Source organism: Microcaecilia unicolor, chromosome 14, assembly GCF_901765095.1.
Source record: "Microcaecilia unicolor chromosome 14, aMicUni1.1, whole genome shotgun sequence".
Classification (NCBI taxonomy): Eukaryota; Metazoa; Chordata; class Amphibia; order Gymnophiona; family Siphonopidae; genus Microcaecilia; species Microcaecilia unicolor.
The window spans coordinates 9959560-10180606 of record NC_044044.1 but is presented as its reverse complement, the minus strand read 5'-3'; the positions used below and the strand labels follow the sequence as shown (position 1 = coordinate 10180606).

Below are 221047 nucleotides of genomic sequence, written 5' to 3'. Positions count from 1 at the left end.
GGTTAGTGACCACTGGAGGAGTAAGGGGAGATCATCCCAGATTCTCTCCGGTGGTCATCTGGTCTCTGGTCATTTCGGGCACCTTTTTGTGCCTTGGTCGTAAGAAAAACACGACCAGGTAAAGTCATCCAAGTGTTTATTTATTTGTTGCATGGGCTAGATGGACCTTTGGTCTTTCCCAGTATGGCACTACTTATGTACTTATGTCCCACATTTTCCCACCTATTTGCAGGCTCAATGTGGCTTACAATGTTCTGTCATGGCAATCACCATTCCAGAGTAAAAGATACAATTGGTATTACATAAAGAACATGGAAGACATAATAGAATTAAGCAATCAGGTATAGAGAGATCACATTCAGAATATCAGGGCCATCCTTGTTTCTTTTGATTATGGGTCAAGGACGTCCTAGTATTAGGCACGCCCAAGTCCCGCCTTCACTATGCCTCCAATACGCCCCCTTGAAATTTGGCCGTCCCTGCGACAGAAAGCAGTTGGGGATGTCCAAAATCGGCTTTCAATTATACCGATTTGGACGACCCTGTGAGAAGGATGTCCATCTTCCAATTTATGTTGAAAGATGGGCATCCTTCTCTTTCGAAAATGAGCCCAATAGTATAAGGTATGATGTGATACTACAGATATACAATTGATCTTGATTTGTCAGGCACAGACCTTAGAAGTCTGCCCGGCACTGGCCTTGTTCTCCAGCTACTGAAGCTGAATCTGTCCAGGCATGATCAGGGCGTAGAACGTAGAAGTCTGCCCAGTACTGGCTTTGCTTTCCAATTACTACTGTTGTCATCTATTCACTGCTAAGCTTGTTTGGTTCCATGTCTTCTGTACAGGATTCCTTTGAGTTTCTCCCAATACTTTTTGAATTCCATTACCGTTTTCATCACCACTTTCCGTGGGAGGGCATTCTAGATTATCTACCACCCCAAAGTATTTCCTGACATTATTGAGTCCACCCCCCTCTCATTATGGCAGGAAAATATCCACATTTTGGGAATGCCCAGTCCCCCCCTCCCAACACCCCCTTGTGATTTGCACACGCTGCAGATGAAAACATCTCAAATCCGAGTTCCAAAAATCACGATTTGGATGTTTTTCACTTTATGCTATTTTTGAGATGTTTTTCTCTTTTGAAAATGAACCCCAAAGTCTGCCTTTAGTTACTGGTCCCCTTTATACATATCACAACTGTTTCCCCCAGTACCTATGCTATACCAGATTTAGGCTGACCAGGGTCTCCAGGCTGCCTCTCATCTACACATAATTTAGTTAGCTGAAAACAAAGTCCCAACGTGGGGTTACCGCTTGCTAAACGGGAAGTACCGGCGGGCTACCGCAGTAGCCTGGTGGTAGTTCCCTCCTCCAGCACATGCCATCTCCGGTGCTGCAAAACTTTTTCAATTTTTGTAGTGCCGATGTGTACCCGCCAGTACTGTGCACTGCCCGGTTACTGCCGGGTTAGCGTGGGAGCCCGTACCACCACCTCAATGGATGGTGGTAAGTGCTCCACCCCCCATGAAATGGTGGTAAGTGCCTCCTGCCGCATGGGCATGCAGTAAGGGTTGTCTTACCACATGGCTTTATTTTGGAGCTTTTTACCCGCTGTGGTGAAAAGAGCCCTGGAACACAGAAAAAACGGCCCTCACCGCTACCGCTGGGCCCTTTTTCCTGCAGCTTAGTAAAAAGACCCCTAAAACAGCCTTAACAATCATTAAGCAGCCTTAAATGATTGAGTGTAATCCACCTTGAACATTTACTTACGGTATGACATATTAGATCAGATTAACCAGCAAACTGGAGGGAAACAACACAAATAAACGTGGGGCGATGTCAGTGTAAAGGACCTTAGATGGAACAAACGAGCAGAGCCAAACTGCCGAGGAAGCAATTTTATTGAAGGATCTGACAGGGCCCGTGTTTCGGCAGGTGCCTGTGTCAGGAGTCAGAACTAAATTAAGGTGTGCAATATCCTCCTTTTTCGAAAGCTATGGTTACAATTGCAAGGAATCTTACCGAAGCAATCAGGAAAAGCAAATGCTAAACTATACTCTAAAACAGCTTTTATATGAAACTCTTAACAAAGATTTTAAACGGTACCACATTAAATCAGATTGCCATGAATACTGGGCATTGCGGGGTTAGCAGTTGCTGTTTAGGATCTGCACCTTCCCATGCTGGCAAAATGATTACTGGCGGCAATCTTTTAATGGGGAAGTGGTTACCTATTGCTCCGCATTATGTTCAAAGAGTGATGAGGCTGTTATTATACGGGCCAGTTGTATATTGTTTGTAACAAAGGCTCACTTAGTTTTTTCACATTATTTTTGAACTTTAATAAACTATGGGATGCGCTTTTGAGACTAGGTCTGGTTTTCTTGCAAATCACATACATCCACCTTCCCCAGTGCAGGGAGGAAGAGGAGGAACTTGACACTCTTGAAATTCAAATCCCACAATTGGTTGTTGTAGATGAACATGACTGGGGCCATTTTAGACACTTGACTGTGCTTTAAATCAAATTAAAAGTCTTGTGCAGTAGGAATCAAACCCTTTTCTTACAAATGAAGATGTTCAATTGTTTGTGCACTATCTTGTTTGTTTGCTAATGATTATTGTATGTTTTACACTGTGGTTTACCTGTAGCCATGTTTTGAACCTTACAGACAATAGAGAACGCAGCTTTAAGGCTTATCTTGGGGACAACTTTTCATGAGCATATTATTCCAGCTTTATTATCTTTACACTGGCTTCCAGCGGCTGCTAGAGTGAAGTTTAATGTATTGTCATTAAGATTTTACACCTTGCATACACATCGCCGTTAGTGATTCTGTTAAAGATCTATCATCTCTCTCAAAACTTTGGTTCACAGGACAGAAATCTCTTCTTTGCAATATGTCAAATGAACATGAAAGAAATTATGCTGGTCAGTTGCAGGTCCAAGGCTCTAAAATCATTGCCCACTGAATAGAGGATGTTGACTAATGTGAAGGATTTTAAAAAGTGTTTGAAAACCTCTCGCTTTAAAAATGCTTGTGATGTCTAGATTTTCAGTTGTTTTCAACCCACTGGCTTGCTGATTCTGATGTATTTTGTTTGTGCCTTTTATATTTATGTGTCAGTGAAGTTTGAGTGATTTGAATTGTGTATGTTGTAATGTACACTGCTCAGAGTTTTATATGTGGTATAGAAAAATGATTATAAAACTTTTCACATTACTACCAGGCTGACGTTCTAAAAAGAGATTCTTGTTTATTGGATATATAGGTATGTTTGCTGCAGCTTTTCCTCTTTTTATTACAGGGAGAAAAGTTTTATAAGATCCCATTCTCAAGGTATCTAAGCTACCTGGAAGAGGAAAGTAAATAGCCACCACTGCGTATTGGTTACAAATACTTTATTCAACCAGAAACAAGATTCTGCATGCGGGAAAGAAACATACTGACAAAAATAAATCCCACTAACTTGAACAAAAAAAGAAAAAGGGAAATAAACAAAGGTTAAAATTATGTGATATTAAACTTGAGCTGCTTGGTCAGTTCCCTGTCACCAATGAATAGCTTGGAGTTTCCAAGGCCTTTGCCTTCCCAACCCCCATTGCTCGTCAGCTTGTAAGTAATCATGTTTCGTGCATATCAAGTATCAGCAAAACTTCAGTAAACAGTTTTCAAATGTCATGTAGATCCCTGGAAACACGGAAGATATTGTATAAAAAGAGCTTATCTTCCTATGTTTTGGGGTCTTATGGCTCCTCTTACTTTCCTTCTTCATAGGAAGCAGAAGTTGGAAGACAAGCCACAGTGACTCGCAGCACAACAGGCTCCTCTGCCTGATCTTTAAGAAGTGCCCCATCAGTACTCTGCTTCCTCCCCCCCCCCCCCCCCAATAAAATCAAGGTCTCTTTGGCCATCAGACTCCCCATTCTGCTTTGTCCTCAGCTGATGGACAAGTTAGGAGACTCAAACAAAGAAACATGATCATCATATACAGTACTAGATACTGGGCACCTGCACACATGAACATGTGCAAACACTAACCATGAACAAAAGTACACTCATCCTAGGGACCAAAATATTGCTTACCTGCAAATGATTGTTCTCCACAGAATGCAGAGGAATGGGAGCCTGACCTTTAGGCAACGTGAACCAGCATTACCGTGTGCCAAAGCATTTGGCTCTCTTATTAAAAAGCTCAGGAGCAGCTGCATGAGCTCTCCTGAGCATACGCATATGGCTTCATTCCCCTGACGTCCAAGGAGAACACCTATTACAGGTAAACAATCTCACGTTCACCGTGGACAAGAAGGCTGGAATGGCACCTGACTGTTGAGCGATTCCAAAAATGAGGCCATTGCTTTATGTCCTCAAGTGGCCTGAGGGAGAAAAGGTGGGTGGAGGTAGCTAGGCAAAAAGAATCTATAAGATGGATTGTCCAAAAACAGTGTCTCTACATGAAGAAAGATCCAAGGAGTAAAGCCTCATAAATGTATGGATAGATGACCAGATTGCTGCCTTACAAACATCTACTACTGGAGTAGATATGAGATGAGCCACTGTACCGGCCCACGATCTACAAATAGTGATCCCATCTGGCAAAAGTTGTCCCATTTGAAAGGGAAAGGGTCTTGATATATTGCCTTTCTGCATTTACAATCAAAGCGGTTTATGTATTATGTACAGGTACTTATTTTGTACCTCGGGCAATGAAGTGACTTACGCAGTCAGAAGGAGCTGCAGAGGGAACAGAAGCCAGTTCCTCAGCTTCTCAGGCTGCTGCACTAACTAGGCTATTCCTCCACGCCACCTGATAGTAACAGAAGTCAATACAATCTGCTACCCTACAGGAAAGTGTTTGTTTGGATACTGTTCTACCTGAGTTGTTTTGTGTTCTAGGAGCTACAACAGTTGAGGATATTTAAAGTACTCTATGTGGCTTTCAAATAATAGAGTACGTTTACAATCTGGTGTGCGTAGAGTTGATTCTAACAGTTAAGAGTGTGGCTTTGGAAAGAAGACTGGAAGGAATTTAAAGTGATGCATGTGGGAAAGAGGAACCCAAACTATAACTACATTATGCAAGGTTCAGCGTTGGGAGTCACAGACCGAGAAAGGGATCTAGGTGTCATCATTGATGTTACGTTGAAATCCTCTGCTCAATGTACTGCTGCGGCTAGGAAAGCAAATAGAATGTTAGGTATTATTAGGAAAGGGATGGAAAACAAAAATGAGGATATTACTATGCCATTGTATCGCTCCATGGTGCGACCGCACCTCGAGTATTGTGTTCAATTCTGGTCACTGCACCTCAAAAAAGATATAGTGGAATTGGAAAAGGTGCAGAGAAGGCTGACAAAGATGATTCAGGGGATGGGAGGACTTCCCTATGAGGAAAGGCTGAAGAGGCTGCGGCTCTTCAGCTTGGAGAAAAGGCGGCTGAGGGGAGATATGATAGAGGTCTATAAGACAATGAGTGGAATGGAAAGGGTTGATGTGGAGCGTCTGTTTACGCTTTCCAAAAATACTAGGACAAAGGGGCACGCGATGAAGCTGCAGTGTAGTAAATTTAAAACAAATCGGAGGAAGTTTTTCTTCACTCAATGCATGGTTAGACTCTGGAATTCATTGCCGGATAAGGTGGTTGGGGCGGTTGGCTTAGCAGAGTTTAAAAAAAGGTTAGACGGCTTCCTGGAGGAAAAGGACATAGAATGTTATTGAATGGATGTAGGAATAATCCACTATTTCTGGGATGGGCGGGACGAAATGCTTGTCCTTTTGGCCGCTGTCGGAGACAGGGTGCTGGACTCAATGGACCCTTGGTCTGTCCCAGCATGGCGATGCTTATGTTTTATGTCTAAGGAATAGGGATAGGGCTTGCTTAAGGTGAAATGCCAACACTACCTTAGGTATGGATAATGGTAGACGATAGTTTGTAATTCACCCATCCTTCTTGGTGTGATAACAGGTATGAAGAATACTTTCCAGGACAGATATTTAAAAATTACTAGGCTTAATGGTTCAAATAGCAAAGTAAATTGGGTAAGGATGATACTGAGGTCCCACAAGGGTGGAGAATTACAAATAGGAGGTTTACCCCTGGATTCTATATACTGCAACTTGAGCTGCATGCGCTAATCCGATCGTATTCTGGATTTGCAAGTGCAACTTAATTATCTTAACATGCCGATCAGCGCCAATAATTGAACTTAAGCAATTATTGACACTAATTGGATTAATTATAATTTACAAACACTAATGTCTACGCGTATTCTATAAAGCAATGTGTGTAAATTCTAAGATTTGGATCTGAAACGGGTGTGTGGCTATGGGATGGGTGGGTCATGGGCATTCCTAAAATTTATGCATACTATTAAAGAATATGCCTGTTCTGTGTGTAATTTAGGCATAGGCAGTTACACCTGGTTTTCATTGGTGTAAATGGACGCAACTAAACATAGTCACAGAAAACAGGTGTTGGGCATATTCTGTAAACTATGCCTAGATTTAGGTGTATCTTATAAACCGTACCTAAATTTAGCTGAGATTTTTAGAATATGACTAGGCGTATTTTCTTTCAGTGCCAATTTTTTAAGCGTGATATATAGAATCTAGCCCTTAATGTGTAACAGTCCTTTCATGAATCTGGAAAGTAATGGATGGGCAGAGATTGGTCTGCCATTCATGGGAAGGTGGTAGGCCACAAATGCAGATAAGTGGATGTGGACTGACATGGTTTGTATTGAAAAGGAACAGGAGGTAGGCCAGCAGCGAAGCAAGTGGACAGGTAGCCAGGCTGTAAACTCAATCATCACACCAGGTGGCAAAGCATTGCTATTTGTCATGGTAGGGCAAGCCCGATATGATATCTATTGATATCTACATCTCCACCCCTGAGATCTCAATCCAGGACAAAATCTCAGCCTGCTTGTCCGACATTGCCGCTTGGCTGTCTCAACGCCATCTAAAGCTAAACCTGACCAAAACTGAACTTCTCGTTTTCCACCTAAACCCACCTCCCCTCTTCCTCCTTTTTCTATCTCTGTTAATGGCTCTCACACATCCTCCCTGTCTCCTTGGCTCGTAACCTTGGAGTCATCTTTGATTCCTCTCTCTACTTCTCTGCACATATTCAACAGATCGCCAAAACCTGTAATTTCTTTATCTACAACATTAGCAAAATTCGCCCCTTCCTTTCCGAATACGCTACCAGAATCCTTATCCACACCCTTGTCACCTCTCGCTTGGACTATCAATTTACTTCTCACTGGTCTTCCACTCAGCCATCTCTCTCCTCTCCAATCTATTCAAAATTCTGCGGCACATCTTATTTTTCGGCAAAACCGTTATACCCACACTAGCCCACTCCTCAAGTCACTTCACTGGCTCCCTGTCCGCCTCCGCATACAGTTTAAACTTCTCGTACTGACCTTTAAATGCATCCACTCTGCAGCCCTCCATTACCTCTCCACTCTCATCTCTCCCTACATTCCTCCCCGTGAACTCCGCTCACTGGACAAATCTCTCGTCATCCCCCTTCTCCTCCACTGCTAACTCCAGGCTTCGTTCCTTTTCTCTCGTGGCACCTTATGCATGGAATAGACTTCCTGGACCTATACGTCTAGCTCCATCTCTACCTGTTTTCAAATCTATGCTGAAAACCCACCTTTTCACTGCTGCTTTTAGCTCCTAGCCACTACTCAATTGTCCCTTCCTTCCTTCTCACCCATTACTTCCTTCACCCGTAACTGTCTTGTCTGTATTATTTAGATTGTAAGCTCTTTAGAGCAGGGACTGTCTCTTTGTGTCATGTGTCAGCGCTGCGTGCGTCTGGTAGCGCTATACAAATGCTAATAATAATAATCATCATCTATTTATTTGTTACATTTATATCCCACATTTTCCCACCTATTTGTAGGCTCAATGTGGCTTACATAGTACCAGAGAGGTGTTACCATCATTTTTTATGTTTCTATGTTTTGGGTAGATGGTTTACTGAAGATCAACAACACTTCTAGAAACTGGTATGGAGGAGATTACGCCACCTTCAATATCCATGCTGTGAGCAACAGGGAACTCAAGTTGGGAAAGAGCACAATTCCCTTCTGAAGGGCTGGATGGGCCCCTAGGCATAAGGGCTGATATTGAGCTAGGGGAAACCATAGTTGATGAGGCCTGAACAGAGCTACAAGTATGACTTACGCTTTGTCCTGTATGATTTTCTGGATGACTCAGGAAAAAAAGAGAAATGGTAGAAAGGGAATTGCAAAAGTCTGCCCTTGGCTGGTCTTCTGGAGCAAAACAGAGGACATTTCCGATTCTGAGTTGATGCAAAAACATTGATTGAGGGTGTCCATAAGGCATGGCACATCAGCTAAATGATCATGCAAAACCTAAGACCATATCAAGTCCCATTTCCCAACCATGCTGTTTTTCATGCACCTAAAGCAGCAGCTGCTGTTCTGGAGGCTACAGTGGTGGAAATAAGTATTTGATCCCTTGCTGATTTTGTAAGTTTGCCCACTGACAAAGACATGAGCAGCCCATAATTGAAGGGTAGGTTATTGGTAACAGTGAGAGATAGCACATCACAAATTAAATCCGGAAAATCACATTGTGGAAAGTATATGAATTTATTTGCATTCTGCAGAGGGAAATAAGTATTTGATCCCCCACCAACCAGTAAGAGATCTGGCCCCTACAGACCAGGTAGATGCTCCAAATCAACTCATTACCTGCATGACAGACAGCTGTCGGCAATGGTCACCTGTATGAAAGACACCTGTCCACAGACTCAGTGAATCAGTCAGACTCTAACCTCTACAAAATGGCCAAGAGCAAGGAGCTGTCTAAGGAAGTCAGGGACAAGATCATACACCTGCACAAGGCTGGAATGGGCTACAAAACCATCAGTAAGACGCTGGGCGAGAAGGAGACAACTGTTGGTGCCATAGTAAGAAAATGGAAGAAGTACAAAATGACTGTCAATCGACAAAGATCTGGGGCTCCACGCAAAATCTCACCTCGTGGGGTATCCTTGATCATGAGGAAGGTTAGAAATCAGCCTACAACTACAAGGGGGGAACTTGTCAATGATCTCAAGGCAGCTGGGACCACTGTCACCACGAAAACCATTGGTAACACATTACGACATAACGGATTGCAATCCTGCAGTGCCCGCAAGGTCCCCCTGCTCCGGAAGGCACATGTGACGGCCCGTCTGAAGTTTGCCAGTGAACACCTGGATGATGCCGAGAGTGATTGGGAGAAGGTGCTGTGGTCAGATGAGACAAAAATTGAGCTCTTTGGCATGAACTCAACTCGCCGTGTTTGGAGGAAGAGAAATGCTGCCTATGACCCAAAGAACACCGTCCCCACTGTCAAGCATGGAGGTGGAAATGTTATGTTTTGGGGGTGTTTCTCTGCTAAGGGCACAGGACTACTTCACCGCATCAATGGGAGAATGGATGGGGCCATGTACCGTACAATTCTGAGTGACAACCTCCTTCCCTCCACCAGGGCCTTAAAAATGGGTCGTGGCTGGGTCTTCCAGCACGACAATGACCCAAAACATACAGCCAAGGCAACAAAGGAGTGGCTCAGGAAGAAGCACATTAGGGTCATGGAGTGGCCTAGCCAGTCACCAGACCTTAATCCCATTGAAAACTTATGGAGGGAGCTGAAGCTGCGAGTTGCCAAGCGACAGCCCAGAACTCTTAATGATTTAGAGATGATCTGCAAAGAGGAGTGGACCAAAATTCCTCCTGACATGTGTGCAAACCTCATCATCAACTACAGAAGACGTCTGACCGCTGTGCTTGCCAACAAGGGTTTTGCCACCAAGTATTAGGTCTTGTTTGCCAGAGGGATTAAATACTTATTTCCCTCTGCAGAATGCAAATAAATTCATATACTTTCCACAATGTGATTTTCCGGATTTAATTTGTGATGTGCTATCTCTCACTGTTACCAATAACCTACCCTTCAATTATGGGCTGCTCATGTCTTTGTCAGTGGGCAAACTTACAAAATCAGCAAGGGATCAAATACTTATTTCCACCACTGTATATCATAAGTGGAATGGGTAAGTTGATATTGGCATTCTCTCAGGTCAGATAGCAGGAGAAAAAAAGAGTAGAGATGAGATCCTCTGACATTGATTAAGCAGCAGCTTCCACTATGTGCCATAAGAGGGTATGGGGATAGTGTAGTATTTGAATCTGATAAGAAGTAATGCAGGGGCTCTGCATAACACTTTGGAAGACCTTTTTGGCTGTCCATAACCACAGATCTAGACAGTTTACCTGGTAGCGCATTAGAGAACATTTTTGTGTTTTAGATCTCTTTAAGGCAGGCTCTGCTAAAACCGAGTGGTGAGAGAGCTGTGAAAATGTATGCCCTGAAGCCAGTTTAACTTATACTTGATGAACTGGAGGAGCAAGAGGCTCCCGCACCATGCCTAAAGACTGAGTGATAGCATTGAAATTCTGTGTGTTGAGCTGATGGGAAGATTAGCAAGAGAACAATGGTTAGGCTCTATAGAAATTTATGATAGGAATTCTTCTCCGACTGTTCTTCAGCTTGAAGCCCTATGGTGCTTCCCTCTTTTCCAGGTTCTTTAAAATTTAAGTACTTAAGTATTGCCATACTGGGGCAGACTGAAGGTCCAACAGTGGCCAATCCAGGTCACATGTACCTGGCAAGATCCCAAAAAAGTACAATACATTTCCTGCTCATGTAGTTTTAGCTCACCAGACTTTGTACAGGGGTTGATAGAGGAGTCTCAGAGAATTTATCAGGGGGAGTCTTATCCCAATTGGGAGGGTGCTGAAGAATGCAGGTAAGTCCAGAGGGTAGAGATCTGGTATGTGTTGGATCTCTGGCAGTGCTGGTAAGGCAGAGACTGCTGCAGAAGATATTTGCAGCAATTTTGCTGTCTGAAGTAAAACTTTTGCATAAGCTGAAGCTGTGTGGAGGAGCAATTGCTAGTTAACTGAGCAGAAGCTAGTGATTGCTCCTTTTGGGGAGTGGGCCTTGCCTTTGCAAACATGTCATGAGAGGTGATGATGTTACAGGCAGCTTGCAAATTTGCCTATCCTTAAGCTTTGTCAGCAGGCCTCTTTAAAACTGAGATTTAGTACCACTGGCAGTCTGCAGGGGCTTTTTTTCTTTTGGCATGGCTTTATCTTCTGGGCTTTCTTTTTGTGCTATTCCTTCCCTGAAAAGTCTCTAGAACCTCTACTATCAGGTCTTACCTTCCATACTCCATGTAGTGTTTGAAGAAAATTTTGCAGACTTTTAAAGAATCTGGAGGGTCCTTGGAATGCAAAGCAATTTGTCACTCTAGTGCATAACAAGGAAGAAAGCAATAGGGTCAGCATTTTTGTTTTCAGCTGCTGCTATAGCTCACTGAGGTTTTAAGATCAGTTGAAAAATGTTCCCCCATTAGCTTCTACAATCTGTAAGAAGAGCTATGAGTAATATCTGGCAGATCTGCGAAGCACTGGCAAGAGAGCAGGATCATAAGAGGCATAGGAACCCCCACATGGCCATCCCTTGAGAGCTAAATTTTCCAGTACAGGCCAATGCTGGCTTTGTGTCATCCCAGAGTCAGCTCCATTCCAGCCTGTTTGTCCATGGAGAAGGCAATGATATTTTGATAACTCAAGTTCCTCTGTGTGTGGGATGTGTGGTTTCTTAAATTTGCAGTCTATGTATGGCATTTACAAAATGATTCCTAAGTCACTGGTTCATAGAGCAAATTCAGCTTAAAGTTTAGGACGGGACGTGCTCTCTTGTAACCAATGCAAAGACACACCCCCCCACCCCAAAAAAAACAAAAACAAAAAGAGGGCAGTTGTTTTCCTAGTGCACGCAATACCCACTCAGAAAAGTACAACCTTATGCTCTGCAATCCACTGCCATCCATAATTTGAGTCCTTCAGGATGTACACTGACAAAGGCTGCCTGAAGGCTCCAAGCCTTTCTCAAGTATTTTATCAACCTGTCCATATCAGTATTAGTGCTTCCCAACTCTCCCACTGTGCCTTGCAAGGTAGATATCCATTAGCAGCTTTCATAGCAAGGCAGCACCGTGAGCATGGGCAGCACGAGGTGTCTTTATTTCACACTAAAGAAAGAAACTTTACTAAAATCATTCCTAAAACTGCTATAAAGGTCCATTACACAGAATCAGTAGATTGTCTTGTATACCCCCAGTGTCCAAGAAATCCCTTCAAAACCCACAAAAGAAAGGGCATAATTAAACCACAATAAGAGAAAACCAAAACCCAAAACATTAAGATATTTTGGATAAAGTCACAATGCTTCAATTCCTTTCCTTTAAAAACAAATACACAAAGCACAGGAATCTGCAGGCATGATCCTGACACCATTGCACTAACTCCAAAAAGCCCAGTCAAAATGGGTTCTAGCCACAGGGCTATGGCGCCAAGGTTTTGGGAGAGGAATATACAATTCTGATTTAAGTGTCAGCAAGCATAAAGCACTGTACTGCATCAGAAGTTTCCTTAAGTGTTAGCAAATTAAACAGAGAAAGGACAAGGGAAGGAGAGGACAAGATCAAGCAGCATCTGTGACAACCAGGTAGGCCACAATGCCCTTATTTGCCAATAAATAACTACTGTTTTACTATGGCAGAACAGCTTTCCAACAGTAATTTAAGATGTCCCAGTATCTTTCCCAAAGTATTTTCGGAAAGTGAATTAGTTCAAACAACTAATCAGGCAGCTGCTGACATCATGGCCCACTTCTTTGGGTTTGCTTGCAGTGTACTGATAATGTCAACAGTGTAGAAAGAAGGGGAGGGATGTGATGCTGCAGCAGCTCTGTTTTCAAAACAAAAGAACAATTTTGGAATCATATACAGGGCAATTTTCACACCGCCTGCACTGTTGCAAAGCTATGGGTATTTTTTTTTCTTTTACCTGTGTACTGTCATTCTAAAAATTGCCTCAGGAAAAAAGTACCTGCAGACTGCACCTACATTTTCTGTGCGTACTTTTAAACTTGGACAATACATGTAGCTTGTTTTGTTTCCACAACTACATGCACTGCTGTAATCCCTAACATTACCCTCACTATGCTGCTGCTCAATTTAGCTAAAAGCAATTTTCAAATAGGAAAACTTAACATTGGGAGAAAAAAAAAAATAATGATAAAAAAAAGAACTAACCTCATCAGAATAACCGATAGAACTGTCTATGAATTTATAGTGGAGGAGTGGCCTAGTGGTTAGGGTGGTGGACTTTGGTCCTGGGGAACTGAGTTCAATTCCCACTTCAGGCACAGGCAGCTCCTTGTGACTCTGGGCAAGTCACTTAACCCTCCATTGCCCCATGTAAGCCGCATTGAGCCTGCCATGAGTGGGAAAGCGCAGGGTACAAATGTAACAAAAATAAAATAGATACTATTGGAGGTTCTACATGGAATATTGCTACTATTGGAGATTCTACGTGGAATGTTGCTACTATTTGAGATTCTACATGGAATGTAGCTATTCCACTAGCAACATTCCATGTAGAAAGCTGCGCAGGCTTCTGTTTCTGTGAGTCTGACGTCCTGCACGTACGTGCAGGACGTCAGACTCACAGAAACAGAAGCCTGCGCGGCCACATTGGTGATCTGCAAGGGCCGACTTCTACATGAAATGTTGCTAGTGGAATAGCAACATTCCATGTAGAATCTCCAATAGTAGCAACAGTGGAGGAGTGGCCTAGTGGTTAGGGTGGTGGACTTTGGTCCTGAGGAACTGAGTTCGATTCCCACTTCAGGCACAGGCAGCTCCTTGTGACTCTGGGCAAGTCACTTAACCCTCCATTGCCCCATGTAAGCCGCATTGAGCCTGCCATGAGTGGGAAAGCGCGGGGTACAAATGTAACAAAAATAAATAAAAATAAAATAATCTGAGGAATACTCTACAATTTTGATTTTATAATGCAATACTCAATTCTCAATATCATACAATTAAAAAATATGTGAGGGAAGCATGCTCAGAAAAATATTGGTATGACTGTGAAACTTGAATATAAAGGTTTACTTCTCCATCATTGCACATCAATGTCCGTATTTTTAAGTTTTATACGGTGTAAAAATCAGTATCCCTAATGTTTTTTCTAATATATTTAAAATAATGCATGCAAAATTCACTTATCTCACTGCAGCTTCTTGTGACCCTGGGCAAGTCACTTAACCCTCCATTGCCCCAGGTACAAACTTAGATTGTGAGCCCACTAGGGACGGAAAAAGTGCCTGCATATATAGTATATGTAAACTGCTTTGGTTGTACCTACAGAAGGGCGGTATGTCAAATCCTTTACCTTTTTATTTCAACCAATTGAAACATTCAGCATAAATAATTGCTAGAGACCCCCTGCTATTCTCTTCAATTGAATGAGGTCACGAACAGCTCTTTCCCAACAAGGATCCAAATACTGCTGGCAGCTCGGCTTCTTCAGGAGAATAATGCAACATTACAGCACTTCCTCCCCAATGTGGTAACCAAGGCATGCTTCCCTCCATATTTTTTTATTGTGTGACGCTGAGAAATTGATATTAAATATGAGTATTAGACTCTAAGATTATGATTGTAAAGCGTTCCTCAGATTATAAATTCATAGACCATAGAAATGATCTATAGTAGTAGTAGTAGCAGCAGTAATACGCCATAAACCTGGATAAACAGCTATTTATCTGGGTAAATGGCTTCTGGAAGTTGCCTTCATAAAGATTGTAATGAGCATAAGAGCCCTTCCTTCTGCATCTGACAGTGGCTCCAAAGAGGATCAAATTTTAAAAGGGAGGGAAAGAGGGCAGGGACACAAATGAAAAGGAAAGGAAAATGGGACTTGATATACCGCCTTTCTGTGGTTTTTGCAAGCGGTTTACATAGTATATACAGGTACTTATTTGTACCTGGGGCAATGGAGGGTTAAATGACTTGCCCAGAGTCACAAGAAGCTGCCTGTGCCTGCAGTGGGAATCAAACCCACTTTCCCAGGATCAAAGTCCACTGCACTAACCACTAGGCTACTCCAGTTTGCACTTGAAACATAAAACAACTCATAGGTATTCTGGATCATTAGTACACAGGGACAGATGGCTATAGGTCAGGCCAGTTTTTGTGTATAATCACAGAAACCAGGCATCCACTGACAACAGGCAGGGTGTATGTTGGTGGCTTCTGAATAAGTGTCCTTCACTTCAGCAGGTAAAATGGAGGAGAAGGTCGCTGGAGAACAGTGACGTACTGTCAAAGCAGTTTTAGCTACTTTTTGCTCCAGTGGCTGGGCCACTTTCTAGCTAAGGGATCACTGACCACAGTGTTTCAGCAATACAAAGGAAAAGATGTGTGGTGGGGGAATGGGGGCAGGGAGGTGGGAGAAATACTGGCAGAATATATACATTTATCCAGAAAGCAGTGACAAAAGAAAAAAAACAAAAAACAATATGTGAAAGCTAGTGGAAGATATATGAGGCCTACATTTTGCCTCTGATAAGCTGGGGGAGGAAGGCATAAGAAGAAAAGGGCCTGCGAGCATGCTAAAATGGTTTAGCTTGACAGATTTCTGACAAGAGCCTGCACAGTGCTACTGTTTGTTACAGCTCATCAGGAGGCAGCAATATATCAATACTCACACAAGGTGTAGCACGGGAAGAAGTGCAATTAAAACTCGCTTCTCATGCAGAGTTAGAGAAGCTCTACCAGGACTGCAGATACCATTTTCTGTGCTAAGAGTCCAACTGCCATCTTGTGGCTGCACAAGGACAAAAAGCACAATGGAAAGGAGAACAGCAGGCCTAAGGCAAGAATAAACCCTTTATGGGAACAGGTCCTGAAGGGTTTATTTCAGCTTCTGGGCTCTTGATGCCTGGCACACTCTCTCCTTCTGCCTTGAGGCACACACTAGAAGAAAGAGCAAGAGAAAAACAAACAAAAAAAACCTAAACAAGCAAAGGTGGCCTAATTGAGTCTTAAAATGTCAGAGAGAGAGCAAAGGTGGACAATGTGAGAGAGTGAGATTTACCACTCATAAGAGTGAGATTGAATTTAAAAGTGTGAGATTTTTCAGACAGTGTAATAATTAAGTGTTGTACTGCTTTACAAATTAAAGAAGCAATACAAAATTATATTTAGCCCTTAGTGCCTCTGAAAGGATATAGACAGAGCCAAGCCATAAGCCTCACCCAAAGGAGATGATTGTGGGCAGCAGAGCCAAGCTCCACACTCAACCAAGCCCAGTCTGTAGAGTTGGCCATTAGGATCAATCAAGCTGTGCAGCAAAGGCCTACACTGCTTTGAGCTAGGCCAGGGACCAGGTGCACTAGCCTGCTGGAGGTAGAGAAATACTGAAACTTTCCACTGAGCGCCAGCAGGTTATATGGGTGATATCACTGAGAAAGATCGTTTTGTTTTGTTTTTCTCCCTTTCTTTGCTACCAGGAAGGGATAAAATCCATCAGTCGGGATGATGCAGCCTGGACGAAAAGGAAGGCCAATTTTCAAAAGGAATTTGCCCAAGTAAAGTTTACTTGGATGAATTTCCTCCACTTAGAGGCTAAATGTGTGTATATAGATTTCCCAGCACATACACTTTTAGCTGTCAAGAAAAAATGCAGGGACAAGCGAAGTACACACGAGATTTGATTTTAAAATCCCTTCTTGTACTTTACACCTGCTGATGCAGAGTCCACAACTACTACTGTAGTTGTGAGTTTTAATACTGTCCTCACCACAAAAGCTACAGAAACATACACAAAATGGAGGTAGAGAGAGAAAGAAGCAGAGAGACATGGATGGACCGAGACAGATGGAGAGCCAAACAAAGATGTAGGGGTACACAAAAGCTTCCTCTTCCCCTCCTCACCATCTGTGCCTTTGAAAAGTCTCTCTCAGCAGTTACATAATTCCCATCCCTCAGGGCTTATTGGCTCACTTAGGGCCTTCTTTTACCCAACTGTGCTAGTGATTCCTGCACGGCAATGCCGACAAAGCCCATTCACTTTGAATGGTCATCGTCATTGCCGCACGGTTTGGTAAAAGGGGCCCTTAAGCTCCTAAGAACCAACTAGTCACCAGAGGCAAGAAGGTGTGCACACATTTCTTCCTACAGACCTGGATCAGTGGGGGAAGCGTTAGGCTGGCTTGGTGAAGTGATTCCTGTGTAACCCTCACCCAGGAGAGGGAGTTCACTTATGAAGTTTCTTAAAACTTTCCTTTCTGGCATTTCTGCCCACTAGGTTTTGTTGAGAAAGATTTGTGATTTTATTTATATATTACATATATAATATATATATATTAATCAGATGACATATATATGTATATATGTGTATATATATTGGTCATCTGATTAATACATATATATTATATGTAATATATACATAAATTGGTCATCTGTGTGAACAGATTAATCTAACAGAAAGAGTTACTTTTCATTTTGGCAGGCTAAAGGTGACCAGCACATTTAAACTTTTTCTTCTCCTCCCCTCCATCCTGAGCTTCACAATTACTGAATGGCGTTACTGGATTTTCTGATGTTCAGCAAGTACTAGGGCACAGCAGCAATTAGCCACACTGTGCCAAATACATAATTTCCAATAGGACATAGTCTCTCGTTTCATATCATAATTGGGAAGAAAAAAATTTTCTCAAAGAAGACAAGAGCTGATCCTTGTAAGACATCCCTCATCTCTTCTGGCCATGATTCAAACTGTCAATTCTCCTTCTGCATCTGGGGGTTCAGTTCCTCATTTTAGGAAGAAAAGCTGGACATTTTTAATATGTTGCAAATCAAATACGAATCATCTGTACATTTCAGTGTCTCTCATTGCCCACCTGCCAACCCTTAAAACCTTTCATAAAGGATTTTAAAAAGTGCCACTCTAATACCTTTTACAACCGCGGATCACCTCATCTCATTCCATCTTTATAAAGAGTTCCCTTTGTGTTATCCTATCCCTGCTCCTCATCCCTCCATTCAATCTCTGCACTTCCTCATCTCCAACTTCAACATGCTCTAGTTCATTCACATCACCTACATGTCTCTTTAGTTTTGTATCTTTTTCTCCATCAACCCATGAGTTAAATAGAAATTTGGCTCTCTTTAAGATCAGGAGCTGAATTCTGCCTTTGCATGCGTGGGGGAGGCGTGTATGGGTGATACTTATAGGCTTTGTCCTGGTGGGTGCTGCGGGCATCTGTCTCTCCGGTGTAGTAGTGGCGATGACTGAGATTGTTATTGTAGTTGTATTGGCTCCAGTGGTGGTTTGGTCGATGCTGATGGTTGTGCTTGCGTGGCTGAATGTGTTCCTGGTTGGGGTGCTCCTTGTCCTGAGGACTGAAGTATTGCCGGGCACGCCTGGGCTTTCTGCTACCCCCATCCAGTGAGTTTCGGCGGTATTGCTGTTGGTAGTGATTTTCCTGGCGCTGTCGGTTCCCCTGCTGCTGTTGGTTTTGCTTGCGGTAAGGCTTAGGGCTATAACTGTACCAGTTCCTTTGCGGACTCTGTATTTGGCCAGCTGGTGGCACTACCTCCTCATCTGCTGGCTCCACGGGAGGATCTCTGCTTTCTATCAACTTTATTGCCGGCACTTGGTTGTCTTCTATGGGGAGAGTGGGGTCTGTGGCATCCCCAATTCCAAGCATGAAGGCGGAGTTGGGTCCCCAAGAATAGCGGTGTTGGGGGTTGCTCTTGAAGGGGAAGCGCAACTTGCACTCCAGGGGGGGCACGAAGCGCCCAGGACCTGTGTGCTTGCGCAGACATTTGGCAATTTGCTGCTGTTGAAGGTTATGCAGCTTCACCTGCTCCTGCTTCAGCCATCGCATCCGGCCTCGGCGGAAGGATGGGTCCTCTTCCATCAGCTGGGCCACCCGCTCATCGTTAGAAGGTTCCTTTTCATAATCCAGGCTCTCCTTGCTGCCCGAGCCATCTCGTTCCATCTCCTCCAAGCGCTCTGTATACCATTGCATGATCCGCTCAGTATCTGCATTTTCCTCACTGTAGTCTTCCTGCTGACAGAAAAACAAAAGTATTTGTGATCAGTGTCCTAGAATTATTAAGTACAGGAAACAGGAGGATATTCATCTTTGTTAGTTACTACAGGCAGAGATGGACTGACCGTGATCTGGGCCCCCCCAATCCCATCCCACTCAGATCACTGGTTCTGCATCTGTTCTTTTAGTTACTACATGCTTGTAACTCATGCTATACTTGAGTTTACATTTAGGAAACTACATAGTAAAATCCAACTGAAACCCTCAACACCCGGAGAAAAGACATTTTCCCAAGATGCATCATTATGGGGTTTGCACGTGTAAACAATTGCTTACATATCTGTAAACAGTGGATGCTGCAAATGTGCACATCTGTGGGCAGCTAATTAAGGATCTGAGGTCCATAACTCAAACTTTTGGAAAAAGGAGATGATTTTCAATGCCAAACAGGAAAAGGGTAAGTTAGCTAGGTGATATAAGTGACATGCAGTTGCTGTAAATTTTCCAAACTATATCAAATCAATTCTTGTATACCACTAATATCCCCTTTCCAGGGTTCAGTGCGGTTTACGTTCTAGGTGAGACAAAAGCCGATAATGTAAGTGTGAGGTGTGAGAACAATTAGAGACCATTCGTGTAATGCACGAGACCAAAAACATTATAGGAAAGGATAATGGATGATACTAGGAGGAAGAAGTCAATGATTGTTATGTTTACAGTCATTTTAAAATACAGAAAATCTATATATCTCTATCTCTATCTATATATAGAAGGGTGCCCAAAACTCACCTACTTTGAATCACAGCATGTTTTTGCTCATATACATATGTAGCACCTGTTCTAAAATTGCTCTTTATATGTATAGGCCAATTTACAAGTGGCAAATGGAATCCCAAGATTTCTATCTTCCATTCACATTTTTCAGTATTATATAAAAGGGCCAGTCCTGGCAGCTTTAGGAGTGGCCTAGTGGTTAGGGTGGTGGACTTTGGTCCTGGGGAACTGAGGAACTGAGTTTGATTCCCACTTCAGGCACAGGCAGATCCTTGTGACTCTGGGCAAGTCACTTAACCCTCCATTGCCCCATGTAAGCCGCATTGAGCCTGCCATGAGTGGGAAAGCGCGGGGTACAAATGTAACAAAAATAAAATAGATACTAGGAGATTCTACATGGAATGTTGCTACTATTGGACATTCTACATGGAATGTTGCTACTATTGGAGATTCTACATGGAATGTTGCTATTCCACTAGCAACATTCCATGTAGAAGGCTGCGCAGGCTTCTGGTTCTGTGAGTCTGACGTCCTGCACGTCAGACTCACAGAAGCAGAAGCCTGCGCGGCCACATTGGTGATCTGCAAGGGTCGACTTCTAGTGGAATAGCAACATTCCATGTAGAATCTCAAATAGTAGCAACAGTGGAGGAGTGGCCTAGAGGTTAGGGTGGTGGACTTTGGTCCTGAGGAAGTGACTTCAATTCCCACTTCAGGCACAGGCAGCTCCTTGTGACTCTGGGCAAGTCACTTAACCCTCCATTGCCCCATGTAAGCCGCATTGAGCCTGCCATGAGTGGGAAAGCGCAGGGTACAAATGTAACAAAAATAAAATAGATACTATTGGAGATTCTACATGGAATGTTGCTATTCCACTAGCAACATTCCATGTAGAAGGCTGCGCAGGCTTCTGTTTCTGTGAGTCTGACGTCCTGCACGTCAGACTCACAGAAGCAGAAGCCTGCGCGGCCACATTGGTGATCTGCAAGGGTCGACTTCTAGTGGAATAGCAACATTCCATAGCAACAGTGGAGGAGTGGCCTAGTGGTTAGGGTGGTGGACTTTGGTCCTGAGGAACTGAGTTCGATTCCCACTTCAGGCACAGGCAGCTCCTTGTGACTCTGGGCAAGTCACTTAACCCTCCATTGCCCCATGTAAGCCGCATTGAGCCTGCCATGAGTGGGAAAGCGCGGGGTTCAAATGTAACAAAAAAAAAAAAAAATCTTGGTGCGTGTGCTCCACTGACTAAACTTCCTACAAGGGTTTTTTTTTTTTTTTTAACAGTTGCCTACCCTCATCACCTTTCCGAACCTGTCCTTTTTTTTTCACTGGCAGCACAAAGTGAGTTATAAGTAGGTATGGTGGGCATTTTCCTGCCCTCGGAGGACTTCTTACCAACCGAGGGCTAAGGTGCATATAAAGTATCTATTTCCAACATTTGATTTCAAGTACCACCAGTAAAATGGTGTGGTAGCCATTGTTAGTCAACTTTTAAAACTAATCTATAGAAATTAAAGAAAATAAGACGATACCTTAATTGAAGGCATGTTCTAATACAATTACTATTTGCGATATAATTTAAAAATCCCCCATTCCTCTCAACCCACTTTCCCCTTAGGTTTGGGAAAAGGCTACTCCTCTCCAAGTTTGTATTGAAGCATACCGTAGATAAATGTGATTTTAAACATTAAGGCAAGCACCATTATTTTCCAGAGTATTTACTATTAACATGCATTAAATGCTAATTAAGAGATGCAGATTGGCAAATCTAGCCCCAAATTTGTACCTGAGGGCAGCAACATGTGTAATCAGTTGGCCTCCAGATTCTTTGACTAAAGAGAATCCACATACAGTGGAGAACTCAATAGATCCCACGGGTAGTGAAAGGAAAAATAAAAAAGGTGGGAAAAAGGTCAGGCTATCCAAAGGATGGAACCAAATGTTTTGGCCGAAACACAATGTTTGTGTCGAGTCAATTTTAATGTGTTATTATTATATCATTCATTCGTTTAAGGATTAATAAACTTTGTTTTTTTATAAAAAACATTTGGTTCCATCCTTTGGATAGCCTGACCTTTTTCCCACCTTTTTTATTTTTCCCTCCAGATTCTTTGGACACCTTCCAGACCCAGAGATCAGAATTATTAAAAATTAACTATCTATCTCCAATCTGTGCTGCAAGCACCGCAGTAAGAAGGAGGAGCCAAGTCCCTCTCTCCCAAGATCCAGGACTGGGACAAGCCGCCTCTCTCCCACTAACACTCGTCTGGTACAATTCTATAAGAAGAAGAAACAGAGTCCTTTACTCTCCTGAAGCCTGATCCTCTGTGCTGACACTGGAACATCCCTTTGCAGCAGCCCGCCCATGAGGAAGAAGGAAGTTACATCAGAAGGGGGGCAGGCTGCCGCAGAGAGACGTTCTGGCATCAGTGCAGCAGATAAGGCCTCAGGGTAGTAACTGCACCGTGCAGACTCGGTTTCGTCTTCTTAAAGAACTGCAGCAGAGTGTTAGTAGGAGAGAGAGGGAGCGTCCTGGTCCTGGGGAGTACGGAGGGGAAAGAGGGATGTTGGGCACGTCACATGGGAGGGAAGTACTGGGCCCCCCCCACTGCCTTGGGCCCTCGGGCACTGCCCGGTTGCCCGTACGGTCAGTCCGCCCCTGTCTACAGGGAACAGTTTATGGCCAGACTTCATCTATGTAGGGATAACTCTCTGTTAGTTTAAGGAACAGCTTATGGTCTGTTATTACCTGGGACTGGAAAATGGCCCTCCTGAGCAGTTACTACAGGGAGAGAACTTTAGAGGACAAGGATACTAGAGTATTATTTAGACATTAGGTAAGGACTTATATCCTCTTTTTGAAGAACTATTATACATTTTTCTCTGCAGTTAAGAGGGAAAGAAAGTTGATTTTATATCACAAGTTATGTCACATATTTTGTCTGTCCCATCATTAAAGAGATTCTCTGTTAGATTTCTTTTATAGTATTTGTGATATCTAAAATTAATTGTAGAAAGCAAATTTAAATGAACTAACATGCAGCCTACAGTCTGTTCTCACCTGGGACAGTAGAATTCCCCTCTGATAATACACGGGAACAACTTACAGTCCACTGTCACCTTGGGTACAGAGATTTGCTTCACTATTATTATGACAGTTCTCACCTGGGGCACAGGAATGACTTTCTCCATCTTCAGCATTCGGTCCCTCAGGGAGCGTATCTCCTCATCCTTCATGTTGTTTTGCAGCTTTACCTCCTGCAGGACACCCGTTAGCTTGTCAATGTGTGCCCGCAGGTCATCTACACCTCTAGACTCTCCTCCTCCTCCTCCACTGGTACTGTCCTCCCCTCGGTCCTCACCCACACCCACAGTGTCCCAAACATCACGGGCCACTGCCCGCCACGTGTCTTTCTCATTGGGATCCTTCTTGCTGTACATGCGGCACAGTTCCTTCATTTTGACAATGGCCATGGCTTCGATCTCCTGCCGGGTGTGCTTGAAGTCATTGAGTGCCACCTCATAGCAGATCTCCTTCACCGCCTGCATCTTTAAATCTGCCATGGTCACCCATTTTGGGTCCTTGCTGATGCGTCGGCGCTGTGGGATCTGGTAGACACGGATAGGTTCCCGCCTTTTGCCACTACTAGGTAGCCCACATTTCTTCACAATGGTCTGCACTTTGTTGGCAGGGAGCTTCTCCCGCAGGGAGGAAATCAGCTTCCAGCTCTCCTCACATGAGCGTTTGTCTGAGTCATCCCCACTGTCTGAGTCGGCATACTTCAAGAAGACAAAAACAAAAACAGATTTTGCAATCAGTTTTAGTTTTGTGTGTACTTTGCCTTACCTCTGTTAATTCCTGGTTTCTCAGCTTTCCAATCCTGTATTTTTTATCATAGCAGAAAGATTAACAAAATTTCTCCCATGATTCCCGTAAAGAGATATTTTCAGAGCACTATGATAAGAAACAATGAATAAACTCAAACTACCAATACAAAATATATATATACACATACACACGCGCGCACACACGCAGGGAGGGTTGTTTCAGGCTGGTGTGGAGAACTAACAGAACATGAACTGATCAAGCCAAAATTCCTATTCTGTAGTATTCTTCTCACTTGTTTGAAACCCTTCGACAGTGGTAATTTTCTTTAAGAGGAATCAGGCTAGGTCCCCCCAGCAGTTTTTATTTTTTGGTCCACTGCAACAGGGAAAAGGAAATTCAAAAGGATTCAGGTCAACAGCCTGGCGAAAATATTGCCACTGCCTTGGGATGCATCAGAGCAATAGCTTTCTAGGCAGCAAACTGTGCAGCTTGAATCACTCAAATACTGCATCATTCAAAGATCATTTACTGATCTTGCAGCATAGAGAACTCCAGGCTGCTGCTCTACAGATCTGTTCAGCAATGCACAGAAACAGAAAAAATGATGACTAATAAATACCATATGGTCTATCCAGTCTGCCCACCAATACCATCTACTAATCTCAATTATCTCTTCCTTAGAAAGCCTATGTACTTGTCCCTTGAGTTCAGATAGTCTTCATCTCCACCACCTCAACCATGAAGCTGTTCCACACATCCACCACTCTTTCCATAAAGAAGTATTTCCTTAGGATCCTCCTGAGTATATTCCCCTTTCACTTTCATCCTATGTCCCCTCATTCCAGAGCTTGCTTTCAAATTGCAAGAGGCCCACCTTTTATATAAGACCTTGTTTTCATGGAGATTATTTAAGCTGCATATTCATACTGGTACATTGAGATCAGTTATAATATCTGACTGAACCTACAATGACTGTTTTCTAATAGCTCTGATATTTATTCTGGCTAATATTCGTGATTGTTTTTGTTTTTAGATTTAGTCTGCCTGTTTAAATACTAATACTCAAGCTCTGTACGTGAACTCACATTTGCTTTTTCATTCGAAATACTGATTCACCTTATTTCTTATACTTACAAAATGTTTGTGGATTTATATGCAATGCTATTTTAAGGTTTCATTCTTTGTTTACTTTTCAGTTAGTGTTTTTACTAACTATACATTTCTTATTTGATATTTATTTTGAATGATGTTTTCTTTATACGCGATATCAAATGACAAAGTTTTATACTTTATATATATATATACCATTTGATGTATTAGCCTATTGACATTATTATATATGTCCTCCTTTTTAAAAATTGAACTTAGTTGATTTCTATGGTGCTTATTTTCAAAGGAGAAAAACGCCTCAAAAGCAGCACAAAGTGGCAGATGGACTTTTTCCTCATAAAAAACATCCAAGTCACGATTTTCAAAACTCGGACTTTTTATTCATTAGTTTGTCTAAATCACAAGGGGGCGTGTTAAAGGCATGTTTTGGGCTGGACTTAAAATCTGGATGTTTTCAGCGATAATGAAACAGAAAAAATGGTCCTGGGCAAAAAGGAAGTATGTTTTTTATCTAGACATTTTCAGTCACGACTAAGGGCTTCTTTTACAATGGCAAATGAGAGAAAGCCCATTCAATTCCAGTGGTCTTCCTCTCATTTGCTGTGCAAGAATCACTAGTGTGGCTTTGTAAAAGAAGCCCTAAGTTAGAAAAAGGTGTCCTAACTGACCATTGGAGGGATTAAACATAACCCCTCTTAATTCTCTAGTGACCCCCTTCCCTTCCCCCCCCCCCAAATATGTGACAGTAGATACCAGGCTCTATGACAGCATCAGATATTATGGCAGCAAGCAAGTGGATGGAGTAGCCTAGTGGTCAGTGCACTGGACAGCTGAAACATAGTCAAGTCAGGGCCCTGTTCTTGGTGAATAAACCCTTTTTGTTACCATACTGGCAGTCCTTTCCTTCTTTGGATAATTTCTGGTCGCTCCTGACCAGGCCTGCGTTAATCTACCACTAACAGTACTGTAAAATACTGTTGCATAATTGCAGTCAGATCAAGGATGTTGTGGAAAACCTGGAGTGGCCATCTGTGATTTCCTGGTTTTGTGGAAAACATTTGAACCATTTGAACCAAGTGTTGAGCTCTGATTTTGTCTTTTGTAAAAGGCTACTTCTATCTCAGGTTTATTCATCTGGATGGAGGGTGCTCAGTAAAAGAACCTTTTTGTTTGCACTCTCGCCGAGTGTCAAGGAAAGGTAGTGTCCATGTTTCATCACCATGGTGTCACAGAGATTCACTCTCTTTGTGTACTGTTCCCAAAATTTATTTATTTATTTATTTTTATTTATTTGTGACTTATATCCCACATTTTCCCACACATGCAGGCGCAATGTGGCTTACAGAGAATTAAATAAGAGTACAGACTTAACAGTTTAGGCAAGCATAAAGAAGTAAGTAGGAGGGAAGAAACTTACAAAGTGAACTAGATAGGGTAAGGAACAAGGGATGCTTTAATCAACATGGTAAATTGAGGGGTAAGTCTTAGCAAAGAGGAATGTCTTTAACAACTTCTTAAAAAGGGCATGGTCCACTTGAGTTTTAAGGTGACGAGGTAACGTGTTCCAGTATTTGGGACTCCAATAACGGAAAGACGAGGCAAAGATTTTCTTATATTTAACTCCCTTACAATTCGGAAAATGGAGGTGGAGATAGGACCGAGCAGCAGGGTTGGCATTTCTAGGCGGAAGATCGATCAAGGGGAGCATGTATTCCGGAGCAGCCCCATAGATGATTTTATGTGTTAGGGAGCAGATCTTAAAAGCAATGCGCTCCTGTACCGGCAGCCAATGAAGTTTAAATCGCAGGGGGTCGGCGTGTGCGAATCTCCTTTCGTTTAGGATGAGCCTCGCCGCAGTGTTCTGAGCCGTTTGGAAAGTTTTCAATAAGGAGGCCTGGCAGCCCACATAAATACCACTACAATAATCCAGGTGGGATAGGGCGAGCCAATGGACAAGGGTACGAAACAAGTCTCTGGGAAGGAGGTATCTGATGCGTCGAATCCTCCACATGGCCTGGAACATTTTTTTGGAGACCAAGTGTACATGATCAACCAGCTGGAGATGTGAATCCAGATGCACTCCTAAAAGTCTCAGGCTGTTTGCAATCGGGAGAGCAGAGCCCAGGACTGGAAGCATTGTATCAGTTACATGAGCGTGCGTGGACGAGAGAATGAGACAATGTGTTTTTTCCCTGTTCAGCCTGAAGCGGAACACCCTGGCCCATTGTTCTAAAGTGGAGAAACAGGCATCTATGAGGTTGGCAACTTCTGATACTGTGGATTGAAAAGGGATGTAGACTGTAATATCATCCGCATAGATGAAAGGGTTAAGGTCCAGATTTGCAAGTGCTGTGGCTAGAGGCAACATCATTATGTTGAATAGGGTAGGTGAGAGGGGAGAGCCCTGAGGGACCCCACTGGAAGCATTCCACGGTTCAGAAGTGTGGGTATTCACCATGACCTTGTAAGACCTTGATGTCAAGAAACCCTTGAACCAATGCAAAACTGGCCCTCCTATTCCAAAAGAATCCAGTAGATGGAGCAGGATTTCATGATCCACCATGTCAAAAGCACTAGACATGTCAAATTGTAGCAAGAGAATCTTCCGTCCTACAGATAATTCTTGTCGAAAGTTGGATAAGAGGGTAACCAGGACAGTCTCCGTGCTGTAATGGACTCGAAAACCTGATTGCGAATGATGGAGGATATCAAAATTAGTCAAAAAGTCATTGAGCTGAACATTGACCAGACTCTCCATCAGCTTGATAACTAGAGGTATCGAAGCCACTGGGCGATAGTTAGAGATGACATCTGGCTTGATCTTTAAATTTTTTGGGATTGGGGTGAGAAGGATGTTTCCATGATCTGACGGGAAAAATCCTGCGCTTAACATATAGTTAAGGTAACAAGTCAGTTCCTCAATGTAACATTTTGGTGCGACTTTTAGGAGATGGGTCGGACATACATCTAATCTGCAACTTTTATTTGTGAATTTACGTAGAGCAGCAGTTACTTTGTCGGGTATCAGGCGATTGAATTTGATCCAAAAGCGGTCAGCAGGGCAAGCACCCGAAGGCACATCCAAGGATGCCAGAAAGTCATCCACATCAGAGAGGCAGCTGACTGTTGAAGACCGCAGGGTAAGAATTTTCTCCTTGAAGTAAGATCCAAGTTGTGTAGCTGAGGGAGGATGAACACTGGAGCGTTCTAGCTTGCGAGTATCTAAGAAGGTGTTTAGTAGTTGATATATCTGTCGGATGTCCCGGCCAGCCGCCTGCATCTTAGTTGAAAAGTAGGTGCGCTTTGCACATCGGATGGCGTGTTTATATTTGCGGTGACTATTTTTCCAGGCCTCCCGAGCCTGATCAGATTTGCCTTTTCGCCAAGTTCTTTCCATACGTCGTACCTCACGTTTCAAAGCTCTCAGGTCTGTTGAGTACCAAGGTGATAATCTACGAATGTACGAGGATTTGAGACACAGGGGAGCAATTGTGTTCAGCACTGCATTGCAAGTGTGATCCCAGTCAGTGAGATAAGTGGGCGAGGATGGTTGCAGATCCAAGCCGTGACTATAAAGAGACCTCCAGAACAAGCTGGGATCAATGACACCTCTGGTGTAATGTTGGTGAGACTGACGAGGCCGGAGGGGATCTGAGGTTTGCCATCGCAGTGTGAACTGTAATTTAAAGTGATCCGACCAAGCCGTTTCCAGCCAGCTAATATCATGAACAGAAAAGTTCTGATCGTCTAAAAATTTAAATGAGAGGAGGTCAAGTGAGTGACCCTTACAGTGGGTTGGACCAGAGATAGGACATTCAAGGTCACAAAGGTGGAGAAAATCCAGGAACTGGGATACATCTGGGGATGTGGGATTATCCAAATGGAGGTTGAGATCACCCAATAAAAGTATGTTCGAGTTGTTCATGCAGGTATTAGAGATGAAATCCAGAAGCACGGAATGACTGCTTGACCAGGTAACTGGAGGCCTATAAAACAGCACGCAGGCCAGCTGGCCATGAAGAGAGGAGTGGTGAACCTTGACAGCAGCAACTTCCAGCGACGGGGAGATCAAAACCGAACTTTCTTCTACTGTGAGGTGGGAGCGGTAAATAAGCGCCAACCCGCCCCCTCGCTTGTCTAATCTGTCCCAGTGGATGATCTTGTAGCCTGCTGGGCAGAGATCCAGCACAATGGGGTCTTTAGGTGTTCTTATCCAGGTTTCCGTGATGAACAACATGTCTAGAGCATCGGAGGAGATCCAGTCAGATATCAGTTCGGGATTACTCACTACTGATCTCGCATTTATATAGCCCACATGAAATGATTGGCATTGCACTTGATTTGCATGCACAATGGGAACCAAAGTGTGATGATATTGCTTGCGGGGATGGGGATGGGGCTTTGGGGCAACAGAGGCAGATAATTGAGCAACTTGTGACGGGTTGCGAAATGGCATGCGGGATGAGAGCCTCCTGTGTCCAGAGATGATGGGAATATGAGCGTAAGAGGGGTCAGTAGCAGTTAGGGCAGAATGCAACAGGGCTGACAGGTAGAGAATTTGAATTGTGGAAGATGAGAGCATGATTATTCCAAGGGGTAACAGGAGGTGAGGTGGACGAAGACTGTAGACCAGCAATTGAAGGTGAGAGAAGGTTGAAATTAAATCCCCAGTAAGGTTAGGACACCTGGAGTTTGCCGTTATCGTGATGTTTAGTCGGTGGTCATCTTGATAATAATAACTGTAACTGATACTTTGTAAAGCAAATAAACTTCTTTTGTGGAGTAGTTATGTCCCTTATTTGCTGGTTTAAGTTTAAGTTTAAATTGAAAAGTACCACCCTCCTTGAACAGCTGGTATGTGGAGTGTGAGGGGGAGCGGTTCAGATCTAATTAGTCTCCCCACAGTAAGTGCCTTAGAGAACCGGCAATTGAGTCGCAAACGCGATGGCAACAAACGCCTCCCAAACACCTCCAGTCAGAGTAAATAGAGCTCAGATTGCTCTCCACAGACCCGCCCTTAGGGCAATCAGTAACAGGAGGAGGGAAGATGAACAGGACAGCTGATTAGTTGCAAGAAGACGGGCTCCTCCTTCACCAAGCAGCTTAGGCAGTTTAGGCAGATGACGGGGCTCCACCTCTTCCGGAGCAGTGAAAAGCGGCAACAGCTTACAGCACACAATATCGACAGCAGACCTGGAGAGATGCCGGCACATGGAAGGAAGGCCACATCACTCGAACAGCTGAAACAGGATCCGCAGGAGGCCGTTAAATGGCGGCCTTAATGCTGTTGCTGGAGCACGACTTCTTCACCCCCGTCCTAGGTAGAAACTGTTTGGATGACAGCTGATCGACGATAGCAGCGGCAGTGAACGCTGGGAACCGCTCTCTAGCAATGAGGTTTTAATAGCGATCAGCTGGGAGGAGGAGGTATATGTCTCGGGGAGGCCCGTTAGGAGAAGTTACAGGCAGTCATCTAGCTAGGAAAAGTTAATGAAAATTGAGAGCAGTCAGGGACCAGGGAAGGCTGTCAAAATCAAAACTGGCAAAATAGAATAAAAATAGTCAAGATGCTTGTACTCTTGGTCTTTGCCTTCTCAGTTTCACTTTTATCGGTAATATTTCTTCCCTTGTTTAAGAAGAGGTCTAGCAGCTGGAGGACGTTATGTTCTGAACAAGACTGCTCAACAGGTCCATGATCGTCTTTATCCAAGCATGGGAAGACATTCAAAAGGTACTTCGTTTTGGCATCTGCTGCACGCCACAATTTTATTCCAAATTTATCAGAGTTGCTCACCATGTACTGGCTAAATGGACCAAAAATGTTTCGAGATATCTTCATCAGGTTATGCCAATAGTAAAACGATGGAATGCTTAATCAACCCACCAACAGAAGACAATAGAAAAAAGGGAAAAAAGACTAAACGTCAGCCGGCGTGGCTAAACAGTAAGATAAAGGAAATCATTAGAGCCAAAAAACAATCCTTCAGAAAGTGGAGAAGAGAACCAACTGAAAGTAACAGGATAGATCATAAGGAATGCCAAGCCAAATGCAAAGCGGAGATAAGGAGGGCAAAAAAGGACTTTGAGAAGAAATTAGCGTTGGAAGCAAAAATACATAGTAAAATTTTTTTAGATACATTAAAAGCAGGAAACCGGCCAAAGAGTCGGTTGGGCCGCTGGACGAAAATGGTGTTAAAGGGGCGATCAAGGAGGACAAAGCCGTAGCGGAGAAATTAAATGAATTCTTTGCTTCGGTCTTCACCGAGGAGGATTTGGGGGGGACACCGGTGCCGGAAAGAATATTTGAAGCGGGGGAGTCGGAGAAACTAAACAAATTCTCTGTAACCTTGGAGGATGTAATGGGTCAGTTCAGCAAGCTGAAGAGTAGTAAATCACCGGGACCTGATGGTATTCATCCCAGAGTATTAATAGAACTAAAAAATGAACTTGCGGAGCTACTGTTAGAAATATGCAATCTGTCCCTAAAATCGAGTGTAGTACCGGAAGACTGGAGGGTAGCCAATGTTACTCCGATTTTTAAGAAGGGTTCCAGAGGAGATCCGGGAAATTATAGACCGGTGAGTCTGACGTCGGTGCCGGGCAAGATGGTGGAGGCTATTATTAAGAAAAAAATTGCAGAGCATATACAAAAACATGGACTGATGAGACAAAGTCAGCACGGATTTAGTGAAGGGAAGTCTTGCCTCACCAATCTAATGCATTTTTTTGAGGGGGTAAGCAAACATGTGGACAATGGGGAGCCGGTTGATATTGTATATCTGGATTTTCAGAAGGCGTTTGACAAAGTGCCGCACGAAAGACTCCTGAAGAAATTGCTGAGTCATGGAATCGGAGGTAGGGTATTATTATGGATTAAGAACTGGTTGAAAGATAGGAAGCAGAGAGTAGGATTGCGTGGCCAGTATTCTCAGTGGAGGAGGGTAGTTAGTGGGGTCCCGCAGGGGTCTGTGCTGGGTCCGTTGCTTTTTAATGTATTTATAAATGACCTAGAGATGGGAATAACTAGTGAGGTAATTAAATTCGCCGATGACACAAAATTATTCAGGGTCGTCAAGTCGCAGGAGGAATGTGAACGATTACAGGAGGACCTTGCGAGACTGGGAGAATGGGCGTGCAAGTGGCAGATGAAGTTCAATGTTGACAAGTGCAAAGTGATGCATGTGGGTAAGAGGAACCCGAATTATAGCTACGTCTTGCAAGGTTCCGCGTTAGGAGTTACGGATCAAGAAAGGGATCTGGGTGTCGTCGTCGATGATACGCTGAAACCTTCTGCTCAGTGTGCTGCTGCGGCTAGGAAAGCGAATAGAATGTTGGGTGTTATTAGGAAGGGTATGGAGTCCAGGTGTGCGGATGTTATAATGCCGTTGTATCGCTCCATGGTGCGACCGCACCTGGAGTATTGTGTTCAGTACTGGTCTTCGTATCTCAAAAAAGATATAGTAGAATTGGAAAAGGTACAGCGAAGGGCGACGAAAATGATAGTGGGGATGGGACGACTTTCCTATGAAGAGAGGCTGAGAAGGCTAGGGCTTTTCAGCTTGGAGAAGAGACGGCTGAGGGGAGATATGATAGAAGTGTATAAAATAATGAGTGGAATGGATCGGGTGGATGTGAAGCGACTGTTCACGCTATCCAAAAATACTAGGACTAGAGGGCATGAGTTGAAGCTACAGTGTGGTAAATTTAAAACGAATCGGAGAAAATTTTTCTTCACCCAACGTGTAATTAGACTCTGGAATTCGTTGCCGGAGAACGTGGTATGGGCGGTTAGCTTGACGGAGTTTAAAAAGGGGTTAGATAGATTCCTAAAGGACAAGTCCATAGACCGCTATTAAATGGACTTGGAAAAATTCCGCATTTTTAGGTATAACTTGTCTGGAATGTTTTTACGTTTGGGGAGCGTGCCAGGTGCCCTTGACCTGGATTGGCCACTGTCGGTGACAGGATGCTGGGCTAGATGGACCTTTGGTCTTTCCCAGTATGGCACTACTTATGTACTTATGATCAGGGCATATCAAGGTTCCCAAAAGGAACATGTACAGGAGACTGGATGTCAGTCCTGGTCCTACCATGACATCCAACCCCCCCCCCCCCCCCCCCCCCCCCCCACACACACACTTTTTTTTCTTTGAATGAAGAACTTGCTTGTCTTGGGAATTTCGTCAAGCTAATAGAAGGTCCACTTGCAGGACTGCCACACTTGACCACTAGTAGAGCCATTGCTGCTTCTTCCAGTCCTTAAAACCTCAGGGTCCTAAATCTGGTTGGCATACAAAATTCATCTGACCAATATTGGTGTCAGTCATTTGTGCTGCTGCTGCCAGATCCTGAAGGAACTCCATCCCAGACCAAATCTGACACACTTACTAGGGCATCTGAGGGTTACTATTCTCTCTCTGATTTGCTTCTATCATCAAATTGTATCATTTATGATTGTTCCACACTTGATATACCGCCTTTCTGTAGATACAGTCAAAGTGATTTACATATACTATTTTTGCAAGTACATTTCTGTCTCTAATGGGCTCGCAATCTATTTTGTACCTGGGGCAATAGAGGGTTGAGTGACTTGCCCAAGGTCACAAGGAGCTGCAATGGGAACTGAATCTGGTGCCCCAGGATTTCAACCCACAGCACTAATCATTAGGTTGCAGCAGGATTCAAACTCAGTTCCCCAGGTTCTCAACCCACTACACTAACCGTTAGGCTACTCCTTGTCTTGCTTGCAACCACATGGACTGTCTTCTCTCAAGCTAGAAGCCAGAATTGCTGAAATGCTAGATTACTGGCTCAAGGCTTGGACTTGATGATACTTCACCAGGACCACTGTCATCACTTCGGCTACCGCAGACCACAACTCCCCTCTCAGTCTATCAGGTTCACCTGTATGGTGCAAAATAACCAAGAAGGAGACTTCCAATCTGTGGGAGCAAAAGAGGCCCTGCAGGAGGCACTATTTAGCAGTATAAACCTGACTTTAAAGATACAGACTCAGGCCAACATCATCTCTCATGATAATGTTTGCTGCTTCAATAGGCCTCAAGCCTACATGCAGTGAAAAGGACACTGCTGAATGGCCAAAGCTATAAGGCGGCAAAAATAACTTCAACAACAACCTTGTTTACAAAAACTGGGTGGGTCCTCATGGTCAGAACAAGTCTGCTCCTGGCGTGGCCCTGTGATTTGGCCCTCCAAGTCACAATATTGGAAAACCTCAGATCTGTTGCTCCAGGCTGCAAAGGCTCGCTTTACCCAAAAAAGGGTATAAGAAGCCTTTAAAAAAAAACAAACATGAAGTTATCCGAGTGCTACCTGGAGCAGTTTGCATGGGAGCTGCCATCAGTGAAGCAGATGACAGCCCCGATCTGAACCAGCCACATCATGGAAACATCTAAGGCTCATTAAATGTGGTCTTACCATCTACCTGCTCCTGCCTGCCTGCCGGGGACTCCAGCCAGAGAGAGAGAAAAGGCACCTGCCTGCTGTCTGACCATTCCTACTGCGGCTTCTGTGTCCTCCAGAGAGATTCAACAGCTCCCCTGACTGCCTTTGTCTCTGTGAGAGTGGGAGAGCGTTCTTCATCTGTCAGGTCGTAACTGTTTATTAATTTAGCATACGAGTATCATTTACTTTGTTTCTTCTGCTGTCAATAAATTAGCATTTTTAATATATCTGAGCCTTGTGTCAGTTTTTATCGCCATTTTAGGCTATAAGAATTCAGGCCTGCACTTAGTGGGACTTCTCATATACTTTATCTAAACACCAGAGTGCTACCTTTTATATTTTTCCATCTTTGTACTAAGACTAGTTGTCCCCTAACTGCCTGTCCTCTACCTGAGGTTAGCTAATTGTAGAAATAGCCCTACAATTCCATTCCTTGCCAGAAACAACCGTGAAAGTCATCTTCCAGACTCCCTAGAAAAGAGAAAGTAGCCTTGTGACACTGAGCTAATGGAAGGCATCCTGAACGGAGTTTTACCTGGGAAACACACATATGGTCTGAGCCCAAAGTACTCCACTGTCCTGGAGCCTAAAACCCTGAAGAAAAGATCATTCTCAGGGAGGACATGGAAACAGGTGATCTGTGCACTGGGAATGAGATTTTGAGCCCTGATGCCCAAGATCACACGGCCTTGGACAAAATTGTTTTTCATGATAATCATCAGCACAGGTGTTCCAATTCTGCAGAATCCTAGCTACTGTCAAACTCTCGTGTGCTCAGTTGCCAGATATCTGATTTTACTACCCATCTACAGACATATAACTGCAGTCAGTTAGACCAAGGTGAGCCTGAAGATGTTGGTAAGGGATTGAGGATACAGAATCTAGAACCATGTGGAGGAAATGTCCCTTTGTTACCTTGTGGGGAACTACTTGAGAAGAGGTCTACTATTCTGCATGGGGACCCCAAGAACAGGTAAACTCAGAGCTCTCTTTTGAACTCAAAATCCTGTGGCTCATCACCAGCCTAAAATTGCTCCCAAAGTCTATAGTGATGCTGTAGGGGGCTTAATGATGGGGGGAGGGTGGGGGAGAGATTTGAGTAACGGCAAACTCCTCAAAGTGAACTAAAAACTATACATTCATGGGCTTACCCTCTACACCAGTGTTTCCCAAGTCCATTCCTGGAGTACCCCCTTGCCAATCGGGTTTTCAGGATACCCACAACGAATATAATGGAGGCACTGTATGCAAATCAAGTTCATACAAAACCTGACTGTCAAGGGGTACTCCAGGACTGGATTTGGGAAACACTGCTCTACATAAGCTCCAATTGCACTGAAGTGGACCCTTACAGAGTTGGTCGAGACGAGACTCAGAGAGGTGCAGAAGGTATTCAAGCAGTATTTGTCTGGGACATAATCCACTCATCTGGCATGGATGAATATTGGAATAGGCTACCATAGCCACTTCGCCACCATACTTCTCTTCAAAGTTTCAAAACGGAACAAGACCTTTTTATTTTTGGACGCGTTCTCCTAAACCTCCATTTACTCATACTTCCCTCTACTTAACGACCATGGAGGATGAGCCTGAATGACTGCAGAGTTGTTGTTGTTTTTTTTTTTAATACTCCTTCCTTTTTTACCTCCCCCTCTTGACTATCTGAATACTGTAGTCCTACCCCCTCCCCCTGTGTCCTGTTTTGTCTATGCATACGCGTTAAATTGTTTCGATGTAACTCAGTATTTAAGCTGCCTAGACATTTGCTCTGACAGGCGGGATAGTAAACTTTTAATAAAACTGGAAAAACTTGATAAAGAAATTGAGTTTTCATTCTTGCAACAACAGATGACTTATAGTAACGGTGTGATTCATCCAACAGAAGAGGTTTGTTGGACACTCACTATTAAAACCTCAAGCTGTTTCTGCTAACATGCTTCCAGCTTTTTAATTATAGTCATCTGTTATATGCTGTGAATATTTATTTCTTACATTTGTACCCCACATTTTCCCACCTATTTGCAGGCTCAATGTGGCTTACATAGTACTGTAAAGGCGTTCGCCAAGTCCAGTTGAGAAACAAATACAAGGTTATGTTGTGGTCAAATGAGGAGGGAGGGAATGAAGATTGTATATTGTCCAGCACAATCATTGGTATTGCTGTGTTGCCTGGTGTGGAGGTTTACGTTGGATCAGTGGGGTAAGCCTTTTTGAAGAGGTTGGTTTTTAGTGATTTCCTGAAGTTTAGGTGGTCATGGATTGTTTTCATAGTTTTGGGGAGTGCGTTCTATAGTTGTGCGCTTATATCTGACTGTAACTTGCCTCGAACTGTGGAGATTTGGCAACTAATAAATGTCTTAAATAGATATATCAGCATCGTCTCTCAGTCTCCACGTGCAGTCAGAAAGTCTCCTTGCCTTAGAAGAGACAACTTCCAAGCCTTTGTTTCCTGTCTTACTGAGTTCTGATAATATTTCTGTCTTGCAACCTCCACCAGGAGGCTGTTGGTTCATTATGTGTCATTCTCTCTGTCAGCCTAATACTGGATACACCTGGAAGGCTTTATTTATTTATTTACCAGTCTCTGCTGTTCCAGTAACAGGTCAGCCTCCTCTTTTTCCCTCTTGTACTGATACTCCAAGTCTTGTAGTCTGCAAGAGATGGAGAGAAGTTAGTGATATGGATTGATGTGCTGTTTCTACCACATCGGTAAAGATGGACTGAGACTATATTTTAAAAAACTGTTATGGCTTATTGTGTTTAAAAAAAACCCCATTGTGTAAAATTGTAACCTGCCTTGTTATACACAGTAAGCATCATAATATGTATTAAGACAGCAGCACTGAAGGGTTTTGCTTTGGCAAAGGTTTGCCTGTCCAGTCTCAACCAGGCTAAGAAAGAGGATACAGTGTCAAGGATGAACCACCAACCCCTCTTCAAAAGAGGACAAGAATTTGAGAAGGTAAGGGCTAACAATGATAAACTAAACCAACATGTACCACCAAACATTCAAATCTGTGCATATCACAGCTCCTAGATTATTCCACATATTCAGGAACTCTTAGCTCTGCCAGATGGGAATACGAAGACATGTCGCCCCCTGCGACATACATTAGTATCGTAGCAATGTTATTTGAATGTTCTAATTGTGTGCTTATTAGATATTCAATCACTATTATATTACATCGTATTATATCTCTGTTGTTTGAATTTCAGTGCTGTTAAATGTATATATTTTTGATCCTGTTGCATGGTAGTCCTATTAGGTTTCAATTTGCTGTTTTCAGGTTTTCCTCTTTCACTGTATGTTTACCCTTGTACAGTTTACTATTGTTATGCTATTAAGAAAATTGTAAGTGTGATGTTCAACTATACCTACTGTACACCGCCTTGGGTGAATCTCTTCATAAAGACGATTAATAAATCCCAATAAACAAATAAACAAACAAATAAATATGTGCGCGTATTTATCAATGTACAAAGACCTCTTCTCCATCTCTAGTTTGATATCAATGCCTTGCTTTTCCAGCAGCTCCTTCTGAGCAAAGTTCCAATCCATGGGCTCCAGCTGTGTCTCTGCACTGGTACTGCTCCTCTCTCGCTCTAGCCGTGCCTGCTCAGGATGGTTGAAGCGGAAAACATGATTCTTGCCCATCACAATCCGATTACCTATGAAGAGGGGACATATAACAAAACAACCATCAGTGGGCACTGGAAGGTAGGTAACCCCTAATCACAATACTCTTTGCCCCCGTTTTTCTGCTGCAGCTCAGCTCTCTTCCACTCCACTGCAGAGAAGCGTTAGAGCCTCTCTATAATCGTAAAACAAACCCTCCCATCAAAGATATCAATTGTATGGCTGCAGGGCTCTGAAAGTTATTTATAGGGGTATAAAAGTATATGCATTTATCATCATCTCATCAATTTTAAATTAGTCTGTATCTCAAAAAAGACAGCTCTGATTTGATTTATAGATTTTACATTTCCTTATTGGCATTAAAGCAGATACAATCATTTTACATATTAATAAACATACACAAAATAACTATCTCACATAAAAACACCATGACAAAAATTTATTCTACAGCTCTTTTAACCATACTCTTTGAAATCCTATTTGTTCCCTAAAGGAAATACTCGATGAAAATTATTTTATTATTGTTTTATTGATTTTATGTTCCAACGTTTTTTATTGATAGTAAATAAGCACACATTTCCAACTAACAGGCAAATTTATAATACAAAATGCAGATGTGTGATCTTCCTAAACAGAAAGAAACTGTCTACCATCAAACTTTTCTTCCATTTTCTCCCCCTCCCCATCTTCCCTCTTACAGATCACAACTTCTTATATATATATAACTCAGTTTATGAAATGCAGAAACCAGAACTGCAATTACAGTGTTACATCATGAAAACATACCGAAAATAACCATCAACTAGCACTGCAATATCTAACCATTGAGTACATTCCTCCTATGATTGCTCCCCTCCCCTCCCCTCCCATGCTTGTCCTCCCCTCCCCCTCCCAATAGCCCCTATACCTTCCTATACCCTCTTCTGACTTATGTCTATTTCAAATAAATTGCCGCCCGAGGGTTCCGGTTTACACCATATTACATGAAAGCCCTATACCACTGTCTTAACACATACTTTGGTTATTGACCAACCTTGTATGCCCCTCTATGTCCCTCCTCCCCATTTATTGATTTTATATTTGTAAACCATATTGAAGAAGAGGATATATAAAGATGTATAAATAAATACAATAAAATAAATACCCTAGTATGTGTTAGATTATGAGCAGTCTCCTTTATTTTACTGCTGACATGTGATATATAGTCATGGCAGCTTTAGTTACACTTTCATCCTACCTCTGAGGAATTAATTTACAGTGACAATCAGGAAAGGCTGACAGCTGCACTATGATTTTACTGAAGGGAAATAGAAGATTGCAGGAAATACTAGAGAAAACTGGCACTTTGGATAAGTTAATACTACTACTACTACTTAACATTTCTAGAGCGCTACTAGGGTTACGCAGCGCTGTACAATTTAACAAAGAGAGACAGTCCCTGCTCAAAGAGCTTACAATCTAATAAACAAGTGAACAGTCGGTCCGATAGGGGCAGTCAAATTGGGGCAGTCTGGATTCACTGAACGGTAAGGGTTAAGCAAAGACTTGAAGAGGGGCAGGGAGGGGGCTTGGCCTAAGGGCTCAGGAAGGTTGTTCCAAGCATAGGGTGAGGCGAGGCAGAATGAGCGGAGCCTGGAGTTGGCGGTGGTGGAGAAGGGTACTGAGAGGAGGGATTTATCCTGTGAACGGAGGTTACGGGCGGGAACATAAGGGGAGATGAGGGTAGAGAGGTAGTGAGGGGCAGCAGACTGAGTGCATTTGTAGGTAAGAAGGAGAAGCTTGAATTGAATGCGGTATCTGATCGGAAGCCAGTGAAGTGACCTGAGGAGAGGGGTGATATGAGTATATCGGTTCTGGCGGAATATGAGACGTGCAGCAGAGTTCTGAACAGACTGAAGGGGGGATAGATGGCTAAGTGGGAGGCCGGTGAGGAGTCCAGGCGAGAGGTAATGAGAGCGTGGGCGAGAGTTCGGGTGGTGTGGACGAGAGTTCGGGTGGTGTGTTCAGAGAGGAAAGGGCGAATGTTGCTGATGTTAAAGAGGAAGAAGCGACAGGTCTTGGCTTTCTGCTGGATATGCGCAGAGAAGGAGAGAGAGGAGTCAAAGATGAAGTTAGAACAGTGAGGTTTTCTTCCTAATAAAATGTCACATTCAGTTTAGAAAATGATAGTGACTATGGTGAAGACTTGCTATTGGTTTAAAGTACTATAATAATAGTTTATTTCATTTTATATACCACCATTCTATATTAGTCAGAGTGGTGTACAATAAACGTTATAAAAACAAAAACAGCACCATTAAAAGATAGGAAAGACCTAATTATTCTTCCAGCAACCCTTGAACACACCATCACCTTCCTGCAGGTTTAGAGCAACCTCTGACCAAAACAGTAGTCCCGCCCAAATGCTTTCAAAAAGAAAAACAAATTTCAATTTCTGCTTAAAAAGTTTAAAATATACTTCTCCCCTCAAATTTAGGGGAAGCTGGTTCCATAATAAAGGGGCTTGCCCCAAAAAATGCACTTTTCCGGGTCACCTGCAGATGGGTCTGGCTAGTCTCGGTCAGTAATTGCCCCGTGGATGATCGCAAGGTACAACCTAGAACATGCGGGCAGATAAGGAGTTCCAAATAATAGTTACTTTTGTGGAGTTTTCTAGTTTGAATTTATTTACTTAAAAAATTAGATTTTGCCATACTTTTCCATGGTGGGTTCCACCACAATGACATAATACATAAAACCTTCAAATCATCTCCCCCTAAATTAGATTAAAAATTAAACCTAAAATTGAAATAACAAGTAGCTATCAATTTGCCAAATCTCTAATGGTACACTATTCTAGAGTTTAGGCAGTGATGGAGAGGGACCTTGAATGGGTCCTCAGTTAAATGTGATCACCGACAACCTAGAATCTTACATAACCATAATCAACAGTATATTCCATTTCATACTGAAACCCCTTACACGCAGACATTTCTCACAACATAAACCCAACACCCTCCTCCTCCTCCTCCTGAAAAGCCATAGAGAAGAAATGGATCAATTGCTGCATGACCACATAATCTGAACAGAAGCACATGTTCCATGCCAATGGATTCTATTATTGTGGCACTACCACTGGAAAAAAAAAAAACCCTTGCCCACATTTGTGAATCTCATTTCTAATTTTAAGCAAATTACCTTGAGACAATTAAAGGGGTCTAATTGTCATTTTTTTTTTTTTGTTACATTTGTACCCCGCGCTTTCCCACTCATGGCAGGCTCAATGCGGCTTACATGGGGCAATGGAGGGTTAAGTGACTTGCCCAGAGTCACAAGGAGCTGCCTGTGCCTGAAGTGGGAATTGAACTCAGTTCCCCAGGACCAAAGTCCACCACCCTAACCACTAGGCCACTCCTCCACTTGAGGTTCTACATGGAATGTTGCTACTATTGGAGATTCTACATATTGGAGTCGGCCCTTGCAGATCACCAATGTGGCCGCGCAGGCTTCTGCTTCTGTGAGTCTGACATCCTGCACGTACATGCAGGACGTCAGACCCACAGAAACAGAAGCCTGCACAGCCTTCTACATGGAATGTTGCTAGTGGAATAGCAACATTCCATGTAGAATCTCCAATAGTATCTATTTTATTTTTGTTACATTTGTACCCCGCGCTTTCCCACTCATGGCAGGCTCAATGCGGCTTACATGGGGCAATGGACGTGCAGGACGTCAGACTCACAGAAACAGAAGCCTGCGCAGCCTTCTACATGGAATGTTGCTAGTGGAATAGAATCTCCAATAGTAGCAACATTCCATGTAGAATCTCCAATAGTAGCAACATTCCATGTAGAATCTCCAATAGTATCTATTTTATTTTTGTTACATTTGTACCCCGCACTTTCCCACTCATGGCAGGCTCAATGCGGCTTACATGGGGCAATGGAGGGTTAAGTGACTTGCCCAGAGTCACAAGGAGCTGCCTGTGCCTGAAGTGGGAATCGAACTCAGTTCCCCAGGACCAAAGTCCACCACCCTAACCACTAGGCCACTCCTCCACTCCAATATTAAGACACAGTCTGTTCCTAAGATCAACAGTAAACATCAAATGTGATTTTAAACACTTCGTGTCACACACAATCTATATACAAGTGAAAAAGAAGAAAAAAAAAATCTAATGGAGAAAAAAGCGGTACTCACTTCTCCAATCCTATTAACCAGCAGAACTTCATTCATCATCGGCTCCAAAAACCTCCATCCCCTTTAGTTTCTTCTCTTCAGCTTCAATTCACTTTTATTTTCAATAAATATCTTTATAATATTTTATATTTTATGTAAAACATCCATTGCTTATAGTGTTTTTTCACGGAGAGAGTAGTGGATGCTTGGAATGCCCTCCCGCGGGAGGTGGTGGAAATGAAAACAGTAACGGAATTCAAACATGCGTGGGATAAGCATAAAGGAAGCCTGTGCAGAAGGAATGGATCCTCAGGAGCTTAGTCAAGATCGGGAGGCGGGGCTGTTGGTTGGGAGGCGGGGATAGTGCTGGGCAGACTTATACGGTCTGTGCCAGAGCCGGTGGTTGGGAGGCGGGGATAGTGCTGGGCAGACTTATACGGTCTGTGCCCTGAAGAGCACAGGTACAAATCAAAATAGGGTATACACAAAAAGTAGCACATATGAGTTGCCTTGTTGGGCAGACTGGATGGACTGTGCAGGTCTTTTTCTGCCGTCATCTACTATGTTACTATGTGTGCTATATCTTAGTTGCACACGCAATGGATGGGGAGGAATACATTTAGCATGCATTAGCATGCTACTTGCGCTAAGAGCCCTGTTTTGCATGCATTTGCATGCTAGTTGTGTTCAGAGCCCGCAAGCGCGTTGTTTCACGCGCTCAGGGGCTCTGATCATAGGGCGGTAGCAAACTCAGGCGCTAGTATGGCACTAACAGCCTCTAGCGCCTGCGTTTGCTTCTGATCATCGGCCCATATGTTAGGTTTGTTTAAATGTCTTTGGGGACAGGGGAGGAGAAAAATAAACAACATTTTATACACTAGAAGTTGTGTGTTTTATTTTCTTTCAGAAATGGCTTTGACTGATATTTAACAATGCTTATTGGCTGTGGTTTTTCGATCTGTATTACTTGTTTTTACTATGTGCTATTGTTATACAGTGCTTGTTCTTTCCCCCCCCCCCCCCCCCCCCATCTCTGTTATGCCATACTTTCCTAAATTAAAAAAAAGACACAATCAAGAAGTTTGTTCAATTATTAGGGAGTGCTCAAACACTCACAGAACTGGCTCCTAGGCCTCTGGAGATAAGAAAATACCTAGTGCACCTGAATGGAAGCTACTACTGAAAAAAGTGTGAGCAAAATCTAAATAAATATAGTCTCCCAGTCCATAAGGATTCAGGGGGTCTTTTACTAAGGCGTGCTCATGTTTTTGGAACACGCTAAAATTGGGCGCTCACTAAACGTTAGAGACGCCTATGCATTCCTATGGGCGTCTCTAACGTTTGGCGTGCCAAACACGAGAATGTGCCTACATAAAAGACCCCCATATTTTCTCCAAGCCTTCCATAGTAGGATGCAGTGTGTTCTTTTGTCACACTGCCACTTCGCCTCCTCTTACTTCCCTACATCCCTTCCCGTGCACTCCGCTCCATGGATAAATCCTTCTTATCTGTTCCCTTCTCCACTACTGCCAACTCCAGACTTCGCGCCTTCTGTCTCGCCTGGAATAAACTTCCTGAGCCCCTATGTCTTGCCTCATCCTTGGCCACCTTTAAATCTAGACTGAAAGCCCACCTCTTTAACATTACTTTTGACTCGTAACCACTTGTAACCACTCGCCTCCACCTACCCTCCTCTCCTCCTTCCTGTACACATTAATTGATTTGATTTGCTTACTTTATTTTTTGTCTATTAGACTGTAAGCTCTTTGAGCATGGACTGTCTTTCTTCTATGTTTGTGCAGCGCTGCGTACGCCTTGTAGCGCTATAGAAATGCTAAATAGTAGTAGTAGTAGTCTTACTATGTAGACCAGGGCTTCTCAATCCAGTCCTCAGGGCACACTTAGCCAGTCAAGTTTTCAGGATACCCACAATGAATATGTAGGACATAGATTTACATAGAATGGACGCAGAACATGCAAAATTTATCTCATGTATATTTATTGTGGGTATTGTCAAAACCCGACTGGTTGGATGTGTCCAGAGTACTGGGTTAAGAACCAATGTTGTAGACAAAGAAAGGTAGAATTACCATCTTTGCTGGTGGAAACGTTCAATGAAGGAGAAGAGGAATGAAAGAAAACTCTACATACCAGACTTTAGTACAAATGGTTCAGTGACTTCTTTCCCATTGATGTAGGTTTCAGCTCCTTCAAAAGGCTCTAGAGTCACGATCACTGCACGGAAAGTAAAAGGACAGCAGTCACACATCGTGTATGTTAAAGAGCTCCTTGCTTTTAACTTGTTAGCACCATACAAAGAAAACACTTTTTTTTTCCACTTCATTACTTGCAATATGTGTTTATATGAAATTTAGTACCTTGAATGCGTTCTCCTCAGCTACAATGACTTCTCCATTGCAAGCATAGGACAGGAAAATCAAAGGTTAGTTATAGTCTAAAATCCCTGTTCATTATTGACTCTACATGAATCGTTAATCATTTGCTAATCATTTTCTGAAGAAAACTGGCAGTAACGTCTTGTACCAAGTGCACAGCTTCGACATTTCAGGGTTCCAGCTGGGAGGGGAAGTCAGTGGCACTGACATGGTTTCAGTCTTTCAGGACCTATTCCAGGATTTGGGTCAAATTGATTTTTCCCTGGTCATTCAGTTGACAGATGGAGTACCACAGGATTCTCCTCTATCACTGACACTACATTTGGCTATTGGTGGATGTTATCCCAGCATTTGGGTTTTCCCATTTATGCTGCTAATGTTCAGTTTTTTTGTCCCACTGGTTGCTTCTTTAGTAGATTTGAACCTTGCAATGCAGGAGTCTTTATCAGCGGTAAACATCTAGTTGGTGTATAACTTGGCCTGTCTGAATTGCAAAAAAACAAACATTTTATGGATCGGTATTCATGATCCCCTGAAAGATCACTCCTTGATTTTCTGTTTCTCTGACGATCTGTAGGTTGTGTCAGAACATTGGGAGCATTATTTAACTAATCTTTAACCCTAGAATCTCAGGTTGATCAAGTGGGTATTGTGCAGCCTGTCTGAAGTTGAAAAATGGCAAGACAGTTACAGTATGTTATTTGCACCCTCAAGATTCTCATAAAATCATACAAGCGACAGCGTTATTGTGACTGGGTGGGAGGGAGGGGAGAATAGGGTTGGTTAGCATTTGAGGGGGGACTGGGGAAAGATTTGAGGGGTCCTTTTACTAATCAAATTGGCACTATCACCCGGCTACTGCGTGCCCTGGGTGGTAATTCTATTTTTGTTCTACTGCGTGGTGCTCACCCAGCAGTAATCGGCAGTTTACGTGTGCAGAACACTTACCACCCGGTTAGAACATTAAAACCTTACCGCTAAGTGAATGGGTGGCGGTTAGGTCTCAGGCCAAAAATGGACATGCACTGATTTTAATCTTTCCAGGCGTGCTGAGGAAATTGACCAGAACGCGTCCAAAACACGCGCCAACACCAGCACAGGCCACTTTTAGGCACGTCTTATTAAAAGGGCCCCTTAATTTGTTATTTGTTGATTTATGTTTGTACCCCATCCTGTACAGCCTTTTGACTGAAAGTTGAGGGTTATAACCCTATATTAAATTACATTATTAGCAAATGAGACCTGTGGTAAATAACGTGTATTAATGTGTGTTAGCATGCTGTAGTACACCTTTTAGTACATGTAGCCTTCTGTGTATAGACAAAGATAAGTCACTATCCCCTTGGGTCTCAGTTTACTCACTGAAGATAACATTATTTCCAACCCCCTTGTTATCTAGCAATGTTCAGAAGGATGTTAACTTATACCATTGCTTTACCTTCTCCATTCTGGTTGGTGCAGGAACGGAACAAGCAGTGCTGTTCTTTAATGAACTGTCCACTCAGCTTAATGTCCACGTCTACACGGCCAACTCTATAAGAAGCACAGAACGCACAAAAATAGAGGGAGGGTTACTTTTGCGAAGCAACGTCAAGAGTTCAGAAGAGTTAGAAAATAAGAAGAGAAACTGACGGATAGATGACATGGAACAGTACTTCTGTGGTTCTGAAGGTCCAACTCTAGTCTAAAGGATTTAAAAGTGCAGTCTTTTCACAGAATTATAACCATTTGGAAGATATCAATTTCTGTTCCAATTAATAAAGCACACCACTAGTTTAGATGTGAACCTCAAAATATCCCAATTCATAGAAATCTGTTCTTATCCCGATTCTGTTTCCCTGTATGCTTCAAGTCTATTAGATACACATTTATTACTATATAAGGAAGAACTCTGAAAAGGTAAAACAGAGCAATACAAATGATCTTGCCTCTCATTCCCTTGTGAAGTAGAGAATCTTTTCTTTACCTGCTGGTATAGAGTGGTCTGCTTCTTGATGAACTGTTAACATTTGTAAGCCCAAATTTCCAATTTTATGACAAGGATTTACCAAAGCATACTCTACAACGTGGATACCACATAGTAGTAGTAGTCTACAGCACCCTTCCTTTTAAAGCCAGTTTCCTGGAAGTCTTTGGGACTCATTTTCTTACACTGGCCCTGACCACTCCTCAGTCAACCAATAATAACAAGGGTGAAATCTATTTGCAATCAATCAGGTATATTGAACATTAAAAAAAAAAATCCTCTTTAAACTTTTGACATCTTTGAGTGATATCTATAACAAAGGCAGGGTTCACATTCCTCTGCTTTCTTGCCTTTAAAACACTTATTGCACTTGGCAGGTTTCACAGACTTCTACCTCACTGGGAGTTCTGGAAAGTTTTTCCTCCATTTCTGACCTAAGATTTGCTGAACCTTTCTTCACTCTGATTTACAAATATTTACCTACTGACATAGGTTTCTTGTTTTTTTTTTGTCCTTTAAGGTGTTGTCATTAATTCAATTTGAGGAGGGTCACAAATAAACCAACCGTGCAAACTACTGCAATGAAGGGAAGGAATAAGAAGAAAAAAAAGGAACAAACAAAAATCAAAGGAAAGAATAAACAGACAAAAAGGAAGAGAAAAAAAAGGAAGGAAAGTGGAGAAGGAAGTGAGAAAGAAAAACATAGTTTTTGCTCAAGAGTTCAAGTATTAGCATTACCTGGTGATACCATCCTTAATATGATACAACAAGCATTCAGACATCAGGGGATCTTCATTTAAATTCACTAAATGGGGAGTCTGCAAGTAAGCAAAAGCAAGAGTGTCAACAGCTCCATTCTGATGAAAAGGGTAGGTGAGCAAACCGAAGCTATTTACTTGGAGCAAGTACTCTGAGGACAAAATGGTTATCAGTCCTCATACATTGGTGATGTCATTCAACAGAACCCAGGCTGGGGCAAATTAAAGTTCTAAGAGCTTTCTAGAGCAATGTATTGCCCATGTTCTAGGCTATCACTACTATGTAGGGCTATCTCAGTTCCACATATATCTATTATTTGGAGAGGCCAACACCTAGAGGAGGAAAGAGGGTTCCATAAGGAGTTGGACTAATATCCTGGTGTCCTCAGAGAACACCTGTTACAGGTAAGCAACTTTGCTTTCTCCGAGGATAATCATGATATATAGTTCTCACACATGAGAATCCATAGCTACATGCTGCCTTTAACAAAAAAACAGGAAACAAGCAGAGTGCCAGTGGCCATCAAACAGCATGTTTTTGCTAGTTATATGTATTTTATATGCTTTTGGCAACCTGAAATAAAAGAATAGGGCCCTAGGAAGGATGGATTATATAAAGCTTAACAAGATTCTGAATGGCAGCTTGACCAACCTGTTACACTGAGAATCTCTCTTCCAAAGATGTAAATGTGTGAACAGAAGTTCATGTTTTAACCTTGTATATCTTTTCTATAGAAATTAACTTCAGGCAAGACCACCAACACTGTCACAGTTCTGAGATTATGAGCCTTTGCATGCCCTTCCAAGCTCAAGGCTGCCTGAGTCAAGTGAATTATGCAATGTTACTGACAAGAGTGCACTTGGTTATGGTAGCCTATTTTACTGGGGTCAAAAGAAAAATCTGGATGGACCTTCTGAGCGTAATTTTAGAAGAGAGTGCTGTAGGGCTATTTCCCTGTGAGCCTCACTCTGCTGCTCTCAGCCTGTGTATATATCCAAAAAACAAAAAGGTGCCAATGTTATACCTATTATACAAAGACAAAACCAACCCAAATAGCACACAAGCTTTTACCTATCCCAAAGATGATGTAAATGTGCACATACTTATGAATGTACTGTTATATTTTATAAAATACTAGTAAAAAAGGCCCGTTTCTGACACAAATGAAATGGGCGCTAGCAAGGTTTTCATCGGAGTGTGTATGTTTGAGAGAGTGTATGTGAGAGTGACTGTGTGTGAGAGAGAGAGAGAGAGAGTGAGTCTGGGTGCGAGTGTGTCTGTGAGAGAGTGTGTGTGTGCGAGAGAGTGTATTTCACACAGATACAGTGTGTGCGAGAGAGAGAGTGTGTGTGAGACACAGACTCTTTTGGAGACTCAGTGTATGAGACCAAGAGAGTGTGTGAGTGACTGTGTGACACATAGAGAATGAATGTGATACAATGTGAGACATAGAGTGTGTGAGAGACAGTGTGTGTGTGTGAGAGAAAGACATTGACTGTGTGTGAGGGAGAGTGTGTGTGTGTGTGAGAGAAAGAAAGACATTGACTGTGTGTGAGGGAGAGTGTGTGTGTGTGAGAGAAAGAAAGAAAGACATTGACTGTGTGTGAGGGAGAGTGTGTGTGTGTGAGAGAGAAAGAAAGACATTGACTGTGTGTGAGGGAGAGTGTGTGTGTGTGAGAGAGAAAGAAAGAAAGACATTGACTGTGTGTGAGGGAGAGTGTGTGTGTGTGAGAGAAAGAAAGACATTGACTGTGTGTGAGGGAGAGTGTGTGTGTGTGAGAGAAAGAAAGAAAGACATTGACTGTGTGTGAGGGAGAGTGTGTGTGTGTGTGAGAGAGAGAGTGTGTGTGTGTGACAGAGATACCTCCCCCCCCCTCTCTCTGGTGTCAGCCCCCCCCCCCCCTCCTCTCTCTCTGGTGTCTGAGCGTTACTGTGCAGGACGCTGAGCTCTGGCTGTGCTTCAAGGAACTGATCAATCCTATTTAATAGAATGCACCTCCAACATTCTGAAGCCAAGAAACCTCGTGTGGTTGGTCAGTTCTGCTTGTGACGAACCTGGAAGTACGTGATGTCAATTCAGGAGATGGATACAGAGAGCAGGAATGCCTCAGCCATGCAGTCAGCTTCAGAATGTTGGAGGTGCGTTTTATTATATAGAATGTGTTTTTAATTAGGTGCAATCTTTCTGCATGCTTACTTATACAGATGTATTATATCCATACAATTTTACAAAAGTCCTTTTCTCCATGTGGCTCAACACACAAAAGCAGCTTTATAAAATTACCCCCTCTAATGGATTTAGTCTTAGAGAAGAATGCAGGCAAGGCTAATCTGCAAGTCAAGCTAGGCAAGGAACATTCACCTACATGGATATGGAGCCTTGGGAAAAATGTTAGGTGACTAGTTAAGATAAGATGGGGGGGGGGGGGGGTAAGGGAGTGGGGAGGAAAATATTCAAACTGTTGATGGTGAGCCCAGTATATTGCGCACATTAAGTTGAAATGTGTTTAATTTGATGTAAACTGAGCGTGTCGGTTGTATTAGTGGTTGTATCATCAATAAAAATTGTTGAAACATAAAATGTCATGTAGAATACAGCAGGTATAGAGCTATTTTTTAAAATATCTCTGGATAGCCCTCAACATTGAAATTAAGAATCACTGAAACTTCCTATTAGGTTCCATAGACATGTAGCCACTTACCTTCTTGGGGGAGAAGACTCCCACTGTCCCACCATCTTCCCTTAAAGCCACACCCATCTCAGCCAGTAGTGACTCTCTGAAAGACAAGAAGTCATAACTATTTCAGAGCAGGGTGTCTCCAGATAGGGCAAAAAAGGTGGTAGTGAAGATCAGAAAAGACAAATACTATGAAAGATGTTAATGTTAACATTTTGAAGTAAAAATAAAATAAAAATAACAGAACAAAGACAATTATCCTTTCAAACAAGCATGAAAGACTAAAACCTCATACGCAGAAGTTTAACATAAGACCACATATGAACTAGCTTAAATTTGGAAATATCTGGAACACACTATAGAAATCATGTTAACAATAACATTAAACTTGAAGTCCCAACAACTGTGTTTTGACATTGAATATCTGCCTCAGAAGAAAATCTTTTTTTTTAGCAGAGATTAAATACATGTCACTATTTTAAATCCTTCAAAACTGTCAGTTCCTTAAACAGAAGAATCCTCCAAAATAACTTCAAGAAAGGTGGTGTCCAAGAATCTCAGAGATGTTTTACATATCTGTAAGGGCCTGCCGACATAAAGGTTTGGCTCCCTTATATATACTGAGGAACACTTTCAACTTGATTGGATAAAATTTATAATAGAGAATCCCAAAGATAGAAGCTATGTCACAGTTGCTGTTGGAAACAGAGTCCGATCAAGACGCAGTCTGTGGCCCTATCGGTTTATAAAGTATCAATTAATCTGTGGATATTTACATTGCAGACAAAAACCCATTCCTATTCTGAATTCCTGAATGGAGCTTCAGTCGTCCGTGGCCATTTTGGCAAACTCTAGCATACGAAGGACAGTGGCTTTTTAAAAGAAAATAAACTCTCTCTTTCTCAAACTATTTCTCTTGTATATAACTAGTAATCTAAGTTTACAAACTCCTATTCCATTAGCAATTCAATTAACAACTCACCAATACTAAGATGCAGGTAGCAGTCCAGCAGCAAGATGGCGTCTACCCAGTCAAGATGGCGATGGAGCAGGATGCATTGTGACGAGGACTCCTGCTGTTTCCTTACCTGAGGATGTTGTTCCACAAAACTAATGCCTAAGCTTCAGGGCAAGACTAGGGTCTCCTCCCCCAGTCTCTCTGCTTCCTTCTTCACGCCAGACCACGAATATAGTGTAAAGTCGAGATCTCCACTTAGCTAAAAGTGGGACTCCTGGTGTCTTCCAAGCAGCCGCTAAGGTGAGCTTAGCAACATGAAGCAATTAGCAAACCAACAAAGTCTGATAATTTTGAAGTCCTGGGATCGCTCTAATTCGGGTTTTACATAAGAACAACCCCCTAGGTGAGCCAATATTTTATCCTTCTCTTGACCTTTAAGAATAGAATCGGGTGTCACAGCCGGAGGAGATCCCATCTCCAGCTAACAGTTGTATCAGGAAGCACTTGGGGAAAGCGTTTGGGGGGGTGGGGGGGAATGACCACCCAGAAATGATCTACCTAGAGATTGACCCTCAGAAATTAAGGGTCACCAGCTTTTCTCTTCCAAACAGCCTCCAATGAGTTTACTATCCCTGGGCCCTGGGGACTGGCATGTGCCAATTCTAGCCCTCTAGACACCACGATTATTAAGTGTGCCTACAGCAGACAATTTCATAAAACAAAGAACAGTGGAGATGGTTCAACTACTGCCAGATACATACTCTGTCTCAATAGTGTTGTATCATAATCAATGATGTTTTTCTTACCTTCTTGTGATCAAAAACATTTGCAGTTCAGCAAGCTTCACAAATCATACATCCATAAACCCAAACATAGGCCAGATGCAAAGTTACTTCTCTCCCGCTGCACAGTAGGACTCACCTATCCATGCGAATCGCTTCTGTTTTGCGTAGTTTTTCCTCCCATGTCTCATTCAACTCAGCAATGATCTTCTCCGTTTCCTGCAAAACCAATGGAATGGTGAAATTAGATCTTACCTGCTAATTTTCTTTCCTCTAGACCCTCCAGACCGGTCAAGACCGGTCAAGTATTTTCTCAGTCTCCCTCTGCTGGTAGGAGTACATAACCCACGCGTCTTGACCGGTCTGGAGGGTCGCTGAGGAAACCCGCATTTTCATTTTGTGGTGCATAGGGCCCTTAATGCCTTCTTCTTGGGGAGTGGAGGTGGAAGGGAAGCCCCTTCTCCCCCAAGAATTGTTCCCTATCACCCACATACCCCAACCCTTCCTAATTTATACACAGATATCCTTTACTTCTATTTCTAAACTCTTCTGGGTCAATATTCAGCTGGCAGTGATGATAGTTCTTTTCAGCACTGACCACCACTAGCTAGATGAGACTCGGATATTCAGAGCCAAGGCGCTGGCATTGAATATTTGGGTGGTCAGGGGCGCCTCAAACTCATGCAGGTATTTTTGATATTCAGTGCCGTACCTGCATAGCTAACTGGGCAAAGTTAGGACTACTATGTAGAGCTGTACCGAACAGCATATTTTACTATTTGGCCGAATATGAATCGTGAAAAATATTATTCGGCTAAATGCAAATACATTGAACTTTAACATAAATAATAAAAGAAACAACATGAAATCAAGTGTTTATTTCAGTAGGATTTAGCACAATAGAGCCCTGGTTTATTCATATTCAAATTTAAATCACTATTTAGCCAAATACAGATAATGTATTTGGGGCATTATTTGGGGTCAAACTGAATAGAATACAAATATTTGGTACAACCTATGACTATGTAATATCGCTGGTGCCTGCATAACTTCTGGTCCACCCCACTCTGCCCTTGGACTGCCCCTGCACTACCCAGATTATGCCAGGGTGATCTGCCTAGTGCCGCTGGATAACAGTGGACTGCCAGCTGACCATAATTTAACCAGGCAAAAGCCTCTCCTGAATATTAGGCCCTATGTATTTTGCCCACTTAGGCACTAATTAGGCACTCCCCCTTGATAAAGTCAATACGAAACGGGGACCTGTCGGGGTTTTTTTTTTTTAATTTATTTGTAATTTTAATGAATTTTACAAGATACACTTGTACAGAAAAGGAGTATTATCATACCATACAAGAAAATATTTTATAAAGAAAATCTATTAAATGATAATTACTGCTAAAGTCCACAATTATAGGCAAGGCACAATTCAAAAATTGGTTAACCTAGGAAAAAATGAATAGAACATGTTCCCACTTATCCTATCACGGAGTAGATACTAATGGAGGAAGCACAAGAGAGTTTACGGCTGGTTCTTGTCTGGAGTCTAGGAATTTTGCTAACTGATCACTCTCAAAGAAAACATATTTAATTGATTGAAATTTAACAACACATTTGCAAGGAAAATTAAGCCAGAAAATTCCCCCCTGTAACAATACACGATCACGAAGTTTCAAAAAAGACTGACGTCTTTTCTGAGTTTGTCTAGCAATATCAGGAAATACTTTGACTTTGCAATTCAGAAAGACTTCATGTCTATGTTTAAAGAAAGTTTTCAAGATCCAGTCCCGATCCGGCTGTAGAACAAAGTCTATAATTAATGTAGCAGGTTGTACTCCACATAGTTCATAAAGTCAATACGAAACGGGGACCTGTCGGGGTTTTAAGAGCGCACCAACTTGCCTAAGATAAGTGCAGTGTGCATTATTGAGAAGCATATTTAAAAAGTTGTGCAAGTCATTTTTTTGCCAGTATAATTAGGATGGTGGAGGCTGAGTCAATGATTAAGACATGAACACGTGCAATTGATTCACCTGTTGAGTGAAAGAAATATCATCGTGTATTATATATGAGACTCTTCCTCACTTTAGTCTAACAGCCCTTAAGACTATTATATTTGCATTTATACATTCTGTGTATATTTTTTGATATTTTGTTTCATGGGACAGAGTGAAGACCCCTAGCCGCTTTAGCCTTTCCTCATAGAGAAGTCGTCCCACCCATTTTATCATTTTCGACGCCCTTCTTTGCACCTTTTCTAATTCCAGTATATCTTTTTTGAGATGTGGCGACCAGAATTGAACATGATATTCGAGGTGCGGTCGCACCATGGAGCGATACAAGGGCATTATAATGTCCTCATTTTTTTTTTCCATTCCTTTCCTAATAATACTTAACATTCTATTTGCTTTCTTCATTGCAGTAGCACACTGAGCGGAAGGTTTGAACGTATTATCAACGACGACACCTAGATCCCTTGATGGACCTATAGCCTGATCCAGCAAGACACATCATATATAATCTAATTTTATTTCTTTTTGCAATTGTTCAAAAACTTAAGACTCTTCTAGACCTACCTCCATCTTTTTGAAGCCCACATGTATTGGAAGTCATCTATGATATCAGTCCGTAAAGATCAATAAGATCCTATGAACAAGATAACTGCAGTGTGACCAGTTTTACTGATGGCGTAATTATAATACATGCCTTGTGTACTTGAAAGTAATTAAGCTTAAGTTACTACTGAAAAAGGTGTGAGCTAAATTTAAATAAAAGAAAAACAAATGTTAACGTGCTTTACAATAGTCCAAAAGCATGAAAACATGTTCAGGGAAAATACAGGTTTTACTGTGATGTACGGACCCTTGTGGCACTGTGTCCAAAAACAACCCCTCTGCAAATACCTGTAGTCTTTCCATAGCTTCTTCTGTGCAGATCTCCTGCTCATCTAGGTCTGTGTATGCTTCCAGCTGTCCATTAAAGGTTGGCGAAGGTGGGGTCTGGTCCATTTTAGCCGAGGTGGAATGGAAAGGTAACGCTGGCAACTCTGCTCCATCACCAACACTGCTGTGTTCAATCTTCAGATCTTTCTCATATGAAAGAAACAGACAAAGGAGAGAAAAAACACAGTGTAAAGCAAAGTTGCTCACCTGTAAGGTGTTGTTCGAAGAGAACAGTCATACATGTTTGTAAACAAACTAGATTCTTGATGTGTGTGGTTCTGTCATTCCAATGGTACCAGTAAGAATACAATTTCCCAAGCTTTCTAGGAAAAGTTCTTAAGCTCTACTGAGCATGTTGTGGCTCTTGAGCATAAAATACAGCATGTCTTAGTTCTACAATTAAACTAATAAACTTAAATATAGAAGGGGATGAGGAAGGGTATTTACTTCCTCTTTTCTTGTACAAGTGTGGAAAAGTCCTGAAAAATCAAAATATTTCTATTATTGTATTTCAACGAGTCGCACTTGAGCTTAAAACCTTTGAGGATTTCCACTTTGTGGCGATAATTTAAGATTTTGGCAATGACTACACGTGGGTGATTGCGATCTTCCAGCCGATGGCCCACGCGGTGCGCCCTTTCTATCACTACTGGGCCCATCGTATCTGTAAGTGCCAGTTCTTTGGACAGCCAATTTTCTAGCCAAGTTTCCAGGTTTCTCTCAGGGAATACTTCATCCGGTCCAACAATTCATATGTTATTCATGCGTGCCCTGTTTTCAGTCATCGAGCAGGTTTCTCTGCTCTGTGAGTTGGCGGCGCATGTTAACTATGTCTGGGCCGAAACCGCGCGAGTCATCCTCCACCACCGAGACTCGCGTCTCCAAGTCTCCCACGCGGATTCCCATTCCATCCAACGCGGTCTGGTATGATTCCAATTTATTGGTAAGCGCTAACCACTTGGGTTCCCATGCCTTTTCGACTGCTAGGGTAAGCTGGGTTAGTTGAGCTTCTATGAACGCGGGTCCGGGAGCCACAGCTTCTTCCGCCATTTTACCACTCACTTTGCTCTTTTCTTTCTTCGCAGATTTTTGAGCCATGTCTGCCTGAAGCACTTTTAGGTATTTTTCCATATAATGGAGCGATTCCGTAGGTTCCACCTCAATATTTATTACTTTAGTGGAGGTCGGGGTCTTGGAGCTTCGACAGCACGCTGTTCTCTAGCTCATGACGTCACCGGAAGTCCTGAGAAAGGGTATTTAATAAAGGAAGAAAAAGAACAGCCAACACCAAAAGGGAAGGGATGTTAAAGAGAAAAAATTTATAAATTGGAGGTTAACAAGATACTAATCTGTCTGTAATTTGTGGGAACAAGTACTTGGAACACCCTTTGGAAGAAGAAACGTTCTTTGTGTTACACCTGGCTGCCTCATCAATTGGTTTTTGCAGTTTATGAGGTCTTGATACAGAAACGTTAACTGAATCAAAAAACTTCATCTGCGTCGGGGGTTTTCTAATTTGGGGTTCTTGTTAACCTGCTTTCCAAATCTTATTGCTACTTTAGGCCATTCCACAAATTTCATGTTTGTTTTTTTCCAAATTCTCCAATACGATGGGTAGCCATTCTGCTTCTTGGTTGTGCTCTGCAGGTGGTCTTTGCTGTGGTATTTTTACCATACTAATGCTTTTTCCCAGTTCCATAACTGCATTCTCTCTAAATAGCTTATTTTGATGTCTCTCTCTCTCTCTCTGTTTTATTTATATCTCTGCAGATTTTGTGCTTCTGCTACTTTCAATATTACTGGAACATACGAATTTAGGGTTGTCTGCTGTTAATGAAGTTTTAGGTTTTTGATCTTAATCCTTTGAAATACCAGGGATACCTCTGCACGCAGCGATTTATTTTCACATTTATTTTATTTGTATCCCACATTTTCCCACCTATTTGTAGGCTCAATGTGGCTTACATAGTACCGGAGATGTGTGAACAAATACAAAGTGATGTTGTGGTAAGATAAAGTTCATGTGGCACAGCCACATTAGGGAATTGTACAGCGGAAGGGTTGTGTTATGTCCATTACATACTTTAGTTTGGTTGTGTTACAGAGATCGGGCATTTAAGTTGGATCGGTAGGGTATGCCTTTTTGAACAGGTTACTTTTTAGTGTTTTCCGGAAGTTTAGGTGGTCGTACGTCGTTTTCAGGGCTTTTGGTAATGCGTTCCACAGTTGTGTACTTAAGTAGGAAAAACTGGATGCGTAAGATGATTTGTATTTAAGTCCTTTACAGCTTGGGTAGCGCAGATTTAGGTATGTTCTCTTTTAGTTATCTTTCTCTTTTTCTTCTGGCCCTGTATCCTTGTTCGTGGGATTCCCTCAGTAATTTTATTTATTGGAATTTATTAACGGCATTTACAAAGAGATTCACCCAAGGCAACGTACAACAATAATTTCTGCTGCAGAATATTGTATCTGATTTATTACCATTATTACCGATGGCTGGTCCTTTTCTACTGTATTCTTCATCTTATCATATTCTGATCCTCTGCATTAGGTGTTAAGTTCAACCTGGGTCATTCTCTCTCCTGGAACCCACCCAGCATATGATCTATTTCCACGTAGGTTAGGCACTCAACCGTCAAATTCTCCACCTCCAGGTCCTTCCCCTGCCTGTCTTCTTCCTCGTTATTTGACTTCTTGGCTTGTCCTACCTTTGTCTCATTCTCTTGTTTTTGCATCGTCCCAGTATTCTGTTCTAAGCCGCCTATTGTTCTACAATGACTTTTCTGTTGTGTTTCTTTCTAGATCCCTTCTTTGTCACTGTGTACTAGCCATTTTCTGGTGCTCCTTTTTAGACCCTCTTTTTTCTCTCTACACCAGCTTTACTTTTTATGTTCTTTTCTGATGCTTCCCTTAAAATTGCTAGATACACTTTTCTTCTGATGCTCTTGCCTAGGTCTCCTTATTCTCTGCTTCTTTTCCTACAAAAGTCCTCAATTGTTTTAAGATGTTATCACATATATTCTTCTTTACTTTCATCTTTAAAATTAGAGATCTTAAATTTGCACTGGTTGCTTTGTGCAGCTTTTTTCTGTGGCAATATTCCTCTTTCTTCCAGTTTTTGGCAGACCCCCTTTCTATACCCTCTTGATTTATATACATGGTTTGTAGTGTTATCTACGGGGATCTAATTAATTGTAATTAATCCTCCTAACATTTTCTTATCTGCTGTGGTTTCCAACATGTTGCAGTGGGTACAAAATTGCAAAGGTGATTTCAGTCTGTTGGATATTGATTAGGACATCCTGGCTTTGGTGTCACCGAGAAGCAGGATTCCTGGATTCTCTTCCTGAATAATTGTTACAGCAACTAGTAACAGAACACACAGGAGAGGAGACAACACTGAATGTGGTGCTTACCCATAGGGAGTGTGTTTCTGATGTTCAGCAGGTGATCACCTGGGATCCAAGAATTACTGAATGGGGTGTGGTTCAGAAATAGAACATAGGCTGTGGAGGGAGGAAGTGACATCACCCAGGTAATGGATGCTTAGTTGGTAGGCTCCTCCACACCCACAACAGCTAGTAAAAAGAAGTACTTGTAACCACAAGGCAACTGATGGCAAGCAAGAAATCCAAACTGGACCTGACAATTTACGTATATTGGCCAGCAGAGTAGCCAGAGCAGGCGAGCTCCAAGATGGTACTAGGGCACGTGGAACCAGAGTTGACCAAGGAGCATCTTGTGGCATTGCCTGATCAAGAAAGTGAATCTCAGCCTTTAAGCCATGAAGAACTACAGGGCTGGTTGGCAGAGCTGAGTACGGAAATAATAAGCATAAAGCAGAATATACACACCGATATGGACAGTTGCATAAAAAAATCAACGTTACTCCTTTGCTTATAGAAAAACATTGGTTACCTATAGAACAAAGAATCACTTACAAGATATTGCTACTCACCTTTAAGACGTTTAAAGTGGGTTTCCTGGATTACTTGATCACCCTTACAATCCCCTACACTCCATTATGAGTCCTTTGTTCTATAAACGATTATTGATTGCTTCTTCCTGGCCCAAAACAGGCACACCTTGAATCTACGAGGCATAGTGCTTTTTATTTTACTGCCTCTGCTTTTTGAAACAAGTTACCACTTCCTGTCTGCGGCATTTCCTCTATTAAGGAGTTTAAGACAACTATAAAAACATGGCTATTTGAGCGAATGTTTCATCCTTGAATTTCCAGAGTACAGTTTCACTCTCTCTCTCTCGGAGAGTCTTAAGACTCTTTTTTATTTGCTGAATTTAGCAATTATTATTTGGTTGTCGATTGGACCTGTTTTTCTTGTGTGGATGTTTTTCCACACAAGATGGTGAAAATCAGGTCCACTGAAACAACTTAAAAGTCCAAGGGGTCTCTGAGGTGGAGAAGGAACAGAACATAGCGGAGCTGATACAGAGTATTTGTCACTAATTCCTTCTCACTGCAGATCAGGCAACTGAATTGCCCTCCATAGATTCTGAGTGTGTACACCAGGCATTGGGCCTCAAATCCTCGGGCAACCCAAGAGACATAGTAGCCTGCTTCTTGAAATTTCCAATTAAGGAAGCTTAGCTGAAATTGGGTGGCGGAGCAGTTGGGGGGAAGAGGGGGTGGTGGTTGGGAGGTGAGGATAGGGGAGGGCAGACTTATACGGTCTGTACCAGAGCCGGTGATGGGAGGCGGGACTGGTGGTTGGGAGGCGGGAAATACTGCAGGGCAGACTTATATGGTCTGTGCCCTGAAAAGGACAGGTACAAATTCAAGGTACGGTATACACATATGAGTTTATCTTGGGCAGACTGGATGGACCATGCAGGTCTTTTTCTGCCGTCATCTACTATGTTACTATGTTACTATGTTGCATGGCAAACAAGGTGGGCCATATACTGTGGGAAGAAGTGGAACTTTTTACAGACATTTCAGCTATAATGCTCTGTGAGCAAAGAGATTTTGGATATCACTGGCAATATCCATTTGGCCTGACTTTCCCTCTGCTTAATCAACTGCATAAAGTTTCCACACTACAAGAAACTCAACAATTGCTATGGTAAGCTAAGCTACTTAAAGAACCCTTAAGAGACTGGTACCGCAGCACAAGATCCATCACGTACAGTGCTGGCGGAGGGTTGATCAAAAGAGCCGTCAGCTGCAGTATAATTCAGACACTCCAAGAGGGGACACTGAACAACCAGACTGATTAATTTCTGAAGCGGTATGACCAGGCTAATAATAAGATGCGCTCTTATGTTTACGTAAGGAATACACAAGTGAGATTTATACTATGATGAGCTATTTCTTATCTAAGATATGAAATGTTGTACTATTGAAGGGCTTATTTCCAAAACCCTCTAAGACCAATGCAACTAATATGGACTTAGCGGGTTCTGGAAATAAGCCCTTTAGTAGTTGACTGCTGTTCATCAAATATTAAGCTGCTACAGTTTGGTATGGCTCATTATCACAGTGGAAATTAGGGATGGGATTGTAGGGGTGAACATTTCCTTCTTTGACTTACAGGGGCCTATCAAGCTATGGGAGGGGCTGGGATGGGGAGGGGGTGCGGAAGGATGTAGAATTTCAAGAACGGGGATTAGTCGGGCCGAAGCTGAGCTCTCCCTGCACACAAAAGGCATGGTTGCGGATATCTCTGTCATCTCTATCAGCGGTGCCAGGCCAGATGAGGCGATTACTTAACTGCAGGAGCAGGGAGCAAAATCAGATCTAGCTCCCTTAGGAGAATCGGTGGTGACCCTGGAAAGAATGTGGAGGACCCTACAGGCACTCTCTGTGACTGTGCTGCGAACACTGCTCAACATATAGTGACAATGGTGAGCAAAGTAGGTGTCCCTGGTCCCCATAGCAGCCTGACTGTGCTTAACTTTACACTGGAAGCAGCAGGACATGTCCACCAAGAAACAGCTTATATTGAAAATAGATCACATCTATCTGATGACAAAACTGACAACTCTTCACAAAGGTTGATTGGTTCTATCTGAGCATTTAAACACCTTATGGATTGTGGAGGCGCCTTTCACCTTAGATGAAGTTCATGGATAAGAATGGGGGAGGGGTTCTTTTTTGATGGCTCCTACCACTGCCTGTTCCCTCACTGAGTTCTTCATAGCGTTGGGGGGGGGGGGGGGGGGGGGGGCAGGGAGCCTCTAAATGTATATACTAGAGTGAATTGTCCTGTTCATTAGTTCCTATACCCTTAACTTTGTTTCACTTGGACTTGCTGATTGTAATTGTCCAGCTTGTTATTCATGGCTTCCATTATTTAAAAAAAAAAAAAAAGTAATTTATTCTGTCAAACCTTCTCCGATAACTATGGACACTTTCTGGGACACTTTGGTGAAGTCAGAGACATTTTTGGAACAGAAATTTCTTCTTCCGTCTACTCAGATATAAACTTCAGCTGTGTGCAGCCACATAAATCCCAACTCTCTATACTTGACTACCAAAGTCTACTCTACCACGAAGGAACTCTAACGCAACACCACTCTCTCTCTAATTCCGAATATGAACTCTTTTTACTTCACTGTTTAATCTACTATGCCAATCATGATCTCTAATGTAATACCACTTGTATCTCTCACTCCGGAAATGGCAATTGCCATGATGGAACAATGTAAGCCACCTTGAGCCTGCAAATAGGTGGGAAAATGTGGGATACAAATGCAACAAATAAATAAATATATTCCCTCCTTGTACTTGCACGCTACAGCATTTATGAATGCCCTTACTGAATAGCTCTTAGGACGCCTACATGTGTACATGATACTTTCTGGCTCATATATGCAAAGGGGCGCCTAAACCCAGGTGCCTAATTACAGAATTACTCTTTACATGAGTTCCTTATCTTTTGCAACCCCCTACCCCAGGTAAGTAGGAAAACTAGATTTATGTCCTTTGTGTTTGTAAAGAAACCACAGGTAGAAAGAAGGATGGAACAGGGAAGCAGAACAAATATGATAACTTTTGGGGTAATTTTGTAAAGCTTTTTTACAAGTAAAACCTGTTTTACATGAGAAAAAGGCTTTTATAAAACTGTGTGACTGCATACAAGTGTAAAAAGTAGTACATACACAGAAAGAATGTGCCTACTCTTACACCATCTGCATGTAGGAGTTCCCTGGAATCTGGATGGAGCAGAAGGGGAGTGTGATGTATAAACACATTTCATACCTCCTACTTTGAAGCAGAAATAAATATATGCATCTACACTTGTGCTCTATTGGGGCTAGATCATGGTTCCTATTTTTTTTAAAGGCACACAGGCACCTATCTAGCTTTTTAAAATAGGCCTGAATTACGTGACAAGTCCCCCCCCCCCCCCCCCAAAAAAAAAAAAAGTGCTTGGGGGAGGGGAGTTATCAACTTGGGCAACCATTAAGATGAGTTATTTTACCACAAGTCGTGCCATTTTAGCACAGGGTCTCATTGCATAAAATGGGACCCTCTGCAATTTGTGGTAAAATAACTGGTTTTAATGGTAGCCCTTGTTGATAACTTCTCCCCAAGTGTCTTGTTATAAAATTACCCCCTTAAAGACTCAACAGCTAGACACTCTTCCCCCTGCCTGTCTCTTCTCTCACAGTGAACGAGCGACTATTACCTCCTAATGCAACAGCAGACAGTCCCTGGGCAAAGAGCAGCTCTCGCAGCCGCGCCACCTCCTCCTTTAGCTCCCGGATCAATCGGGCATTTGGATCCTCATTGATCACTGCATTGCATTTGATCTGCTTGGCCCGATCAGCATACCTTAAAAATCAAAGTACATTTCATCAAAGGCTTCAATTCACTTAGGACCAAAATCATGCGTCATGATAATAGAGCAATTTTACACAGGCCATGGATGTGCTGCAGGAATGGGAGCAGGGAGGAGGAAAACTTGTAAATGCACTTATTACTCAAACAAAAGTCATACTACATCATACCTTCTTTCCCACAAAAACAGAAATAGCAAAGACACAGGCTCACCAATTCATATGAGGAAGGGTGTGTAGTGGAAGTGAATTTTAAAGATTGATTTTCAACTCTGCCTTGACCGACAAGTGCACTCGGGGTCTGTATTTTTGATTAAAAGTAATTCTGTTTAAAAATGATTGTTTAACTTTGTGTGAAAATAAGTTGGAATGTAGAAGATAAGACACCGCTCTAATTAATTTGGTATGTGAAGGGAGAGGTGAAGCCTGTTTCGAGTTCACACTGGCCACGTGGACTGAGAAACATGTGATCACATTCCCACAGTATGGCTTATTTACCAAAACAGAGAAATTCTCAAGCATTCTGTAATTTTCCTTAGCTCTGAACATGAGTTCTAAGCCTAACAAAAAAGGGGGGGGGTTTTTACAGTGAAGCTGGAAGCTCATCTATGGGTAGACGCATTGCATAGAACCAGACTCCTGGTCAAACTCCAGCTTCGCTGAAAGAGAGGCTTCTCTCAGCTGATGTAAAAAGCCTGGATGATGTAAGGACCAATGATGGATGTATGTATAATATAGTGTATTATTGCTTCTTTTCCTGGTCTAGAAACTCCTAGCATTGCTTGGATGTAGGGACCAGTGATGTAACATACATATATATATATATCATTGTGCATCTTAGATCTTAGAACCTCTAATAAAAGTCTCATTTACCTAATACGAATCCAAAAGAATTCACAGTATTTACAGAGTAGTCTGTGTCAGTAAAGCAGGCTGTAAAACCAGGGCAGAACAGGGTGCCTCTTCTGCAGCCTTTTTCCTCACCTTTTCCCCAAATCTACTTGATTTAAAAATATTAAGATGTGTCATGCAGAATCAGGTCCGTGAAGGCCAGCATCTAATCTAAAAGCCAATTTAGAACAATAGAAAACACCTGGTAGGTCCCAAAGAATAGGTCCATTCCCTGTTGCTCACCCTCAGGAGTAAATAGTGGCTTTTCCAAGGCTACGGAGATAATGGTTTATGAACTTATCCTCCACAAAGTTGTCCAACCAGCTTTTAAACCTAGCTATGACAGATACCTTTTCACCACATCTTCCAGCAATAAATTCCTGAGGGGAAAAAAATCTTTTCCCAATTTGTTTTCAATCTGCTGAAAACTAGTTTTGGGGAGTGTACCCCCTATTGTTAAATGTAAATAACTATTCCCCATTTACACTATCCCTTTCACAGTTGCCTTTTTCACGTTGAAGAAAGCTAACAGTGTTTCTTCATAAGGGAACTATTCTATCCATTTTATCATTTGTTTCCCATCTATAATCCTCTTCTAGTTTCCTTATATCTTTTTAAGATTGAGGGAACAGAACAGTAAAAATACTGAGTGTACAGTCACAAGATGGATTAAGATATTCTTCATTTTCTTCTCCATTTCTTTTGGAATATTTCCTAGCATTCTATTTGTGGATTTTTTTTTTTGTCTACCACTGCTCTCACACAGCAATCTGTCCCAAGCTTTGTGATACATAAAATCCATTTTATGTATCACTTACCCTGCCGCCCACAGAGAAACCTCATTACAGGTAAGCAACTTCACTTTCACTACTACAAGCAGGATGAATCAGCCACACAATTGTGCTATTCCTAGAGCTACTAATAATTACTAAGTTGTTAATTGAATCCTTATATAGCATGTACAGGGTTCTCTCTTTTTTTTTTTTTTTTGTGGGAGAGTTAACATCTGAATCAAATCAACTGTGCATTGCTTAACCAAAACACACTGTCCTAATGGGAATTTTGATTGAGACAGTAATTCAAGTAAAGGTATGCACTGATGACCTTGCTACAACTTTGTATACTCTATTGATAAAGATGAGCTGAGGTGGAGATACTTCAAAATTTAATGTACTTTAATTTAAAAGTTATGAGCCAGCATTTTTATAACAGAAAGAAATACAAGTTGATAATTAGTTTGGCAGAGTTTAAAAAAAGGTTAGACGGTTTTCTAAAGGACAAGTCCATAAACCGCTACTAAATGGACTTGGGAAAAATCCACAATTCCAGGAATAACATGTATAGAATGTTTGTACGTTTGGGAAGCTCGCCAGGTGCCCTTGGCCTGGATTGGCCGCTGTCGTGGACAGGATGCTGGGCTCAATGGACCCTTGGTCTTTTCCCAGTATGGCATTACTTATCAGCTGAATAATGTTCTCTTTAAGAACGGGCAACACAATCTTGTTGTTGGGAAGCTTTTGAGCACATAGCCTGTCAAAAATTAGAGGAAACATTGCTCAGAACCCAGGAATCTTTTGTGATCTGTTTTCACTACTGAAGAAAGAATTGTATCTGACCCTCAGGATTCAGGAGGGACACTGGCTGTGATGATAGGGGACAGTCCAAAAGTAGTAGTTTGTTTCAACTACACAGGTGTGGGCTGCTATAGTTGCGCTCTCTCCCAGCAATGGGGCTTGGTAATTTGAGATTTAGATAAAGAATTGGAGAATATTTAGCACAAACATGGTTCCCGCGCAGCCTCTACGTCTCAATCTACACTGGCTCCCAGTAAGAGAGCGAATCGCTTTCAAGCTCTGCACCTTAACGCATTAAAATAATTTACGGTCTAGCTCCGGAATACATGATTCCTTTAATAGACCTCCCACCTAGAAATGCCATCAACACAGCCCGCACCTATCTCCAACTTCATTATCCGTCTTGCCGGGGTGTCAAATACAAGCTTCTTTTTGCCTCTACTTTTCACTATTCCAGCCCGAAGACTTGGAATGCTTTACCTCTGAACCTAAAATCTCAATCTGACCATCACCTTTTCAAGATGATGTTGAAAACGTTCCTTTTTGAAAAAACTTACTCCATTAGTAATTCTGCTGTTTAGTCACCCTAATTGCTGTTAGTGTTCTCTCCTTATTCTGCTGTAAAATTCATGTGTTGTACTTCTCTACTTTTGTAATTCATGAAAGCCACATTGTGCCTGCATTTGTGGGAAGATGTGGGGTATAAATGAACCATAAATAAATAATAAATAAATAAATCAAAGGTGATATTGTTCCTTGGTCAGATCGCGTTTTCCTATCAACAAAATGAAGTTGGGACAGGGAAAAATCGAGAGACTGGCATGTAGAGACTGGAGAACTATCACTAGTGAAAAGTTGAAGAGGGCTGTTAATATAAATGAATCTGATCTATAAGGACAAGATGTGGCACTAGCACTAGAAAATGGAACTGGAGTGGAGGAGTGGCCTAGTGTTAGTGCAGTGGACTTTGAACCAAGGGACCCAGATTCAAGTCCCATTTTAATCCTTTTATTTTATAATTGTAATCCCTCCAGAAACAGAAAAATACCTACTGTACTTGAATGCACGCCACTTCAATACTGGTGTGGAGGAGTGGCCTAGTGGTTAGGGTGGTGGATTTTGGTCCTGGGGAACTGAGGAACTGAGTTCGATTCCCACTTCAGGCACAGGCAGCTCCTTGTGACTCTGGGCAAGTCACTTAACCCTCCATTGCCCCATGTAAGCCGCATTGAGCCTGCCATGAGTGGGAAAGCACAGGGTACAAATGTAACAAAAATAAAATAGATACTATTGGAGATTCTACATGGAATGTTGCTATTCCACTAGCAACATTCCATGTAGAAGGCTGCGCAGGCTTCTGTTTCTGTGAGTCTGACGTCCTGCACGTATGTGCAGGACGTCAGATTCACAGAAGCAGAAGCCTGCGCGGCCACATTGGTGATCTGCAAGGGCCGACTTCTAGTGGAATAGCAACATTCCATGTAGAATCTCAAATAGTAGCAACAGTGGAGGAGTGGCCTAGCGGTTAGGGTGGTGGACTTTGGTCCTGGGGACCTGAGGAACTGAGTTGGATTCCCACTTCAGGCACAGGCAGCTCCTTGTGACTCTGGCCAAGTCACTTAACCCTCCATTGCCCCATGTAAGCCGCATTGAGCCTGTCATGAGTGGGAAAACGCGGGATACAAATGTAACAAAAAAAATAAAAAATAAACTCTTGCTTTATGACAGTAGCAGAAAACAGTTAAGGAATTTAGGAGAAAAAGGCCGGCTTGGATTCATCCTGGTCTGACACTTTAAAAACAATCTAGACCAGCGTTTCCCAAAAGTGCGCCACAGCAAACTCTCAGGGGTGCTGCGGCATATTTTCCCCATCTCCCTCCCATCGCCACCCAAGCCACTACTGCTGCTTCTGTCTATGAGCGGCAGTAGCAGCAAAACAAGCTGCAGCCACTGTGGGGCCAGATTCTCCATACACGTGGCTGACGGTCCCGCCCTCTAGGACATCACTTCCTGTTATGGGGCACATCCGGCAGCCATGTGAATAAAGAGTTCTGCCTTGTGCTGGCTGTAACTTGCTTTGTCTAGAGAAGCAGCAGCGGCAAGGATGGGTATGTATGGGGAAGGGGGGACAGAGAGGAGGCAGACGCTGAATTGGGGGGAGAAACAGAAAGGGACTCAGGCTGGATGGAAGGGGAGAAAGAGAGCAGAGAGTGGGTAGAAGTGGGGAATGAGGGAGGGCAGAGGCTGGATGAAATTAGGGACAGAAGAAGGGCAGAAGCTGGATGGAAGGGAGGATAGAAGGAAGGCAGAGACACTGGATGGAAAGGAGGAAGGGGGGGCATGTGTAGGAATGCAGGCATCAGTGGCTGAAGCATGCTATCAATTTGTTCGCTGCACAAGCAGCATGGAGCTCGGGCCTCAGTTAGCAGACCTCTTTGACTGGCAGGGCTTGGGCATCCCTGCCAGCAAAGGAGGACTCAACATTATTGGGGGGGGGGGGGAGACCTGAGAGGAAATGTGTAGCCTAGGGGTGGCGGAGCAGGTGGGGGGAAGAGGGGTGGGTGGTTGGGAGGGAGGGAGGCGAGGATAGTGGAGGGCAGACTTATACGGTCTGTGCCAGAGCCGGTTATGGGAGGCGGGAAGTACTGAATAAGGCAGGTACAAATCAAGGTAAGGTATACACATATGTTTGTCTTGTTGGGCAGACTGGATGGACCGTGCAGGTCTTTTTCTGCCGTCATCTACTATGTTATGTTACTATGACCCAGGAAAGTTTGGAAACCGCTGATCTAGACAATTTGAAAGGAAGTGGGGAAAAAGTTAGAGATGATGAAACACTGACAAAATATAAAGAACCAATTAGCAATCTATATAGAGGATATCTGGAAAGCAAAAAAGTGTTTATTACTAATCAATTAAATATGGAAGAGGATAGAACTAGACATTTGTTTGAAATCTTAAAGAAATGTACTAATGCTTCAAGATCAAATTTAAAAACTAAATCAGGCATGACAGCAAATCACTTTTCTCAGGTTGTTTTTTTAAGATAGGATTGAAATTATCAGACAGAAAATGGAATGGAATATAGATTTGGATCATCTGAGAGAGAACCTTTATAGTAACTACTCTGATCACTTAGAACAGAGTGGAAACAGAGACAAATCCCCAAATTTCTTGATACCTACTCAAAATTTTATCACATCTTCTGGAAAAACAAATTGACAAATACTTTGCATCAGTTCAGTGTGGTCACAGTGAAAGAGGAAGAAGAGATGCTTGCTAAAATTAAGGCTCTGTCATGTCAATTGGACCCCATTCCTGCAGGTTTGCTAAAAGAAGGTAAAGACTGGGTGGCACCTCTTGTCTTATATTGTTAATAGCTCTCTAAACACAGGGTATTGCACTGAAACCCCTGAAACTTGATATTGTACAACCAATTTTTAAAGGTGGCAAGTTGGATAAAGGATCCTCCTCTTCCTACAGACTGGTTTCACAATTACTATAAGTAAGTTTTCTAAAAAATTTGTTTACTTTCAACTCTCTGACATGTTGATACTGTGGTGTTCTTAGTAACAGACCATTAGGCTTTCGAAAAAAAACATGGAACAGAAACAGTACTAATTTCTCTTGCTAATGACATTAGTCTGGATAAACGAAGGGATGTGTTACTTCTCTTACTAGATTTAACAGCGACCTTTGATACTATAAATCAACATTTACTCATGAAAAGATTATTTGAGTTAGGGTTTCATGGAAGCGTTAGCAACTGAATTACATCCTTTCCCTTCAGATAGATCTCAACATTTGGAACGGGTGAAATTCAGATAGTATCTCTTTCTTGCGGTCGCCCACAGTATAAGCCTATTAGACAACTCAGGTCATCTCAAAACAAGTTCCCTTGAAGGAAAAATAATGTTAAACTACAAAGTACCAGGCCTTGTGAAAGGCATTTGGGGGCAATGTCTCTTTTGCAGAAATGGACAGGAGCAACTTGGATCACTCCTGCCTACTCATCTCTCCCTACATTCCTCCCCGTGAACTCCGCTCTCTGAACAAATCTCTCTTGTTGTCCCCCTTCTCCTCCACCGCTAACTCCAGACTTCGTTCCTTTTGTCTTGCTGCACCTTATGCCTGGAACAGTCTTCCCGAACCCATACGTCTAGCTCCTTCTTTACCTGTTTTTAAATCTATGCTGAAAGCTCACCTTTTCACTACTGCCTTTGGCTCCTAACCACTGCTCATTTGCTCTCCTCCTCCCTGTTCCTCTCTACCCTAATTCCCTTGCCTGTAATGTCTTGTCTGTCTGTTTTACCTAGATTGTAAGCTCTTTGAGCAGGGACTGTCTCTCTATGTCAAGTGTTCAGCGCTGCGTGCGTCTGGTAGCGCTATATAAATGCTATTAGTAGTAGTAATAGTACTCCAGATCCAATTTCAAAATGGTTCAATGGGATGTCATGGCAGCCATTTTGACTGCAGAGCCGGCTTGGACAGGAGTGACTTGGAATCACTCCTGTCCCGATGAGGTCACTGGACTACCAGGGTTTATAAAGTAGGCCCTAGGAGAGCCTACCAGGTTGGAGGCTGGCAGCAGGGTCCACTTTTGGTCAAGGAGGCAACGTGGGGCCCACTTTTGGCTAGGAGGAGAGGGTATTCAGTTTCAGCCAAAAATACACCGACATTTTCAGCCAAAACCAAAACAAGGCCAAATTCTAATTTCAGGCCAGTTTTGGCGCCGATAACAAAATTCTAATTCAGTCAGCCACTACAATGGACCTCAATTCTAAGCCAGGGTATTGTGGAGTATGATCTCAATGTCTTAAATTTACTGCTAGCACTCTCTGTAGTACTTGCATTGGGCCAAAGAGAACTTCCTTCTGCAGTTCATACGATGTAATGTGGAAATGGGAAAAATGAGTATTTGAAAGTTGCAAGTTTCAATGATAGGGCCACCACCTCACTGAAAGCTACATCGACCAGTGGTTGAGGGTTGGAAGACGGCTGAAGGCAGCACAGGTCTTTAACTAAGCTGCCAGCGATTTTGTCCTAATTAGGATTTGCTCTATTTCTTCACATCTTAGTGACAGGTTTAAGTACTGTGCACACTGAACAGCACCACAGCTTACCTGAGTGTGCTGAGGGTTTCTTCATAGTTAATATCAGCTGGACTAAGGGCTGCAATCATGGCTGTGCGCGAGTTTCCACCTATGAGAAAGGTAAAATTACTTTAGGTCAGCTTTATAATGCCAAAATGTCATAGAAGCTGAAAGTAAAAGTTACAACAGTGGAGGAGCAGCAGTGGGCTGAGAATCTAGGGAACTGATTTGATTCTCACTGTGGTTCCGTATGCTCCTAGGCAAGTCCATTGCCCCAGGTTCAAAAGCTTAGATTGTCTATAATAAATGTTAACTGCTTTGGTTGTACCACAGAAAGGCAGTATATCATATATCAAATCCTTGACTCTTGACAATATCTGAACAGTACAAGGAGTTAAAAGAATCAGAGAGAAGAATAAAATAAACAGAGATCTCAGCAAAATACAGTAATGCTAACAACATAGCAAAGTTATCATAGAACAAATACAACACAGAATCAAGCTAAAACCAAGCTGTGGTCCTTGACAAATCACAGCGGACAGCCAGGTCTGAAAATTTCTGCCTATATATATATATATATAAATTTAAATCTGGCTTAAAATCATTATATATTTTTTTTCCTTACATTTGTACCCCGCGCTTTCCCACTCACAGCAGGTTCAATGCGGCTTACATATTATATGCAGGTACCTGGGGCAATGGAGGGTTAAGTGACTTGCCCAGAGTCACAAGGAGCTGCCTGTGCCTGAAGTGGGAATCGAACTCAGTTCCTCAGTTCCCCAGGACCAAAGTCCACCACCCTAACCACTAGGCCACTCCTCCACTTGAGGTTCTACATGGAATGTTGCTATTCCACTAGCAACATTCCATGTAGAAGTCGGCCCTTGCAGATCACCAATGTGGCCGCGCAGGCTTCTGCTTCTGTGAGTCTGACGTCCTGCACGTATGTGCAGGACGTCAGACTCACAGAAACAGAAGCCTGTACAGCCTTCTACATGGAATGTTGCTAGTAGAATAGCAACATTCCATGTAGAATCTCCAATAGTAGCAACATTCCATGTAGAATCTCCAATAGTATCTATTTTATTTTTGTTACATTTGTACCCTGCGTTTTCCCACTCATGGCAGGCTCAATGCGGCTTACATGGGGCAATGGAGGGTTAAGTGACTTGCCCAGAGTCACAAGGAGCTGCCTGTGCCTGCAGTGGGAATCGAACCCAGTTCCCCAGGACCAAAGTCCACCACTCTAACCAGTAGTCCACTCCTCTCAGATTTAAATTTGGTAACTCTGGTCAAAGTTCCAGTACTAAGGACACATGGATGCAAAGCAAGTCTGTCTGCCTTCAAGGCAAGGGTAAAAACTGAGGAAATAGCTAACTGGTGCACACAACAAATGCATCGTGTGCAGAGGAGAAGGGAGTAAGCATATTATAAAGATTAAGCAGAATGCCTGTGCAGACAGAGTTATGAACCAATCACAGGACTTTGAACTGAAGGCAATAAAACAAAGCTACTCACCTGTAACAAGTGTTCTCCGAGGACAGCTACTTTTTAAACCACTATGATGGTGAATCCGTATAGCGGTATATCAAATTCTAACTAAACTGTACACTGTAAAATGGATCCACCAACCACGGACAAAATGGCAGCTCAAGATCATGATCCTCCAGTGATCGAGTGATGGCAGAGATACATACATTAAATGTGAGCAAGTGCAAGGTGATGTATGTGGGGAAAAAAGAACCTGAATTATAGCTACTCATGCAAGGTTCCACGTTAGGAGTTACAGACCAAGAAAGGGATCTGGGTGTCGTCGTCGATAATACATTGAAACCTTCTGTCAGTGTGCTGCTGCAGCTAGGAAAGCGAATAGAATGTTGTGTATTATTAGGAAAGGTATGGAAAACAGGTGTGAGGATGTTATAATGCTGTTGTATCGTTCCATGGTGTGACCGCACCTTGAGTATTGTGTTCAATTCTGGTCGCCGCATCTCAAGAAAGATATATTAGAATTGGAAAAGGTGCAGCGAAGGGCGACTAAAATGATAGCGGGGATGGGACGACTTCCCTATGAAGAAAGACTAAGGAGGCTAGGGCTTTTCAGCTTGGAGAAGAGACGGCTGAGGGGAGACATGATAGAGGTATATAAAATAATGAGTAGAGTGGAACAGGTGGATGTGAAGCATCTGTTCACGCTTTCCAAAAATATTAAGACTAGGGGGCATGCAATGAAACTACAGTGTAGTAAATTTAAAACAAATCAGAGAAAACCTTTCTTCACCCAAAGCGTAATTAAACTCTGGAATTCGTTGCCGGAGAACGTGGTGAAGGCGGTTAGCTTGGCAGAGCTTAAAAAGGGGTTAGACGGTTTCCTAAAGGACAAGTCCATAAACCACTACTAAATGGACTTGGGAAAAATCCACAATTCCAGGAACAACATGTATAGAATGTTTGTACGTTTGGGAAGCTTGCCAGGTGCCCTTGGCCTGGATTGGCCGCTGTCGTGGACAGGATGCTGGGCTCGATGGACCCTTGGTCTTTTCCCAGTGTGGCATTACTTATGTACTTATGTAAATTAATGCAAACTAGTGCTGCATTTTGAAAAAAAAATGTTTATTGTGATTAATCACACAATTAAAGTATTTTATTTATTTCCCACTGCAATTCCTTGTGAGTCTGGGCAAGTCACTTAACCCTCCATTGCCCCAGATTCAAAAGCTTAGATTGTCTATAATAAATGTTAACTGCTTTGACTGTAACCACAATAGCACCCTGGGCGAGAGCACGCATCTTCCAAAGGAAAGAGCCCTGAATTGAAAGTGTCTGCTCAGGAAACTACAATAGCACAGGAAACATATGTGCAACTTGTGGAACAGAATGGGAAGATATGCCTCTGCCTGGCCCACGCAGGCTGGAACTTGCCCAACTGCACTGAAGCAATTACCAAGCACAGAGTCTCAACCTGAAAGCGTGGAACTCAGAGGGAAGAACTGACTCTCTTGAGATCCAGTATGAGCCTGTACAAAACCATCACTCCAAAGCAGGAGGTCCTTACAGCGTCCAAATGGATTTGGCAGAAATTTGGAATAATCAACAAAAGTTGCAAAGCAGAGCAAAGAAATCGCTGAGTTGACTATGCTATAAGAAGATTTGACAGAAAGGAAGGGAGGCCAGGAGACGGGATATGGTGAGAAAGGAGAATTTTATAAGGAATCCGGTAGGCAACAGGAAGCCACAGTTCAGATAAGAAAAGGAGAGTGTCACGGTCATGTTTCCTCCCTACTACTACTACTACTATTTAGCATTTCTATAGCGCTGCAAGGCGTACGCAGCGCTGCACAAACATAGAAGAAAGACAGTCCCTGCTCAAAGAGCTTACAATCTAATAGACAAAAAAAAGTAATCAAATCAATTAATGTGTACAGGAAGGTGGAGGCGAGTGGTTACGAGTCAAAAGCAATGTTAAAGAGGTGGGCTTTCAGTCTAGATTTAAAGGTGGCCAAGGATGGGGCAAGACGTAGGGGCTCAGGAAGTTTATTCCAGGTGTAGGGTGCAGCGAGACAGAAGGCGCGAAGTCTGGAGTTGGCAGTAGTAGAGAAGGGAACAGATAAGAAGGATTTATCCATGGAGCAGAGTGCACGGGAAGGGGTGTAGGGAAGGACGAGTGTGGAGAGAGTGTTTCCTCCCTCCATGAAGGAGCTGAATGGCAGTATTCTGTACTACTTGCAATCTTAATATAGGGTAGTTTGGAACTCCTATTAGCAGAGAGTTACTAAAAGCTGCTGAAGTTTGCCAAGTACAAAAACAAAAAAAAATGAACGCCTGCAGATAGCTTTCGTGTCCCATACAGGTACAGTGGGGGAAATAAGTATTTGATCCCTTGCTGATTTTGTAAGTTTGCCCACTGACAAAGACATGAGCAGCCCATAATGGAAGGGTAGGTTATTGGTAACAGTGAGAGATAGCACATCACAAATTAAATCCGGAAAATCACATTGTGGAAAGTATATGAATTTATTTGCATTCTGCAGAGGGAAATAAGTATTTAATCCCTCTGGCAAACAAGACCTAATACTTGGTGGCAAAACCCTTGTTGGCAAGCACAGCGGTCAGACGTCTTCTGTAGTTGATGATGAGGTTTGCACACATGTCAGGAGGAATTTTGGTCCACTCCTCTTTGCAGATCATCTCTAAATCATTAAGAGTTCTGGGCTGTCGCTTGGCAACTCGCAGCTTCAGCTCCCTCCATAAGTTTTCAATGGGATTAAGGTCTGGTGACTGGCTAGGCCACTCCATGACCCTAATGTGCTTCTTCCTGAGCCACTCCTTTGTTGCCTTGGCTGTATGTTTTGGGTCATTGTCGTGCTGGAAGACCCAGCCACGACCCATTTTTAAGGCCCTGGCGGAGGGAAGGAGGTTGTCACTCAGAATTGTACGGTACATGGCCCCATCCATTCTCCCATTGATGCGGTGAAGTAGTCCTGTGCCCTTAGCAGAGAAACACCCCCAAAACATAACATTTCCACCTCCATGCTTGACAGTGGGGACGGTGTTCTTTGGGTCATAGACAGCATTTCTCTTCCTCCAAACACGGCGAGTTGAGTTCATGCCAAAGAGCTCAATTTTTGTCTCATCTGACCACAGCACCTTCTCCCAATCACTCTCGGCATCATCCAGGTGTTCACTGGCAAACTTCAGACGGGCCGTCACATGTGCCTTCCGGAGCAGGGGGACCTTGCGGGCACTGCAGGATTGCAATCCGTTATGTCGTAATGTGTTACCAATGGTTTTCGTGGTGACAGTGGTCCCAGCTGCCTTGAGATCATTGACAAGTTCCCCCCTTGTAGTTGTAGGCTGATTTCTAACCTTCCTCATGATCAAGGATACCCCACGAGGTGAGATTTTGCGTGGAGCCCCAGATCTTTGTCGATTGACAGTCATTTTGTACTTCTTCCATTTTCTTACTATGGCACCAACAGTTGTCTCCTTCTCGCCCAGCGTCTTACTGATGGTTTTGTAGCCCATTCCAGCCTTGTGCAGGTGTATGATCTTGTCCGTGACATCCTTAGACAGCTCCTTGCTCTTGGCCATTTTGTAGAGGTTAGAGTCTGACTGATTCACTGAGTCTGTGGACAGGTGTCTTTCATACAGGTGACCATTGCCGACAGCTGTCTGTCATGCAGGTAACGAGTTGATTTGGAGCATCTACCTGGTCTGTAGGGGCCAGATCTCTTACTGGTTGGTGGGGGATCAAATACTTATTTCCCTCTGCAGAATGCAAATAAATTCATATACTTTCCACAATGTGATTTTCCGGATTTAATTTGTGATGTGCTATCTCTCACTGTTACCAATAACCTACCCTTCAATTATGGGCTGCTCATGTCTTTGTCAGTGGGCAAACTTACAAAATCAGCAAGGGATCAAATACTTATTTCCCCCACTGTATCTGTATTACTTATATGTAGTAGTAGTTAGCTACTATGATTTGTTCAGAGGTTAACCTTGTGTCACCGAATGTCAGGGGCACTGCATCTTTCCTACCCAACATAAGAAACAAATTACCCATAACGTGTCAAGAAGGCAAAACAACCATTTGAAAATTTAACAAAACAGGATCAAACATGGCATGAGAAAACCACAGAAAAGACACATCAAGTTCGATGCACTTGAGGAGCAGAAATTCTAGGGAACTGTATGTAACACAGATGACCGCAGATAAAGATCTGTATGGTCCATCCAGATTGCCCAACAAGACAAACTCATAACATAAGGTATGATGTGATACTGCATATGCAGACTTCATCTTGATTTGTCCTTGCCATTTTCATGGCACAAACCATAGAAATCTGAGAGGAATTGATATGCATAGACAGGAAGAGGGACCCTGGGGTGTAGTGCCTGAAGATCTCAAGGCAATGAAGCACTGTGACAAGATGATTGTCACAGCCAGAAGGACGATAGGCTACACAGATAGCATAACCAGCAAAACAAAGGAGGTGATGATGCATCTGTACAATTCTTTGATGAGGCCTCACTTGGAGTATTGTGTTCAATTTTGGAGGCCATATCTCACTAAGGATGTAAAAAGACTTGAAGCAGTTCAGAGGAAGGTGACGAAAATGGTATGGTTCTGTGGCAAAAGACATACGAAAAGAGACTGGAAGACCTAAATACATATATAACCTAGAGGAAAGGAGAGATAAGGTATAAATGATATAGACGTTTAAATACTTGAAAGGAATAAGCATACAAACATATGTTTTCCAGAGATGGGACAACAATAAAACTAGAGGACATGAACTGAGGTTGTGGGGTAACTCAAAAGTAGTATCAGGAAATACTTTTTCACAGAGAGGTGATCAATGCATGGAATGCCCTCCCATGAGCAGAAACAAAAACGATGAAGGAATTCAGAAAGGTGTGGGGTGAACACAGAGTATCTCTAATTAGAAAGAGGATGGTATGAAAATAAAACTTAAATGGTTGCATGCTTGTTGATGGGTTGAACGGTGCTTAGTTGGCGTTTTCTGCTGGAAGGAACTATACCCAGTGCCAGGCCAGTGCCAGGCAGACTTCTATGGGCTACGTCCCATGTATGGCAAGAGAGATTAGGATGTGTTGGAAAGGGCTTTGACAGCAAAACAACTCCAGAAGTTGGGACATAAGGACAGTGCCGGGCAGACTTCTGTGGTCTGTGTCCCGAAAATGACAAAGAAAGATAAAGATCAGTATATGGATGTTTAATTGTGAATTGATAGAGTGTGATGGTTGGGCAGACAGATGGACCATTTAGGTCTTTATCTGCCATCATCTACTATGCTACTAGGAAAACGCAACAGATCAGACCAGGGGTTCCAAATAAAACTCCCAAAAGTGTTCCAATGCATTTCTGGGGGAGAAGAAGTTCCTTCCTTCTGCAGCATTGAAACTTTGATACAATGAAACACAGAAGTTATGGAATTGCTCTTTTTAAACTGCCTCTCCCCTCTTCTCAAATTTCCCAGTCAAAGACACCCACGTACACCCCCCCCCCCCTACCACACACACACTCACTTAACCCTCCATTGCCCCATGTAAGCTGCATTGAGCCTGCCATGAGTTGGAAAGCGCGGGGTACAAATGTAAGAAAAAAAAAAAAGCTGTCTCCATCATGGAATAAAGGTCTTTTGGTCGTCATTAGGGGCATAGATAGAAGCTACATTGTATATCTTTCCTTGATTATCAAAATGGAGAGCCAAGTAACAGCCTGTGGGTCAGATATACTATGTAACAGCATCGCTTGTATATCTTTAGATAAGAAAATACCTTCCCCCCACCTAGCTTTCTTACTAGATAGAGGGGAGAACCAACCGTGAGAAGAATTCCTATGGTATAGAAGTCTCTTGCTCCATTCCTTTAAATGAGTTTCTTGAATAAAGCATATAGAAACAGACAGCTTAGATGCTTCATTATATGGAGAATTCAAGCCCTTGTCATTGTAATAACCTTAATCTCTCCCATTACCATGGTAAATATTACAGTCATAGCAAAACTAACATGCTCTCATCATCCAGAGTAAGGAATTAGTTGTCACCAAACAGATAATCTGAGGACCTCACCATCCACCCCCAACCCCCTCTGACAAGAAAACTCCCCTTCCACCCTGCCTCATTCCCTAACAAAACTCCCATCCATCTGGAAATACAATGGATGAAAGTATGAGGAAGGACCACACCCCCTATGGGCAGCTTTTATTAGCTCTGCATAGAGAATTTGTTCTGTCAAGACCATCCTGACTGCTTCATCTCTGCGTATGCTGAGTCTTTCTTTAGTCAATTCCCACCTAGATTACAGTAACACTCTTTAATCTGGTCTCCCGCTTTCAAAAGGATGCAGCTCATCCAATCAACTTTGGTTAAGTTCCTACACAATGCACAGTCTTTTGATCAAGTGATTCCACTCTTAGTTTTGAACATTGGCTACTAATCTTGACCCACATCCATTCAAGATCCTGACTCTGGTATACAAAGGCCTCTCCCCCGGGCTCTCTCTTTGTGCTTTTGTCTCCTTATGTCCCTTTTCACGCCCTTCGGTCCCCTCAGTTATCTCTCCTAAGTCTACCTTCCAACACTCAGATACGCCTGGAAACAGCGAAAAATGTAGGCAGATAACTATTCAATCTGCCCATCCATGCTATCTACTCTCCCTATCACTTCCTTAGAGATCCTATTTATTTATTGGGATTTATTGCGCTTGTCCCACTTACTCTTGAATTCAGGTACTATTTTTGTCTGTATCACTTCCACCGGGAGGCCATTCCACAAATTCAGCACCCTTTTTGTGAAGAAGTATTTCCTCCAGTTACTTCTTATTCTATCCCCTTTCACCTTCATCCTATGCCCCCTCGTTCCAGAGCTTCCTTTCAATTGAAAGAGATTTGCCACCTCTGCATTTATACCGCATAGCTATTTAAATTTCTCTATCTTCCCTCTCATGCCTTTTTTCCCCCCGAAATATAGATGTTACCAGATGCTCTGCTTTCTCCTACATAGGCCCTCTGTTGTGGAACTTCCTCCCCTTGCACATGTAGCAGGAACAATCATTCCCAGGCTTCAAGAAATTGCTTACCTGGCTTTTTCATGCCAACTTTGGCTCCTAGGTTGCTTCCTGGTCACTGTTACAACTTCCCAGACCCTCCCCCACAATAAACAGCAGTTTTCCTCTTTTCCTTTCCAACCTCTTCACCTGGCTCCTCTTTCCTTCCCCTTTTTGCTTCCTTTACCTACCTAGTAGGCTTGTTGTAACCCACCTAGCAATACCTATAATGCAATGGGCGGTATATCAAGTTCACGTAAATACATAAAGAAATACTCTGAAGTATTTTGAATTGTACTTTTTAGGCACCAAAATATGAAAAATGTTCAAGAATGTCAAGACCTTTCGATCATTTTTCAAAAACAGAGTGGGAAAAAGTCGACCCTTCAAAACATTCCAAAATGTTGTATCTAAATTCTCTCAAAGCAGTGCTCTTATGTGCTGGGCAACAGCTATTTAAAATACTATTAAATACTTGTTAAAGAACAATCAGGAATGACTTTGAAACATACATTTTTCCCTTCTTTCCTTGCTTCTGATATGCTGTATGCTTGTGACAGTTTCCAACCTCTTTCATCTCCTACAGCCCACATTAAATTTTGACCACTTGTAAAATCATATGTTGATTTGGGAAACTGGATGTAAAAATCCTGAAGAGATAAAGCATCTCTTGCTGTGGGTATCACTGAATGGAAGCCAAAAACCAAACCCTGAAGTTGGCCATTTCATTACCCATAAGAAGAGTTTCTGCCAAAAAAAAAAAGCGTGAACTGTTAAGAGTCTTACCTAGGTTTTCCTTCAGCAACCAAGTGAGCACAGAGTCACGGTAAGGGATAAATTCAGACTTTTTCTTCTTGTTTTGCTACAAACAAAACCAGATACACAAAATGTTATTATTATGCACACCTCAATAGTTTCTAGTGTTGCACAATGTCAAAGTAGAGCTGACATCTACAGACCAAACTTCGAATTCCACCACTAAAAACAATCACACTGGATAACCTAATGTAACCTGCAGACCCAGGATTCAATCTTGTTGCTGAAAGTAAAACGTGTGGTTGCTCAAAGTGCTAAGCAGTGGCAATACTGTATTAAGAGAGCATAGGAAGAAGCCATTAAACAAGCCATCTTTTAAATTTAAGAATATATTTAGATAAGGGTACAGAGGTATTGATGGTATATTTAGATAAGGGTATAGAGCAGCATTTGATGTGGTAGCATATGACTTTCTTTCTATTGGGTTGTTTGAATATGGTGAGTGCTACAGGGATGGTATGGAATTGGTTTAGGGACTTTTTTTTTTTAATTGAGTATTAAACATTAATTGGAATAGTGATATTTCAGAACCATGGGTTGGTTCCACAGGGTTCCTCTCTCTCCCCCATTTTATTCAATTATATACAAGTTCTTTTTATATTCCATATTTTTGATATACCTGTATTATTCTGGTTTTCACAGATCTCTATCTCCCCTCAGCCGTCTCCTCTCCAAGCTGAAGCGCCCCAGCCTCTTTAACCTTTCCTCACAGGGAAGTCATCCCATCCCCTTTATCATTTTCGTCGCCCTTCTCTGTACTTTATTAAATTCCACTATACCTTTTTTGAGATGCGGTGACCAGAACTGCACACAATATTAGAGGTGTGGCTGGACCATGGAGCCATACAAAGGCACTGTAACATTCTCTTTTTTCTTTTTCCATTCCTTTCCTAATAATACCTAACATTCTATTTGCTTTCTTAGTCACCACTGCACACTGAGCAGAGGAGTTCAAAGTATCATCAACGATGACACCTAGATCTTCTTCCTGGTCGGTGACTCCTAAAGCGGAACCTTGCATCACGTAACTATGGTTTGGGTTCCTCTTTCCCACATGTATCACTTTGCACTTGCTCATATTAAATGTCATCTGCCATTTGGATACCCAGAGGGGCATAATCAAACAGGGACGACCATCTCTAAGGGCGTCCATCTCTAAGGACGTTTCAGGCGAAGGGGCAGGGCAACGCGTATTATCGAAACAAGATGGACGTCCATCTTTCTTTTCGATAATACAGTCGGGGACGCCCAAATCTTGACATTTAGGTCGACCTTAGAGATGGTCGTCCTCGGTTTTCGGTGATAATGGAAACCAAAGACGTCTATCTCCAAAACATCCAAATCCAAGCCCTTTGGTTGTGGGAGGAGCCAGCATTTGTAGTGCACTGGTCCCCCTCACATGCCAGGACACGAACAGGGCACCCTAGGGGGCACTGCAGTGGACTTCACAAATTGCTCCCAGGTGCATAGCTCCCTTACCTTAGGTGCTGAGACCCCTCCCACCTCCCCCCCAGGTCCGCCTGCCTGAAGTATACTGCACCCACTACAACTGCTCCAGGGACCTGTATACTGCTGCGATGGACCTGAGTATGGCACCTGAGGCTGGCAAAAAAGTATTTTTAAACTTGTTTTTTTATGGTGGGAGGGGGTTAGTGACCACTGGGGGAGTAAGGGGAGGTCATCCCCGATTCCCTCCGGTGGTCATCTGGTCAGTTGGGGCACCTTTTTGAGACTTGGTCGTGAAAAAAAATGGACCAAGTAAAGTCGGCCAAGTGCTTGTCAGGGGCGCCCTTCTTTTTTCTATTATCGGCCGAAGACGACCATCTCCTAATCACACCCCAGTCCCGCCTTCGCTACCCTGCCGACACGCCCCTGCAAACTTTGGTCGTCCCCACGACGGAAAGCAGTTGAGGACGCAAAAAAAATCAGCTTTCGATTATGCCTATTTGGGCGACCTTGCGAGAAGGACGCCCATCTCCAGATTTGTGTCGAAAGATGGGCGTCCTTCTCTTTCGAAAATAAGCGTGCCAGTCTCCCAATCTCGTAAGGTCCACTTGCAATTTTTCACAATCTTCTTGCGATTTGACAACTTTGAATAACTTTGTGTCATCAGCAAATTTAAATTACCTCACTAGTTATTCCCATCTCTAGATCATCTATAAATATGTTAAAAAGCAGCATCCCAGCACAAACCCCTAGGGAACCCCATTATCTACTCTTCTCCATTGAGAATACTGACCATTTAACCCTACTCTCTGTTTTCTATATTTTAACCAGTTCTTAATCCACAATAGGACATCACCTCCTATCCCATGACTTTCTGATTTCCTCAGGAGTCTTTTAGGAGATACTTTGTCAAATACCTTTTAAAAATCCAGATACACAATATTGACTGATCCACCTTTATCTACATGTTTACTCATCCCTTCAAAGAAATGTAATATAGATTGGCGAGTCAAAATTTCCCTTGTCTAAATCCATGTTGGCTTTATATTCTTAATCCATGCTTATGTATAGTCTCTGTAATTTTGTTCTTTATAATAGTCTGTACTTTTTGCCTGGCACCGATGTCAGGTTCACTCTGCCTTTATCTAAATTTAAACCTTTCGGTGGGGCTGCGCTCCCCAGCTATGGGTAGCTTTCAGCAAAATTTTCCTTCAGGGCCCCAAATTTGAACTTATGCCACTGTCACATCTATATGGAAAAGTTAGAGTTACAAAGTTAAAGGGAAATTAAAAATTGCTGTGGTCCTGAGGCCTACCTGTGAGAGAAAATCCGCCAACAAGCGGAGAACTCAAACGCCCCACGGTAAAAACAGTAGTGTACAGAAAGTGGGAGAGCGACCAAGGATACCAGAAACTGGAGGATGTTCGTTAATAAACAATTTTATTGAAATTTTCAATAAAATTGTTTATTAACGAACAGTTTCTGGTATCCTTGGTCGCTCTCCCACTTCCTGAGGCCTACCTTACAGAATCTTCTGTTCTCCTGGGAAACCATGTATCAAGGCTGCAGCAGTGCCCCCAGCTGGATTCAGATACACACTGAAGAAATTAATTTTGAAGAACTACCAGTCTCCCAGTTCAGTAAGAGGGTTTTAGAGGTGGTGGAGTGTAAACTAATAACAGGGAAGAGCAAGTTCTCCAAATAATGTGGACTTCTTTAAGTGTTCTATGTTAAACTATTCCCTAATACTTCAATTCCTGCCAACAGAGCATAAAGAAACTTGCAAACAGACAAGTGCTAAAACTAAATGCAGGCATTAAAGACACAACTACAGCTGTATAGATGCATTTGAGAACCAAGAGTAATGGGAAGAAAGTTTGAGCAGAAGAAATATGATCAGTTACAGTCTGTCAGCAGTACAAAAGAAAGGCAACACTTACCACCTCAGCCAAAGCAGAGATAACCTTCCCCAAGGTTGTTAGGGACTTATTGATATTTGCACCCTCCTAAAAAAAGAGAGAAGTGTTGGGTAGAAATTAAAATCTATTGCTCCCAAACAACAACTTCATGTATTACCATGTGCAGGACACAGCCAAACTCACCATATCACTCCTCTCCCCAGTTTGCACATTAATTCTAAAAAGAGACACCTCCCAGAAACATTCCCAGTTTAAACACAGCAGAACCTTGTCAGAAGAGCCATGACTTATACATCTATTACAGAGACATCTCTAGATCATCACCCTTGGCTTACATATATCAGCACCTTATTGGAGCATCCCCAGTTTAATGATTCTAATGGGGTCTAACATCCAAATCAATTTGGTTTCTACTCGCACCATGATACCAAAACTCTACTGTTATCATTATTTGATGTGGTTCGTACTGGTTTTAGTAATGGCCAACGTTTTTTATTGGCGATTTTAGATGTTCCAGCTGCATTTGATAACATAAATCAAACCATTTTGATAAATAGATTACAACCAATTGGAATAAATAGTAAAGTTTTAAAATGGTTTAGCTCATACTTAAGGTTTCTGTGTCTAAACTAAACATAACTAAGACTGAGCTTCTTATCCTTCCTCCTAAACCCACCTCTCCTCTTCTCCCATTCTCTGTCTCTGTAGATAACACTCTCATCCTCCCTGTCTCATCAGCTCGTAACCCTGGGGTCATCTTTGACTCCTCTCTCTCTTTTTCTGCACATATTCAACAGACTGCTAAAATCTGTCGTTTCTCTCTCTATATCATCACCAAAATTCGTCCTTTCCTTTCCGAGCACACTACCAAAACCCTTAACCACACTCTTATCACCTCTCTCTTAGACTACTGCAACTTGCTTCTCACAGGTCTCCTAATAAGCCATCTCTCTCCCTTTCAATCAGCTCAAAATTCTGCTGCACAACTTATATTCCGTCAGTGTCTCTATGTTCATATTGACCCTCTCCTCAAGTCACTTCATTGGCTCTCTATTCTTACTGACTTACAAGTGCATTCACTCTGCAGCTCCTCAGTACCTCTTCACCAACAACTTTTCATTTTAATGATGAATTTATCCCTATTGTGTGAGATTTGAGAAATATTTGGTGTCATGTTGGATGGGGGTTTGACAATGAAAGTGCATGTTCAAAAGATCATTAGAGATATTTATTTTAAATTATGATTAGTGAGAAGATTGAACAGTTCTAAAATTCTGTTGCTTCAATAAAGAGTTTATTGAAGCAACAGACTTTTAGAACAGTGGTACAAAGTTTAATAGCTCCCTGTTTTGCTTATGGTAACACACTGTTGCTGGGACTCTCAGATTAAGGAATTACGAATGGCTCAGAATTCAGTGGCCCAGGTTCTAACAGGAACCACTCGCTTTGAACCTATTACTCCTGTATTAAGGAGTTTGCACTGGTTACCTATCGAGTATAGGATTCAGTTTAAATTTCTTTGTTTCATTTTTTAAATATTGATACAACAAGTCTCAAAATATTTTGGCAGCAAGACTTCATATTTATCAGCCAATTCATTTATTAAGATCAGGAACAGCTGCTTGATGTTCCATCACATCATGTAATAAGGTCTGATGAATAAAGAAATAAAATATTTTATACTGCAGGACCAGCATACTGGAATAAGCTGCCTCGACTTTAAAGAATATAAAAGCAAGCTTAAAACATTGCTGTTTATGCAAGCATTTAGCTGGGTTAAAGAATGATTTCTCAGCATTTATTCTTCCAAAGGTCTGATTTGTCTTAGTTGTTTAACTGTTCGTAGAGATATAATGCGAGTTTGGTCTGGTTTTTTTTTTTTTTTTTTTAAATACTTTAAACGTATATATATCCAATAACACCTTGTTCTAACTTTCCTGACTTATGTCACCATGGGCAGAACTTCATTACATGCCAATTGCTTACCTTTAACCTCATGCCTTTGGCTCCAGAAGAGTCTGCTCTTTCACTTCCAGCTAAATCAACCAGACTTATCTTGCTGACCTGATCAAGAGGAGAGTCAAAAAAGGAAGATCAGAATACACATCTGGACTAAGAACCCCAAGCAAAACATAAGGAGAAAGACTAGCAATGTGCATGCTCCCCACAGAAAAAGGGTACTTAAAGAACTGACGACAGATTACCTGCATAATAAATAAAAATGGTCTTGCAAAAGGTTATTCTTAGAAGAGAAATTAATTCCAGAGAAGAGTCAAACTATGAGCTATAAAGAGAAAGTTGCTTACCTGTAATAGTTATTCTTCAATGACAGCACAAAAACCAGCCACATATGTGGGTAGTATCATCCGAACGTGCCAGTACTGATAAACAGTTCTTTAAAAGCCTTTCCCTGCTTTTCTAAGCGTGTGTGAAATTTCCTACATATACGCTGCTTTGTGGAGCCCCAGGATTCTATAATATAGCTAAGGCTTCTGATTTTAGGTTTTAACTGATAAACCACCTCCAATACAAAAAAAAATAATTTTAAATAGGTGTTTCCTAGACAAACACCAGAAAACCACAACTTTAGTCCTTTCTAACCCTCCCCTGGCTTTCCTTATATACACTCCCCACTCAGTTTTTATTCTTTTTCTGCATGGACAACTTCAAATTGAGTCCACTGGAAAAGTTACCCAGCAATAGTACCTATGGCTCAAACCTCTGATAAACACCAATATTTTGTACCCTCAACCAACCCCGAATTAGCTGGAAAATAAACACCCAAATTTACAAGTCATAAACACCTAAAACAGAAGCTCTAAATATAACTTACTTGTGCAATCTTATTACTTGACTAATTAACCTAGAGAAGGTGACTACCTTTGCGTACAAAAGCACACAGCTATGGAACGCACTACCCAAGACCCTGAAAACCACGGACAACTTAACCAACTTTCGCAAATCTTTGAAGACATTTCTCTTCAACAAAGCCTATAAAAATAATCCTTGATGAATCAAACTACAAATCTTTGAAGACATTTCTCTTCAACATAGCCTACAAAACAATCCTTGTTGAATCACACTACTCCGTACATCACCCAAACGCTCTAAAACACTTCGACACGACCTTACCCATTACCTTCTAATTAATTCCTCTTCTACTTCCAACTTATTACCGATTATATCTAACACTATGTAACGATCATACCAAATTAACACCCTGTAAGCCACATTGAGCCTGCAAAAAGGTGGGATAATGTGGGGTACAAATGCAATAAATAATAAATAATTATTCCTATCCGTTTCCCTTCCTTGAGTCTTGCTAGATCAGTCCAAACCAGTGGGTTGTGCTCCCATACTGGTCTAGCAGAATAAGGAGGAACAAACATTACAGGTCATCAAATATGCTTTTTCTATGAACAAGCAGGATATATCAGCCACTGGAGAGTTAGGAATTCCTGAGAACCACAACCTTCATGTTTTGCAGCACTGCATGCCTGAAAGCTAAGCTTTTCTGAATTCATATAGTTTCAGATTTTTGTATTTGGATTGATTCATAGATTCTCATCTGATCTCTCACTTTGGTGATTGAAGGGGGGGCAGACTCAAGAAAAATGTCAGGAAGTATTTTTTCACAGAGAGAGTGGTGGATACTTGGAATGCCCTCCCACGGGAGGTGGTGGAGATGAAAACGGTAACAGAATTCAAACATGCGTGGGATATACATAAAGGAATCCTGTGCGGAAGGAATGGATCCTCAGAAGCTTAGCCGAAATTCGGTGGCGGAGCCGGTGGGGGGAGGAAGGGCTAGAGCTGGGCAGACTTCTACGGTCTGTGCCCTGAAAATGACAGATGCAAATCAAGGTAAGGTATACAGAAAAAGTAGCACATATAATTTTATCTTGTTGGGCAGACTGGATGGACCGTGCAGGTCTTTTTCTGCCGTCATCTACTATGTTACTCTCTCCATTTTATCCTAGAAAATCTGCGGACCTTACCTCTATCTATCCTATACAGGAGATTAAAAAAAAGGGGGGGGGGGGGCTTCCTTTCCTCTCACTTCCACAGTTACTTGCTCCTATAATTTGCTATATTTCTGTCCCCTTCCTGAATTTACAACTTTCTTTGGTCTTGTGTTTTTTTTGTGCTGAAACTGACTGTTCAAAAAGGGCGCTTTATTTCAAAATCTGTGTTTTGAATCTTCTTTCTACTGCAGAGGCAACTGAGGTATAATTTAATGAATTTGGCTCCCATTGTACCCCTGGTGCCTAATAAAGTCTGTCTTTTCAAGAGAGAGACTGCTTCCTGGAGAGTTGAGAATTCCGAAGTACATACTCTGTGTTTTGGAGCACTGCACGACAAAGCTAAGCTTTTCTGAATTTATATATTTTCAGATTTGTGTTTGAAATGATTCATAGATTCTAAACTGCTCTCTTACCGGTGTGTCCCTCTCTCAATTTCTTCCTAGAAAATCAGCTGACTTTACCTCTACCTATCCTAGATAGGAGAAAAAAAGGAAAAAGAAAGCGCTTCCTTTACTCTCACTTGCAGAGCTACTTGCTGTCCTCCTGCTGACTTTATAGCCCCTCCCTTCCCACCCACCCCTAGGCTAGTTCCCCCTAATATAGGAAAGCCAAAAGATAAATTATCTTCAATAGACCCTCTATTGGTCAATCCTGCTCAATGATATCCCTTAACATACTGCACCTTCTCACACTTGCTAACCATATCAATGACTTTCATTCAATGTAATACATGTTTGTGACTTAGTCCTAAGACAAACCATCTGGAACCATATAGCATGCACCATCTGTCTGAAAATCCCAGATAAGAAAGATGAAATCAACAAACTCAAGAAGGAGTTGGCTGAAATTAAGCAAGCGTCCAGGACTATCCAATTCCCAGCCAATTTACCACCAACGCTGCAACAGAGAATAAAGCAATAGAGGAATAGATGGGTCACAGTAAGCTCAGCTAGATTATGACCTGTGTCACAGAGGCATTCACTCCCATAACCTTTGCCCCTATACAATTCCTTTGCTGCAATGGAGCATTATGATGCTCAGAAAAGAAGTACTTTAACTTTTTTTTTTTTTTTACTGAGGTAATGCCAGAAGCAAGGAAAGGGTGAGCAAACAAGTTGCTAAAGGTAAAGGCAAGGGAATTCAGAAAGTCACCCCCAGGAAAAACATGATAGCAGTGGGGAAGGTAATGTTAATATAGAGGAGTGACCAGCAGAAGAAAGGAGGTTTTAATGCCCCTGTATAAGACATTGGTGAGGCCCCACCTGGAGTATTGTGTTCAGTTTTGGAGGCCGTATCTTGCGAAGGATGTTAAAAAAATGGAAGCGGTGCAAAGAAAAGCTACGAGGATGGTATGGGATTTACGTTCCAAGACGTATGAAGAGAGGCTTGCTGACCTGAACATGTACACCCTGGAGGAAAGGAGGAACAGGGGTGATATGATACAGACGTTCAAATATTTGAAAGGTATTAATCCGCAAACGAATCTTTTCCAGAGATGGGAAGGCGGTAGAACGAGAGGACATGAAATGAGATTGAAGGGGGGCAGACTTAGGAAAGATGTCAGGAAGTATTTTTTCACGGAGAGAGTGGTGGATGCTTGGAATGCCCTCCCGCGGGAGGTGGTGGAGATGAAAACGGTAACGGAGTTCAAACATGCGTGGGATATGCATAGAGGAATCCTGTGCAGAAGGAATGGATCCTCAGAAGCTTAGCTGAAATTGGGTGGCGGAGCAGGTGGGGGGAAGAGGGGGTGGTGGTTGGGAGGCGAGGATAGGGGAGGGCAGACTTGTACGGTCTGTACCAGAGCCGGTGATGGGAGGCGGGACTGGTGGTTGGGAGGCGGGAAATACTGCTGGGCAGACTTATATGGTCTGTACCCTGAAAAGGACAGGTACAAATTCAAGGTAAGGTATACACATATGAGTTTGTCTTGGGCAGACTGGATGGACCATGCAGGTCTTTTTCTGCCGTCATCTACTATGTTACTATGTAAAACCATCTAAACTCACTTAAAACATGGAAAGCAATGAGCACAAATGATTGTAGTCTAAGTAAAAGGGTTCAAGGCTTGCAAGCTGTGATGTTTGAGGAAGACTTAGATATCTTCCCTATTACAGAGACATGGTTCAATTGCTGAGGGTATATCTCGGAATTGAGAGGATATTGCACAGTTCACAGAAGAAAGCATTTATAAACAACTTGAAAATCTGAATGTGGACAAAGTTAGGGGGCCGGATGGGATACATACCAGTATAACGAGGGAGCTCAGAGAAATCCTGGTGGGACCTCTTAAGGATTTATTTAATAGATCTTTAGAGACAAGAAAGGTTCTGCGGGATTGAGGCAAGTGGGCGTGATCCCTCTTCACAAAGCGAGGACAAGGAAGAAGTGGAAGACTACAGACCAGTAAGTCTTACGTCGGTCGTAGGAAAAATAATGGAGTTGCTACTGAAGGAAAAGAGTTAACTTTCTAGAATCCAAGGAGTTGCAGGATCCAAAGCAACATGGTTTTACCAAAGGAAAATCCTGTCAAACAAATCTTATTGATTTCTTTGACTGGGTTACCGAAGAACTGATGTAATCTACTTAGATTTCAGCAAAGCCTTTGATCCAGTTCCTCACAGAAGACTCATGAATAAGCTAAGAGGGCTGAACTTAGGACCCAAAGTGGTGAACTGGATTGGAAACTGGTTGAGCAATAGGCAACAAAGGGTGGTGGTAAATAGAATTCGCTTGAAGGAAAGGAAGATAAGTAGCAGAGTGCCTCAGTGGTTGGTAATGGGGCCAGTGTTGTTTAATATATTTGTGAGACACATTGCTAAAGGGTTTGAAGGAAAAATCTGATTTTTGCAGATGGCACAAAGGTAGCTAACAGACTGGATATTCTGGAGGGAGTATAAACTAGGAGAAAAGATCTCCAAAAATTAGAAGAATATTCAAAGGCCTGCAGTTAAAATTTAATGCGAAGAAATGCAGAGTTATGCCCTTGGGGTGCAGAAATCCAAAGGAAATGTACCAGATAGGAAGAGAGAGACTGATAAGCACAGGTCTGGAGCGGAACCTTGGGGTGATGGGTGTCTCAGAATCACAAGATGATTAAACAATGCAACAACGCGGTGGCCACGGGCAGAAGGATGCTGGGGTGCATAGAGAGGGATATAACCAACAGAAGGAAGGAGGCGTTGATGCCCCTGTACAAGTCGTTAGTGAGGCCCAACTTAGAGTGATGAGTTCAGTTTTGGAGGCCGTATCTTGCTAGGACATAAAAAGATTTGAAGCGGTTCAGAGAAAGGCGATGAAAACGGTATGGGGTTTGCGCCACAAGACATATGAGAGAGACTTGAGGATCTGGAAGGAAAGGAGAGACAGTGGTGATATGTATAATATTTGAAAGGTATTAATCTACAAACAACCCTTTTCCAAAGATGGGAAGGTGGTAGAATTAGAGGACATGAATTTAGATTGCATGGAGGCTGACTCAGGAATAATGTCAGAAAGTACTTTTTCATAAAGAGGGTGGTAGATAGCTGGAATGCCCTCCAGTGGGAGGTGGTGGAGATGAAAACAGTAACGGAATTCAAAAATGCGTGTGACAAACACAAAGGAATCCTATATGAAAGGAATGGAACCATATAAGCTTAGCAGTGATTAGATGGCAACACCAGTAATTGAGAAGCAAAGCCAGTGCTGGGCAGACTTCTATAGTTTGTGCTCTGTTCGTGGTTGGACAGATAGGCTGGTGTTGGGCAGACTTCTATGGTCTGTGCAGATTTGGATGGGCTGGAGTGTGGCTTCGATGACAACTTCAGTTGTTGGAAAACAAGGCCAGTGCTGTGGCAGCCTGGAGGAACCTTGAGCTTCCATGTTCTGCCCTACCTCTTGCTAACTCTCTCCATGCCCGTCCCCTCCGCAGTTGCAAAGCAAAATGAAAAATGTGCCACGGGGCCATAGTCCTGCATGCGCTGCTGCTGGCTTCCCTCCTCCTCACTGTCCAGAAACAGGAACTAATATCATGAGGTGGGGAAGGGAGAAGGAGGGAATCTGGCAGCGATGCGTGCAGGATTACGGCCCCACGCACATTTTCATTTTGCTTTGCAGCTGCGGCAGTGTGGGGAGAGTGTGAGTGAGAGGTACAGAATGGAAGGGCAAGGCAGAGCACGGACGCTTGTGATTCCTCCAGGCTACCATAGCAGCGGCTTGGAGAAGCTAGTGGTTGGGCACCTATGTCCCTACCTCTGCCCAGGTGGAGTGGAGGAGTAGCCTAGTGGTTAGTGCAGAGGACTTTGATCCTGAAGAACTGGGTTCGATTCCCACTGCAGCTCCTTGTGACTGTGGGCAAGTCACCTAACCGTCCATTGCCCCACGTACAAAATAAGTACCTGTATATATGTAAACCGCTTTGAATGTAGTTGCAAAATACCACAGAAAGGCGGTATATCAAGTCTCATTTCCTTTTCCCTTTCTCAGGTAGGGGCAGCTCGTTTGAGGGGTGTGAAATGCCCCCCTCACCCCCCCAATCTACACTCATGGGTAAGTGACAACTTGAGGTTGAAGCAGGGGCTTCACTTAAGGCTGCAACTAGTCTTTCCTGACATAGTGAGAAAAAGGGCAGACATGAAATCAAAAACCAAAATTTCACTTGTTGAAAAGCATCTGCTGAGGCCACTGTATACAGTCATCAATAAAGACAAAACTCAGGCCCAAGTGGCCTCATCAATAAGAGACAACAGAATTAAATATACTACCAAGTGTTAATAGAGGAGGAAAATTCAAGGGATCTAAAACAGAAGTAGTTCTCTGAACAAAAAATATTCAATTGCCATAGTGGACAAAACTTATAGAGTAGGTCCTGTCAGGCAACCTGTGCATAGAATTCCACATGAACTCAGAAAAAACCATCCTTGCCAGGGCCATCTGAGGATATCAGAAACCTATGTAATGGATATTCTGCTTGTCCACGAAAGATTTATTTTTAATAATAGGAACAATTTCTATAGAAGCATATTTACTGGGATTATTTCAAACTACAAACACTCAAACATTAGCTTGGTATGTCCAACATGCACCTCTGCAGTGTCATGCTCACACAGTTTGCCATCATTTGCTCCACACCCTTTTAGCTTGTTTGACAAGTAGAAACGTTTAGTATACTTCCCTTGCTGTGGGGAAAAAGGGTGTAAAATTAGGACCAGAAATAACTAAGTTAAAAGAAATACTGAAGTCATTTTTGAGCAGACTGTGTTTCCTTGGGTTTGACATCCAGAATCCCACACCTCCATCCTACCTTTTCCGTGTCAAGGCTGGTCATCTCATCATGCCGTTTCTGCGTAAAGACGATAGTGAAGACTGCATGTGAGCGGCTACTTGTCTCATTCATGTTGGTGGCTGCCACCGTCCTTGTAGGGGAAGAGAAGTGCAGAGACCCTCAGAGCCTTGAAGCTAGGAACAAATGCCAAGAAAAACAGCTTCCCCACATTATCTTTAAATAGAATATTAAAAATAGGCCAACAACCTAATATTTAACTTTTTCCTGAGTTGAGCACTTAAATTTAGGGACCTCAAAAGTGGGAGTGGCCAAAAGCACAGATAAGGGTAAGCAAAACAAAAAAGTGAGGCAGACTCAAAGAGGATATCAAAATATAAGAGTTTTTATTGCAAAAGTCATGAAGCCGACCAGACACGGCCGTGTTTCGGGACAAAAGGCCTTCCTCAGGGGTCAAACAAATCTGTTATATTGTGGTGAAAAATCTTGACTTGATACCAAAATCCTGGCTGCCAGAACGCCGTGTGGTCCCAAATAGAAAATTTGCATTTATCACATCACCGGTTTATCGGCAAGGCATTGTTCACATTGCAGCGATTTTTCTATTTGGGATCACACAGCCTTCTAGCAGCCAGGATTTTGACATCTTCTTTAAGTCAAGTTTTTTCACCACAATGTAACAGATATATTTGATCCCTGAGGAAGGCCTTTTGTGCCGAAACACGGTCGTATTGGGTTGGCTTTATGACTTTTACAATAAAGACCCTTATATTTTGATATCCTCTTTGAGTCCGCCTCACTTTTTTGTTTTGCTGCTCACGTTTGCGTTAGGCACCTTTCCTCCTTTTTTTTTTCCCTAGGTCCAGGGTAAAGCCATATTTTATGCTTTAGAAGGGCAATTTTATATACTTCTTGTGCTTATAAAATTACAGATTACTGGCACTTATGCATGTTAAGTATACACTTACCTTACAGTACTAGTAAAGCATTATTATGAAAGGGTGCACATAAGTGACACAGAGCATAAATGCAATGGGGAGCATACACATTTGCATATCACAGGCGGGAAATGGGTGGGACTACTACTGACACATATAGGGCTAGATTCAACATATGGAACCTAAAAATTTGGCACTGACCCCCCCCCCCCCCACACACACACACACACTTAAGCGGTATTCGTTATGCTGTACCTAAGATTTGGTGCAGTTAATACAATTAACACTTAAGCAGAAAGGTTGCACATAAGTTTAGGCACTGCCATTTCCACCAAGAAAAACATGGTGCAAATGTCCATGCCTAAATTTACACACGAAGCACCGTTATCCTACAATTATGCACCTAACTCAAAACCACACACCCCAATCCACCCCGAAATGCTGATGACCCTCCCAATTCCACGCCTGCTTTTTCGGGTGGTGCATAAATTTTAGGCACAGAGCCCATAACCTGAAATTACTGAAATAGAAATTTGTGGGTAGGCTAATGCATACAAATCCCAATATCTATGCTGCAAAGTAATATAAAATTAAAAACAAATACCCCGCACAAATAACATCTTAACCTCAATTTACAACAAATCTTATACCTTCCATCTAGAAAGTCTCAAGAAGGGGCTCACAAAGGGGCATGCCCCTTTGCTGATCTGACTGTGGTAGCATGTATACATAGTTCAAACATTTCTGGGCAGCGCTTAATGATGTCATTAAGTAGGCAGAACCTTCTCCCACACTCAAAGTACAACCTTGGCACACTCACAGGTAAAGCACAGTTCTTCCAGTTGAACTTTACAGCATCAGAAGACCACAGGTATCAGATAGGTGGAGATAGAGGAACACAATATTTTTGCAACATTACTGAACTAAAGAAGTAATGCAGGTGAGGCATTTGCCAGTAATCTAATGTCAAAGCAATCAGATGGAGTCAACTCCCTTAAAACTGTAAATCCTTAAACTCTTCTACCTGTTTGGTGAGACTGCCCAGTCACTGTAGCGTTCTGGGCCAATGGTAAATCTGAGCTTGCTACTATTGCTGGAATAGATATTGAGCTTACTAAAGAAATATGTCTCCTGAACTTAATACCAGAGGCTCTGGACTTAGAACGTCACATTCTGCTGAAATGCTGCGTTTATGCAGCTCACACAGTTATTGTGGCAGCTTGGATCACCCCATATTCATGATTTGTTTCCACCGGAGTCTGCAAACACTTCTCCGGTACTAAGTAAGCCACACTGAGCCTACAAATAGGTGGGAAAATGTGGGATACAAACGTAACCAACAAAAAAATAAATAAATCCACCACTAAATGGCACCAAAGACTAAAACAAGTGTTGCTTATGGAACATTTGACAGGTCTTAGGTGACAGAGACTAAAGGAGGTTTCTTTTATTTGGGCTAGGGTACAGACATATCTGGATCGTTTCATTCTTTAAGTCTTAAATAGTGGTCTGAGAAGGAGAAGGGGGCTCAGGGGTGGTTTTTCTAGGGAGTTTTACAGTAAGAGATTTGTGTTAAGCTGGAAATTTTATATGGTTAAATTGTAATTGTTAAAATTTTCAATAAAACATTGATAAAACAAACTGTAAAACCTTAAACAGAAGAACACGATACAACACTCCTCTACTTCCAAATTTCACCACAAATGAGATAAGAAATAGCAGAAGTTGGCAGGAAGCATTGGCGTAGCAAGGGGGGGGGAGGGCGGAGGGGCGGTCCGCCCCGGGTGTCAGCTCGGGGTGGGGGGTGCTCCCTGCCAACTCCCCCCCCTTGGCGCATCGACACCCCCCGACCAGCTCCCGCACCCTACCTTTAAAAAGAATATCGGAATCCGAGGCCTAAGTGAATATTCCATCACTATTTCATTATTGACATCAAGTATTACATATTAAGGGCATTTGCTGTAAACTTTGTTTTGATTTGTTTATCCATTCCTTACATGCACGTAGTTTTGCTTTTTAAACCCAAATGTGAATCCTAAGGGTGGCTGAACAATTAAGTATAAACTGTGTTGTTGTTTGTTTGTTTTACTTGTTTTGGACTCTTTTGGGTCCTGGTGATCTGTACATCTACTGTCTGGAATTTTGGAAGATGGAAATGAGAAAATAAAAGTTAAATTTTGGATGTACTCTGTAGAAGCTGTTGTTTACTTTTGCAATGTATGTATGGGAATGCCTGTTCTGGTATATGCATGTGATAAACACTTTCTCATGGAACACTATCACACACTAAGGAGATGAAATGAGGTAATCTAACATACTAAAAATAGTCTCTAAGACCTAAGTACAGTCCATGACAAATGAAGCCAAAATCCAAAAAATGAAGGTCACACTGTACAACCACCAGACATGTTGTTAAAACCTAATCACCAAAAAATATAAACACACCTTTATAATGCAACAACCAACATTTGAAAAATCTATTCAATGCTTAACCGGTTAGCCACAATATTCAGTCCACTAATCAGTTAAGTAATCGCATAAAAAAAGGCTTTCCTATCTTTATCCGCCAAGCTAACAAGGCACCAATCTGAACATGAAATATGAAAGCGCCAAACCCCTTAGAGAAAAATTACATTGGCTTCCATTAAAAGATCAAATTACATTCAAAATCTGCACCTTGGCTCATAAAATTATTCATGGAGAGGCCCCATCATACATGTCAGACCTAATAGACTTACCAACACGAAATACTAAAAGTTCATCACGTACTTTCCTAAACCTTCACTACCCCATTTGCAGAGGACTTAAATACAAATCAATACATGCATCCAGCTTCTCCTACCTCTGCACATTGTTATGGAATAAACTACCGAATACCATAAAAACAATGCACGATTTGACAACCTTCCGGAGGTTACTGAAGACGAACCTGTTCAAAGAGACTTACAAAAAGAATCCTCCATAATGACTTGTTTCCTAATCTACACCAGAACCAACCAATACTGATCTCTTCTATTTGATTATTTTAATCACATTATCATTATTGAACATTATATCTTATCCTGCTCTCACTTATATGTATTATCTTTTTACTTACCCTAATTTACCTAATATTCTTCGCACCTTAATTGTAACAATATGTTGGGCTTCTTATTCTGTTAATGTGATTGCCATTGCGACATAATGTAAGCCACATTGAGCCTGCAAATAGGTGGGAAGGAAGAAAGGAAGAAAGGAAGAAAGGAAGAAAGAAAGAAAGAAAGAAAGAAAAAGAAAGAAAGAAAGAAAAAGAAAGAAAAGAAAGAAAGAAAGAAAGAAAGAAAGAAAGAAAGAAAGAAAGAAAGAAAGAAAGAAAGGATTGCCGGTACCCACTTAATTTCCGGGTCACCTCACTTAACATGGATATTGAATGCTGGAGCCAGGATAGGCCTGGAATTTTATATTGGGCCCTATATGTTCGACTTTTTTTACTACTACTACTACTATTTAGCATTTCTATAGCGCTACAAGGCATATGCAGCGCTGCACAAACATAGAAGAAAGACAGTCCCTGCTCAAAGAGCTTACAATCTAATAGACAAAAAATAAATGAAGTAAGCAAATCAAATCAATTAATGTGAACGGGAAGGAAGAGAGGAGGGTAGGTGGAGGCGAGTGGTTACAAGTGGTTACGAGTCAAAAGCAATGTTAAAGAGGTGGGCTTTCAGTCTAGATTTAAAGGTGGCCAAGGATGGGGCAAGACGTAGGGGCTCAGGAAGTTTATTCCAGGCGTAGGGTGCAGCGAGACAGAAGGCGCGAAGTCTGGAGTTGGCAGTAGTGGAGAAGGGAACAGATAAGAAGGATTTATCCATGGAGCAGAGTGCACGGGAAGGGGTGTAGCTCTGTGATGTAGACAATTTAGCATTTGATCTAATTTAAGATCTTGTGACCTTTAAGGCAATCAAAATAATTATTTATCAGCATGAATGGTGAGCCAGTTTTCATTTATGGAGCCATGGTCATTACAGTTTGCTGCATAAAGCTCACAGCCATGAGATGGTTCAGTTTTATCGTTAATACAGCTTTTAATTCAAGAATTGTGATAGTTGAGGTAGCCAAGTATTTCTGACTATAATGGTATATGAAATGTGATAAGAAATGGATGTTTACTTTTCCCACCATGTCAGCCTACCGAGGTCCCTCATGCTTAATGAATCTGATTGACCTCTTTGCCTGGGAGACTAAAGAATTGGATCAAGGACACATGCTAGATATATTCGATCTGGATTTCAGCAAAGCCTTGGCCAAGGTTCCTCATAATGAGTAAACTCTGTAGGACTGAAGTTAGGACCCAAAGTGGTGAACTGGATTATCAACTGGTTGACTGACAGACCACAAAGGGTACTGATAAATGGAATTTACTCAGAGAAAAGAAAGGTGAGTAGTGGGGTGCCTCAAAGGTTATTACTGTGGCCAATTCTGTTCGTGAGCAGCATTGCTGAAGGTTTAGAAGAAAAAGTTTGTCTTTTGTTGATACCACAAAGATTTGCAACGGAGTGCAGACCCCAGAAAAAGTGACAATAGGAGAAATGATCTACAAAAATTAGAATGATAATGCTTGGCAGTTAAAATTTAATGAAGAAGTGGCAGAGTGATGCATTTGGGGAGTAGAAATCCAAAGCAGCTAGGGAGTGAGAGGCTGATGTGCATGAACTAGGGGAAGGACCTCGGGGTGATCGTGTCTGAGGAACTCAAGGTGATGAAACAATAGGATAAGGTTGTTGCCATAGCCAGAAAGATTTTAGGTTGCATAGAGAGAGGAATAACAAACAGAAGAAAGGAAATGTTAATACCCCTGTATAATTATTTGGTGAGACCCCACAGAGTATTATGATCTGTTTTGGATGCTATACCTTGCTAAGGACATATAAAGAACTTGAAGCAATTCAGAGGACGGCAACAAAAATAGTAGAGTTTGCGCCAAAAGACATACGAGAAGAAACTTGGAAGACCTTAGAAGAGGGATAAGGGAGATATGAAAGTGGTGGAGATAAAAACACTGACGAACCCAGCTTCTGGATTTGGAGAAATCAATTACACCAACAAATGATGTGAGAGGCTAAGGGCTCTCCTAAACGTAAGAAACTGTTTTTACAGATTTGGGAACATTTGAAAACATTGTCAGCTCAAGGACGAAGCCTGGTTTTGAATACCTTGTAATTATTAGTGGTAACTGCAATGACATGGATTTGCTCAACTTGTACTAGTGAAGGGGGGGTAGGGAGGAAGGGGAGATTGGAGTCAGCTCTATTGCTATTGCTGTAGTTTGCTGGAGCCTCAGGAGCCATAAGAGCACAGGCCTCCAACGCTATCATTTTATAATAAAGTAAAGCGCTCTCATTGATGGGGGTGGGATGGATGTGGGGGGAATTATGAATCATTCTGACGTTTGTCAATGTTAAATTGTTGTGTTGGTATTCTTTGAAAATTTTAATAAAATTGGTTAAACATTTAAAAAAAAAAAACCCACAGTGATGAAATTCAAAATTGCGTGGGATAGACACAGAGGATTCCTATATGGAAAGAGGACAGTATCAAAACAAAACTTAAATGATCACATGGCTGTCGATATGTTAGGAGAGGAAGGAGTTGTGCTTGAATGGCAACCATAGCAGTGGGGAAGTAAGGCCAGTGCCAGACAAAATTCTATAGTCTGTGCCCTGTATATGAACAGTTATAGATCGGCTGGAGTGGACTTCAACAGCAACTCCAGAGGTTTAAATTGCTTTGATGGTCAACCCCAGTTGCTGTGGTCAATGCCAGGCTGACTTCTACAGTCTATTTCCTGAAAACAGCAAAAAACTGATCAGGATCAAGTACATATATTCTATGTCGCTGTGTATATCTCAATGGGGGAGGGGAAGACATCTTAAAGTTGAATTTAGCAAGTAAAATATTATTACTTTGTAATACTATTGGATTATTGGTTTATTCATGAATTGATAATAAATGTGACTGTTAGGCAAACTGGATGGACTTGCAGGTCTTTATTTGCCGTCACTTACTATGTTACTATGAAAGTGACATATTAGAACAATGTTTGTAAAATTTCTAAGAGTGATTTAGAGTGAGAGAATAAAATACTCAATAGTGAATTTCCTTTTAAAGTTATATATCCCATTCCCATTTTTAAAAGCGGTTTGTTCTTAAAATCCATGGTTAATATAAGGATGCTGGTGGCGTGGTCAAAGGGCAGTTATAAAAACTTTAATTAAACTTTAAAAAGGTAATGAAACTGTATGTTTCTTACAATAATTTTATAATTGAGGAGCTGTATATATGGATTCTAACTATTGTATTTATGTTTAAAGCTTCTGTAACACAGGTAGAGCATTCTGTAAGTTTTTAATAAGATTCCCTGAGGAATTTGTATATGGTGATTTTATTAGATTTATGCACATGCTCCAAAAAAGACAGTATAGCATTTGATTGCTACTTTTGTTGGTTTCTTTTCTTCAGTTCTATGCCTTTGATACAGCAATTTAAGTGAAATATGGCAATATTGGGTGTTTTATAATATTGATGCTTTTATGCTATTTCTTATAAATAGGCTGTGATCTTAATAACCTTTCATTTGAATTTACTTATATATTATTTCCACTTTTGTGCTGCATGAAATATTAGCATTTCAGCAGACTATTGTTTATCTTTTGAAGTGAGCTAAATGACTGGATTTACTTTTCAGAATCTGCCAGCTACTTGTGACCTAGACTGGCCACTGAACAAGTGGGCTTGACGGACCTTGATTTGACTCAGCATGGTTTTTCTTATGTTATGTTCTTAAGTGCTGGCAAATGCTTCATTAGCACAGTTCTTTTAGTATTGTGTGGTCACAAAAAAACTGTAGTCCTCTGTCTACATCTGCTGGCAGGGTGGCATACATGTATGTATCTGAGCTGATCCAGGACGATAAAAGAGCTTTTCATTTGTGCTGTGAAGCAGGAGTGATGCCGGGGACTCAATTTAGAACTCTCTGGCAATTTTCAATCTAATTTTAGGTATTTTCAGCAAAACTTAGGTGTCTATATTTTGAGCTAAAAAGAAGCTTCCAAAAGAGCTCCTAAAATCAAATGCTCAGCATTTCAGAATAGCAAGCTTCAATAAATTACCACTACTTAACTACAGTTCAGTTGTATTACCCCTCTTCCTGTTCTCCTTCCAGTCTTATTACAGATATTCCTTTTACAGATGGGTATAATAAGTTCCATAGAAACCTATGGAACATTGGAAGGCTAAGTGCTTTGAAAATATGCCTCTATGTGGAAGACGAGAATGGGTCAAGAGCCTTGGGGGGGCCTTTTACTAAGCCACAGTAGCGCTTTTAGTGCACGCTAATGATTAGCACATGCTACACGCTAGAGATGACCATAGGAATATATGGGCGGCTCTAGTGTTTAGCGCACGCTTATTTTTAGCACATGCCAAAAACACTTCCACGGCTTCTTAAAAGGCCCTATTGATGCATTAAGCCAGTATTCAGTTCCTTATATTTCTTTCCTCTATTTTCTCACAATTCTAAATCAAGTGGCTGCATGTGCTTCCATGTTCCAGTGCCTCTACCTTTGAAATCTATAGCCACCAACCAGGTCATGTTGTGGTATAATTTCCCTTTATTTGCCTCACCTCATGAATCACATATAACCCATGAATCAGGTTTCCTTATTGGATGGTGTTTGACAAATCCCAAACCAAAATGGGAGGGTAGTCTACGACTTTGAATGAATTTGGCAGTTGTGGGTTAACTTGTGAGCGCGGGAGGGAAAGCAGTTGTTGTGCTTTTAGATTTTTCTGTAAGAAAACATTCCTTTCGTTTTTAACGATTTGGTTGGAGAAATTAATAACTATGGACGTCCTATCAGTTCAAGAGCTAGAAGTGCTCAAATACTCAGTGCTGCAGAAAGTCGCCAAAAAAGCAGGGTTGAGGGCAAATTTGAAGACTATCACCTTACACCTGAAGGACTATCTTCAACGTTATTCTGCAACACTTTGCCTTAGAGTCAGCTGTGAGATCTTAAAAAGGATTGTCATCATTATTGCCCCGCAGCACTGTGCAAAGCAGACTCCTGATGCAGGCCTGACGGCCGAAACACAACGTTGTGTCGAGTCTTCAAATTATTAATAAAATTGTTTACTAACGAACATCCTCCAGTTTCTGGTATCCTTGGTCGCTCTCCCACTTTTTTTACACTTCAGATATAAACCCATACCACCCAGTTTTGTAAAAGCTGATTCCTTCTACCCCCCCCCCCCCCCCCCCCCCAGTGGCATTTAATGAGAAACACAACACTGATCAGTGCTTAGAAATTGTTACCTGGCTTTGTTTCCACAGTCCATCAGGTCTGCAATGTCATCAAAGGAGGTGACCGCCAGTTTGGAGAGGTCTTCAACATAGGGTCCCATTATGGGGTGTTCACGCACTCTCAGGTTGCCCTTGCTCTTAGGGTTCAAAAGGTCCCGCACACGCTCACAGTAAATCTCCATGTAACTCACCTGCAAAAGTTCAAAATAAATATAGGGAAATTATGCTTAACAGAAAAATGAACTAATTCTTACTAGGGCCAACCAACAATTTATAGGAAGCAGGAAAACAAGAAAGTAAGTGGCCCAGTGTTACAGTGATGGGATGAGAACCAGCGAAGCCATGGCTCAAATTCTGCTTCTATCACTGTGAGCGTGTGCAGGACCTATATATTTACTGTTAACAGCGAGCAGTCTTACCTCCACTGAGAAAGAGAGGTCAGTACACTTGTTCTCACTAATTCTTGCAAACAGATCAGCGCAAAGCTAGAAAAAAAAATTAAAAAAAGAATTTATTTTACTATAGAATAGGAATTTTAGCATCCCAGCTCTTCAATGCAACTCTAAGCATGTAGCCTTGGTCGAGCAACTCTATTCAATTTTTTTTTTTCAAGTACCATAGATACTTGCATATAGGTTGGCTTCACGTATACATCACATGCTAACTTTCACCTTTAAGTACTGAGAAAATGTGATAACCTGCCTATAGGTTACATTCAAGGGGTGTGGTGGCATGGAAGAAGAGCATCTTTCCCATTCCTGTGGCCAGCATCTCCTAATCCCCTCCCTATCTTCCCTGGGGTCCAATGTCTCATCTCCCATTTCCTCTCCCAGTCCTCCTCTACCTCTTCTGATACCTCTCCAAAGGTGCTATGTGCTAGCACTGGGCCTTTCAGTACAGGCCTGTGCTCAAGTGCTGCCATATTCCATCCTCTCCCCAACAGGAAATGCATCACGGGAGTATAGCGCATCTTTGAAGTAGAACTAGAACAGACAGGCTGACAGCGGCTGCAAGTAGAAGGGAAGGAGGAGCAGATGCTGGCCACAGGATTATGGGAGGGAACAGGAGGTGAGATGCCAGACCCCAGGGGGATAGGGAGGAGAAGAGGAGATTCTTGACCATGGTTAGGTAGGCGGGGAAGGAAAGGGGAAATGCTGGACCCATGGCTCGGCTTCTGTTCAGGTCACCTCCCTGACTTTTGATTTTCACATTTTAGTCATAAATTTTGTGATCTATATGCAAGTATGTATAATAATTGCCTTCACTCGCTGTAGAAAAATTAGGCTTTTTGGGCATTGCATTCTTAGAAGGGAAAATTATTTAAATTTTAAGATATGGACCATGTAGAATAGCCATAGTTGGAAAACGTTTTCTTCACCAAAGCTTTGCCTGGAAGTTTTGATAACAGAGAATCTCTCCAGCCCAGCAATAAAAGGTAACTTTTAGAAATACTACCAATACAAATGGGACAGAACCTGCTCCTTGTACTTCTGCCAGCACTGGGACTATAGCGCCTATGGGATTTTTAATTAGTACTGGTAGAGATGGGCTTAATATACTATAAGTATCCATGCTTCAACAAAGAACAGCATGCACATATCTTTGCAATGTGGACAAGGGGCAATTCGAATGGGCCAACTGGTCTTTTATTGCATTCTTGTAGGTTACTATGATAGAGCTTGATATTGTACATCTTAAGGCTCCAGTCTAACTGTGATGGGATTATGTGACTAGTATTGGCAGGGCTGGGGCAGAGACAATTCTTGCTAAGATTAAGATGACTGTAGATCAGTAGACTAAGGATGATGATACCCTTGGGATGATTCCTTGCTGATCCTTCTCTTGTTTGCCCATCATGGTGTAGGATTTGCCACCTCCTGTTTGTCCATAAGCAAAGATACAGACATTGTATCCTTCAAAAGAATGCAAAAGCATCTCCTCTCCAATGTCCTTATACACTTGCTGTTGTGAGGCAAAGTTTGGGTCTTCATCCTAGGATGAAAGGGAAAAAAGAAGCCATGGTGCAAAAATGTTTTGAGGAGGAGATATTACGATATTTAAATACAACAAGCGTATAATACAAAAATTCAGTGGCAGTTACTGAACTTATCTAAGCAATGTGAAGTCAGAGATCAAGTGTTATAGTTCAGTAACATTTAGCTCACTAGAGTCCCAGATTATTTATTTATTGCATTTGTATCCCACATTTTCCCACCTCTTTGCAGGCTCAATGTGGCTTACAATACATCATGAATAGTGGAAACATTTAAAAAAATATATGTTTAGCATACCGAAGGATCTTGATAACATGATAATGATAAGACATATTAGTAGTTTAACAAGCATAAATTATAAGGCAGTTCTGGATATTTGTATAAGAGTTCATATTTGTTGATCTTTGTGGTATGCCTTGTTAAAGAGATGGGTCTTCAGTAGTTTACGGAAGTTAGTTAGTTAGTTCACAGAGCGTTTTTAAGTTGTGCAGCAGCGCATTCCAGAATTGTGTGCTCAGGTAGGAAAAGGTTGACGCATGCATTAGTTTGTATATATATTCGGGGCCAAACTGAATAGAATACGAATATTCAGTAAAGCCCTATTAAATATAATCTAATTTTCTGTCTCTTTAAAAAAAAAAAAAAAACAGGAGAAAAAATAAAAAAAAGACTATCCACTCACCTTAAACAAATTCCACAATCATTTTCATGAATTAAAAATAAATAAATCTAGTGAGGTCAAATGATGACTATGAACTAATTTGTTGAGTTCTCATATCTCTACCACTTTATCTCTTTATCATCATCACTTTTTCCACCTTGCCTGCTGAAAATGTCTAAGGAACTTTTAGAAACAAATCTATACCTAGAGATCAAACTGTTACAGCCAGTCTTGTTGGAGGAGACTAAGCTGGAATACAAAATGCAAATTGCATCTCCACTCAGTTCAGACATTAACACAATCAAAATGGTAATAGATCATCATGCTTCAAACATTTCCAAGGGTGATGATGCGGAGGAACTGAAAGAAACCTCGGTGAAACTGGAAGATGCACTGAGCCAAATCGACAAATTACAGAGAAGAAATCATCTGGACCGGATGGCATGCATACAAGGGTACTGAAAGAACTCACAGATGAAACTGTTGATCTACTGTTAGATATCTGTAACCTGTCATTAAAGTCGTCCATAGTACCTGAAGATTGGAGGGTGGCCAATGTGATGCCGATTTTTAAAAAGGGTTCCAGGGGTGATCCAGGAAATTACAGACTGCGTCATCAGTGTGGGGTAAAATAGTGGAAACTATTATAAAGAATAAAATTACGGAACACATAAATGGTTTAACGGGACAGAGTCAGCATGGTTTCAGGCAAGGGAAGTCTTGCCTCACCAATTTGCTTCATTACTTTGTAGCCATGAATAAACGTGGATAAAGGTAAACTAGTTGATGCAGTGTATCAAGATTTTCAGAAAGCTTTTGACAAAATTCCTCGTGAGAGTTGTATGAAAATTAAAGACTCGTGGGATAGGAGGAAATGTTCTCTTGTGGATTAGTAATTGGTTATTGAACAGAAAACAGAGCTGAGTTACATGGCCATTTCTCTCAGTGGAGGAAGGTGAATACTGGAATGTCACAGGGATCTGTACTAGGACCAGTGCTAATTTAACATATTTATAAATGATATAAACTTGTCGTTCTGTGAGGTAATTAAAAATCTCCAGATGACACAAACTATTCAAGGTTGTTAAATGCATGCGGACTGTGAAAAATTGCAGGAAGACTTTAGGAAATTGGAAGACTAGACATCCAAACGGCAGAAGAAATTTAATGTGGACAAATGCAAGTGATGCACATTGGGAAGAATAATCCAAATCATAGTTGCCTAATGCTAGGGTCCACCTTGGGGGTCAGAAACCAAGAAAAAGATCAGACAATGCAATGAAATCTTCTGCCCTGTGTGCAGCAGTGGTCAAAAAAGCAAACAGGATACTAGGAATTATTAGGAAAGGGATGGTAAATAAGAGAGAATACTATAATGCCTCTATGGTGTAACCTCACCTTGAATATTGTATTCAGTTCTGGTTGCTGTATCTCAAAAAAGATGTAGCAGAATTAGAAAAGGTTCAAAGAAGAGTGACCAAAATGATATAAAGGGGTTAGGGCTCTTCAGCTTGGAAAAGAGACAGTTGAGGGGAGATATAATTGAGATCTACAAAATCCTGAGTGGTGTAGAACAAGTAGAAGCAAATCTATTTTTCACTCTTTCAAAAAGTACAAGGACTAGGAGACACTTGATTAAGTTACATTAAAATAATTCTAAAACAAATAGGAGGAAATATTTTTTCACTCAACGAATAGTTAAGCTCTGGAACTCTTTGCCGGAGAATGAATAGAAATCAAACAAAATAAAACATGGAAAAGAAAATAAGATGATACCTTTTTTATTGGACATAACTTAATACATTTCTTGATTAGCTTTCGAAGGTTGCCCTTCTTCCTCAGATCGGAAATAAGCAAATGTGCTAGCTGACAGTGTATATAAGTGAAAACATTCAAGCATTACTATGACAGTAAAATAGATACCATTGGAGATTCTACATGGAATATTGGAGATTCTACATGGATTGTTGCTACTATTGGAGATTCTACATGGAATGTTGCTATTCCACTAGCAACATTCCATGTAGAAGGCTGCGCAGGCTTCTGTTTCTGTGAGTCTGACGTCCTGCACGTACGTGCAGGACGTCAGACTCACAGAAGCAGAAGCCTGCGCGGCCACATTGGTGATCTGCAAGGGCCGACTTCTACATGGAATGTTGCTAGTGGAATAGCAACATTCCATGTAGAATCTATAGAAATCAAACAAAATAAAACATGGAAAAGAAAATAAGATACCTTTTTTATTGGACATAACTTAATACATTTCTTGATTAGCTTTCGAAGGTTGCCCTTCTTCCTCAGATCGGAAATAAGCAAATGTGCTAGCTGACAGTGTATATAAGTGAAAACCTTCAAGCATTACTATGACAGTCTGACAGGGTGGGAGGATGGGGGTGGGTAGGAGGTATGCATGGGGACATCAAAGCATATCATTGATATTCTGACAGGATGGGTGTGGATAGGTGAGGGGTGGGGTGATCAACAGAGACATGAAGTAACAGCAGTTAACGTATATGGGTTTTAAAATGTTTGGATAAGTTCCTGGAGGAAAAGTCCATAGTCTGCTATTGAGAGAGACATGGGGATGTTACTGCTTGCCCTGGAATTGGTAGCATGGAATATTGCTACTATTTGGGTTTCTGCAAGGTACTTGTGACCTGGATTGGCCACTGTTGGATCAAAACCACACCAAGACAAGTTCCAGAAAAAAGGTCGAGAAGCCTGCGAAAGAGAACAGAATGAGGGAAATCTTGTCTGCCAATTTGCTTCAATCCTTTGAAGGTGTGAATAAACATGTGGATAAAAATGAGCCAGTTGTAGTGTATCTGGATGTTCAGAAAGTTTTTGACGAAGTCCTTCATGAGATACGCTTGAGAAAATTAAGAAGCCATGGGATAGGAGCAAATGGTTTGTTGTAGATTAGGAACTAGTTAATAGAGAAGAGAGGATAAGGTTAAACAGCCATTTCTCTCAATGGAGGAAAGTGAATAGTCAAGTGCCCTAGGGGCCTGTACTGGGATATTTATAAATGATCTAGAAATGGGAACATGTGAGGTAATTAAATTTGCAGATGAGACAAAACTATTCAAAGCTGTTAAAACACATGTGGACTTTAAATTTCGTCTGCCATTTGGATGCCCAGTCTTACAATTACCTAAGGTCTTCCTGCAATTTTTCAATGTAGACAAATGTAAAGTGAGGCACATTGGGAAGAATAAGCCAAATCATAGTTAGCTGATGCTAGTTTCCACTTTAGGCATCACCACTCAAGAAAAAGATCTAGGTATCATCGTGGACAATATGCTGAAATCTTTTTCTCAGTGTGCGGCAGGAGCAAGAAACAAACAGAATGCTAGGAATTCACAGGAAAGGAATAGAAAACAAGATAAAGAATATTACAATGCCTCTGTATCGCTCCATTGTGCAAGCTCACCTTGAGTACTGTGTGCAATTCTGGTCACCGTATCTCAAAAAAGGTATAACGTGACTAGAAAAGGTTCAAAGATGGGCAACCAAAATTATTAAAGGGCTGTAACTCCTCTCATATGAGGAAAGGCTGAATACAATATGGTTCTTCAGCTTGGAAAAGATGGATGAGGTGGGATGTGATAAGTCTACAAAATCCTGCCACGTATATGCTGTTAATCTGACCAACAAATCCCTACTCACTGTCTATTTCCCAACTCCAAAACTGTTTGAATGCAATTTCTAGCTGGCTTGGTAACCATAATCTCATTCTAAACAAAACAAAAAAAAACAGTAGCCTGTTGGTTTTCTGATGGTGCTTCTCCTCCATATCTTCCTCTAAATCTCTTGACAATCAAAAATCTTTCCATTACCTATATGTTATCTTACACTCCCAACTATCATTTTCTGCCCAAATTATGTAAATCTGATTTGTCTTGCAACAGTTACATTCTATTAGGTGCTATCTAGATCACGACACACTACATGCTTTGATCCTATCACTGTTTGCTAGCAGACTTGACTATTGTAATGTTATCTACTCGAGTTGCAACCGTTTATTGGTAAAGAAAATGCAAACTTTAGAAAACACCACTATGAGGATTCTCTGTAACGCACGTCGTTCAGACCATATTTCCCGACTTCTCAAATCACACCATTGGCTACCCATAGAACAGCGGATTATTTCCAAGGTTCTTATGCTTACCTTCCAAGCCCTTCGTGTAGGCGCCTCTCTATATCTTTCATCGCTCACTATCCCCTACTATCCCTCCCATTCCCTTCGCTCACTTAGTGACCATCGTCTTATCCTTCCTAACACGAAACAAGCTATTGTAGAATCTACATGACATCGTGCATTCTATTTTGTTGCTCCAGCCCTTTGGAACTCTCGGCCTCTCACTATACGTGCTGAATCTTCCCGAAATATGTATTTATTTGTTGCATTTGTACCCCACATTTCCCCACCTATTTGCAGGCTCAATGTGGCTTACATTGTTCCGTAATGGCGATCGCCATTTCCGGAATGAGAAATACAAAGTGGTATTGCATTAAAGTTCATAAGTGACAGAACAGATTAAGCAATCAAGTATAGAGAATTCATTTTTGTAATGAGAAATAAAGTGGTATTGCGTTAGAGTTCATTCATGACAGAGTAACTTAGGCAGTCAAGTATATAGAGTTCGGTCTTGTCCAATTCTGGTATGGGTTTATTCATATCCCAGCTTAAGTCCTGGCTTTTCCAACAAATGTTTTCCATAACTTGAATTAAGTGCTTTTCGGCGTTTTACTGTGTGAAATGGTCTTTTAAAAATGTTGTTATTTAGCCTGCTCTCCTTTCTTCTTCCCTTTCCTATTTAAACTTGTAGTCCTTTTCCTGTGTGTTATATGTTTTATTTTTAAATTTGTACACCGCTTATACATTAACAAAGGCGGTATAGTAAATCTAAATAAATAAATAAAATGGGTAAATATGAATCGATCCTTAATGAGAAACATGGGCAATACATTTCTAGGCATTTAAACTAGAAGGTGGGGGAGGGGGATAAATTGAAGCACATGAACTCCGGAAGTCACTTCCACCAAAAGAAGTGAAGAAAGTATTAGAATAAACCACCTTTGAAACTCACATATCAGCAAGAAAGTAGATGGGGAGACTAGGCAGAAAGATAAACAGAGAATGAGAGAGACAATAAGTAATTGGAAAGCTATGAGCACAAGTGCTGAATATCAATCCCTATATGTTTTCCAGATGGTCCCCCCTTTAGGAACATAACAGGGAAGACAAGGCATTTTGAAAAATGGTGAGCAAATTCATATTGCAGGGAACAAATTCAAAAATTAGATATCAGAATCTATCTTTGGAAAAACAGCAGGGTGGGGGGGAACAGGCAGCCCTAAAAAACAGAGAAAAATGTAGGTAAAGACCCTATGGCCTATACAATCTGCCTATCCATGCCATCTACTCCCTATCACTCCCTTAGAGATCCTATGTGTTTGTCCCAAGGTCTCTTGAATTCAGATACTGTTTTCTCCACCAACACTTCTACCGGGAGGCCGTTCCACGAATTTACCACCCTTTCCATGAAGAAGTATTTCCTCAAGTTTCTTCTGAGTCTATCCCCTTTAATCTTCATCCTATGCCGCCTCGTTCCAGAGATTCCTTTCAATTGAGTCGTCTCCTGTGTATTATGCCCTACAGGTATTTAAATGTCTATCATATCTCCCCTCTCCTGCCTTTCTTCCAAAGTATACATATTGAGATTTTAAAGTCTGTCCCCTCTGGACTGACTCCATCCTGTTTATATCTTTTTGAAGGTGCCGTCTCCAGAATTGTATACAATATTCTAAATGAGATCTCACCAGAGTGATACAGGGGCATCATCATCTCATTTTACTTACTGACCATTCCTCTCCCTATGCACCCAAGAATCCTTCTAGCGTTTAGCCACCTTAAGATCATTAAATACAATCACATTCATGTCCTGCCACAAAAGAAGGTTTGCTGCAAATAGACACTAGTGCAGATACCTTCCATGAGCCTCCCACTCTCAATTTAAGAGAACGCCAGTGTGTCAGCAAATGTGCCCCAAAAGGATTAGTAGTGAGCTGTTTATATTCCTTGGGAGACAGAGGCATCCATAATTCTGACCACAAAGAGCATCCCGCCATACTTGATTGGTCCATCTGGGTAACCATCGTATCCCATCCAACCTCCCACATTGCCCTATCCCTCCCTCCCTTACCTCCGGTCCTCCCCCCCTTTCCAATCCTGACTTCTGCTGACCATACCCACTCCTGGCCAGCACACCCCCTTGAGAAAGACAGTTATCGCCAGAACGGGCATCCTCAATGTCCCACCTACCACTCCTCCTCCCTGCTTAAACAGAACACATTGTGTCAATTGTAAGTGCAGAAACATATTCTGTAAACACCTCCAGCAACCCAACTCCTACATTCATGTAATCACAACCCCCATATCCCATTAAATAAGCATATCCATTACCACATGTAAGAAACTATTACTAAAAATTGCATTTCAACTTCATCTAGCACTCAGTGCACTCATTTAACAGTGTCCACAACTTCCACATCCGAAGTAGAATTTTTCCTTCCACCCTTCTTCACCCTTTGCCATGTGGAGCTTCCTACAGTCACACACGATGATACGGAAGGTGGTACTGTTACAGGCAAATTTGTACAGCTTAAATCAGAGAGTGCCTTCTAAGCCTCCAGCACCGTTTCCACTCAATGCAAGTTACCAGAAACTGTAATCCAAAGCCCAAATGCTACTTCACATTAGCTTGCTGAATAGTGACCTTCCGCATCTCATGGCGCCTCTGTAAAGTTTCTTTAGTCCACGTCTTGAAACATTAAAACTTTACAATCTTTTTGTGCTTGTTTACTCTCAGTTTGAAGCTTTTTTTTTTTTGTTACATTTGTACCCCGCGCTTTCCCACTCATGGCAGGCTCAATACGGCTTACATGGGGCAATGGAGGGTTAAGTGACTTGCTCAGAGTGGGAATTGAACTCAGTTCCTCAGGTCCCCAGGACCAAAGTCCACCACCCTAACCACTAGGCCACTCCTCCATTTGCAGGGCATGCTCAGACACACCCAACAGATCAACTTGCTCAATGCGGTTACCCACTTCCCAGACTACCGACTGAAGCTCAGGTACTGCAGTCTGAATTTCATTCCGTACTACAACCATTTCTTCTTTTAAAGATTGAAACCATCACACCACCACGTCTCTCTTTGTGACCTTAACAAGAAAAAAAGGATCTATTACACCAATAGCAAAAATAGAGAATAACTGGAATAAATACATTAGTGCCTAAAGGGAAATACAGGAATGTGCAAAATGCTATCAAAACATTGCCATCAAAAATTGTCAAAAATAGGGAGGAAAAGAACTCATAAAGACTGTTGCCAACAACATTGAGGCTCCCAAGTAAATGAGGCCACTGAGCAAAGCATATGGTCAAAAAGTAATCATGGGTCTAAAAACCTCCCCCCGATAGTCTGATAGCTCCAACAAAAACACAGCTTTCATTTTTTATCTATGGAACTACCAATGATAAATGTATAAAAAAAGCACTTAGCTTTGGACACTGAATTCACTGTAAGTGAAGATAATGACACCATCCAGTCTTCAAACAGTTATATGCTGTGTGCTCTCATTGTAGAATACTAAATACTCTTCAGTAAATTGGCTAAGGTCCCGATGGGGACCCGTTTCACAGGTATCTACTTCTGGAGACCTTGCCAAAGTATCACTCTGGACTCTTAAAATCAATCTGTTCCATGGAGACAGTCTCAAAAGATGTGCTATCTTATCATTTTTTTCTGTCACAACTCAGACACTGAGGGATCATTTTACTAAGCTGTGTTAGGCACTAATGCAGGCCTAATACAGCAAAAAAAAAAAAAAAAAAACAGGCCTAACATGGGACACACTATGTGTTTGAGTATTGTAATGTCTGTGCAGTAACTGTGTGGAAAATATTCTTCTGAAATTTTTTTATGGAGTGTGTCTAGGATGAAGAGTGGGCATTCCTGGCTAACCAGTAGGCATATCTACATTACCACACGGATAATGCGGGAGCCCTTACCACCTATAAAACAAGTAGCAGTAAGTGCTCGTGGTAATTTTTTAAATGGCCACATGCTGATGGCAACACTAGTGCATAACCATAAATGGAAAAAAAAATTAGAAAACTGGGGTTTTCACAACCACAATAAAAATGCCATTAGCACGTGGAAAAGATATGCATAAGGGTGTGCTAAGGCTAAATTTTACTGCAGCTTTGTAAAAGAATTCCTGAAGCCAGGTTTGACTCCATGCATAAAGAACCTATAGGAATTAACATTAACAATTCTTAGGACTTAAGTATATCAAACATATAAATGGCAAGTGACCGACTCACCTGCAAATGCGCAGTAGAGTCGGAACGCTGAGAGTGTAGAAGTCCAAGCCCCGCCTCCACCAGCAGTACAGCCCCAATAGGAAGGAGGGCTTGGACATCGGAGGAGGAGGGAGCAGGGAGGGAAGGAGGGGGCGGAACTGAGGGAAACAGACGCAGCGATGAAGAACTGACGACACGATGACGGCGGAAAGAGGGGGGGCGACGCCGGGGGGGGGTCAAAGGTGGCGGCGGGGACGGCAGGGCACAGGAGGTCACAATCGCGGCGGATGGGAGCCCAAGGATGGAGGGCAGGGGAGAGAACAGTTGATGCGTAACCCTAGTAGCGCTCTAGAAATGTTAAGTAGTAGTAGTAGTTGATGGACACGGGTGGATGGAGCGGATGGGAGGAGGGAGAGGAGGGTTGCTGGAAATGGGGTAGGGCAGGGGAGAGAGCAGGGTTGGTGGACGGGGGGAGGCCATAGGAAAACAAAAAACTAGCCCGTTGTTACGGGCTTAACGGCTATTATTATTATAAAGTACATATTATTATAGGAACTAAAGAAAAATTTTTAAATGATGAAAACCACATCAGTAGAGCGAGAATCTTCAAAAGATTTTTTTGGAAGAGCGTTATTTTGGTCTTTAATGTTTAAACTGCCTTGTGCGTCCCCTCGTTAGGTGGTATAGCAAGCAATTGACAATAAATCTGTTTACTAGAGAAGAAAACACCAAACTGACTAGACTGAGGACTGCTGCACATGAAAAGAGTTATGCATGCTCAGAATCTCACATTATTTCTGATATTTGGAATACCTGTTTCATCCCAGTACCACTGGATGACATCGTCCCACTTATGTGCCTGATTCAGTTCTTGTCGTCAATGGAAAACATTTACAATCCCACCAAAACTCGCTCCATTAAGTGAACTATTTTTGCAGGACACAGTGGAAAAATAGGGTTTTTCACAACTACAAATTTTTACAGACTGTTATTTTTACATGCAACTCTCAACAGATAAGAGCCTGATCGAAAGGAATAAGAGTCACCTCAAAGGAAACAATGAGCTCCAAGAAAGAGAAAAGAGACAGAAGAGATCTACAGAAGGTTTCCAGACAAATGGGCATATGTCTACGCATCTGACAATCTGGTATCCATAACGTCCAGGTCCCCCACTCTTTATAGCCACATAGTTCTTAACGAGAGTACACAGTTTCACTTGTGTTTTCACAATGGCTTCAAATCAGGAATGTGCAAACCTTATATTACAGACATGCATCTTCTATTAGAAAAAAAAAAAAAGAGAAAAATACTCACCGAGGTGTGGGACCAATAGGAGTAATCAAAGGTAAAACTCTTGGAGGCCTCTTTTGACTGTTTTAGATTGGTAATACCTGAAAATAAAGCAAATGGATTACATACATCCTATATAATAATTCTCACCTCCAACGTTCCATGCTTGGGACCGTGGGTCCCTGGCTGCAAGTGGTCTGCGAGGCAGACAAGCAGGACGTCACTGACGTCAACACAGCTGATTGCAAGGCAAGGGGAGGAGTAGGGAAACACGCACAGCGTGTTTCCCTACTCCTCCTACTGCCTCGGAATCAGCTGTCACCCCCCCCCCCCCCGCGCTACGGCCCCCTCGAAACCCACCCCCTCCCGTGAACCTGTCGATCCCCCCCCGCCGGAACGCCGAAAACTGCCGCCGCCCTTGTTGTGCTATCTTCCCTTCCCGTAGGTTGTTCAATCATCTTCTTAGAAAGTTTAACTCCGTGCGTCTGACGTCAGACGCACGGAGTTAAACTTTCTAAGAAGATGATTGAACAACCTATGGGACGGGAAGGGAAGGGAAGGTAGCACAACAACGGCGGCGAAGGTAGTTTTCGGCGTTCCGGGGTGGGGGGGGGGATCGACAGGTTCACGGGAGGGGGTGGGTTCGAGGGGGCCGTAGCACGGGGGGGGGGGGGGGGGGGGAGATTGCTTGCCTAAGGCCCGTTTCATTGCCTACAGAAACGGGCCTTTTTTACTAGTATCATATAAATACTATGCACACTACTCCTTGGCGAATCAAGAGGGAAAAAACTGCATCTATTAAAATTAAAGATTCTTTGAGATCTGGGTCAAATTATGATAAAGGTTAAGGACAGCTGCTTTAAATAAGGTGCTATCTAAATTTCAGGATGACTACCAAATAGTTGCGGCTCAGTAACAAAGATGACAAAATTGCAAAAAAGCCATACTGATTTTTATTAACAGCTATAATTTGTAAGAACTCTGCTGCAAGCTATAATCTTCTCTTCCATGCTCTGTTATTCTGTGAAGACTTGAATCCAACTCCAATTCCTCTTCCCCCCCCCCCCCCCAACCCCATCATCATTTGTTTACATAGACTGGAGAATAGTTCCTATACTCACACACTGCCAGCTGCTAATACAACCATCACTAGAGCAATGGGATATGTAGATAGGAAGGTTTAGGAGAGGGGGGTAGGAATGCATTACAGGGTGTTATTTCCCCAAATCTTCTTTAAAAAATAAACAATTTGAGGTGAAAAGTGACCACTGCACACATGAGTTTCAAGCAATAGTTCCAACTCCTTGTATGTTTTGGGGTACAGCAAATGTCCTCCTCCTGATTTTGGTGTCCAACTATCAGAACTGACTTGTACTAAAGCTACAGATTCACAAGCCTTCATTTGTAACTATCAAGGGTTCCCCTCACAATGTCTGGTATGGTAATCATGAAGTATGCACTCTCTTTTAAATAACTGGTGAGGCTCCCATAACTAAAGACACACCCCCTAATCACAGAGCTCTGATCCTTAAATGTCAATCAACTTGCTGGTATGCCCCTCCTACAGCTGAGGACATGCACCCTGGTTATTGAAGTGATGTCAGACCCTACACCCTTTTCCGCACATTCAATTTGCTGTACAGTGCCCTGTTGCAGACATGTGTCAAAGGAGTTCACTGAAAGATCAGGTCATGCTCCTTTGGACAACTCCTGAGGTCCTCCCTAATTTAATGTAAATTAAGTTAACAATATACTTACATTCCACCTTTTCAATTCGACCAAATGTACTAAGCAGATTAGATCAATAATATACATACTCACAATTCATAGTAATCTAATGACTAAATATAACAAGATAGATACTAGTTTTAATTTTGAGATAATATTAATAACAATTAAGGAATAACAAATAACACTAGCTCATCCCTACCATCAACATCTATGTACATTTTCTTTGCGTAGCCTCAATCATTCCAAATAACCACGCCTTTAAAAGTAGCCAAAAATGAAGATAATCTGATAGGAGCTGGTGCAATGGGTGCTTAGCAGCCCCATTATTGAGGAAGTTCCTTCATTGTGTCCCAGAAGGAATCATCTATATTACATTTGACACCCCCGATCAGTTTGAAATGTTTGCACCTATGGCTGAAACCATTTTTAAATCTGGAAGAGTGTTCCAGATGTCAGACACAACCCCTGAAAAAGCCCTGGATCCAGTCTTGACCAATTTAACATATTTTTCCCAGGGTAGAAAAATGTCTTGCTGCTCGTCCACTTTTGTCCAGGACTGTCACCTTTTTCTCTGCTTGCTGACGACTCTTGGATGAACAATTGTCCTCTCTTATGTTATTATTACAACTTTGGTGGCCAGATTCTGGATCCTCTGCAACTTATGGCTTATTAAATTTGACAGTCCACAAACAAATGAAATATCTAAGAAGCTTATAATAAAAATAAAATACAATAGCTTACAGATCAAATAACTCCAAGTTCTTTTTGAGGGCCTGAATAAACTGCACTGTAACAGTATTCAGTCTTTTCAAATTATCTACCATTAACATTGATTGTTATGAGTTGGATTTGGTAACACAGATCCTGGGTGTTCAGGTAGACAATCAAATATCTATGGAAAATCAGGTTAACAAAACTGTGAAAATATTGTTTTGTTCACTTAGAATATTGCAGTTAATTAGGAAGTATTTTGAAAGGCACATCTTCAGATTAATCATTTAACCTACTGTGTTTCACAATTAGATTACTGTAATGTAGTTTATTCTGGATATTCGAAGACTATTTATAGAAAATTACAAAATTCAAAATACAGCAAAAAGGCTGATTTTTGTGGCACAAAGACATGATAAGGTGACTCCATGCTTGTTAAATTGCACTGGTTGGCAGTAGAGGCCAGAGTTTATTTTAAAGTTTGTACACTAATATTTTGAATTTTATATTGACAAGTCCCTCTTCATATGGTTTCCTCGATTCAATTACTACCAGGGGGTGTGAGATTGGGATTATTTCAACAAATGCTATTGCATTTTCCATCAGTCCCTTTCAGCATCTTTTTCATTGTGGAATTCACTTCCTTTTGAAATAAGAATACAGGATTATGGATTGTTTAGGAGGCTTACATACAGGCATATTTTCAAAGCACTTAGCCTTCCAAAGTTCCATAGAAACCTATGTGTGCAATTTTTCTAGCAAAAAAGGTGCCGGTACTCAAATGCTAGGCCACCCTTCATGGGTGGGGTGATCACTGAGGGACTCAACCCACAATAGCCAGGCCCCCTGCAACCAGTCACAGAATCTATGACAAGGCAGAATTGGTGTGTTCAGCCTGAGCTCTTTCATTAAAACTTGTGGTCCATGGGTCAATTTTAGCAGACACTGGAAAAGGTGCCAATACTCAGTACTCCCGAGTACCCCCTCAAAAAAAGCCCTGAACCTATGGAACTTTGGAAGGCTAAGTGCTTTGAAAATATGCCTCATAGTAACATAGTAAATTATGGCAGATAAAGACCCGTACGGTCCATTCAGTCTGCCCAACAAGATTTTACATGAGTTTATGATATGGTCCCTCTTCACAAAACTGGAGAGAGGGAAGAAGTGGGAAACTACAGATCAGTAAGTCTCACATCGGTGGTAGTAAAAATAATGGAGTCGCTGCTGAAAGAAAGGATAGTTAACTTTCTAGAAGCCGACGGGTTACTGGACCCGAGGTAACATGGCTTTACCAAAGGAAAATCCTGCCAAACAAATCTTAGACTTCTTTGACTGGGTGACCAAAGAACTGGATGAAGGACATGCGCAAGATGTAATATACTTGGATGTCAGCAAAGCCTTTGCTACAGTTCCCCACAGAAGACTCGTGAATAAGCTGAAAGGGTTGAACTTTGGACCGAAAGTGGTAAACTAGATAGAAAACTGGTTCACTGTCAGGTAACAAAGGGTGATGGTAAATGGAATCCGCTTGGAGGAAAGGAAGGTGACCAGTGGAGTCAAAGCCCGTTAAAATTTACACTCAAGCCCATCCATATCTATTCAGTCACAATCAGGGCGTAGACCACAGAAGTCTGCCCAGCACCAGTTTTGCTTCCCAATTAGCGGTGTTGCCACCCAATCTCCGCTAAGATTCCGTGGATCCATTCCTTCTAAACAGGATTCCACGCATGTTTGAATTCCATTACCGTTTTATCTCCACCACCTCCCGCGGGAGGGCATTCCACATATCCACCACCCTGTGAAAAAATACTTCCTGACATTACTCCCAAGTCTGCCCCCCCTTCAACCTCAATTCATGTCCTCTAGAACTACCGCCTTCCCGTCTCCGGAAAAGGTTTGTTTGTGGATTAATACCTTTCAAATATTTGAACGTCTGTATCATGTCCCCCCTGTTTCTCCTTTCTTCCAAGGTATACATGTTCAGGTCGGCAAGTCTCCCTTCGTATGGTTTGCAACGCAAATCCCATACCATTTTTGTAGCTTTTCTTTGCACTGTTTCCAGTCTTTTTACATCTTTAGCAAGATACGGCCTCAAAACTGAACACAATACTCCAAGTAGGGCCTCACCAATGACTTGTAGAGGGGCATCAACACTTCCTTTCTTCTGCAGCTTTAAAAACTTTTTTTTATTCATGAAATTTTAATTGGATATGGGTGGAGGAGTGGCCTAGTGGTTAGGGTGGTGGACTTTGGTCCTGGGGAACTGAGGAACTGAGTTTGATTCCCACTTCAGGCACAGGCAGCTCCTTGTGACTCTGGGTAAGTCACTTAACCCTCCATTGCCCCATGTAAGCCGCATTCAGCCTGCCATGAGTGGGAAAGCGCGGGGTACAAATGTAACAAAAAATAAATAAATAAAATTTTGGTGTTTCAATGACGTTTGTTGTTTTTAATATTTGCTGTATGTATTTCCTTGGTAATGTCCAAGCTTCTTTTTGGTTGTTACCCGCACTGAATCTGTTCAAGGTAATTGCGGGATACAAGAGCCAAAATAAGATAACATAACCTAAGTTCTTTAATTATTTGAAAATGTTCACAGATGTTTTTAAGACCACTGGTATGATATTAGTCACAACTAAAACTTAATGGCTATGTGTTACTTATACAATATGAGAAGGAAAAAGACCTTGGCAGTATGACTTAATGGGCCCTGTTTACTAAGTCACGCTAGAGGTGTGTAAGTGTTTTTAGCACACACATCATAATATTCCTATGGGCGTCTACACGGTTAGCGTGCACTAATTTTTAGCACGCACTAAAAACAGAGCCCAATATATTTTACCTTTGACTTTAATTGGGCTCACTTCATTAAGACAAAATATACCAAAGAAATATGATCCACCATAAAACCAAGTTATTTACCTGTAGCAGATGTTCTCCATGGACAGCAGGAAACAAGTCCTCCCAGATGGGTGATGATTTTTTATTTTGTCTCACAATTTCTTCTATTAATCACCAGAGGCCATCAGAAACCAGGTCAAAGGTGGTTATTGTAATTGGTTGGTTGGGAGCTGGGGGGAGTGGAGGACTTGTGCTTCATATAAAAGTGAATTTGATTTGGGCTTTGGATGTTAATGGCTATTTAGAGCACTTTTTGTTCTCTTGATGTACGTCAAGCCTGTATACTTTCCTCCTTTTTTCTATTTGTTCACCAATAAAATTTGCTTTAAACTAATACTTTGTAAACTGCTTTGATCTATATGTCAGAAATGGTGGTATATCAAACATTTGAATAAAACTAAGTCTTCATTAGAAGCCAGGCACTCAGACATACGGCTCCACCATGCAGTTTTCTGCATCAGCCCCATTGTTATATTTACTCCTATAATCCAGTTTGGGGTTTTTTTCCTCCTCTTGTTGTTTCTGTACTGATCTACCACTCTCCACCCTTCTTTCTTCCTCTACCTCATCCATTAAAACTTCCTCCTCTCAGCACCTTTATCACTTTACATACCTAGTTTAGTATACCTACTCCTCCTTGTTTTCCTTCTAAACCACTGGACAGTGACATCTACCTTTGAGCATGGATTATGTTTTAGCTTTTGTTTTTGTTAATTACTATTTTGGCCAAAAGTACTATATAAATAACTCACAAATAAAGAAGATATATTAGGATAAAACAGTAAAGATGACCAAAGAAAAAGCCCTAGAGAGGTTGCAAACATAATTTTAAAAAATGTGCAATTTGATTATTATATAGCCTACTTTTAACAGATATGGGGTGAGTTTTACTTCTCATTTTCTGACCTTGTCAAACATTGGACAAGTGCACAGAGGGGCAGTCTTCCTGCCAAGTCAGCTATCACTCATCATGGGGCCATGGTGCAAACGCATGCTGTTTTGTCAGCAACAGAATCTATATCCAAATCTAGAAGATGCGGTCAGCCGTTCTCACAATATTTATTAGAATTTATTTACTGCCTTTCTGAAGGAATTCACTCAAGGCGGCGTACAGTAAGAATAAGTCAAACATGAACAATAGACAATTACAGCAGTAAAAATATTCAAACAATGCAAAGTATGGCATAGTATACGTAACATAACACAATACGTAATAGAACATTTTAATTGACAGTGTAGGGTATAAGCAAAGAAGAAACATACAATAGGTAAGAGAGTAAAGGGAGTTAGAAAGCAAGGTGACTAATTTAAAGAAAGTTGCACATATGGTAAGAGAGATGGTTAAATATTTTCTCAGCTAGGGTAGGAGTGGAAAAACATGTCCTGCTGCAGTATGTGCCACTCCGTGTGCATATGTGTGTGTGTGTGTGTGAGTTTGTTTGTTACTTGGGCCATTTCCTTTAAGAGCCTTGAACATCAGAGTGGTAAATTTAGCCCTGTATAGTAGCCAGTGACGTTTCTGGAAAAATGGTGTGATGTGGGTCACGTTGCTTACAACTGTTTATTATTCTCGATGTAAGGAGACAGGCAGCATAGTTGTCACAAATAGTAAAAGCAGCTCGTGAAGGATGCTTGGATTTGGGGAATCAGTTTTGAATCTAACTGTATTCAAAAGTTTCTGACTTGTGATTTCAGGGGGAGTTTGTACTGCCCGAAAGAGATTTTAATGTCAGGAATTTGAAGAGGAGTACAATTTTATCAAAATAATGATATTAATTTCATTGTTAGGCAGAACTGACATATGTAAAACACAAATGAAAATAAGATAAATGATAAAGACAAATCATACAGGTATCACAAATAAAAGCTGTGCAATATAAATTAATGCAGAAAACAAAAAGAACAGTAGGGCAGCTCAATAGGATCAAAAGAAACTTTTTTTTTTTAAGTCAAAATAAAAGGTGGCTCCATATGTATATATCCAGACTTCAAAAGCAATTATAAAACCACAGGGCCCTAGTGGTACTGAAAAGTAGCTTTCCAAGCATTTAGTAGTGTGCCAAATTTTCCGTACCATTAAAGGCTCTGTGTTAGTTCTATATGAAGTGGTTCAATGTAAAGGTAGATATATGAGATTATCCAACTCACAATAAAATTAGACATCCGTCCTGAAGCAGGTGCTGTGATGCTGAAACATGCTGGGCTGTTATTATAATTGTTTTTGAAGTCTGGATATATGCACCCGGACCTACCTTTTACTTTGATTGACTTTTAATAAACTTCCTTTGAGCCTATTGAGCTGCTCTACTGTTCTTTTTGTTCTCTGCATTCACTTTGCAGTTGGTTATTGCTTCTTTCTCTCTGTGACAATATAAATTCATGATAGAATGCCAGAAAAACACAAAAGGGAAGAACCAAGTTGGGCTTATTTTGGGGCTAATGCAGAAAGCTACCACAAGCTCAACTGCACAGATACTGCGAGGCATACTCCAGTGAGCAATGAGGTATGGGGTTCAGCACGAGTTTACCTTGGTACGGCATATATGGCTGCACATTGCATTGAAATGAAAGTATATGAGACCATTAAGTATTCCATACCAATGCTCAAGACTAAAACATGGCTTTTATCAAATTCAATTTTTCACCAGATCCAGGGCTGACATAGCCCGACCTGACCTCCCTGCCAGTTAACTTTCTGCACCGACACCCTCCCTGGGGCCCCTACCAGATCAGACCGACTCTCCCTCCTTCCATCCAAACAAACACAAATTCCCTGAAGTCTAGAGCACCCCCCCCCATACTGTACTGCTATGAATTTACAGCCTGCTTCACTGACACAGACTACTCAATAATTACTGTGGATTCTTTTAGATTCGTATTAGGTAAATGAGACCTTTATTAGAGGTTCTAAAATCTACAATGATTAAGATATATACAGTGATTAGCTATATAACTAAAAAGAAACAATATCTATCTAAAAACAATCATTACATCACTAGTCTAAGAGTTCCTAGAGCAGGAAAAGAAGCAATAAAACAATCATCACTAGTCCGTACATCATCCAGGCTCTTATCAGCTGGGGGGGGGGGGGGGGGCCTGTTCACAGCGAAAGCCAGGAGTTTCTTTGACCAGGAAACATGGTTCTCTGCGCAGTTCGTACGTTACTCACAGATGAGCTCCCAATTTCACCGAAAGAAACTCCCCTTTTTATTAGGCTTAGAACTCATGTTCAGAGCTAAGGAAAATCACAGGATGCTTCTCTGTTTAGGTAAACAAGCCATACTGTGGGAATGTGGTCACATGTTTCCCAGTTCAGGGGACCAGTCTGAACTTGAAAACAGGCCTCATCTTTCCCTTCACATAACATATTAATTAGAGCTGTGTCTGATCGTCTACATTCCAACTTATTTTCACACAATCAAAGTTAAACAATCATTTTTAAACAGAATTACTTCTAATCACAAATACAGACCCTGAGTGCACTGCTCGGTCAAGGAAGAGTTGAAAAACAATCTTTAAAATTCACTTCCACTACACATACACACACCCAACACCAGTGTCTAGGACCCCCATCCACCCCCTCAGCTATATATATATATATATATATTTTTTTTTTTTTAAAATCTCTGGTGACACCTTACCTCCCTGCCCTGATTTTCAACATATAAACAAACAAAAAAAGCTCCCTGGTGTCTAGTGGGGACTTCACCTCCTCGCCTGACCCTCACCCAGGCACCCCCCAGACTCTGTATGTCCAAATGAGGCAGGAGCGAAGCCCACTCGCTCCTACCTCAGGAGCCATCATCCTCAAAATAACTATGTCCTGGCCCACGCAGTGCATTCTGTGAAGGGTGCCACTAGAAACCAGGGTTTATTTTTATTTTTTTTCCATTTCAAGAAGTCTTTATTGAATATTAAACTCAACACAGAAAGCAACACACCGTTCCATCTTTACAAGATGTTATCAAGAAGATTAAGATAATACAATTCCTTTCTGCACTATACGTGAAACTAACATTTTGCATACAACAATAGTTAACAATTGAACTTCAACATTTTTAGGGTTTTTTAGAGATATTAATTCCCCTTACCTCCCCCCCTCCCATCCCTCCCCCCACCCCCCTCAAAGGTATGGCTCAGCCTACGCCTGTCCACAGGGTCTAGATATCCTTCACCATTCATTATGGGTACTGTTCTAAGAAGGTACCCCAGACAGCTTGCCAGTGAGTCAGCTTGCATTTACGTTCTGCTAATAACAGGGTTTATTTTTTTTAATTGGAGGGCGGAATAATGGGGTGGGGGTGGGAGGGAAAGGTGCCACTAGACAACAGGGAATTTTTTTGTTTTTCCTATTTGGGGAGAGAGAGGGGTAATGAGTGTGTGTGTGTGTGTGTGGGGGGGGGGGTTCCCTAGACATCAGAGCAATTTTAAAGTCAGGAGAGGGATGGTGTTGGGTCAAGAAGGGGGGGGGGAATCAGGCTGAAGCTGACCTGCGGCAACTTATTTTTTTTTTTTTTTTTAATTACCCTTCCTGTCGGTGCCTCAGCCAATCGCAGCGCAGGCACTTGACAGAAATGCTGACATTTCACAATACGATGTCAATTACTTCCACAATTTTAACACGACAGTAATTTGCATCCTCGTTGCATATAGCATGCTGTGGTAGAGCTACAGCTCTAATGCAATGCTTTTCTGCATTGTTCCCTGAGTAAGACAAGTAGAAAATCTATCTAGAATAAGCCACACTCCACAGAACAGGTAGCATACCAACCCCAACATTAAGTCTGTTTCAAACACTCAGCCAGCCACTATCAAAGTCAGCCAATTTGTACTTCTTTAAAATCCCTCTTTGTGCCATCCCAGAGTTAGCTAACTACATGAAAGGAAAGGCCGATATTAAGACAGCACCCCTGCTAGCCTAGCTGGTCTGCTGCCAAGCGCTAGCTTAGGAAGCAAAATTTGTCTCTGTTTCTTGACTTATCTTCTCCTTTTTGCCTTAGACTACACCAACATCTACTGAATGGAATGCAGGTTCACTGCCATACATCAACCTAAAATGCACAGTTATGTTTTGTCCCAGCAATTTCATCTGAAGGAAGACTGCTATATGAGCCCTCTCTCTAAGAAGTGACACTCCTCTCTCAGGTCTCCCAGCCATGTGACATTCAACAGTGACATTCAACTGCCTGGAAAAAGCTCAGGTGGCCTGCTGCCAAAGGCTTAGATAGCAGGCTGGAAAAAGATACAAGGTTAGCTTCTGCTTCAAGTTTCTCTCACACCAACTGTTGGGGCCAGCAGGTGGGGAAGCTGAAACAGGTTTCATAGCAATCTGCTGCAACCATGCAGTGAAAGATGAAGCAAGAATGACATGATGAAAGACCATGTTTATGTTTATTTATTTGTAACACTCACAACTCTTGAATTTTTCTTAGGGCTGCTCTTAAATGATGGACAAATTACAGCTAAACTAAGTATCCTTGATTTTAGGAGGCACCCACTTGTGTGACTATCGTAATTCTGCTCGTTGATGGAAAAAGAATTCTATTACTTCTAAGGAGGTGTCTTCCATAAGCAGCAGGATTGGTTGGTCACACAATTCCACCTACCTTCCCACCTTACTTCAGCTATAGAATTAACTGATGGGATGAGGAGAGGGAAAGATAGTATATGGTCAGAACTTTACACTAATTCTCTAGTCTGGAAGGCCGAGACTCAAAGGTTTCCAATTAGAAAAATTGCTGCGGCATGCTCAAAGTAAAATCACTTGTCAATTTTCTTTTAAAGGTCTTTTTCAAGACCAACTACATATTACTATATTTCAAGGTAACCATCTTTCGGAGATTCATCTATTCATACAGCTATCAAGACTCCTGAGGCAGGCCTGTGGCTGAAACACAGATTTGCGTTGAGTCTTCAATAAACGTCTTTAGATATTTGTCTGTTGCCCCGGTTTCTTGAGTCATTGGCTCACTTCCCACTGTCTTTGTGCTGTTGATTCCTTGTGGGATTTTGGTGTTTGTCTACCTCTGGTAGACTTTTCACCTTATCCTCGATATAGACCCGGCACAAAATATGCCATCTCAGTGACTGAGTGAAAACTGCAGCGCACTATCACAAAGGACTCTCTGGGTTCAATTCCTGGGCCAGGTCTTCTGCTTCCCATGCTGGGTAGACTGCTGCTGAAGCAGTGTTGACAATCCCTGGATGGGAGGGCATCCCAGTCATAACATAATGGCAATTTCTAGTGCTTAGATATAAAGTCCATGACTGTAGTGTTCCAGATAGTACAAAAAACAGAAGAAACCAGTCTTCGCAAGAAAAACAGCCAAAAAAGCAAAACAGCGAAGATGACTAACAAAACAAAAATAAAAAAAATTAAAAACAAGAAAATATCAAATTTGTATTTAAAAATACAAATACATAAAAAAATAAAAAGGACGACACTTGTTCATAAAAAATTAAAACACTTTATTAGCCAAAGGATAGCAGGGAGAAATGGACTCGACACAGCTGTGTTTCAGCCATGCAGGCCTGCGTCAGGAGTCTTCTCACCGTGGACTTTACAGAGACGAGACGCTGCTCTTGACGGTTTATTCTTCACTTTGTTTTCAAGGTTTACCTAAGGCTATAGTTCAGAAAGTGACACACATATTCCTTTTACAATTGGATAGAGTTAAAAATCAACACACGGTGAGAAGACTCCTGACGCAGGCCTGCATGGCCGAAACACAGCTGTGTCGAGTCCATTTCTCCCTGCTATCCTTTGGCTAATAAAGTGTTTTAATTTTTTATGAACAAGTGTCGTCCTTTTTATTTTTTTATGTATTTGTATTTTTAAATACAAATTTGATATTTTCTTGTTTTTAATTTTTTTAATTTTTGTTTTGTTAGTCATCTTCGCTGTTTTGCTTTTTTGTAGTGTTCCAGAAGCAGACAAGGTGCATGCCCCCTGGCTGAGTCGTGTTGTTCAAAGAAAACCACCCCAAAGGGGTGGAGGTACACTGGTTCCTACGTAAAAGGTTGCAGAAGCAAGAAGTAGGAAAGGTAGGCTCTTCTAAACACCAGAGGAGACGTCTATAAAGAAACAATTCTTTATTGCAAGCGAAGTGACAAAGAGTCGTGTTGTTGAAATAACCACACTAAGTGGGTTGGTAGGGAATATAAAAATGGGAGAAAATCCCTGATAAGCTGTGAATGAAGTCTTGTGGTGCTGGAATCCAGTACCAGTTCAGATTGCACTTGAAGTCCAAGGTAGCAGAAGGAAACTGCTGGGACTCAAAAGAGAGGAAAAAAAGAGGCAGACACACACACACCTTTATAGATAGATACACATGAGAGAGTGACTGATGAAAGAGAATGGCAAGGAGAGAGAAAAGGAAGGCGGGAAAGAATACAGTGAACACACAAAAGAGAAGTAAAGAGGAAAAGAAAAATGGTTTAAGTAAAAAAAAAAAAAAAACAGAGGAAAGGGCAGGAAACAAGAGCAGCATGAGAAGAAAGACCAGAAATTTGCAGGTAAAGGTTACTGTATAGTTCAGATCAGGAAAGAATTTTAAAGCTTGTATCCCTTCTCTTTTTTTTTTAAGGTATACTTAGGGGGCACCATTATATTGTAAAAGCAGTAAGACCTTAAATTGCTCCAAAATTCCATATATTATTCCCACTACTGCTTGGATCAGTCCACCCCCTCCTTATCATGTGCTAGCACATACTTCTGACTAATGTCACAATGTTCTAGTACTATTGTGACAGATCAACAATGTAAAAAAAGCACCGCTTCTAATCTTTAACAGGTGTTTTCCACAGACAGCAAGACTGATCAGGCACACAAGTGGTGATATCACCTGATGGCTCCAGGACGAAATAGCTTTACCAGAGGCAGATGCTCAAAAGTACCGCAAGCGTTAACATAGTACTGTATATGATGGCAGATAAAGACCAGCAGCATGGTCTGTCCAGTCTGCCCAACAGTCACATTCATTATCAAATCGCTACTGAACAATTCAATAGTATTACAACGTTTTATTGATACGTTCCACTTTACGACATCTTCCCCTCCCCAACTGAGATATAGGACTTGCACTCATAGCACATGATATGAATGTGGTATAAAACTTCCACTTATTTGGTCTGATCCATCCTTGCCATTTTCAGGGCTCAGACCAGAAAGTTTGCCCTACACTGGCACTATTTCCCAACTACTGGAGTTGACATCGAAACCTGCTGCAGCCCATCCTGATCTGTCAGACGTTCATCTAGCATTGTCCTCATTCCCTTAAATGGTAGTCATGTCCTACCCAGTACATCCCAGGATGCACTGTATAGGGCAACACAACACCATTTTGAAGATGGCATCACTCCTGCTTCCTATAAGATATGGGGGTCTGGGGGGTAGCCGGACTTCTAATAGCCCACCAGGCCAAAGTGACTGGGGCGGGGGGAAGCCTGGCTGGGCCACTGGACCCCAGGACATTTTCTTAAGGTTTGTGGAAGCGGGGGTCAGATCTGAGGAGGTGCTGCTAGATATGTTTGGGGGGGGGGGAAGATGTGTCAGGTTGAGTTGGGGGTTAGGGGCTTGCTGCATCATGCTTTTTACGTCAGCTTTCCTGTCAGTGCCTGTGCCAATCACCACTCAGGCACCAACATAAAAGTTGGCATATTTTGCACTGAACAGCAGATTTGCTGTGATTTTACTTTTGAGCATGCCACAGCAATTTTTCTAATTATGAACCTTTGAGCCTTGGCCTCCCAGACTGGAGAATTAATATAAAGGTTTGACCATATACTATCTTTCTCGTCTCCTCAGCCCATCAGTTAATTGCATAACTCAAGTAATACAACTCTTGGTAAGGTAGGTGGAATTGTGTGACTAACCAGTCTTGCTGCACCTCCTTAGAAGTAATAGAATGCTTTTTCCATCAACAAGCAGGATTACGATAGTCACACAAGTGGGTGCCCCTAAAATCAAGGATGCTCAGTTTAGCTATAATGTGTCCATCACTTAGGAGCAGCCCTAAGAAAAATGCAAGAGTTGTGAATGTTACAAAGACAGGTTGGCCAGAACAGCTCAACCAAAGGCACTGTCTCTGGGTGAACTGTTCCAAGCAGGAAAGGGATGATGAATAAGACCAAAAATACTGTAATGCCTTTGTATTGTTCCATGGTGCACCTGCACCTTGAGTACTGCATTCAGTTCTGGTCGCCGTATCTCAAAGATGTAGAGGAATTGGAAAAGGTTCAAACAAGAACAACCAAAATGATAAAGGGGGTGGAACTCCTCTCTCATGAGGAAAGGCTAAAGGAGGTTAGGGCACTTCAGCTTGGAAAAGAGATTGATAAGGGGAGATACAATTGAGGTCTACAAAATCCTGAGTGGTGTAGAATGAGTAGAAGTGAACTTTTTTTTTTTTTTTTAAACTCGTTCCAAAAGTACAAAGACTAGCGGACACTTGAGGAAGTTACATTGAAATACTTTTAAAACAAATACGAGGAAATATTCTTTCACTCAACGAATAAACTCTGGAACTCTTTGCCAGAGGATGTGGTAACAGCAGTTAGTGTATCTGGGTTTAAAAAAGGTTTGGACAAATTTGTGGAGGGAAAGTCCATTGTCTGCTATTGAGACAGACAAGGGAAGCAACTGCTTGCCCTAGGATTTGTAGTATGGCGTACTGCAATGATTTGAGTTTCTGCCAGGTACTTGTGACCTGGCTTGGCCACTGTTTGGAAAACAGGATACTGGACTAGATGGACCACTGGTCTGACCCAGTATGGCTACTTTTATATTCTTATATTTATATAAGCAGTAGTATGAAGTAAAGATATGAAGCAAGAGTTGCTGCTTTGCATATGGTATCCAAAAAAGCTGATTTCAAGAAAGTTACAATGGCTTCGATTTGATGATGTTTCACTTTACTGGTTATATAGTAAATGACAGCAGTAAAGTCCTATTTGGTCCATCCAGTCTGGCCCAATAAGGCAGCCAGGGTTATACCCAATGCTTGTTGGAATCAAAGAAGATAAATAGCTGCCTAGATTTTCTTTTTTTAAAATGTTGTATTTAGGACCATTTACATAAATTTCACGAAACTCTGAAATCAGCAATAAGATACACTGATCCCAAAAAAGAAAAACAAGAACAATCCTGCCTAGGGAAGAAAGGAAATGAAACATTATACAATGCACTTACTCTAACCCCAAAATAAAATAAGAAAAATACAGACGTGCTGGAATCCTCTTTGAAAAGAAGAAATTTTACAAGTAAAAATCAGAGGCAAATGCCAAACTAATTACACTCATAAATGAGATTATACCAAGCAAATGAAAAAGGAACAGCCAGACTGGAAGAAAACACCTTGGCATCTAAAACGTTTTGCAAATGATTAAAGTCAAAGAACACAAACAATTCTACACTCATACTTAAACATCTGTATGGAAACTGAGTTGCCCAGATTTTCTAATGATTTTAATTCTTTGAGGTAGTAAACGAGAGCCCCTTTACAGCACAGAATATGGAGGCATGGATTCTTATAAGGGTTAGGGAAAAAGGTAGGGAACACCATTTTCTCACTGACATGAAAAGGCTAAACTATCTTTTGTAGGAACTTACCTATGAGTTTCATCACAACAGGGTAGCTCTTTACATTCTTCCTAAGGTTTGAAGTTTACTTATTCTTCAAACTGAACTGCTAATAGAAAAAGCATTTTCCAGATGATAAGCTTGAGTGAAGCAGACTCTATTAGATCAAAAGTCAGCTTTATGAGAGAGGCAAGGATGACACTGCTGTACACTCCTTGGGTGAATTTCTGCAAAAAGGCGCTAAATAAATCCTGTAGTAGCGTGAGTGAGGGCAGGCTTGGGGCCTTGAAAAACACATCCACAGGGGCCATTTTAAAAACGGGTTGGCGAGCAGCTATGGGCTTGCTGCGAACCAATCTAGAACTACTGCTGGGCTACTGCAGGAGCCCAGTGATTGTTCCCATCCCCAGTGCGCACCATTTCTGGCACTACAAAAATATTTTCTATTTTTTATAGCGCCAGTGCTTACTCAGCAGTAATGGCTGTGTGGTAAGTGGTTCACTTAACACATGGCCATTTCTTAAAAAAAAAAAAAAAAAAAAAAAAGACGTCAGCACTCATCAAAAACATGCACCAGTAGCACAGGCTCCCTTTTACCACAGCATAGAAAAAGGGCCCCTTATTTATTTAATTTAAAAACTTTTGTACTCCGCTTAAACCTAAGCGGCTGCCATAAAAACATACGTAATTATAGACATAAACATACCAAAAAGTAATTCATGTTTATTAAATTTAATATACTGCTTAACAATACAGTAACAAATGGTTTACAATACAAAAAAAAAAACATTAAAAAAAATAAAAACAAAATATAAAATTAGGAACACCAATTTTCACCTCTACCACCTCCCACGGGAAGGCATTCCAGGTATCTACCACCCTCTCCGTGAAAAAGTACTTCCCGACATTATTCCCCAGTCGGCACCCCACAACCTCAATTCATGTCCTCTTGTTCTACCACCTTCCTGTCGCTGGAAAAGGTTTGTTTGTAAATTAATACCTTTAAAATATTTGAACATCTGTACTATATCACCCCTGTTTCTCCTTTCCTCCAGGGTATACATGTTTAGGTCCTCAAATCTCTCCTCATACACCTTCCAAAACAAACCCCGTACCACTTTGGTCATTTTTCTCTGAGCCGCTTCAAGCAGCAGGCTCCCCTTTATTACTTATGAAAAAACCCTGACTCCCATCTCCCACACAGCCTGGGCCTGCCTCTCAGCCGCAGCTGACTGCCTCTTATCAAGCCTTAGTTAGGCATGTGTCTGATTTTTTTTTCCCAAGAAACTTTATGAGACAAACAGCTGGCCAGAAATAAAATAAAACCCTGCATTCCTTTACTTATTTATTTTAATTTATTTAGTATTTAACTTACATTTTTCCAGTGATATCTCAAGGTATTTCTCTGTACCCAGAGAGCTTACAATCTAAGTCTGTCCCTGAGACAATGTTTTTGCAGTCTGTAGTTGGGCCGGGTGAGGAGGGGGGGGGGACAGGAATTGAACTAGCACACTCACCCTTCCTGGTGGAGACCCTGTTGGACCCCATACAGCTAGCCTCATAAGCTGAAGCCTGTGGACTGATTCCTTGGAGCTAAACACAGTCCAAGCCCTTACTTCATGGGCTGTAGACCACAAACTACACCCCTGGAGAGACAAACCTGCTGCATCAGTCCAACCTTTACTAGCTGCTGGAAGCAGAAAAACATTGACAAGTTCCCAGGCTGCACCACTCCTTATATTTGTGATGTCAGTGGAAAAGTTCAGATTCTCTGCCTCCTGGTAGGACAACATATTTATTATTATTTATTAGGATTTATTTACCGCCATTTTGAAGGAATTCGCTCTAGCAAGATGAATAGGAAGCACTGATTACTAACAGCAATCTGCACCAAATTTAAACTATTAGTTCTTGTGTTTAAATATGCTTAAACAAAAGTTCTTTGCAGTTAACACACTCCCTGCACTAATCGGTTAGCATGCAGCAATATACTTGGCTAACTGATAGCGCAGAACAAACCTACTCTCCACCCCAGCGCTAAAAATTAAATCCACTTTTTAGCTGGTGGGAAGTACTCACTGATCGAAACTACCACAGGACACCTGAGCACACCCCATGATAGAGGTTTTTAACCTGCGTTAAGCATGCATTAAGGGGGTCTTTTACAAAGGCTCACTAGAGTTTTTAAGTGCGTGCTAACTTTTAGCGAGCGATAAACGCTAGAGTCACCCATATATTCTTATGGGTGTCTAGCGTTTAGCACACAGACTAAAAATGCTAGCGTGCCTTTGTAAAAGGATCCTTAAGTGCATAGCACAGCTTAGAAAAAGGGCCCCAGTAACAGTGGAGTAGCAGCCTAGTGGTTAGTGCAGTGGACTCTGATCCTGGGGAACTGGGTTCGACTTCGATTCCCACTGCAGCTCCTTGTGACTCTGGTCAAGTCACTTAACTCTCCATTGCCCCGGTACAAAATAAGTACCTGGATATATGTAAACCACTTTGAATGTAGTTGCAAAAAAATCTCAGAAAGGCAGTATATCAAGTCCCATTTCCCTTTCTCTATTTGAGATTCTACATGGAATGTGGAAACTATTTGTAGATTCTACATGGAATGTTGCTATTCCACTAGCAACATTCCATGTAGAAGCCTGCCCTTGCAGATCAGCAACGCGGCCACGCAGGCTTCTGTTTCTGTGAGTCTGACGTCCTGCACGTCAGACTCACAGAAACAGAAGCCTGCGCGGCCGCACTGCTGATCTGCAGGGGCAGGCTTCTACATGTAATGTTGCTAGTGGAGGAGTAGCCTAGTGGTTAGTGCAGTGGACTTTGATCCTGGGGAACTGAGTTCGATTCCCACTGCAGCTCCTTGTGACTCTGGGCAAGTCACTTAACCTTCCACTGCCCCTGGTACAAAATAAGTACCTGAATATATGTAAACCGCTTTGAATGTAGTTGCAAAAAAAAAACCTCAGAAAGGCGGTAAATCAAGTCCCATTTCCCTTTACAATCACAAGAACAAGGTTTGTTGGCAGTTTCCTCTTTGCAGCTGGTGTGTAAGGCAATCATGCATGAGACAGCTTGTTTTACCCTGGAACATTTCTTATGGAACACATTACCTTGTGGACTGATGTGAAGGAGGTAAAGAAAAAAATATATAAAACCCTTTTATTTGCCTATTATTTTACTGAATGATCTAAATGTAAGCTTCTGTTGGAAGTAGTTGATATGGTACTGTAAATATTTTATATGAATTATATAATGGTATATTGTTTGTAAGTATAACGTTTACATTTTAATGGAAGCCAAGAAGAATGCTTAGATCTACAGTATAGGTCTGGATCCAGATTGTTTTTTTTATCTCACTTTTGTTTTGGAGCTGTTTCGAGACTTAGGAGAGTAGGCAATACTATGTGGTTCACTGTTTCTTCGGCTAAGGGATAGAAGCGACTAACACTTTTTGAGAAATCATGGGCTTTCCAAGCTGCAGGGCTTTGGAAGGATTTTGGTAAATTTTATGTTTTTCCACAACAATATCTTACATTTAGAAAGAAGATTAAAACATGTCTCATTAGGAGATTCACTTTACGAGAAGTTTAATATCTTAACAGTATTTTATGTTGGGTTTATGTAATTCCCAGGGATTGTGCTGGCCTCTTGACCAAAGTGAGCTGCTTAGAACTGTGAGGTGTAGGTGGGATACAAGTCAGAAATGTAATGTAAAGAATTTCTAAACAAATAAATCTGGCATCTGTTTTGGTTCTCCTAGACAACTACTGTTTCACCTATTCTCTATTGACTTGTCCTATTCATTGGTAGAGATATTGCTCTGCTCTTAAGAGATTTGACATTCTTTCCAGCACCTACTTTTATGAGTGCTGCTGATCACATTGTATATCACTGAATGTAAAATCCATGGACTGCTAAATGAACATATCTAATTTGTTCGACGGACTCTAGGCGGGTGGGGATTGGGTAGGGTGAAAAGGAAATGTTAAAACTTTGATGAAGAGAATGTTACTCTGCTCTTATTTGGATGTTTTGGTTCCAGTACATGGTAAATGGAGCTTGTCAGTTGTTTATCCTGTTGAATCATCAATAAAAATTGTTGAAACAAAGAAAACAATCGTCCACATCATTGAAGGCAGAGAAAAATAAAATAAGAAATAATTCAAATCAGAAATCTGAGTACAACATCACAAAACCTGGAGAACATTAAAATATTTAAACCGTATCAAGATGAATTATTTAGCTTCCCTATCATAAATCTTTCTAGCTGCTCAGGTTCAAAGAAAATATATTTAACATTTGCAAGAGTAATCAAACATTTGGAGGGAAATTTCAAGAAAAAAGTTGCACCCAGGGCTAAGGCCCTAGGTTTAAATTGAAGAAATTGTTTCCGCCTTAATTGGGTAACTATCAGGAAAAATCTGTATCTTCACTCCACAAAAAAAGTAAATCTTTACTTTTTGTTTTAACTCTTGACCCTTTGATTCATAAAATCCAAAGCAATCTGGAGATCAAGGATTTCTTGCTAGGAGCTCATGTGCTCAAAATCGAGGCCTTTGCAGATGATTTGCTGGTATATTTCTAGGATCCCCAAACATCCCTTCCTGTTCTCCTGGAAAGCTTTCAGGAGTATGGTGACTTCTCAGGTTTCTGGTTGAATCTAGGTAAGTTGGAAGCGCTGACAGGGACGACGACGATGCATAGGGAATGGGGGGCCACATTTCTGTTTTGGTGGGCAAAGCATTCTTTTCAATATTTAAGTATTAGACTACCTCACGACCCCCAGCAATTTTATAGATTCAATGTCACCAAACTTTTGCAAGACACTAAAATGCAGATGGAGCAACATGTGCACTTGCCTTTATCAATAATGGGCAAAATACATTTCTTTCGTATGATCATTTTTCTCCAGTGGTCATATGTGCTGCAGCTTCTGTCCATACCTCTCTTGCATAAAGATTTGGCAGTGCTAATCAGTAAAGTTTGTTGGTCCGGGAGGAAGCCAAAAATGAGATGGAGCTACCTGATCAGCTCTTGGGGAGAGGAGGGCTTGGGAATTCCCGATATGCAACAGTATAATAATGTTTGTTTATTAAGTCATCCTAGAGATGAGGTCTACATTATACACAGATGTCGCATTCGAAAAGGCTTTTTTAAAACGTCAACACCCACTCAATCTCCTGCACGCACGACTTTCTACACTCCTCCCTATCAACCCATTTTTCATTACTGACAACACATTATATGACTTAGATTAGATCAATCAATGAAATCCTCGGCATCACCACTGACCAGCATTTATCATTCGAAGCTCAGGTCTCAAAGGTGGTCTTGAGCGACTTCCATACACTATGGAAGTTAAAAAGATTGTGTCCTTTCTTCCCAAGCTCCAAACTATCATCCAATCTCTAGTACTATCCAAAATTAGATTATTGTAATGCCATATACGTGGGTATTTAAATCTCACTCCTACACGAATTAGAGAAAAGTTTTCTTCACTCAACGTGTAATTAAACTCTGGAATTCGTTGCCAGAGACTGTGGTAAAGGCGGATAGCTTAGCGGAGTTTGAAAAAAGTTTGGACGGCTTCCTAAAGGAAAAGTCCACAGACCATTATTAAATGGACTTGGGGAAAATCCACTATTTCTGGGATAAGAAGTATAAAATGTTTTGTACTTTTTTAGGATCTTGCCAGGTATTTGTGACCTGGATTGCCACTGTTGGAAACAGGATGCTGGGCTTGATGGAATTCATTTAATCTCTCCACTAAAGTTTTGTCTTCCTTGATCATCTGGCTTCCTGCTTTTAACATACTTAAAAATAATTTTACTATGTGTTTTGCCTCCAACGCAATCTTTTTTTCGAAGTCCCTCTTAGCCTTCCTTATCAGCGCTTTGCATTTGACTTGCCATTCCTTATGCTGTTTCTTATTATTTTCAGTTAGATTTTCTTTTAGCTCTAATAGCTTCCTTCACCTCACTTTTTAACCACACCGGCTGTCGTTTGGTCTTCCATCCTCCTTTTTTAATACGCAGAATATATTTGTCCTGGGCTTCCAGGATGGTGTTTTTGAACAGCATCCACACCTGATGTAAATTTTTGACCCTCGCAGTTGCTTCTCTAATTTTCTTTTTTCACCGATCTTCTCATTTTATCAAATCCGAACATATTATGATCACTGTTATCAAGCGGCCCCAGCACCATTACCTCCCGCACCAGACCATGCACTCCGGAATTTGCTCAGATGAGGGAAAGGTGAGTAGTGGAGTGCCTCAGGAATTGGTGCTGGGGCCGATTCTGTTCAATATATTTGTGAGTGACATTGCCGAAGGGTTAGAAGATAAAGTTTGCCTTTTGTGGATAATACTAAGATTTGTCACACAGAAGACACTCGGGAGGGATTGGAAAACATGGAAAAGGATCTGCAGAAGCTAGAAAAATGGTCTAAGGTTTAGCAAATAAAATTCAATGCAAAGAAATGCAAAGTGATGCACTTAGGGAGTAGAAATCCACGAGAGACGTACGTGTTAGGCGGTAATAGTCTGATATGTACAGACGGAGAGAGGAATCTTGGGGTGATAGTATCTGAGGATCTGAAGGTGACAAAACAGTGTGACAAGGCGGTGGCCGTAGCTAGAAGGTTGCTAGGCTGTATAGAGAGAGGTGTGACCAGCAGAAGAAAAGAGGTTTTAATGACCCTGTATAAGTCGTTGGTGAGGCCCCACCTGGAGTATTGTGTTCAGTTTTGGAGGCTGTATCTTGCTAAAGATGTAAAAAGAATTGAAGTGGTGCAAAGAAAACCTACGAGAATGGTATCGGATTTGCATTACAAGACATATGAGGAGAGACTTGCTGACCTGAACATGTATACCCTGGAGGAAAGGAGAAACAGAGGTGATATGATACAGACGTTCAAATATTTGAACGGTATTAATCCGCAAACAAACCTTTTCTGTAGATGGGAAGGCTGTAGAACAAGAGGACATGAAATGAGATTGAAGGGGGGCAGACTCGAAAAATGTCAGAAAGTATTTTTTTCACAGAGAGAGTGGTGGATACTTGGAATCCCTCCCACGGGAGGTGGTGGAGATGAAAACGGTAACGGAATTCAAACATGCATGGGATAAACATAAAGGAATCCTGTTCAGAAGGAATGGATCCCTCAGAAGCTTAGCCGAGATTGGGTGGCAGAGCCGGTGGTGGGAGGCGGGGCTAGTGCTGGGCAGACTTCTATGGTCTGTGCCCTGAAAATGGTAGATACAAATCAAGGTCAGGTATGCACAAAAAGTAGCACATATGAGTTTATGTTGTTGGGCAGACTGGATGGACCGTGCAGGTCTTTTTCTGCCGTCATCTATTATGTTACTATCTACAACTTTTCCTTCTCTCGTCGGCTCCTGTACCAGCTGCTCCATAAAGCTGTCTTTAATTTCATCAAGAAATTTTACCTCCCTAGCGTGCCCCGATGTTACATTTACCCAGTCAATATCGGGGTAATTGAAATCACCCATTATTATGGTGTTGCCTAGTTTGTTTGCGTCCCTAATTTCCTTTAACATTTCTGCATCCGTCTGTTCATCCTGGCCAGGCGGACGATAGTCTAAACTAGATCACTGCAGTGCCTTCTAGATTCTATCTGTTAATGCTGTGGTACAAAGTTTTTAAAACTAAGTGGAAAAAACTATGGAGATCAGTTGATAAAATTTGCTTTTTATATTTTTATTTTGCCTATCACTAACCTACAATTCCTCCTTTAAACCCCAATCTTTTAAGTTCCCAAAGCACAAAGCAAAATAGTGCTCACTTACCAGAAAAATATCCTCTTCTCTCTGAGCTTCTCAGAAAGGTTACAGGTTGTGCCAACACCTCTATCTCTTTGAACTGTAACACTCACGACAATACTTTTTTTCATGGAATATTGCAATGTAGGCAAATACAAGCATTCTGGATAGCTCTTCTCACCTATTTGCAGCGCCTGTTGGGACTCTCCTTAACAGTACTCAGCAGTGGGGCTCACTTTTAATCAAAGCTTGTTCATCGTGGCTTGGGGTTGCGGTGAGCGGTATTTTTTAGGCAAGGCTTATATGGTGGGGAAGAAATGCATATTAAACCATTGGATGCAGGACGCACCTCCTACTTTCCAGTAGATCCACGCTCTGATGTTGTGGGAATGATATGGGGTGAGGAACATCCCAGGAGACAAAAACGCTTCTTATCTATTTGGAAACCTTATCTGAACTCAGTTTCATCCAAAGTGAGAAGTCAAGACTTGAATGCCTTTCAAGGTCCTACTTGGGTACCTCTCTAAATAGTTTTTTTTGGGGGGAGAGGGTAGTGGGGGTTTGATTCTGGTTCGAGTCATCAGAGTCCAGGCCTCGGACTGCTTTATTTCTGCTGATGGTCGTCAAAGTTTAAGGGAGGGGGAGAAGCTGTTTGTATGGTTTTGTACTATTTTTCATCTGTGTTCACCTGTTTATTGTGTTTCTATAATCAATAAAAAGATTCTTTAATAATAAAGATACAAAAACAATAAAAAAGTAAAATAAGTAAAAAAAAATGTAACAAGAAAAAAAAAGTTCCAGCAACCTCTGTATCTCCATCTCATTCTATGAGACATTAGTGCTGACCAGTCAGCCTAGCATTCTCATCATACCTGTGGCTTCCAAGTTGTTCTAGGATCTATTTTACCACTGCCAATGAGGTGGCAAACAGTAAGACAAAGTCATGTTATCTAGCTCAGGCTAACGTTAAGCTTTGTTCATTTTCTTCTAGACACACCCTACAAACCCACGCCTACTGCTCTCTCACCTGATCCCTTTGCTCCCTTCTCCCCCATCCTGGAAGTCTCCCAAAGATCTGAAGGACCAGCCAGCAGCTGTCAGGATTCTTGCACCAACCTTTCTACCAGAAGAGCTAAATTTAGTCAGAACCACGGAGGGAGAGGAAGAAGGCAGCTTTTGTGTCTCAACAGGAATTTAGTTCTGAGAATTCTCAATACTGGAAAGCACTGTGTTGAACTTTTACCCAATTATAACAGCCTTTTTCTGAAATACACCCTCTCCGTTTTTCTTTTTTTTCCTTCCTAATGGAATGCTGCACATAAACTATAATACATATGAGGTCAAGAAAATAACTCTGAAAATTTGATGGAACAGAACCCAAGTTATTGCGAGGAGAAAAAATAGTGTAATCAAATCGGCGGGGGGGGGGGGGGGGTGTTCACATCACTGTAAGCTCTGGAAGTTGCTGCCAGAGAATGTGGTAAAAGTAGTTAACATAGCAGGGTTTAAAAAAACAGTTTGGACAAGATCCTAAAAGTCCTAATCCATTATTAGGATGAACTTGAGAAAAATGTATTGCTTATTCCTGAGACAAGCAGCATGACAACTTTGCTTTTTTGGGATCCCCAGGTACTTCTGACCTGGATTGGCACTATTGGAAACAGGATTCTGGGCTTGATGGACCTTTGGTCTATCACAGTACAATGATGCTTATGTACTTATGTTTCCATAGATGTGTATATGGTTTAGTTTTGGTAAGTGTTTGAAATAATTGAGTTTAAAATAAGTACCATATCACCCATGATGTAGAAATCCATTTTTAGGTGTATATGAAGGCACTTACTTGTCAATATGGATGGCCAGGAGCCTTTCCTCAGGCCTCAGTCCCTTCACCACCGTACCAAATTTAGACCATAAATGCCCACAAGAAAAATCTCACTCAAGTGGTAAATATACTCTTTTGGTTGGTCTCCTCTTAGCATCTCTGTACTATGGTCCAGCATCTATCTTGTCTCCCCTCCCCTGGCCCACTAGTTTCCTTACCCCCTCCCCCCAGCTAGCCCCGATACTTCCAGCAAAAAAATGTGGTATAAAGATATGGAGGCTGCTGTGTAGGCTACTACTGGCTCTGCCTAGACAACAGCTGTGCACCATGCCCTTTTTTTTTTGTTAGGCGGGGAGAAGCTTGACCGGCAGGGGACTAAGGAAACTGCATCACTAGACTGGGGGTGAGGGTGGTGAAAGGCTACACTGGACCGGGAGGAGGTCATCTACAAAACTTGGACCAGAGTCCCATAGGTGGTTAAAGTGGTCTTGATCAGTCTTGTGAGAACAGAGTGGGATTTTAGCAGCTCAAATTCACTGAGAGCTGTGTGGTACAGGTATTAAACAAAATAATTGTTATGAAGCTATGCCAGCAGCACGTCTGAAGAAAAAGTGGGGGGGAGATTGGGGAAGGGGGCTATACTAAAGTTTGATGGGGACTGCCACTGGCCCCTGGGCCTTGCAAAAGTCAGGTTGAAATCTCCTCCCAGAATGAGGTGACCCTCTGCCCAAGTTTTTAGCAACAGCTAAATAACAAGGCAAGTTTATAATTCTAAAACTGGATCTCCAGTCACCACACAACCTATATTTCTGAAATCCAGTAGATATATTTTAACCAAAAAACTATTTATCAGACTAGTTCAGCGATCTTCCAAAGTCATGTGTCTCTGTATCTTATATCTTATTCAAAACTAATTATCCAAAAACCTCAGTGATGTTAGTCACTGCAACTTCAACTGCAGTGATATAATTAACATCAAAATCTTCATAGGTTCTTTACCACCTAACATTCTTTATATTTTTGAAAACTTTTTCACTTATCTCATCTCGTTGTCAGACCCAGAGGGAAAGATGTCCGACATGCACATTTCGCCCAAACCTGGGCTGTCTCAAGGACCTTCCCCCGGTCTTTTCATTAGCGTCAGCTCAGCAAAAGAAACTTAATAGCCAAGACTTTGGAAGATCGCTGAACTAGTCTGATAAATAGTTTTTTGGTTAAAATATATCTACAAGTTTTTAGCAAGGCATCTATCTCATCAAAAAAGCCTTTTTGATCAGAATTTGAAGCATAGATATTGACTAAGGTATATAGATCCTGGGAGATGAGAACCTTTAATAAACAAAATAGCGTCCTTGCTTATACTGGATAACTTCTTACACCTGAGGATGAATATGCTGCAAAAGTTTACCCACCCCATTAGATTTAACAGGTTTCATAGACTGTAGACCACTGTGATGTAAATCTCTTCCAATTCAGAACTTATTGCTAGACTATCATTTTAATTTATGTCTCACAGAAACTTGGATTAGGAATGGTGAAGAGGCTTATCTTTACCAAGGTCTACCTCCCAGTTTCTCTGCTTTTTTCTCTTCATTCGCATATATGCGCGGTGGAGGCACAGCACTTATTTTTTCCAGTAACCTTTTGGTAACAGAACTTCCGCCATACGACCTTCCATACTCGGAGATTCTTATTGCAAAACTTAATCACAGCCCCTCCATGTTCTGATTTATTACTGCCCACCAGCACTTTCCATTGCATGATGGGATTCTCTCCTGCAACCCATAGCAGAAGCGATTGTCCATTTTCCAAATCCTATTTTATTTGGAGACTTTAATGTTCATATAGATGACTCAGGTTCAGTGCGTGCCTGTTCTTTTCTCTCTTTCCTATCTGATTTAAGCCTTTGTCAGCTTGTCAATATTCCCACTCATCAGGCAGGGTATATATTAGACCTTATATTAGCTATTCAGTCTGATGTTTCTTCATTTTCACATTTTTTTTGTATCACACGTGTCTTGGTCTGACCATTCTTCACTTTTATATTAACCCTTCCTACTACCTAACCCCTTTTTACAAAGCTGAACTGACATAGCCCATTCACTTTGAATGGGGTGTGTTGGCTTTACCGCACTGGCAGCCACTAGGAAGGCTTTGTAAAAAAAAAAAGGTGGGGGGGTAAGGTAGTAGAGAGAGTTAGTTAATCTAAAACTCTAAAGCTCCCATATTTATGTTTTTTCCCCACTTCACAAAAGGAATCAACTTCCCACAAATCCAACAGTTTCAGCTACACACTAACTCCCAAAGTGAATGGGCTGTGTCGGCAATATCACACAGGCAGCCGCTAGCGTGACTTAGTAAATAGGGAAGTAAATGCGGGAAAATAAAAGCTTTACCCTGCTATAGATCAGATACTTTAATTCTTCTTAACTATATGCAAATTTTTATATACAAATTTTTTATTTTATATCTGGAGGAAAAAGGCCTCAGCAGTCAAAGGTTTTATAGCTGTAGGACTAGCTTTCTGCTTATTTCAGCAGCAGCACCATATGACTAAAACCAATCACTGTATCTCCGTTATATCCAGATGGCTATTTGATCACAAATTAGTGCTAAAATAAGATAAAAATGACAGCCTGCTAAAATAACAGACAAGCTCTCCTCAGCCACAGATACCTCCGTTTGCTTGAAAACTAGGATCAACCCAGTTAGTTCATTCCAATATTTGAGTACCACCATTGATTGTGAACTTTCATTTCAAAAACAGATCTTTAAAATCTTACGACGTATTCATTCCCTCCATTGTAGTTTCCACATGTCTGCACTGCAGACACTAGTACATTCTCTTGATCTGTCATGGATTGACTACTTTAATTCCATGTATGCCAGGTTACCTCAACATCAACTAAAACGGCTGCAGAGCTTACATAATCGGCAGACCAATTATTATGTAATACCAAGCGATTTGATTGAGCCTCAGCTTTGCTGTTTCAATTACACTAGCTCCTGGTTTAAGATACTGTGTCTGACACATAAGGTGATTTATATCGATACCCCTTCACACCTTTCTGTTTGCACTATCCCTTATACATCCACACGTTTATTATGATCCTTGGACTCACATCTTCTGGTGTTATCCCTTCCCCGTCAGGACCATTGGGGTGCGGGGTAGTAAACTTAGGAATAATGTCAGAAAATTCATTTTCACGTAGAGGATGGTTGATGCCTGGAATGCCCTCCTGAGGGAGGTTGTAGAGAAAAAAAACGGTGGCAGAATTCAAAATGGTGTGGGATGAACACATAGGATCTCCAATTAGAAAATGAATGGTATAAAAAACAAAACTTAAAAGATTGAGTATGTGTTTGAATGTCAAGTGGTGCTTAGATGGCAACTCTGGCTGTATCAACTAAGGTCAGTGCTGTGCTGGGCTGGCTTGTATGGTTTGAGTCCCACATATAGCAATCTGGTTTAGGATGGGCTGGAGAGAGCTTCAACAGAAACTGCAGTAATTTGGAACGCGAGGACAGTGCCGGGCAGACTTTTACAGTCTGTGACCTGCAAATGACAAGATGGATTTGAATAGGCTAGAGTGGGCTTTGACGGCAACTTCAGTAGTTAGAACATAAGGACAGAGCCAGGTGGACTTCTACGGTCTATGTCCCAGAAACACCAAAGAAAGACCATGATCAAGTATATAATATCACGCTCATTGTTGATTTAATCTTGAACTGATAATGAATGTGACTGTTGGACAAACTGGATGGACCATTCATGTCTTTATCTGCCATCACTTACTATGTTACAAGGAACTCCACTTTCTTTTTCTTTGCTCTACATCTTTAGAACCACTCCCCCCCCCACACACACACCTTTACTCCATGCAAAACAGTCGTTCACTAGATTTACAGCATCTCTTAAGACTCTCTTATTTTAGGTCACTTTTAACCATATGCTTTAAATGGTACACACACCAGGTTTAGAGGCCAGTGAGGTACTACATTCAGTCAATATAAGAATTCAGCTAAGAGTTAGCCACAACATAATAGAATTACAATCAGCAGAAGGTAAGAGATCTACTAGACGAGATTATGCAATAGATTTCCACCTTCTACTCTTCCCTTAAGGCGTGGGTGCAATTATTAATGGGGCTCTGTCTCCACCTTTCTCTATCCATAGAAAGACTAAGCACGGTTGCCCCCTATCCCCCATGTTGTTCGACTTGGTTGTAGAACCTCTGGTTCAACTCATACGGGACTCTTGGACAATCAAATGGCTTAAGATAGATGGTGTCAAACACAGGTTGTCCATTTATGCTGTTGACATCTTAATTTTTATGTCTCACCTGGACTCTTCTGGGGCAGCTCTGTCCCCACTAGAGGGCTTTGGTCATTTATCAGGGTATAGATTGAATCTCAACAAATCTGAGGATTCTGTGCTTGGTAGTCACAGGTCTCTACCTGGCACATTGCATTTGATTTGTCAATTTACCTCCCTTAAATACTTGGGCGTCATTCTTTCTTGCCTAAAGATTTATACCAGGCCAATTACATTCCCTTACTGGATCGTGTATATATGGCTATTCAGTTGTGGATGAACAATGACCTGTCTAGCAACTTGTATATTTCTGACTGGGAGATTATCTGGCCCACCGTCCATTCAGTGTCTATATGCTGTTGCAGACTGGCACTAATGATCTGCTTACTGCACTGTACTTATAGATTCCCCACCTTTTTATGTGGGCCCCCTCTGACCTTTCCTGGAGATGGTATGAGGTCAAAGCACCTTTTTCCTTTTGTGGTGGACTTGCCCAGTAGTCTCTCTCTTTTGGCTGCAGGCTCGTGGAGACATACGAACTACACTGGGGAGATCTTTCACTCTTGCCCATCTTTTTTTACCTTTTGGGCTATGGGAGGGATTTGCAGTTGCAGTGGACTAATAAAGAACTTCCTGGGCATGCTGCTTGTCAAACTATAGCTACATTCTGGAAATAGTTCCTTCCTGGTCTTCTCAATCAGTGGAAATCACTTTTATTGAAAAGTTATATTATGTTCATAAGGAAAAGCTCTGTAGAGTGTGGGGTAAAGATTGAAAATTACGACAGCCTAGGGTTCAACTTGCACGAGCCAATCAATGTGCAAATGGGGGGGAGGGGCCTGTGGATCCCTCTTGTTTCCTTCTAGTAACAGTGATATGCAATGGATATATTTATTCTATTTTATGTGTTTTCTCGCCAAACAAAAATTTTAAAGTGCTTTTTTGTTTTTATTTTTGTTTATTTTTACAAAAAGGATTCCAAAAAAATGTACTTTTCCGCTGAGGAGGTGGATAGCTGGAACAGACTTCCAGGAGAGGTTATCGGAGACAAATTACTGACAGAATTAACACATGTTTAAGACAGACACAAAGCAAATTTAACTACAAGGCAAAAGACAAAATCACAGATCAAGTAAACATAATAGGCAGACTTGATGGACCAACTTGTCTTCATCTGCACTTATCTGCTATGTTTCTACTGAACCACCATCCTACAATACTTCAGGAGTCCTGAAATCACATATAGCAGAAAATGGTCCTACTTGGAAAGTCCATTCTTCCCATGAGGTATAAAAAAAATGCAAGTGTGAGAATTTAAAAAAAGCGAGGAAGAGGGAAGTTTGGAACTGGAATTTCATGCAATTAATACTAACAGTGCTAAATAACATTTCCAAGTTTCTTACTTCTGTATGTTCCTCCTAGTGCCCAGTAAGTAAATTCTGCACTTTTTTCTAAGCATCGCTCTTTTCTTTCCCCCACTGAACTAAGTCACAGAAATCAGATGCTTACGCTGTTCAGGGGCCAATGCTCAAAACCTAACTCCGGCATTAGAGGCAATTAGCGCCAGACAAGTATGCCATGTTAACGTGCGCAGGATATTCAAAGGGCTCTAGCACAGAAAACAGCATGTGTGCTACAGATGGGCACAAATGGTATTTAAATGTATTGAAATGGATGGTAATGGGGTCAATTTGTATTCCCTTTCAATGGTTAGAGAACAGCATGGAAACAAATGCTGCCCTTAACACTGGAAACTTACCATCAGCTCGAGGGTGGCACTGGAAAAGTCCGTGCAGCCTATAAATACTAATAGCGAGAAAGAAGTGCATGCAAGTCCAAAAAAAAGAAAGTGAAGGCATACATCAGCGCCATTCTTCTGCTTTTAAATATGAACTTTTCAAGAGAAAACAATTTTTGAAATGCTTATATTTAAAGGAGCAGAAGAACACGCTTCCAGTCTTGCCTGAGCATGTGCACAAGAGCTGTGCTTACTGTGAAACTCTAGTGTGCATGTGCTAGGCATGCTCCACCCCCTTGCTTTTGGTTTTATAATGCGTGTGAAGTAAAGTGATGTGGTAGTATAGTGTGTAGATAATTTGAATACCGTTCTTTTGAACATTGGAGAGATAGGCTGATGCGCTGTTCTTGAGCATCAGCACCTCAATGTCTAGAAGGAACCCCCAAAGCAGAACCAAGGAATCAGAAAAACACACTCTCTCATCCCCCAAAGATCATCCTCCAAGGCCACAACCCTGCAACTGAGGATAAAATGACTAGAATGACAAAAACTAAACCTCTAAAGCAAAGCTTCCCGAATTGTGGGTCAGGACCCAAATGGGATCACAAAGCCTGCCTTTGAGATCATGACCAAGGTTCTCTCCACAGGTACATCATTATTCTGCACCTCCAGGGGGGTCACTCAGTTTTATTTGGCAACAATCATGGTGTCACAGCCACAAAAAGATTGGAAATTACTGCTCTAAGGAGAGAAAGAAGCAGTAAAGTTGTATTCTATGATTCCTCTTTCCATTCCTTTTTGATCAGCCAACACAAAGATTATTCTAAGATTATCCTAAAATAGTATATGAAAAAGCTTTGGTTTCTCCAATGAAATTGCTGTGAGAGATCCTGCAGCAAACAAATTCTGCAAATTCACAGTCAAAAAAAAAAAAAGCACCTGGGTGAACATCCTTAAAGTGCATTTAACAGCAAATTCCTGCCTCTTGTTCTGCTCTCTTTTCCTGCTACCTTAGTAGGCTATAAACAAGGACTGTCAGATGCTCAGCAGCTACAGTATGGTACTTACATGTAGAGCTCCCTTGCATCTGAATCACGCACTTGGCATCTCTGTTGATTTCCCGTGCGTTGAAGGGTCGTACCCTCACTGCCACTTTCACAGAAGCACCTGTCATCTTTGGATCACTGCAGATCAGCCTCTGCTGTAAACTGTTCCTAAAATTATCTGTAAAGGAAAAAAATATTAATTAGAGGCCTCAAGCAAAAACAACTGGAGATAGTATACCCAAGCTGCACCAAAGGCTCATGAAATGCTGACCCTGGTAAGCAACCTTGCAGCCAGGGCTACCACATGTATTCAAGTCCCTGTTTACTAAATCTGCTTCTCGTCAACATTTAATATATGGGTCAAAGTTAATACCTCTGTAGAGCTGCTCTGACTTTTACTTCATGTCTGCACAGTTCAGTAGTTACATATGACTTTTTACCCAACCAGTTACTGAATAGACAAAAGAGACCAAGAAGCTCAGGACTGTTCTTGCTGTCCCTGAAGTCAGACGACAAGTAATTTATTTGTTGCATTTGTACCCCACATTTTCCCACCTATTTGCAGGCTCAATGTGGCTTACATAGGACAGTCAGAGGCATTTGCCCAGTCGGTGGATAACAAATACAAAGTTGTATAGTGATCGTATGAGGTATAAGTGGAGGGTCGGAATGGATGAAGATTGCGTATTGTCCTGTTCGATCATAGTCATGCTGTGTTGGTAGGTGAAGAGGGTTACGTGGGGTCGTTTGGGTAGGCCTTTTTGAAGAGGTTAGTGTTTAGTGATTTCCTGAAGTTCAAGTGGTCATGGATTGTTTTCACAGCTTTTGGGAGCCCATTCCATAGTTGTGCACTTATGTAATTGTAATATGAACAAACTGTTTGATGATGACATTTAAAGAAACAGCATATACCAAGCCTCCGTCTTCACTGCAGTCTGGACAGATATGATTATAGTCAACTCAAGTGAGCCACACAAAAATGCTAAGTAAAGGAGGGGATGGATTACACTTTTATTTTTTGTACAATGACTTGTCATGACAGAGATTTCATATTCAAAAATTCATTCCAACAAGCTGATAAACAGCTGCCACACAATAGCAGCTCACTACTGGAAACATCCAAGTAAGGCCTTTTTACTTTTCCCTGGACCAAAACACGTGGATACAACCAGAAATTACTTGAGGTGATTTCTATAAATAATTTTAAGCAGTGAAAAATTAGTAAGGATTAAAACTGTACATCTATAGAGGACAATTCTCAGTAATAGGTCTGTAAGTAATGCAATGCACTGGGTAGCTTGTTATTGGTTATACCAGTGCTTATAAAACTTTCTGTGGCCATGGTCCCATTTTCAGAGCCACAGAAATCATGTAATACCTGAGCCCTACCGTGCAATCTACCCTGTGGCTCCTGACTCTCATACAGCATTTGCTTCAACACTACTGTCATCCCTCACATTCTACGGAACCTGTGGAGGCCTAGTTATAGTATGGGGATTGATGAGAGGTGGAGGCCAATAACTGGGGACTTTTGCAACTCCATTTGGGGCTGTGACCCACAGTTTCGGAAGTGCTGGGTTATACAGCAGTTCACCACCAGAGGGAGCTCCAGAGAGCTCTGTAAGGAAGGGCATTCATGGTAATTCTGTGACACGAGTGCTTGAGGTTCCTCAACTGGCAGGAAGTGAACTCATTAAAGAAGGAGAGTCTAGAACAGTGTTTCCCCAAGTCGGTCCCACAGTACCCCCTTGCCATAAGGTTTTCGGGATATCCACAATGAATATGTATGAACTTAGATTTACATACACTGCCTCCATTATATGCATTTTTTTTCATTCATATTCATTGTGGATATCCTAAAAATCTGACTGGAAAGGGGGTACTCCAGGAACAACCTGGGAAATACTGGTCTAAGAGATGCAGTGATAAAGTAGCTGATGTTCAGGAGACAGGTATAGACAGTTGTTAATTTGAAAGACTGCTTGTGAATGAAACAAAAGCCAGACTGTTGATAGAGGCAGCAAAACCAAAAGGAGGAACAGGGCGGATACAAATGAGATTAGTTTTCAGGAATGCCAAATCCTGAAGTAAAGTCTGTTTTGTAGAAAGAATGCCATACAGACTGTATTAAGTACTTAAGGAATAGACAGTGTTTTGGAAACTGACAGAAGAACTGAGTGTTGGTTGTGTAAAAATGTCCTGATCAGAAGCCACAGAAAAGAATGCACTTAGTAGATTAGAATCTGAGCAGGAAGTCTATGTTACAGGAAGTCAAATGGAGTTCTATCTTTGCCTGTTGGTAAAAAAAGGAACTAAGGAAAGACCAGGCCCTAGCGGAGAGAGATCTGAATTCTCTGCTTTGGTCTTTACTAAGGAAGATGGCAGGGAGCTATTCATGCCAGAATTAGTATTTTATTTAATGGCGATGATCTGGAGGAATGAAGCAAATCTCAGTGAATCATGAATATGTAATTGGCCAAATCAAGAAACAAAAGAATAGCAAATCACATGGACTGGATGATATACATAGAAACAGAAAAGGATGGCACATAAACACAATACAGCCCATCCAGTCAGTTCATCCATACCAATTACTAAGCTCCACAATCCTTTCCTCTCCCATAGAGATTCTCTATGCTTGTCCCATACTTTATTGAATTCAGATAGTCTTTCATCTCCACCACCTCCACTGGGAGGCCATTCCACACATCTACCACCCATTCTGTAAAGAAATATTTGCTTAGATTATTACTTAAGTCTATCCCCTGTCATCTTTAACCTATGCCCTCTCATTTCAGAGCTTGCTTTCAATTAAGAGGTCTGCCGCCTGTGCATTTATGCCATGGAGAAATTTAAATGCCTCTATCGTATCTCCCCTTTCCTGCCTTTCATCCAAAATAAACATACCGATTTCTTTAAATCTGCCTCCACACACTTTATGACAAAGACCACTAATCATTTTAGTAGCTGCCCTCTGGACTGACTCCATCTGTTTGCATTTCTTTTTAAGGTACAATCTCCAGAATTATACACAACTAGTAAGAGAGGCCCGTTTCCGAAAGAAATGAAATGGGAGCTAGCAAGTTTCCACGCCCCCCTCCCTAACCCTCTCTCCCCCTCCGAGTTCCAGCCCCCCTCCCCTCCGAGTTCCATACCCCCCTACCTCCCTCCCTCTCCTCAGAGTTCCAGGCACCCCTCCCCTTTGAGTTCCAGGACCCCCTGACCCCCTCCCCTTCGAGTTCCAGGACCTCCCTCCCCTTCGAGTTCCAGGACCCCCCTCTCTTCCCTCCCCTTCGAGTTCCAGGACGCCCCTCCCTCCTTCTCTCTCTGTCCCCTCCAAGTGCAAGCACGACCTGTCCTCCGGCAGCCCCTCGCCTTCCAGCGTGCCGGCTGTAATTTAAAAATTCTTAACTCGGGGTCCAGCGTCTGCAGTGAAGGCGAGCGGCGCTTCAGACTGCCTTCCCATGTGTCTCAGCTCTGCCTCTGGTCCCGCCCTTCCGGAAACAGGAAATGAGGGCGGGACCAGAGGCAGAGCTGACACACATGGGAAGGCGCCTTTTTTTGACTGCCTGCTAAAACACATAACTTTGCTTTCTTTATTTATTATTTATTTGTCGCATTTGTACCCCACATTTTCCCACTTATTTGCAGGCTCAATGTGACTTGCATAGTACCGTCAAAGGCGTACGCCCAGTCGGTGGTTAACAAATACAAAGTTGTATAGTCATCATATGAGGTATAAGCTTCTCATTTTAACAGTTTATTTTAACCGTTTTTTAATAACCAGTTATCTTAACCAGTTATCTTAACCAGTATACAGCTATTGTTTTACAGTTTCCACTTAATTATTTTTTACTAGCGTTTTTAGTGGTGTATTACTGAATACTAGCCTTGATCCTACTCTTGAAGAGAAACAAACTGGATGCCCAAGTCAAGGAGAAAAATAAGGGATCCTACATCATTCTGCGCCTTGAGATTCAACCTGCAGAGAACACCATAAAGGCATCTGAGATGAAACGTCCAAACTATCACTTCTAAGACTCACTAACCTGAGGTAATAAGAGTTGTCAGCTTTCAATTTCAAAGGGCGGGGTTGCAAACAAGCCTGGAAAGCATGAAGTTAGGCAACTTCATATGAAGGCAACTGCAGAGGGCCCCCTCTAGGTCCCTAACCCGTGCCTCCATGGCGACTAATCTGGTGTAGAAGGTCTCAAGCCTTTCTTCTAACTTTTTTACCACTAAGTCTGTAATCACGGCCCTGGATTTTTTAATTTCATAAAGTACCTTTTGCCACATGTCTTCAGGGTCCCCACTCCTTTCGATTAGAGGATTAGTCAGTGATGGGGTGAGGGAACCTTTGCTGTTCATCATATCTCCATATTTTAATAAGCTGTGCAGATAAGTACATAAGTAATGCCATACTGGGAAAAGACCAAGGATCCATCGAGCCCAGCATCTTGTCCACGACAGCGGCCAATCCAGGCCAAGGGCACCTGGCAAGCTTCCCAAACGTACAAAGCTTCCCAAACGTACAGTGAACATGGTTTTTAATGGAGGGAGTCTGCTTCGCCTTCAGCTGCTTTGGCATCCTCTCTGTAACAGTCCCTGATATGTTCTCACCTATAATTAGCTCAATACTGGGATCGGCACTGCAAGTAATCAATACCGTTCAATACAGGGCTAAGCAAGGACCGCAGAACTCCCTCAATCATGTCTGGTTCTTCCTGCATGCTCACCAGAAGTCTAATGCGCAATTTGCATGGCCCTCTTCTTTGGCACTCTCTCAAGTAGGATGCGTTGCAAAAGTCCAAGACATTGCCCTCACTAACCAGCCTGCACCAGCAATCGCATTTGGAAGTGGATGCAGAGATTCCACCTGACACCAGTGCTTCTGTTTTCACCAGAGTACTGCTAAACTCCTTGTTCAGAACAAAGTTGCCAACCCCAGATCTCCTGGAAATGTTTTTGAGTTCTGTTGAGTTATTTATTGCTTTCATATCATTCCAGGGAGAGTTTCTGGAGGGAATAATCAGATGCTCACAGACTTGTGGCCATCTTGGTTGGGAGCCCCACCGGAAGTCCTCGAAAAAGTGAGATTTTCAGCATACAACATCCCCAGCATCCACTTTCCAAAATGCAACAAAAACTCAACTTGATTCTTCCTTAATGAAGGCTTTAAAAATTATATGCATAAAAGTTCATAAATATTCAGCTCTAATACACATAATAGCTCGAATATACTTATCTTATCAGAGACTACATGACATATGTTTCAAGAATAATACCTTGATTCAGGGCTAACTTCTTATCACAGACCCCAGTAGCTGCCATAGTGTTTTCATTATCAGATGACTCGCAAAATAGCACCAGTGTCTTTTTAGATCTCATTAGAATTGAAGAATACGGCACCAAGCTCATACCAGAGAGCCTGTATGAGCTCCACCCTTCGGATCAGGGGAGCTAGGCTCAGTTCCTCAACACCGGTAAATAATTATGGGAGGCAGAATAAATGTCTATGAACAAGAAAACTAGCTCAAAGGCAGGGCGATAAGGAGATAAGGAACAAAATTTCTCCTTTATGCTCTAGTACTTAGTAGAGAGGATTATGACAATGCATTTTTTCATGGTCTTTCAGCCTCCGCTCTGAAATGACTACAATTAATATCGCACACTTCAATTAAACTAGTCATGTCTAGAAACTTAATTGTATAAACTTCCTTGCTAATTCTCTGATCACTGACTCACAAATATTTTCAGAATGAAATGTAAAATCCTTAACATTCAGATCTTTATGTAATGGCTCTCTTCAATATATTTATCTGATCCTTTTATGTGAACTCCCTCTCTGTATGATCTACACAGCTCATGCTGCTCAACTCCCCCCACCATCAAAAATTCATTGAGTCAGCCATCCTGCCCTGTTCTCTTATCTAACATCTGATCTCTGACATACTTTGCCAATGGCTAAAATTGGAGAGCAACCTCTGTATTTTCAGATCAGGTCTTAAGACCTATTTACTCAAGCCTTTGGGCTCAATTCTTCAGGCAACTAAAAGCCGTGATGCAGGATTGTCCTCCCGCCAGGCCCCATCCCTTCTCCACTACCACCTTTGTTTTTACCTCCTTGTTGTGTTTCCCATCCCCATTTTTTCCTCCCTTAAACTGGTTGCCTGAAGGTCTCCATAAACTATACTGCCTACTGTTGCCCAACTTGTGCACGTACCCACTTTAGCAAACTGTAAACCTCCTTGAAGTTGACTCAAAAGGCGGTAAGGATTTAAACTAAACATGCTTTTTACATACGTAAACCTGCACACAATTTTATAAATGCCCTTTTCTGCATATTAAACAGGCTTTACCAATGAGCAAAGGTTTATAAAAATTAGCCTAATGCATATAAACATAAGTACATAAGTAATGCCATACTGGGAAAAGACCAAGGGTCCATCGAGCCCAGCATCCTGTCCACGACAGCGGCCAATCCAGGCCAAGGGCACCTGGCAAGCTTCCCAAACGTACAAACATTCTATACATGTTATTCCTGGAATTTTGGATTTTTCCAAGTCCGTTTAGTAGCGGTTTATGGACTTGTCCTTTAGGAATCCGTCCAACCCCTTTTTAAACTCTGCTAAGCTAACCGCCTTCACCACTTTCTCCGGCAACAAATTCCAGAGTTTAATTATGCGTTGGGTGAAGAAAAATTTTCTCCGATTTGTTTTAAATTTACTACACTGTAGTTTCATCGCATGCCCCCTAGTCCTAGTATTTTTGGAAAGCGTGAACAGACGCTTCACATCCACCTGTTCCACTCCACTCATTATTTTATATACCTCTATCATGTCTCCCCTCAGCCGTCTCTTCTCCAAGCTGTATAGCCCTAGCCTCCTTAGTCTTTCTTCATAGGGAAGTCGTCCCATCCCCGCTATCAATATGTTTCCTACCTTGTCTCCCTTTTGGGAATGTAATCATTTTTTTCTGTACAAATACAACATTTTTTGTATATGAAAGTTGTTGTAGGGTTAGAGGGGATGTGCTTAACATGGTGGGGCCATGGAGGAGGAATAACAGCACAGATAGGGGAGATGCTGGACCACCTCGGCAGGGGAGGGGGGAACTAGGGGCGTAAAGAGGGAATGCTGAACCACCAGGGCAAGGGAGAATAGGGAGACAGAAGGGATGCTGGAGTGGGAGAGGGGACTAGGAAGACAGGGGGGTGCTGGACATAGTGGGGGACAGGGGCGTATCTGGAATCCGGCGGTAGGGGCGGGGGCCAGAGCCAGAGAGGGGGGGCACATTTTTGCCTCCCTCCCCCCCCCGCCTCTCTCCACCCCCTCCCCGCCGTCAACCCTCCCCCGCTGCTTACTTTTGCCAGCCGAGGTCCGACCCACAATCTCCATATTTCGTCTTCCTCCGTGGCCATGTGCTTCAAGGAAGTAACGCTGCAGTGCTGATTGGTTGAATCCAGTTCGGCGTCTGACGTCGCAGCGACGTCAGACGCCGAACTGGATTCAACCAATCAGCACTGCAGGCTGCAGCGTTACTTCCTTGAAGCACATGGCCACGGAGGAAGACGAAATATGGAGATTGCGGGTCGGACCTCGGCTGGCAAAAGTAAGCAGCGGGGGAGGGTTGACGGCGGGGAGGGGGGCCAGGGCGAAATCTGCGGGGGCCCAGGCCCCTGTGGCCCCACGCAGATATGCCCCTGGTGGGGGAGAAGCTAGAGATACAGAGAGGATGCTGGATATAAGACACTGGATGACAGAGGGTGAGAGAGAGAAGATGGGTGCTGGACCCAGGAAGGAGGAGGGGGAGATGCTTGTCATGGGTGAAAAGGGGGAAATTAATGAAAGACAGGCGAAGAAAAGACCACTGGGGAATGGGAGGGCTGAAGTGAGGGGAAAGATGAAAAGCTGTAGGTAGATGAATGAAAAAGAAAAGAGGCCGTGTCCAACTGCAGCACAGTACACAAGCAAAAATAAAGCAGCTGGCTCAACTAAATTTTACTGGATATGTATAGTAACATAGTAGATGACGGCAGAAAAAGGCCTGCATGGTCCATCCAGTCTGCCCAAGACAAACTCATATGTGTATACCTTACCTTGAATTTGTACCTGTCCTTTTCAGGGCACAGACCATATAAGTCTGCCCAGCAGTATTTCCCGCCTCCCAACCACCAGTCCCGCCTCCCATCACCGGCTCTGGTACAGGCCTTATAAGTCTGCCCTCCCCTATCCTCGCCTCCCAACCACCACCCCCTCTACCCCCCACCTGCTCCGCCATCCAATTTCAGCTAAGCTTCTGAGGATCCATTCCTTCTGCACAGGATTCCTCTATGCATATCCCATGCATGTTTGAACTCCGTTACTGTTTTCATCTCCACCACCTCCCGCGGGAGGGCATTCCAAGCGTCTACCACCCTCTCCGTGAAAAAATACTTCCTGACATCTTTCCTGAGTCTGCCCCCCTTCAATCTCATTTCATGTCCTCTCGTTCTACCGCCTTCCCATCTCCGGAAAAGATTCGTTTGTGGATTAATACCTTTCAAATATTTCCAAATACTGGATATGTATGTGTCCAGACTTTTTCTCAACAATTTTCCATCAGCCCAACAAGTTTTGGCATATAGTCATCAGTTTCAGGGGCAATTATATCTTTCTCAATGAGTCAGACTACACATCTGCCTACCTACAAATAAACAAACATGAACCATAAACGTTAAACCTTAAGAAAAAAAAAAAAAAAAAAAAGGAATCAAGGCAAAGATTGGAAATAAAAATTGAAAATGAAAACAAAAATAATGAAAATGAACGTGCTGGACATCAGACTCACAGAAACAGAAGACTGCGTGGCCACATTGCTGATCTGCAAGGGCAGGCTTCTTCATGGAATGTTGCTAGTGGAGGAGTAGCCTAGTGGTTAGTGCAGTGGACTTTGATCCTGGGGAACTGAGTTTGATTCCCACTGCAGCTCCTTGTGACTCTGGGCAAGTCACTTAACCCTCCATTGCCCCTGGTACAAAATAAGTACCTGAATATATGTAAACCGCTTTGAATGTAGTTGCAAAATACCACAGAAAGGCGGTATATCAAGTCCCATTTCCCTTTCCCCCTTTCCCTTATGACATCACAATATCAGAAGTGAGCCAAGTATCGGGCAATCAAGCCATTGTGACATCACTGATGAGGTTGGCTCTTATTGGTGGAATGAGTGGAGGAGTAGCCTAGTGGTTAGTGCAGCAGACTTTGATCCTGGGGAACTGGGTTCAATTCCCACTGCAGCTCCTTGTGACTCTGGGCAAGTCACTTAACCCTCCATTGCCCCTGGTACAAAATAAGTACCTGAATATATGTAAACCGCTTTGAATGTAGTTGCAAAAACCTCTATCAATTATTGATGCTAACTGGCATCAATTAAAATTTATGCATGCATTTTTAGGCACCGGGATCTGGATGTAAAATTTACATGTGGACCCAATAAGGGGGCACAGCCATGAGAGGGTCATGGGCAGATCATGGATGTTCCTCCAATTTATGCACACTATTACAGAGTAAGTGAGATTTCTGTCTCTTAAGCAGGGCTTTTTTGAGGGGGTACTTGGGGGTACTGAGATTGACCCATGATCCCCAAGTTTTAATGAAAGAGCTGAGGCTCTACACAACAATTCTGCCTTGTCATAGATTCTGTGACTGGTTGCAGGGGGCTTGGCTGTTTGTGGGGTGGGTCCCTCGGTGATCACCCCACCCCTGGGGGGTGGGCCTGGCATTTGAGTACCGACACCTTTTTCGCTAGAAAAAGTGCACTGCTCTTAAGCAGCTTAAATCCTTGTTGAATTATACCCAAAATCCAGTCTGAGAAGAATACATTTATCAGTGCAAAAGCTGGCCTACATTTGACATTAGCCAGTTTTAACAGAAATCTTTATTTTATGTTGACAGTCCTCCTGCTTTACCACAGGTCCTGTCTGGCTCACCCAGTGACGAAAGTCAGCACACACACACACAAGAAACCTACTGTTTGAAGCCATTTTCCCGCTTTTCCAACACCCAGTGTTTAGGTTCACGGCTCCTGTTATATTTTGCTATCCAAAACACACAGTTTCCTGTGAATTCTCTCTCTGCTTCTTTCCTGCTCAGGGCTGGCTTTTGCCTTCTAAAGCATTTATTTAAATCTGCTTCCAATTAGAGCTGTACTGAATAACATATTTTACTATTCGGCCAAAAACAAATAATGAAAATTTTTATTCAGCACCGAGCTTTAACATAAATAACGAAAGAAGCAATGTGAAATCAAGTGTTTATTTCAGTAGGATTTAGCACAGCAGAACCCCAGATTATTAACGTTCAAATCTAAATCACTATTCGACCAAATACGAACAATGTATTCAGGGCTGAATCGAATCAAATACGAATACAAATCACTAATCGTCCGAATACGAATAATGTATTCGGGGCTGAATTGAATCGAATACGAATATAAATCACTATTTGGCCGAATACGAATAATATATTCGGGGCTGAAATGAACGAATACTAATATTCAGTACAGCCCCACTTCCAATACATTTGTTCAAAAATAATTCATCTGAACTCGTAAGCTCATAGGGACATTTTCTTGTATGTGGAAACTCACCGAAATGAATGCTACTGTTAGCTCCTTTTATATATGGAAATATAGCAAACAAATTCTGAATGCAAAACTTTTTAAAAATAAAACTAATACCTTTTTAACTAGCTTTCAAGAATTATGTATGTTCAATACCAAAGGTTTTCCTAAAGGAAAGCAAACTGGAGAGAAATATTTTTTGAATGCATAATTTAGAAAAACTGTGATTCAGAGAGCAGAAAGTTTGATAAGAGATTCACTATTCTTTTTCAAGGCTCCAAGTACGATTCTCACTGCTGCAACCCAAAATGTGGCTCCCAAGTCCTATTTCATTTATTAAAATAGTAATAAGCAGATCAAAAACGCAATCCTCAGAACAAAAAAGCATAGCACTCATGCAAGACATCATAACTCGTTTGAATGCCCATCAATATTTCAAAGGGACAACCCGACACTTTAAATGCAGCAGAATTTCCCCAGGGTGTGTCACATTTACACTGATACCTACTGAAAAGTGCTGATCAGAGGCAGATGTTCCCTACTCCAAATCTGTCCATTTGGACAAGTTTCTGGAACCTGGAGCAAATCAGCTATGCATGGCTGCATTCCACGCTCTTGGCCCTGGAGATAAAGACTCTAAAAATAAGCCAGACGCAATCACTCAGTACCAGCTCCTGCCAACACTTCTGTTTGCGGCATTACAAGTATCACCATAGCAACAAATCGTGATGCTTCCAGTAGATCGTTTGTTTTTGAGGATAAGTACTGAATTAATTTTTTTAAAAGAAGAAAAAGGAGGATTCTAATATAGAAAAGACCTTAGCATTACTCACAATTTTCATGATCAAGCCTGTCCTTTTGATCCCAGAGTATGGCATCACAGTAGTTCTATTATTAGGTTTCAATTTACTGATTTCAAGTTTACCTTATTTATTGTAGTTATGTTTCTTCGTGGTTATTTTACCATTGTTATGCTGTTAACAAAATTGTAAGTTTTATGTTAAACTGTACCTGCTGTACACTGCCTTGGGCCAATCTCTTCATAAATCAATCTCATGAAATCTCAAACGTTGTGAAGTCATAAGAATATAAGAATAGCCATACTGGGTCAGACCAATAATCCATCTAGCCCAGTATCCTGTTTCCAACAGTGGTCAATCCAGGTCAGCATTGGGAAGCCCTGTACAACACCATACAGTACTCCATGCTTTTCACTGGAGGAGAATTTCATTACGTTTTGAAAAATCTCATTTCCTCTCCTCTGCCCTACCGAAAAGTCTGCAGTTCTATGCATTTCACCCAAAGGCACATCCTTCATGTCTCCCCTATCTCCAAGTTTTTAATCTCTGTGTTAAAGCTGACTGCCTTACTTTGTGTACAATAGTGTGGTAGTCATGCTAGCCTTTTCGAGCACACAGAAATAAACAGAATTCTAAGACGATGCCTATTATATCTTTCCAATATTCATGATGTATTGTAAGCCACATTGGGCCTGCAAAGAGGTGGGAAAATGTGGGATACAAATGCAATAAATAAATAAATAAATCATTGTTTTAGGTTAAGTTACTGGAAAGCCATTACTAGAGAAAAAGAAAATATTTCTCTCAAACTCGCTGCTTCTTCATTTCACACTGCTAGGGCAAATCCAGACATGCGAAATCACACACATTTGCCCCTCTTCTCCAGCTCACATGCTAAAGCACCTTTTTCTCCAGCATTGGCTCCTCTCCTCTCCTCCCCTCCCCACCCCCTATTTGGCATTTCTCTCCCGCTTCCCTCCCAATTCAGCAGGTGTCACTCCCTCCTGCACCCCAGTGTCTTTTAACCTTGCTTTCCATTCTGGCCAGATACAACCTTGAAAACCGGCTGTCTGTGGGCAATTTATGGGGCCTCCCCTCTGCCGGTCCCGCCTCCTTCGGAAACAGTAAGTAAATCAGAGGAGGCGGGGCCAGCAGATTTACTTCCTGTTTCCAAAGGAGGCGGAACAGGCAGAGGGAAGGCCTCTCGGACTGCTCACATACAGCCTGCTTTCAACGCTGCAGCCGGACAGGATGGAAGGCAAGCTTATAAGGTGCAGGAGAGAGCAAATGAGTGACAACTGTGAACTTGGAGAGAAATGCCAAACCAGGAGGAAGGGTAGAGTCACAGATGTTAAACCAAGGGAGAGAGAGGAGGGGAGTGAGAGAGATGACATACCACGAGAGAGGGAGAGAGCTAGAGTATGCAGAACGTGCAGGGAAAGGGAGGGAAATACAGAAAGGGGGGAGAAGAGAGAGAAGGAAATGAAATGATGCCGGGATCTTTCAGGAAAGTGAAAGAAATAGTGGATCCACGAGAAGTGGGAAGGGGTGGGGTCAGGGGGGGAGAGATGCTGGACAAGGGGAGGGTTACAGACACAGAGGGATGTTGTCGGACAGGTGGGAGGGAGGGGATAGGGACACAAAGGGATGATGGCACATAAGGGGGGATGGGGACACAGAAGAATGTATTCTTGCCTTATCTAGTATCAGACACAGAGAAGAGGGATACTTAACATAGTGGGAGGATAAGAACATGGACACAGGGGAAATATTAGACAGGTTGACAGCAAATATTAGACAGGTTCACAGCAACACAGAGGGAAGATGGATAGTGGACAAAGAGAAAGAAGAAATGCCAAACAGACCAAGAGACCCTGGCGACAGAGTTAAGAGAAGACAGAGGAAAACAGAAACCAGAGACTGGAAACAATGTGATGAGAAAAATTAAATGACCAGATGACAAAGGTAGAAAAAGGAATTTTATTTTCTATTTATTGATTAAATTATGTGAGTTTTTAGAACATACATCTGCCAGAGTTGGTTTTAGACAAAGCTGGGGACCCATGAGAAAAACTTCACTCATTGGCCTTCCATCTCCAGCATAGTAGTAATAAATCTCCAGCTGTGGGATGAGCCACTCTTGGCATCTCTGCAATCCACTGCAGTATAAAGAAAGGAAAGGAAAGGCAGAAGAGTGAATTCTGCTTATAGCAATGTACATACCACAGCTGGAAAAGTATCGCAAAATACCTACAGCCACTACTCTTGAAGAATAAGTCACTGCCTAATTTCCTCAAATTATTACTTTAAAAGGAGTGAAGCCTGTGAAAACTGAGATTACTTTAATCAGTGGGATTTGACTTAGAGACTTAAGTATATGTATTGTTAAATAACTTCTATTTTTTAAAGAAAAGAATGTAATCAGATGTATTATTTCTAACTAATATTGGACAATAAGTATGTTTTCAATGAAATGATTTGACTATACACCGTATTGGCCTTGAAGAAGCCAACCAAATGATCATTGTGGAATAATGAATTAGATGAGTAATAGCTGGTGATAAACAGGTTAATACCATTGGGGGGGGGGGGTTCTGTTTACTGTTTAATTGATCTTATCTTGTTTCACTCTCCCCCATTTAGTGTTCTAAGGAAGAGAATAGAATTGCCTGACTGAAATAATTACTTTCTCTGTATTTCCAGCAAGTTGTTTTATCGCTTGTAAAAATTTAAATGGTTATAAATAAAAAATTTAAAAATAAAAAAAAAGAATAAGTCAATGCCTAATGATTCACTGAAGTTCAAATTTAGGTCTTCCCCCTACAACAGTTTTTCTTCTCCTCTATCACCCCACCACCACCACACACACAAACACACATACCCCATCTTCCTACTCCTATCAACAAACTCAGACTTAACTTGCAGATCACTGCATTAACTCTAAGGTTCATATTATTTATTTATTTGTTGCATTTGTATCCCACCTTATCTCACCTCTTTGCAGGCTCAAAGTGGCTTACAATACATCATGAGTAGTGGAAGAATGCTAGTAGTTAAACATTTAGTATTGCAGGATCTTGGTCAGCATGATGATAATAAACAAACAAAACAAACAGAGTAATAGTATACAAGCAGATATTATAAAACGGTTCTGAATATAGATGTGCGAGTTGTGTATATTCACAATTGTTGATCTTTGTGGTACACTTTATTAAAGAGATGGGTCTTCAGTAATATGCGGAAGTTCGTTCGTTCGTAGATCGATTTCAAGCTGCGCGGCCGTGCGTTCCATAACTATGTGCTCAGGTAGGTAAAGTGTGACACATGCATTATACAGAGAAACTTCAACTTTCAGTTTGATAAAGCTACTGCTCCTTACACCCAAGATCTGACTGCTCTTTTCTCTGACCTAGATCTTATACAACATGTGACCCAATCCACACATACTGCAGGGCATACTCAACTTGGTTCTCTCTCTCTCTCTCTTTCTTTAGTAGCACATCAGTTGCACTCTTTTTCCTTATTTCCACTGCCATGGAAAGATCATTCCCTCATAACTTTTTCTTTCACTCCTGCCACAAACCCTAGTGCACGAGTCACCTATAACATCAAAGCTAGAGACTTCAGTAAGCTTACTCCTCAATCCATTTCAGAAAACTCTTCTTTGAGCCTAAACATATTCCGTCAATTTCAGACTGCAGAACAGGTTCAGACCTGGAATGAATCGCTTCAAACTTCTTATTGAAACTCTAGCCCCCATAACAGTACATATATCAAAACAGCTTAACCGACATAAAAGAACCCTGGTATACCCAGCAGCTTCACATACAAAACCACCAGCTTAGACAAGCTGAACGCATTTGGAGACGTCAATGTTCTCTGATCATCCTTACTATCTACAAAGCTAGAGCACATTCATGCAAACTAAAAATACTACAAAAAAAAAAAAAGGTTACTATTTCTCTAAAATAGCTAAGGCAGAGTATCAGACCCTGAAATCACTAACTACGCCTCATCTTCCACCAGTTGATCCAGTTTTGCTCCCTACTAGCCAGGACTTTGCAGACTATTTTAGTGACAAAATCTCTACCTCGATTACTACCCTCCCGATAGTCTCCAATAGTATAAAAGTTCATTCTCTCTCTAATGACCTTTTTCCAACTCACTTCTTTTAACATCCCATCTGAATTTCAATTACATACATGGCATGAAATCTACACCCCCCCCCCCAATCCCATTCCTTTTATTAAAAAGGTCTCTCCAACAGCTTAGTCCATTTGTTTTACATATAATTGTCCCAGAAGCCTGGAAACCTTGTATTCTGAGACCTAAGCTAAAATATTTTTCAAAACCCATTTCAGATAAATGTAACTATTGCCCCATTGCCAACCTTCAGTTCCTTATCAAGATTGCGGAGACAATTATTCATTCCGAGCTTATTATCACATGAATACATCACCACCTGGATAAAAATAACTCAGTTATACTACTGTCGCTCAAACTTTCAGCAGCTTTTGATCTGGTCAATCATGCTTTACTTCTGGACAGACTTCACCAAATACGAATTTGAGACTTAGCCCTTACTTGGTTTAGATCATACCTCTCTGATCGATCACATGTAGTCCACTATCAAAATAGTGTGTCAACACCATTTTCACTAACCTCTGGAGTCTCAAGAATCAATCTTATCTCCCATGTTGTTTAACATTTTCTTAGTACTGATCCTCACATTTGCTCAGTCCTTAGGCTTGACAGCCTATGTTTATGGAGACAACATCCACCTATTACATGCCAAAGACTTCACTGACACTCATATGATCCACAATATTAACTGCAACCTAACACAGATAACTAATTGGCTACAACATAAATTGGTACTCAATCCAGAAAAGTCCAGATGCATTCTCTTTACAAATTCTCCCAATGCCACTCTCTCAGCCTATCCTTCTTGGCTCTACCCTCATTACCCCACTACCAAATACCTAAGTTCTAGGTGTTATTCTAGATGAATCACTTTCCTTGCTGCATCATATCGCTAACGTAGAATTGTTTCTAAATATGCTCGGGCAAATCCGTTCAATCTGCTCTCTTATCGATCCACCAGCGTAAAACATTTTTATTCACATCATTAGCAAGTTTGGATTACTCTAATTTACTCTATATGGGCCTTAAAACAACTGATATCAGACACTTACAAATAATCCAAAATACTGCCATAAAACTAATTACTGGAAAAAAGAAATTTGACCACGTTACTCCTAACCTGAAAGCGGCACTTTGGGTCCCACTGCCTCACCGTATCATCTACAAGTCTTCTATTGGTCTACAAGATCCATCTTTCTGGTGAACCCCCACATTTCTCCCATATGTTAACCTCCTATTCCAGTCAAAGAACACTGCGATCATCATTTCAAAATCGACTGGTAGTACCATCATTTCAAGAAGTCATTCATGAGCACATCAGGAAAGCGATCTTTTCAGTCCAAGGCCTCAAACACTGGAATAAATTACCACAGTCCCTTCGTCAAAAGACATCTCTCCAAAATTTTAAATCAGAAATCAAATCCTTCCTTTTTTTCTAATATATACTCCTAGACCCCCCCCCCCCCACCTTGCTGTCCATGAAAGATGAGCCTGATGGACCTATCAGACTAGATAGACCCTCTCCTCTTCTATCAAAATTGTAGTTCTATTCTCCCCTCTCTTAGCCATGTCTTTGTTATTCCTTTTCCCCTTTTTAAGAAATTTTAGATTGTAAGCCGCCTAGACATAGAATTTGATGGGCTGGATAGTAAATCATGAATAAAACTTGAAACTTAGAAATATATTTATATAAGAACATAAGTAAAATCATGCTGTATCAGAACATTACTCCTGGAGGAATTTTGTGCAAGAAAATTGAAAATTCTGCTAATTTCTGCACACTTTATTTGTAATTTTTTGTGAAGAATTCCCACATTATAAGGGCTGGCATCTCTCCCCAGCAATTCCAGTAGTGGGTTGGAAAGGCCAGTGATGGGCAGACTTCTATAGTTTGTGTCCTGAAAAAAGGACAAGACAGATCAGGGTTAAGTATGGGTCAAGAAGTCTATACATGTCAATCAATGGTACTAAGCCACGCAGACCACTGCAATGGAATTTATGCGGGATGTAAAGAACAAATCATAAAGAAACTTCAGACCACCCAAAATACAGCAGCCAGGCTTATATTTGGAAAAACACGGTTTGAAAGCGCCAAACCCCCCTGAGAAAAACTGCACTGGCTCCCAATCAAAGAACGTATTACTTTCAAAATCTGCACAATAGTTCATAAAATTATTTACAGCAAAGTCCCGGGATACATGATAGATCTCATAGACCTGCCAACCAGAAACACCACAAGACCAGCACGATCATACCTAAATCTCCACTACCCAAGCAGCAAAGGACTCAAATACAAATAAACTTACGCGTCCAGCTTTTCCTATTTATGTGCACAACTATGGAACGCACTGCCAAAAGTAATAAAAACTACACTCGACCACCTAAATTTCCGAAAAGCACTAAGTAGAGAGGTGTGGTAGCCGTGTTAGTCCACTCTTAAAGGTTATTGGAGAAACAGGCCAGATGCTTAAGACAAGATTCAATCTGCATAGACATCACATGAAAATAGCCGGTGCCAGTCAAGCCCCCACCCCTGTGGGCCAACACTTTACAAGACCAGAACACTGCACCAGTGATTTCACAGTAAGAATACTGAAAGGTAATTTTAAAACAATACAGGAACGTAAGACCTTTGAAATAAGAATGATTGAATATTTTAACACCCAACAGACAGGACTTAACAAGGATCTGGGTTTTCTAACCCATTATAAACCATAAAATTGTATTTCTCTGTTTATTACCCTCCTCTCACCTACCAACATCCATCCTGTTAGAATATCAATGAAATGCTTTGATGTCCCCATGCATACCCCCACCATCCCACTCTGTCAGACAGTCAAAGTAATGCTTTGATGTTTCTCTCATATATACTATCTGCTACCACATTTTCTTATTTCCGATCTGACAAAGAAGGGCAACCTTCGAAAGCTAATCAAGAAATGTATTAAGTTATGTCCAATAAAAAAGGTATCATCTTATTTTCTTTTCCATGTTTTATTTTATTTGATTTCTATTGATAACCGAAAAGAACTAAAAACAAACCTGTTCAGAAAGGCATACCCCACCGACCCAACATAAAAACCTGGGTACCTGCGACACAATGAAACTAAAGACTGTAATGGACATACCCTAACCCCCCCCCCCCCTTCTCTCTAAGTTCCCCCAATGATCTACCATACATGAACCTACTCTACCACAATATCACCTTGTATTTGTTCATATTGGAACTGGCAAACGCCATTACGGTACTATGTAAGCCACATTGAGCCTGCAAATAGGTGGGGAAATGTGGGATACAAATGTAACAAATAAAAGATGTTAGTTTTAGACTCAAAAGAATTGGCATGCCAATTGCCAAAAGAATTCTACCAGTTTGATTTGCCTCCTGCATTCAGTTCTGTTACGAACAAATAGGTGCTGTTCTGAGCACTAAAGTAACCGAAAAGGATTTGATTTCTTTTCTGCCTATTCTGTTTACCTTGGTTTATAGCCTATTTTATTAAATTATCTTTAGATTGTAAGCTCCTTTGAGCTTCTCTGTTTATTTTGTACAGCGCTGCGTAACCCTAGTAGCGCTCTAGAAATGTTAAGTAGTAGTAGTAGTAGTATAAACTGCTCTGTTGCCCCCACGTGTTATATAAAAGGGATGAAAAAAAAATCCTCAACAAATCAGAGCTTTGCTACAGTAGTGGCTCTCAAAGCAGGGCTTGACAAAAACCCTGGCACCACATCACCCCAGCTACTAAAAAATTTTGAATTTCGGAATATTCTCACTAAAACTTTAGCTTGGCTGTAATAAATAGCATATACTGAAAGTTTCTCATTATTCCTTCACCTCAAACAATGTATTAAAAATTGCTGTTATTTCAGTTCCCAGATGGCATGTTTTAGTGGTTCAAATTTAAATTAATAGTACATATGTCGTTTGGGATCGATCATCATTTTGGATTTTAAGTGCCTTATCTTTCCCATTGAGATTAATCATTTAAACAATAAAAGAGAGCGAGGCGATGGTATCTTCACTATACTGTCAACAGATCTCTCAACTGGAACAGAAGAATTCAGAGAGAGGGAATACCTGCTAGGATAACTCCTGCAGGCTCCAAACCGCTATCCCCTACCAGCGCGTTACTCTTATCTATTAACACAGGTGACAGGGGACAGGCAAGTCCCCTGGAAGAGAGGGAAATTCCAGAAGAGGTGTTTCATTGAAGGTCAAAGCACCATAGCTTGCTGTGGCTGAAAATACATGGGACACCTTAATACTAGAAAGATGTGCAGTTTTCCTCTTTGTCCGTTTAGGCAACCCCATGAAGAACTGAGGGACACACTCCTCAGTTGCTCCAAAGGGGTAGGACTTGCCCCTTTGGGCACATGCCACAACAAGGATGCCAAGTTATAGCCTGGAGAGACCTCTCTCCGGATGGCAATGCTCTAAGGCGTCCTCCTCACTGCCTCCTAGCAGCAAATGTAGCCTGATGGATCTCAGGTCAGCAGTGTTGTAGTCCCGCATAGAAAGATATTTGGCAGCTCTCCTTCAGCTCACTTGGATTCAAAGTGGCCCTGACATAATAATTAGTGAACACCAATGAAGTAGCTTTTATCAGCAGACTTTAAGGGTTGATATGATATATAGATTTGAGAGAGGCAGAAATACATAGTAGAGAACCATCATAAAGGGCTTTAAAAATCTAGGTCATCATTTAAAAACATTCTCGAATAGATAGTTGGCCAATGTAATTGTTTAAGCACCGGAGAAATATGTTCATGGCGGGAGAAACTCAAAATCAGGCAGGCTGTTACATTTTGTGCTACTTGTAAAGCTCAACATAATCTCATCAGATACAACATACACAGTAACACAGTAGATGACGGCAGATAAAGACCTGTACAGTCCATCCAATCTGCCCAACAAGATATACCATGAGTTTAAGGTATACTTATACTTGGTCTTGATTTGTCTTGCCATTTTCAGGGCATAGACCGTAGAAGTCTTCCCAATTACTGGTGTTGTCATCTAATCAATGTTAAGCTTGTTTGGTTCCACGCCTTCTATACAGGATTCCTTTCTGTTTATCCCACCCAGTTTTGAATTCTGTTACCATTTTCGGCATTCCAGGTATCTACCACCCTCTCCGTGAAAATGTTCTTCCTGATATTATTACTGAGTTGGCATTCCTACCTCCTCCCCCCCCCCCCCCCCCACACACACACTAGGAGTGGCCTAGTGGTTAGAGCACTGGCCTTGCCATCCAGATGTGGCTGGTTCAAATCCCACTGCTGCTCCTTGTGATCTTGGGCAAGTCACTTAACCCTCCATTGCCTCAGATACAAACCTAGATTGTGAGCCCTCCAGGGACAGGGAAATACCCCGTGTACCTGAATGTAACTCATCTTTAGCTGCTACTAAAAAGGTGTGAGCAAAATCCAAATAAATAAACACACAACCTCAATTCATGTCCTCTAGCTCTACCATTTTCCCATCTCTGGAAAACGTTTGTTTGTAAATTAATACCTTTTAAATATCACCCCTCTCTCTCCTTTCCTCCAGGGTATACATGTTCAAGTCTCTCCTCATACGTCTTGCAATGCAAACCCAATACTATTTTGGTCACTTTTCTCTGAACCGCTTCAAGGTTTTTTTTTACATCCTTAGCAAGATACGGCCTCCAAAACTGAACACAATAACTAAGTGGGGCCTCATCTACAAATTGTACAGGGGTACCTCCTTTCTTCTGCTGGTTCTACCCACCCTCTCTATGCAGCCTAGCATCCTTCTTCCTGCGGCCACCATCTTGTCACATTGTTTCATCACCTTGAGATCCTCAAACACCATCACCTCAAGGTCCCTCTCCAGAGCTGTGCTCATCAATCAATCTCCTCCTATCTGGTACATCTCCTTTGGATTTCTGCATCCCAAGTAAATCACTCTGCACTTCTTGGCATTAAATTTTAACTCACAATATATTATTCTGGGTTCAAATTTAATACCCTGGTATCATATCTAATAGATACATTTGACTAATATTCACACCAGATAATCCATTATACATTTCTGATTATATTTGAAATATATATTTAAAGTACTGTGTGGTGATCAGTGTGCATACAGTGCAGTCCACCAAGGCTATGAATACCAGTGCATGCACTTTTGATACATCATCACACCAGACATCCTCTCCTCCTGCTCTCGAACAGTAAGTGCAGTAAATGATGACAAATAACTGCTCACAGTAAGTGGAAGATCTCACCAATGTCTTTATGGTTTTCAGAAAAATATTGTTACTCAATAAAAAGATTTAAAGATAAAAACACAGCAAGGGAGACTTTTGAGGTAGCAGCTGTACGGGAACTCCTCACATGCTAAGACTTTGGTTCTTCTAAGCTTCAAAACAGTGGGCTTGTCAAAGAAAGCTTTTTTTTTTTTGTTAGTTAGTTATTTTCCTTTGTGAGGGAGTGGATGGTTCATGGCTAGATTCCCACAGGATCACTCCCTCACTGAGACTGAGCCACCTTAGGGTAGGTGGCATTACACCTGCTGAGTCAGAGGGATGGGACTCAGGCAGGGAGGTGGTTAAATGCCTTTTGGTACAACAGATCAGGGAGGACCCAAGTGAAGAGGTTTTCAGGAGGAAGCCCCAAGTAAAGAGGTCTCTAAGGGTGTGGCAGCTTGAGGATACAGTACCTGAGGAGAGTGCCAGGGAAGAGAATAACCACAGCAAAGTGTTTCCCTGTGGTGAGAAACTGTGTAAGCAGTTAAGTCAGCCTCTAGGAGTTCATAAATACATAGACAGATGACTAACAAAGTGGGAGAGAACTTAGCAGAGTACTTCTAAAGTATATAAGTTTGGGGTGTGCCCAGAAAGGACCCGAGACAATATTTGTTGCAACAGTGTGAAGAGTATTGACTAGGACTAGAGAGAGAGAGACAGAGACACACACAGACTGCTTAAAAGGACTAAGCCTGTGATGTAATAGAGCCAACTACAGTCTTTTTGGTATATATAAATAAAATACTTTTTACTTTTACCTGCAACCTGTGTGTATGCCACATTTCTATGAAGTAATGCAGCCAGCCATGAGCCACGCTGCAGCATCCTTGCTATACAGCTATAGGAAGCAAAAGTACACACTTCAGGAGGAACGAGCTAAAGAGCTTGATTTTGTAATGGTAACCCTGAAAAATTAGTAATCTTTGCTTTCTCAGAGTCTATAAAACAGAGAATCTACTCAAGGATACATAATGTTTATTGTAATTTGATAAAATTGCCATTTTTATAAAGCAAATCAGAGCAATGTACAATCCAATAAGATAATTAAAAGCAAGAAACAGAACTCCATAAAAAGAGAAAAAAAAAAAAAAAAAAGAGACCACCAATCACATGGCACAGACAACCCCAAAAGTGAAACAAAAGAAAACATCCTACTTTGCCATTTGGGATGGCAGGCTGCAAAAATTCCCTGAAGAAAAAGAGGGTCAATTAAAACCTAAAGAGAAAAGATGAGTTTTTCAAACCAATCTTGAAATTATTAAATATAATTTCTGTTCTATGTGAAAAGGGAAGATTATTCCACAGGAAAGGAGCCAAAAAATAAAAAGTGCTCACTCTTGTAGATCCCCAATGTGTTTGAACTGGGCCTATAAATCTATAATCATTTATTGAGGGGTCTTTTACTAAAACTTAGCTTGAGTTATCTGCAGCAGGGCCCATAGGAATAAAATGGGCCCTGCTGCAGATAACTCGAGCTAAGCTTTAGCAAAAGACCCTTGAGTGAAGAAAACGAAAATAAGGAATAGTCAGTCTGGCTAAGTAATCTGGTAGACAAGTATGAATGGCCTTGAATGTCAAAAATCAAGATTTTAAATTGAATTCTCCTCTACAGGAGGCCAGTGCTGCAGAGTTCAGGAGGGTTTGAAGTCTTTTAAGTTCAAATTTAGAGATCTCCGCATAAACCACATTGCAATAGTCAAGGCAAGAACTGATAAATGCCCTTCAGGCTGGCATCCAATACCACCAGGCACCAATCGGGAAGCGCTAGCAGCATTCCTCGCCGCAGCATGCTGTCTGAGAGCCACCACTCCATACTGAGTCGAACCGCAGGGAGCCATGTGAGTCTGCGTTGATAATCCTGGGACACAGGAGACCATCGTTGAAGCAAGGCAATCTGCACAGGTCTCATGTGCGCTCTCGCCGATGGCACCACTTCCAAGGTGGCCGTCATCGACCCCAACAGCTGGACAAAGTCCCAAGCTCGCGGGCAAGGCGTCCTCAGGAGCAGACGGACCTGATTCTGAAGCTTGCACCGCCTTCGGTCGGGTAGAAAGACAAACCCCAAGGCCATGTCGAAACGGACCCCCAAATATTTTAGAGATTGAGAGGGGGTCAGGTGACTTTTGGGTATATTGATGACCCAGCCCAGAGATTGCAGTACCGAGACCACTCTGGCTGTTACATGATGACTCTCTTCTGCAGAGTCCGCTCTGATGAGCCAGTCGTCGAGGAACAGGTGAACCCGGATATCCTCTCGCCTGAGAAAAGCAGCTACCACCATTACCTTGGAAAAAGTTCAGGGAGCTGTGGCGAGGCCAAAAGGCAAGGTCCGAAACTGGAAATGATTTCCCAACACCGCAAACCGGAGGAACCGTGAGTGAGGGGGCCATATAGGAATGTGCAAGTAACCTTTTTTCAGGTCCAAAGACGTGAGGAATTCTCCTGGCTGTACCACCTCAATGACGGAGCGCAGGGTTTCCATGTGAAAATGCCGCACTCCTAGTGACTCGTTGACTTTCTTTAAGTCGAGAATGGGCTGAAAAGACCCGCCTTTTCGCGGCACCACAAAATAAATGGAGTAATGACCGCAGCCGTGTTCGGCGGGAGGCACAGGGATCACCGCTCCAAGGTGCAACAAGACTTGCAAGGTCTCCTCTACTGCCGTCCGTTTGACGGCAGTACCACATCAGGACTCCACAAACACGTCTCTCACCGGGGCACCGAATTCCAATTGGTAACCTTCTCTGATCAGGTTCAGGACCCACTGATCTGAGGTAATCTTTGTCCACTCCTCGAGAAAGAGGGAAAGGCGTCCTCCTACAGCTGTAAAGGAGGAGTGGACCGGTGTTCCATCATTGTGGAGGACGGCCCTGAACTCCTGGCCTTGAGCCTGCCGCTGCAGAGCTTTTGTCCGAGCGAAAGGAGTTCCCCTGCTGAAAGCAGGCACGTTGAGTAAACCCAGCAGAGCGCCCAGGGCATTTCCTTCTAGCTTCACGGAAGCGAGGTCTGGAGGAGAAGGGAACCACCTGACCCTTGGAAGAAGGCCGCGGCTTATCCTCAGGTAACCTCTGGGGTTTAGCATCCCCCAGGTCATTAACAATCTTCTCCAACTCCTCTCCAAATAACAGAAGGCCCCGAAAGGGAAACTTCACCAGCCTTTGCTTAGAGGCCATGTCAGCCGCCCAATGCCATAGCCATAGAAGGCAGCGAGCGGACACCGCCACAGACATCTGTTTAGCCAAAGCTCTGACCAGATCACAGAGGGCGACAGCTAAAAATGACAAGGCCGACTCCATTCGTGGTGCAACCTCAGCGAGAGACTCCGCACCATCCACAGGCTGTTTCACTGCCTGTTGTAACCAAGAGAGGCAGGCTCGAGCAGCATAAGAACTGCAAACAGACGCCCTTAAGGCTAGGCCCGAAATCTCAAAGGACCGTTTTAGCGGATTCCAGCCGCCGGTCCTGAATGTCCTTCAGGGCAACCCCTCCCCTCTACTGGGAGGGTGGTCTTTTTTGTCACCGCCGTGACTAAGGCATCTACTTTAAGCATCCCAAAACGGGCCAAGTGCTCCTCACTCAGAGGGTAAAGATGCCCCATCGCCCTGGCCACTTTCAAAGGCCCCTCGGGGTCAGCCCACTGAGCAGAAATAAGCTCTTGGATGGAGTCATGTAAAGGAAAGGCACGAGCAGGCTTCTTAGTACTCGCCATCCTTGGATTACCAGAGGAGGCCTCGCCTTGAACAGGGTCATCAATAGAGAGGGCCTGTAAGGCATCAGAGATAAGTGCTGGCAGCTCATCGCGGTGGAAAATCCGAACCGCAGTGGGATCATTCAGATCCAGTGGCAAACCGGCTCCTACCAGATCTCTCAGAGTCCCCACAGCCAGACCACGGGGGGGGGGGGGGAGGGGGGAGCGCCACTCTCCGACGGGGAATTTACCCATCTATGCTTAGCGTGCATCCCAACGCTCAGGGGCATCCACGTCTGGCATCAGCCCCGGGCCATCATCAGTCGGAGGGGAACCAGGTACCAATGCAGTGTCAGACACCTGCGGCAGAGCTCTTTTCAGCATGAAGGCTTTATGTAAAATAAGCACATACCGGGGGAGAAAAAAAAACTCACCCTGACCTCCCGTCCCCGAATTAGGAGCCAAGGGGAACAGAGCTCCTCTGGTAGCCTCGGCCCGAGGCACCCCTCTGCTTTCAGACTCCTCCGCAACCGCGAGGGTCGAGCCATGCGGCGCTTCCAGATGGAGCCCGCTGCCAGCTCCATCGAGCGGGAAGAATCATCGCTCGCCATGCTCGTACTGGCTCTACCGTCTAAACAGCACATTTTACAGAGCCCCGCTGCTGATCTGCGCTTGCCACAACGGGAACAGCGCTTAACTTCCTCAGTAGCCATTGCCGAAAAACGGCAGAATTCAAAATGGCGGCTTCGTGCCAAAATCACCCCAATCGGAACACCGTCCGCGGGCCCTCCCCGGAGGAGCTGAGTACCGCTCTTACCTCAAAGGACCGAGTCTACGAGCTCCGGTCATGCTGCACAGTCAGGAAAAGCCTCAGAAATAGCAGCGCTGAAAAGCGCGTTTTGTTTTTTTTACGCTGTGAGGAAAGTTGGAGGCAAACAGCTACAGAGGCACTCCAGAGGCAGAAGAGGGTGGGAAAGGCAGGGAAAGGGCAAACCTATATGCCTGCATCCACACAGGGGGAAGGGTAAGGCAGGGAAAGGGCGAACCAATGTGCCTTTAAAGTGGGCTCCACTTTGCCACAACACCCCTGCTACAACTGGCAAAAGCACAGGAGCCACCCCAGGCAGAATCTTCAAGGAGCTGTACAAGCTGTGTCCAACCCTGCTGGGAGATAGAGAAATACTGAGAGGCAGATGGAGCTAGCCGTCCTAGAGGCACTATGGTTTTCAGTGTTCTCTATCTCCCCCTGCTGGTAGGTGGACACAACCCATTCGTAATGGATTCATCTGCTGCTAATGACAAGGAACAGCCTTCGTTTATCCAGCTTGTGAGGAGCTGCAGCAAACCGCAGAGGATGACTTTCTTTTACTCTGTTTCTCCTCTTCATTTCAAATTTGGTGGGGGCAATAGAATGAGGGGGATGAAAGAGCCTTGTGGTTAAAGCCTAGTGGCTGGAGCAATGGGCTAAAAACCAGGGAAGCCAAGTTCAATTCCCATTCCAACTCGGATACTTTTTGTGACCTTCAGCAATTAATTTAAACTCTCATTGCCTGATGTAGTTATAGTTTGTTAGCTCTTTGAGGCGCGGTCATATTTACCCAATACTTATCACCACTACACAGCATTGCATATGTCAAGTAGTGCTATAAAAATGCTAACAATGCTCTCTCAACCACTGGCTTCCTAGTTTTAGCGCTGCCTGCTAATTTCTACAAAACTTTTATTAAAGGCCTGTGACAGTTTACCAAGCCAGTATCCCAACAAAGAACCAGGAGTATATTTATTAGTTCACGCTAGGCAAAAATGTCTTCAAAACAGCAATAAATTCTAACAAATAAATCAAATAGAAGAACCAAATGTGTATGCAACTAAAAACTTTTAATGCAATATTAACAAAGGTCAGATATGTGTTCCAAAGCCAAAGAGTAAAATATGAAAGAACATTCTTCTAGTTCTAACACTGAAATGCAGTCAAGCAAGTTAACAACACTACAGTGGTGGAAATAAGTATTTGATCCCTTGCTGATTTTGTAAGTTTGCCCACTGACAAAGACATGAGCAGCCCATAATTGAAGGGTAGGTTATTGGTAACAGTGAGAGATAGCACATCACAAATTAAATCCGGAAAATCACATTGTGGAAAGTATATGAATTTATTTGCATTCTGCAGAGGGAAATAAGTATTTGATCCCCCACCAACCAGTAAGAGATCTGGCCCCTACAGACCAGGTAGATGCTCCAAATCAACTCGTTACCTGCATGACAGACAGCTGTCGGCAATGGTCACCTGTATGAAGGACACCTGTCCACAGACTCAGTGAATCAGTCAGACTCTAACCTCTACAAAATGGCCAAGAGCAAGGAGCTGTCTAAGGATGTCACGGACAAGATCATACACCTGCACAAGGCTGGAATGGGCTACAAAACCATCAGTAAGACGCTGGGCGAGAAGGAGACAACTGTTGGTGCCATAGTAAGAAAATGGAAGAAGTACAAAATGACTGTCAATCGACAAAGATCTGGGGCTCCACGCAAAATCTCACCTCGTGGGGTATCCTTGATCATGAGGAAGGTTAGAAATCAGCCTACAACTACAAGGGGGGAACTTGTCAATGATCTCAAGGCAGCTGGGACCACTGTCACCACGAAAACCATTGGTAACACATTACGACATAACGGATTGCAATCCTGCAGTGCCCGCAAGGTCCCCCTGCTCCGGAAGGCACATGTGACGGCCCGTCTGAAGTTTGCCAGTGAACACCTGGATGATGCCGAGAGTGATTGGGAGAAGGTGCTGTGGTCAGATGAGACAAAAATTGAGCTCTTTGGCATGAACTCAACTCGCCGTGTTTGGAGGAAGAGAAATGCTGCCTATGACCCAAAGAACACCGTCCCCACTGTCAAGCATGGAGGTGGAAATGTTATGTTTTGGGGGTGTTTCTCTGCTAAGGGCACAGGACTACTTCACCGCATCAATGGGAGAATGGATGGGGCCATGTACCGTACAATTCTGAGTGACAACCTCCTTCCCTCCGCCAGGGCCTTAAAAATGGGTCGTGGCTGGGTCTTCCAGCACGACAATGACCCAAAACATACAGCCAAGGCAACAAAGGAGTGGCTCAGGAAGAAGCACATTAGGGTCATGGAGTGGCCTAGCCAGTCACCAGACCTTAATCCCATTGAAAACTTATGGAGGGAGCTGAAGCTGCGAGTTGCCAAGCGACAGCCCAGAACTCTTAATGATTTAGAGATGATCTGCAAAGAGGAGTGGACCAAAATTCCTCCTGACATGTGTGCAAACCTCATCATCAACTACAGAAGACGTCTGACCGCTGTGCTTGCCAACAAGGGTTTTGCCACCAAGTATTAGGTCTTGTTTGCCAGAGGGATTAAATACTTATTTCCCTCTGCAGAATGCAAATAAATTCATATACTTTCCACAATGTGATTTTCCGGATTTAATTTGTGATGTGCTATCTCTCACTGTTACCAATAACCTACCCTTCAATTATGGGCTGCTCATGTCTTTGTCAGTGGGCAAACTTACAAAATCAGCAAGGGATCAAATACTTATTTCCACCACTGTATATCACTTTTCTAACTGCACCGTCTGTGGCAGAGTTCTCAGACTGAAAGCTTAATAAGATTAAACTTGGGCTAATGTATATTACAGATGTGTAGATAGTAACATAGTAACATAGTAGATGACGGCAGAAAAAGACCTGCATGGTCCATCCAGTCTGCCCAAGACAAACTCATATGTGTATACCTTACCTTGAATTGAATTTGTACCTGTCCTTTTCAGGGCACAGACCATATAAGTCTGCCCAGCAGTATTTCCCGCCTCCCAACCATCAGTCCCGCCTCCCATCACCGGCTCTGGTACAGACCGTATAAGTCTGCCCTCCCCTATCCTTGCTTCCCAACCACCACCCCCTCTTCCCCCCACCTGCTCCGCCACCCAATTTCAGCTAAGCTTCTGAGGATCCATTCCTTCTGCACAGGATTCCTCTATGCATATCCCATGCATGTTTGAACTCCGTTACCGTTTTCATCTCCACCACCTCCCGCGGGAGGGCATTCCAAGCGTTCACCACCCTCTCCGTGAAAAAATACTTCCTGACATCTTTCCTGAGTCTGCCCCCTTCAATCTCATTTCATGTCCTCTCGTTCTACCGCCTTCCCATCTCCGGAAAAGATTCGTTTGCGGATTAATACCTTTCAAATATTTGAACGTCTGTATCATATCACCCCTGTTCCTCCTTTCCTCCAGGGTGTACATGTTCAGGTCAGCAAACCTCTCTTCATACGTCTTGGAACGTAAATCCCATACCATCCTCGTAGCTTTTCTTTGCACCGCTTCCATTTTTTTTAACATCCTTCGCAAGATACGGCCTCCAAAACTGAACACAATACTCCAGGTGGGGCCTCACCAATGTCTTATACAGGGGCATTAAAACCTCCTTTCTTCTGCTGGTCACTCCTCTCTCTATACAGCCTAGCAATCTTCTAGCTACGGCCACCGCCTTGTCGCACTGTTTCGTCGCCTTCAGGTCCTCAGATACTATCACCCCAAGATCCCTCTCCCCGTCCGTGCCTATCAGACTCTCCCCGCCTAACACATACGTCTCCCTTGGATTTCTACTCCCTAAGTGCATCACTTTGCATTTCTTCGCATTGAATTTTAATTGCCAAACGTTAGACCATTCTTCTAGCTCCCTCAGATCTTTTTTCATGTTTTCCACTCCCTCCGGTGTGTCCACTCTGTTGGAAATCTTGGTGTCATCCGCAAAAAGGCAAACTTTACTTTGTAACCCTTCGGCTATGTCACTCACAAATATATTGAACAGAATCGGCCCCAGCACCGATCCCTGAGGCACTCCACTACTCACCTTTCCCTCCTCCGAGCGAACTCCATTTACCAGCACCCTCTGTCTGTCCGTCAACCAGTTCCTAATCCAGTTCACCACTTTGGGTCCTATCTTCAGGCCGTCTAGTTTATTTAAGAGCCTCCTGTGGGGAACCGTGTCAAAAGCCTTGCTGAAATCTAAGTAGATGACGTCCATAGCACGTCCTTGATTTAATTCTCCTGTCACCCAGTCAAAGAATTCAATGAGATTCGTTTGGCACGATTTCCCTTTGGTGAAACCATGTTGTCTCGGATCTTGCAACTTATTGGCTTCCAGGAAATTCACTATCCTTTCCTTCAGCATGGCTTCCATTACTTTTCCAATAACCGAAGTGAGGCTTACCGGCCTGTAATTTCCAGCTTCTTCCCTATCCCCACTTTTGTGAAGAGGGACCACCTCCGCCATTCTCCAATCCCTCGGAACCTCTCCCGTCTCCAAGGATTTATTAAACTAGTCTTTAAGAGGACTTAAGAGGACCTGCCAGAACCTCTCTGAGCTCCCTCAGTATTCTGGGGTGGATCCCGTCCGGCCTCATGGCTTTGTCCACCTTTAGCTTTCCAAGTTGTTGATACACACTCTCTTCTGTGAACGGCGCTCTATCCACCTCATTCTCAGGTGTACTTTTGCCAGTCCCTCTCGGTCCTTCCCCAGGGTTTTCTTCAGTGAAAACAGAACAAAAGTATCTATTTAGCAAATTGGCTTTTTCTTCATCATTTTCTACATAGCGTTTTGTTGTATCTTTTAGTCTCACAATTCCCTTTATAGTCTTTCTCCTTTCACTAATATACCTGAAGAAGTTTTTGTCTCCCCTTCTTACATTTCTAGCCATTTGTTCTTCCGCTTGCGCCTTCGCCAGACGTACCTCTCTCTTGGCTTCTTTCAGTTTCATCCGGTATTCCTCCCCGTGTTCCTCCTCTTGAGATTTTCTATATTTCTGGAACGCTAACTCTTTAATGTTTATTTTCTCAGCCACTTGCTTTGAGAACCATATCGGTTTCCTTTTTCTCTTGCTTTTATTTACTCTCCTTACATAAAGGTCTGTGGCCCTGTTTATTACTTCTTTTACAATTTATTATACTTTTTAAAACTGCCCTAGATATTAATAACTTTCCTTTTAAATAAATCTAGATATTGCCAATAATTATAGCAGTGTCAGCTATGTAAAAATGCCCCTCCCCTCTATCAGAGTTTGGCAGGAACAGAAAGAAAGAAAGAAAGACAGAAAGAGAGGTTTCCCAGTGCTAATTAAATTGATTAAGCAACAAGCCTTAAAAATTTTAGACAATATCAGGTAGGTTTCTCACCTAACGCCAGTCAATTTGAGAAGAAGTATGGGATTTAGGGGTCAGAATAAACCTGTCCTTTTTGCAGGAGCTTGGTTCAGTCCCAGCACCTAATGCCAGTCAATTTGAGAAGAAGTATGGGATTTAGGGGTCAGAATAAACCTGTCCTTTTTGCAGGAGCTTGGTTCAGTCCCAGCACCTAATGCCAGTCAATTTGAGAAGAAGTATGGGATTTAGGGGTCAGAATAAACCTGTCCTTTTTGCAGGAGCTTGGTTCAGTCCCAGCACCTGGAAGTTAGATAAAACAGCTACGTGTTCTCTTTGCTGATATTATTACCATATCTTATTCTCCGCTTGCTATGCTGTAGTCATAAATTTAGTGAAGTATCAAGTAGCTATTTTAGAAACCAATACTGGTGACTCACTGGAAGGGGGGTGGGGGTGTGTGTATATATATATATATATTTTTTTTTTTTTTTTTTTTTTAAATCAAGCCTTGAAAAGCCATCACCTATAGTCAGAATACAGGGCAGTTCTAACTAAGGCAAAATTTTGCAGCAGGTAGTCCCTCCAGCTTAAGCAGTACTAAGTTCTCTATATTACTTTGTGGCATGGCTATCAATAATAATTAGGTCTTTGGTATTACCACTGATTTCACTTTCCAGATGTATCAATTTCAATCTGTAAATCCTGGTACTTCGTGATCTTGGGCGAAAGAGGCAGAGGGCGATGGAAGTCCTAAGAGGCTGGAGCCCACCAGGATAACAGGGCCCACTGCAGAGGTCATAAACAGTATTTACCACCTTTTTGAAGGAATTCACTCAAGGTGGTGTACAATAAGAATAAATCAAACATGAGCAATAGACAATTATAGCAGTAAAAAAACAATCAAAATACAAACTATGGCATAGTATACTACTTATAATGTCAACACAATATGTAATATAACATTTTAATTGACGGTGTAGGGTATAAGAAGAAACATATAGATAAGTAAGAGAGTAAGAGGAGTTAGAAAGCAAGGTGACTAATTTAAAGAAAGTTGCACATGAGGTCAGAGAGATGGTTAAATATCATCGCAGCCAGGGTAGGATTGGATAAACATGTCCTGCAGCAATATGTACAGTCCATGTCATTCCTTGTGTGCGAGAGGGGGAGTGAGACTAACTAGTTACTTCTTCCATTAAAGGCCTGGTTGAAGAGTCAAGCTTTCACCTGCTTCCTAAAGTAGAGATAGTCTTGTGTTAAGCAGTCTTTCAGGGAGTGCATTCCAGAGTGTGGGGACTACTCCAAAGTAGGCTCATTTGCGAGTATCACATTGTGTAATGTCTTTTGGAGAGGGTGTGCTTAGGGATACTCTTCGGGAGGACCTTAGTGTCCTTGCAGGTGTATAGAGGATCATCCTATTCTTCAGGTACTTGGGGCCATTTCTTTTAAGGGCCTTAAAGATCAGACAGTTTTAAATTTAGCCCTGTATTGTACTGGGAGCCAGTTAAGTTTTTGCAAAAATGGTGTGATGTTGTCACACATATGAGCTCTTGCCCAAGGCACCACCTCCAGAGTTGCAGCCATGGAGCTATAAATAGTTCCAGACATCAGGAGCTCGCACAACCTGCAGTTCTGCACCTGCAGCTTCTCTGCCTGATCCTCTGGAAGAAACACCATCCCTTGGGTAGTGTCAAAGCAGACTTCGAGGTACTCCAGAGACTGAGACAGAACCAGATGGCTCTTGGGCTGGTTCACAACCCTGCCCAGAGACTCCAGAAGGGAAATAACCTGAGCAATAACCAAACTGGATTCCACAGTTGAGCTGACACAGGTAGGAATGAACTTGAACGGCCTGGCCCTACAGATGTGCAGCCATCACCTTAGAAATGGTGCGGGGCATCATAGCCAAGCCAAAAGGCAAGGTCCAATACTGAAAGTGCCACCCCAGTACACAGAAGTGCAGATATCTCTTGTAATGGGCATGTGTAGATATGCCTCCATGAGGTCCGAGGTCAAAAACTCCCCCAAATGGACCGAGGCGATCACAGAGCAGAGAGTTTCCATATGGAAATGCTGGGCTCGCAGACAAGCATTCACTCTTTGAGGTCCAGGATAGGATAGGATTGAGACCATGAAATAAATGAATTATCATCCCAGTCCACACTCTGATGGCGGGATAGGTTCAACTGCCCCTAAATCACACAGATGCTGCAGAGTAAAAGCGACAGCCTGCCACTTTAGGACCGAGCCACATAAAGAAGCCATGAAGATGGCGAGAATCGGGCGGGTGAACTCAAGGGAGTACCCTTTCTTGATCACCTCCAGCACCCATTGATCTGAGGTGATGTGGACCCACTCATCTCAGAAGAGAGATAGCCTGCCTCCCACCGGAACCAGCGAGGTGCCTGGTGCACCCACCTGAGGCTGCAGCCCTTTTGTGGCCACAAAAGGAGGTCCGGCTAGAAGGATCTACTCTGCCCCACTGCTTAGGCCAGAGAGCACCTGGCTGACCTAAAGCGGTCAGCCCCTCTAGAGGCAGGGATCACTGAGCACCTTTTTGCTTCAGCTCAGGGAGACAGAGAGGGTGCACCTCTCCCACATCCTTCACCAGTTTAAGTTTTCGCCAAAGAACAAGTGCCCCCTAAGGGCCCACCTGCTAGAGGTAGAGAAAAATATTGGATTGTTCCAGGGAGCACCATTAGCTTATACTGATGAGGTCTATGGTAGTATTCAGTTTTCTCTACCTCCACCTGCTGGAAGTAACAACATCCACTTGTGCTGAATAGAGTAGATAGACGCTAAGGAATCGGGGCTCTGGCATCATCATTGATTTCTTTTTCCAGATTCTACCAGTTTCAATCTGTAAATCCTGATACTTCATGATCTTTTCCAATTCTGTTTCTCCAACTGATCACCTGGTATTGACACTTCAACAAACTATATATAAATACATTTTAAGAGTTAAGTAAATTTTATATATTTATATATTATACACACACATCCCTCCATGACACACAAGCATGGCATTCTCACGAAGATCTGCCCTTCAGATGTTTGTGCTACGTACATAATTACAAGTATTAGTCTGATGCTCACATGGGGCTCTGATTCAGAACAGTAGTTTCCCCTCTTAATTTACTTATAGCCCTAAAAGAATAACATGATGATCCGAAGCAGCTGCCTAAACACGAGGCTCCCATTCTGAGCTGAATCCTTGTAGTGTTCGAGAGAGTACAAACAAAGAGCATGCATAAAATAGAGTACCTACGGCAAGGCATTGGCAACCTGTACATAAGAGGCCTACCTGAGGGGCCAGCACACCAGACTGTGAAGCACTGGCTTTGAAGATTTGTGCTGTGACATTAAGACAGTGTGAGGCACAGATACAAACAGAGGGTCTACAGGGCTGTAGGATCCCCCTCAAAAAAATAAGCTGTAGGACATCAATTTGCTACCTTTATGTGGCAGCCCTGGTGCTGGATTAGTGCCGTCCTCCCCCCCCGGGAGGAACATAAAATTCAATTATACATAGATCTTTCATCTGCCACACTAAAGAGAAAGAAAGTTTATGGAGCTTACAAGGCAGACAACCTGAAATATTGTTTGGCTGTTTTCATTCGGGGTGGTCATCACAGTCCAAAGCCTAATATCAGTAAAGATTGTACCGTAAACTCTCCAGGAGTTGTGGAATACAGGACTAAAAAATGTCCCAGAAGTGAAGGTGGAACCAGCTGAAGAGATGATGAAACAGAGCATGAGCAGATGGGATAGAGCTGGCAGAGGAAGGAAGCAGCTAGAGCACGTGAAAACACATCATCACTAACTCTAACAGTGATGGAGAATAGAACCTGAGAAAGAAGAACACAGTGGAGGCGACAGCAATAGCTTAAAGTATTTTAATTGTAAATCTTCAAGCGACTCCACACGGCCATGTTTCAGCTACAAAGTCTGCATTAGGAACCTAAAATACAAATCAATGAAACATCACAATAAAACAGGGGTTCTCAACCCAGTCCTCGGGATACACCTAGCCACTCAGGTTTTCAGGATACTCACAATGAATATGCATGAGATAAATTTGCATGCACTACTTCCATTGTATGCAAATCTCTCACGCTTTCATTGTGGGTATCCTGAAACCCTAACTGGCTAGCACGCTTATTTTCGAAAGAGAAGGACGCCCATCTTTCAACACAAATCGGGAGATGGGTGTCCTTCTCACAAGGTCGTCCAAATCAGCATAAATCGAAAGCTGATTTTTTTGAAACCCTCGACTGCTTTCCGTAGCGGGGACAACCAAAGTTCACAGGGGCGTGTCAGCAGGGTAGCGAAGGCGGGACTGGAGCATGATTAGGAGATGGTCGTCCTCGGCCGATAATAGAAAAAAGAAGGGCATCCCTGACAAGCACTTGGCCGACTTGGTCCGTTTTTTTTCATGACCAAGCCTCAACAAGGTGCCCGAACTGACCAGATGACCACCGGAGGGAATCGGGGATGACCTCCCCTTACTCCCCTAGTGGTCACCAACCCCCTCCCACCATAAAAAAAACAAGTTTAAAAATACTTTGCCAGCCTCTATGCTAGCCTCAAATGCCATACTCAGGTCCATCGCAGCAGTATACAGGTCCCTGGAGCAGTTGTAGTGGGTGCAGTGTACTTCAGGCAGGCGGACCTGGGGGGCTCAGCACCCAAGGTAAGGGAGCTATGAACCTGGGAGCAATTTCTGAAGTCCACTGCAGTGACCCCTAGGGTGCCCGGTTGGTGTCCTGGCATGTGAGGGGGACCAGTGCACTACAAATGCTGGCTCCTCCCACGACCAAAGGGCTTGGATTTGGACGTTTTTAAGATAGACGTCTTTGGTTTCCATTATCGCCGAAAACCGAGGACGACCATCTCTAAGGTCAACCTAAATGTCAAGATTTGGGCGTCTCCCACCGTATTATCGAAAAGAAAGATGGACGTCCATCTTGTTTCGATAATACACGTTGCTCTGCCCCTTCACGGCATCATCCTTAGAGTTGGGTGCACTTAGAGATGGTCGTCCCCGTTCGAAATTGCCCCTCTAGGTGTGTCCTGAGGACTGTGTTGAGAAACCCTACAATACAGCAATCAACAATTCAAAAATCTAATTAAAAAATGCAACCTACACAAACAAAATATAAACATGGAAAGATTAAAAAAAACCATAAGTGAATTGAAAAGCATCTTAAAATGTCTTAAAAGCAAACACATGGGTAACAGGATACAAGGGAATTCCTTGTGTATGCATCTTTATTGAAACACAACATTGAAACAAAAATATACATGTTCTTATTGTTAAAGCAACATATATTAACAAATGTATCATCAATGAAAAGCATATTCTACATTTATGGCTTTTGCACATCATTTTTAATTGTACATACATTTTTATTGTATATACATATATACAATAAAAATGCATATGTACAATTAAAAAAGATTTGCAAAAAATGTATAAATGTTAATATGGATTTCTTTCTTCAAAGCAAACTACCCCATTGCTCATACATATCACTGTCATATGAACAAAATTTGTTTGTTGCATTTTTACCCCACATTGTCCCACCTATTTGCAGGCTCAAAGTGGTTTACATAGTACCGTGATGGCGATAGCCAATTCCTGTTTGAGAAATACAGAGTGGTATTGCGTTAAAGTTCATAAGTGACAGAGTAAATTAGGTAGTCAAGGAGAAAGTTAAGTTTTGTCCAGTTCTGGTACAAGTTTCATTGTGTTGCAGGGATCAGGTGTTTAGGTTGGATCGTTATGGTATGCCTTTTCGAACAAATTGGTTTTTAATGATTTCTGGAAGTTTGTTAGGTCGTGCATTCAGACTACTGCAGAGGACTGAGCAGCAGGAGAAGCATAAATATATACATAAATAAATGGATAAATAAATATTGATCCAGCCATTTAAAATATAAAATGAAATTGTACAGCTTCGCTAAAACGTAAACTCTATTATAGAAGGTAAAACATAAATGCATACCTAAGTATATCACTGCATAGATAAAGCATTCTATAAAGCTACCCACCCGGGAAGATCTTAAATTAATGAGTGGTTTGCAGAAGGTTATGGAGGACATTATGGTGTTAGATGTTTGGCATTTGCAGAATCTGAATGCCCGCAACTATACTTATTACTCGCCCCCACGTGGTAGTTACTCTAGGATTGACTACAGTTATGCGGATAAGCTTATTGCTGACCGAGATGGATCTTCGTCTATTGGGAATACAACATTGTCAGACCATGCTCCCTGATAGGATTTCAGAGAGGAGCAGAGACAGAAGTTATGGACATTTAATAATACTCTTCTGACGAAAGAGGATGTTAAAAATTCCTATAGTCTGCTTTTTAAGGAATATATTGAACTTAATAGGTACTCTGGCCCTTCAGTTGGGACGGTGTGAGACGCATTGAAAGCAGTAACAAGGGGGCATTTTCTACTGCAGGCTTCCTGCTTGAAAAGAGAACATGACAGGGATATCAACTATTAGCAACATAAAAAGTTTGAGGGGCTTCATAAGCACACCGGCTCTGTGGAGGAGCTTCAAAAGGCTCGTTTGCATTTGAAAAATAAATATACCGAACACTTGGAGTTTGTTAATTCCAGGCTGAAAGTGAGAAGTATGAGTCTCTAGAAACAAGATTAGTTCCCAGTTGGCTTATAAATTGCATAGGTTTTAGATTGAAAGGACAATACTGAAAATGAGGGCTCCAAACAGTGATCTATTGACGACTACTTCAGCAATTAGAGAAGTTTTTACAAATTACTTCATGTGCACTGGGATTTCTTGTATAGTGTCTTGGAAAGATTTGGTTTTGGCCCCTTTTTCAGGAATGGGTTCAGATATTGTACTCTGGTCCTAGGGCCTATGTCCGGGTAAATGAGGTAACTCCTCTATGTTCGGTTTGACAGGTAGCACCTGACAGGGCTGTCCTTTCTCACCTTTATTGTTTGCTCTGATGATGAAGCCCCTGTCAGTGGCCATTCGTGATAACCCGGATGCTATAGGAGTAGAGTTAGGGAGAGAACATTTTAAGATTTCTCTGTTTGCAGACGACGTTACTTACTTTGACTAGGTCATTATTTTCCTTGCCCAATTTGTTTAAGGAGATTCAGGAATATGCTGTTCTTTGGGGTTTTAAGATCAACCTTTCCAAAATGGAGGCTTTTGCTTGGGTATACCACTAGCAATATTATAGAGTTTATGCTCATCATTTGCTTTTCACTGGGTTAGCTCCAGAATTAGGTATATGAGGAAGAATTACAATGGCCTATTGGGATTTGTTTAAGGCAAATTAATCCTCACTATTGCCGGACATTCATTTGGATTTGGAGTGTTGGGAATCTTTAGACCCTTCCCGGTTTGGTAGGAATGCAACCTTGAAGATGAATGTGTTACCTAGATTGATGTATTTGTTTCAGATGCTCTCTACTGTGATATCTCAAGTCTGGATTACTTCTCTTCAAGATTGACTGATTATGTTCATTTGGCACAACAAGCGACCGAGACTCCCTAGAAGCATTCTCTATCAGGATAGGAAACAGGGTGGTATGGGGGTTCCTAATGTAGTAAGCTATTCAGGAAATCTTGACTGCCCCAACTTGACATTTTGTCCTTTAGATTGTAAGCTCCTTCGAGCAGGGACTGTCCTTCTTTGTTAAACTGTACAGCGCTGCGTAACCCTAGTAGCGCTCTAGAAATGTTAAGTAGTAGTAGTAAGCTATTAATCGGACTGCCAGGTCCAATGATATGTACAACTTTTCATTATTAAGATATGATGTACAAGGATCCTGATGCTTTGCTCTCTCTATAGAACTAAAGTGTCATGTTTGTTGATTGTGCCTGGATTGTATGCTAGAATCCTTCCTAATTGGGCAGAGAAGGGGCTTATTTTTTGTGGGGGGGGGGGGCAGGGGCTTATTTTTTGTGGGGGGGGGGCAGTTGGTGGAGGATGTCAAGTTTTATTCCTTTGAGACTCTTGCTCATACATATAATTTACCACTCTCAGATTATTTTGCTTATCTACAGTTGATCCGTTTGCTTTTTACCCCATCTAAAAAGGCTAGGTTATTCTGGGAGGAGGCTTTTTTGGAGGACTTCTGAGGACTCTGTAGTTACCAGATGGTTAATTACGGCGGTATTTAGACATCTAAGGGATAGTGTTCTAGTTACTCTGGTGCACAGATAGAAATGGGAGACAGAACTGAAGGTTCAATACAATAAAAGCATTTGGAAGGCTAAAGAATTTGCCTTGGCTAAGGGACCGAGGCCAGGGAATCTGAAGGAGAATGTTGTAAAAGTGCTGTATAGATGTCACTTGACTCCAGTGAGACTTGACTTCCAGTGGTTGTACGGACATGCTGACACTGTGTTAAGGAGCAGGGCACGATTAGGTGTATTTGGTGGACTTGATAGAAAATAGTAGCATTTTGGATGGCTGTCCAAGCCCAGATTTCTCACTGGCTGGAGCAAAGATCCCATGGGACCCAGTCGTCTTCCTACTTAATCAGCAAGTGATGACACCGTCATACCAGGGTACAAATTATATGGTACTCATAGACTAAACCGAATTGGTGGAGGGGGAAAAAGATAGTGATAGGAGTGTACTACTGTCCATCTAGCCAGAACAAACAGACCGATGCAGAAATGTTATCAGAAATTATAGAAGCTAACACACTGAGTAACACAATAATAATGGGCGATTTCAATTATCCCAATACTAACTGGGTAAATGTAATTTACCGTCAGGGCATGCGAAGAAAGTAAAGTCCCTTGATGAAATCAAAGACTGCTTTATGGAGCAGCTGGTTCAGGAACCAACATGAGGGGGAACAATTATAGACCTAGTCCTTGATGGAGTGCATGATGTGATACAGGAGGTAATGGTGCTACAGCCACTTGACAACAGTGATCATAACATGATCAGATTCAATATAATCTCTGAAGTACACACAGGAAAACCAATATGTTAGCATTTGATTTTCAAAAGGAAGACTATAATAAAATGAGGAGAATGGTCAAAAACCTTAGAGCAGCAGCTGCAAAGATCAAAAGTTTACATCAGGCTTGACTGTTATTCAAAAATACCATCCTGGAAGCCCAGTCCAGATATATTCCATGTATTTAAAAAAAGGAGGAAAGAAGGCCGGCAGACAGCATGGTTAAAAAGCAAGGTGAAGGAAGCTATTAGAGCTAAAAGAAAATCTAACTGAAAATAATAAGAAACAACATAAGGAATGGGAAGTCAAATGCAAAGCGCTGATAAAGAAGGCCAAGGGAGACTTTGAAAAGAAGATTGTATTGGAGGCAAAACGACACAGTAAAAACTTTTTTTTAGGTATATTAGAATCAAGAAGCCAGTAAAAGAATCAGTTGGGCAGCTAGATGACTGAGGGGTAAAGGGGGCATGCACGGAAGACAAGGCCATAGCGGAGAGATTAAATAAATTCTTTGCTTCGGTCTTCACCGAGGAAGACATGGCAGAGACACCAGTGCCAGAAATGGTATTCAATGCTGATGAGTCAAAGAAACTGAAACAAATCTCTGTAAACCTGGAAGATGTAATAGGGCAATTTGACAAATTCAAGAGTAGCAAATCACCTGGATTGCATGGTATGCATTCCAGAGTACTGAACAATTAACTTGCAGAGCTACTGTTAGTAAGATGTAATTTCACAACACAGAGAGGGTCCAAAGTCCAAAACAAAGCCCAAAATACAGCAGAAAGAACCAGGAGCCTTCAAAAATGGGACACAGTTCTTTTTATTTAAAAGCAAAATTGCCAACGTGAACCCGACATGGGCTGTGTTTTGGCGCACAGCGCCTGCGTCAGGGGTCTATCAAACATATAAACGGCGAGTGACCGTACTCACTCGCAAATGCGCAGTAGAGACCTTCTCTGCCCCGCCCCCGCGTCAATACGTGATGACGGGGGGCGGAACACAGAGGGTCTGTACTGCGCATTGCTGAGGGAGGGACACTGCCGTCTAACGCTCCCCCCACCCGAGTTGCCGCCGCCACCTACCTTCTACCCGGTCGGGCCCTCGCTCCACTATTGAAACAGCGAGGGTCCGGGAACGCAGCACTGAGCTCTGCTGAGCTGCCGACATCGCCCTTCCTTCTTCTTCTCTGCCTCTGTCCCGCCCTCGACGACGTTACGTCACACGAGGGCGGGACAGGCAGCTGCAGGCAGAGAAGAAGAACGAAGGCCGACGTCAGCAGCTCAGCAGAGCTCAGTGCTGCGTTCCCGGACCCTCGCTGTTTCAATAGCGGAGCGAGGGCCCGGCCGGGTGGAAGGTGGGTGGTGACGGCTCGGTGGTGGGGGCGCGAACTCGGAGGGGGAGGGGCAGCGGCGAACTCGGCGGTGGGGGCGGGCCTTTCAACCCCCCCTCCCTATAATAGCCCGTTTTTACGGGCTCAAAGTCTAGTATTTAACATAAACAACATAATAAACCAATAACAGATTTAAAATAAATTGCAACAAAACTAAAATTGATATAATTAAAATATTACATAAATACATATAATGCATAAAACAGACACACATAAAATCTCTAGACTAAAAAGTAAGATGTATATGCGTAATCAGTAGACATTAGGATTGTCCAACAAGAAAACTATAACATGGTCATATGGTTAAAGCCAAAATGACTATGAAATGCAAACTGAAACTAAGTGTTATCAAAATACATTTCAAAAGGAAGGAATACATGGTGTGTATATGAAACAAACATACTCATACATATTTGAATGGCAATATAACAGTACCTTTGTCTAAATAGAAAAAGCTTGTTGTTATTTTTTTTTTGTTTAGAGTTTGTCAGCTTCATTTTCATGAAGGTGTCTGTTTGATGCATACAGTATTCATTTCATACTAGATCATATTTGGGAAGTTGCAATATGCTAATTATAGTATTCACTTTATACTAAGTCACTTTATGTGAAGTCACATTTGCTGAGCTGTATAAATGCTCTAACTACCTCCTTCCGCTTGCTTATACAGCAATATACATCTAGCCAAACAGGCTTTTTCTATTTAGACAAAGGTACTGTTATATTGCCATTCATATATGTATGAGTATGTTTGTTTCATATACACACCATGTATTCCTTCCTTTTGAAATGTATTTTGATAACACTTAGTTTCAATTTGCCTTTCTACTACTACTACTACTATTTAGCATTTCTATAGCGCTACAAGGCGTACGCAGCGCTGCACAAACATAGAAGAAAGACAGACCCTGCTCAAAGAGCTATGTAATAAAAGTGAGCCAAGTATAGGACAATCAAGCCATTGTGACATTACTGATGAGGTTGGCTCTTATTGGTGGCCTGAGGCATTATGACATCACAATATCACCTCTGATTACAAGAGACTACTACTACTACTACTATTTAGCATTTCTATAGCGCTACAAGGCGTACGCAGCGCTGCACAAACATAGAAGAAAGACAGTCCCTGCTCAAAGAGCTATGTAATAAAAGTGAGCCAAGTATAGGACAATCAAGCCATTGTGACATCACTGATGAGGTTGGCTCTTATTGGTGGCCTGAGGCATTATGACATCACAATATTAGCTCTGGTTACAAGAGACTACTACTACTACTTATCACTTCTATAGCGCTACAAGGCGTACGCAGCGCTGCACAAACATAGAAGAAAGACAGTCCCTGCTCAAAGAGCTATGTAATAAAAGTGAGCCAAGTATAGGACAATCAAGCCATTGTGACATCACTGATGAGGTTGGCTCTTATTGGTGGCCTGAGGCATTATGACATCACAATATCACCTCTGATTACAAGAGACTACTACTACTACTACTACTATTTAGCATTTCTATAGCGCTACAAGGCGTACGCAGCGCTGCACAAACATAGAAGAAAGACAGTCCCTGCTCAAAGAGCTATGTAATAAAAGTGAGCCAAGTATAGGACAATCAAGCCATTGTGACATCACTGATGAGGTTGGCTCTTATTGGTGGCCTGAGGCATTATTGTTGGAATGTAATTGTATTTTTACATGCATTGCCTGTCACCTATTATTTCTCTGTGATTACTCTGTGACCTCTGATGTGAATTACTTAGAGAGGTCACACAGCTATGCAACTTCCTGTGGGGGTTAGATGCAGCACATGCAGCACATGGAGCACATGGAGCTCATGATCTCTCCTAACCTGAGAGGATCTATGGTGGTGTGAGCATCCATTACCATCTAAGCACATGGAAGGAGCTGATAATACAAATGTATAGTAATATGTATATATAAGCCTGTCTGATTATAATCTAACTACAAACTGTGAGTAAACAGATGTTTTGTTACTTCAACTTTAAAGTGACTCAGCAGTGAATTATTCAGGGGTGAATGAGAGAGAGATGAAGAAAGAAATTAACATTTCTAAAGCTGAAGCTGTGTGTACTAAAATCTGCTAATTATTTACTACAAATAATCCAACAAAAGGGTTATGGGCCCAGGGCCAGGAATTGAAAAAAGAAGAGAAATATTACCAGGCAGAAAAAAAGGCCACATTTTTCTCTTAAGTTTTAAAGGAAAGATTCAGTCTGTCTCTCTCTCCCCCCACACAGCAGACAGAAGGCTAAGAAAATGGCTGAGGGAAGAAATTCACCATTTTTCTATTCTCTCAAGGTGCCTAAATTAACTGAGTTTAATTATCGGCAGTGGGAACTAAGATTCATATGTCTCCTTCGAGCAAAAGGATTAAATATATGCTTAGACCAAGACAGAACAGCTGAAAATATGGCTGAATGGGACAATGCAAACTATTATGTGAAGTGCATGCTTTTGGAAGCTCTCTCAGAGAAACAAGCCATATTAGTGGAGGGAAAAGATACACCAAAGGACATTTTATATAAACTGAGAACTATGTATGCAACTACATATGCAAAGCAGCAACCAATTTGGTTGGCAGAGTTGAATGAAACCAAATTAAGGGATAAAAGTAAATGTAATGATCACATTATGCATCTTATGTCTTCATTTCAAAAGTTAGAACTTTCTGGAATTCCCATGTGTGATGCATTGAAAAGAGCATTTCTTTTTACCTCACTATCAAAGAAGTTTGATGTTTTTAGGTCTGTAAATGAGGCCATTGAAGGGCAATCTTTTGAACAGGCAACATCAAAACTAAGGCAGGAATGCATAATAAATGATTCTGAGGAGATGTGTTCTCAAAGTCAGTCAGAGAGAAATGAAACAAATTTCTTGGCAAAGAACAGAGGAAGGCGGAGCTATGGGAAAACTCCACCCAAGGGCAAGCTGATTTGCTACTCATGTGGAAAGGAGGGACATGTATCTAAATGGTGTAAGGAAACACAAAACACTCCCTCTAGCTCACCTAAGCCAATGGAACTAAAGAATTTTCAAACCAGGAAATGTATGAAGGACAAAGATAAACACAAGGGCTTTCTAATGGCAGAAAAATCTTTGACTATGGTAAATAATAATTCAAATGAAAGTACTTGGATTTTGGATTCAGGGAGCACATGCCATTTAACCAATTGTAAAGATTTCTTTCAGGAAATGTGTCCAGAGGAAGGTATTCTTAAAACTGCAAACGCAGGGACTGCTAAGATCCAAGCAAAAGGTATTGGATTCTTAAAATGCAAAGTGTCTAATGAAGTTACAGAAATTCCTGTAAGTGATGTCTTGTATATTCCCCAAGCAGTTTGCAATATGCTTAGTGTATCTACATTAGATAAGAAGGGATTTGCGATTCATTTTGAAAACAGTAAGTGCACAATCTCTAAAAATGATGAAGTGTATGCTGAAGCTTTTATGCATAATGATGTTTATAAACTGAACATTTCAGGTGAAGCCTCACATATGGCGCAAGTAAGGAAGAATGATGGTAAATGTAGTCTGGAAATCTGGCACCGCCGCCTGGGACATCGTGATTCTAAGGTGATCCAGGATCTTTACAGTAAGCAACTGGCCACCGGCATTCAGATAAGTGCAGATGCTGGTAAATGGAGAAATGCATAGACTGTGTTACTCAAAAGGGTGTGAGACCTTCATTTCCTGCATACACAGGAAATAGGAGTAATAAAGTGCTGGACTTAATACACAGTGACTTATGTGGACCGTTTAATATCCCATCATTGGGAAATAACAGATTTGTGCTAATATTCTTGGATGATTTCTCTAGATATTGTGTGGCCTATTTGCTGAAAGAAAAAAGTCAAGTCACAGACATGCTGAAGAAATACGTAGCCATGGTGAGCAATAAATTTGAAAGAAAACCAAAGGTTCTTCAGACCGACAATGGTGGTGAGTTCACTTCACAAAGCATGCGCACATTTCTAGAACAAGAAGGCATTCAGCATATCACAACAGTAGCTTATACACCAGAACAAAATTCTGTTGCAGAGAGAAAATTTAGGTCACTTGTGGAAATGACCAGATGTATGCTGTCAGATAGCAATCTCCCTAAAAGACTATGGGGGGAAGCCATTCTCACAGCAGTGTACCTACAAAACAGAATGCCAACTAAAGGCGCTGAGCGCACACCACATGAGACATGGCATGGTAGGAAGCCAAACCTGTCACACATAAGAACATTTGGAAGTACAGCATATGCTCATGAACCAAAGCAAAGAAGGCATAAGCTGGATTCCACAACAGAAAGGGGCATTTTAGTTGGCTATGCTCCAGGACACAAAGGATATAGAATTTTAAATCTGAAAACTGGCATTGTTGGCATAAGACATGTTACATATTTTGATGAAAACAAAAGGGTTGATAAAGGCTGGATTATCCCAGATGAGCCTTATCATCCAGAATATGAAACTAGAACCATAATAGACATGCCAGTGTATATAAATGCCATACCAAGGCAGATGTCTGAAAGCAACTCATCTGTATCTAACGAGGAACAGGCAGAGGAAGCAGACACAGAAAGGATCATTGAAGAAGACAGTACAGTTGGAGAAGGGGAATCAATTGGAGAAGAACTCTCAGATTTAGAGGATGCAGAAAGGTCGGACCAACCTGTTGTCAGACGCTCATCCAGGGAAAACAAAGGTGTTCCACCCCCAAGACTGTCTTACCTAACAAAGTCAGCAGAAGCTCAAGAGCCCTTAACATGGGATGAGATTGAGAAAATGTCAGCAGAAGAAGCTGCTGAATGGCATAAAGCTGCACAAGAAGAAATTGATGCATTGGATAAAAATAATACTTGGATTCTTACAAAATTACCTCCTGGCAAGAAAGCTATAGGATGCAAATGGGTATTCAAGTTAAAAAGGAATGCACAAGGAAAAGTGGAAAGGTATAAAGCCAGATTAGTGGCAAAGGGATATCTTCAAAAATATGGAGAAGATTTTGATGAAGTGTTTGCACCTGTAGTGAAACACACGACAATCAGAACACTTCTGAGCATTGCAGTCTCAAAAGGCATGCAAGTCAACCACATTGATGTGAAAACAGCGTTTCTTCACGGAGATATAACTGAAGACTTGTACATGGAACAACCAACAGGTTTCATAAATACAAAACAAAGACAGCTAGTGTGTAAATTGAACAAAGGTCTTTATGGATTAAAGCAAAGTGCAAAATGTTGGAATGAAAAATTGCATGAAATATTGACAAATTTAGGATTTAAGCAAGGTGAAGCAGATAAATGCTTGTACACTAGGTGCACAAATGGACAATATGCATACATTTTAGCTTTTGTTGATGATCTGCTCATTGCAAGCAAAAGTGAGCAAGAGTACAAGGACATTGTAAAGTGTTTAAACCTGAATGTTGAGATAAAAGAACTTGGTAATGTGTCATACTATCTTGGTATAGAAATTGAGAAACAAAGTGATGGTTCTTATCTTCTAAGCCAGAAGCAGAAAATAAATGAGCTTATTGAAAGTTTAGGTATGCAAGATGCCCAAGTTGTAAGCACTCCCATGATCACTGATTTTCTGAAGGATGAAACAGTAAGAGAACCTTTACCAGATAACATCCAATATAGATCAGCCATAGGTAAGCTTTTATATCTAGCTACCACATACAGGGCTGATATAGCAAATGCAGTAGGAATTTTGAGCAGAAGGGTCAGCTCACCTACCAAATCAGATTGGACTGCAGTTAAAAGGATGGTAAGGTATTTAAAGGGTACCATTGATTGTAAATTAAAGATTTCAGCCAATAGTAATCCAAAACTAATATGTTACTGTGATTCAGATTGGGCAGGGGATCATTCTGATTATAAATCCACAAGTGGATATGTGTTTATGTATGGAAATGTACAAATTTCATGGGCCAGTCATAAACAAAGTATTGTGAGTTTGTCTTCTACAGAAGCTGAATATGTGGCCGTATCGGAAGCGTGCAGAGAACTGATGTGGATTGAAAAACTTTTGCTGGATTTCGGAATAGCTGAAAAGAGACCAATCCAGATAATGGAAGATAATCAGAGCTGCATCCGACTGTCACAGAATGACAAGGTTCAGTCACGCACCAAGCACATCGCAACGAAATACCACAACGTGCGAGAGTTGGCGAAAGAAGGGGTCATCAGTCTACACTATTGTCACACCAGTGAGATGACAGCTGACATCATGACCAAACCGTTACCCAGAGAACATTTTGTGAATCTGCGTATAAAGCTTGGACTTTGTATGAATAAATAATTGCATGACAGTTATGCATGAGAAGGGGTTTGTTGGAATGTAATTGTATTTTTACATGCATTGCCTGTCACCTATTATTTCTCTGTGATTACTCTGTGACCTCTGATGTGAATTACTTAGAGAGGTCACACAGCTATGCAACTTCCTGTGGGGGTTAGATGCAGCACATGCAGCACATGGAGCACATGGAGCTCATGATCTCTCCTAACCTGAGAGGATCTATGGTGGTGTGAGCATCCATTACCATCTAAGCACATGGAAGGAGCTGATAATACAAATGTATAGTAATATGTATATTAGCCTGTCTGATTATAATCTAACTACAAACTGTGAGTAAACAGATGTTTTGTTACTTCAACTTTAAAGTGACTCAGCAGTGAATTATTCAGGGGTGAATGAGAGAGAGATGAAGAAAGAAATTAACATTTCTAAAGCTGAAGCTGTGTGTACTAAAATCTGCTAATTATTTACTACAAATAATCCAACAATTATGACATCACAATATTAGCTCTGGTTACAAGAGACTACTACTACTACTTATCACTTCTATAGCGCTACAAGGCGTACGCAGCGCTGCACAAACATAGAAGAAAGACAGTCCCTGCTCAAAGAGCTATGTAATAAAAGTGAGCCAAGTATAGGACAATCAAGCCATTGTGACATCACTGATGAGGTTGGCTCTTATTGGTGGCCTGAGGCATTATGACATCACAATATCACCTCTGATTACAAGAGACTACTACTACTACTACTACTATTTAGCATTTCTATAGCGCTACAAGGCATACGCAGCGCTGCACAAACACAGAAGAAAGACAGTCCCTGCTCAAAGAGCTTACAATCTAATAGACAAAAAATAAATAAAGTAAGCAAATCAAATCAATTAATGTGAACGGGAAGGAAGAGAGGAGGGTAGGTGGAGGCGAGTGGTTACAAGTGGTTACGAGTCAAAAGCAATGTTAAAGAGGTGGGCTTTCAGTCTAGATTTAAAGGTGGCCAAGGATGGGGCAAGACGTAGGGGCTCAGGAAGTTTATTCCAGGCCTAGGGTGCAGCGAGACAGAAGGCGCGAAGTCTGGAGTTGGCAGTAGTGGAGAAGGGAACAGATAACAAGGATTTATCCATGGAGCGGAGTGCACGGGAAGGGGTGTAGGGAAGGACGAGTGTGGAGAGATACTGGGGAGCAGCAGAGTGAGTACATTTATAGGTTAGTAGAAGAAGTTTGAACAGGATGCGAAAACGGATAGGGAACCAGTGAAGGGTCTTGAGGAGAGGGGTAGTATGAGTAAAGCGACCCTGGCGGAAGACGAGACGGGCTTAAACCATATGACCATGTTATAGTTTTCTTGATGGACAATCCTAATGTCTACTGATTACTCATATACATCTTACTTTTTAGTTGAGAGATTTTATGTGTGTCTGTTTTATGCATTATATGTATTTACTAGCTGTTAAGCCCGTTAAAACGGGCGAGATTTCCAGCTACCCTCCTCGCCGCCGCTCCCTCCCCCCTCTGTGCCGGGCCCCCTGCACTGACCTGACAGCGCCTCTCACCTCCGTGTGAAAGCGCTGCAGGCAGCAGCAGATCGCTCTGCTGCTGCCTGCAGCACTTCCACACGGAGGTGAGAAGCACTGTCAGGTCAGTGCAGGGGGCCCGATACGGAGGGGGGCGGGAGCAGCGGCGGGGATGGGTGGGGAGGGTGGAGGTTGGTGCGCGCGATGTTCGTTTCCAGGCTCCAGCGGCAGCGTCCGACTTCATTTCCCTCTCTGTTCCGCCCTCTGACGTCATCACGTCTTGACGTGAGGGCGGGACAGAGAGGCAAGTCTCTACTGCGCATCTGCAGGTGAGTCGACTTGCCATTTATATGTTTGATGTAATATTATTTTTAATTATATCAATAATTTTAATTATTTTTGTTGCAATTTTAAAAAATTATCTGTTATTGGTTTATTATGTTGTTTATGTTTAATATAGATCCCTGACGCAGGTGCTGTGTGCCAAAACACGGCCCGTGTCCGGTTCACATTGGCAAAAGAACTGTGTCCCATTCTCGAAGGCTCCTGGTGCTTTCTGTAGTAATATGTAATTTATCATTAAAATCATGCATGGCACCGGAAGATTGGAGGGTGGCCAATATAATGCCAACTTTTTTTTTTTTTTTAAGTTCCAGAGGTGATCTGGGAAATTATAGACTGGCAAGTCTGATGTCGGTGCTGGGCAAAATGGTAGAGACTATAATAAAGAACTTAATTACAGAGCATATACAAAGGCATGGATTAATGAGACAAAGTCAACATGGATTTAGCGAAGGGAAATTTTGCCTCACCAATATATTGCATTTCTTTGAACAGGTGAATAAACATGTGGATAAAAGGTGAGCCGGTTGATATTGGGTATCTGGATTTTCAAAAGGCATTTGACAAAGTATCTCATGAACGACTCCTGAGGAAATTAGAAAGTCATGAGATAGGAGGTAATGTCCTATTGTGGATTAAAAACTGGTTAAAAGACAGAAAACAGAAAGAAGGTTAAATGGTCAGTATTCGCAATGGAGAAGGGTATATAGTGGGATTCCCCAGGGGTCTGTGCTAAGACCATTGCTTTTTCTTAGTTCCAATATTTTTATTGTGTTTTATAAATGATAACAAATGGCTAAAATAAAGCAATTAGCCAGCTTAACAAGTTAACAGTAACAAGCATCAGCATACATGTTCAAGTTAGGGCAAGTCCGGGATTATTTCGATAACAGATCATAATCATAAATCACAGGAGTAATACATAATTTCAATTCTGACAAAGGTTATTACGTAGTGAGTTTAGTAAAGGAGACCATATTTTGTTGTACTTAACAAGTGAGTTATGTTTTTCAGCCGCAGCATATTCATATTTAGCTAAAATACACACAGAATTCCACCATGATAAATAAGTTACTTTGTCAAGATCTTTCCAACAAAAGAAAAGTGTTCTAAGGGCTTGATGTAACATTAAATCCAGTAATTGTGCTTGATATTTGTCTATTGATGATTGTAACATTAGTGATCCACATATAACTATATTATATGATAAAACATCTTGAATATTCAAGGTGGAAGATATTGTGTCCCATACAGAATTCCAATATTCTTGAATATATGGGCAAGAATAGATGATATGTTTAAGATTTCCAACATCTTTTTCACAGGTCCAGCATTTATTCGCACTGTTTTTTGGTTTTATTGTGTTCAATTTGGCGAGTTTAGCAGGAGTCCATAGGGCTCTGTGTGCTAAGTAGAACATAGATTGTGAAATGGACGCTGATTTGGTGGTATGAGTAATTTTAAACCAAAATTTTTCCCAAGTTTTTTCATCTAGTTGGGCATTTAGATCGCATTACCATGATTGCATGGTATTAGTAGGTTCTTTGAATTTAGCTAACTGTAGTATTTTGTACCATTTAGATGCGACTTTTTTCGAAGTCATAAAAGACCATTGCTTTTTAACATATTTATAAATAATCAAGAGATGGGAATAACTAGTGAGGCAATTAAATTTGCTGACGACACAAAGTTATTAAATCGCAAGAGGATTATGAAAAATTGCAAGAGGACCTTACAAAACTGGGAGACTGGGCATCCAAATGGCAGATGATTTTTAACGTGAGCAAGTGCAAAGTGATGCACATGGGAAAGAGGAATCCAAACTATAGATACATAATGCAAGGTTCCACATTAGGAGTCACCACCCAGGAAAAGGATCTAAGTGTCATCGTTGATACATTGAAACCCTCTGCTCAGTGTGCAGCGGTGTTTAAGAAAGCAAATAGGAATTATTGGGAAAGGAATGGAAAACAAAAATGAGAATGTTATAATGCCTTTGTATCACTCCATGGTGCAACTGCAGCTCAAATACTGTGTGCAATTCTGATCACTGCATCTCAAAAAAGATATAACAGAATTAGAAAAGGTACAGCGAAGGGCGACGAAAATGATAAAGGGACGACTTCCTATGAGGAAAGGCTAAAGCGGACAGGGCTCCTCAGCTTGGAGAAGAGACGGCTGAGGGGAGACATAATAGAGGTCTATAAAATAGAGTGGAGTGGAACTGGTAGACATGAATCACACTTGTTCACTCTTTCCAAAAAATACTAGGGACTAGGAGGCATGCAATGAAGCTACTAAATAATACATTTAAAACAAACCAGATAAAATATTCTTCATTCAACGTGTAATTAAACTCTGGAATTCATTGTCAGAGAATGTGGTAAAAGCAGTTAGCTTATCAGGGTTTTAAAAAGGTTTGGATAGCTTCCTAAAAGAAAAGTCCATAAGCCATTAGTAAGATGGCAGGAAAAAGAAGGGCTAAAGTGTACAGACCAGTTTGCTGAGGAAGGACAGATTGTGGGGACTGGACAGTTGTGTGAGAAATACCAGTTATAGCCTAATGATATATTCCCATATTGGCAAGTGAAGTATTGTCTCATGGGAGTGAAAATATGGAGAGATTTTCAGGAAGACAGAACACCTTCTGAATTAATGGTGAATGGGGAGATTAATATGGGGATGGTATCAAAGAATGAGAGGACATTTTGAAAGAACAGCTGTTGGGAGCACGCCATTTTATGTAGAATGGGTATGAAGTATTGATAAGATGATATAGTTGAAGAGAGCATTTCCACAACTTTGTGATGTATGCTTAAGAGACTGCAATGCAAGAGGAACATTTAAGCATATGGGGATGGGGATGAAGTGTTTATAAAGCCAGATATGGAGGTGGCTTTATTGAAGTATGAAGATTCACAGGACTGAGAAGGCAGGCGACAAACTGATCCAGCTGCTTTTGATGGCTGTTCAAGTAAGTTTAATGAGATACTGGAAACAACAGAAGTGCCACCCATTGGGAAAGTACATGAGAAATTATGGCAAATATGTGAAATGCACAGACTGAAAGCACTGAAGGTAAAACTGATGCCCAAACTACAAAGAAATGTGGAAATACTTCTTCGACTCCTCCCTCTCCTTCTCTGCACATATTCACAGACTGCTAAACCCTGTTGTTTCTCTCGCTATATCACCACCAAAATTCACCCTTTCCTTTCTGAGCACACTACCAGAACCCTCATCCACACTCTTATCACCTCTCGCTTAGACTATTGCAACTTGCATCTCACAGGTCTCCCACTTACAATGTCGCTATGCTCATATTAGACCTCTCCTCAAGTCACTTCACTAGCTCCCTATCCATTTCTGCATACAGTTCAAACTCCTCTTATTGACTTACAAGTGCATTCACTCTGCAGCTCCTCAGTACCTCTCATCTCTCCCTACACTCCTCCCCGGGAACTCCGTTCACTGGGTAAATCTCTCTTATCTGCACCCTTCTCCTCCACCGCTAACTCCAGACTCCGTTCCTTTTATCTTGCTGCACCATATGCCTGGAATAGACTTCCTGAGCCGGCACGTCAAGCTCCATCTCTGGCTGTCTTCAAATCTAAGCTAAAAGCCCACCTTTTTGATGCTGCTTTTAACTACTAACCCTTATTCACTTGTTCAAAACCCTTATTTTATCATCCTCACTTTTAATATTCCCTTATCTCTTATTTGTCCTGTTTGTCTGTCCTAATTAGATTGTAAGCTCTGTCGAGCAGGGACTGTCTTTTCATGTTCAAGTGTACAGTGCTGTGTACGTCTAGTAGCGCTATAGAAATTATAAGTAGTAGTAGGGGCTAAAGAGGAAGGCAGAATCATAAGGGGGTCTTTTACAAGTCTATTGGTATCTCAGAGTTTACCGCCGGCTGATTTTTACCATGAGCTAAAAATGCTAGCGTGGCTTTGTAAAAGGCCCCTTAAATAAGCCTGGGGAAATATGTGGAGTGGAGGAGTAGCCTACTGGTTAGTGCAGCAGACTTTGACCCTGGGGAACTGGATTCAATTCCCATTGCAGCTCCTTGTGACTCTGGGCAACTCACTTAACCCTCCATTGCCCCAGGTTCAACTAAGTACCTGTATATACTATGTAAACTGCTTCGAATGTAGTTGCAAAAACCACAGAAAGGCGGTATTATCAAGTCCCATTCCCTATCCCCCCCCCCCCCCCCCCCCAAGTACCGTAATGTGGAAATTTCATACTTTGTAACAAGAAGCAGTGGTTGGGGAAGATAACTGAAAAATAGAGAACAAGAATACTGACTGGAAATTTGATACTGTTATACAGAATTGTACTGTTAATGCACCGAACAAGTGTGTGTTACAAATGGTTATTATACACTGAAGTTATAAATAAAGAAAAAAAAGGGAATCACAACTAATTTCATTGTTTTAACTAAAAACAGAACTATTTAGACAAGATTTTGCCAAGTCTGTTTCCTTAATTACAAAGTCACATTTCTATTGCTGAGTTATAATGGTGTAATGACGGTACCAAAGCCTACTCCAACCAAAAGATGTCTTTGTGATACTTAAAAAAGATTCTATACGCAATTATGACTCAGTCATGAATGGCAAAAGCCATTCAGGGGCAAAATAGAAACCACTGCAAAACAAAGGAAACATCATAGTAATTCCACACGTTTGCCCGCATGCTCTTAGACTGGATAGAGCAACTAGTAAAATACATTTTGATAAACACCAAAAAATATCTATATTTATATACAATATGTATTAAACCCCCTGATTACTAAGCCGCACTAGCACCAACACAGCCCACTCACTTAGTAAACGGGGGGAGGGAGGGTTACTGATGTAGGTAACAAACCCAAGGCTGCAGGGTAAACTTATCAGGCATTTTTTTTTTAAAGAATTATTTTTTCTTTTCAGGAACACAAATTAACTGTCAAAGTTTTAAACACATGAAAGCATCAAAACATTAAGTATAAGAAATGCCGTCTATTTACTGTAGAATCAGAAAACAAACTGTGTACCAAAGTACCCTATCAAACACACTTTAAAATGGTCTCACGTTTTATAAAGTATTCACTTTACAGAACAATTAATATAATACAGTGCACTCCATTTAAGTGCACTTCGGTCCCGTTTTTGGCACCATCAATTTCTATGGGGACAAACTTCGGTTTAGCGCACCACTGATAAGTGCAAGATTCGAGACTCCGCATAAGCGTACGCACGGAATATGGAAGCCGATTGGCGCGTGACAATGGGGCGGTAAATTTTAAATCTCGTTGGTCGACTGCCACAGGCAGAAGCAAAAGAATGTTGTGTGTACGCTGGAGTCATCATCATAGCGCAACTGTAAGACTAACACTGGCTGAATGAATAGAAGTTCTTACAAAATTAGAAAACAAAGTCAAGCATCTATTGCTAAAGAATATGGTGTCAATCCCAGTCAAATTTCACTTATCTTGAAGCAGAAAGACCAGCTTCTGGAAGACTGGCAAAACAATACAAATCCACACAGGAAACGTAAAAGGGCAGGAAAAGCTGAGGAGGTAGAAAATGCTCTTCTTCGGTGGTTTTCTCAAGTCAGGAGCAGACAGTTTCCTGTCAGTGGTCCACTGCTTATGGAGAAAGCTAATCAGCTAGCTGAAAGTCTTGGACTAACTGAATTCAAAGCCACTGTTGGATGGTTGGAGAGATGGAAGGAGAGGAACAACATAAAATTCAAGAAACAGCATGGTGAAAAACAAGACGATGATGACTTTGGTGCTGAAAATTGGGTTGTTTCAGTTCTTTCTACCATCTTGAACGAGTTTGCACCTTGTGACATTTTCAATACTGATGAAAACGGTCTCTACTGGCGAGCAATTCCTGATGGAACACTTGCATTCAAACAAGCTGAAACTACAGGAAGTAAAACGTTGAAGGACCGACTGACGATCCTCCTTTGTTGCAATATGGATGGGAGTGAGAAGTTGGAACCACTTGTCACTGGAAAGAGTAAACAGCTCCGTTGCTTCAAGAATGTTAAGCGGCTTCCTGTGTCATACGAGGCTAATGCAAATTCATAGATGACTGGGGAAATTTGGAAGCAGTGGCTAAAGAAGTTAGACACTAGAATGCAGGCACAAAAGCGTCAGATTTTGTTGCTTTGTGATAATTGTGCTGCACACAGTGATGATGTCAGGCTAACGTCAAGGTGGTCTTCCTGCCACCAAACACTACCTCTCTGATCAACCTATGGATCAGGGCATAATAGCCAATTTCAAACAACATTATCGAGCTCTTGTGCTACGCCGTCTAATGAGCGTTATTTTTTTTTTTTATTTTGTTACATTTGTACCCCGTGCTTTCCCACTCATGACAGGCTCAATGCGGCTTACATGGGGCAATAGAGGGTTAAGTGACTTGCCCAGAGTCACAAGGAGCTGCCTGTGCCTGAAGTGGGAATTGAACTCAGTTCCCCAGGACCAAAGTCCACCACTCTAACCACTAGGCCACTTATGGATGACCAAACTGGCAAGGATAATCGTGCTGTTGAACTGGCTCGTAATCTATCACTGTTGGATTCCCTACATATGCAGAAAGAAGCCTGGAGTCATGTTACACAGGCAAGCGGGCAAGCTTTGTTAGGGATTTGGAGAGGGACAAAACAGATACAGCTGTTGCAAACGCGTCAGATGAACAGGCTATTGACATCCCAGCTGGTGTTACTGAAGAGGAGTTTCATCGCTACCTAGCTGTTGATTACGATCTACAAATAGCTGACCACAGCACTGATGTCGAGATATGCGCCTACACGCAGGCAATGGCTGATGATGAAACAGATGATGAAATTAGCAGCGAGGCACATGCTGATGAAATTCAACAACCTCCTGTCACTTTTGCAAGAGCGCTGGAGAGTCTCAACATCGTGCGGGCCTATCTGGAGGCCACTGGATGTCAGTGCTACAACAGTTTTTACTGTGTGGCAGACATAGTCTATGGAACTCACAGACACAATAGTGTACAGAGGACTATGACTGATTACTTCAAGTAAGCCTAACGTCAGTTAACGGCGACTGTATACTGTACGTATAATAAACAGTACTGTACATGTTTATCAGATGTCAAGCTTCTTTGGGTCACAACGGTTAAGTGCATGCTACAGTTAACCTGCATGTATTTCTTTGGTCCCAGAGTGACCCTTGCACTTAAGCGGATTACACTGTAATCATTCTTTCCAATACATTACCCAAGTTACAGCATTCAAAATAAATGAATACTTTCAATTAAAACTTCACTGACAGCACATAGCGATAACTGGCGATAAAAATTAAGCTCATAAAGCAGTCTAAGAGAATAGTTTCTTTTTCTTTTGGCTCACAGGAACTATTGTTGTCACCCATGTTTCTCCTTCCTATCATGTAGATAGTGATACAAGAAAAGAAAGACAGGGTCCTGATTGCGATAAAAAAAAAAACAACCTAATCACATTGCTGTGTCTCCTGACTCTTCCAGACATCTCTTCTGCTTTCTTCCACTCCCAACCCTTGTCCTCCGTGCAATCCAACATCTTTCCCACCAATCTGTGATTCAACATTAGCCGCACACCCCCACACCAGTGCGGCAGTGTTGCACATATGCTGCCTGGTCCAAAGCTTTCCATCTGATCTGTCCTGCCCAGGAAGAAATAGGAAGTGATGTCAGAGGAGGTGGGACAGGCCAGAAGGATAGCTTCGGAGTAGGCAACGCAAAGCTGCTGCTCCCAGAACCAGCAGACCACTATCTTTTAAGGTAGAGCAGCAGGGGTATGGGGAGGGGAAGATGCTGAACCCTGGGTAGGGGGAGAAGTGTGATCTGCAGACCCATAAGCAGAACCGGAGGGATCACCGTTGGAAACTATGACCGAGGCAGAGAGCTCCATAAGCCACAAGAAGAACTTGGTGCTGCTGACCAACAAGTTTGTGTCATTACTCATGGGGAGTAGGGGGGGAGGGAGGAAGGAGGGAGAGGGAGGGAGAGAGAGAGAGAGAGGTAATGGACCTGGGAAAGAAGAGAGAGAGAAGGATGAGAAAGGGAGAAATGTTAGCTATAGGGGGTGGGAAGAAGGGAGATTATCGGCCCTTTGGAGAAGGGGGATAGGATTTGATATACCACCTTTCTATGGTTACAATCAAAGCAGTTTACACATTATATATAGGTGCTTATTTTCTACCTGTGGCAACGGAGGGTTAAGTGACTTGCCCACCGTCAAAAGGAGCCACAGTGGGAAATACAAAAATAAAATACCTTGTGTGATTAATCGTGATTATAAATTTTAATCTACCTGCAGCCCTAGTTCATACACATTGACCCCGGTAAGGCCTCTCTTACATGCAGAAAAGGGCTTAGGGTTAGGATTAATTACATTTAGAGAGGAATAAAGCCTAATGCACCTTCTAAGGCAGTATTCTTCATTGCAAAACTCAGGGGCCAGTAGTGGCCCCATCAACCCTAACTGTGGTCCCCTCACTCTTCACCCTTTCTCTAGAGTCTTACTACTGGCACTAAATCCATATCTGTTGTTCTGATTTTTACCTGCACCATTCAGTTTGCTTTAAGTTTGAGCCATGTTTTAACTAAACAACTTCACTGTTCTCAAAAGACAGAGAGCAGTGTGGAAGACTGGGCACTGAACAACTCAAACATGCTGAGTCTCATGTGATGCCTGAAAAAAAAAACAACAGCTGTTCCAGTTTTGCTCTCGTCACAGAGATGTTTAATGCTCAAAGCTGATATCTTGTTGTTCAAGACTCTGCATAAAATGCCAGTGTTTTAAAAACAAAGAGGTGGAGGAGTTTTGAGCACTAGTTGATCCACACCACTGACCCCTGACATAGACACATTCCGAAACACAGCCATGTCGGGTCAATAATAGAGCCTTTATATATCTCAGTCGTGTCCACTGATTCCTTGGTTGGAATACGTCACATGCCATATTCACCAGACTCTGTACAACAGTTGTCAGCTAAGTCTATGCCTGTGGTTAACAGGCAGGACAAGAAAGCTTGTACCTTTTGGAAGACACTAAGCACATATTTTATCATGTAAAGTTCATAAGCTGTAATGCAAGCAAACGGTATCATCTGAAAACACGATTTTGCCCAAATGATTCAAGTGCCATGGATCTTTACTAGAAGGTATACTAGAGAAGTCTCTGCAATTTGTCACTTTTTGATACCTCAACTACAACATTAAAGTGAGAAATCTAGACCTTACTGAAACCAGGTGCTGAACCTTATATTTCTCAACTAGCTTCTCGAAAATAGGCTGTCTGGTTAATGGAGTCTGTTATAGAGACCACTGTTACAGTACCAATTCATGACCTTTTTCCAAGATCAACTGCGATTTTAAGACTCTATAGATACCTGCCTATGGTTCTGCTTCCTGTTGTGGCAGAAAAGGGATTTCTCTTATTATGAATTGAATAAGTCTAAGAAACCCTCCAGCACACTCTGTGAGATACAAGAGCCTGGGGAGGAAGGCAGCAATGAATTATCAGCTTCAGGCTCTGAATCTGATGTAGAGAGATGACTTTTTTTGCAGCTGTGACCCCATTTATGCAGCCACCTTCTCAATCCTACTACTACTACTATTTAGCATTTCTATAGCGCTACAAGGCGTACGCAGCGCTGCACAAACAGAGAAAACAGTCCCTGCTCAAAGAGCTTACAATCTAACAGACAAAAAATAAAGTAATCAAATCAATTAATGTGTACAGGAAGGAGGAGAGGAGGGTGCAGGCGAGTGGTTACAAGTGGTTACGAGTCAAAAGCAATGTTAAAGAGGTGGGCTTTCAGTCTAGATTTAAAGGTGGCCAAGGATGGGGCAAGACGTAGGGGCTCAGGAAGTTTATTCCAGGAGTAGGGTGCAGCGAGACAGAAGGCGCGAAGTTTGGAGTCTAGGGCAAGTGCCTTGTGCAGGTGTTGTGCCAATGGATTGAGAAGCTGTAGCGTTATGTTGTTGATATTGCAAGGACTTACCAAATGTCTACTAACCCTTAAATTCATAGATGACATTGGAGGCTGGGCAGTTGAATGCTGTGTACAGGAGGGCTTCAAAATAGGTGAACCATAAGGATCTATGCTGGCACGTTTTGCCATCAGTGCAGAACAGTCCTCGTGCTGAATAGGTCTGCTGTAGAGGTCGCCTGTGCAGAGCTTGAATTATCAGGATTGTGATGACTTGCATTCTGAGTGAAAGCATCAACACTGAGGTTCTACTACAGGTGACTGCTGAGGTCCTGGGCTTGAGAGGAAATCCACCAAGGAACTCCAGCATTAATATATCTCCACTAGTCTTGCACTTTGAAAGGGGCACCTCAAGGCCTGTGTAAGTGCTCAGAAGATAACTCTGCTTTGGGCCTAGGAACATCTGGATTTTTCCACCATGCTATGGGCAGGATTGGAACCCAGACTTCAATGGCACAGCTCTCTAGGACAAAAAAAATAAAAAAAAACAAAACACTTAGGGCCCTATTTACTAAGCCCTGCTACATAGTAACATAGTAGATGACGGCAGATAAAGACCTATACAGTCCATCCAGTCTGCCCAACAAGATAAACTCATTGTATGTGCTACTTTATATGTATACCTGACCTTGATTTGTCCTTGCCATTTTCAGGGCACAGACTGTAGAAGTCTGCCCAGCACTAGCTTTGCTTCCCAATTACCGCTGTTGCCACCCAATCTCCGCTAAGCTTCTGTGGATCCATTGCGTCTGAACAGGATTCCTGTGTGTTTATCCCACGCATTTTTTAATTCCTTTACCGTTTTCATCTCCACCACCTCCTGCGCGACAGTATTCCAAGTATTCACCTAGAGGCATGATACTGTTTTTAGTGCACGCTAACCGTGTAAATGCCCATAATATTACTATGGGCGTCTACATGGTTAGCATGCACTAATTTTTAGAATATGCTACAAACGCTAACACACCTTAGTAAACAGGGCCCTTACTGTTGAAAGACAATGTCCAAAAACAGTCAGAAGATACAAAAGTAAAAAAAATTCTCAAAATCTCTGGGAGAACTTTGTTTTTGTGTCCATTCAGAAGAGCAGAAAAAATAAAACCAAGAACTTGAAGAAACTGCTGCAAATAGGAAGGGTCAGTACGTGCTCAGAACAGTTCTGGGAAAGCAGTTCTATCCCAGGAAAATGCAGCGATGTTAACCACTTCTATGAGTGACTCAATCCTGTTTGTCAACATAAAACAAAATCTAGGCTATTTACATACCTGTTATGTTAATATTAAATTTCTGATTAATATATCTTAACGGTAGCGATTTAACACACATGTAAGTCTAAGTGCTTTGAAAATGAGCCCCATAACCAACTACTTACTAAATCAGTTTAAAAAACAGTAACCTACTGCCTACAAGCTACTTGCAAAAAAAAAAAAAAAAAAAAGACACAGGCTAAGGGGCAAACCCACCAATGAGGTGATTACCATAAGTATTCACCTCTAGAATCCCCCCTTTGTAGAAAAATGCTTAAAGTTTCTGGTCTTTAAAATGTTATGTCGTCATCTGCTTATAGGAACATCTCCAAATTATTTTTTTACAAGCAAAAAAGCCTGTTTCGTGAAAAATGAAACGGGCCCTAGGAAGGCTATCATATAAGTGATTTCTCCTCTCTCCCCTGCCCTCCCCTCCATGTCCAGCGATTCTCCCCTCCCATCCATGTCCAGTGACTCTAGTCTAAGCGATTTCTCCTCTCTCCCCTACTCTCCCCTCCCATCCATGTCCAGCGATTCACCTCTCCTCTTCATGTCCAGCCATTCTCTTCTCCCCTCCCATCTATGTCCAGTGACTCATCCCAGCCCCCACCTGCCCCCTTTTAAGCACCCAAGTTCAACCCCAGCCCTCACTTGCTTGCCCTCGTCTCCCACGACAGGCCTCTTTTCCTTCCTGCCGCCCTGCCTTTAAAACTTTCCTTTTACCTCAGGTCGCAGCGGCGGCAGGCTCAGCTCGCGTCGCCTCCAGCCTTCCCTATCCTTCCCTCAGGTCGCAGCGGCACAAGCTCGGCTCGCGTCGCCTCCAGCCTTCCCTTTCCTCAGTGTCCCGCCCTCCTCTAATGTCATTTTGTCTTTCCGCGAGGGTGGGACACTGAGAGGGAAGGGAACGCTGGAGGTGAGCTGACGTAAGCTCATTTGCATGCTGTTACGACCCCCGCCAGCCAGCAAGGGAGGCAGACTGGCCAATTATTATATAGAGATGCAGTATTAGAACGCTGAGAAAATGCATGCAAAACTTACGTAAGAACCTTTCTAACCACCCCAGTCCTGTAACTCAAACAAAAGTAAACAGTATAAAGGACAAAAAATATCTGTTCTCACCGACACACTAAAGAAAGAAAAATAAATAAATGAGCGCCACTGATGTAGATCATATGGAGGGTAATTTTATAATATATCACCTAAACCTAGACCCAAAAAAGGTGTCCACTTTATAGAGACACAAACACCTGAATGACTCTCATCACATCCTGCCCCACACGGTCCTGCTCGTGGCATGCTGCTTCTTTTTCCTGGTCAAGCTGTGATATGTCATCTGCACTCTTTTGGATTGCCTTGCTGGAAGCTGTTCTAGTCGTTTCAGCGCCTGGACCCCACCTTTGAATGGCCTGTCTTAGATAGCCTACTTCTGTATCACCTTATCTTCCTTTCCCTCTTTCTAGCCCTTTCCACCTCTTCCGTCTATTCTTCTTTTGAGATTTGTAATTCTCCCAATGTAATTTGACCTATTCTGCACGACTGTGGAAAAAAGTGGGTTATACATGTTCAAAAATAAATAAAATTAGCCCTGAAAACCTGCAGATAAAATTAAGCTGCTGACATTTACACCTGCTCCAGAAAAGGTGTATGTTTGTGTTTTATGAAGCACAAATATATAAGTACATAAGTAATGCCATACTGGGAAAAGACCAAGGGTCCATCGAGCCCAGCATCCTGTCCACGACAGCGGCCAATCCAGGCCAAGGGCACCTGGCAAGCTTCCCAAACGTACAAACATTCTATACAATCAAGCCATTGTGACATCACTAATGAGGTTGGCTCTTATTGGTGGAATGAGCCACTATGACATCACAATAGGTTAAATCACTGCTCTATGTAATAAAAGTGAGCCAAGTAGAGGACATAAGTACATAAGTAATGCCACACTGGGAAAAGACCAAGGGTCCATCGAGCCCAGCATCCTGTCCACGACAGCGGCCAATCCAGGCCAAGGGCACCTGGCGAGCTTCCCAAACGTACAAACATTCTATACAATCAAGCCATTGTGACATCACTAATGAGGTTGGCTCTTATTGGTGGAATGAGCCACTATGACATCACAATAGGTTAAATCACTGCTCTATGTAATAAAAGTGAGCCAAGTAGAGGACATACGTACATAAGTAATGCCACACTGGGAAAAGACCAAGGGTCCATCGAGCCCAGCATCCTGTCCACGACAGCGGCCAATCCAGGCCAAGGGCACCTGGCAAGCTTCCCAAACGTACAAACATTCTATACATGTTATTCCTGGAATTTTGGATTTTTCCAAGTCCGTTTAGTAGCGGTTTATGGACTTGTCCTTTAGGAAACCGTCCAACCCCTTTTTAAACTCTGCTAAGCTAACCGCCTTCACCACTTTCTCCGGCAACGAATTCCAGAGTTTAATTACACGTTGGGTGAAGAAAAATTTTCTCCGATTTGTTTTAAATTTACTACACTGTAGTTTCATCGCATGCCCCCTAGTCCTAAGGGGTGGAAAAAAAACAAAATTTCTACATAAACAACTTCACTGTACCAGCGGTCAGTATTTTAACAGACCTTCTTATGCAATCTGTCATAATTCTTGAAAACCTTATGTTGTAACAAGGTCTTATATCCCCCCTGAAGCAGTGGTTTCTGGCGCCGCAAAATGGTGGCCAGCGTCAGGGTGACCTAAGCAGAGATATAAAGGTAAGTAATAGATTTTATTAAAACATTGATGAAAAATGAACAGTGAAAAAAAATGAAATACAACTGGAGGGTTTTTTAAGCCAAGAATAATTTAAATATTGTCATTCAGCAGACATGGAAATATGACGGCAATTTTTCAAGAATTACAACAGACTGCATAACAAGGTCTGTTAAAATACTGACCGTGGGTATAGTGAAGTTGTTTGTGTAGCGCCTGTGTTTTATAAAGTACATGCATGAACTACAACTCTACATAATGTCCACCCAAACCTACCCCAAACATGCCTGTGCCTGAATTGCACATGTATGTGCATTCTTGCGACTGTATAAATTATTTTATAACACATATACACAAAAATGCTTTTATTAAAATTACCCCTATACTGTTCCATAGTATTTCATAACATGATCTGAAGCCCTGACAACAATGCGCCTACTCACACACCTGCTAATTCAGCCCTTTTCCATATTTTGTCCAAAAGTTTATATTGGCAGTCTGCTTTGAAAGTCATGAATAAACTGAGGTGCCACCTCCTTCAAAAAGAATACAAATGTTGACTGCAGTAACTTGTATTTTCTGGGAAAGGCAAGAACTACATAGTGACTAGTTCTTTTCATGAACTAATTCATACTGCTAGAGGCTAGAAAATTTGTAAGCAGGCAATAATAAAAGGGCAGCCACTGTCAGGCTGACCTATACGGATATGCTTTCATTTACAGATGACCAAAGCCCCACCTTAGAAAATCAGCTAAAAACTAAATCTCTCTATATAAAAGGCAACACCAACGTTCTATGAAGCCTCCAGCCGGAAGTGTGAAGGGGGCGAGATATCCGGTTTCCCTATGAGTGTCTGCCCCGCCCTCTCTGTAACACAGTCAGTGAAGGAAAACAGCAGAGCACGAAATCAAATCGCTGGCTCTGTAACAGTGAAGGACTCAGAGGGGGGAGGGGAGAGAGGCCAGAGGGCAGGGACACACACACTCCCACATGCACACAGAACAAAACATTGCTAGCCCCCCGTTTCATTTGCATCAGAAACGGGCCTTTTTTACTATCTCTCTATATAAAAGGCAACACCAACGTTCTATGAAGCCTCCAGCCGGAAGTGTGAAGGGGGCGAGATATCCGGTTTCCCTATGAGTGTCTGCCCCGCCCTCTCTGTAACACAGTCAGTGAAGGAAAACAGCAGAGCACGAAATCAAATCGCTGGCTCTGTAACAGTGAAGGACTCAGAGGGGGGAGGGGAGAGAGGCCAGAGGGCAGGGACACACACACTCCCACATGCACACAGAAGAAAACATTGCTAGCCCCCCGTTTCATTTGCATCAGAAACGGGGCTTTTTTACTATCTCTCTATATAAAAGGCAACACCAACATTCTATGAAGCCTCCAGCCGGAAGTGTGAAGGGGGCGAGATATCCGGTTTCCTTATGAGTGTCTGCCCCGCCCTCTCTGTAACACAGTCAGTGAAGGAAAACAGCAGAGCACGAAATCAAATCGCTGGCTCTGTAACAGTGAAGGACTCAGAGGGGGGAGGGGAGACAGGCCAGAGGGCAGGGACACACACACTCCCACATGCACACAGAACAAAACATTGCTAGCCCCCCGTTTCATTTGCATCAGAAACGGGGCTTTTTTACTATCTCTCTATATAAAAAGCAACACCAACGTTCTATGAAGCCTCCAGCCGGAAGTGTGAAGGGGGCGAGATATCCGGTTTCCCTATGAGTGTCTGCCCCCGCCCTCTCTGTAACACAGTCAGTGAAGGAAAACAGCAGAGCACGAAATCAAATCGCTGGCTCTGTAACAGTGAAGGACTCAGAGGGGGGAGGGGAGAGAGGCCAGAGGGCAGGGACACACACACTCCCACATGCACACAGAAGAAAACATTGCTAGCCCCCCGTTTCATTTGCATCAGAAACGGGGCTTTTTTACTATCTCTCTATATAAAAGGCAACACCAACATTCTATGAAGCCTCCAGCCGGAAGTGTGAAGGGGGCGAGATATCCGGTTTCCTTATGAGTGTCTGCCCCGCCCTCTCTGTAACACAGTCAGTGAAGGAAAACAGCAGAGCACGAAATCAAATCGCTGGCTCTGTAACAGTGAAGGACTCAGAGGGGGGAGGGGAGACAGGCCAGAGGGCAGGGACACACACACTCCCACATGCACACAGAACAAAACATTGCTAGCCCCCCGTTTCATTTGCATCAGAAACGGGGCTTTTTTACTATCTCTCTATATAAAAAGCAACACCAACGTTCTATGAAGCCTCCAGCCGGAAGTGTGAAGGGGGCGAGATATCCGGTTTCCCTATGAGTGTCTGCCCCGCCCTCTCTGTAACACAGTCAGTGAAGGAAAACAGCAGAGCACGAAATCAAATCGCTGGCTCTGTAACAGTGAAGGACTCAGAGGGGGGAGGGGAGAGAGGCCAGAGGGCAGGGACACACACACTCCCACATGCACACAGAACAAAACATTGCTAGCCCCAGAGGGGGGAGGGGAGAGAGGGCAGGGACACACACACTCCCACATGCACACAGAAGAAAACATTGCTAGCCCCCGTTTCATTTGCATCAGAAACGGGGCTTTTTTACTAGTTAATAAATAATGCCATCAAAATAGAAGTGCTGGTGGTGAGTCTACACAAGTGAAGAGTTCTGTAAAATAATGTATACTGCTATTGCTGCTGACCACCAGCATAGCCACAAAAGTGGAGGAGGCAGCTCAGACCCCCCTCCACAACCCAAAGTATCTGTTGCATGGCTGGCGGGGGTGCCCAATCCTCATCAGCCAATGAGATCCACTGCCGCCTCAGCAGCCTCCTTTCCAGCTGCTGACACCAGTACTGAGCATGTGCGAGGAGTGCTGGCGTTGGCAGCTGGAAAGGAGGCTGCAGATTTCGTCACTGCTGAGGCCACACTGGGACAATGCTGGGCAGTGGCGTAGCTAAGGGGGGGGGGCGCCAGGGGAGTGGCCACTCCCCCAAATGGAGTTCTGCTGGTGCCAGCGCCTACTTTTTTCTCAACGTGTTGCATTGAAAATGTGCGCCGGCGGAAGTCCACTCTTGCGCCGCTTTCGCTCCCCCCACGCCATCAACCTGGCTCTGATTCTGGTGCTGGAAAGTGGTTCTCATCAGCTGGTGGGGATTGAACATCCATGCCAGCAAAGGTAATTAACACAATAGGGGAGGGGTAGAGAGAAAATCCATTGTGCCCCCCCCCCCCCCAGTCTAGCCCAGGCACCCACAAAAACTGAATCCTGGCTATGCCCCTTCTTCTGATTATGACTTGAACAGCAAACAAAATATATGGATTTCTGTAACAGAAATAGAAGTTTAAAAAAAATAATAAGAATAATAGGCAGGACTTTACAAGAGAAAAGCACAGGCCAGAGAGGCCACCATTAAAACACAGTGAACAGCACTTTAAAAACTTTGTAACAAATCCATCTGCAACTTGTTTATTGAAACTTATCACTACATAGCCAAGTGGACTAACATCACAACCACAATTCTTTAACCACAGGAGTTAACAAATCCTAGGTATCCTGTTGACATAGCTTCTGGGATTTTGTGTCCTAGTCTCCCCCACCCCCAATATTTCTTTTGTAGTTCTGGCCACCTCCCCCACAACAATGGGTTTTCCTAGGCTGTAAATTTGAGCCTGCTGATCTCACTATCTTAGATCTCAACAAGTGTGACAGGCTATCCCTGTACCATTTGGCACAAAGTCACTGAGAGCCGACATTTGTGCTGCAGGTGACAGAGAAAGCCTGTTTTCTGCAATGGCAGGACTAGTGGTACTTAACAGCAAGATGAGGGGGAGAGATACCTAGCTATAATCTAGGCCAGAGCTTTCCAAATGGGGGTCACAAAACCCACATTTGAGGTCACGAACTAAGCAGGCACTCCATAGGACATCATTCTCCTGCACTGCCTGGGGAATCGCACACTTTGTGTGGCCACAACTGCCAAAAGATTTGTGACCATTGGTCTAAGATGTGCTTCGGTTTGGTTAACTGAGTGGGAGTAACTGGGGAACAAAAGCATTGCGGCTGCTGGAGATGAGCTGGGGTTTGGGACAGAAAATGGGGAGAGCATGAGAGAAACACTGGTGGAGCCCAGGTCTCATCGACAGGTAAAGCCAAGAGGTAAAGGTCTCAGGCACTGCCATCATGGGGACACTTGCAAAGTGCAGAAGCATGCTTTAAGGAGGTTCTTGCCAATACTGCACAATATGGGCTCGATTTACAAAACCCTTTTTCAAATAAATGAGGAATGGGATAACAGCTTTAGCTAATCAGGCCCTCATAAGCTGCAACGGACCGTCCTGGAGGAGGACGACTTTCCTCCCCCTCAACAACAGTTCAGACAAGGGCAGTAAGAGGCCTTAGCTGCTGGACAAACTACTACATTCAAAGAAAAACTGGCAATGCCCACTTTAACCAATCCAGAAAATTATAGTACATACTGCAGCTAACTTTAGCAAGGCACAACCACTGCACAGAATCTTAATCACATAACTATCTGTTTAGAAAGACTGTTCTTATTGAAAGACAATTTTCTTTCAAATACAAGACTTTACACCAAGTACCTGGAAAGGTGTTTTTCCCTCACTGAAGTTGCTGACCCAGCCTATTTCCTGAAGATGTGACCTGCTTCAAAAGAACTGTTACAGCAGGTACAGAAAAAAAAACATTCCACAACATGATCTGGTAAACACCATGTCACAAAGACTGTTTCTACAAAAAAAAAAAAAGTATAAATGCTTAAAGATCTCACAAATGAGGTGAATAAAAAATTATACCAACAAGCCAATGCACAATTTATACAAATATATATCCATCAATACTGCTTAGATATATATTAAGGCAGTTAAAAACAGTGAATTAAATTTTAGCTTTGGCCAAGTTAAAATGCTGTGATAGCCCCTCGTCAATAATATTGATTGGATTCCTAGGCAGGTATAATGTGACTGACCTTAATCAAGAACCCCAATGTATCAAATCCTAACGAAGAGTATGTTTTAAACCACAGTAAGGTTTATTGCAACATACCTAGAATATTCAAGTATGAGACACAAGGGGTGAGTCAAACAACCCAGAATGTATTGCAAAGTCCAACAAGGTGAACTAAATGTTGTTATAGGGAGAAAAATTAGTCACTCTCCTGTCTAGAAATCGAAGTCGTCAGCTACCCAACCTTTACACAAGGGTGTGAAATTATATACCCTCTTTAACATGTAAGAGCATGCTATAATCTATCAACTACAAAACGGGAGACAAACATTTTACAAATCAATAACATCACATAGCTTAGTTATTTTGGGGCAGATTTTATACAACAAACAGGTAAAAGTGTCACACAACTTAACTTTTCTAGGAGTGTGACTCTGGTGGCGCTCTTGTTTTCAAATTTTAAATGAGGTTTGAATAGCTTTAAAAACACTACTATAGAAATTATGAAGAAAAACATGTTGAAAGGTGTAAATAGTCTACCACTTTCCCTGTCATTTTTTTTTTTTTAACAGAACTGACTGTACCACAATATTGAAAGGACACAATAGTGAAACCAGCAGAGCCAAATTCCAATCCCACAGTTTACATCGATAATACTGCGATCCAGGGTTTAAAGGGCACAAATTACAATTCCATCACTGCCACAAATCTCAGGGTAAAAACCGGATCCGCCGCCGGATCAATAAGCCAAACTGCTCACACCATGGAATAGATGTATTCATGAGTTTGATGCACTTACGTCTTGGAGGAACAAAAAAACAAATAAAAGGTCTTTAGTCAATAAACTCTCCAGAAAATAAACTGTATAACCGTGTACATCTTGCATACATTTATGTCAATGAAAAATAACTCTTAACAGAAAACGGGGAGTGCCTCCTTCTTACCTTCTAAGGTTCGGCATCGGCTCCTGGCACCATTTCTTCTCCAAACCAACTCTTAATTCCGCGGGGCCAAGAAGTTTAAGGGAAAGAAAATTCCACCAAAAAAAAAGGAAGGAAATAGCACACGTATATTTTAAACGAATGGGAGGGAAAGAAACCCGGAGGATCTTATAGAACAATTAAAAAAAAAAGTTGCACAACAAAAAAAAAGGGAAAATAAATGTTGAAACCCACGAAATAGTGGAACCAGGAAAAAAAAACCCGCCTCCCCCCCCACCTCCTGCCCTTTTTCATCAGCATCACGGCATCCTCAAAGAAGCGAATCACGGCTCCTCATTCCCTTGTCCCGTCCCTTCCCTGGCGAAGGGTAAAATAAACAAAACTGCAAGAAACGAGTTAAAAGCAAGGGCACGTTTGCCAAAGCCGTTACAGACCATACAGAGGGTAGGGGGGGGGGGGAGTGACGGGAGAATGGGGCACGGAGGAGTTCTACGGGCTCCAAACCCGGCCGGGAACTCTCTCCAGGGCAGAGACACCCCAGGAAAGGAAGGAAGAGAGAGAAAGAGGAAGCGCGTACACGCGCGCGCGCCCGCCCGGCACGGAGGAGATACTTGATTGGTCGAAGGGGAGAAGAGGTCCGTCCGGCGCGTGCGACTCCCTCAAGATTCCAAAGCCGAGCGTGCACGACCGAAACGAGGACGGGACGGGAAAAAAAAACAACTTTGTTTCGGTGATTGAAGTGTTGAAAGGGACCGACTGGAGCGCGAGGACCTCAGTTCCTAAAAGAACTCCGCTCGCAAGGCCAAGCTTTGATTTTGTACAGCGGACGACGTTAGCAGGAATTCGAAAACAACATAAGCCGAAAGGATCTCCCAACCCAACGCAACAACCCTACCCGCCTGGAGTCTCTCTGTGGCCCCGCCCACTATGTGGCCCTGGTGCCAGAGACCCTGCCAACCCCGCCCAACAACATAAAAGGGCTGGTCCGGCGGAGCGGCTGTTCACTAGCGGGCAAAGGGCAACGGGAATGTCCGGGGAAATACTCCCAACGCTTAGAACCGGCAGTACAGTAGAGTACAGACTTATGCGATATAAAAAAAAAATAACAGCAGGATATGTATGTCAGCTTTCGCCATTGATTTTTCAATGTGCCTTGGATAGAATGAAGGATGAATCAATCCTCTCTGGATTGAGCAACAGCTTGCAGGAGAGGTTGGAATGTAGCTCCTGCTAGGGAGGAAAGGGCAGAGTGTGCAGGAATGTCCATGTGCTCGTCCCATGATCGCTTCCAAGTACAAAGGCTGGGGAAGGTGGGGAATGCTATCTGCAGACTTGCAAATGGTCACTCGTCTGTCTGCAGATTACAATAGTGTCATTCTTCAACCAGATTTCGTTTATTATTATTCTTATTAAACTGTTGCAAATTTGTTTTAGCAAAATCTGACTTTGCTATTCTTGCAAATGGTTGCTCGTCATCAGATTACAACAGTATCGTTCTTCAAAGAGATTTTTTGTTTATTATTATTAAACTGTTGAAAATTTGTTTTAGGAAAATCAGACTTTAGTATTTACCACATTTTAAAAAATAAAATAAAACTTTGTTGCCTAAAAAAGGAGTGGAGGAGTGGCCTGGTGGTTAGAGCACTGGTCTTGGCATCCAGAAGTGGCTGGTTCATAAGTACATAAGTAGTGCCATACTGGGAAAGACCAAAGGTCCATCTAGCCCAGCATCCTGTCACCGACAGTGGCCAATCCAGGTCAAGGGCACCTGGCACGCTCCCCAAACGTAAAAACATTCCAGACAAGTTATACCTAAAAATGCGGAATTTTTCCAAGTCCATTTAATAGCGGTCTATGGACTTGTCCTTTAGGAATCTATCTAACCCCTTTTTAAACTCCGTCAAGCTAACCGCCCGTACCACGTTCTCCGGCAACGAATTCCAGAGTCTAATTACACGTTGGGTGAAGAAAAATTTTCTCCGATTCGTTTTAAATTTACCACACTGTAGCTTCAACTCATGCCCTCTAGTCCTAGTATTTTTGGATAGCGTGAACAGTCGCTTCACATCCACCCGATCCATTCCACTCATTATTTTATACACTTCTATCATATCTCCCCTCAGCCGTCTCTTCTCCAAGCTGAAAAGCCCTAGCCTTCTCAGCCTCTCTTCATAGGAAAGTCGTCCCATCCCCACTATCATTTTCGTCGCCCTTCGCTGTACCTTTTCCAATTCTACTATATCTTTTTTGAGATACGGAGACCAGTACTGAACACAATACTCCAGGTGTGGTCGCACCATGGAGCGATACAACGGCATTATAACATCCGCACACCTGGACTCCATACCCTTCCTAATAACACCCAACATTCTATTCGCTTTCCTAGCCGCAGCAGCACACTGAGCAGAAGGTTTCAGCGTATCATCGACGACGACACCCAGATCCCTTTCTTGATCCGTAACTCCTAACGCGGAACCTTGCAAGACGTAGCTATAATTCGGGTTCCTCTTACCCACATGCATCACTTTGCACTTGTCAACATTGAACTTCATCTGCCACTTGCACACCCATTCTCCCAGTCTCGCAAGGTCCTCCTGTAATCGTTCACATTCCTCCTGCGACTTGACGACCCTGAATAATTTTGTGTCATCGGCGAATTTAATTACCTCACTAGTTATTCCCATCTCTAGGTCATTTATAAATACATTAAAAAGCAACGGACCCAGCACAGACCCCTGCGGGACCCCACTAACTACCCTCCTCCACTGAGAATACTGGCCACGCAATCCTACTCTCTGCTTCCTATCTTTCAACCAGTTCTTAATCCATAATAATACCCTACCTCAAATGCCACTGCTGCTCTTTGTGATCTTGGTCGTCACTTAACCCCTCAGGTACAAACTTAGGGCCTATTTACTAAGCAGCATTATAGGCACATTACATTTGTAATGCACGTTAACCATGTATGTGCCTACAATATCCCTAGAGGCGCCTACATGGTTAGTGCACGCAAAGTGTAGGTGCACTAAAAACACTAACGCACCTTAGTAAACAGGGCTCTTAGATTGTGAGCACTCCGGGGACAGGGAAATACCCAGTGCACCTTAAGTCGGCTTGAGCTACTACTGAAAAGAAGTGAGCAAAATCCAAATAAATTTATGTATTTATTACATTTTTATCCCACGTTTTCCTGCATAGCAGTAGGCTCAATGTGGCTTACAGGTTCCGGAGAGGAGAGTACCAACTCCGGGAATATATACAGAGTGGAAAATAGAGTAACAGTAGGTGCGAGGAAGCTGATACGGTTCCGTAAAAGAGAATACAACTCTGGGACGAATATATAGTAGCATATAGAGAGAAGTAATCCATGTTGTGTAAATTCATATTTACACAATAAATATCATATGTTATGCCATTCTGGATGAGCGATCAAAGATGCATAGGGTCTAACATCATGTCTAAGAGTGGCCAAACTAGGGAGTTGATGCAGAAAGCCTTGTGGTAGAGCTGCTCATCGCCTGGCTTTTACCGCAAGCTTTCCATTACAATTGTGGCAGTAATCCATAACTCATTGCAAAATGTCACCCTTCCTGTTCATGCCTGAGCTGTGATTGGCTTGGGTACTGACAAAAAGGGTGACATTAAAAAAAAAAGTGTCAGCAGTCTGCACTAGCCCCTGTTTCCCTCCTCTCCTGCCCAACTGACCCTGCTCCCCTGCCTATATTAAAGAATTTCCCTGGTGTCTATTAATCTCCCAACTCTGACAAGTCCAGCACCAGCCAGCCTGCTTCTTGCCCCCCACCCCCTGACAGGACTGACTGACCCCCCCCCCCCCCTCTGTCCTTCCCTCCTCAAAACTGCCTCCCTAGTGTCTAGTAGCACCCCTCCCTCCAATTGAAATTTAAAAAACGAAGTCCCTGGTATCTAATGGCACCCACCTACCTTTCTAACCCCTTTCCAAGCCCTCACCAGACATATCTTGAACGAGGCAGGAGCAATGCCCACTTGCTCCTACCTCCAGGCCATCATCTCCAAAATGGTGGACCACTGCCCCATGCAGGGCATTTGGGATGCATCAGGCGGGGACAGTCTGCCATATAAAAGAAAATATGAAAATATTACAACAGGTCCTAGAAAACACCAATACACCAGGTACTGAAAAAAAAAAAAAAAAAAAACAAGGTACACTGTTATAGGTCCTTACATCTCCCTCACACTTCTATAACCAAGCCCCACCCAGCAGCCCCCACCCTTCTCATAGCAATACTTAAAATAACAGAAAATCACAATAATATAAACATAAGAAAAAATGGACAGACTGACTTTTGTTAACCACCTAAGAGACAGAAGCCTCCCACCTCCCCAAAAGAGCAACAATAGGGACCTTGGTGGCCCAAATATGACACCCCCTGCCCCCACCCCTATGTGTCCATAAGACGCAATCGTAATAGTCTTTTTATCTACATGTGCTCATAGAATGTTATCTGTCCAGCTAAAAGAATATGTTATTAGTTTACATTAGCTTTCAGTAGACACTCAAAATTGCACACTGGTTCCTATTTCCTCATGGTGTCATCTATAAAATTTTAGTTCTGGCGTACGAGATCCAACAAACCAATGAACCCACTCTGTCTTTCACGGTTATTGATCCCATATACCTCTCAGAGATATCTTCATTTGTCGTCCCAAAATCTGTTAGTCGTCCCATCTTTTCACGACATCAGGCATGAACACACTTGGAAAGCTATTTTTTCTGTCCCCCCCCCCCTCTCGGCGGCCCTGATGTAAGCCGCATTGAGCCTGCCATGAGTGGGAAAGTGCAGGGTACAAATGTAACCAAAAAAAAGTTCCATAGGT

General features: G+C 42.2%; 1 protein-coding gene across 2 annotated transcripts; it reads right to left on the bottom strand.

Annotated features, from left to right (window-relative positions):
- Positions 1–17374: 17374 nt before the first annotated feature.
- KIF1C (kinesin family member 1C) lies at positions 17375–216719 on the bottom strand. 2 transcript variants are annotated; one of them, XM_030187259.1, is made up of 22 exons: positions 216194–216719; positions 146126–146281; positions 113495–113571; positions 102967–103146; positions 101574–101639; positions 101167–101345; positions 91900–92011; positions 84577–84654; positions 82612–82677; positions 79196–79271; positions 69863–69941; positions 62124–62269; positions 54433–54614; positions 51669–51748; positions 49814–49889; positions 47091–47170; positions 45825–45919; positions 44142–44225; positions 37681–37864; positions 36774–36846; positions 22957–23571; positions 17375–19035 (listed from the first exon to the last, which is right to left on the bottom strand). In XM_030187259.1, exons 2-22 carry the CDS (start codon positions 146229–146231, stop codon positions 18106–18108), a joined length of 3564 nt encoding a protein of 1187 aa, XP_030043119.1. In that variant the 5' UTR covers positions 146232–146281; positions 216194–216719; the 3' UTR covers positions 17375–18105. The 2 variants fall into 2 exon arrangements, with proteins under 2 accessions (XP_030043119.1, XP_030043120.1); XM_030187260.1 differs by having other exon boundaries at positions 17375–19032.
- Between the last annotated feature and the right edge of the window lie 4328 nt (positions 216720–221047).

Excerpts from the sequence above, each read along its gene's own strand:
- KIF1C (XM_030187259.1), bottom strand. The coding sequence starts at position 146,231 with ATGACAGGTGCTTCTGTGAAAGTGGCAGTGAGGGTACGACCCTTCAAC. Across the intron at positions 103,147-113,494 it reads CCTATTGGTCCCACACCTCG|GATGAAGACCCAAACTTTGC; the intron begins GTGAGTATTTTT and ends CTTTCATCCTAG. Across the intron at positions 19,036-22,956 it reads AAGTCATTCCTGTGCCCCAG|CAGGAAGACTACAGTGAGGA; the intron begins GTGAGAACTGTC and ends TTTTTCTGTCAG.